The sequence below is a fragment of the Brassica napus genome, chromosome A3, assembly GCF_020379485.1.
Source record: "Brassica napus cultivar Da-Ae chromosome A3, Da-Ae, whole genome shotgun sequence".
NCBI lineage: Eukaryota > Viridiplantae > Streptophyta > Magnoliopsida > Brassicales > Brassicaceae > Brassica > Brassica napus.
In genome coordinates, this window is record NC_063436.1 from 31,342,568 (window position 1) to 31,565,227 (window position 222,660).

At 35.5% G+C, this 222,660-nt stretch overlaps 27 protein-coding genes, 1 long non-coding RNA gene, 2 other non-coding genes and 4 pseudogenes across 56 annotated transcripts; 16 read left to right on the forward strand and 18 right to left on the reverse strand.

Moving 5' to 3' along the window:
- The first annotated feature begins 24,763 nt into the window (after window positions 1-24,763).
- Window positions 24,764-24,870, forward strand: LOC125607713. Its single transcript, XR_007338784.1, has one exon. It is a non-coding gene; the product is annotated as a small nucleolar RNA R71 (small nucleolar RNA).
- Window positions 24,871-29,759: 4,889 nt separating this feature from the next.
- Window positions 29,760-34,540, reverse strand: LOC106451959 (3-epi-6-deoxocathasterone 23-monooxygenase CYP90C1). Its single transcript, XM_013893958.3, has 9 exons — window positions 34,041-34,540; window positions 32,535-32,859; window positions 32,257-32,406; window positions 31,873-32,148; window positions 31,241-31,330; window positions 31,010-31,088; window positions 30,729-30,835; window positions 30,497-30,627; window positions 29,760-30,247 (listed from the first exon to the last, which is right to left on the reverse strand). The coding sequence occupies exons 1-9, from the start codon at window positions 34,391-34,393 to the stop codon at window positions 30,130-30,132; spliced, it is 1,629 nt and encodes a 542-aa protein (XP_013749412.1). The 5' UTR covers window positions 34,394-34,540; the 3' UTR covers window positions 29,760-30,129.
- A 4,972-nt stretch (window positions 34,541-39,512) lies between these two features.
- LOC106451960 (D-2-hydroxyglutarate dehydrogenase, mitochondrial) lies at window positions 39,513-43,595 on the forward strand. The gene is made up of 16 exons (XM_013893959.3): window positions 39,513-40,426; window positions 40,519-40,859; window positions 40,947-41,048; window positions 41,158-41,205; window positions 41,374-41,444; window positions 41,528-41,646; window positions 41,729-41,824; window positions 41,897-42,006; window positions 42,105-42,185; window positions 42,253-42,350; window positions 42,419-42,527; window positions 42,600-42,705; window positions 42,785-42,870; window positions 42,952-43,077; window positions 43,160-43,253; window positions 43,370-43,595. Exons 1-15 carry the CDS (start codon window positions 40,033-40,035, stop codon window positions 43,250-43,252), a joined length of 1,980 nt encoding a protein of 659 aa, XP_013749413.1. The 5' UTR covers window positions 39,513-40,032; the 3' UTR covers window position 43,253; window positions 43,370-43,595.
- Window positions 43,596-43,812: 217 nt separating this feature from the next.
- Window positions 43,813-45,089, forward strand: LOC106451961 (probable ubiquitin-conjugating enzyme E2 17). Of its 2 annotated transcripts, XM_013893961.3 has the most exons (5): window positions 43,879-44,095; window positions 44,188-44,291; window positions 44,383-44,549; window positions 44,640-44,728; window positions 44,831-45,089. In XM_013893961.3, the coding sequence occupies exons 1-5, from the start codon at window positions 44,066-44,068 to the stop codon at window positions 44,924-44,926; spliced, it is 486 nt and encodes a 161-aa protein (XP_013749415.1). In that variant the 5' UTR covers window positions 43,879-44,065; the 3' UTR covers window positions 44,927-45,089. The 2 variants fall into 2 exon arrangements, with proteins under 2 accessions (XP_013749414.1, XP_013749415.1); XM_013893960.3 differs by having other exon boundaries at window positions 43,813-44,095; window positions 44,640-45,089.
- On the reverse strand, window positions 45,062-46,887 carry LOC106451963 (50S ribosomal protein L7/L12). 2 transcript variants are annotated; one of them, XM_013893962.2, is made up of 2 exons: window positions 46,261-46,887; window positions 45,062-45,358 (listed from the first exon to the last, which is right to left on the reverse strand). In XM_013893962.2, the coding sequence occupies exon 1, from the start codon at window positions 46,782-46,784 to the stop codon at window positions 46,269-46,271; it is 516 nt and encodes a 171-aa protein (XP_013749416.1). In that variant the 5' UTR covers window positions 46,785-46,887; the 3' UTR covers window positions 45,062-45,358; window positions 46,261-46,268. The 2 variants fall into 2 exon arrangements, with proteins under 2 accessions (XP_013749416.1, XP_022575321.1); XM_022719600.2 differs by having other exon boundaries at window positions 45,062-45,364.
- A 478-nt stretch (window positions 46,888-47,365) lies between these two features.
- Window positions 47,366-48,859, reverse strand: LOC106345263 (peroxidase 49). Its single transcript, XM_013784488.3, has 4 exons — window positions 48,572-48,859; window positions 48,304-48,495; window positions 48,056-48,221; window positions 47,366-47,959 (listed from the first exon to the last, which is right to left on the reverse strand). Exons 1-4 carry the CDS (start codon window positions 48,794-48,796, stop codon window positions 47,547-47,549), a joined length of 996 nt encoding a protein of 331 aa, XP_013639942.1. The 5' UTR covers window positions 48,797-48,859; the 3' UTR covers window positions 47,366-47,546.
- Window positions 48,860-49,630: 771 nt separating this feature from the next.
- On the reverse strand, window positions 49,631-52,407 carry LOC106451964 (long chain base biosynthesis protein 1). Its single transcript, XM_013893963.3, has 11 exons — window positions 52,209-52,407; window positions 51,967-52,115; window positions 51,787-51,881; window positions 51,616-51,707; window positions 51,450-51,543; window positions 51,291-51,363; window positions 51,074-51,206; window positions 50,825-50,999; window positions 50,612-50,752; window positions 50,158-50,523; window positions 49,631-50,082 (listed from the first exon to the last, which is right to left on the reverse strand). Exons 2-11 carry the CDS (start codon window positions 52,070-52,072, stop codon window positions 49,915-49,917), a joined length of 1,443 nt encoding a protein of 480 aa, XP_013749417.1. The 5' UTR covers window positions 52,073-52,115; window positions 52,209-52,407; the 3' UTR covers window positions 49,631-49,914.
- A 2,418-nt stretch (window positions 52,408-54,825) lies between these two features.
- On the forward strand, window positions 54,826-60,014 carry LOC106345264 (probable methyltransferase TCM_000336). Its single transcript, XM_013784489.3, has 4 exons — window positions 54,826-55,029; window positions 55,108-55,521; window positions 55,611-55,883; window positions 56,263-60,014. Exons 1-4 carry the CDS (start codon window positions 54,946-54,948, stop codon window positions 56,632-56,634), a joined length of 1,143 nt encoding a protein of 380 aa, XP_013639943.1. The 5' UTR covers window positions 54,826-54,945; the 3' UTR covers window positions 56,635-60,014.
- LOC106345265 lies at window positions 56,938-57,678 on the reverse strand. Its single transcript, XM_013784490.3, has one exon. It carries the CDS (start codon window positions 57,463-57,465, stop codon window positions 57,097-57,099), a length of 369 nt encoding a protein of 122 aa, XP_013639944.1. The 5' UTR covers window positions 57,466-57,678; the 3' UTR covers window positions 56,938-57,096.
- LOC106453954 lies at window positions 59,130-66,932 on the forward strand. Its single transcript, XM_048777121.1, has 14 exons — window positions 59,130-59,981; window positions 60,070-60,471; window positions 60,756-60,803; window positions 61,038-61,112; window positions 61,209-61,277; window positions 61,874-62,008; window positions 62,108-62,176; window positions 62,270-62,356; window positions 62,434-62,793; window positions 62,877-63,308; window positions 63,444-63,697; window positions 63,785-63,866; window positions 63,989-64,373; window positions 64,470-66,932. The coding sequence occupies exons 1-14, from the start codon at window positions 59,130-59,132 to the stop codon at window positions 64,619-64,621; spliced, it is 3,402 nt and encodes a 1,133-aa protein (XP_048633078.1). The 3' UTR covers window positions 64,622-66,932.
- Window positions 66,933-67,284: 352 nt separating this feature from the next.
- On the forward strand, window positions 67,285-71,092 carry LOC106345716. 2 transcript variants are annotated; one of them, XM_048767054.1, is made up of 9 exons: window positions 67,285-67,593; window positions 67,675-67,773; window positions 67,855-68,434; window positions 68,505-68,585; window positions 68,660-68,716; window positions 68,808-69,025; window positions 69,112-69,193; window positions 69,326-69,713; window positions 69,839-71,092. In XM_048767054.1, exons 3-9 carry the CDS (start codon window positions 68,378-68,380, stop codon window positions 70,114-70,116), a joined length of 1,161 nt encoding a protein of 386 aa, XP_048623011.1. In that variant the 5' UTR covers window positions 67,285-67,593; window positions 67,675-67,773; window positions 67,855-68,377; the 3' UTR covers window positions 70,117-71,092. The 2 variants fall into 2 exon arrangements, with proteins under 2 accessions (XP_048623011.1, XP_048623010.1); XM_048767053.1 differs by having other exon boundaries at window positions 67,285-68,434.
- Window positions 71,093-73,534: 2,442 nt separating this feature from the next.
- LOC125607239 lies at window positions 73,535-76,207 on the reverse strand. Its single transcript, XM_048777122.1, has 3 exons — window positions 75,970-76,207; window positions 75,530-75,586; window positions 73,535-75,330 (listed from the first exon to the last, which is right to left on the reverse strand). Exons 1-3 carry the CDS (start codon window positions 76,205-76,207, stop codon window positions 73,535-73,537), a joined length of 2,091 nt encoding a protein of 696 aa, XP_048633079.1.
- Window positions 76,208-79,406: 3,199 nt separating this feature from the next.
- Window positions 79,407-80,768, forward strand: LOC106345266 (transcription factor BEE 2-like). The gene is made up of 4 exons (XM_013784491.3): window positions 79,407-79,800; window positions 79,894-80,076; window positions 80,152-80,448; window positions 80,534-80,768. Exons 1-4 carry the CDS (start codon window positions 79,423-79,425, stop codon window positions 80,627-80,629), a joined length of 954 nt encoding a protein of 317 aa, XP_013639945.1. The 5' UTR covers window positions 79,407-79,422; the 3' UTR covers window positions 80,630-80,768.
- Window positions 80,769-85,669: 4,901 nt separating this feature from the next.
- On the forward strand, window positions 85,670-85,776 carry LOC125607718. The gene has a single exon (XR_007338789.1). It is a non-coding gene; the product is annotated as a small nucleolar RNA R71 (small nucleolar RNA).
- An 11,749-nt stretch (window positions 85,777-97,525) lies between these two features.
- Window positions 97,526-99,889, reverse strand: LOC106345267 (U-box domain-containing protein 5-like). Of its 3 annotated transcripts, none has more exons than XM_048767056.1 (5): window positions 99,500-99,889; window positions 99,329-99,402; window positions 99,050-99,235; window positions 98,880-98,963; window positions 97,526-98,782 (listed from the first exon to the last, which is right to left on the reverse strand). In XM_048767056.1, the coding sequence occupies exons 2-5, from the start codon at window positions 99,377-99,379 to the stop codon at window positions 97,706-97,708; spliced, it is 1,398 nt and encodes a 465-aa protein (XP_048623013.1). In that variant the 5' UTR covers window positions 99,380-99,402; window positions 99,500-99,889; the 3' UTR covers window positions 97,526-97,705. The 3 variants fall into 3 exon arrangements, with proteins under 3 accessions (XP_048623013.1, XP_048623012.1, XP_022575319.1); XM_048767055.1 differs by having other exon boundaries at window positions 98,856-98,963; window positions 99,500-99,877; XM_022719598.2 differs by lacking the exon at window positions 99,500-99,889 and having other exon boundaries at window positions 98,856-98,963; window positions 99,329-99,486.
- Window positions 99,890-103,350: 3,461 nt separating this feature from the next.
- LOC106345268 (GATA transcription factor 19-like) lies at window positions 103,351-104,463 on the reverse strand. Its single transcript, XM_013784493.3, has 2 exons — window positions 103,941-104,463; window positions 103,351-103,829 (listed from the first exon to the last, which is right to left on the reverse strand). The coding sequence occupies exons 1-2, from the start codon at window positions 104,241-104,243 to the stop codon at window positions 103,563-103,565; spliced, it is 570 nt and encodes a 189-aa protein (XP_013639947.2). The 5' UTR covers window positions 104,244-104,463; the 3' UTR covers window positions 103,351-103,562.
- Window positions 104,464-116,269: 11,806 nt separating this feature from the next.
- On the reverse strand, window positions 116,270-120,406 carry LOC106451967 (vacuolar sorting protein 39). The gene is made up of 11 exons (XM_013893965.3): window positions 119,927-120,406; window positions 119,617-119,828; window positions 119,381-119,512; window positions 119,171-119,314; window positions 118,978-119,090; window positions 118,471-118,894; window positions 118,068-118,397; window positions 117,756-117,977; window positions 117,438-117,680; window positions 116,796-117,353; window positions 116,270-116,688 (listed from the first exon to the last, which is right to left on the reverse strand). The coding sequence occupies exons 1-11, from the start codon at window positions 120,327-120,329 to the stop codon at window positions 116,488-116,490; spliced, it is 2,982 nt and encodes a 993-aa protein (XP_013749419.1). The 5' UTR covers window positions 120,330-120,406; the 3' UTR covers window positions 116,270-116,487.
- A 316-nt stretch (window positions 120,407-120,722) lies between these two features.
- LOC106345269 (CRAL-TRIO domain-containing protein C23B6.04c) lies at window positions 120,723-122,888 on the reverse strand. Of its 2 annotated transcripts, none has more exons than XM_013784495.3 (7): window positions 122,632-122,888; window positions 122,499-122,540; window positions 122,248-122,337; window positions 121,975-122,151; window positions 121,808-121,906; window positions 121,470-121,715; window positions 120,723-121,386 (listed from the first exon to the last, which is right to left on the reverse strand). In XM_013784495.3, exons 3-7 carry the CDS (start codon window positions 122,290-122,292, stop codon window positions 121,084-121,086), a joined length of 870 nt encoding a protein of 289 aa, XP_013639949.1. In that variant the 5' UTR covers window positions 122,293-122,337; window positions 122,499-122,540; window positions 122,632-122,888; the 3' UTR covers window positions 120,723-121,083. The 2 variants fall into 2 exon arrangements, with proteins under 2 accessions (XP_013639949.1, XP_013639948.1); XM_013784494.3 differs by having other exon boundaries at window positions 120,724-121,386; window positions 122,463-122,540; window positions 122,632-122,886.
- A 1,954-nt stretch (window positions 122,889-124,842) lies between these two features.
- On the reverse strand, window positions 124,843-128,755 carry BNAA03G53510D (plant-specific TFIIB-related protein 1). 4 transcript variants are annotated; one of them, XM_048767059.1, is made up of 6 exons: window positions 128,139-128,755; window positions 127,790-127,948; window positions 126,076-127,623; window positions 125,708-125,991; window positions 125,438-125,515; window positions 124,843-125,117 (listed from the first exon to the last, which is right to left on the reverse strand). In XM_048767059.1, the coding sequence occupies exons 1-3, from the start codon at window positions 128,718-128,720 to the stop codon at window positions 126,856-126,858; spliced, it is 1,509 nt and encodes a 502-aa protein (XP_048623016.1). In that variant the 5' UTR covers window positions 128,721-128,755; the 3' UTR covers window positions 124,843-125,117; window positions 125,438-125,515; window positions 125,708-125,991; window positions 126,076-126,855. The 4 variants fall into 4 exon arrangements, with proteins under 4 accessions (XP_048623016.1, XP_048623015.1, XP_048623014.1 ...); XM_048767058.1 differs by having other exon boundaries at window positions 124,843-125,515; XM_048767057.1 differs by having other exon boundaries at window positions 125,438-125,991.
- Window positions 128,756-128,804: 49 nt separating this feature from the next.
- Window positions 128,805-130,044, reverse strand: BNAA03G53520D. Its single transcript, XM_013893969.2, has 3 exons — window positions 129,791-130,044; window positions 129,496-129,711; window positions 128,805-129,055 (listed from the first exon to the last, which is right to left on the reverse strand). Exons 1-3 carry the CDS (start codon window positions 130,022-130,024, stop codon window positions 128,996-128,998), a joined length of 510 nt encoding a protein of 169 aa, XP_013749423.1. The 5' UTR covers window positions 130,025-130,044; the 3' UTR covers window positions 128,805-128,995.
- Window positions 130,045-130,104: 60 nt separating this feature from the next.
- Window positions 130,105-132,189, reverse strand: LOC106451970 (probable polyol transporter 6). The gene is made up of 2 exons (XM_013893967.3): window positions 131,808-132,189; window positions 130,105-131,619 (listed from the first exon to the last, which is right to left on the reverse strand). Exons 1-2 carry the CDS (start codon window positions 131,929-131,931, stop codon window positions 130,235-130,237), a joined length of 1,509 nt encoding a protein of 502 aa, XP_013749421.1. The 5' UTR covers window positions 131,932-132,189; the 3' UTR covers window positions 130,105-130,234.
- A 5,907-nt stretch (window positions 132,190-138,096) lies between these two features.
- Window positions 138,097-140,051, reverse strand: LOC106451973 (vicilin-like seed storage protein At4g36700). Its single transcript, XM_013893970.3, has 4 exons — window positions 139,870-140,051; window positions 139,585-139,763; window positions 139,376-139,456; window positions 138,097-139,218 (listed from the first exon to the last, which is right to left on the reverse strand). Exons 1-4 carry the CDS (start codon window positions 139,964-139,966, stop codon window positions 138,325-138,327), a joined length of 1,251 nt encoding a protein of 416 aa, XP_013749424.1. The 5' UTR covers window positions 139,967-140,051; the 3' UTR covers window positions 138,097-138,324.
- A 6,129-nt stretch (window positions 140,052-146,180) lies between these two features.
- On the forward strand, window positions 146,181-155,005 carry LOC106451974 (probable cyclic nucleotide-gated ion channel 16). 8 transcript variants are annotated; one of them, XR_007328108.1, is made up of 5 exons: window positions 146,182-146,597; window positions 146,682-146,970; window positions 147,052-147,622; window positions 147,760-147,885; window positions 154,771-155,005. XR_007328108.1 is itself a non-coding variant. In XM_048767060.1 (4 exons), the coding sequence occupies exons 2-4, from the start codon at window positions 146,720-146,722 to the stop codon at window positions 147,267-147,269; spliced, it is 387 nt and encodes a 128-aa protein (XP_048623017.1). In that variant the 5' UTR covers window positions 146,181-146,597; window positions 146,677-146,719; the 3' UTR covers window positions 147,270-147,609. The 8 variants fall into 8 exon arrangements, 3 of the variants coding, with proteins under 3 accessions (XP_048623017.1, XP_013749426.1, XP_022575317.1); XR_007328106.1 differs by having other exon boundaries at window positions 146,184-146,541; window positions 146,652-146,970; window positions 154,771-155,002; XR_007328107.1 differs by having other exon boundaries at window positions 146,185-146,541; window positions 146,652-146,970; window positions 147,052-147,427; window positions 154,771-155,002.
- Window positions 155,006-157,599: 2,594 nt separating this feature from the next.
- Window positions 157,600-161,630, forward strand: LOC106433473 (annotated as a pseudogene).
- An 894-nt stretch (window positions 161,631-162,524) lies between these two features.
- LOC125592283 lies at window positions 162,525-163,873 on the forward strand (annotated as a pseudogene).
- A 1,321-nt stretch (window positions 163,874-165,194) lies between these two features.
- LOC125592291 lies at window positions 165,195-168,301 on the forward strand (annotated as a pseudogene).
- A 4,902-nt stretch (window positions 168,302-173,203) lies between these two features.
- Window positions 173,204-175,343, forward strand: LOC106451975 (HVA22-like protein k). 4 transcript variants are annotated; one of them, XM_013893973.3, is made up of 7 exons: window positions 173,204-173,322; window positions 173,576-173,624; window positions 173,890-174,029; window positions 174,140-174,174; window positions 174,259-174,347; window positions 174,404-174,476; window positions 174,544-174,785. In XM_013893973.3, exons 2-7 carry the CDS (start codon window positions 173,622-173,624, stop codon window positions 174,579-174,581), a joined length of 378 nt encoding a protein of 125 aa, XP_013749427.1. In that variant the 5' UTR covers window positions 173,204-173,322; window positions 173,576-173,621; the 3' UTR covers window positions 174,582-174,785. The 4 variants fall into 4 exon arrangements, 2 of the variants coding, with proteins under 2 accessions (XP_013749427.1, XP_013749428.1); XM_013893974.3 differs by having other exon boundaries at window positions 174,259-174,332; XR_001289707.3 differs by adding an exon at window positions 174,931-175,343 and having other exon boundaries at window positions 173,206-173,322; window positions 174,259-174,476; window positions 174,544-174,847.
- A 1,466-nt stretch (window positions 175,344-176,809) lies between these two features.
- Window positions 176,810-180,931, reverse strand: LOC106451976 (annotated as a pseudogene).
- Window positions 180,932-188,246: 7,315 nt separating this feature from the next.
- LOC106451977 (putative F-box/kelch-repeat protein At4g35120) lies at window positions 188,247-189,738 on the forward strand. The gene has a single exon (XM_013893975.3). It carries the CDS (start codon window positions 188,357-188,359, stop codon window positions 189,557-189,559), a length of 1,203 nt encoding a protein of 400 aa, XP_013749429.1. The 5' UTR covers window positions 188,247-188,356; the 3' UTR covers window positions 189,560-189,738.
- A 3,113-nt stretch (window positions 189,739-192,851) lies between these two features.
- LOC106453959 (tubulin beta-4 chain-like) lies at window positions 192,852-193,526 on the forward strand (the record flags this gene model as incomplete). Its single annotated transcript, XM_013896147.3, has 2 exons — window positions 192,852-193,011; window positions 193,090-193,526. Coding segments are annotated over 2 exons (594 nt in total), but the record flags the coding sequence as incomplete, so codon positions are not given.
- Window positions 193,527-194,977: 1,451 nt separating this feature from the next.
- LOC106345271 (protein POLLENLESS 3-like) lies at window positions 194,978-196,393 on the reverse strand. The gene is made up of 2 exons (XM_013784496.3): window positions 195,760-196,393; window positions 194,978-195,320 (listed from the first exon to the last, which is right to left on the reverse strand). The coding sequence occupies exons 1-2, from the start codon at window positions 196,068-196,070 to the stop codon at window positions 194,978-194,980; spliced, it is 654 nt and encodes a 217-aa protein (XP_013639950.2). The 5' UTR covers window positions 196,071-196,393.
- Window positions 196,394-197,884: 1,491 nt separating this feature from the next.
- Window positions 197,885-212,855, reverse strand: LOC125592308. Of its 7 annotated transcripts, XR_007328118.1 has the most exons (8): window positions 209,645-212,851; window positions 209,361-209,439; window positions 209,131-209,211; window positions 202,623-202,718; window positions 202,110-202,183; window positions 199,775-199,934; window positions 199,530-199,659; window positions 197,885-198,205 (listed from the first exon to the last, which is right to left on the reverse strand). It is a non-coding gene; the product is annotated as an uncharacterized LOC125592308 (long non-coding RNA). The 7 variants fall into 7 exon arrangements; XR_007328117.1 differs by having other exon boundaries at window positions 197,885-198,183; window positions 209,131-209,439; window positions 209,645-212,855; XR_007328115.1 differs by having other exon boundaries at window positions 209,131-209,439; window positions 209,645-212,855.
- Window positions 203,528-209,108, forward strand: LOC106453961. Its single transcript, XM_048767109.1, is given in 6 exon segments — window positions 203,528-204,126; window positions 204,215-205,158; window positions 205,268-205,998; window positions 206,066-206,729; window positions 206,890-207,966; window positions 208,052-209,108. Coding segments are annotated over 6 exon segments (4,392 nt in total). The 5' UTR covers window positions 203,528-203,740; the 3' UTR covers window positions 208,642-209,108.
- A 1,801-nt stretch (window positions 212,856-214,656) lies between the features above and the next one.
- LOC106345272 (homeobox-leucine zipper protein ATHB-40) lies at window positions 214,657-220,888 on the reverse strand. Of its 2 annotated transcripts, none has more exons than XM_013784499.3 (3): window positions 218,106-220,888; window positions 217,391-217,710; window positions 214,657-215,057 (listed from the first exon to the last, which is right to left on the reverse strand). In XM_013784499.3, exons 1-3 carry the CDS (start codon window positions 218,191-218,193, stop codon window positions 214,818-214,820), a joined length of 648 nt encoding a protein of 215 aa, XP_013639953.1. In that variant the 5' UTR covers window positions 218,194-220,888; the 3' UTR covers window positions 214,657-214,817. The 2 variants fall into 2 exon arrangements, with proteins under 2 accessions (XP_013639953.1, XP_013639951.1); XM_013784497.3 differs by having other exon boundaries at window positions 217,391-217,716; window positions 218,106-220,878.
- Between the last annotated feature and the right edge of the window lie 1,772 nt (window positions 220,889-222,660).

Genomic DNA, 222,660 nt, shown 5'->3' on the forward strand with positions numbered 1-222,660 from the left:
TATAATGGTTTAAAAGTATTTTTTGTTTTACTATATAAAATGTTTTTATATTTTAAAGTATCTTTATATTTATTGGATATTGTGTGGCTAATTAAATTATGTAAATTACTGTGTAATTGATTAAATTTATATATTAAATGACAGTTTTCTAAAGTAATAACTTTTAAATATTACAGATTTTAATTAAAACTGATTACATTTTGAAACATATAGAGTAATCTATAAACTAACTCTATATAGATATGGGGACAAAATTGTTAAGTTGTCTCACCTTGAATTTCTCTCATTATGTGCATTCCTAATTGGAATGAGATATTCAACATCTAATATTATGTTACTCTCAATATATTAGAAATAGTCGAACCGTAAACCAATTAAGGATGATGTAGACATAAAGATTTATTTCCAGTTATCACAAATATAAAATCAATTGACAACAACTTAATTATGTCCAGCGTAGGACAACAGAGAAGAGTTTTCATACCTTCTAATATTATAATATCTCACTATATGGCTAAACCAGTTTTCTCTAGCACAAATACTCACTCCATTTCTTTTTGTTTTCTTCGAGTTTAAGCTTTTCTATCTGATGATATTAGTAGTTTGATCCCAAAAAAAAAAAAACGGTCGAACTGTACATTGTAATTGGATGAAGAAAACAAACAAAAATCAACCGAAGACTTTTAAGGTATATGAAACAAAAATTGGAAATAACAATTCTCTACAATTAAAGAATAATGCAATAAAATTTTAGAAATACAATATAAGACAAAAAAATATACACAGAAAGAAAGATTTAGTAAAATAAAATCATTATAATTTCCATAATTGATAGTGCTCAGTTACACTAAAAAGTCTAAATTTACAACATACAGAGTTTTATTTACATCTTTAAACCTATTATCTAATTAAAATGATTCTAAAAAAAGTGCCAGCATGAAGAGTTAGAAAATATACGATTAAATATAATATATAACATTAAAATACATTATCACTGATCCTAAAAAATCATGTTAGTAGTAATAAAAATGAAATGACAACACATTTATTAAAACCATAGAACAATACGCAACAAGGTGTTATTAAATACACAAACTACAAATTAAATATGTTCAACGCAAACACACATAAAAATGAGACATCATATTTGGATATATTTAAATAAATAATTTTAAATATATTATATTCTTGATAATTTAAAATTACTTAAAAAGAAACTAAATTATTAAAAAAATATATATATACAAATAAAACTAAAGCAATATTTTGTAACGTAAAAATAATAAATTAATGAAAAATATATTATGTTAATAAAATAGATTTTAGATTTTAAAGACTTCTAATTCATGTAATATTACAAAATTCAAAATTTGTTTATTACAAAATATTTTACCATTAGATATATTAAAATAATATTCTAGATCGATATTCAATTGTTAGTGATCAACTATTACACGTAAAAAAATATTATTAAGTACGTTTTTTTTAAAAGGGGGTTTTATATTTTAAGTAGGTTATTGGAGTACTTTTTCTTTTTGTGAATTTATTCGAGATGAGATTCCGATATTTTAAACTAATATAATTTATGTTCTATACATAATTATATTATTTTTACATAACTCTAAAATTTCGGACTTGATTCTTCATATTTTATTAGTTAATTGTGTTATATATAATAGAAATACCTACTCCAAACTAAAAATAAAAAAAAAATCAATTTTAAAATTAGTTATATATAATTTAATATACAAAAATTCACATACAAATAAAAATGATAAATGCAACAAATTTAAATATATTATCCACGCGTAGCGCGGAGAAATGATCTAGTAAATTGTGATAATGATGAATCATAGATGGCTTTCTTACATATGGGATATCTTATGTTTGTATGAAGCTATTAATCAATGCATCAGAAATGGAAAGTATGACCGCAAGTACGAGAGCATAGATAGGTTCATTGTTGTAATTTTTGAAGCATACAATGCATGTATCGTTTTCTTCTTCTGTAGTTGGAGGCGTATTAGTTCACTCAAGATCGGTGATGATAAGGTCGATGTCAAGTCTTGCAGTTGCGTTTTGGTTGTAGTATGTGATGGTAAGAGTAACTTCAAGATCATCAGTTATGTTATTGTCTTTGGCTGTTAGTAATTCATCACGTATTGGTTCTCTTGAATACCCAGGATTGAGTCGGGGTTGTCTATTTCATGGTATGTTAACAGGAATTTTGTGCTCTCAATTGTTGAGTCATTAAAATTACCTTGATGGTCGGTGATAGATGGTAGCTGGAAATGATAAATTGTTGTGTGTAGACTTGGAGTGTGCGTCAGGGATTTGCTCCTGAAATTTTTGTCTAGTGTGAAAACTTATAAGAGAAAAATTGTTTGTTATTCATTTTTTGATTATTTATGTGAGTTGAAAGTTGAAAGCAGTGTAAGGTGTTATAGCTATGTCTTATAGATGGTGAGTATAAATTATCGATTTTCTTGACTTCTTGTAACATTTTGTTTAAAAGACCTTTACTCAAAAGCGTTTTTTTTAGTCAATGGTTTGTGATGAAATGAATATTTGTTTACGTTAGATTGTTAATTTTTATCAATATTATCTATGATAAGTTTTATTTAGTGTGGATTTGTAAGAGAGCATCATAGGATACTTTTTAATATTGACGTTTCATTTTATTAATAGTATAACAATTATTTATAATTTGTTCAGGATTCTTATTTTTTTAATTAAGTACCTATATTTGTACTATTTATTTTAAAGTTTTATTAGGGTACTTAGTTTTAAAACCAATTGAATCATATAATGAAGCTTCTGCTAATTTAACTTATTTTTGTTTAATCGGCAAGAAATCATAAGTCAGGTTTTCGTTCTTATGATCTTACTGGGGCCCATCCTTTCCTCAAGTTCGTTTGCAAGCTCAGCATATGTTTGTCTTTCGGAAAAATAACAATGCAACATGGTTTTCGGCCTAAAATGAAAGATATAATGAGCTTTCGTAATTACGTTTTTATAAATTAAGATTGGGCCCAATAGACTTTTAAGTGACCAAGCAAAGCAAAATGATAATTTTGCGAAGATTAAACATGGAAAATATTATGAAACGTTGACCACACAAAAAGATCCAGAGAGGAAGGGACTTTCTTAAACAGGTTATTCTAACTTAGAAGAAAAGTAGAAACAAAAGGAGCATGAATGGGCATTAGGCTTGGGCACTCCCAATGATGCGAAGCTAACCATTGTGAGGCTTCTTGACGGTGCAGACATCTTTAGGTACCTGCATAACAGCGTTGATATTGTTTGGTAGTGGTGAGTTTAGAACCTAAAGTTTGATAAACTGAGAGCCCCAACTGAACATGTGAAGGAAGAGAATCCACGGGCAGGCACCACCCATTAGTAGTTTCAATTCTAACAACTTCTCCAGTGCCAAGGAACTCCACAGTCTGTTATAATAACAAATGAGTAATGAAGACATGAAGCAATTAAAAAGGATGAAAGAAAGTTATGATTGCATATATGAGTAAGCATTGAGGACACATGCATTAAGCTCAGCAACAGTCACAAACTTGACTTTCTATACACCTTTTTACTTAGTTACCTGAGGAAGTTGACATGTCGTGTGCATCTAAGATACCATTGTGGATCTTATTTGCCTTACTGATGTATCTACTTGAAGTTCTAGCTGCTCAAGCTCATCTACTCCCATACCGGCTCACCTAGCAAGTGCCTAACGACAGAAGAGTTAAGTAGCTGGAGACTTGAAGCAAGTGTTTACTTTTCAAGATGTGTAATGAATCACGCTAAGTACCGTTGTGAATATTGTAGGATCTCAACTCTTGATTTAAGCTTCAAGTAGTCTTCGTACTTCTCCTATCATTTAAGAGAATAAATTAAGGAAAATTTAAACGTTGAGGTTAGTCCTTGACAATTCATATATAAATATAGAAGATATACATGCAAGTCTTTAGCGGATTGATGTGGGATCATTAATTGAATATCAGTCTATGTCTTGAGATGGAATTTTCTCCAAGCTAAGGACATCTTACCAATAGTGAGCATGCCCAAAGAGGTATGCACCAAATTAAAAGTCCCACAGCTTGCATCAACTCTAGATATCTCTGCTGTTGCAATGGCATTGGCTGTGATGGAGAGGCCAGGACAGCCATAACCCTAAGACGCCCGAACAAATTAAAAACGAATCTTCCATCCACATATAAAAAAAACAGAAACAAAGCATTTCAACTTACCTTGATAGAGCCACCAACAACACGTAAAGCTCCAAGATTTGGAATGGAAGCTCCAAGCTTTGGAATGATATGGAATGTACTGATGAGTAAAAATCAAAGAAAGAAGGATGATGTCACTCAATGATACTATCAAAGTAAACAAACAAACATGAAGATAGACAAACCTCTGTCATAATGGGGGCAACTTCTTTCTCCATGAACTCCCTCACTCTCTTCCGCGCAGCCTGCTCTTCCGGAGTCAATAGTTCATTGAAATGATAATAGTCTGAAGCTGAAATCAAGTATAGAAACACACAGATTGAAGCAAAAGCACAACAAAACATCACAAAAAAATGTATATTCTCTGGAAAAAAAAATCCTTACTGCAGGGTGGGAACTTAGAGGCTGGAGTTGCTTGAGGAAATGCAACGGATACATTCATAGCCGGCAAATCAAAATACGAACTCTTCACCTTCTTCTCAGCGTTATCTACAATTCATTCAAAAACTCATATAAGATTTCATTTCCTATACACTTTTGATTCCATAAGTCTATGCAATCATGAGTTTTGATAGGAACGAAAGTAGATAATGGAATTAATATAATAACAATCAGGAGTTTTGATTTAGGATCACATGGTTACATGGAGCTTACTGTACTCAGATACTTTATCAAGATAACCAAAATGTCATCCTGCCTCGGGGAGACGTTACAAAGTTCGGATCAACGCGGAGGTCGCATGTGAAAGAGGAAGACGGTGACGAACCCTAATACCGAATGGGTCTCTAAACGGGCTAAAGGTACGGACCTAACCTATTCATTTTAATAAAAGCCCACCTCTCAAACACTCAATTACAAAACAGCCGAAGAAAATAATCACAGAGGCTTTAGTGTGGCGACACGTGTCGTTGCCCCTCCTTCCATAATGACGTGGCGCAAGGAGAAGGTAGAAAACCCAACTTTATTGTCATAGATATATAGATAGATATTTGAGCATGTAGTGATGATTTGTTGTCCCTTCAGACATATATAAATATATTCTAGATATTAGTGTGAATTTTGTTCCGTCTGTTGTTTGGAAGCACACTACAAGCTTTGATTCAAGCAATCCTAAAATGGACCTCAAAGGTAACAAACTAATGCATCAAACACTGTTTCAAGTTATGAACTGAAGAAATTAAACTCTTTATTGTGATATATTTTAGTTTTTTTTTGTTTTGTTTTATGTTTCTATTTATAAACGTCAATGTACAATTAGGTTTTACAAAGTTAAGCTTAGTCGGTCACATTATCATGTTTTATGTTAATAAGTGGTAGTTGAATTTTAGTTAGACAATCACCCACCCTATATGTTTATAACGTTTTACTTCCCTTCCAATATAACAAATGAATAAATATCTCAACACTGATAGTAACAAAAAAAAAAACAATGATTTACATGTAAACGCAAATGTCGTTTAGTCTAGGTGTAGTAGGATGGTGCATTGTGCTTAAGAAGGGGTCCTACCTTTGTGGGAAAAGCTTCGGTGCACGTGTCTTGCGTGAGTTCTTGTCCTCTTATGTGCCATGAACCCACACACACCGTCGTTTCCTTCCGTCCATTTTCTTTGACTCTCATTGGCTTGGAAGTCCGTGAAATCACAAGATTCCACAAACCGTTAAATGGCTCCGTTACTCTGAGTTGTTCTTTTCTTATTCTACTATTGCATTTTTTTCATTAGAGGGAGAAAGACACTTCTCACACGCCTCTAACCTAAATGAGATTACGTCCGTCGGATTTTCCGATCTTTTCGATATATAGTAGATTTTCATTCTTGTACGTTCAAATCTCGACCTATGTAACGCTAGATTTACATTCTCCATATCTTGAAGCATTACTTTCTGTTTTACTTTTCCGATAGTACATATGAAAATTATACCAGAATCTACTAACATATCACTATCTTTTGATAAACACAAATCTGTTCTTGTTTTTCTTTTCTTTTGACATTCTGTTATATATTTCGACAGCAATACCTGGATCATAATAAAATATCTCACCTACTCACCTAGTAATAGCTACTAACTTAGTATACAACAAACTATTAATGTATCATTGTAAATATCTTAAAGTATCACCCTCTATTGCATATGAAAATGCTTGAGAATCCATCGCATATTATGTCATACAAGTGAAGGAAGGGCAACATAAATTTGTAATATGTATTGCTTTACCTAAGTTAGCTTTTACTATTTATGGAAAGTTTAAAAAGAAGACGTTAACCAAATTATAAACCCGATGCTATTGGTTTGTTGCTATTGAACAGAGCACGGTTTTGTTACCAAAAAAAAACAAAAGAACAGAGCAAGATTCTGGCTCTTTTAGGCTGTTAGACCACCTCCATTGAAGATTCTTTAATTAGAATCCTACCATTAACAATAAAGAAATAAAAAAATAGGAAAGAGAGTAAAGAAAGGTTCTAAAACAAATGTTTTTAGAACCACTTCTAAACTTTAACATTTCACATGTCTTTTAACTAGCATTTTAAAATTAAAAAAATAGAAAATTTAATTAAAATATTTGTTTTTTTTTTCAGAATTCCACCTAGTTTCTAATGGTTGGAGACGTTCTTATGCAGTGTCAGAATTAAATTTGTAAAGGCATCTTAGAGCACTTCCAATGGGGGTTCTGCCCATTGAAGTTCTAAAAATAATTATGCGTGTATGTATGTATTGTATATGTGTATGTAGTTGTGGAGTCCACTAAATAGTGTAGAATCTCTACCCAAAAGTTCTAAAAACAAAATTTTTAGAACCTTTATGTAGGGTTCTACACTATTTAGTGGATCCCACAACTACATACACATATACAATACATACATACACACATATTCATTTTTAAAACTCCAATGAGTAGAACCCCCTCTATTGGAGGTGCTCTTATATATTAAAACAGAAATCATAACCTTGATTCATGTGAGATTTTTTTTAAAAATAGGCCTAATAGACATATTCCTAGAAAGTCATGTTACATTTAATCTATAATCTTATGATTTAAATTTTGGGCCTACCAGAAATTTTTATTAGGCTATCAATAATTGGATTTATAGATAATATCAATTAAATAGATATAATTTAATGTTTTAATACTATACCTTCATAATTTCATATGTTAATTATTTAAATATTTATTGATGTTAATTTTTAAAATTATAAAGATTTTTCTTTAAATAACAAAAATCATATTATCTAACAATGGCTAATTTTTACTACTTAAAACCAATGAAAACAAATTTTAAACTATATAGTTTATTTTAAAAATTAAATGTTTAATTATTTACTTTATAATATAAATCTATGAAGCGGAAAGTTTAATTTTTAAAAAACTTTCTAAATTTGTGAAATGTTAAATGAAAACGAAAACATGCGCGGTTACGCGGATCTCGAGATCTAGTTATGTATTAAATTGTTATATATACTTTTATAGTTTTTTTTTTGCAACTTATATATACTTTTATAGTTTCATTAACGTATTTGAAAACAAGAAAAGAACTCATTAAATCACTGACGCCGAGGAATTGTAACATTTTTTAACCACTAGGTAAAGTGGAATCTCGGTCGGATCCTGACTGTTGATTTGGCGCCACGTTAATAGTTCGTTAGCCTTCGCGCCTTTGACTCTTCCTTGCGAGTTGCGACCCTTTTCATGTAGCTTTTTTCCCTTTTTATTAACTCTTTCTATTTGCTTTAAACCTTTTTTGTTTCTTTTTCCCCAAACTTTTCTACTGAAGAACTAAAAACTTTAAAGTTTAAACCAAGCAAGTTCAGCCATTTACAACATTATGGAAATATAGTGAGTTGTAATGATTAGTTATAAACATAATAATGCTTAGCACATGTTGTGATTACAACAAAATCTAATTACCGTAAGAGAAAAAAATCTACCGTTGTCCGTTGAGCTCATCATCTCAATCAAGTGATTGATTTTTCCTGTTGTTGATTGAATCTAAACTTTTGTAACGAAACTGTCGTGTGAATTATATATTCGGATCTTGCATTACATATGTATATATGTATGTTATTAATACTAGCACAACAGCATTTACGGACCACTAGCTAGTACATGCAATGTTACCAGTTGCCACACATTGCTTCACAAATAAGAATTCATCATTTACTACACGTGTTTCGTTCAATCATAGATAGTATATACACCGACACCAAAGGATGAAAAGTATTTTAATGTCAAAATAATTCATTTGATCGTGCATGTAAGTTAACACATTGTTCCACAGTCTGCACAAAACATTCTCTCATATAAATGAAACACAATCACTGATATATGCTATAATAACACCTTTCTTGTGCTTATGAGCCTAAGTGGAGTCATTATTATACCGCACGTTTTACATATTTTTGCGGAATACTGCAACCCATTATCTTACTACATTTTCTCCTGTGATCCGTAATCAAACATACGTATTATTTTACAGTATCTCTAACATTTGATACTTGGCCATGAAAAAAAAACAAATGATACACGCAGACCATGCCGTTGAACATAGTAATAGAGACCTATGGTCTAATTGACTATGCAAAGAGACATATATAAGCACGTAGCAAAAATAACATCATTTTGATCAACATATTAGAGATATATACTAATACATTGATGCTCACCATTATTACTTAGTTTAACAAATGCAGTTTGCTTAATATAAAGTTAATTCTTCACAACCTTAAATATTTTCACGTACTATATACAGTAGAACATCTATACATTAATACTCGATAAATTAATAATTTCTATAAATTAATAAATTTTACCGGTCTCAACTTGGACCGGTTCAAAATTTGACACAAATCGATAAAATAATAAGACAATATTTTTTATAAAAACTATATGTAAATATATGGTCCCATTAAAATTATAAATTAATAGTTATATGTATACATATTTTATATAGTAAAAACCAGTTATTATATTATTTGTTTTTATATTCACAATGAAAGTATCTTTATATTCACTTAACACTTAATATATTTTTGATAAGATTTACTATTACTATATCTAAAACCACATTTAAGTTCTATGCAATATATATTATATACACCAAATAATATAATAAAATTAATATAAATGTCAAATTTCAAAAAATAACAATTAATTTCTACACACTAAATCAAATATTTTTTTTATCTTAGAATAAACATATCTTAAAATAAAAAATCTAAATAATTTTTTTTATAAATTAATATCTCTATAAATTAATAAAAATTTAAAGTCCCAACATTATTAATTTATAGAGGTTTTGCTGTAATCATCATTTGCCCGTTTGGTCGGCCTGTGATACAGATGTTGACTTTGATTGTAGAAGAATTAAAAAAAAAACTGAAAGAAGAATTTAATTTAAAATAAAAGTTTATGTACAATTAAAATTATAGGCCGAGAAATCTAATTCTTTCTCACCCAAAAATTACAAGGACATGTATATTACAGAAAAAAGTATGGAAAACATCGAAAAGAATTGCTCATCAAGATATTGTATGTGTGTGTGTGTGTTCTAGTCGAAAATTCAATTTCTTAAATCATTTTGCTTATTGGTTATGCATAATCTTAGAAAAATTTACACTATAAGACACATTTTCACTTTCAATTAACACATACAAACACTTTTTGCTGGTGACACACTTTCTTTATGTCCATTGTCTCTTATACCCCCAACTACCACTCACATCGTTCTTTCTTTTTCTAACTAAACCAATTTGTCTAATTATAAATAAAAACAAAAACAAAATACACAGCTATTTACTCTTATCTCTCCTATTTCGATGTTAAAATTCAAAATCACTTTCCTTGTTTCTTGAACCATATCTGCCACGATTCTCTTTCATCATCTCCCTCAAGTTGAAGAAGAACATGAAGAAAGTGATTTGCAGAAGCTTGTTTGATTTCAATTTTTCACTTTACTCTTATTCTGCTAATACTCCCGAGCCTCTCTGATTTTCCTTTTTCCTCTGTAAATTACGAACCATGGCCAAATCGAAGTCTAAGAAGAAAAGAAAGCTTCTTAGTCAACCAACTTCACAGAAGCTTGTCATCGGATTGTATTTCGTCTACCTTAACTTTTTTCTCCTTTCAATAGTTGTAGATAAGATCTATAATAGTGGCATATATGCAAATCTATTTTCTGGTTATCAGACCATACACCTTCGCCAAGAGTCGTCTATAGATCTATATTAGTAGCCTATACACGAGAGCTTGCTGTGTCCAAGCCATCGCAATCCTCCACCACAAGATTTATCGTCAAACCCACTTACCCAGCGTGTCCATGCTCTGATTGGTGTCGTGAATACCAAACCTTGTGATTAAAAGGAAACAGTCACTGTTTTTTTGTAAAGAACAAAACTTTCAAGTTAAGGGTGAAATATGTTTGGACTTTAGATGCTGGAACATCCTCAGGTTCAGCTTTAAGCAGTCATTAAGTCTTACAAGTTTCTATCAATTTGTTAAGGTCTCTTTTAAAGGCGTCGAATCAGGGACTGGTGTTTTGAACCTTTGTATGATTTGTCTACAAGCTTTGTCCACACAAATCTTTTCCACAAAAGTTTTTACATAAAATTTATAAAATTGAGATTTTTGTCCATAAAATTTTATACATTAAATGTCTCTGCCATATCAGTAGATATTTTGAATTTGTCCATCAAAAATGTATCTACAAAATACCAAAACACTATCCACAAAGCACATGTCCACGATGATGTTAGGAGTTTTCAAGGCTCCTAAGACAAATGTTGTAGTATAGAAGATTGTCGAACCAGTTCTGAGGGATATCAAAGCACTGAGAATGCAAGTACTCACTTAATCTAAGTGCAACCAATGATTTAGATGGGTTTTAAGCTATGACTAAAACTAAAAAGCAATAACAGAATGATACTTTCTTGACTAAGGGAAAAGAGAATTCATGGGCATAGGGATTAGACCTTGGGTGATCAAGTATCGAACTAAGGATGGCAAATGATCAATCAAACTATCAACCTTAAGCCTAGACACAATTCTAAGCAAGCTCTATGTCTAGATGAATGCTCATTTGCTAACATATCTCAAACATCAAATGTCTTTGGTTGAATAATATGAAAGCAATCATTACTAACAAGTCTATTAGCTATCTTAGTACCTTTAACAACAAATGTCTTTGGCAAAGTATACTAAAAGCCTAGGAGAGTTGTCTCGGGCATTTCATCGAACACCTTTCGGGTGAGAAATGCCTAAGGATCAACAACTGAGTGGCCAACTCAGAAGATGCATTATGATTACTCTACTAGCAAGGAAATATGAATGATCTACACTAAAACATCCTAGCTCTAACCTAATCACCCTTAATCTCCCTAACCCATGAATTCAAAAGGTGATTACTCACTAATCTCCATGATTCCTCTTAAACCCATATTGGATTTCAGATTAACCATGTAGAGAAATAGATAAGAAATCAACAAGAACACAAGAACATAACAAATCAAAATCCAAGAGATGAACTTCTCAAGAGAGTTCTTGTGTATTTCTCAATAGATCAAAGATCAAAGATTGTGGGAACCGAAATTCGCACTGTCGATTTCCGTTTAAATAAGGAAACTAGGAAAACCCTAATTTCCCAGAGGTCCCGGATCTCTGCGAGAGCCAACGACAAGTGATCGAATATATGCGGAAATCATGAAAAGATAACAAACGAGTTTAGAGAAAACAGTAGATCTTATTTCGAGTCCGCGTAAGAGCGTTGCGATCATTACAAGAGAATACAAAGGCTTTGGCCGCAGGGGCCGTCAGCGAGTTACCTAGTTCTAGCAACATAAAACCCTAATCCTAGTTGAGTCGCAGCTCGATAACAAAGGACGAAAAAGATATCTAAAAGGCTTAGATTGATTTCGGACTGAACCTTGTTAAAGGCTGCCTACGTACCCCTTTCGAGGATCAAGCCGAACGTAGTTCAATTGATAGAGCTGGACAAGAGATCGAACTGCCTGGGCGAGTTCGTCTAGTAATTGAGTGCCAGTCATAGAAACCGAACTTGTCGAGAATAAGCCTAAAGTTTCTAAGTGCAGAGAATTCCGAATCTAAAAAGTTCTCCCCCTTGCTCCTCGCCTAGGACTCCTTATATACTAGCTCCAAGGTCGGTTTACGCTTTTACTCTTCTGCCCTTAAGCCGTCATAGCATAAAAATGGAGATATTCCATTTTTCCCGATCTTCACAATTATCTTCAAAACTTCCGTATTTATCCGCGGAAACTTGACATTTATCCTTCCTTGTGGACCAAGCGTAAACCAGGCTGTGGTTTACGGGCTTTTGATTAGGAAAATCGTAGGATGGGCCTCGAGTCGTGTTTTAGGTCCCTTTGGGCCGTCTTCCGACTCGACACGTTTACTACGAGTTTTCCGCGGTTTCTAATCCGCGAAGTTTGATCGATGAATTAGAATGGCGGGAAACATGGACTGAGCTTGCTACGGTCTTCGGGAGATAGCATTCGAAGGTTTTGACGAGAATGCAAGAACTGGTGTCGTATTGACGTTCGGAAAGGTTCAATCGCTACACAGCGACCGAACTTTGGCTCGAGCCCGGTCGCTTCGTAGCGACCGAGCTTGGCTGAGCTCGGTCGCTACGTAGCGACCGAGCGGGACGATCGCTCGGTCGCTACGTAGCGACCGAGCTTTGGCTCGAGCTCGGTCGCTACGTAGCGACCGAGCGGGACGATCGCTCGGTCGCTACGTAGCGACCGAGCTTGGCTGAGCTCGGTCGCTACGTAGCGACCGAGCGGGACGATCGCTCGGTCGCTACGTAGCGACCGAGCTTTGGCTCGAGCTCGGTCGCTACGTAGCGACCGAGCGGGACGATCGCTCGGTCGCTACGTAGCGACCGAGCTTTGGCTCGAGCTCGATCGCTACGTAGCGACCAAGCGGGACGATCGCTCGGTCGCTACGTAGCGACCGAGCTTTGGCTCGAGCTCGGTCGCTACGTAGCGACCGAGCTTTGGCTCGAGCTCGGTCGCTACGTAGCGACCGAGCGGGACGATCGCTCGGTCGCTACGTAGCGACCGAGCTTGGCTGAGCTCGGTCGCTACGTAGCGACCGAGCGGGACGATCGCTCGGTCGCTACGTAGCGACCGAGCTTGGCTGAGCTCGGTCGCTACGTAGCGACCGAGCGGGACGATCGCTCGGTCGCTACGTAGCGACCGAGCTTTGGCTCGAGCTCGGTCGCTACGTAGCGACCGAGCGGGACGATCGCTCGGTCGCTACGTAGCGACCGAGCGAGACGGATGCTCGGTCGCTACGTAGCGACCGAGCTCGGCAAGCTCGGTCGCTACGTAGCGACCGAGCTGTGTGCATGCTTGGTCGCTGCGTATCGATCGAGCTTGGCTTGTCCGCGGTCTGATTTCCATACTCGAGCTTGTCCGCGGCCGATTTGGATACATGTCTGTTGCCTTCGGACAATCGGTATTTAGTGGTTCGATTGAGATTTGGACGATATTTTACTGCAAGGCTGTTTGTAAAGATATCTTTACGAAGATTACTTTTCGTAAAAACGGTTATGTTGATTTTTACGGACTTTCAGACATTGATTCCGTCGTGACCGATTTTGACCCCAACAGTTAGCCCCCAGCTCGTTAGAATCATGAGCTTCTAGCGTGAGGTTCTAGCGAGTGGCTTGGCAAGTTAGGCAAGTTAGGTGAGTTAGGCGGAATTAATGGTTGAAAAGGTCTGTGGTAAGTGATCTTCTCGCTCTCCTAAAAGTAGAAAACGCGATAAGATTGGGGCTGCGCCTTATGACGGCTGCCTACGTACCCTTGTTGAAGGGATCAAGCCTTTCGTAGTTCATCTTGGAGTTAAGGTTCTTATGACTAGTTTTCCAGTAGGACCTTTATGGTCTAGTTTTTATGTAGCGGTTATAAGGCGTGTTGCTGCCGATGGCATTTTGTATGGGTGTAGAGGGAAGACTACGAGTTGTCGTCTCGTAATCTAACTCTGTGTGAATTGCCATATCCATAATCTGTTTCGAGAGTTTTCCGCAGTGTGTAAACTTGCGGGATTTTCTGAAGACGTTCGAATATTGGCAAAGAGACAAATTTTGGGATCTCGTATCAGGGTGTTTGATACTATGCCTAGAGATGTTAGAGACCAGTGCGCTGGGTTTAGGGCAAGACCTAGGTTTACTCCTGGTTTTAGAGGGTGCGATGACTAATTCGACTTACGTATCCCGTTTCAGTTTCATCCTGATTCCATACCGATTTAAAGTCCGCGATAGGTTCTCGGCTTATACGACTTGTATGGTTGGAATCGAGCATCTCTCCGGAGACCGGAAGTGCTGGACCAAAATTTCGGATTTCTTTTATAGCGCTATTATCCTTGTGTCGGATGTAAGAGAGTCATCTTCTACGAGATGGCTAAGTCTGTTTAGGACGTTAAGAGTTTGTTGTGATCAGCAACAAACTTAATGGTAAAAATTACTATTTTGAGTCTTCGCGAAGAATATGTTTTGAGAAGATGTTAGTGCGTATGACTGTCTGGTCTTCCATGAAGGTGTTTTTATCGAGGAAGGAAATTTCGTCGAAGAACTAATCTTCAGGCGTCCGCGACGTCTCGCGATGCTGAAGATTTGTTATTCTTTCGTATGCCACGTTTCGTGCTTGAAATGTTCGCGGGCTTTGAAGATATTTCGCGATGTTGCGAGGGTTTAGTATTAGCCCTGTGTTTGAGAAACATTCTGGTTTGACTAAGAATGTTCGCAGCCAAAAATTGTTGTTCCTGCTCGGATGCTAATAGTTTTGTTTGCGATCGAGGAATTATGACTGAGGTGTCGTGTAAATTTGTCCATGGGAACAAGTGTTTTCCTTCATGGTGCTTTGTGAAGAGTTGGCCTTCCGAGATGTATTTCGTGCATTTTTTAGGATGTTTCGTATAGCTCTAGAAGCTTTGTTACGAATTTTTCCTTACATGCCGCGTATTGTGGTTAAAACGTTGCGGGCTTAAAGTGAATTGTGGAGCGTATTGAACTTGGTCAATTTTCGAAAAGTTTAGATTTTCCGTTAACCGTTTGGTTGTTAGGACTTAGTTTCGTTATGAAGAATTTATCATATGATTTCCGATTGTGGGCTATACGATAATTTATCATATCATATAACCGATTTTACGAAGGTCGTAAATCAGTGATATGTATACATATGTCAAAGTAGCATTGTTTCTGCGGGTTCTACGAGAAACGTTCCCGCTGTGATTTTGATCTTAGGTGAAAGTTGCTTGGCGTTACCCATGGAGTATTACCGAAGTTTATTTCAATACGATCTAGTCGCGGAACGTTTTTCATAGGTTTTTCGAGAGGATTCTCATGACACATTTGTTTCTTGAACGAATTGGTCAACCAGAAGTGGATCTAGCTAACCATCGGGAGGAAAGTGCTCCTTTTAATGTGCACGATGCTACATATATTCTCGAGTTTTCTTCGTCGCAAATGTTTTCGATACTTTTCCGTGACTTACTTGGTACAACGGAAACTGAAAGAAATGCTTTGGTGATTGAAGATTTCTCGCCGCTAAGTTTAAAACGAAACTGGCTTTCTGAAGCCGGAAAAGGCTTCAATACTTTGGCTAATCGTCGAGTTTCAGTTTGATATTGGTACAAGTTTTCTGTACGCATGATTGCGACAAGAAATGATGTATAGTTTTTGAGATTATGTTCATGATCGTCTGGATATGTTGCTAGCGTTTAGACGAATATTAAGATTGTCGTTTGCCTATTCTTGACGATTTGCAGAAGTTTTTTGAAGTTTGGGAGTATACGAGTATAGTATACGTACCTACTCCCCCTTTTTTTTTTTACGAAAGAAAAACGGTTGAACCGATACTTTGAAGGGTTGTGTACGTTTCCTCTCCTGATGTTTGGAATGATCGATAATTCGGGACGATTTATAGACGACGCTTGGACTGTGATTTGGTTGTTTCCACGTTGACGACTTGGGATATGTCGGTTCCGAGAAAATTGCCAGAAACGAATCGGTTTTAAGACGACGTTCATGTCTCTAACTTTTTCTCTCTTTAGGAAGCGAGCTTGATATGCGTGGCGATCATTTCTCGACTTTCGGAGAGTTTAGATCGGTTTGCAAGATTTGGATGAACAATTATGGGACAATATATCGAGACAGGAAAAATCGCTTAAAACTTAGTTCGCTAGACTATCCGCCTAGGTTTTACGTTCCCTAAAGTTCTATGGCAGCCTCAAAGTAATTTCCTACGAAAATTCCAAGTCTGATTTCAAAAATTTCAAGTCGGAAATACCTTAGTTCTCTCGAAGATGCAGTTTTGTCCCTTCTCAGTTTTGCGTGCTCATTTCCGTTTCCTATTCTCGTGTATGTTCGCCATTTCCGATATTGGTGTTTACCCTTTGAAACTTGACATTTATCTTCCGAACTTGACTGTTATCTTCTCCTTAGATAAGACGTCGATTTTTGTAAAAAGGTCCAACGTAATCGTATAGTTAAGGCGGCTAAGGTGTTAAGTTAACCATTGCCGTTTTATACGATTAATCTGAATCCATGCGAGAAAATAGGTCTTTGCGGTTTTTTTTTTTTATATCGTAAAGTCTCAATGGTAACTTCAATCGAGGCGAAACAAGAGACGTTTCGATCGAGATTCGAAAGTGAACGCAAAGATGGAGGTAGGGTGAGCAGAAACAAGCCAAGGAGTTTAGGATGAGGTTTACTTGTTTTTGTCGTAAAATCTCAACGGAAACTCCGATTGAGACGAAACCAAAAGCGTTTCGATGAGAATTCAAAGGAGAACGCAAAGGAGGACCCCTTTGAGGCCTGACAGGTTGCTATAGCGAGTGAGGATGTCATCTCGGTCGCTATAGCGAGTGGAAGGGAGCCGAGACGAGTCCCACTTGTTTTCGTCGTAAAATCTCAACGGAAACTCCGATTGAAACGAAACGAAAAGCATTTTGAAGAGGATTCAAAGGAGAACGCAAAGGAAGAACCCTTTGAGGACTTACAGGTCGCTACGTAGCGACTGACAGTCTGACAGGTCGCTACGTAGCGAATGGAAGCAAGCCAAGAAGCGTCCTACTTGTTTTCGTCGTAAAATCTCAACGGAAACTCCGATTGAGACGAAACAAAAAGCATTTCGAAGAGGATTCAAAGGAGAACGCAAAGGAAGAACCCTTTGAGGACTTACAGGTCGCTACGTAGCGACTGACAGTCTGACAGGTCGCTACGTAGCGAGTGGAAGCAAGCCGAGACGAGTCCCACTTGTTTTCGTCGTAAAATCTCAACGGAAACTCCGATTGAGACGAAACGAAAAGCGTTTCGACGAGGATTCAAAAGAGAACCCAAAGAAGGACCTTTCTGAGGCCTTACAGGTCGCTACGTAGCGACTGACAGTCTGACAGGTCGCTACGTAGCGAGTGGAAGCAAGCCGAGAAGAGTCCCACTTGTGTTCGTCGTAAAATCTCAACGGAAACTCCGATTGAGACGAAACGAAAAGCGTTTCGACGAGGATTCAAAAGAGAACCCAAAGAAGGACCTTTCTGAGGCCTTACAGGTCGCTACGTAGCGACTGACAGTCTGACAGGTCGCTACGTAGCGAGTGGAAGCAAGCCGAGAAGATTCCCACTTGTGTTCGTCGTAAAATCTCAACGGAAACTCCGATTGAGACGAAACGAAAAGCGTTTCGACGAGGATTCAAAAGAGAACCCAAAGAAGGACCTTTCTGAGGCCTTACAGGTCGCTACGTAGCGACTGACAGTCTGACAGGTCGCTACGTAGCGAGTGGAGAGTTGGCTTGAGCTCGGTCACTACGTAGCGACCGAGCAGTGTGTGTGCTCGGTCGCTACGTAGCGACCGAGCAGCGTGTGCGTGCTCGGTCGCTACGTAGCGACCGAGCAGTGTGCGTGCTCGGTCGCTACGTAGCGACCGAGCAGCGTGTTCGTGCTCGGTCGCTACGTAGCGACCGAGCAGCGTGTGTGCTCGGTCGCTACGTAGCGACCGAGCAGCGTGCATGCTCGGTCGCTACGTAGCGACCGAGCCGTGTGAGTGCTCGGTCGCTACGTAGCGACCGAGCAGCGTGTGTGCTCGGTCGCTACGTAGCGACCGAGCAGCGTGCGTGCTCGGTCGCTACGTAGCGACCGAGCAGCGTATGTGCTTGGTCGCTACGTAGCGACCGAGCAGCGTGTGTGCTCGGTCGCTACGTAGCGACCGAGCAGCGTGTGCGTGCTCGTTCGCTACGTAGCGACCGAGCAGTGTGCGTGCTCGGTCGCTACGTAGCGACCGAGCCGTGTAATCGTTTTGTTGTGTTTCCTTTTTCCGCGATTAACGTAGGGGTTTTTCAGCGGTTTTTTTGGGAGAACAAGTTTTTATCCTTCCGAAATGTTTTCGGAAAACGTGTTTTGGTAAAACCCTTATGCATCGAGATTTGTTTACGGGGTTTTGATAAGATTTATCGTTTCCCTTCTTGTTTACAGGGAGGAATCGCGAGCTTGTTTTAGTGCTCTTCCTGTGGCGGAAGGTCGCGACTAAGTTTTCGATTTTGTTGAAAACTACGGCGTTTGCGTAAGCGTTGGCCATAGGAGCAGTCAGTGCTGCGAGTTTGTCTTTCATATATCCAAACATCGTTTCGATCAAGCGTTTTGTGGCCATGAGTAAGAGTAATCCGTAACCCCCCCTCCTTCTAGCGCCAAACTGTGGGAACCGAAATTCGCACTGTCGATTTCCGTTTAAATAAGGAAACTAGGAAAACCCTAATTTCCCAGAGGTCCCGGATCTCTGCGAGAGCCAACGACAAGTGATCGAATATATGCGGAAATCATGAAAAGATAACAAACGAGTTTAGAGAAAACAGTAGATCTTATTTCGAGTCCGCGTAAGAGCGTTGCGATCATTACAAGAGAATACAAAGGCTTTGGCCGCAGGGGCCGTCAGCGAGTTACCTAGTTCTAGCAACATAAAACCCTAATCCTAGTTGAGTCGCAGCTCGATAACAAAGGACGAAAAAGATATCTAAAAGGCTTAGATTGATTTCGGACTGAACCTTGTTAAAGGCTGCCTACGTACCCCTTTCGAGGATCAAGCCGAACGTAGTTCAATTGATAGAGCTGGACAAGAGATCGAACTGCCTGGGCGAGTTCGTCTAGTAATTGAGTGCCAGTCATAGAAACCGAACTTGTCGAGAATAAGCCTAAAGTTTCTAAGTGCAGAGAATTCCGAATCTAAAAAGCTCTCCCCTTGCTCCTCGCCTAGGACTCCTTATATACTAGCTCCAAGGTCGGTTTACGCTTTTACTCTTCTGCCCTTAAGCCGTCATAGCATAAAAATGGAGATATTCCATTTTTCCCGATCTTCACAATTATCTTCAAAACTTCCGTATTTATCCGCGGAAACTTGACATTTATCCTTCCTTGTGGACCAAGCGTAAACCAGGCTGTGGTTTACGGGCTTTTGATTAGGAAAATCGTAGGATGGGCCTCGAGTCGTGTTTTAGGTCCCTTTGGGCCGTCTTCCGACTCGACACGTTTACTACGAGTTTTCCGCGGTTTCTAATCCGCGAAGTTTGATCGATGAATTAGAATGGCGGGAAACATGGACTGAGCTTGCTACGGTCTTCGGGAGATAGCATTCGAAGGTTTTGACGAGAATGCAAGAACTGGTGTCGTATTGACGTTCGGAAAGGTTCAATCGCTACACAGCGACCGAACTTTGGCTCGAGCCCGGTCGCTTCGTAGCGACCGAGCTTGGCTGAGCTCGGTCGCTACGTAGCGACCGAGCGGGACGATCGCTCGGTCGCTACGTAGCGACCGAGCTTTGGCTCGAGCTCGGTCGCTACGTAGCGACCGAGCGGGACGATCGCTCGGTCGCTACGTAGCGACCGAGCGGGACGATCGCTCGGTCGCTACGTAGCGACCGAGCTTTGGCTCGAGCTCGATCGCTACGTAGCGACCGAGCGGGACGATCGCTCGGTCGCTACGTAGCGACCGAGCTTTGGCTCGAGCTCGGTCGCTACGTAGCGACCGAGCTTTGGCTCGAGCTCGGTCGCTACGTAGCGACCGAGCGGGACGATCGCTCGGTCGCTACGTAGCGACCGAGCTTGGCTGAGCTCGGTCGCTACGTAGCGACCGAGCGGGACGATCGCTCGGTCGCTACATAGCGACCGAGCTTTGGCTCGAGCTCGGTCGCTACGTAGCGACCGAGCGGGACGATCGCTCGGTCGCTACGTAGCGACCGAGCGAGACGGATGCTCGGTCGCTACGTAGCGACCGAGCTTGGCTCGAGCTCGGTCGCTACGTAGCGACCGAGCTGTGTGCATGCTTGGTCGCTGCGTATCGATCGAGCTTGGCTTGTCCGCGGTCTGATTTCCATACTCGAGCTTGTCCGCGGCCGATTTGGATACATGTCCGTTGCCTTCGGACAATCGGTATTTAGTGGTTCGATTGAGATTTGGACGATATTTTACTGCAAGGCTGTTTGTAAAGATATCTTTACGAAGATTACTTTTCGTAAAAACGGTTATGTTGATTTTTACGGACTTTCAGACATTGATTCCGTCGTGACCGATTTTGACCCCAACAAAGATCATCTGCCTCTGGTGGCTACAAAAGATGTTTAAAACATAGGTTTTAGAAATGTAAAACGTGCATAATGAAATGACCAAAAGACCCTTGAGAAATCATAAGTTCGAGTGAAATTGAGACGCGCAGCGACCTCGGCTCGTCGCTCCGACAAGTCGCTCCAGGCTTCGGGAGCGACCTCGCTGGGTCGCTGTGAGAGGTCGCTCCGAGAGCGAGTTGTGTGTCTCCGGACGTGAAAACGCGAGCGACTTTGTGCAGTCGCTCCAACGGGTCGCTCTGGATCGGGAGCGACCTTGGTAGGTCGCTCTGAGAGGTCGCTCCAGGGTCATCTAAGACTGTTCGGAGTAATGAGAACGCGAGCGACTTCATGGCGTCGCTTTAGGAAGGTCGCTCTGAGAAGTGGGACACAGCGACTTCGTGATGTCGCTCCGGGAGGTCGCTCCCATGCTCGGTTCGTCCAATGGTCACCTTTTCACCTCTTATTAGCTCCAAATAACCTCATGTGGTACTCCAGTACCTAATAGAGACTCATGTATGCAAAATGCAACCTAAACATGTCTGAATCCTAATCTATATGATGAAAATGCTCATGGATGAATGGATAAAACAATGCAAATATGCAAGATATCAACTCCCCCAAACTTGTTCTTTTACTTGTCCACAAGTGAACTTTCTAGAACTCATAGGGAGAGAGGTTGAAGGAGGGAGCACATAGCCAAAAGAAACACAACTAGCACACTCTCTTATTACACTCTAGCTTCTCTAGGCCTATCTTAACTCTTTTTGTTCTTACACTCATCATCAAGCATCCACACATTCAAATCAACCAACTCTCACATTCATTAAGCACAAAACATCAGGTGAATTCTTGCAAATGGTCAGTTGGTCCAAGTCATTTGGTTGGGTAAGGGAAGGCTTTTATTCAAGTGATTCAAGAGGTTCAAAACATATGATCTTTAAGGTGGTTTACTCTCAAAACAAGTAGCGTTGACATTGCACATAATATATCTAAGAAAGGGATCAACTCATGCATACAATGCTCAATCTCCATTGTTCTACCCTTTTCTCAAACATACAAATCACACAATCATTTCCCAATGTCAAACCCAACTCACATCTCTCACCAAAAGATCCTAAGAACTTTAACTCCTTCTCTTTGAAATCTACAAGGGATTTTTTCACAACCTCAAAACATTTCTTAACTCCTAACAACTTTGCTAGCCCCCTTTTTCTTTTCTTTTTCTTTTTTTTTTTCTTTTCTCTTTTTTTTTTTCGTTTTTTTTTTCCCTTTTTTTTTTTTTAGGCTGGGGGCCAAGACTTTTCAAAACTTGAGCTAGAGGCTTTTCTACTTATCCCAATAAAACAATTCACTTAAACACAAAGAGTCATTTCTTTTCCTTTTTCATTGCTCCCAAATCATAATCACAACACTCACCCCCACCTATAGCTAGACAATAGAGTGCCTAATCTAGCAAGAATGAAGATCAAGCATTGTCGTTCCCGATACTTTCAACATTATGCACATGTAAGACTTTCCGAAGAAGGCCTCACTCATCAAACAATGAAAGCTTAAAAGGAGGGAAAGGTTTTGGGAGTGGTCTACCACTAGAGTTTGTCAAAACAAGATTGGCATAAAGGATGTGACAACTCAAGTGTGTATAGCCATGACTCAGTACACAAGGGACCATGAGCAAGAAGCATTAAGTTCATTCAGTTCAAATAAGGTTGTAGTTGGCTTCAAAGACTGAGTTTCAGCAATCAACAAGTTTCAGGAAGAGTTTTCAAGGCTCGAAACATACAAGTCTTTTTGAGAGGTGCAAAAGCTAGTCAAGTGCAACGTAGTGTTCTTTACAAGGCATTCAAAATCATTGCTCCCAATGCAAGTGAATGCAACCTATATGCTCTAGACTCTCCTAAAAATGCAAATGATGCAAACTAAATGATTGATTTTTTTTTTTTTTATCTATGCAAATAGGTATGCCATGCATGACTCAATGAAACAACATCAAAGCAAACATGATCAAATACTTGGTACCTCCCCCAAACTTGAGTTACACAGTCTCTGTGTCGTCAAGTAGAGAGAGATACCGAAAAGAAGACTAATATGCAAAAATGAAATGGTATATACAAGGGAGTGTGGTGGGTTACCTTCTATAGGGAATGAGTAGAGGGAGATGCTCCCTCCTCGTCGTCCTCAGGTGGTAACTCTTCAAGGTGCTCATCAGCAGGAGTGTCCATCTCTTCAATGTAGAAGGCTTGCCCGAACACAGTTGGTTTCCTCATTTTCCTCTTGATGTCAAAGTGGAGGATGTTCTCTTTACCCAAATGGAGATCAATCGTGCCCTCCTTCACATTAACAATAGCTCCTGCTGTAGCTAAGAATGGCCTTCCTAGAATCAATGGATCTTGAGCCTCCTCACCCATCTCAAGCACCACAAAATCTGTAGGTATCTCATACCTTCCAATCTTCACAGGGAGGTCCTCTAAGATGCCCACAGGGTACTTCACTGAACGATCAGCTAACACCAGAGAGAGTCTACACTTCTTGTACTGAGTGAATCCAAGCTTCTTTGCAACAGACAAAGGCATCAAGCTGACACTAGCTCCCAAATCGCAGAGACTTTTCTCAAATACCATAGGTCCAAGAGCACAAGGTAGTGTGAAGCTTCCTGGATCCTCTAACTTCTCTGGAACATCAAGCCTCTGGATGATGGCATTGCACTCATGGGTAAGAATCATCATGCCTTCCATCTCCTTCTTCTTTGCAGCTACAACATCTTTCAAGAACTTGCTGTATTGAGGAATCAACATGAAAGCATCGATGATGGGCATTGCAACCTGAGCTTCACTCATTTGCTTCTCAAACAGAGCCTTGTACTTCTCTAGCAGCTGCTTCTTGAATCTACCAGGGAATGGAAGTTTGGGTTCATAGGGAGGAGGAACAAAAGAACTTTCACTTGCTGGAGTAACAACTTCACCATCTTTTACTGTCTTCTTCTCTTCCCCAACCTTTCCTTTACCTTTGGCTTCCACTATCTTCTCCAAGATCTCGTCATTGATCTTCTCATCAACAATCACCACTTCATCATCTATGTTGATGGCAACCCCCTCACCTAGTTTCTCAGCATCCTTGGTGAGGGTTCTAGGAGGTAACTGCTTACCACTCCTAAGGGTGATAGCTTTGGCCTCCTTGGGATTTGGGTCAGACTTTCCAGGTAGAGATCCTTGCTGGCGATTCTGGTGAGTGTTCATGGAAGCAAACTGATTCTCTAAATTCCTGACTGTAGAAGCAAGGTGTGAGAATTTGTTGTTGAGCTCATTGTAGCTCCCATCAATCTTGGAATGAAGGTTCTTCAACTCATAACCAACATGCTTCTCACTTCTAGTCTGAGACTCCAAGATTTGTTTCAGTAAGGTATCAGTGCTGCTCTCTTGAGGAGCAGAGGAACCAGACGAGGGGTTTTGCTGAGGCTGATAGCTGCCTTGCTGGTTGTTTCTAGGCGGATAACCACTCTGTTGGTTGTTGGGATAGGATTTCTGTTGGTAGTTGTTGTACTGAAAGTTGGGCTCCTTTTTGTACCAGCTACCATTGTTGTTGATGAAACACAACTCCTCTTGACCTTCCAAACCCTCAACCTCATTGACAGCAAGTGGATCTTCCTGCTTGGAGTTACCAACAAACTTCAGCTGCTCTTGGGTTGCTTTTTCAGCAATGAGTAGGTCGATCTTGTCTTCCAAAGCTTTGATCTCTTTCCTCGTCTGCTTATCATCTGTTCTACTGCCTCTGTCGTGGTCTCCACTGTAGACTGCATCACTCTTTACCATGTTGTCAACCAGCTCTTCTGCATCCTCCTCAGTTCTCCCCAAGAAGAACCCATTGCTAGCTGTATCCAGTCTGGCTCTGTACTTAGGAAGAGCACCACGGTAGAATGTGCTCAGCAAGCTCTCCTTAGAAAAGCCATGGTGTGGGCATTGAGCTTGGTAGCCCTTGAATCTCTCCCAGGCTTCACTGAAGCCTTCCAAGTTCTTCTGTTGAAAGCTGGAAATCTCGTTTCTCAGCTTAGCAGTTCTTGAAGTAGAGAAGAACTTCTCCAAGAATGCTTTCTTGCAGTCATCCCAAGTAGTGATGGAGTCACTGGGTAGAGACTTCTCCCACTGACGTGCCTTATCCCCCAAAGAGAAAGGGAATAGCTTGAGCTTTAAGGCATCTTCGGACACACCATTGGTTTTTGACAACCCACAGTAGCTGTCGAACCTGTCCAAGTGATCAAATGGATCCTCTAGAGCCAAGCCATGATACTTGTTGTTCTCGATCACGTTGAGGAGTCCTGATTTGATCTCAAAGTTGTTGGCTGCCACAGCGGGTGCTCGGATTCCCAATCTATGACCATGAATGTTGGGGCGGTCGTAAGTGCCAATGGGTCGAGCTGCTCGCTGTTGGTTGGTGGACCATTGTTGTTAGCGCCATTGACGCCTGCATCTTCTTGATGAACGTCTCCCATGTCAGTGTTCAATCTCTGCAATTGAGCCTGTTGTTCTTCTTCTTCTCTTCTCTTTCTAGCACACTCTCTCTCTAAAGCTCTGATGTCTGCAGCTCTTGGAACTAGGTTGGATGGACCCCTGCTCCTCAAGTTCATACACCTGTAGATTAAAGGGAGGTGAAGAAGAGTCAGTAACAAAAGAAAATAAAAATGACTTAGTCTCAAGCAAGTGACTAAATCTCAATGTTCAAATCTACTCAGAATTTGGCAACGGCGCCAATTTGATGTTAGGAGTTTTCAAGGCTCCTAAGACAAATGTTGTAGTATAGAAGATTGTCGAACCAGTTCTGAGGGATATCAAAGCACTGAGAATGCAAGTACTCACTTAATCTAAGTGCAACCAATGATTTAGATGGGTTTTAAGCTATGACTAAAACTAAAAAGCAATAACAGAATGATACTTTCTTGACTAAGGGAAAAGAGAACTCATGGGCATAGGGATTAGACCTTGGGTGATCAAGTATCGAACTAAGGATGGCAAATGATCAATCAAACTATCAACCTTAAGCCTAGACACAATTCTAAGCAAGCTCTATGTCTAGATGAATGCTCATTTGCTAACATATCTCAAACATCAAATGTCTTTGGTTGAATAATATGAAAGCAATCATTACTAACAAGTCTATTAGCTATCTTAGCACCTTTAACAACAAATGTCTTTGGCAAAGTATACTAAAAGCCTAGGAGAGTTGTCTCGGGCATTTCATCGAACACCTTTCGGGTGAGAAATGCCTAAGGATCAACAACTGAGTGGCCAACTCAGAAGATGCATTATGATTACTCTACTAGCAAGGAAATATGAATGATCTACACTAAAACATCCTAGCTCTAACCTAATCACCCTTAATCTCCCTAACCCATGAATTCAAAAGGTGATTACTCACTAATCTCCATGATTCCTCTTAAACCCATATTGGATTTCAGATTAACCATGTAGAGAAATAGATAAGAAATCAACAAGAACACAAGAACATAACAAATCAAAATCCAAGAGATGAACTTCTCAAGAGAGTTCTTGTGTATTTCTCAATAGATCAAAGATCAAAGATCATCTGCCTCTGGTGGCTACAAAAGATGTTTAAAACATAGGTTTTAGAAATGTAAAACGTGCATAATGAAATGACCAAAAGGCCCTTGAGAAATCATAAGTTCGAGTGAAATTGAGACGCGCAGCGACCTCGGCTCGTCGCTCCGACAAGTCGCTCCAGGCTTCGGGAGCGACCTCGCTGGGTCGCTGCGAGAGGTCGCTCCGAGAGCGATTTCTTGTCTCCGGGAACCAAGATGGCGAGCGACTTCTCCCTGTCGCTCTGGACAGGTCGCTCCAAGCTTCGGGAGCGACCTCGCTGGGTCGCTGCGAGAGGTCGCTCCGAGAGCGAGTTGTGTGTCTCCGGACGTGAAAACGCGAGCGACTTTGTGCAGTCGCTCCAACGGGTCGCTCTGGATCGGGAGCGACCTTGGTAGGTCGCTCTGAGAGGTCGCTCCAGGGTCATCTAAGACTGTTCGGAGTAATGAGAACGCGAGCGACTTCATGGCGTCGCTTTAGGAAGGTCGCTCTGAGAAGTGGGACACAGCGACTTCGTGATGTCGCTCCGGGAGGTCGCTCCCATGCTCGGTTCGTCCAATGGTCACCTTTTCACCTTTTATTAGCTCCAAATAACCTCATGTGGTACTCCAGTACCTAATAGAGACTCATGTATGCAAAATGCAACCTAAACATGTCTGAATCCTAATCTATATGATGAAAATGCTCATGGATGAATGGATAAAACAATGCAAATATGCAAGATATCACACGACTATTTCAAATGTGTCCATCAAAAATGTATCCACAAAAGTGTATCCACAAATATCAAAATACACAGTATAAAATTTAAATTTGATTTTTATAAATATTAAAATACAGATATACACATGGATATCAAAATATAATGAAAAAAATTAATAATTTATTTTATGTGTTTATATATTTATTTATATATATAAGATACAAAATAATGACATATATAATATGTTGGAAAATTTAAAAAGTTACTTTTAGTATAAAATACTCTTGTTAGATATAAAGAGTCAAAAGAATACACACTTTCTCTCTCTTTTATTTTTGTACGTGCTTTCATTTTTTTTATGGCAAACGTGCTTTTTCAGCCATTGGATCTTCTTTTAAAATTTTATACTTGTGGCCATAATTAATTCTCACATGCTTTCATAACTCATACAAAAAACGAAGCCACGACAAAAAGCTCTGGTCCCACTAACTCAACCGAATCAAACAAAAAAAAGAAAACTATCTCGTTAGGTCAAACAAAGGGCATTTTGGTCCGAAAATTACTTTGGGAACCGGGAATGTACTCCTCCAGCAAGAAGTGTCTTATACTGTCAAAAAAGAGAAAAATGTGTCTTAATTGGTAACACACTCATAATCTTAAGGGAAATTGGGAGACGTAACTATAAGACAAGGCAAAATTAAGCATGTAACCATAACATCTAAGAGGCTATGATATTTATACAATATATACTATTTTGTCCTTCTTCACTTTCACATTTCTTTTTCAATTAATTTTATAAGTTTAAAAATAACTAATTCAGAATTTTTATATATCTATAAAAAATATAGATGTTTTTTTGTATATAAAATGTTTTGAATTTTGTAAAACTAATATATATTTATAAAATTGAATATTTACAGTTATACTAAGGTTATGTTCTATTCTATTTTGAAATATAGAATATAATTATAATTATACAATCTCATTTTCTTTCATTTCTCTGTCCTCTCTTTTCTATCTGTCTCCTTATGTCCTTCCCTCTCCGCTTGCCTCGTTTCCTCTTTCTCTATATCTCTTTTTTTTTTTCTATAATATGTAATGTTAAATAATATATTATTGTATTATATTCTATTTACGAAACATGGAGTAGAATTATAATTATTATATTTTTTCTTTTGCTCTTTCTCTCTCTCTTCCCCCATTCTCCCCTTCTATTTCTCCCTCCCTCCCCCCCTCCCTCTCTCTCTCTCATATATAGTTTTTCACATACCATACTATATGGTCATCAAATATAGAATAACATTTTTTTTCTAATTTGTATTATAACAATCAAATATGCTTTTCATATGCTATAACATACATTTAAGCATTTATTTTACAACAATTATGTTTTTTCATATTAGACATTGTGTTTACTTTACTGAATATTACAAATAAATAATACCCAGAAACTAAATTCTTTTTTATAGTTATATTTTTTTTTCAAATGATCTATTCTATATTGACATTGTAAATAGAATAGTATCTAACTGTTATGTGACATACAAACGCTCACGCGCTACAGAAGAGTCTAACGACACACTTTCCAAACCATGTGTATATTTTTAATTCTTTTCTCAATATGGTTATACCACAAATTCTCCCTAATCTTAACTTCGTCCTCATTTTTACTGTTTCACGGAAAATTTGATTTTTGTATAATCGCTTTATTTCTATTTAACAGAACGAAATAAATAAGTTTCTATCTTGATTTAGACAGTTAAAAAAAAATATAAATAGAAGTTTCTTACTTGAATTCTTGATCCATCAACATAAGTTATAAAATCCAAAATACTATAGTGAAGAACTGGTTAGACATAAAGTGGACAATTATGGGGCATTGTAGGCTAACATTGGGCATTTAGGTCAAATGTATTAGGCCCAAATTCATAATTTATGCTTATCAATATGTCTTCCTTTCGAGGGTAAATTCCCAAATTCAGATCTTAGTATTGATGTGTTCTCATGTTTTCTTATTTCTAGGATAACTTATTTAAAGCTGTTTCATAGTGTGTAGTGTGTACTCGTGTTTTAAGATAACAGTTTAGTTTGATTTCTTCTCCATTATCCCGTCTCCAAAACATTATTAAAACTAATTTAATCATTAGTTTGCTTATAATTACATTTAAATAATTATATTAATATAGTACAATTAAACATAACAGCACTAGAGTAGATCAATAAAACCCATCATAAGTAAACAAATAAATAAAAATTGGCAATGTCGAAGATGACATAAGAAAACTCCACAAATTGATAATAATAGAAATAATTATAAGGTGGGTCGAAGTACACAACATGCACGTGTATTCCCCATGGACATGTTTCGTCTTTCGTGCATGGCATTGTCCTTACTATGGCCGCAATAAATTTCAATCCGTTCTCATCACCACCCACCAAATTATACTCTTTTAATATCATATACTAGATACATAATACTTGCTACATATCTACACTTATATTATTGTATTGCATCGTCGGTTGAAGTAAAACATGCAGTTTCTTCGTCATCATAGAAATCGATAACAATTATTTATGCTATACATGAAAATTTGGCGATGACAAATAGACAATAACAAATTCTTGAAAACGGATACAGATCAAATTTCTAGAGCATAAAACAAGAAACTCGATAGAGATTTAACTAACTTAGACCACATGAGTAGGAACAATATTAGTTTACATATAATCCATACACATATAAATGAAATCATATCTCAAGTTGCGTTTGGCTCTAGTACTATAAATAAAAGAGAAAGGGACAACCTAACCAACGCTTATAATTTGACATGACAAAATATACAAAATAATTAGAAACTCTCATCTTTGAGCCATCACTAGCTGTACGTATGGCTCTTTCTGCCTTACCCACCAATATTGTTTGCTTCTCTTCTTTGCTATTTTCCAAAATATATTTGTTTGCTTATCTGCCTCCTTTTGCCCAAACACTTTCGTTCTTTTCAAGGATCTATTATCTAATGATCTTCAACTGGGATATGAGAGGTTCTCTCGACGGGAGCCACTCGAATCGGAAGCCTCCGCTTCATCTTAACGGTTGGAAATGACACGATCTTGTCTTCCTCGGCTGTCCAGCTACAAGTATATCATTACAAATATATAGTTTCATCATCAGAATATATAGTAAAATGGTATAATCAAAACACATATATAGTACGTTTTGGTAAGAACGTAATTCTTTTTGTCGTCCACGACTTATACAGTTATACACGTTACTGTATTTAAACATGGGATGTGACATGACACTAGCACAAACCACAAAAGTTACATGAGGAATTGATTTATTGCGAAACACTTGAAAATTTGAAGACATTATCGGTTTACCTGTATCGGGTTACGAGTTGGTGAAGAAAGATGGCGATTTCGAGCTTCGATAGTTCTAAACCAGGACATAGCCTTTGTCCACCACCAAAGGGTGTGAAGCAAACATTACTGTTTGCCGATCCATTAATTCTCTGCTTAAGAAGATAAGTATTAGTAGGTGACATTCGTCGAACAACTAACTCATGATGTTTATAAATTATAAGGACATTAATGAGAGGAAATAGTCACGCACGTCCCATCTCCACGGATCGAATTGATAGGGATTCTCATAAATGTCTTCATCCATGTGAACCGATATGAATGATGCCAATACACACCATCCTTTTGGTATTAAGTAACCTGCCATTCACCCACCGGAATTTATACTATATGGTTATTCCAAAATCAGTGTTATCTACTAAATAGATCTAGTCCAAATAAGATAAGCATGTCGCTGCATTTGATTTGATTTCATTTCAATTAAATGAAATACCTAATGGGTGATTTTATATAATGGTAACTGAACCTAATTACCTTTAATTTCTACATCTTTGAGAGCCTTCCTCCACACACCGTTAATGATATTAGCCATTCTCAACGTCTCATTGATCACCTGTTTGTGTTTCGAAAAGGGAAACAAGAAATTAAAATTTAGAAAACAAGAAGATTAACCTTTTGATCAACTTCATTGGTACTTTTCTATAGATAATCAGTAGTAGTAATTTATACAAAAAATGGTAACGTATTTTAATTAATGAAACTCACATTTTGAGTAAAAGAGAGAGACATATAGTCTGACCAGTTATATTCTTCTCCCGACTCCAATTTCCGCCTCTTCACATCCATATTCTCCTCCTTCAATTAATTAAAAAGAAATTAATCAAAAAATAAAAGCTTGAAACATCGACAAAATTAACAAACAAATCTAAAACAACTTTAACAACAAAAAAATCTGATAAAATATTGAAAAGGAAAGCTAACGCGTTTTGATTGAAACATTAATGAGAGAGTTGAAAACAAAGCGTTTTCCGTGACGCGAACGCTGTTTTGACACAATTCGTACAGACAGGCGTTAACTCAAATCGTCCTCTTCTGACAGCCATCCACTCCACTCTTTTTCAATCCTACGGTTAATATACTCTCACGTGTCTATTCCCTTCCACACGTGCGTGTGATCGTGTGTCTCGTCGAGAAGACTTTCGATAGTGACTTGACACGGACACAAGTCAAAACTCTTTTCTCTGGCCACACTGGCCCACACTATAATTCCCTCTCTAAAACTAAATCTTAGCCGTTAAAATCTCCTCAAATCGAATCTACGGTTCACATACGTCGGCAATTTGCATACAGAGACACACACGTGTGGGTGCTGTGTAAGTTTGTATATTAATACATACCACGAGTTTGGCTAGAGCGACGGGATTGTCACTTAGGAATTTGACAGCCAAGGTCATTGCCGTAGGCATCGTTTCCTCCCCGGGTATCATCATCTCTACGATCTTCCCGCTGACGAAATCCAACGGCTGAGATTGCTTATCTGAAGAAGCACCGTCACTAACGTCTCTTAGTAGCACATCCACTGCGTCATTCGCTGGAGAGTTCTTCCTCTCCGCAGTTGCCACTTGCCTCTCCTTCACAACCTTCTTAACTATCTTAATCAGCCTCTCTTTCGCCTGCATGATTAATTAGTTCAAGATAAATAAATATTAAACCCTAGCAAGTTACAAGCGAATATGACTAACAAAATAACAAAAATGTACGATTCAGTGATATACTCAGACCTTTAGGGATTTATAAAGTCTAGTTCCAGGGAAGTTGATGGGAATACAAATCAAACCCTTGATGAATTCTTCGAACTCAAGCTTGAGAATTTCTAAATCTTCACCACGGGATATGCTCATCAACAGTTTTACTAATATCTCAAACGTCATCTACGAAAAATAAAACATTATATAGAAACATATATACTTAAACTCAGATAAACATAACATGTAATCTACAACATGTTACATGTGTGAATTGTAAAAAAAAAATATTAATCTGAGTCTTGTAAGAATACCTTTTTGATCTCGTCTTGGACATGAACCACGGGAAGCTGAGCCCAAGAATCTAAAGTGAGACCAACCGAGGCCTCAATGTCTCGAGTGATCCTCTCCTTGAGGTGAGGAGATCTAAAGAATGCGCCAATGATCGTGTGTAGCCTCTTTTGATGAGGTCCATTGATGCTGAGAATAGAGTTTTCTCCAAGTAGTTCGGTGATTGACTTAGGGTATGCAGGGACGAATGTGTTGCCATGGTTTTGGAGCACCACTTTGTTAACCTCTGCATCGGTTGATATTATGATTGGTGTCCCTATTATGTTCGTCTTGAACACCTTCCCGTACCTATATATATGGTTCACATGTAGAAAGATTTCGGTAAGAATTACTCATATGATATAACTAGTTAAACCAATAAAAACAAAATGCATCCTCTCCCACATCACTTGGTATGAACACTTTACGCGTTAAAAGTCACATGAAATATTATTAATTTTTAGTTACTGGTTGAAATATAGAATGGATATAAATACCTATGATTTTCTTGTTTGAAAAGATTTCTCGAAAACTAAAAAAAAAAACTGAACGAGATAAATGTATGAGTGGTAAGAAACTAATTCTTGGTTTCTATATATTTAGCAGGTATTCGTTGGTAAATCACTGGGAACTTTTTGTTTGTCAGTAAGAGTGTAAGGTATTTTTTAACACTGAAAATTCATTAATATTCATCAAAAGATTCAAGAGCAGGATACATATCTTTGAAGGTATTGAAGAGGTATTTGAGGACATATCTTTGAAAGTTTATCAGTATGCAGAAAATAATAATGAATAGCAGAAGAGCACAACATAGATGTTTAGTTTGTAATATATTATAATAATAACAAAGGAAAATAATATATAAAACAGAATAGATAAAGATGACACATGAAATGAAGTGAACTCAATCATAAAAAAAGAACAAGATCCTCTGCTAAAACTATTTTGCTGCTGTATATGGCCAAGAAGATGAAGACAGGTTGGTTTTGTCAGTCTTTTTATAATCTTTCAAATTATGTTATGTCCAAAAGTTTTAATTTATCTATTCGCACCCAAAGAGTTACTTGTATATAACAAATTCATTATCACTATTACACTATATGATCCCCTGTAACTTTTTCATCTTCCTAGAAATGAGATAAATCGATTGTAATTCAGTGGAGTTAATTAGGTGTTTTCATTTTTTATTTAATTCGAATAAATTGGTGTACATTGGAAAATTGATTTATAAGAATATACAAAAAGGAGAGAATCTTCACGAATCTAAATTCATAATGAAGCATTTAACTCAGTATTTAAAAAAAAACACTGGACTGATTACGCAGACAACACACATTTTGAATAGTCTATGAATCATTTTTTTTTCTTTTTGAAATCGTGTTTAAAGAGGTTTAATCCAATTCTATTTTTAAAAATAAAAAATTAAAGGACTTGTTAGGAAAAATTATTTAAGAAAATCTGGTTGAAGGAATTAAAAGAAAAGGACTTACAAAGACTTTCGTTTGTCCATGAAGGTAACAGGCCTAGAAGAATATCCACAAGCAATAAAGGCTAGGGTTTCTCCGATCACCGGCCATCCTAAGCTTCCCTTCGGAATCATACCCTTCTTCGTCCCTTTCTCTTGTTCTTCATCTTCATCTCTTGTTTTCCATTTTGTTAAACGAATCCAGAGCCGTGAACGGAGAATAATTCCGGCCGTCAAAACCAAGAAACCAACGACCCAATAATCCATAAAATAAGATGGCCCAAAAAGATTACCGGAAAAGACTTGGATTATCGGAAAATACATAAACACGCACCAAAAGAAGCTAACCACGCCAAAGCACATGAAGCTATTGCACATGTATTGCGAATATAGCAAAAGAAATATGAAAAAAAGGAGTAGATGATAGAGAATTAGGTTTCTCAAATCTCAAAGGCCATGCATGAAGAGAAAGTGAGAGAAACAAATATTTGTAGAGCTAAAGGTATGGTAATGTCATTTTCAATGGGTGCCGAAACAGAGGAACAAATGATATAAAATCCACTTTAAACCGCTTACATAGAATTTTTTTGTCAAGCTGTATATATCATTGTCTAATAAGTATATTTAAAATAACAACTAAAACAGTCAATCACTAAATATAATACTATGCAACTTTAAAAACAACCAAAACAGTTATTACTATTAATAATTGAAGTAACAATATCTACTTATTTATTGCTGTTTGATTAAATTATTAAACGTTCGCTTATAGTTTATGTTGAATTTTGAATTTCACATATTTTGCTTTTGCTTTCTCGTATAAATGGTATAAAAACCACTAACTGAATCGTTACCACACAAATTGTTACTTAAAACATAACATATCAACAAAATCATTTTAAGAAACTTTCTAATAAATAATTTAAAATAGAAAATTTATAAAGACGACGTGCATGTATTTTAACTAGAGGAACCAGTTTTGTATTTCACAATTGGGTATTTACAATTGTAAAAAGTGTGATAATATCTAGAATAATTATTATCTGTCATAAATTTAAAATATAGCTATTGTGATTGAAAAGGATATTTCAACATTTAGATTACAGTTTAGATCCTCAATACATACATTAAAAAGTTATTTAGTATAAAATATTATGGATTAAATTAGATTAAGAACTGAAACTAACTAAAACAATATGACACTTCTATAATTTCATATTGAGTTAGATAATTAAATTAATAATCAGTAAATTACAAGGAAACTAATTTAGACATTTACACATAAGATTTTGTTATTGATATATCTTATCATGTTTCACTATAGTGTTGGTATATAATTTTAGTTTCCATTTATTACTTAAGTGACTAAAGTAATTATACTATAAAATGATTATCATTTTTAATTTGATATATTTCTAAAAATCATACATTATATATATTTATGTATGAAATAACACATATCTAGTTATTACTATGGAAATTATTTCTTATGATAACTTTGCATTTTGAACACAAAGTAATAAATATTGTGAACACAAAGTAATAATTACTATGTGAAATAAATAAGAGATTTATATTATATTTAGTAGTAATAAGTCTTAAACAAATTTTGGATGTTTTTTCATTGTTTCTGCTTTTGTTGTTTTGCAGACAAGAAGCTTAGATGTTAACTGGGACCTTACAATTTAAGGGTTTAGTTTCGTTTAGGATTTTAAAATTTACATAAAAATTATAAAATATTAATATTTGTAGTGTAATAATTTATAGACATTTTATTTATTTTATTTAAAACGGCCAAGTGAATAGAAGTGGAGTTGGACCTGGGCGTAATACTAATACTCTTGAAATACAATTAATCTAAGAGAGCAAAGAAAATAAATGTTGTGGTTTGTAATGGAGGAATAAATGAGGGGACATAAACTAGGAGCGGCTATTGCGCCACGCTTAGGCCGTTTTGTCTCGTCTCATTTTTAGGAGAGAGTTACATATTTAGACACATTTGTCTTTCTTCTTACTCAATTAGACACTTTATGTTTGTAGGACACAATTGCTGGTTTCGATGCAATATTGAGACCATAATACCCTTCTGCTGAGGAAACAAGATTGGCTGCCGTAAGAGAAAACATAAAGGTAGTTTATTAGTTTAGTTGACATATTAATTGGTTTTGTATTCCTCCAACATATTTTATTGGTCACTATTGTAAATTATAATGTATAAAATTTTATATTTATGCGTAAAAACAAATTATGATTTTTTTCTCTTGTACATTTTGATATCCATAATGTATATATTTCTTGAAAAAGTTATAATATATATATATATATATATTTATGGATGGTACAGTCGTGGATGGAAAATATGTGAACGTGTGGACGAAGCTACGTGGACGAATTTTCGTGGACGAGGTTTTTAATCTTACAAGAGTTTCGTAGACGAGATTTCGTGGACGAAGTCTTGTGGATAGTTTTAGTGGATTGTAAGTTAATCATTTTCATAAAAAGATGATCAAACTTTTCTTTCATATATAGTAAATTTATCATCAAAAGGACAATAACTAATTTCAAATAGACCGAAAAATTCTAGCTAAAGTTTTTTTAACAAAGTTCCATGAATGAGATTGTGTGAATGAGGTTTGTGAACGAAGTTTCATCAACAAAGTTTCCAAACGTATCAACCTCCGTATCCACTACCACCTTCGTATCCATAACCACCACAACCTCCATTCCGGTATCCACATCCACCTCCACCGTAACACCACCAAATCCACCTTTCGAATAACCACATCCACCACCATTATATCCACGAGTCTCTTGTATCTATCCTCACGTTTTCCATCTCTGTAACCACCTCCTCCATAACCACCACAGTCTCCACTGGATCTATCTTCTTCATCATCAAAGAGATTGAAGTGACTAACAACTCAGAAATCTTAGGAACTACTTGCTGCGGTGGCTTCTACGGTGGCAGAAGCAGCAGCGATGGCATCCTCCATGTTCTCACAAAACTTGATTGAACCGGTTCTTTTTTTTTTTGCGTGCTTGATTCTTCAGCATATGTTAAACTTGATTAGATAATCTGGAAACAAAAAAAAGGAGAAATTTACGACGACACAAGTAACCACTAACACTTTGGATTAATATGAACAAAGATTTTACAATGGAATATGAATTGGGAAATGAAAAAATTAAAGTTCTGGAAAAAGATAAACAATTAGTTCGCAACGAGATAGATATGCTTTAGATGAATAAGAAAGAGAAAAAACAATAAATGAAACAAATTGTTTTCTTACGTAAAAAGAGATCAACTTGGTTAAAGGGTATGGTCGTAAAAGCATCTTTAGAAAGTGCTCTTCAAGCACTATGTGCTTTAGAGTATAATTGCAAAGTGAAATTGTGTCTCTGAGTGTAATTTTCTCCATTTTTAGACATCAGATAGCTACTTCTCACCCCCACCCAATTCTCTTCTATCTAATTATTTATTGCTTTCATTATTCGTTTACTTTTAGAAAATAAAATCATTGTTTTTTTTATTTTAGTCGAACTATTAGCAACATAGAACATGTTAGTATTTGATTTAAACTCTGCTCTAGACACCTTTTAAGTTTTAACTGATGAACTTATTAGTCGTTTATATATGATATATGCAATTTGTTTTGGTTGTGCATGCTATTATTATGTTTAGATCTCAACAACATCAACATGATCCACTTCCCCGGACCACATTGTTTATTTAACCAAGCATACATGATCAAAGCAACTAAAGATCGATCAGAAGAAGAAAAGATCACCCAATGCATTGAAAGAATAAAATGATTTGCGCAACTCAAGATCTACTTTTAGATTTTGAAACAATGATGAACATAAGTTCACCGATTAGTACATGATAACAAATCATGACAACCACAGAAAATGATAATGTATGCTAATCAGTGCCACTAAACTAGTACTAGTGTATTACATTTGCCGATGCCATTATATGATTATTGATATTTATGTTATTATGTACCCGCACTTCTTATTAAATACTTAAACTAAACTATACTTTGGAATACTTAATCCAACTTTGTAGTTGGGGGTTGTGATTACTACCACATGTCACAGGAGTTTATTAGACTTCATATTTAAGACTCACATATTAATTAATCGAATATATGTCTGATAGAAAGCCGAGGTACACACATGTTTAATGAAAAGGTCGGTCCACAATTAATTAATTAGAAAGCTTTCTGCCTAATGCGTGTATTATATACTTACTTGACCCCAACTTGTAACAACACTTGTACCAAAAAAAAACTTGTAGTAACTAACAACACAAAGCATGTGACATGAAAACCACTTCTGAAAATAAAAATGGCCTAGTAATATAGGCTGTGTTATTATTATCTTGATACCTATAGCCTAGACTCCACAGATAATTTAAAAATGTATCGAGCTGTGAACCTTTAATTACTCTACTCAGTTTATTCATTGCTATTAACAGAGTCGCTTAAAAACAAAGTGAAGTATGGATTGAGGAGATAGATAAATGAGGATTCGTTTTCAGTGTCCTTTGAGAAATAGTAATGCATTTTGCATTTGAACTCGATTTTGCAATTTGCATTTGGTATAGTTCTTGTATGGATCAGAACAATATGACTGTTTCTTCTTTCTTCAGTGGTGTTTCGTTTGTCGGCTGCAATAAAATAAAAGGATGTGGAAACAAAGCATAGTAGAAAGAAAGAAAGAAACACAAAAACAAGATTGACTTGTCACCTTCAAATCAACCATTTGGTGATTTTGAAAAAAATAAAATCATTTCTCATTAATGTATATGTTTTTTTGGAATGATTATGATTTTGGATTTGTGGATCCATACATCCTTTAAGATGAAATTCAGATGATATACATTATTATTCTGGATAGTAGATTTTTTTTCCAATGATATTTAAGTACTCCATCCGTTTCACAATACATGATATTTTGCTTTGATGCACAAATACTAAGAAATTTATTTTCGTCTAAAAAGTAACTTTGAAAATATATTTTAAAAATCATTCAACCAATTATAGAAATGACTGCAAAATCTGATTGGTTACACAGTTTTCAATAAAGTTAAAAATAAAATAAAAATATCAAAACATCATCAATTTTTGAAACAAAAAAAATCTTCTAAAACATACATCTATTACGAAACGGAGGGAGTATATAACTTGCAATATTTTTTTACTAAACAATCTAAAATTTGTAACCATAGACCAACTGATGGTTGGTTATTATTGAATACGACATTTCTCAATCTTTCTCAATCCTTTTTGATTTTTTTTTTGTTGGTTTACAAACCAGTGAGATTCCCATGTAAAACAATTGATTTGGATAAACTATAAAACGTATACGTAAATGAAAACAAACAAAACAAAAGTTGAACGTGCACAAGACGCAACAACAGCATGGACACCAACATCATGAAACAAGGACAGTTTCCTAATCACTAGAGCTTCTCCATCCAAAGATGCTCTCGTCGATTTCTCAAATCCGAACCTCTACAAAAATCCCCCAATCTCAGGATTACTCTTCATATCAACACCATCAAGAAGACACTCTTTATCAAACAGAAGCTTTCTCCGGTATAATAATACGAATCTTTATTAACAAGATCCAAGTAAGCTTCACTAGTGTATTCTCTTTCACACCAGACTCACATAGCTCCTAAACTTCACGGCATATGGTCTATGGACTCTACATGACGTGACCGCTCTCTCCCTCTTGTAAACGGAACAATGCAGAAGAAAGCACACATATGTTGTTGCACTTGCAGCCAGCCTCTCACAACGGATGCAAAAGCCGTAACAGTGTTCTTGGAGAGGGGTTGTGTCCGCGTGAGTCTCTTCTGAGTGTTGACACCTTTCTGTTCATAGTCTACCTCTTACAATAGCCTCGGGAGGTTTCTATACGCAACGTCGGAGTCTGGTGGTGCGTATAAGAGCAAGATATAGAAACGTATAAACATAAGCGCTAAGCACAATCATCGTTCAACAGTAATGGCATGTAAAGTTACAGAATTTGGAGCGGTAAGAGAAGTGTGGGCTGGCTTCAGCTTGGGTCATGAGACTTGCTGCAGTTTGAGAAACAGAGTAGATTCTACAAAAACGCAGCGTTTCGTTATTGGATGTCAACAAGAAAACGCAGCGTTTCCTTATCCAGATACAGGGGTGATATTGACATTTCAATTAAGTCTCCTCTTTCTAGTTGTTGTCGAACTAATAACGAACATTTTTTTTGGTAAGAGAGAATTAGACGTAAGTGCAGGAGGAAGGAAAAGAATAATGATGATGATCCGTAGATGGAGAAGATCAGGAGATTTCTTAAGATCTGCATGTAAATCTCTAACTAGCCTCCGACAAAAACATAACTCAATGTCTCCTTCTGTTTCAGGTTCGGTTTTTTTTTCCGATTTTACTTTCTTTAAATTTAATTACACCTGGAAATTAAAAAAAAAAAGATTGAAACTTTGGGATTGGATTTAGGATTTGTGAATCGTTACGAGTCAAAAGGAAAGACCTTTGAGTCAAATGCTTGGAATGATCATAACAGAGAGCTTGATCATCATTCATGTGTTGGTGGAAACTTATGGATGATGCAACAGTATAAATCATTTGGTTCATCATCATCATCAGCATCAAAACTCCAGAGAAACCCATTGTTTTCTTCGTTAGAACCGAGAGATGTTAGCTTCTTCAATGAGATACTGGGTGGTGAAAAGTATGTGGTTCAAGATGAAGAGAGGCTTGAGACTGCTAATACAGATTGGATGCACAAGTACAAAGGATCTAGTAAGCTGATGCTCTTGCCCAAGACCACAGAAGAGGTTTTTTTTCTATATGTAACTTATCATTTAATTGTTTGGATTGTGATGAACATTTGTGTTGAAGATAGATTTATGTTTTTGTTGCAGGTGTCTCAGATACTTAAGTATTGTGATTCTAGGAGTTTAGCTGTTGTTCCTCAAGGAGGAAACACCGGTCTTGTTGGTGGAAGTGTCCCTGTCTTTGATGAGGTTCTTCTACACCTTCTTTTTCTTCTACACATTGATTTGTGTTGATAAAAAAATGTTGGATTAGTTGATTCTAGCAGAAGTGAAATTAGGATTTGTCTCATCTTTGCAGGTGATCATCAATGTTGGCTTGATGAATAAAGTCTTGTCCTTTGATGAGGTAATTAGCAATCTTATATTCAAAACAGCAGCTGCTCCTCTTTCTTTTCTTTTTAAAAGTGTCAGTTGCTACATAATGCAGCAAGATTCTATTAGATACAAAAAATATTATTACCTAAAGAGTGATGTAACTACATGCTTGGTGATGATCTAATGATCTATACTTCAGGTTAGTGGAGTCTTGGTGTGTGAAGCAGGATGCATTTTGGAAAATCTGGCAACTTTCCTTGACCCAAAAGGGTAATAATAGAAGAGAAGAGTGTTTTTGGTTATTACTTAAAATTGTTCGGTTAGCAGCAAACATAGATTTATGTTTCCTCTAGTTTTGTAATGCCACTAGACTTAGGTGCAAAAGGAAGCTGTCATATAGGTGGAAACGTTTCAACTAACGCTGGTGGTTTGCGCCTTATCCGTTACGGCTCACTTCACGGAACCGTATTGGGTAATAATCAATTTATAGTCCTAGTCACTCTATACTTTTTGGATCTCATCTTCATTGTTTTTCATGTTCTTACCATATCCAGGTCTAGAAGCTGTCACAGCAAATGGCAATGTCCTTGACATGCTTGGAACTTTACGCAAAGACAACACTGGATACGACTTAAAGCATTTGTTTATCGGTAGGTCTCATCATGACCTTGTGCTTATACAGTCACTTCATTAACAAAAAGAGACTTATAACTATCTCACAGGTAGTGAAGGATCACTTGGTATTGTGACTAAAGTTTCTATACTCACACAACCAAAGATGTCTTCTGTAAATCTAGCCTTCATAGCTTGCAAAGATTTTCTCAGCTGCCAGGTTTTGATCATCTTTACACTTGTAATCAGATTCTCTTTACTATAAGGAGATGACGTGTGTGAACTATTGTCTCTTATTATGTTATTCCCTTTTCTCAGAAACTTCTTGTTGAAGCAAAGAGAAATCTTGGAGAGATACTGTCCGCTTTCGAGTTTCTTGATAACAACTCCATGGATTTGGTAAAGCTTTTACTAACTGTTTGCATTAGTCTATGATTTTTTTGCTAAACCGATATTCGTTTGACAGGTACTGAACCACTTAGACGGTGTCCGTAATCCAGTTTCCTCTTCAGAGAACTTTTATATTTTGATAGAGACAACGGGAAGTGGTGAAACTTATGACAGGTAAAATGAATTTGTAATTAAATCACTTTAGAGAGTTTGGCCTTGTCTGATTCAAAAAACTAATGCAGGGAGAAGCTTGAAGCGTTCCTTTTAAAGTCACTGGAACAAGGTTTAGTCTCTGATGGTGTAATAGCTCAAGACATAAACCAAGCATCCTCGTTTTGGCGCATACGAGAGGTACCCACTTTAGTATTTATTTAATCTTGATGTTACACAGACGTATAGTGTCATATATATTTTACGTTGCAGGGTATAACAGAGGCGTTACAAAAAGCAGGAGCTTTTTACAAGTATGACTTATCCTTACCTGTTGAAGAGATTTACAACATTGTCAACGACCTTAGAGGGAGATTAGGTAAAGATACATATCACTGCATTGGTTCCTAATAACTTTAAAAACTGAAGATTGCAACCAACCCATGCATATGCTTCAGGTGACTTGGCAAATGTTATGGGATATGGTCACCTTGGAGACGGTAATCTTCATTTAAATATCTCAGCCTCGGAATATAACGATAAGGCAAGTCCAAATATTGATCTAAAAAACACTTGGAAGATGTCTTCCAAAGTGATTAATTTCATTTCACTCTTTACTTTGCAGCTTTTAGGTTTGATAGAACCGTATGTCTACGAGTGGACATCAAAGCACCGAGGAAGCATCAGTGCAGAACATGGATTAGGTGTGATGAAAGCTAATGAAATCTTCTACAGCAAATCACCAGAAACTGTGAGCTAACAAAACAACAAATGGAACCAACATATCTATAGAGCTTTGATTCTGTTCTTTAAAGGGTTATAATGTTTTGCAGGTTGCATTAATGGTATCCATCAAAAAGTTGCTGGACCCTAAGGGGATTCTCAATCCATACAAAGTTCTTCCTCACTCTTTCTTCTCTCCCTAAGGTAAAAAAAGATTATGCTTTATAATGATGCACCGAAATTATTGAAAGCACCTAAGAGGAATCAATCACCTTTTAGTTTTGGGAATCATTGACATTCTTTTTAAAAATAAATGCAAGGTGGGGATGAGAGATGATTCTTTAAAAAGAAGAAAATGGGAATAAGATGAGGAGCCTAAGTTTGAGCAGTGTGATTGATGCAAAGGAACAATATAAGCAAGTGTTGATTAAAAACTCACTTAAACTCACTAAAGTGTATATATGCTTGTTCCATGTTGTTGTCACTGTCTTAATATCTTATTATCATTGATAAGAAAGAATAAAAAACCTATGGCGCTTACGTGTACTACAAGTTTGCAGTGTATTTAGACCGAAAACTCGAAAGAGAAGAATCTATCATCATAATCTTCAAGAATCTATAATAGGTCTTACAGAAACAAGATTAGTCTAAAGATCTTATCGGACCAGCTTTAATTAGAACGGAGTAAACCGGAAAAAAAAAGGTCTCTCTACTTTAGGAAATAAAGGTTTTTCTGAATTTAGATTTTTGGAATGTTTAATGATTATATTCCAAACTGATCGTGATCGTGAGAGTAGCAAAAGCGTGTAAAGATTCGGTTTCTCCAGCACCAATGGAAAGACATGATAGAAACGACTTGGGGTTTGATGACTGGACATAGATGCTATGCTTTAAGCACAAGTTGAAGGTGATAAGACACTATAAAAAGCTCATGGATATTGGCTAAGGAGACAAACACACACCCACAATCTTCTTTCTCTGCACTTACACTCACTGTTAATAACTTTAAAAGACAAATGACAACTTCATCTGAATCAACTCGCAAGGTTGGTTTGTTGCTTCTTTAACTGTATCTAATAAGTTTTTTTTGTTATATCTTCTTTGTCTTGATCATGTCTCTGTTTTCCATTTTGTTTAGGGTCTGACCAAAATTGCCACAAATAGACTTCAGAAAGAGTTCGTGGAGTGGCAGACTAACCCTCCTGCTGGTTTCAAGCACAGAGTCTCTGATAATCTCCAACGGTAAAAATAGCTTTATATACCCATTTTTTATCGTCTTTTCCTTAATATCGAAAAATTGATGATGTGAAAGTGTAAATTTTGGTGTAAAAAGATGGACTATTGAAGTGAAGGGAGCTCCAGGAACTCTTTATGCCAATGAAACTTACCAACTTCAAGTGGAATTTCCTGAGCATTATCCTATGGAAGCTCCACAGGTTATCTTTCAGCATCCAGCTCCACTCCATCCTCATGTTTACAGCAACGGTCACATTTGCTTGGGTAAGAAACAAACACATTGACTCACTCGTGTGTTTGCCCTATCTTTCAAAGTCTGATAAGAAGAGCTTCTGTGTACTTTTGGTGATGCAGATGTTTTGTATGGTTCATGGTCGCCTGCAATGAGACTAAGTTCAATCTGTCTTAGCATTCTCTCAATGCTCTCAAGCTCCGCTGTGAAGGTTTGTCGTGTGTTTGTCCTTTCTCTTCTTTCTATGGCTTTGTATGGTATGGTACATAGTCTTCTTATGACGTTTCTTATTCTCTTATGCTCATTCTTGCAGCAAAAGCCGAAAGACAACGACCACTATTTGAAAAACTGCAAAAATGGTAGATCTCCAAAGGAAACGAGGTGGCGGTTCCATGACGATAAAGCATAACACCTCCTATAAGTGTGGTGTCCTTTAATGTTGTAATTAGTAACTAATTGTATGTCGAGTTCTTGGCCTGTTTTTATCTTCAAAACAAGAACAGTTTCTCTCGTTTAATCACACAGAAAGCTTGTGCACATAAAGTCAAGAAATAACATAATTTATTTATGAAGTCTGAACCTTCTGTTGAAAAGAGATCATCCACGACTGCGCACAGTACAAACCAAGAAATGATAGAACTATTGATCCAAAAGAAGAAACCTTTGCTCCTAAAAGCCTTCGTGAATTTAATCGGCTGAAGGCAAAAATGTGTGTGTCTAACTCTCTAAAGAAAAAAGCTCATGAGACAGTTCCATGACATCTTACATTCGTAATAAACACTTGAAGGACTACTCAGTAGAGCTGAAGCTTCATCTGTTCCTTGTTCCATTTTAATAACACCTGCAGCCAAAGTCTCAAGCTTTAGCATGTGATTTAAGGACTAAACTGGTGCAACGGAATCATACAAATGCTAGAGTATCTAATACCAATAGTCGTCTCTAGACAAATCTAGTAACATGCTAAGTACTACACCAATAGACTATAAATACTATTCTAGCAGCTGTTCCTCAAGATTTACTTCAATCCAAAGCCTTCTGCTTGAGCGAGCAGAAGAAACTTCAAAAGCCCCTCATGAAACTCGATATAAATCCCAGAACCAAAGTTCCATATAAAAATAAGCAAACAACTTTACACAAACCCAGAATCAAACATACTGTTTCTTATCAATTCCAAGACATCATAGCTACTACAAAGCAATGCAACAAGATCCATACACAACCTTGCTCAGTGCTCACAATCAGAGCTAAAGTTAAATAGAAGAAAAAGCAAACAATTTTATGCAAACTCAGAATCAACACACTGTTCCTTTTCAATTCCAAGACTCCATAGTAATTACAACTGAACAAAATCAATACACAACACTGCTCACAATCAGAGTAGAAGCAAAAAGCAAACAACTTTGCGCAAAACTCAGAATCAAACATACTGTTCCTTATCAATTCCAAGACTTAATAGCTACTACAATGCAACAAACTCCATATACAAGACTGCTCACAAGTAGGGCTAACGTTCCATAGAAGAAAAAAGCAAACATCTTTATGCAAACCCAGAATCAAACATACTATTCCTTATCAATTCCAAGACTCCTCAACAAAAATCAATACACAACACTGCTCACAAGCAGAGCTCACGTCCCATAGTAAAAAAGCAAACAACTTTACGCAAACCCAGAATCAACACTACTCGTCCTTATCAATTCCAAGACTTAACATTGCTCACAATCAGAGCTAAGAAAAGAGTACCTAAAAGGTCACTCCATATCAACTTTAGCACCAACAGCCTTCAACTTCTCTATAATCTTCTCAGCTTCCTCCTTACTAACTCCCTTCTTCAGCAACGTAGGCGCTTTCTCCACCAAGTCCTTAGCCTCCTTCAACCCCAAATCCGTAACCGACCTCACCTCCTTAATCACTTTAATCTTCGACGCCGATTCAAACCCTTGCAGCATCACGTCGAACGCCGTCTTCGCCTCCGCCTTCTTCTTCTCCTCCCCCTTCCCAGCCGCCGCAGCTCCGGGACCACCTCCTCCTCCAGATCCCGGAAACGCCATCGCCGCCATCACGGGCATATCGGAGACGCCAAGCTTCTTCCTGAGGAGCTCGGTGAGGTCCATTGTCTCCAGGAGCGTGAGGTTGGAGAGCTCGGTTACGATTTTGGAGACATTTTCCGATTGCGATGAGTAGCTCCGACGGGATTGGATCGGGTGTGGCTGGATGGATCTCAAACCTCGTGAGAGATGGGAGGAGATGATTCGTAGGTTTCGCATAGTTAGTTACCTTCTTCTTCTCTCTAGCAAGCTGGAGAATTCATGTTAAGTGAGGGAGAAAGTATAAACCCTAAGTCCCTAACTAATCGAAAGTCATTTAACTGGGCCGTTATGGGCCTCTGATTATAGAGAGTATTTGAATTATTTAGGCCCAAAACAGCAGTTTTACACTCATAATTTCAATGTTTCCAAATAATATTTATGGTAGAAACCAGTTAGTTCATTAGTTTAGTTAAATATTTATTAATTTTTCTATAATATAAAATTGGATTTTGAATTTTAAAAATGTGATTCATTATTAACTATAAAGATTAATAAAAAATATTTTGATACATCATGTTAATATGATGAAAATAAAATTGTTAGATGTAGATTAATAAGTGATGCAAGTAAATCATAATAAACCAGTAGAATTATCATTTGTAGAATGAATGATGTAATTGCACAGTAAACCAAGAGAAATAAAAGTTAAATATTAAAAACTTCAAAATAAAAAAGAGTTATTTTGGTTCTTTTTTTTTGCTATTTTTGTGACAAAAATTTAAAAAAGGCTATTTGAGAGAATTGCCTATAAATCAATGTTAAATCAATACATTTCATTCTTATTTTAACACAAAGCAGAAATAACACAACATAAAACTTCGAATTGCAGATAGAATAAAAATACAACATATCACAAACAAATTAAAGCAAAATGTCATTAATACATTTCTTTCCCCACAAAATGTTTTTTATTTATTTTAATTTCCTCATATCACGCATTCAAGAGTTTATCTTCCTGCAGTTCTTCCTGATTTCTCCACTCGAACCCGTCAAGGGAGAGATGTTTCCCATCTTGATCATGGATTCCGCAAACTGCTCGAAAAACTCTCCTTGATCCTCTGCGTACTTCTTTACAAGCTCTCTAGATTTATCGTTGCTGCTGAACAGAACCTGGTCCGAGTTCAACAACCCCATGTTCTCCACCAAGTTCTTGAAGTAGCTGTTGTCGAACTTCGCCGGGCTGACCTTGTCCAGCACCGAGAGAATCTGGTCTCCTCCGGATCTTGGACACTTTTGGCGCAAGTTAGCAGCGAAAGATTGTTCCAGTGTCATGTCTGGACGACCGTTTCCAGACTGGTTGTATAGCCTCTGTCTGAAACTCGTGCATCTCGAGAATCCAATGGTGTGACTCCCTGATGAGAAGCAGTTAACCAAGTTAGGTAATATTTTTTTAAAAATATTATGTTCCGTGCATGTGAAGCAACTATGCTAGTGTGAATGAATCTTACCGGAGAGAGCGACAAGGTCGGTGACATCAAGTCCTTGGCGTTTGAACTTTGTGAGAATTGTCTGGAAAGTGTTGTTTGGTGCAGGGATGTTGTTGTTCGAACCACTCAAGCTTGCACTTCTTGAATCTCTTCTTCCCAATGGAACCATCCAACTTGGTCCACCAGTCTAAAACCAAGAACCAAACCGAATCAGCTATTTTTTCATTTTATTTTCAGACAAGAGAGGTTGTGGAGGAGGCGAGGCTTACAAGAACAGATGAGTCTCTAGCGGCTAGGGTGAGAGCATCAGCGCAAGAGACAGTTCCAGGACATTCTTTCTCAAGTTGAGCTTTGACCTGGTCGACAACATCAAATCCACGAGCTGATTTTCGGTTAGGGTTTGAGTTTTTCTCACTCGTTATCCTCCCACCGCTGTCTAGAAGCAAAGAGCCATCACAACCCTACATTTCACAGTTACCTTGCTCAATAAGTAACTAAACCTAATAAACAAAAAAAAAATGATACACGTAACCAAACCTGAACAAAACAGTCGTGGAAATGAAGTCTGATCAAGGAAGCAGCCATACGAGTCTCTCTAGCAACAGCTTTAGCTACAACTGATCTCACTATCTCCCCAGCTTGTGGGCATGAATGTGCATAAAAGCCTGGGGAGAGTTTGCCTCCGTAGCTCTTGTGACAGAGACAAAGAGGGAGAAAGCAAAGAAGAGAAATAACAAGGAGAAAGCTAGTGAGTCTTGCCATTACTTTTATAACAAGAAGATGAAGAAAGGAGAAGAGTTTGTGATGAAGCAAGGGGAGATGAATGAGGTATTTATAGTAAAAGGCTTTGAAGAAGAAGTAAGAAGTGGAGTTGTTATTAGCTAAATCTCAAGATTTACAAGAAGATTAAAAGAGACAAAAGTTAAGGTTTGGTACCCAACATTACATGCTTAGTTTGACTAATTAGCCTCTCTTTTTTTTGGTTTAGTTATATATACAATTGATTTGACTTAGTTGGAAGGAGAAAAGAAAAGCAAGCTTTGAAGTTTTAATATATGAAAGTTGATCTTTATCCATGTGTTAACGACTCATAACAATGATTTGAAGACTGTTAATAACTATTTCTTTATCTCTTGTATAAGTAAAATTAAAAGCGAAGACAAAGACCAAGTATGAACAGAATAACTTCATCTTAAAAGGAAAGAAAGAAAAACAGCAATATAGTGCCTAGATTTAACTAAATCTAAAAGAAGAAATGGAAATAAAATATATTTACTTTTGCAAATGACTTGGTTGATACTATACATTAGGATATGTTAAGAACTTAAGAGTGAGTCCAAAGACTTTTGCGTAGTGAGAAAGAGGAGAGTAGGAAGAGATTCTAACTACTCTTTTGACAAAAACAAAAAGTTCTTCAAGTGTCAATCTTCGTTTGACTTATGAACACACTCATGTTCTTGTAACCAAAGCAAATAAAAGCAGGTTTTGTTTTGTCTTTTTCTATTCATAATACATGAATCTGCAGGTAAAAGCAATCTCGAGGTGAGCACTTTCAACTTTTTTGAATCTAGTAAAAACTAAACCAGACAGTTCAACTGCATGCAATACCATTGATTGAGACAGCCATTATCAAATCTTAAAAAACTCAAATGATCAAATGAAAGCATTTGGAAAATTTTCATAAAAATGTAAAGAACAAGAAGCCATTGTTCTTCAAGAACTCTTCTTCTTCAGCCTATAAACATCTACAAGCTTTTGAGTCTGCGAATTTGTCTTGTCTATAATCTCAAATGCAAGTGTTGAAAGAGTTCCTCTGGTGCTCTTGGAGAAAAAAAACATCTCTTCTTTCTCTCTCTGGATGAGTTTTGGTGTTTCAGGACTTAGAGTAGAAGCTCTGAAGCGAGTCTCTTCAGAGACTCAGATACTTTAACAAGATCAGACTCTGAATGTCCCGCTGAGACCAAGAGTTTGATACCCACAGGCAACCGGCACTTATCAAGAAACGACTTCTTAGAGCTCACAACCAACAACGAGTCTTCCTTCAGCGCCTGCACACATCCCAACAATGAGTCTTCCTTATCTAGATTCGGTTTTCACAAAAGAGAAAAAAGATGTTTACTTACACGATCAGCCATTTTCTCGAGTAGAAGCAAGTCCTCTTTAGTCGAACCACTCGATTTCTCTAGCTTTAAGAAGACAATAGGTGACTCAGGGTCGCTTGCTAGCGACATCCCCTTGATATCCTTCAATCCTTTCCACAACAGAGCAATGTTATGCTTCATCTTAACTAACAACTCAGGGTTCTGATCAATGACATCGATGGCTGTGATAGCAGCGCTCGCAAGGTATGGTGGCAAAGAAGCAGAGAACACGTATCCTGAACTGCTAAGTCTCTGGTAATCGATGATGCGGGCATTCCCAGTGCAGAACCCACCTTCTGTGGCTAGTGCGTGGCCCATTGCAGCAGTCACAACATCTATCTTCTCAATCTGTTTCAAGGAGAAAAAAATCATCAAGCATCAGGATCTGATTTGGCAAATGATGAGTCTTACTAGAATGTGTGTCGTTCATACGCACAGGGACACCGTGATGCTCTGCAAGACCTCTCCCGGAACGGCCAAGCACGCCGAAAGAGTTGCTTTCGTCCAATATAACACGAAATTTATACTTCTCTTTCAGTTTCACTATCTCATCGAGAGGTGCGATTTGACCAGAGTTCTGCAGAAGCAAATGGCAAAAGGCGTCAAGGTGAATGAAAGCAGGAGAAGAGAAAGAGCCGCTTTAAGATACCTGATATACAGCTTCAGCTACAATGTAACGCCTCAAGTTCTTAGAGCGCTTGTTCTTTGTCATGATCTTCTCGAGGGTGCTACGGAGAGAGTCCATGTCATTGTGCTTGAAGTACACGATTGTGCTTCTTGAAAGCTGAAGTCCATTTTGTATCCCCCAGTGAACACCCTCGTCGCTAAGAGAATACAAGAATGAGTCTAACATTCACATCAAAGAGTTTCCACTTGTAATAAGAAAATGTTTACTTACGCAACAATGATATCGCCTTTTTTACAGAAACAAGGAATGGTGCTGAACATCGTGGAAAGCCCATATGAATAAAGGATTGTATCAGGAGTACTCAAAAACTTTGATATTCTGGTTTCACAATCAAGATGAACATCTATGCAACAACAAAAAGTACCAAACAGTAAGAGATTCATTCGATAAATAGAGGAAAGAAGAAGATTCCTGTTGGAGTTCTTACCAATAGTACCATAGAATCCACGAGGACCACAAGAACCAACGCCATATTTCTCCAACGCAGAAGTGCATGATTCCTAAGCATAGACTTATCTTTTAATTATAACTCTTCACACAGAAGAAAACCGTATTGAACACAAAGTAGCTAGCTTGTTGAGGTTACCAGCAACTTCTGGTGTCCAATGAGTCCAAGATAATTAGCAGACGCAAAATTCACCACGTCTTTTCCATTAACCGTCGTATGCGGTCCAGCAGCACTGTATGTATAAAAAAACCTTTAAGCATAAGGTCTAAAAAGGCGACAAAACGAAGAACAGATAAGTGCAAACCTTTCAAGAACTGGTGGTTCATGCATCATGTCTTCAGTAATTGGTGGTATAAGAGGCTCAGGAACCCATTCATCACACAGCTCATCTATTTCCTGAGCATTAAATCAAAAACTCAATACACTTCCACTAAGCACAATCCTTATATATTAATGAGACGGGGAAAGAAAGAACCTGCTCAGTTAACGGTCTCTTGGGAGGTTTGTAACTCTTTTGAGAGAGGAGGATAACAATTACAAAACCCAACAAAACTTCAACAAAGATGTGCCCTGAAAGGAAATAAAGATTGAAGCTTTAATAATAATAATAATAATCTCCATAGGACTCAAAACTATATATATTATAATCAATTACATTGGATTCGGACACCGAACAAGACAACTCTAGCTGAAGGAGCATCCAGAGCCATTGTCACCCAATTCAAACCTGCCCTGAACATCTCCACCAGATTCGTATCCATTTTTGCTCGGTGGATCGAGCAAAGTGCAGCGAGAGAGTTCGAACTATACAAAAAATGAATCCAATTTCACTTTATAACGAAAGATCTGTGATCCGATCAATTACAATAGATCCGAGACCGTGACAAGGGATGTTACCTGATCCGAGTGGATTTGGAGCAGGAGATATCGTTTGCCCACAAGAGTGGAGATGCAAAAGATTGGCTTTCGAATTTTCTCGAGTGATTTTGATGATAGAAAAATCAATTAACAAATTATTCTAAGGGAAGGAGGAGAAAAAAAAAGAACAAATTTTAAAAATTTTAATGAAGAGGAAGAAGACGAATGGTGGTGCCTGGCGGGCGGATTTGTCAATGTCAGTGTTAATGGGCCCATAAGTGTCCATTAACATATAATGGGCTATATATTGGTCCAATTTCTACAGCTTACATTTACCCACAAAACAGCTTTGCCGTCAATCCCTCTACTGACACGCGTGCGTGCCCCTCCCCGTATCGTACCAGGTAAGGACTACACTCGTAACTCAACAAGCATTCCACACCACCACTAATATCTTAAAGGTTAGGAAACGATAAGAGAAAAAAAAAAGAACTAATAAACCAAACATGTAAAGAAAAGGCTATTTATTTATTTTTTTGTATATTTGCAGAAATCTGTTTATGAAAAAAATCAATTTCCAAATCGGAGAGAAGTAAAGTAGTACAAATCTTTTCGCCGAAAGGTTCACAAGCAAAATTAAAAAGAGAGAGAGAGAGCGCCGCCGAGAAAACCCTAATTAAAAAAAAACCTTGTCCTCTCTTCTGCCGTCCCGGTGGCCGGTGCTTTTCACCGCTGCCGGGAGCGGTTCCGTGTTGTCGTGATCTATGTACGTGCGGTTTTATTTCGCCATTTAGACTTCTATTTGGAGCTCTGCTTCGGATCTGGGTTAAGGAAGGAAACCAAAGTCTCTGGTTTCGTCTTTGGTCGCCTTGGCTTGGTTGAACTGCGGGGTTTGAGTTTGTCGGCTTATGTACGGTGGTTGTGTGATAGTCAGCCGGTTCCAGAGTCGGTTAAGTTAAGCGGTCAAGCTCAGGTTCGCGTTCTTCCAGTTGTAGTCTTTTGGGAGGTTTAATTTATGGATCTGTTATTGTCTTTGGGTCTAAATCTCTGTGGCGGAGATGTCTATTAGTTCTGTGCCTTTGTCGTTTTAGAAGATGTTAGTATAGTTGTTGGGAGGACCTCCGAGAGGTTGGTTTTGCTGTGTTGGAGCAAGAGTCTATGTGTCTCCGTGTGGTGGTAATATAAAGGTGTGGTGAAAGTTGTTTTAGCAGAGTTTTCTCTAAAGTTGTGGTTGCAGTGATTGCTTATTGATTCGGTTTTTAGCCAGCGTAGCTGCAGAATCCGTTTGGTAAGGCTTCGTTTTAGTGGGGATTATATTTGGGCTTCTAACTAGGAGTAAGTGAGCGTGAGGCGTGTCACATCCGTATCCGAAGGTTGTGTGGACCGAGAGTAGCGGTTCTTCCTGTTGGGTTTTGAAGTCGCAGGGTCTTGGTTTTTGGACGGTATCGTTTGGCGTGCGCGTGCAGCTGCGATAAGTCATGGTGCAGAAGGTGGAGATTATCGCGTGGCGGACTATAGGCAGCAGCGGAAATTCCGGATCACTGGCCTCTATTAAAGTTTAAAATTTACTAAATTAACTTTCTGATCGCTCTTGGGTAATTGTTAGCCTTTATCTAGTTTTAGTTTCGGCTTTGGTCTTCTTGTTTTGGTACCGAAAGCTACCCCGATGTGGATTTTAGTTGCCGTTTTTATGTGGGCTCTTGTATTTGGGGATTGCTCATTCATCCGCTAATTTATGTTTAAAACATGTATGTTCTTATGGAATGAAATGAAATATGTTTCCCGTGGAAAAAAAAAAACTAATAAAAGCCTAAAGGTAAGGAAGAGAGAGTGTACTAAAGCCTAAAGGTCAGGAAAGGATAGAGTGAAATGGTGGTCACACACACACCTCTATCATCATCTCCCATTTTTGTTGAGCCTTCTACCTTTAAAAGTCAATTTTTTTTTTTTTTTGAAAGTCAATTTTTTTTTCCTCCCTAATCATTTTCTGTCTCAAAGTTTCCCTTACTTTTCTATAATGTTTTGTAACAATACATTACACTATGTTTGTCCCTCTTCTGTTCAACCATTTGTCATCTAATTCTTCAGCATGTGAGAGACCATGTGATGATATGAATACCCGATAGATTCTCTAGTGAGTCAAGATATTCATGTACATCATCAAAGGTTACACTATATGTCATATAATTCTTCACCATGTAAGAGGCCATGTGATGATATGATGAACACCCAATAGATTCTCTAGAGAGAGTCAAGATATCTTTTTAAGAATACATTGAGACTCTAGATTAAACAATACTAAATGGTAATAGAGTCCATCACTAATAGAAATAGAGTCTAGCACTGACAGCAATAACAGAGTAAAGAAAGTACAAACATAACATGAAGCCATCATGATGTAGTTGGAAAATTTCGATTTTTGTTTTTTAATATTATCTTTTTCCTATTTTTGGTCACTTTGGACTCCTTACCATTTCTCCTTCTAAACTAAACTCACCATTTATTAGACCCATCTTTTGAATATCTTTTTGTTGAATCATGAACAATGATGAAAGAATCCCATTTTGTAATTTAAAGTAAGAAAATAAAGAATTTATGGAAAATCGTTATTTAATGTGAAAAATGAAGAGTTTATAGAAAAGGAAAAAAAGTTTGGGTAGTGGAAGATGACAGGCCAATTACTCATTTAAGAAAAGCAAATTATCACCAAAAAAAAGAATTACAAACCCTAATCCAAGAAGTTAGCGAGGTTTTAAAATTTTATTTTCTCGTTGTGATGGATAAGAGGGATCTAGAAAGAGAGTTTCACATGACAGGAGGAGTTGGGAAAACTAGTTATGCAAGAAACTCTTCCTTACAGGTTCTTGATATTTTCAATTTCTTCACTTCATAATCTTGACTTCTAATTAGCTCTTTTTGTTGTTTTTGATATTTGTAGAAGAAAGCATCTGATGACGCCAAACACATCACGCTAGAGATACTGCAACAGCTCTACAAAGAGACAAAACCCAAGAGTTTAGTAATAGCTGACCTGGGATGTTCTTCAGGACCAAACACTCTCTCCACCATTAGAGACATCATCAAAGCCGTCATATCTGCTCACCGCCGCGAGATCCCAAGCCAGCCCTTACCAGAACTCAACTTCTTCCTTAACGATCTCCCAGGGAATGACTTCAACTCCATATTCAAGACCTTGCCTGACTTTCACTTAGAGCTCAAGAGAGATACCAACGATGATGAATCCCCTTCAGTTTTCATTGCAGCCTACCCTGGATCATTCTATGGAAGGCTCTTCCCTGAAAAGACCGTCCACTTTATTTATGCCTCTTACAGCTTACACTGGCTTTCCAAGGTGAACATATTGAGAGATAGAATTATGTATTAATTCTCAAAAAAAAAGAAGAACGTGTATGTATATACACATTAACTGATTCTTTGCAGGTTCCTCCAGCTTTGTATGATGATCAAGGCAAGTCCATAAACAAAGGTTGTGTTAACATCTGCTCCTCGAGCCCTGAAGCCGTTTCCAAAGCTTACTACAGTCAATTCAAGGAAGATTTCTCCAGCTTCCTATGGTTTAGATCAAAAGAGGTGGTTGCTGGAGGCAGAATGGTGCTCATAGTACTTGGAAGAAAAGGTCCAGATCATGTTGATAGAGGAAACTCTTTCTTCTGGGAACTTCTCGCAAGATCCTTAGCAGATCTTGTTGCACAGGTATATATATTATATAGAAATATTCTAGAATAGTTAAATAAACACTTATCTTTTTCAAAAAATTAACCCACAAAGAAGAAATGAACAAAATAGCATTAACTAAACAATTAAATGACATTTTTATTTTATATTTAGATTTGAAATTAGTAGTTATGGTTTAGAGTTTAGTATCTAAAGAAAGGGCATGTTAATTTTATTTCCTTTTTAGAAAAAAAACATTTTATCTTTTATTTAGGGCTATTTTGATCATTTTCTTTTTAGTGTTAATTTTGTCATATTATTTTGGGCTATTTAATTTATTTGCCCTATTATAACTCTTTGTAATGTTGGTTTCACAAAGATGTATAAACCATGTTATATTGTATCCATTTAATTGCAGGGAGAAACTGAGGAAGAGAAGCTCGATTCTTACGAGATGCACTTTTACGCTCCGAGTGCTGCTGAGATAGAAGATGAAGTGAACAAAGAAGGGTCTTTTGAATTAGTGAAGTTAGAGATGTTGGAAGTGGACAAGGAGAAAGGCAACGAGGATGGTATCAGTTACGGTAAGGCGGCTGCGAAGACGGTAAGAGCGGTTCAAGAGTCAATGCTTTCACTACACTTCGGGGAAGAGATTCTTGACAAGCTGTTTGATACATATGGTAGAATGGTTGACGAGGAGTTGGCTAAGGAAGACATAAGACCCATCACATTTGTTGTTGTCCTAAGAAGGAAGCTCTCAAACATAGAAATGAAACCTACATATATGTAGCAAATATTGAATATAAAATCATATCAAACCCATTGAAATCAATCTCAATGAAACCTGTAAATATGTTTCAGTGTTTTAAACATTTATTGGGGTTTACATTTTTGGAATTTTCTATTTTTTTTGTAAACTGAAGAAGAGAACCCCTCCTTGAGCTTCACGTAACCAAATGTAGATTCACTATTCCAGACTTCCTCCTAAACGGCCCCCTAGCAGTCTAGAGACATGTCTCAATAGTCAAACCAAAACTGCTTGACCTTTTTTGCTTTGAAACTTTCTAAAATTTACAAAAAAAAAATTGAAATATACAATTTTGTGTCCAACACTTGTGTTCTTATAGGAAATTTAATTATTCGATGACTAAAATATACAAATATCATCACAAAATTAAAAGATATAAACTCATTTGTATTAAAAAAAAATTTAAAAAAATTATTGATTTTCATTTTACATAAAATTCACCATCTACTTGAAATAAATAACAGGCGTGTTAGTTCTGGCATCCCACATACCACCTTCCTTCAAATACTCAAGATACCTAGAAAACTCAGGCTTCCTAGTTGTAGACTTCTTCTTCTTTCCATATAAAAAGCTAAAGATCGGGTGGCTGAACTTGCTTGTTGGTTTGACTTTCTTGGATTTCTGACGAGGAAGCTCCTCAAGAATGGTCGGAACACCACCAGCACCAAGCTTTATAGATGGAGCGTAGTAAGGAACACTCGAGGATCTTCTTAGCTTTGCTCCGAGTAAACTGAAAGTTGAATCATCACTTACTCGCTCGTACCCTCCACGACGGCTTCTTGTCCTCGTGCTAAAGCTTCTTAGCATTTGCATCTCTTTTTATTTCTTGAAAATAGAAAAGTCAGCCAATAAGATGATGTAAAGAAGAGATGATTTAGTTGCTGGTGTTGCAATGAGGCAGAGTTTCATTAGTGTGGCTATATATGGGAGATGTAATGAAACTTTATTGTTTTATTATTTTATTTTGTTTGAAAGTTGAAACGGTCAGAGTTCGCTGCTAGTTCGTAAAGTCCAAATAACTCTTATGGTTTTTAATTCTGAAAGATAATATAAACTAATATGAAGGAAGGATTCGTTGAGCTTATTTGACTTTTCAATGTTATTCAAATGCAATCCTTGACCTCATCATCATCCAGGAACTTCCACGAGACTCCGTTTATACAACATTAAAATTAGAATGCCTAAGTAGGTCAAATAAATGTTTTAACATGTTTTTTTATTATTCATAGTGAAAAATAAATGAATAATATCTTGTTAAGAAATCGTCTAATGATGTTGGAGAACATGTTTTTATTGTGAATCAAATAAATGAATAACATTTTGTTAAGAAATCATCTAATGATGTTAGATAACATGTTTTTATTGTTCAAAGTAATCAAATAAATGAATAACATTTTGTTAAGAAATCATCTAATGGTGTTAGAGAACATGTTTTTATTGTTCAAAGTAATCAAATAAATGAATAACATTTTGTTAAGAAATCATCTAATAATGATGTTAGAGATTATGTTTTGGGCAATTGTCAATAATAGCACCTTTTGAAGTTTATGTCCCAAAAATAGCACTAGAAGGAGAAAGTCACAAAAATAGGTTTCATTAAAAGGGTAATTTACCCTTATACCCTTTGTTATAAGAATAAAAAAAAAACATTTCATTTCCTTCGATCGCGAAACCTGTCGTCTCCTCTCCGGAATCTTCAAACCCTCACCGGCACTGTCGTCTCCGACTCGGGAATCGTCGTCTCTGGCTCGGGAATCATCTTCTCCGACTCGGGAATCATCTTCTCCGGCTCGCTAGTCATCTTCTTCGGCTCGCTAATCATTTTCTTCGGCTCGCCAATCATCTTCTCCCGCTCGCTAATCATATTCTCCGGCTCGCTAATCATCTTCTCCGGCTATCTAATCATCAGCGTCACACTCTCTACTCTCAAAATCGGACACAAATCACTATGTAGCTTTTTAAAATTAGGGTTTTTGAATTAAAATTTGGGAAGCTTGCGTTTTGATTTTGATTTGTTTGTTACTCTTTCTTATTAACCAGCGAAGCAAATGAAAGACTTTTGAATTGTGGGAACACAAAGTTGTTGGAGCATAATTCATCTCTTTGAGGTATGTTGCAGATTCAACCTTCTGTGTGTTTGTACAAATTTATAAAATAAAAGTTTGTTGTCTCTTGCTGCATCTATTGAATGTTTTTAGAAGATTTCCAGAAAGCATTTGTTGCTGCATCTATTAAATGTTGAAAATTGAAACTCGGATGGTAACACATTTTGAAACTTTTTTGCTTGGAGTCTTGTTTTGATTAGGAATGTTGATATTTTTGATAGGGTCTTGAATTTGCTTATGAGTCTTTTGTTGCTTGTGAAACTGTCTAGTGTTTATAAGAATTTCAGGAAGCATTTGTTGTGTTATTTCAGGAAAGCCTTCCAGAAAAGTTTGAAATTTTTTTTTTCCTTGTTTACGCAGGATAGAAACAAGATGGGAGATTCAGTACCTCTAAAACTAGCACTGCCAGAGCTGAAGTATCCTATTGGTTCACAGCCAAAGGAAAAGTCAGCAATCAACCAATACTCTGGTTCAGATTATATCTCTATTGTCAAAAGCATCCTAAAACCAGATGAGATGATAAGAGTCCGAGGATCATTTCTGGGACCTGTAATGAAGCTCAGTGAGAGAGGATTGAAGTTATCAGCAAAGATAGTCTACGCCATTCTCACTAGAAGCATCGTTTCTGTCAAGGAGAATGAAGCCTGGTTCCATTTCGGTGCGCAGCCAATGAGGTTCTCTATAAGAGAATTTCATATGATGACAGGCTTGAAATGTAGTGGTGCATTAGAAGGACCACGAAGGGAAACCGAGAGATTTAATTGGGAATTGCTAAAGGGGCGTAGTCATAAGTTAAGTGACGTGGTGGACCAGCTCAGAAACACAAGAGAAGATGCTTCTGAGGAGAGAATATGCCTCGCAATGCTCATCCTGGTAGAGAGCATATTATTGCGGAAGAGCAAAGGAGGGAGTTTTCCTTTGGAATATGCGAAAAATGCACAGGATATGACATATCCATGGGGAAAAGAGGCTTACATTGTGCTCCTGAAGTCAATTCAAAACGCTGTCGCGAATCATTTGGAGAATAAATCCAAATTTGAGTTGCAAGGTTATCCTCTAGTATTCCTTCTTTGGATACTAGAGTCGATTCCTTTGCTAAGGGATAAGTTCAGTAAGTGTGTACCAACAGTTGAGGTTCCTGGGCCGACTTACTTGTGTGAAAAATACACTGAGGTAGAGAATCCATCACTTGATAGGGTTTTACAGGTTGAAGCTGATACAAAGGTAAGCTTTTCCAAGTATATGTTTCTCAGTTTATTTGGCTTCTTCTTTTTAATATGTTTCTCATTGGTCTTTTTTTAAATACTCTCAGCTGAAGGTCCATTGCATACTACCTTCTATTCCTCATGATCCAGAAGATGATATCTCCATTGAAGACAAATATAGTGACGAGCTGGAAACAGTGAAAGATGTAACAAAGAAAGGGTACAAGATTACAGCCGATGACTGGGAAAATAGGTGTGTAGACACATTTGACACATTGGATGCTCTTATTCAAATGATGGCAAATAAGGAGACTGGCCAAGCTTCTACTCCGATTGATGAGGATTCAGTAAATGAAAAAGTGAACAGGATCATCACGGTAATGGAGGAGAATCTGAAGAGCATGAAGGATCGAATGTCATTACTAGAAGAAGAAAACATACATCTTAGAGCTCGTGTGTCAGAGTTGGAAGGAAACAACAATGTTTTTCCCACTAACGTGACACAAAAGGTAAATTCTCAAAACATGTTCTTTTACATTTGCATTTTCAAGTATTTTTTTGAAGATCTTGTACATATTCTTGAATGCCTTCCTAATATTTGACAAACAGCGATCCAGTGAGACACCTTTATCTCCAATGTCTCACACGCAACCATCGAGTGAGACACCTTTATCTCCAATGTCTCAACAGCCTAATTTGACACATGAGGTATGTAACCAATAAATATTGTTGAGTTTTGAAGTAATATTTGGAAAGCTTTTGTACTTCTTGAATGCATTCCTGATTTTTGCAGGAGACAATGATTGAATCAGCTGCATCTCCAAAGTCTCAACAAAATGAGGTATATGCTCAAAAATTTTTAAGAAAATATTTGGAAATTCTTGTACAAAATCCTGAATGCCTTCCTGATTTTTGCAGGATTACACGCAACAATCGAGTGAGACGCCTTTATCTCCAATGTCTCAACAGCCTAATTTGACACATAAGGTATGTAACCAATAAAATATTGTTGAGTTTTGAAGTAATATTTGGAAGCTTTTGTACATATTCTTGAATGCATTCTTGATTTTTGCAGGAGACAATGAATGAATCAGATGATGAAACTCTTGCCCTTGATACTCAAGTATTCTCTCCTAATCTGACAAAAGAGGTATATGCTCAATGATATTGTTTTCACAGTTGGAGTTTACAAATTAGTTTTGGGTGATTTTTTTTTACATATAAAGGCTTTTCTGATTTTTGACAGAAAGAAACAGAAACGTCTACCGATGAGAGGCCATCCAATCCTAATCAAGATGGAAAACCAGATGATGAGGTAATATTTATTCTAGAAATTATAGTTGAATGTATTCATGATGGCCATTCCTGATATTTTTTTGCAGATTGTGAGAGAGAAATTAACAAGTGAGTCACCTGCTACTCAGAGTCAAGTTTTGCAGAAAGAAACAGTGGAAATGAATGAGACACCTTCTTCTCCAATAGCTCCAAAGAGTATTGAAACTCCCGTTTATACTCCAAGTCAGACTCAACAGGTACATGGTCAAAAAAAAATCTTGGATTTTTAAGTTAATGTTTGGAAGCTTTAGAACGTACTCTGGATTGACTTCGTGATAATTTTTACAGATTGAGAGAGAGCCATCGGATGACACGCCTGCCCTTGATACTCAAGTTTTTACTCCTAATCTGACAAAAGAGGTATATGCTCAATGACAGTTGGAGTTTACAATTAGTTTTGGGTGATTTACATATATAGACCTTTCTAATTTTTGGCAGAGGGAAACACAAACCTCTACTGATGAAACGCCACCCAAAACTAATCAAGAAGAAGGAAAACCAGATGATGAGGTAATATTTACTCTAGAAATTATAATTGAATGTATTCATGATGGCCTTTCCTGATATTTTTTGCAGATTGTGATTGAGTCACCTGCTGCTCAGACTCAAGTTTTGCAAAAAGAAACACTGGAAATGAATGAGACACCTTCTTCTCCAATATCTCCAAAGAGTATTGAGGCTCAAGTTTTTACTCCAATTCAGAAACAGCAGGTAAATGTTCAAAAAATCTTGGAGATTTCAAGTAATGTTTGAAAGCTTTTGTACGTGTTTTTGATCCCCTACCTGACTTTTTTTTTGTTTTTTTTGCAGACGGTAACAGAGGAAACGTATGAGGCTACACAGCCATTGACTGAGATCATTTCAGCAAACAATAAAAAGGTAAGCATAGAAATGTCTTTCATAAGTACAACTTGAATTTTAAATTGTAGAAACTTCTTCATAACTACCTCTTTTATTTTACTGTTATTACAGGAGGATACACATGCTGTGCATCACACACCTTCCTCTCCATTGTCTTCACTAATTGCACTAGTTATTGAAGAAAATAAGAATGCTTTGGTAAGAAGAAATATTTAAAATGTTTATGTAATATTTTTCTATTCAACTAACTCTTACCATTTACTTTTGTCTTATAGAGTGAGACAGAAACTGCGACCCAATATTTTTCTACAAGTGAAGGAGAGCATACACAATCAAGCAGAAAGAATCAAGCAGAAGAATATCTCAAGGATACTACAGAACCTACTACTGAGCTAGTTTCCACAGATGTTTCGAAGACACAGCCTCTTACTCCGCAAACACAGCACCTTCAGACAAGTGAGGGAGATCAATCCGATGAGACACCATCAGAGCAGAATCAAGCAGAAGAAAATCTCAAGGATACTACAGAACCTACTACTGAGCTAGTTTCCACATATGTTTCGAAGATGCCGCCTATTACTCAGCAAACAGAGCATCTTCAGACAAGTGCTATAGATTTTTCAGAAACAAACGAGGTATGCATCGAGTATATTTGATCTTTAATTATTATTCTAACAATTTAAAACCGCTGATGTTACTGAATCTTCATTTTTAATAGGTTGAAGTAAGCAGGCTTCTAGCTCACTTTCAAATAGGCGCAGAGGTTGAGATTTTGTCTACTGATGACGAAATATGGTATCCAGGAAAGGTTGTTGATCTTAAACTGTGTGAAGGACTAGAGGAGCTGACAGTTGAGTACACGACACTCTTCACAGACCAACATAATAGACTTCAGAAACTTCAGGATACTATCACGGCTGACAAAATACGTCCTGCAACACCAACTAGTGACCAAAAATCCTTTGAGATGATGGATAAGGTAGAAGCCTTTTACAACAATGGCTGGAGCAGCGGACAAATTAGCATGGTACTTGGTGATAACACATACTCGGTGTGTCTCTATACTTCTATGGAAACTATTCTATTCAAACATTCAGATTTGCGAATTCATAGAGAATGGAAAGATGGAGTCTGGAAGATGGCAGATAAGGTAAATCATAACTAGAATTATACTTCACGTGAATTGTTTGATATACATACATTTTAGTTTCAGGAATGGTTTCCAGAAATTCCGATTGCAACAAATTTGATAATATTTTGCTTGGTGTCTATTGTTTGATTAAAGGTGAAGCCTGATAAGAAAAGGAAAGCTGCTGCCTCATCACAAAATTCAGGAATGGATAATGTTTTCCTAAGAAGGAGCGAGAGGGTGCCTAAACGATCTAGAGACACAAAAACTCCATTCAAGTCTGACAGAAATCCGGCTTTAACTGTAATACCTGAGATTATACCTGCAGTTGATCCGTTTTCAACTCCTGCGGAACATAAGCTTTCAAGGCTTCAAAATTGGATGACATTAAAGCCCGGCATGCATGAAACGTAAGCATGTTTCTGTCCTTGTCTATATATTCTTATATTTATGTATAAGAGGTTTGGTAATTCCTTTGAATCTTTAATCGACTGCAGGTCCCTATCAATCAATGATAATAAGATAAGGAAATCTTTCTTTCAAAGCATGGAAAATGCAAAAAAGGACCTTAAGAAAGAGGTAATTTGTTTACATATGTTCTTGCCTTGAGCTTTTTTTTTAAAAAAAATTCAGGAAGGATTTGTTTAGTTTCAGGAATTATATAGTAACAAATTAGATAATGTTTGCCTTTTTTTTTGCAGCACATTGATGGAGCCTTTGCAATGCTAAATTGCAGAAGAAATGAGAATGCTGCTTGGTTCCACAACTACAAGATTCCAAAGGCGTGCTTCCTACCTATGGAGTTCTTGCATTGCTTGCTCTCTGATGATTTGGCTTACAAGAAAGAAAAGGTCAAAGGTAAAAAGATTTTCAACGATATATTTAAAGATACTGTGAGAGGGAAGGTATATCCAGAGAAGACATGGGGAGAAGATGTTGATGTTGTGTATGGGATTACTCTTGGAAAAAAAAGCAATGTCTGGATTGGGATGGAAATTCATTTGAAGAAGAAAAGAATCACAGTATATGATTGTTTTCAAAAGGAAAGCAACAGCATTGATATTCCTCAAGTGAAAAAGTTGGCAGGTATGTATAAACAATTTGTATTTGATGTATTCAACTGTTTCTTGGTTTGAAATATTCAACTGATTCTATCTTGATATTGATTTTTAAATATGACAGTGTTGATTTCTAATCTGCTGGTGGAATCTTCTGGTGATGAGGTAGATAAAGTGAAGATGATTCCATTTGAGATTGAGCAGGCACAAGGTTTACCCAAGACAAAACATCCTTTCAACTGTGGGATATTTCTTGTCAAGATTCTGGAGTGCTAGTCATTGAAGATAGGAGACATGACAAAGATTAATGATGACAATGCATTGGAGCTAAGGAGAACCTTGTCTTGTGAGATATTCAGCCAATTTGTGGATGAGAGCTTTGGGAAATGAGAATGATGCATGAAAACATTTTTTGTTTTAGTTAAGACTCGGTTTTAGTTATGACTGTTTATTTTGTTATGTTGTTGGCGTCTGGTTACATAAGAAAGATTGGAAGGATATCAAGTATTTTTTTTGGGTATCATATATCTTGGAAGGTTAAAATAATGTTTCTGGATGGGTTTCCAGAAAAAAGTTAAGTGTTTCAAATGTAAAAAAGAATGAAATGAGATTATATACTAAGGATTGGACATGTATATGGTAAGCTTAAAATTGTGATGTTTACAGACAACAAAAATTTAGAACCACAAAGGATCGAACCCAGAGGGAGAGAGTTTGCGTATTTGGATAGTGTGGGAGTTTAGCCACTAGGCCAAGAAGAATCATCTGTTAATGGATTACATTTAATTTTATTTAACTCCAAACTGTAACACAAAAAAAATTAAAATTGATTTTGAATCCACCACATATCAAACCCGGGGATAGAGAGACTTTTGAGTTATGAAATGCCTTGGTTTAACCGCTGGTCTGAGGAGAATCATCTGTTAAAGAATATTACATAAACATACTTAAACCAATTAATATAGGATAGGTTTCCAAAACAATACATTTCGATTGAAAAAAGACAAAACTCTTGCCGTCTCAACACTCTCGCCGTTTCAAACTTCTCGAATCTCACTCGTCTCCGCCTCTCGAATCTCTCTCTCATCTCCATATCTCTCGATCTCCGACGAAAACCCATCTCCAGAACTCTCTCTCTCTCTCGATCTTTTACGCGAGCTCTCTCTATTCTCCGAGAAAAACCATTTCTAGAGCTCTATCTCTTTAAGGTATGTTGCAGATTCAACCTTATGTGTGTTTTCTTTCTGAGAGATTGGTCTCCTGGTTTTTGCTTGTGTATAGACTTGCTCGTTTTAACCTAATATGATTGGTAGAATTCTAGTTCATGTGAAAGCATGTGTATAGACTCAGGAAGGATTTGTATTGTTTCAGGAAACCCTTCCTGAAAATTGGATTTTAATTAATTTAGACAAATAAAATTTTTCTTGTTTACGCAGGATAGAAACAAGATGGGAGATCCATTACCATTAAGACTAGCACTGCCTGAGCTGAGGTATCCGATTGGATCAGAGCCAGAGAAGACGATATCGATAAACCAACACTCGATAGTTGCTTATATCAAAACTGTTAAGGAAATTCTAGGAAATGATGAGTTCAACAGAATAAGAGGGACGTTTTTGGGACCGGTGATCAAGCTTGGAGAGAGGTCTTTGAAATTATCAGCTAAGATAGTGCACGCAGTTCTCACCAAAAGCATCAAGACAGTGAAGAGACACGAAGCATGGTTCCATTTTGGTGCTCAGCCAATGAGGTTCTCTATAAGAGAATTCCACATGGTGACTGGTTTGAAATGTAGTGGTGAAGCAAGAGAACCACGAGAGGAAACCGAGAAATTTAAGTGGGACTTCCTAAAAGGGCGTACTCATCCAGTAAAGGACGTGGAGAAGCAGCTCAGAAACACAAGAGAAGATGCTTCTGATGAGAGATTCCGCCTTGTAAAGGGCGTACTCATACTACTACAGAAGAGCCTTCTCGACGGTGGCACAACTTTTACTTTGGATTATGTGAAAATAGCGCAGGATATAGATGTCTTGATGACATACCCATGGGGGAGAACAGCTTATAATTTGCTGTTAAAATCACTTCAGAGAGCTGTCGACAAAAGCCTCGACAAAAACAATTATGATTTGCAAGGATTCCCTATGGCATTTCTTATATGGATACTTGAGTCAGTACCTTTGCTACAGTATGCATTCAGTCAAGTTGTTCCTATTCTGAGCGTTCAACCGTCTACCCCAATATTTTTGTGTGAGAAGTACCTTCAAATAGCTTCTCCACAGCTGATAGATGTTCTCCTAATTGAAATCAAAGATCATGTAAGTTTTTACATTATTTTTTTCTTGTTTCTGTTTTGCCTTATGATTCTCCATTTAAAAGCTAATTATTTTTATGGTTTCAGCTTAAGGTCACATGCATCCTACCTCCTATTTCTAATGATCCAGAAGCTGATGTTTGCATGGAAGACGAAGCTAATAAAGATCTGGATGACATGGCCGATTTATCCAAGAGAGGTTATAAGTTTAAAATTAGAGATTGGCGAAACATGTCAGTAGACCTATACGGTGCTAATGAACAAATAAGAAGAGCATCTTTACTGTTTGGGAATGGAGGGATGAGTCAAGCTTCTTCTTCGTATCAGGAGGAGTCTTTGGAATCAAAGATCAACAGAATCAGCGAGATGGTGGGAGATAATTTAAGGATCATGAACGATCGTTTGTGTTTGATTGAAAAAGACAGGAAACAGATTAAAGAACGTGTGACAAAACTAGAGAAACTACAAAGAGTTACTTCATATGAAACCCCAAACAATGAGGTAACTTTTTTTTCGGAAATTAAAATTAATGTTTATCTAGTTCTTGATTCAGTTTTTTTTTTGAGTTGTCAAGTAATTTTGGAAGATGTTATACATATTTAGGATTGCCTTCCTAATTTTTGTTGTACTTGCACAGACTGACACAACTCCATTTCATGAGACGGCTTCCAGACAAGGTGAAGCCAATGCAGATCAAGCAGATGAACAACTTAACAATGAGGCAAGTATAATTTTGAAAACTGTTGGTATTTATAAAATTATGAATTTGGTTGTACTTAAATTAATTTTTGGAAGTTCTTGTACGAGTTCATAATCCCATTCCTGACTTCAGGATACACGAGAGCCTATGAATGAGATCACGAAAGAGACACCTGGTTCTCCAATAGCTCAACAGAATATTGAGACTCCAGTCCTTACTCCAATTCAGACGCAGCAGGTACCTTCTTTAAAAAATTGGACTTTTCAAGTAATTTTTGGAAGCCCTTGTACGTGTTCATTCAACCATTCCTGAATTCAGGAGACTCACGAGCTTATGAATGAGATCATTTCACCAAACATTTCCGACACACAGCCAAATACCCGAGCTCGCAGAAATCTTTTAACAGAGCAAAATAAGGTATTACTTTCATTAAAACCTTTAATAAATACACAGCAACTATCAAAATGACTGGATATCCTTGAATCTAAACCATCACAGGATGTAGAAAGCAGAGTTCAAAATCCCTTTGAGATCGGAGCAAATGTGGAGATTTCATCACAAGATGACAATACTTGTCATAAATGGTATCCAGGAAATGTGTTGGCAACATATTTGGTTGATGGGGTTGAGATGGTGAAAGTTGAGTACTTCGTCCCGTCTCTGGACGAAAAGAAGAGGAAAAGGAGTGTTGAGACACGTGTATCAATTGACAGAATACGTCCTCAACCACCACCTGAGAGATCTGGAGCGAAGAAAAGTTATGAGCTAATGCAGGACGTGGAGGCGTTCGACAATGGTGCCTGGTGCGCTGGAAAAGTTAAAGTCATTTTGTTTGATGGCTCGTGTTTTGTCTCTTTGAACAATTCTAAAGAACAAATTTACTTCCACCATTCTGAGATGCGAAAACCAAGAAAATGGGTAGATGGTGTTTGGGAGATGACAAAAAGGTAAAACAAATGCCTTGGATCACTTGAATTGAAAAATAATGTCATTTGTTTAATATCTCGGTATTGATTTTCAGATGGAAGAAGAGCAGACGCAGAGTGTGAATCCAAGTGAAGGAGATGGTGATAAAAAGGTATGAAATATTTATACATCATACTAGGAATTAAGATATAAATGTATCTGAATTTTTGTCATTCAAAAAGGGGAAGGCGAAGGCTGTCGCTTGTAAGAAAAATGAAGCAGCTGGTCCATCAGAAGATGGTGTTGGGAAAATGGCAAAAGAGGTAATAAAAATGAATAAGATCCACTTGAATTGAAGTTCAGGTCAATAGTTTGATATATCGGTTTTGTTTCACAGATGGAAGTAAAGCAGGGTAAGAGTGTGAAACCAAGTCAAGACGATCATGCAAAAAAGGTATAAAAAATATTTTTACTTCATATTAGGAAGGCATTCAAGTATAAAGATAAAAACGATCCTGAATTTTTGTCTTTATTTTTAATTAAAGGGGAAGCCTGATGTTGGTAAGAAGAAGAAAGCAAATGCTCAGCCAGTAGATATGCTTCCTTTTCTACAGCGAGAAGAGAAGAGGCCAATACGACCTAGAAACCCTCCTATACCTGTAACACCTGAGGTAATCCTTCCAATTGATCCATTTGTGACACCTGAATTTCCTCGGTTTTCAAGGCTTGCACACTGGATGGATCTACGGGGCATATATCGTGTGTAAGCAACTTTTTGTCCTCGCATAAATATTCCTAATTTATTTTGTAAAAGTTTCGATTGATACTAGTTAATTTTATCAACTACAGACCGTTTTATATCAATGGAAAAGAAATTGAAAAAGAGTTCTTTCAAAAAATGGACGATGCAGAAAACAATCTCAACAAAGAGGTAATCAACACTCTGTTCTGTCTTCTATTTGATTGTGTCATATGTTTAGGAAGAGGTTGAGTTGAGCTATGCTAGATGTCCATGTTATAGCAGTTCTATATGAAGTTTCTAACTATATTGTTACATTGGCAGCACATAAATGTTGCATTTGAAATGCTAAATTGTAAGAGGGTTGAGCAAGGTGCTTGGTTCCGCAACAACAATCTTCCAGCAGCATGCTTTGTACCAGTCAAATTCTTAGAAGTGGTTGGGTACGCTTATGAATCTGTCAGGAAGCCACATAAGAAAAAACAAACGTTATTGGAGGGCTGTGTAGGCGAACTTGTGAAAGGTTTAATACATCCAAAGAAGGTATGGCTGGAAGATGTTGATGTTATATATGGTGTCATTGAAGATAAGTTGAGCTATCACTATATTGGGGTGGAGATACAATTGATGGACAACACAATCACACTCTTCCATTGTGGTCTTCCAAAAGCAAATATCAAACGTGCTCTTAATCAAATCCAAGAACTGGCAGGTAAAAACTCTTTACATATTCATTTTGTTGTCTGTTGCTGCTTGTGCTTGTGATGCATTTTTACATATTCATTTTGTTGTCTGTTGGTGATTGATTTATTGTATAATTTTGGGTATTTATGACAGTGTTGATTAGTGCCATAAAGATGGAACTTCTTGGTGAAGAGGTTAATTTCGAAGATATCAGTCCATTTGAAGTTAAGTTTGCAGAAGGGCTTCCAAAGACAAAATTTCCATACAACTGTGGTATTTTTGTTGTGAAGATGCTGGAATGCAGGTCACTGGGATTGAAGAGCATGGCTAATATAAATGATGAAACTGCGATGGACTTACGAAGCAAGCTATGTTGTGAGATCTTCGACCAGTTTATGGATAAAGATTTCCAGGAAGGTCAAAGGAAGTGAAAATGTCATATTTGTTCTACTCTGTTTTCTACTCTGTTTTCTACTCTGTTTTCTACTTTGATATTAGTTATCCCTAACGTTTAAGTTTAAGTTTGTAATGAATCCCTAACGTTTTTTTCATTTAGATTGTTATTGAAAAATTTTTAGGATGTATTGATGAATTGTCAAATGCTTATGGTACTTTTAGGATGGGTTTCCAGAAAAAGAGTGAGAAAGCAAAATGCACCAAAGCCTAGCAAATTCCTTTAAAGTTTACAAAAAAAAATGAAAAAGAAAGTGATCCGATGTTGATTGAACTCGTGAACTCTCGAAAGATGAATCAAAGTGTGCAGCCGCTGTGCCAAGGGTGTTATACTTGCCAAAAGCTATAATAAAACGAAAATAACTTTTGAATATTTAATTAAAAACAGAAAAAAGTGTAAGTATACACAAACGGGGATCGAACACGGCTTATTGTGTGATAAGGGTACACTAAGAGTAGAACGGATTGCCACTAGGCTACGGTGGATATTCGATAACAGAGTAAATGTGAACTTATTTATTCACAGACGATAGATTTATATAATCTGGATATCATTTTAGGTATTCAGGATAGCTTTCCAAAAACAAATTCCTTTAAAGTTTACAAAAAAAAAATGAAAAAGAATGTGATCTGATGTTGATTGAACTCGTGAACTCTCGAAAGAAGAATCAAAGTGTGCAGCCGTTGTACCAAGGGTGTTATACTTGCCAAAAGCTATAATAAAACGAAAATAACTTTTGAATATTTAATTAAAAACAGAAAAAAATGTGAGTATACACAACGGGGATCGAACACGGCTTATTGTGTGATAAGGGTACACTAAGAGTAGAAGGGCTTGCCACTAGGCTACGGTGGATATTCGATAACAGAGTAAATGTGAACTTATTTATTCACAGACGATAGATTTATATAATCTGGATATCATTTTATGTATTCAGGATGGCTTTCCAAAAACAAATAAGCAAATCAGATAACCAAGTTACAAGAACACTAGGCCAAACCATTACAAAATAGTGAAAAACATTGAACAATTTTTTTATTTAGGTTGTTAATTGAAGAAACAACACAAGAGAAACAAAAGTACTTATTCATTTAAAATAAAAACTGAAAATCAAACATAATGTGGTCCTTAAAAACATAAAAAGAGAAGATGATAACATGAAATTACTCATGACACAGCCAACTTTCGCCAAGTTTATCCCAATCAGGGACTTTGACCTTCACATCAGCAAGCATTCCTTCCGCTTCCGAGTGCTCTTCTTTGAGTTTCTCCAACTCAGCAGTTAAATCAAATTTTCCATCAGCTTTGATAATATCTTCAAGCAACTCGATTTGGACAGCAATTGAATTTGCTTTGCTGGATGCCAGATTCCAATCATTCTCAGATAGCCTGTATTCGTTGGACAAACGAAGAAGAGCCCTGTAATGTACCACAGTTTCCTTCTTCCCCTTATTGAAACCTTCGGCGGCATCACATCCGTAAACCTCCTCTATGGGACGCTTCATCATCTTCTTTGAACTTCCTTCCATTGAAACTTTGTCCTGCAACAAAATCGAAACTAAGATGTTACGATAAAATAGAAATAGAAAAAAGTTCATGAATTGAATGGAAAATGAGAAAAATCGAAAACTAACTTGTATTGCAAAAGGATAAATCAGACGAAATGAAGTGAGTGAATAAAAGGTCTGATATCGTCCCTTATATTTATAGAACTAAAAGGAACTCTTCGATTATTGAAGTCAGTTAAAATAAACTCTTGATTATTGTGGAACTCTTCGATTTTGAAGTCAGTTACTGAAATAACCAATCATATAACAGCCAATCTTGACGAAAAGAAACTCTTCGGTTACTGAGTTACATGATGTAGTTTGGAAGAGACTCTTCGATTCCTGAGATATATGTTTGAACAAAAAAAAAAAAATCAACCATTAATCGTAGGAGAGTCGAACCCGGGTCGAACAAATGTTTCGGTATCATAGGTTTTGTGGTTTAGCCGCTAGGCTGAGGAGAATCATCTGTTAGTTGCTTCCACATAATTGAATTTAGCCATAAAATTTATAGTAAAATACATTGGAAAGATCTTAGATAGTTCAGGATGGGCTTCCAGAGTATGCATGAATAATAGTGTTTCGGGTACCCGTTCTTCGGATCGATTTCGGATTTTCGGGTATTTCGGTATAGAGGTGTAGGACCCGTTCGGTATATTTCGGTCGGGTTCGATTTTTAGTTCGGTTTCGGTTATTTCGGATCGGGTTCGGATATTTAGATTTTGAAAAAAAATTAAATCATTTCTTAAATTGTATTTAAGAATATAAATTTTACTTAACTTTATTAGATTAAATGGTTAATAGATTTGGACATAACATTTTAAACTAAAAATGCATTAATTTAGTTAAAATTTTGGATGTAACTTTTGAATTTTGAAATAAAAAAACTTGACATGCTTAAGTGAGTACCAAATCATTCCGTAATTGCATGTATATCATATGAACTTAAAGTATGTGTATAAATATTTTATATAAATAAGAGATGTAAACTAGAAATATAAGTTAATTATACATATGTTCGGTTATCATATCCATTCGGATATTATCCGGGTTCGGGTATCCAATCTAATTCAATATTCGGGTATTTTACTAATTTTCGGGTTTATCGGGTTCTTCGGATATCGGATAAAGTGCCCACCCCTAATGAATAATATACATGAATGTTAGTGTGCTTCTTTCTTAAACTAGAAAAAAATGAAATGAGATCAAAACTAAGGATTAATATCTACACATTTGGAAAATTTGATAATGTGATTTGCAAATTTTGGAGGAAAAAAAATATATATATACACATCTCATAGGATTCGAACCTGAAGATGACTAGGAGGAAAGAGGGAACTAAGGTGTAGTAGCCACTAGGCCAAGTTAATTTCAGTCATTACATGTTGTAAGTAAAGTAATATATTCTCTTTTATTTTTATTCAACTTAAATTTTTTTAAAAAACTCTGATTAGTAGGGGAATCGAACCCGGGTCGAGTCAAGCGTTACAATTTCGACAGATAGGTGTTTTAGCCGCTAGACCGAGGAGAATCATCTGTTACACTTTTCCACATAATTATTCTTAACAGAAAATGTTGTATTATAAACCTTGGAAATGAACTCGGTATTTCTGGATGGGATTCCAGAATAGTTGAATATTACTGTGTTTTTTTCTAGCAAAGAAGTTTAAACTAAAAATTGAAATGAGTTCAAAAGATAATGTTGTATATTACAAAAGTTGGAAGAAATCATACTTATTCAGGATAGGGTTCCAAAAGAAAAAATGTATATGGTCTTGTGCATATCATGTAACCATCAAATAGCCAACATCCAAATAATAATCGATAAAAATGTAAAAATGTAGAACTTCATCCTATAGGCCTCTGGCATGTGATCTTGTTGTGCCCTCCTGTGCCACATCTGCTGCACTTGTGGGACTGAGATTTAGATCCAGGAACCCCAAACTCGCCAACGGATCTCTTTCTCTTTGTAGGAGGGCGTCCACTTTTCTTTTTGGTAGCTGGAGGTGGGCAAGACAGTTCATCAATATTCTCTGGATAGGTGGACGTTGACAACTCTCCACCAGGATGTATGCTTTCAGCATAAGCTTTAGCCCACGTTTCTGTCAAGTGAGAAGCATCAACAAAACGGTTTTCATCTCTCTTGATATGCTTAGCAGCAGCGATGGCATGGATGCAGGGGATCTTGTCAATGTCGAAAACATTACATGTGCAATGCCGCTTCTCCAAGTCAACAACAAACTTCATTGTTTCATCCTTCACCTCAAACTCGCTTCGATCAACTTGATACACATTCAACAACATTGCGGCCCCTAACCTAGATACCAATTTCTGCACAACTTTTGGAGTAACCAGGTGCTTATGTTTCGCAGCCGCTTCGCGTCGCTCAAAAAACCAAGTGGTCATCGTCAATCTGATAGTTTCAAGGAGAGAGATAATGGGCAACTCACGAGGCATCTTCAACATAGAATTGAGAGACTCTGCAATGTTGGTAGTCATGATATTATACCTGTTCGCAGGCGCATAGCTTCGTGCCCACTTCCTAAAATCAGACTCTTCCAGATACTTAGCCAATTCAGGACATTTATCCTTTATGTCCTTGAAGATTAACCAGAACTCGTGACACGTATAGGCATCAGCAGCGCTTTCCACCAGAGGTAGCAACCCAGTCTTCGCATATGTAGGAGTGATGTTGCGGAGCAGATGGATCCTGCAAATTCCATGGTGAGATAAGGGATATACATCCTCCAACGCTGAAGAAATGGAGTTAGCCCTGTCTGATACAAAAACAAGATCCGAAGCGTCCGGGATCTTCTGGCTCAAACCTCTAAAGAACCATTTCCAAGAGGCGCCGTTTTCTGCGTCAACCACTGCAAAGGCGAGAGGATATAGATGATAATTCCCATCTTGAGCACAAGCTGCCAATAAAGTCCCATTGAATTTTCCCTTCAGAAATGTACCATCTACTGCAATAACTCTCCTCATCAATGAGAATCCCCTTATCGATGGACCAAAAGCCACAAATGCATACTTGAACTTTCCTGCAGCATCAACATGTTGATAAGTCAAGGAACCAGGGTTTGTTTCTGTGATTTTATACAACCACCTAGACAAATTGTAATAGCTGTCTTCAGGAGTCCCTCTAACCAAAATCTGAGCTTCTTCTCTCACTCTCCAAGCTTGTTTGTAATTGATGTGAACACCATGCAGCATCCTGACCTGTTCAATGATCTGTTTCGGTTTGAGACCTTCCTTTTTTTCTCCATAATTGCTGGAAATCAAAGAACCCAACAACTTTGCAGATGCTTGTCTGTGGTTGGCTTTCCTGTGTGTTGTATCGCATGTATGCTCATGAACATACTTTTTAACAACGAAAAAATCTGAAACAGGTAGCTTGATAGCACGCATCCTCCACGTGCAATTTTCATCAACACAACTCAAAAGCACTCTTGACTTGTTAGAAGAGACAGTCTTGTACTCAAACTTCCACTCTAAAGCCCATTTCTTCATCCTCAACATCAACTCTCTCTTTGTCTTAAAATAGCTATTCACCTTAATATCGCCAGCTACTCTCGTGTTTGGTGAAAGTCCAATATGGACAGGGCTAAAATCCGGAAGAGCATTCAGAGGAACTGTAGAAACACCTTCATATAGAAGACTCTGCAAAAGTCAAGTAGTTCTCTAAGGCATAATACTTGATTATGAAGCATATCATGCAAACACAAACAGAAAAAGGGAATTAGGGACAATGTACCTGTTTTTCACTCTGCACAGTAGAAAGAATCACTGGATTGGCATTCAATGGAACAGTAGAAGCAAATGTATCAGAAGCTTGAATGTTACAGCTAGCTGAATCAGTACTAAAATCCGGAAGATCATTCAGAGGAACTGTAGAAACACCTTCATATAGAAAACTCTGCAAAAGTCAAGTAGTTCTGTAAGGCATAATACTTGATTATGAAGCATATCATGCAAACACAAACAGAAAAAGGGAATTAAGGACAATGTACCTGTTTTTCACTCTGCACAGTAGAAAGAAGCGCTGGATTGGCATTCAATGGAACAGTAGAAGCAAATGTATCAGAAGCTTGAGTGTTACAGCTAGCTGGATCAGTACTAACCTGCAAAAGTCAAGTAGTTCTGTAAGGCATAATACTTGGTTATGAAGCATATCCTGAAAAGTCTAAGTAAGAAAAAAATCATACAAACCTTAACACACAAACGACAGGTTCCATCAAATGCTCTAGTCTTGGAAATGAAAGTTCTGAGCTGACGAGTATTACCTATCGAGAGTGGGGGGAAACTTTCAATAATACATTTCTTATCCAATGAAAAACCATAACTCAAACTGATTTCTTCCTCTTTAACACTAAAATCTTCAGAGACAATCTTCATCAAATCTTCATACAGTAGATCTTCTTCTATGGAAATGATTGATGCATTCCTCTTCAAATCAACAAGAAACTCCCACTGGAGAGATTCTTTTGAGATCCATTGTCCACAGATGCACAAAACTTCCATTGTTCTACAAAATCAACTTCAATTCATCAACAAATGAATAATATATAACAAAACCTAGATAATGTATAACAAAATGAAATGATTCAAACCTTAATCAAAATCAGACACACGAGAGAGAGAATGAGATGAATAGACGTAGAAACGACAGATCAATTGAGAAACGACGACGACGACGATAAATAAACGGAGAGACGACGACGACGGATCAACGGAGAGGCGAAGACGACGACGGAGAGACGACGACGACAACGACGGAGAGACGACGACGACAACGCCGGAGAGACGACGACGAAGAAAGACAGCGATGAGGAGAAGAAGAAGCGATGAAACGAGGACGGCCACAACTGATTTCAAATTTGTTTTTTAAATTAGTTAAAGAAGAGGGCATAAGGGTAAATTGCCCCTTTAATGAAACCTATTTTTGTGACTTCTGATCCTGAGTGCTAGTTTGGGGAGGAAAACTTGGTTTAGGGTATGAATGGTGACCAGGGAACGACGAGGAATAATGCATTCCCTAACGTTCCTGAAAAAAATCACCATTCACAAGGAATAATAATTCCCTCTCATTCCCTTTCATTCCTTTTTTTGTAGAGAATTAAAGAACAAAAGTATTCCTTGTTAAAAGTGATAAGGAACGACCATTCCTTTTCATTCCTGCTATTTTATTCCCGAACATTCCTTTTTAATCCGTTCCTCTTGTTTCCCGAATGGTCACCAGTCAAACCCTTAGGGTATGAATGGTGACCAGGGAACGGTGAGGAATAATGCATTCTCTAACGTTCCTAAAAAAAATCACCATTCACAAGGAATAATAATTCCTTCTCATTCCCTTTCATTCCCTTTTTTGTAGAGAATTTAAGAACAAAATGATTCCTTGTTAAATTTGATAAGGAACAGCCATTCCTTTTCGTTCCTAATATTTTGTTTCCGTACATTCCTTTTTTATTCGCTCCTCTTGATTCCCGAATGGTCACCAGTCAGACCCTTAGTGTTCTTTGTGTCATTTTCTCTTATGTTTTTATTGTTCAAAGTAAATCAAATAAATGAATAACGTTTTTTTAAATCATCTAATGTTGTGGGCCTTGTGGCAATCAGAGAAAATAAACCTAAGAGACAACTAATTGGAAACATAGAATATCTATACTATTAAAGCAGAATCCTTCTTATGATTATGTCCCTGAATTTTTTTAAAAATTACAAAACATACCATAACTTTTTCTAATATCTTTAATGATCTACAGAAATTTAAAACCCATTGGATAGGTCCAAATTGAACCATTGTTAACCCATTAGGCTATTTTGGTTAAAATATATTTAGTGAAAATCATTAAAAAGATTGTTTTATTTTTTATACAGGAATTATACATTTAAGAGATAAACAAATATATTAACCCATTATGCCAATTTGTGTAAAATATCTATACTTAAAATCATAAAAAACCTGTTTTATTTTTATTGAGATTATACATTTAAGAAATAAACAAATTAATATATGTGATATATTTAAGAATTAAACAAACAACGGATTTGCAGTCCTATATGTGTAAACACAATTTTACTAATAACAAATAAATTACATTACAATTTATAAAAATAAAAACCATATTAGATAATAAACTATTCAAACACATACTTGCACTAATTAGAATTACAATTTATAAAAATAAAACCATATTAGATAATAAAATATTGAAACACATCTAATTAGAAATAATATTAAAATTGAAAAATGACATTTTAATAGATAGAATACCCGCCTTTTAAAAGGGCGGATCAGTATCTAGTTTACTCTTAAACGACTCTAGAAGCAAGTCATATAGCAAGGTCAAAGTAAACAACACAAGGCTCTACCTTTCTTCTGAGCTGAATCTGTTCCAAGCTTCCTGGAAAGTTAGAAACATTTTAACACAATTCTAGATTTGAACGTTCTTGTTCAGAGATTTTGTTGACAAAACATGAGATATATGTGCAGTCGTTAGCTTTAGATGGAATACCTTTTCGCAGATACATTTCATGACAGTTAGAGATCTCCCTTTGTTGTAGCAAAACAGAGTGGCTCTGGTTTTGGTGTTTATAGTACCTGTAGTATATTTCTTGTGATCACTCTTTTCATGTTAATCTCATTACCAGCTTCTTCTTGATGATGATTCCAAAAGAATCATGGATGGATACGAGTGACATGTGACCAATTATCGACTGAGACAAGAATACATGGTGTAGTAACTAACCTTGAACTAACTCTACAGAGAGATACGCATATCCAACCACTCGGATTTACAATCTCCACTATTTTTAGTACAATTGAAAAAATGTTCTTCATCAATTAAGAACCATACGTCTATTTCAATGTTATTATAACTTTACATTTTGCCATCTCATTCTCATACATAAACTGTAGCCTGACGACATTCAAGAGAAACTACAATCTCTTATTGCCTTCAAGATTAAGAATCTCCAATCATCTACGAATGAAAAAAAATTGCAAAACAGTATTGATTCTCTTGAATGATCTCGCCGAGTATATAGATAATGTAAGAGATATGTAATTACAAAAATATAGAAGAAAAAATAATTGTATAGGGACCAAACACTTTGATATGTCGCCTAACATCCTATCACTTATCTTCACACCCATTTTCTTCTTTGGATCTCTCTCTCTTTGTTGTCCCTATCACTTCCAAAATTTCTATTAAATAAAGTAATGTTTTCAAAATATTCCAAGAGATTCTCTCTCTCTAAGATATACATTTATGGTTAATGATATCCCTGATATATGAAACAGAATAAAAACTGGTGTAACTTATAGATTGATAAATGGTAGTAATAATACGTCACAAGAATCATGTTTTGATTCACAACAAGCCATGAACCACCGCTCATGATTCAAACCATTGTTTTCTATTCATTTGCAAGTAAAGATTCATTATTCACATTCCCCACATTCTCGACCTTAAGAAACACTCTTTCTTCAATTAAAATTATTTATAAAAAAAAAATCAGAGAAAGACACAAAAGACTAACTTAAGACACCCCTAACCTCATGTTCACAAGGAGATGACCACATGGTAGGTTATGTCAATTAGACCCCACAACTTCTCATCTCACCTTCTATGTCCCCAACCTCCTCCACTTTTGTCACTCTCTCACTAGATTTAGAATCTCATGTGTGTGGGTCAATGTTGCTTTCTATTAAAACCTAAGAATAATCATATCCAATGGATTACATTTCTCCCCAGACATACAACTCAACTCTCTCTTTGTCTCTCTCTTTAGCTTTAAACCCCATAAGAAAAGATAAGAGCTCTAAGTTTCTTAACCTTCTCTCCATGGACTTGACTGGACTTAAATGGCTGCAACAACACCAACAAATGGTTTCACCTGAGTTTCTTCAGATACTTGGCTCAGATGGTAGAGAAGAGCTCAGAAGGGTTGAGAGTTACTTGGGAAACAATCTTGATGAGTTGCAGAATTTCAGACCGGGTTATGATACTATTGATGGCTGCATCTCCAGGACAAGTAGCTTCCAAATGGAACCAGTGAAAAGCAATGAAGAAAACAGAGTCGTTGCCTTGCAGAACAAGAGAAAACCTGAGGTTTGTATCTCAAGAAATTTATGCGGTTTAGGTTTTGTTTAAACATTGATTTTGATTGTTTATTTTTTATCTTAAATCAAATTTTGGTTTTAGGGTAAGAGAGAAACAAGAGAGAAGAAGAAGAAGATCAAAGCAGAGGATGAAACAGAGTCAAGCATGAAAGGAAACTCAGACATGAGCAACACAGAGACATCCTCAGACGTTCTGAAACAAGATTACATCCATGTGAGAGCTAGAAGAGGTGAAGCCACTGACAGACATAGCTTAGCAGAAAGGGTAACTAACTAAAAGTGTTGTTATTACACAGATTAATTTAAGAGAGATTGCTTTTTACCTGATTGTTTTTGATAGGCAAGGAGAGAAAAGATAAGCAAGAAGATGAAATGTCTTCAAGACATTGTTCCTGGATGCAACAAAGTAACTGGTAAAGCCGGTATGCTTGATGAGATCATCAACTACGTCCAATCTCTGCAGCAACAAGTCGAGTTCTTGTCCATGAAACTCTCCTTCTTGAATCCACAGCTTGAGTTTCATATCCATGAATTGTCATCCATGATGGCGGATCAAAGATCTTTTCCATTACACCAGCAAGGATCTCTAGATTACTCGGTCATAAACTCAAACCAAACCACATCTCTCAACGCTCTTGTAATAATCTTTTCCTTCAAAACAAATCTTTCATTGCTGGTTTCTTGTCCGTCAAGCAACCTATTAACCTTTCTCTTTCCTGCAGAAAATGGAGACATCTTTAAGCTGGGATGTTCACTCACAGTGTCTTTACAACAACTTGAGAACCGATTCAGTTTTCAGTTTTTTCAGCCTCAAGTAAAGAAGTTAAGGATAATGGATCATTGAAAATTCTGCAAATTTTTATTTGTCTGGTCATTCTCTTTGTTATCTTAAAAAATGAATCAGAAAGACAGAGGAAACCATTTATTTTATTATAAAATTTTACAAGTTGCAAACTATTGTCCTCACAGTACTTTCTCCTATTAACTTACAACTACACATACATTAGTATATAGAAAACTAGACAAAAAAAGGCTTAAATTAAAACACCCTAACAAACGTTTCTTCTACTTGAGAATGGGAATCTGAGTCCAAAAAGACCAGACTTCTTCAGAGATGGAGTTGTTAGTGCTGTTAGGAGTTTTCAAGGCTCCTAAGACAAATGTTGTAGTATAAAAGATTGTCGAACCAGTTCTGAGGGATATCAAAGCACTGAGAATGCAAGTACTCACTTAATCTAAGTGCAACCAATGATTTAGATGGGTTTTAAACTACTACTAAACTAGAAAGCAATAACAAAATGATACTTTCTTGACTAAGGGAAAAGAGAACTCATGGGCATAGGGATTAGACCTTGGGTGATCAAGTATCGAACTAAGGATGGCAAATGATCAATCAAACTATCAACCTTAAGCCTAGACACAATTCTAAGCAAGCTCTATGTCTAGATGAATGCTCATTTGCTAACATATCTCAAACATCAAATGTCTTTGGTTGAATAATATGAAAGCAATCATTACTAACAAGTCTATTAGCTATCTTAGCACCTTTAACAACAAATGTCTTTGGCAAAGTATACTAAAAGCCTAGGAGAGTTGTCTCAGGCATTTCATCAAACACCTTTTGGGTGGAAAATGTCTATTGATCAACTTTTGAGTGGCCAACTCAGAAGATGCATTATGAATACTCTATTAGCAAGGAACAAGAATGATCTACACTAAAACATCCTAGAACTAACCTAATCACCCTTAATCTCCCTAACCCATGAATTCAAAAGGTGATTACTCACTAATCTCCATGATTCCTCTTAAACCCATATTGGATTTCAGATTAACCATGTAGAGAAATAGATAAGAAATCAACAAGAACACAAGATGAAAGCAATGAAATCTGAATCAAAAGAGGTTTTTTACTAGTTCTTCTCTAGAAAAGAGATTCTCTTGCCTCCAATGGCTTACAAAGTATTAAAAAACATAGGTTTTTAGAAGTGCAAAACGTGCCTTCAAATTGCAAAAAGGTCCCCGAGAAATTGTAATTTTCGGCAGCAAAATAACGCGGAGCGACTTGCAGGTGTCGCTCCAGCAAGTCGCTCCAGAGCCACTTTTAGTGTCTCCGACGGCACAAACGCGAGCGACCTTGGTGTGTCACTCCAGCAGGTCGCTCTGAACATCGGGAGCGACTTCAGCACGTCGCTCTGAAAGGTCGCTCCAGGGTCAAATATGTGTGTCTCCGGATGTGAAAACGCGAGCGACTTCGTGCAGTCGCTCTGGATGAGTCGCTCCGGGATGTGGTGCACAGCGACCTCATGTAGTCGCTCCGAGAAGTCGCTCCAGGCAGTGCTCGTCCAAAGACCACTCTAATCACCTCCTTTGAGCTCCAAATGCACCCAAATGTCTCCAGAAACTCCATGTGGTACTCAAATACCTGATAGAGACATATGTATGCAAAATGCAACCTAGACATGGCTAAATCCTAATCTATATGATGAAAATGCACATGAATAAATGGATAAGACAATGTAAATATGCAAGATATCAACTCCCCCAAACTTGTTCTTTTACTTGTCCTCAAGTGAACTTTCTAGAACTCATAGGGAGAGAGGTTTGAAGGTGGGAGCTCATAGCCAAAAGAAACACAACTAGCAAACACAACTAGCACACTCTCTTATTACACTCTAGCTTCTCTAGGCCTATCTCAACTCTTTTTGCCCTTACACTCATCATCAAGCATCCACACATTCAAATCAACCAACTATCATATTCATTAAGCATAAAACATCAGGTGAATTCTTGCAAATGGTCAATTGGTCCGAATCATTTGGTTGATTAAAGGGAAGGCTTTTATTCTAGTGAGTCAAGAGGTTTAAAATCCATGATCTTTTAAAGTGGTTTACTCTCAAAACAAGTAGCCTTGACATTGCACATAATATATCTAAGAAAGGGACGAACTCATGCATACAATGCTCAATCTCCATTGATCTACCTTTTTCCCAAACATACAAATCACACAATCATTTCCCAATGTCAAACCCAACTCACATCTCTCACCAAAAGATCCTAAGAACATCAACTCTTTCTCTTTGAAATCTACAAGGGATTTTTCACAACCTCAAAACATTTCTTAGCTCTTAACAACTTTGCTAGCCCCTTTTTTTTTTTTCGTTTTTCTATTTCCTTTATTTTATTTTATTTTATTTTTTATTTTAGGCTGGGGGCCAAGACTTTTCAAAATTTGAGCTAGAGGCTTCTCTACTGATCCCAATAAAACAATTCACTTAAGCACAAAGAGTCTATTCTATTCCTTTTTCATTTCTCCCAAATCATAATCACAACACTCACCCCCCACCTATAACTAGACAATAGAGTGCCCAATCTAGCAAGAATGAAGATCAAGCATTGTCGTTCCCGATACTCTCAACATTATGCACATGTAAGACTTTCCGAAAAAGGCCTCACTCATCAAACAATGAAAGCTTAAAAGGAGGAAAAGGTTTTGGGAGTGGTCTACCACTAGAGTTTGTCAAAAAAAAGATTGGTATAAAAGATGTGACAACTCAAGTGTGTATAGCCATGGCTCAGTACACAAGGGACCATGAGCAAGAAGCATTAAGTTCGTTCAGTTCAAATAAGGTCGTAGTTGGCTTCAAAGACTGAGTTTCAGCAATCAACAAGTTTCAGGAAGAGTTTTCAAGGCTCGAAACATACAAGTCTTTTTGAGAGGTGCAAAAGCTACTCAAGTGCAACGTAGTGTTCTTTACAAGGCATTCAAAATCATTGCTCCCAATGCAAGTGAATGCAACCTATATGCTCTAGACTCTCCTAAAAATGCAAATGATGCAAACTAAATGATTGATTTTTTTTTATCTATGCAAATAGGCATGCCATGCATGACTCAATGAAACAACATCAAAGCAAACATGATCAAATACTTGGTACCTCCCCCAAACTTGAGTTACACAGTCTCTGTGTTGTCAAGTAGAGAGAGAGATACCGAAAAGAAGACTAATATGCAAAAATAAAATGGTATATACAGGGGAGTGTGGTGGGTTACCTTCTATGGGGAATGAGTAGAGGGAGATGCTCCCTCCTCGTCGTCTTCAGGTGGTAACTCTTCAAGGTGCTCATCAGCAGGAGTGTCCATCTCTTCAATGTAGAAGGCTTGCCCGAACACAGTTGGTTTCCTCATTTTCCTCTTGATGTCAAAGTGGAGGATGTTCTCTTTACCCAAATGGAGATCAATCGTGCCTTCCTTCACATTAACAATAGCTCCTGCTGTAGCTAAGAATGGTCTTCCTAGAATCAATGGGTCTTGAGCCTCCTCACCCATCTCAAGCACCACAAAATCTGTAGGTATCTCATACCTTCCAATCTTCACCGGGAGGTCCTCTAAGATGCCCACAGGGTACTTCACTGAACGATCAGATAACACCAGAGAGAGTCTACACTTCTTGTACTGAGTGAATCCAAGCTTCTTTGCAACAGACAAAGGCATCAAGCTGACACTAGCTCCCAAATCGCAGAGACTTTTCTCAAATACCATAGGTCCAAGAGCACAAGGTAGTGTGAAGCTTCCTGGATCCTCTAATTTCTCTGGAACATCAAACCTCTGGATGATGGCATTGCACTCATGGGTAAGAATCATCATGCCTTCCATCTCCTTCTTCTTTGCAGCTACAACATCTTTCAGGAACTTGCTGTATTGAGGAATCAACATGAAAGCATCGATGATGGGCTTTGCAACCTGAGCTTCACTCATTTGCTTCTCAAACAGAGCCTTGTACTTCTCTAGCAGCTGCTTCTTGAATCTACCAGGGAATGGAAGTTTGGGTTCATAAGGAAGAGGAACAAAAGAACTTTCACTTGCTGGAGTAACAACCTCACCATCTTTTACTGTCTTCTTCTCTTCCCCAACCTTTCCTTTACCTTTGGCTTCCACTATCTTCTCCAAGATCTCGTCATTGATCTTCTCATCAACAATCACCACTTCATCATCTATGTTGATGGCAACCACCCCCTCACCTAGTTTCTCAGCATCCTTGGTGAGGGTTCTATGAGGTAACTGCTTACCACTCCGAAGGGTGATAGCTTTGGCTTTTTTGGGATTTGGGTCAGATTTTCCAGGTAGAGATCCTTGCTGGCGATTCTGGTGAGTGCTCATGGAAGCAAACTGATTCTCTAAATTCTTGACTGTAGAAGCAAGGTGTGAGAATTTGTTGTTGAGCTCATTGTAGCTCCCATCAATCTTGGAATGAAGGTTCTTCAACTCATAACCAACATGCTTCTCACTTTTAGTCTGAGACTCCAAGATTTGTTTCAGTAAGGTATCAGTGCTGCTCTCTTGAGGAGCAGAGGAACCGGACAAGGGGTTTTGCTGAGGCTGATAGCTGCCTTGCTGGTTGTTTCTAGGCGGATAACCACTCTGTTGGTTGTTGGGATAGGATTTCTGTTGGTAGTTGTTGTACTGAAAATTGGGCTCCTTTTTGTACCAGCTACCATTGTTGTTGATGAAACACAACTCCTCTTGACCTTCCAAACCCTCAACCTCATTGACAACAAGTGGATCTTCCTGCTTGGAGTTACCAACAAACTTCAGCTGCTCTTGGGTTGCTTTTTCAGCAATGAGTAGGTCGATCTTGTCTTCCAAAGCTTTGATCTCTTTCCTCGTCTGCTTATCATCTGTTCTACTGCCTCTGTCGTGGTCTCCACTGTAGACTGCATCACTCTTTACCATGTTGTCAACCAGCTCTTCTGCATCCTCCTCAGTTTTCCCCAAGAAGAACCCATTGCTAGCTGTATCCAGTCTGGCTCTGTACTTAGGAAGAGCACCACGGTAGAATGTGCTCAGCAAGCTCTCCTTAGAAAAGCCATGGTGTGGGCATTGAGCTTGGTAGCCCTTGAATCTCTCCCAGGCTTCACTGAAGCCTTCCAAGTTCTTCTGTTGAAAGCTGGAAATCTCGCTTCTCAGCTTAGCAGTTCTTGAAGTAGAGAAGAACTTCTCCAAGAATGCTTTCTTGCAGTCATCCCAAGTGGTGATGGAGTCGCTGGGTAGAGACTTCTCCCACTGACGTGCCTTATCCCCCAAAGAGAAAGGGAATAGCTTGAGCTTTAAGGCATCTTCGGATACACCATTGGTTTTTGACAACCCACAGTAGCTGTCGAACCTGTCCAAGTGATCAAATGGATCCTCTAGAGCCAAGCCATGATACTTGTTGTTCTCGACCACGTTGAGGAGTCCTGATTTGATCTCAAAGTTGTTGGCTGCTACAGCTGGTGCTCGGATTCCCAATCTATGACCATGAATGTTGGGGCGGTCGTAAGTGCCAATGGGTCGAGCTGCTCGCTGTTGGTTTTGTGGAACGTTGTTAGCTCCATTGACACCCACATCATTTTGAGGTATGTCTTCCATATCAGTGTCCAATCTCTGCAAGTGAGCATGTTGCTCTTCTTCTCTTCTCTTTCTAGCACACTCTCTCTCTAAAGCTCTGATGTCTGCAGCTCTTGGAACTAGGTTTGATGGACCCTGCTCCTCAAGTTCATACACCTGTAGATTAAAGGGAGGTGAAGAAAGAGAATCAGTAACAAAAGAAAATAAAAATGACTTAGTCTCAAGCAAGTGACTAAATCTCAATGTTTAAATCTACTCAGAATCCGGCAACGGCGCCAATTTGCTGTTAGGAGTTTTCAAGGCTCCTAAGACAAATGTTGTAGTATAAAAGATTGTCGAACCAGTTCTGAGGGATATCAAAGCACTGAGAATGCAAGTACTCACTTAATCTAAGTGCAACCAATGATTTAGATGGGTTTTAAACTACTACTAAACTAGAAAGCAATAACAGAATGATACTTTCTTGACTAAGGGAAAAGAGAACTCATGGGCATAGGGATTAGACCTTGGGTGATCAAGTATCGAACTAAGGATGGCAAATGATCAATCAAACTATCAACCTTAAGCCTAGACACAATTCTAAGCAAGCTCTATGTCTAGATGAATGCTCATTTGCTAACATATCTCAAACATCAAATGTCTTTGGTTGAATAATATGGAAGCAATCATTACTAACAAGTCTATTAGCTATCTTAGCACCTTTAACAACAAATGTCTTTGGCAAAGTATACTAAAAGCCTAGGAGAGTTGTCTCAGGCATTTCATCAAACACCTTTTGGGTGGGAAATGTCTATTGATCAACTTTTGAGTGGCCAACTCAGAAGATGCATTATGAATACTCTACTAGCAAGGAACAAGAATGATCTACACTAAAACATCCTAGAACTAACCTAATCACCCTTAATCTCCCTAACCCATGAATTCAAAAGGTGATTACTCACTAATCTCCATGATTCCTCTTAAATCCATATTGGATTTCAGATTAACCATGTAGAGAAATAGATAAGAAATCAACAAGAACACAAGATGAAAGCAATGAAATCTGAATCAAAAGAGGTTTTTTACTAGTTTTTCTCTAGAAAAGAGATTCTCTTGCCTCCAATGGCTTACAAAGTATTAAAAAAGATAGGTTTTTAGAAGTGCAAAACGTGCCTTCAAATTGCAAAAAGGTCCCCGAGAAATTGTAATTTTCGGCAGCAAAATAACGCGGAGCGACTTGCAGGTGTCGCTCCAGCAAGTCGCTCCAGAGCCACTTTTAGTGTCTCCGACGGCACAAACGCGAGCGACCTTGGTGTGTCACTCCAGCAGGTCGCTCTGAACATCGGGAGCGACTTCAGCACGTCGCTCTGGAAGGTCGCTCCAGGGTCAAATATGTGTGTCTCCGGATGTGAAAACGCGAGCGACTTCGTGCAGTCGCTCTGGATGAGTCGCTCCGGGATGTGGTGCACAGCGACCTCATGTAGTCGCTCCGAGAAGTCGCTCCAGGCAGTGCTCGTCCAAAGACCACTCTAATCACCTCCTTTGAGCTCCAAATGCACCCAAATGTCTCCAGTTGAAAAACGGAAAATTTTACCAATCATTGGATCTGGTTCAGTCATGATGAGAAAGATAGTGCAAAATTTGAATGGCCATCCGTTGAAAAACGGAAAATTTTTGCAAACGGATGAGTTTACATGTAATGCATGTTCTCAAGGAAAGCTTATAACTCGGCCATCACCAGCAAAAGTAGGCAATGAATCACTAATATTTTTGGAAAGAATACATGATGATAATTTTGGCCGATCCACCCACCCTGCGGGCCGTTTAAATATTTCATGGTATTGATTGACGCATCTAGTAGATGGTCAAGGGTGTGTCTTTTGACAACACGAAATACGGCTTTCACAAAGTTCATTGCCTAGATAATAAAGCTGAGAATGCAGTTCTCAGAATATGCCATTAAGAAAGTAAGGCTTGATAATGTTGGTGAATTTACATCGCAAGCCTTTGATGATTATTGTATGTCAATGGGGATTGATGTGGAGCATCCAGTTCCCCATGTGCATACACAGTAAGGTCCTAGAAGAACCTGATAGTGAAAAATGTCTGAAATAAGGCATAGATAAAGATGATCCAGATGACGAGAAGGGAATAGAAAAGTATGAGATTTCCATCAACTACGCCCGAGATGAAGATATGGATCAGAAATAAGATAAAAGATGTTGATGAAATGTTCTTCTTTTCTGTGTCCAAAGATATCGATCATGAAAATGATGATCCCGATCCAAGGTCTATTTTACAATGTCAAAAAGACATGATTGGAAGGAGTGGAAGAAGGCCATTCAAATTGAATTACTCTCCTGAATAAAAAAAACGTTTTTGGACCTATAGTCAGAACGCCTGAGAATATAAATCCTGTTGGGTATAAGTGGGTATTCGTGAGAAAAGTAAATGAGAAAAATGAAGTAATACGATATAAAGCCCGATTAGTTGCCCAAGGTTTTTCTCAGAGACCGGGAATTGATTTTGAGGAAACATATTTTCCGGTAATGGATGCAATTATGTTTAGATTTTTGATGAGCCTAACGGCGTCTAAAAATCTTGAAATGCATTTCATGGACGTTGTGACTGCATATTTGTATCGATCGTTGGATAACGATATATACAAGAAACTCCCTGAGGGATTGAAAATGCCAGGGGCATTGAAAGAAAAATCCAGAGAGATTTGTTCGGTCAAGTTACAGCGATTACTTTATGGATTAAAGCAATCCGGACGCATGTGGTACAATCGTTAAAGTGAATATCTTTTGAGTAAAGGATATGTGAATAATGCGATATTGCAATTTTATAAAGAAATCGTCATCTGGCTTTGTGATCATTGGTGTTTATGTAGATGACCTGAACATAATTGGAACACAAAAGGAGTTTGATGATGCTCAAACTCATACGAAAGAGGAGTTCGAAATGAAAGATCTCGGCAAGACAAAGTTTTGTCTTGGGCTCCAGATAGAGCATTTCCGAGATGGAATATTTGTGCATCAATCAAACTATACGAAAAGGTTATTGAAACGCTTTCGCATGGACAAAGCGACTCCTTTGAGTACTCCAATGATTGGTAGAACTCTCAATGTTGAGAGTGATCCTTTTAGGCCCTGCGAAGATAGCAAGAAGATATTAGGTCCAGAAGTACCTTATATGAGTGCTATCGGTGGGCTGTTATATCTTGCAAACTGTACCAGACCAGATATAGCTTTTGCTACTAATCTACTGGCGAGATATAGTTCTGTTCCTACTCGCAGGCATTGGGACGAAATAAAGCATTTATTCTGTTACCTTCAAGGTACAGTTGATTTAGGGTTAATGTATTTTAGAAAACCCGAGTTTGGTATGGTTGGTTTTGCAGATGCGGGATAGTTATCAGATCCTCATAAGGCTCGATCGCAAACCGGCTATGTTTTTACAATTGGTGGAACCGCGATCTCTTGGCGGTCCCAGAAACAAACTCTGGTTGCAACATCTTCTAATCACGCAGAAATTATTGCGCTTAACGAAGCATGTCGAGAATGTGTGTGGTTTCGGTCAATGAGTTACCACATACAAGAATCAAGCGGAATAGTCAATGAGAAAGGGCCAATGTAAATATTTGAAGATAATTCAGCGTGTGTTGCTCAACTCAAGGAAGGCTACATTAAGAGCGACATAACAAAGCATATTCCTCCAAGATTTTTCCCGTACATAAGGGAGCTCGAGAAAAATTAAAGAAGTGGGCATCGAGTATGTACGGTCATGCGAAAATCCGGCTGACTTGTTCACCAAAGCTCTTACGACTACAACATTCTGAAAGCATGTCTATGGTATCGGAATGCGGCATTTACGTGACCTGTGACGAGAAAGCTATGTCTACTATTCTCATGGAGAGATTACGGTAGTGTACTCTTTTTTTCTTGTCATGGTTTTTGTCCCAATGGGTTTTTCCATGACTAGGTTTTTAATGAGGCACTACGTAATACATGATTGGATAATCAAGGAGGAGTGTTAAAATATGTGATTATCTAATAACACTTGTCAGGGTCTCATATCATCCTCATCACTTCCACATGTCATATGTTCCAAAAGGTTTTTATATTATCAGCAGTACAAATGTCAGATATATATATTTTTGTCCTTTTCTTATTAGTCGGTAAAATAAACCGACTCTTCCTCTCTATAAATAGAGTTGTAAAAGAGAAAGAAGGGTATGACTGGTTTTCCCGCTACCACCCGCAAACGCAGCTTTTGCGGTTGGTAGCGGTTGCTGGCGTTTTGTAACAATCGCTCAAACCGCTCTAAACCGCTCCAAATCGCTCCAAATCGCTCTGAACCTCATAAATTCAAAAGCTGGTTCCAGCTAGCGTTTGCGGTTGCGGGCGTTTGCGGGAGGATAAAAAAAAATTATTTTTTTTCCAAAACAATATAAATACAAAAATAAAAAAATTCAATAAAAAAATTAAACTGAAATTATAAAAATGCTAAAATATATCAATTAAATTTTAATTAATATTATAAAACTTTAAAATAAAAATATTTTCTATATTTTAAAAAAATTTAAACTATAACTTTCTAAATATAAATTTTATATTTATTATAATATTATTATTTTTGATATTTTTATAATTGTATAAAATGTAAATATTGTTAATTTATTATTTAACTGCTGCTGCATTTGGTAGTTAACCAGTCATAAGTATCCCGCAAACGCACAAATTTCTAACCACATAACCAGTCGTACAAATCTCTTAAAACCGCTAGAAACCGCAACCACCCGCATCCGCAAACTCCCGCAACCGCAACCGCAACCGCTGCGATTAAACCAGTCAGACCCTTAATTAAGAATCAGAATCACTTTCAACATCTCTTTCTCAATCGTTGTCTCATCTCTCTCTCTTTTTGTCTTGTCACTTTTACACCCCCACAAACAAATATATATACAATAATAAATATAAACATTATCTCACCTTTATTATACAACAAAATCTAAATTATTCATTCACTTGGTGACTTGGTAGTTTCATTTGAGGAATTACTTTTTTAAAAAAAATAAAAAATGACTAAATTCATGCCTGACAGATATCAACTCTTCTCAAAAATATAAACAATTATCAAATGGATTTTTTACGTAGTACAATTGAAATTAATGGCAAAAATTTTAAGATTATTAAAATTTGAGCGAGTGAGTCACGACAACAACTCAACCTGAAAAAAACCGATTATTAATTAATAATATACTATAAGTTATTGTAACAACCAATAATGCATCAACTAAAAGCATGTTCAACGCTAATTCTTTGCTCAGTTTTTAAGATTAAAAATAATAAAAACTGGATTTTGACTCACCCTTTTCAAGGGCGAAATTATTTTATAAATTTATTTTAATAAAAACATAGATTTGTCTTTAGGTTTTTTATTATATTTGTAGTTCAATTTGCTTACCTTCTTTATGATAAACATGTTATATGTTAATTTTTTCAAAATATAACATTTTCAGTTTTTTTTGGAATCATACAAATATGAAAATATATTTATACTATTTTATTTTATACAATATCATTTTCTTTTGGTTTTTTTAATTTATAGTAAATATATATTATATCTAATACATCACTTTCAAATTTCCAATCCGTTTTACAAATTTTACTCTTTTTAATGTAATTTATTTTTTATAAAATTAAATACATATTTAGGCACATATATTTGTTTTAGGTGTAAGAACCCTATTTCGTTTTTATAAAAATATCAGGATGAGCTCGTTCAAGTAATCATTAATAGCAATTAAAAAGAGCATGATGGTATAGTATAGATACTTTATTACCATATTTTGTGGTGACTATAATCTTTTTGGAACTGAATGTAGATTATTTTCTGGGTTAAAAAAAATATGTGATGGTCATATAATAAATTCAAACGTATAAACTCAATATAATACTATTCATGATTTCTTGCAATTTAGAAAATTCATATTAAACCAGTTTGGTTTGGTTAGTGATAACTATTTGACAGTTTATCTAGATCAAGAAAAGAAAATGAAAAAGGCTTAGCTTCTTCAACTTTTGTTTAATATGGTTATCGAAATATGACACAGGTAAGTCATAATTGACTCAGCAATTAGTGTAATTATGTAGCATGAAAATGGATTTTGTATTAGCTGATTTTTTTTTTACCACTTTGGTATGTTTAGCTATAATGATTTTACAATCTATATGTACCAAAAAAAAAGAGAATGGACAATTGGTTAGCATTATTGATGATTACATACAATAAAATCATGATCTCAAAGGTCCGTATTAGTTTTTTCTATAGCATTAATCAAAGTTCGTATTACTTTAACAGAAGAAATGTAGAATGAATAAATTGATGTATACTTGTTCCGTTAAAGTCAGTTTAATATAAATTCTGATAAGCGGTTAGTATGTTTAAATTGATGATGATTATTTGAATAGGTTCTTTATTTGGATATGCTAACCGAAATTTGGTTTAAAGAAAGCTCAGTTTACATTAAGTTTACCGGTTGATATCAAGTATGTATAAGGGTGAGCGAACGTGTATATGAAAGGATAGTGTTATGAATAAGTTCAAAAATTAAATGACAACATTTAACAGTAGATAAAAATATAACTCTAAATTAATAGATTAGATAATGAAAAATTAGGAAATAAGAAAGAGAAGGGTCCTTAAAAATTAAGAAATGGTTACCAAATTCACACACGTATGTGTCAACCATTTATTGGTTTTCTTTTGTAGAGAAAAATAAAAATTAAATACATTATTATAGTATTGATATTTTTTTTTTCTTTTAGAATTCTGCACAGGTTTTGAACGATGAACATGCTCTAGGTATTTTCGTGCCCTAGCACACAGGACCAACACTAGTTCCATGCACACTAGGTTATCTCCAAATTGGTAATCCGCGTGACATTCTCGAGATCGAGATGATTCCATCGTAGCCGTTGGAAGGGAAAACACAAAGTGAAAGTTTTACAATTGTCCGATGAGGAAAGTAAGGAAGCACAAAAGTGTATCATGACTTGCTCTATAAATTACACCACTAAAGAACTTCAATCTTCCAGCTCTTACTGTTCCTGCCACTCTCTCTCTTTAGAGTTATGTTGCACCCAAACAAACATACATGATCATAATAAAGTTCACTACACCGAAAGATTAAAAAGAAAAAAAAAAGGATCACACTAAATCAACATGCAAACAACGTAGGTTTTAGATAATCATAATTTAAAAAACAGGATCATCCCAAAGAAGACAATGAAAGTCAGTGATTTCCCACAGGAGAGAACATAGACATCTCTTGTGGTAGACATGACCACAAGAGAGTGCATAGCAACTTTCGCTACTTAGCTCCCCCAGACATACATTACAGCTCGTCCCCTCGGCTTCTATCACTACAAAAAAAAGAAGTGCATATTAAATCACTTAAAGTGTATCACAAAAATAAGTGATTATATTTTAAATTATGTATTTATAAATGATACAAATAATAATAAGTTAGCATCAGTTATAGCAAATGATATCATTATTAATTTATTTTGCATCCATTCATTAAAAATGATACAATTTATGTTATTTTGTATCACTTAAACAAAAATGATATTATTATACAGATTGATATCAATTAAATAATCGATGCATTTACTTTTTAAAAAACATCATTTGTTAAAATAATACAAAACTTACATCAATTAAAATTGATGCTAACATAATTCTCTTAACATTATAAATATTACGTAACTTTTACATCTATTTAATGCAATATTGTATCGCTAATATATATCTTAAAATATACTATTGTTTTGAGTTGAAGGTAAATAAATATTTATCCTATGTGTATATATATATATATCGTAAGTTAAGCAAATTAAAGAATCTTTTTTTCTTGTTAGCTTTTGATCAGCTAATTCTTTAATTTTGACCTATTCTTCCTCGATGTTGTTTGACCTTTTTCCTCAACGAGGTAGAAGATCACATTTCCATTTCAATTGCAAAATTGGTTGTCATCAATCTCAGATCGAAATTGCTTATAATTAGTTAAGGTAAATTGATACATGGTTTCTGTATTTTAAAGTGAAAGGGATAATAACTCACTGATTGTTGACGTGGTTTTGTTTGGCTTCTTCTTCCTAGGGTGCATTACGATCATCCTCACATTTGTTTACAAAAATAATTGTCGGTTAGGGAAAGATCAAAGGTGTGCTTAATTATAAGGTAAATTGACATTCACTATTTGGATTTATAGCAAAAGGTTTTACAATGTTTATGGGAAAAGTTGTTAATCTGAAATCTCTAGAATTAAAAATCAAAGTTTTGTGTTAGTTATAAAGTAAATACATACGCTTTTCTGAGTTTTCAGCTGTGCAACTTTATTTATCAGTTATGCTAATAATTGATGCTATAATGATAAATTTACATTGATTAGCTAGATTGATCAAGACGTTTTCAAAGTTTTTAAGGAATTTAAAAAATAAATGAACGATTATAACAAACATATAGTTCTATACATGATTTTATTGTTTGACTATAATTCATAGAACTTTTAATGCTTGATTTGTAAATTTAAAGTTTAACTCTGTGAATATGTTTTCAGATTCCAATGGATAAATCATGGATATAAAAGCCACATTTATCTCAAGATTACAAACTACGAGTAATTTTTTTTTTGGATTTTGCATTTGGTAGATCAAATGTACAAATGATTAAATGTCCATGTAACCGTTGTTCTCTAACCAAACCTTAGTCAAGAGAAGAAATGGAGGGTGATTTGATGTGCTATGGCTTTTTAAGTCCATACACAAGTTGGATATTACACGGAGAGGAAATACGCATTACAGAGAATGCAAGGGTACCTTCTGATATCACTCGAGTTCAGTTAGATTCAACTTTGAATCTCTTGGATGATCTTTTTCCTGATATTAATATGAATATGCAAGGTGAATATGGAAATGACTCATCTGAGCAACCAATGAACAGCGACATACCATCAACTGCTGGAGAAATAGTGGAAGAAGAGAAGATTTTGAGGAGTTATTTGCTGATTATAATCAAGAGGTTATATCCAGGATGCAGTAACTTCACGAAGTTTTCCATTATACTGAAGTTGTACCATATTAAATGTATGTGCGGGGTCAGTGACAAGGGGATATCTATGGTGCTCGATTTGATGAAAGAAGCCTTTACGCATGCCAAATTGCCAGATTCATTTAATGACATGAAGAAGGTTATTTGTAAATTAGGCATGACTTACGAGTCAATTCATGCATGTCCAAATGATTGCATGTTATATTGGGAGGCATATGCAGAAAGAGAGATCTGCAAAGTTTGTGAAGTCTCTCGTTGGAAAGATAACAAACCAGCAGAGAGAACGGTTTCTGGATCAGAGAAAGAAAAAACTAAATCTCCTGCAAAAGTCTTGCGTTATTTTCCTCTAAAGCCACGACTTCAGCGTTTATTTATGTCATCAAAAACTGCAACCACATGAGATGGCATGCAACTGCTAGTAACAATGATGGCAAGCTTCGACATCCAAGAGATGGGTTGGCTTGGAAGGCATTTGATCATCAATATCCTGAATTTGCTTCTGATTCAAGAAATGTCGGATTAGGCTTGGCGGCTGATGGATTCAACCTTTTTGGTACAATGAGCAGTAGCTATAGCATATGGCCAGTGATGTTATTTTCTTATAATTTTCCACCATGGATGTCGATGAAGCAGACATCAGTGATTCTCTCTATGGTTATTCCTGGAAAACACATGCCTGGTAATGATATTGATGTCTACTTGCAGCCACTTATCAAGGAGTTGAAAGAGTTATGGTTTTATGGGATTAAAACGTTAGATGCTTCCACAAAACAAAAATTTGATATGCGAGCAGCTCTCATGTGGACAGTTAGTGATTTTACTGGTTTTGGAAATTTGTCAGGTTGGAATACATATACAACATCAGCTTGTCCAAGTTGTAATTATGATGGTATCTGACAACGATTACATCAATGGAAAAAAATTGTTTCATTGGCCATCGTTGTTTTCTTCCTACAGATCATGGCTTTCTTCAAAATAGAGCACACTTTGACGGGAAAATAGAAACCAGACATCCACCAGTCACGTTGACAGGCTCTACAATTGTTCACCAACTAGAACAAGTTAATGTTACTCTTGGTAAGAAAAACAGTCTAGTTAGATCATGATGAGTCTTGGATTAGGGCTTTCAAACACATGCACATATATACCCTCATTGTCAGCAACTGCGGATAAACGATCCGCAACTCTTTCCCACATCCATCCAGGGTTTAAGGCCCTACCTTCCAAATACGCACTGATTCTCAAAGTAGAAACTGGAATGATGGAGTTGTAGAAATTCACCGTGAGGAAGTGTCTACATCGACCGCATACCACTCTTGAAAATCTTTGAGCTGAAGCATCAACTGATCGGGTCCTTGGATGGGTTGGATGATCTCTCTGGTGAACTTATAGATCCCAATCATGAGTCTGGAGTGACTACCTTCTACACCTACATGGGTGATGATTTCGCATAGGTAAATTTCCACGTTGTGCCTCGTAGTTTCCATACTTCCTTCAGAAAAAAAAGAAAGGAAATGTATTAGCAAAATCATCACTAGAAACAAAAAACAAACGCAAGCAAAGACCCTAATTTATCTAATCCACAACACTAGAATCGATAAACAAACACAAACAAAGACAACGCTCAATTTAACGACACAAAACTCATGAAAGTAGATTTATTCATATTATTTGTGTATAATGATTTCACTAGTTAAGTATTAACAAATTTGATGTTTTTTTTTTGTTATAATATTTGCACATCTTTTTTTTATTAAAAAAAATGTTTTGTCAACTTTAAATAATTTAAAATATATATATATGCTCAATTTATTTCTGTATATTACAACCCATTAAAAAAACGGTCATTATTTGGATCCATATGGCAATGATAAATGTTCTATAATTTTAAATGAAATGGATGACTAGGGTTCCAACTGTATTGGAACCAATATTCTAGTTAGTTTTCCAAAAGGGTCCTATCAAATTACAATTACATTGACATTTACTTTTAGGCTAGATGAGCTTCCAACCTAAAACTAATTGGTGATAAGTGGAGTGGTTCATCTATCTTATATATTACTAAGGATCCTTTCCAACATCCGAAGTGAGACACTTTGTATCTAATATGTCCCCTCGAGATGATGGCCCTTTGAGCGTCAATCTCGGAATGCTCGGACAAGTATCGATGGGCCAACTTTGGGCCAGATCGATGTGGATCGAGTTGGACTGCGTGGATCGGACTCTGATACCATGTTAAGCTATATGTGCTTCCAACCTAAAACCAATTGGTGATAAGTGGAGTGGCCCATCTATCTTTTATATTACTAAGAATCCTTTCCAACATGTGGTGGGACATTTTGTGTCTAATATTTACAAACTCCTAATTCAACAAAGAGAACCAGACAAAAAAGGCTTTAAGTTATAAAACAACCTAACAAACTTTTCTTCTTCTTGAAAATGGGAATCTGAGTCCAAAAAGACCAGACTTCTTCAGAGATGGAGTTGTTAGCATAGGTTCTTGATGCTTAACTGGAGTAATAACAGTCTGTGAAGTAGTTGCTCCTTCTAGTGTGGAAGACTCTTCTTCTCTGTTAGAATCTACTTCTTCAAGAGCTCTAAGCAACTCTGATGCACCAACCTTGGCTTCCTCCGTTCCATTGTTGGATATCAAGAAAAGAGATGAGTAAATATCAACGCCCTCTCTCACAACAAGGCTGCAATACTCTATCTTCTCCACACAGAGCTGTAACAGGATGGAGATTGCATTCTCTTGCTCCTCGGTAACATCTGAGTCCAGCAGTTCAGCTATTGAAGCTAAACAACCAGGTGTTTCCGTTATACAAACCCTTCCTTTCTCCGTGTTGCAGAGGTTCCTCAGAATGATGATCGATTGCTTGCTGAACACAATTTGTTGCAAGAGAGATGTGAGATTCTTGACGAAACCGAGAGAAACCATTTCCAGACAAATCTCGTTGCTCGAGGAGAGGCTCTTGAGTGTGTTCATAGCGTCTTCCTGGAGATGGTCTGCTCCAGACTCTGCCATCTTCAAGAGGGAAGAGAGAGAGCCTATCTCCACCTCCCTGTGAGTAGAGTCTGTGACTTCAGTTCCTGATTCAGTGGAGAAGCTTGAGTTGAAGTCAGTACACCCGGCTTCTACAGCACTAGCACACACAAGATCATCAACAGACTGAAGCTGCGTGAACGAGTTATCTCTCAAAATGATCTCCTCATGCTTCTTTAAAAGACAGAGAAGATACTTCAGAACCTGTCTCTTGTCCCCTTCACGCTCGCCTAGTTTCGCAAAAAGCGACTTTAAGGATCTTCTCTCAATCACAATGGCCTCAGGAGTTGAAAGATGGAGCTTCAACGCTGCAAAATGGAAATCTCTAATCTCATCAGGAGAAGATGTGCTCAGCTGCATCAGTTCTCTAACAGCTTTCCCAGCTTCTTCTTCAGATGGTTCAAGAGACAACACAGTTGATCTCAGATCTTGGACTATTTGAGTTATCTGCAAATCAAAACTCTCATCAGTGATTCTTCGTTTTTTTATAGAAGAATCAAAAATAGTTTGGTACAGAAACCTTAATAGCCAAAACAGTTGGTACCATGCTTCTGATGTCAGATAAGCTTTGCTCTAATAACTTCTTGGCTCTACAACCTCTTGAGAGTATACCATCTCCTGTTACTGCCTGAAGAATGAAGCAACACATTAGGCCACAGAAAGAAAAAAAATGCACATTTGCAAATAAAATTAATTTAAGAAAATGTGACAAACCATGTAGAGTTTGCTGGATTCGCTGCAGTACTGAAGAAGCAGCTTAGCTTTCTCCAAAGCTTTGTTGAGCAAACATAGAGTCTGTATCCCTGAGGAGGATCCGGGTCGAGCATCTTCTATATCAGGAAAGATGCTCATGATACTATCAACTAAGTTCTTTAACTCTAAGCACATGGAAGAGTGCATCTGGAAACAGTGCAAGCATCACCAAACATGTCACTACAATAACTAAACCTTAAGGCAAAAAAGTTCAATTATAAGGAGATGATTAGAACAGACCTTGAAGGAATGAGGCAACTTCTCTATCCGGGTAGTGATGTCAATTCCCATCTAACACAGCAAGTTTCAAGATTCTGCCAAGTTTGATAAACATATATTTGTAAGACAATTTGACAATGAAACAAACCAAACCAAAGCAGAGCAGAGATAAAGGTAACAGAATTGAGTTACTTTTTTTTTGTCAACAAAGTAAGATACAGTCTTTGAAGGTCACTCGTGTTAAAGATCTCGAAGAATTGCAAAAAAAAAGGGTGCAAACTTTGGTTGTTGATTGGAGAAAATGAAAAAGACTATTATGAGAAAGAGAGGAGTGCGAGTGTGTGTTAAAGTGACTCGTTGAGCTTTCACATTTTAAAGGACGATAACTGGGCTGTGACGGGAATCTACGTAACCGCGTAATGCTGGTTTCAAAGGATGGATTGGTCTTAGTGTCGCGTCGCACTGGTCAAGTCAACATGCAAACAAGTTTTATTTTCTTTAGTAATTTACACAATTTTCTTTTAAATCCAATTCTATTTCTCCAGGGAAAATGGAACTTCTGAGTGAAAAAGTCTTTCTTCTTTGGTCTTTTATTTCCGTGTGTAAAAAATAAAAGACCATTCATGGTTAATATAAAATTATAAATTAGCTGCCCATCTATGGTTTCATACATCTGTTTGCAAATGTTAATATGGACATCTATTTTTGACAAACGCTTTGCTAACGCAAGGATGCGCCATTTCGCTTTAAATTACCTATTCAAACTTTTGCCTCATTTTATGGTTTATTATCTTTCATCAGACAATCTTGATTGTTGAAGATAGAAAAAAAATTGACATTATCGCCAAGATTGGTCCCATGCATGTTGTATCTTGCAATAATTTAACCCCAAAAGAAACTACAATGTAAATAACATTGGAGGAGTGTGTGGTAGTCACATCACATGGTATGAGTGAGATATAACGTTTGTGACCACAACCTTCGCAAATGCAAATTATCAACGTTTGTGTAAGACTTTGTATTTCGTCGCAACCCGTTGAGTGGTCCACCTTTTTGTTCTTCTCCAGTAAATGCCTAAATCTACACTGTTTTTTTCACATGAAGATATTTTCAGAGATTGACATTATTCGCGCGTTCAGTTTGTAATGATATTTTACAAGATGTTTAGTTTATTACTAAAAGAAAAGATTGTATGTGATGAATAGCTTATGATAGTACCTATATACTAGTATATTACTTTCGGCTGAATACGATAATATTGTAAATTATTCAAGCATCGACACTTCAAAGACTGCTGCTTGAGTTTGATCCATGTCGAGTTCTTTCACATCCTTTTCATATCTTTTTGCTTTCTGGTTACTCTCATGGAATCCATTTCCTTTCTATTTCTTTCTCTCCTCATCTTGCTTTCCCAGCACCTATAGTGAATTTCATTTTGTGTAAATAAATTACTTATGTGTGCAAGCAACCAACTATTCTGCATTAAATAGGAACATGACCTATTTATCAATATCATACTAGTTAGTCGGAGTAGAGAAATGAGACATGCATCACATGTATGAACATTTTATAATAATTCACAATACTGTTTATATAAGATCATACTAGTAGCATGGTATGTGGATTAGTTTTTATAGTTTTGTTATCGGCTTACTTATGTGCTATGCTACTGTGGTGTAGGAGTTCAAATGACTTTATCATGGAGACTACAACGTTGAGTACTTTCTGCCATTTGACAAGTCTCAGCTAGGAGTTTGTGTTTCTGATCCAAATTTATTTTACCTATCTTGTTTTTTTCTTACAATAATTCATGAATATTTGTATTGCAAAATCAGAGCTGATGGGAAACATAAGAGAGGAGCCGAGTCTCATCATTTGACAATTAACCAGATTATTGTTCTTAGTACTGATACCATATGGCTAAATTTCCAAGACAACTTTGGCGTTAATACTATAAACATTCTTGTTGTCCATCATGCATATATTCTTCGCATAATTTTTTTTTTTTGCTTTTTATTTGTGAATTTATTTCTAGTATTAATTTTTTCAGTTTGGAAAAATATGTCAAATACTTATCAGATGCATTCTGAAAATATTACAAAGAATGACTTTGTACAATTTCTAAATTTCACTCATGTCAGAAAACTGAATGTTGGCTATAGAGTTACTACGAGAACTAGTGTTGATGAATAGACCCATATTGATCGTCTTGCTCTAAGAATCAGACAAAACTACGGTTCTTCTAAATTTCCTCATAAATATACATGAATTTACAATTTTTAGTGGAATCCTGTGTTTTAATAATTGTTTTTCAAATATGTTTTAATAGTTGTTAGTTGAAATATAAGAAAAATAGTACAAGACAGAACTTAAGGATATATATGAATCAGAAACGAAGTTTGCACTATACTAAGCGAAAGAGATTTGATCTTGAATCGTGGTCAGAGTAGAGCATACGTACTTAGAAGGTTATAAAGTAGGTACAAGTATCACTCGTTCATTTACCCGAGAGAACATTAGAAACGTTTTGAAATTAAAAGAACACACAAGTCCTTCGTACGGAATTTAAATTTAGAAAACTTACATAAATACCAAACAAAACATTTAGTAGACTAGGTAATAACCCGCGCCTTGCGCGGGATGTGATTATTAGTTTCGTTATTTTTAATAAAAAAGGCAATAAATCTGTTTAATCTGGATATTAGTTAGGTTTTACGTTTTTTTGTTTTTAATCTTCTAAAATATAACTATTATTTTAAATTAATATTCATTTTAGTTTATTCGGTTAAAACATTTGATTTTTAGGTTTTTTCGGATAAAAACCTAAAATTAATATTATATGTTTATTTTCATATTATGAAGTTTAGATAGTCGTCATGTCGAACCAATAGTTTCATATTATAGTTTTTAAACAGATAATAGTTTAAGAAAAAGAAAAGAAAATTATTAAGACAAATCATTTAACTACAATTTGGTCAATAGTGAAAGAAACATTAAGAAAAAATATTTCAACTTTCAAAAAAATTAGATACTTTAGCTGTGGTGAATACTTAGTTATAAGATGCTCACATCAAGGTGCACATGTATATTTATGTAAAAAGTATATAAAAATAGTTGAAAATATATAAAGATATTGTTAATTAATATTAAATGATATTTTTGTTTAGAATAATACATGAAAGATAAAATTAAAATTTATTTAAAATAAAAAAGACCTTGACATTGGTCATTTTTTCATCAAAAGAAAATAAAATTACATTCGTAAATAGGGGTGGACACATATCAAGTATCTAGATATTTGAAAGCATTTTTGTCGATTCAATTTTTAGCCACCTAGATATTCGGTGACTCGGATATCCGAAATGTTTTAGAATTTTAAAGAATATTCGATTTGATTGTAAATAAAATAAAATTTTAAAAATAATTTAATAATAACATTTTATTACAAAAATAAAACATTATATAACCTTTTAATTCTAGTACCTAATATAATAAATTTATATTGTAAAACTGATATAAAGTATAATATATATAACATATACATATAATTCTTTTCATATATGTATATATATGCATATAACATATCAAATTAGATATATGTTCCTAAAAATATTGGTATTAGTGATTTGTTTCTTTTTTGGATATTGTATTTTAGTATTTGATTTGTTTCGTAGAGTTTCAAATATCAAGATTTTTTGGTTCAAATCAAAACGGATAACAAATCGAATCAAAATTTATGAATATTTTGCTCAATTTTATCCGTAAACAATAAAAATAATATATATATAGTTTAGCTTTTGATTCGTTATCTATTTTTATTCGAACCGAAAAATCTAGAGTTTTATTGGAACTATGTATGTGAGTTTTATATTAAAAAAATAACAAAGTACGTAGTGTGAACACATTTATGATTATAGTGTGAACGCGTTAACATATTTATTATCAAATCATTGTGAAGCTGCCACGTGTCTATTATAATGTGAATGCATTTATTACAATGCTTCTCTTTTAATATATAAGGGATGTGAAATAAAGAGTAAAAATTAAATACTTTGGCCAAGGCCATGGTTTCTTTTTGTTATTGTTGGTAGAATTAAGGTGGTATACAAGGCTAAGACATTTAATGGGAAAAATCTATGTGACGATCATTCATCACATTGGAAAGTCGTGGACAAGGCTGGCCCGGTCGGCTACGTTAAGCCTCCAAGACAAGAACGGGTCGGACGTGAGGTCATTATTATCGTCTCTGACATCATCAACGAAAGAAATATTCGTTATTCGCTGGCGAGTAATAAGGAACTCTTTGCGTATTTTGATGTTGGTGGTGAATCCAAGGCGACGATGAATCATAATGATTGTTATTATTATTGTTGTTATTATAGTAATAATTTGTAACTCCGTGATGATCGGAGGCCGGAACGCCAGCCGCTGCGGTTGATACTCCGCCGGAAGTAGAGTTTCTGGCGGTCGACGCACGTCTCTCTTCCTTCTTGAATCGGATTCCACACGCATTGCACAATGACTGACCAAATTAAAAATAAAAAAGTTATAATGGATGTAGAATTTTTTTAAAATGGACCATATAGTATATGGTTTTATATAAATATTGATGTAATGGGTGCATATTATATACCTTGGGACCTCTTGGACCGTTTCTCCAAAGAGGTGTAGAAGTGGTGTCACAGTTAGCGCAACGGCGAGCCAATAGGTTATTTCCGCCGCCACCACCGCCTTTCTTGCCACCGTGCAAGAAGTCCCATGAGCCTAAGGCGTTGGATATATTGTTGGAAGTGTGAGACGAGAATCTACGGTCATCGTCGTCATTGCAGAGGCGAGTTGAAGGAGTTCCAAGAGAGAGAGTGCAGTCAACAGAAGCATAAGCCGAAGAGTGATGGACAACATCGTTTTCGGAGAAGAACATTGAGAAACCCATCATTATATGTAGATATATGATCGTCGAAACACTAGAAGGAAACTCTTGTTTTTGAGAGATACAAAGAGAAGTGTGTGTCTGTTTTGTGTAGTGGTTATAAGGAAACGGTGAAAGAGGAGTCAGGTAGAAAACAAAGGAATACACGTTGCTGTGTGAAGTGGAGATAGGCGAGAGTATTTATAGAGCTTGGGTATAAGTCGACAATAGAGCAAACCTTGGTCCCGGTGTTATATATGTAACGTATAACTGAATCCATATTGTTTTTTTTTCTTTCTTTTTCTGTTTATTCTCTAGATTTAGATGGGTTTGCTTCTTTTCTTTTTGTCTAAAAAGATGTTACAATTATGAGTATTTTATATAGTGTTGGGTCTTTGGTTCAGTTCTAAGATAGACCTTTTGTTGAAGTTACGTTATTTCGGATTAAAAACTGTCCGGTTGGTGATCTAAATAACAACGCTAATAATTTTATACATAGAAATCTAACTTAAGTAGAAAGGAAGTCACGTATACAAATCATAACTTTTACCTACAGAACGCTTTAGTATCTAATGTAGCAAATACATTAAGTTATTTTATCATATCTCTTAAACAATTTCGCATTCATTTTCTTTCATGTATGCTTCTATTAAATCAATAAGTAGATTATAATAACCGCAGCGCGAAGATATGGTTTTGGACAAACATTTATGGTTAAATATATATTTCACCTTAAACAATACTTTTTGCACGGACGAAATGTTGTTAACACTGCTAAGCAAACTACAGTGTTATAATGAATTAAAGAAGATATTTAATTTAATTATTAAAATGGTAAAGTAGGAAATAATAATGACAAGCTCAATCTGCAGTTAAAGAGAGAATGTAGTCAAAAGAGGACCACGTGACTGGGGGACGTCGCGGTCTTCTAAGGATCTGGTCTCTCTCCGATCACGATCATCTATCTCCAAAGCCGAATATCTCAGTCCCCTTCTTCCACACGTCATCGCTTGCTTCACCAACTCGACGTGTAATACTCTCATTTTTGCAGTGTCTTTTTATATATGTCCTTATGGCGATAACGTTCACCGCAATAGGTTATGTTAAAGTATAACACGCATTATAATTTATAATCTGTGTGATAAAGGCTCTCATTCTTATGCTTAAGTTATGTCATTCAAAAACGTCATTTTGTATTCCGTATTCAGATAATAGCGATATCATATATCTATAACACTCATTTTCAATTTAGTCTTAGATGAAATGTCTAGAAATTTGAATAAAATTATAATAAAGTGTGAATCAACTGGTTTGTTACCATGAGACTATTGAAAAATATTATAACTCTTATCGAAAGCTCACTCAAAAAGACACTAAATATTTACTACCAAACGATTGTAAAACTGAACATTCACGCGTACTTTAGTCGTTACAAACTTTATATGCATTTGAACATTATCATTGTCACGATTGTGGCCAATGCATGAGAGATATGAATGGTCAAGATTGGTGCTTTTAAGGAGTCAGGGAATAAAACTAGCCAATGTTCAGGTTAGAAGTGAAATATAAAGGGATAAAGGTAAAGGTGACCCGGTTGAGATACTTTGCAATGATTTAAAAGCAACAACATTGTGTTCTTTCTTTAGCTTGGCGAGATATAGATTCTATTGGTTAGTCAAAGAAGCAAACTCCAACTCGAATTTAAAATATAAAATAAAAAGGGTACAAAGAGAATGAACTCATCAAATGAGTGCAATCTGTAGATCTACAGAAAAGTTTTATGTTTTCTTTATCATTTATCTTCTTTTTCTTTTATTGGATCAGATCTATGTTGTTTTGTACATAGTTTTACAATACGCAAAACAGCTGAGTTTGATCTAAGCGGGAAACAGTTTGATCAAAAGGGTACGTAGACTTATTACGGAAGAATAAAAATCAGATTTGAGTTTTTATTAAGAGATCTCGGAGATTACAAAATCACCTAGAATATATTTTCATGTAACTATTAAGAAAGCCAGCATTAATGTATAAGTTAGATTTGTTATTCTATTATGTAAAGAATTTGCTATACAAGTTGTGTATTTGTATAAATAAACATATTGGCTAAGTTAATAAGATGAAAGAAACTATTACACAACTTAGGTTTTCTCCAAGTTTGACAGTTTCACAAAAAAAATATTCAGATTATGAAGTAAGTTTTTGAACTGTTATTGTGGTATTATAACCAACAGTTAATCCTGACCTGAAAAGTACAATTTTGAATTTTGGATTTACAATTCATATTATAAGCTACATCTTATATTTGTGATGATAATTTTTTTAACAGATTCCCTCAAAACGTATTTAGCCGAACTTTAATAACGTTTTGGATGTTCTATGTCGATTTTGGATCATTTTACTATAACATCTATCTTATTAAAACTCAAGTACAAAATTGGAGTGTTTGGAAACTTGAATAGGACTTTTAAAAATTTGGAGTGTTTGGAAACATGGATTGCAGTCTTTTAAAAAAAAATATTTTTGTTTGAAAACAAGGATAGTAGTATTAAGAAAAAAAGTAATGGACTTATGTTTTTTTAAAAAATTGAAAGTTATCTAGGCCACTTTTAAAATATACCAAAATGGGTCAATCTAATTCCCTAAAAAAAATTTTCTAATCTAACCATAAAACAAAATTTAAACTTTATATACATATTTCAAATCAAAATAATAATTCAAATTTGATTCATATCAAAAATTGATTCAAAAATATACATATATTCAAAAATGGATTTTTACTAAACTATTTTTCAATAACCATTATAAAAAAATATTGTCAATATATATAAGAAAAATATAATACAAAGCCCAATTTGAAATACCAACTCAAATTATGGTTTTCATATTTCATATTAAGTTTTAAAAATATAATATATGTAATTATTTATATGATGGTATGTATAAAATACTATTAATTATATGATTACTTATATGATGGTACATATAAAATACGATTAATTATATGATGATAAAATACGATATATAATAATGACTAGGGATGGGCTTTTGGATACCCATACAGGTTTAGTTCTGATCGGTTTGTATTTTGGGTTTTCGGGGTCAAAGATTTCAGCCTTATTAGAATGTTTCTAAATTTTGGTTTGAGTTCGATTTGGATCTTTGCGGGTTTGGTTTGGGTTTGGATAACTAATTTAAATTATTTTTAAAGTCTTAAATCATTATATATTTTAAATTTCTCAAAATGTATAAATAAAATAATATATTACGTATAAATTTGAATAACATATGTCATAATACTTAAGCTTAACATATCAATTGGCTTGATTTAAAATTTTGGATACGAAATCAATAATTATTTTAAGTATTTTTGGTGATTTGAGTATACTTTAACTATTTCAGATATTTACTTTTGACTATCTATATATATTTTCAAGTATTTAAACCAATTTAAAAGTATCATTTTTGATGTTTTATATACGTTAAATCTAAAAATAATTAATATATATAAGTATATAAATCTATTTTTAGATAAATTCGGATACCCAAATACTTCGGTTCAGATCAGATTCGGTTCTCTAAATAACAAAATTTTGAATAATTAGAATATTTAATCAATTTATGTTTGGGTTTGGTACTATATCTTTGGATCGGTATCGGTTATGTTCCTCGGATTCATTTTTCCAAATCCTAATAATTACATGAAAAACAAATATCAACATATTTTTCAAAATATACACCCGCGCAAGCGCGCGGGTCAAAATCTAGTATTAAGTTATATATCGATCTTTTAAAATTAACAGTCAACATTTTCATTGCCTGCAAAAAAATCATCATTTTTTTTGTTTTTAAAGAAGAAGATTCAATATATAAAATTTTCAAAGAAGAAGATTCACTGTATAAACTTAATTATTATGCTTAGTATGATATCTAAGATATTAGATACATACATCTTATTTACCGTGTGGACCTTTTAACATAAATGCGGTGTCATCTAGTCTTTTAAATTTAAAATTGCCTGTCAACTAAGTTTGTAGTACGTAAACAAAGCAAAAAATAATCATCAATTTTGGTTTTAAGATTTAAAAACAAAAAATCTTGTTGGAGGACGTGTGCCGCCAAACATGAACGGACAAAAATACGTGTAACTGGAGAGAGTATGATGAATATAAAGATTTAAACAACACCAAGAGACCCAGAGAGAGAGGGGGAACAAAGAGAATCGGATCGGTCTTGAGATTGATGTTTTCTTGGTTCAACTGAGACGACCACACCGCTTTCCCAAAATATGCTTCTCTCTCACACACACACAGACCTTGACAATTTGCTTCTTGGAACACCAAAACTAACGATCACCCCAAGACACTAAGTGTTCGACTTTGTAATTTCACATTTTCTTGTCGTCTCTCTTCACTCACGTGACTTCTTATCTTATTCTATTCTTGACCCTCCATTTGCATGTATTTTATAAGTAGGTGACTAAAGTACATTTCTTGGTAATATATAAAATCATGGTGTTGTTGTGCATGCATGATGCATGCCAAAACTAGAGTAGCTTACTAACAAAATACACGGCATACCTACGGTTTTTTTTCTCTTTCTATCAATATTGTAACTTTTTTATGGTGTTTGACCACCAATTGTATTTCTATATATCATCTCATTCTATTCTCCAGCTCTCCGACATTGTCGTGAAGGTTTTACCGACGCATTCGAGCATTGTCTCGAATTCGCTGTCATTTTCTTCTGAAAACTTACCTTGTTTAGCTTATTTATGTGTTGTAGTTTATGCTTATTGCCAAAAAGGATGGATAATTCCCTTTTGTCCTTGTATTGAAGAAGATCAATATTGAATGAAAGTCAGTTTATGTTCAAAAAAAAAAGAACTTAAGTCATACATATTACTAATTTAATACGCCCTCCAAAGAAATTACTAGTAATTTACCTCATATAGTTCTCTGTAGCCGGCCAAATATGCATCTATGTAATAAAATAATAATCATAATCCCCTATATATTAATAGAGAAACATTTAAAAAGTTATAACGTGTAGTTTGTATTAATTAAAAAAATATCATATTGAGTTGTCACGTAATTAGAATGATAAATTAGCTTACGTGACGACTTGAAAATCAATTGAGAATTTTGTTAGTCCAAAATTAAATTGCTAGGGAATATAATATTATATTATATAGTATGTCCATTATGAACCATTCATTTATCAAATTGAATTCTTTCTTTAAATAAAACATACAGAATTACCTAATGTGATTAAGATAAATATATCAATTAATGATTTTAAATAATAAAAATTTGCTAACAATCTGTATACTTTCTATCATTTTTGTTTAATTATTTATTATTAAAATAAATTACATAATTACATTAATCATATAATAAAAATTTAGATTTTTTTGTGTATGTTGTATTTTGAATTTTTCAAAACGAATATAAATTACTAAAACTGTTAAAAGTCTCACATAAACTTTTGTGATCAAGGTTTAAATTTTTTTCTATAATAAGATACAATGATTATAAAATCATATGAATAAATAATTAAATTTTAATAGGTGATTCTGTTAACATATATATGTTTCATATCGTTTAAATTATACTATATATATCATATGAAAATACACACTTATATTTTAATATTTACGTGGAACATATATTGAAAAGTTAATATTTTAATTTTGAAATCTTCATTTTTTAAATGATTATAAATTATTGAAACCACTAAACATTCCACATTAAAAAAATTCGTTGGTGTAAAATTTTGTTACATAAATATGCAAATAATCATAAAATCATATGAGTAGAAACCTCATTTAATAAATATCCATATTAAAAGTATACTATATATATATGTTAATATCATTTAAATTTAAGTATATATCATATATGATAGATAAGATTGATTGTTTTGATTTATTTACCATAGAATGATTGCGAATAAACAAGAACGATCGTTTGATTTATATGCGCAGACTAATTTATTACATAATAGTAACTGATTTCTTATTTATATAATATATAATAATTATTATTATTTTAGTTCATAATATACAGAAAGACATAAAATAAGTAATGCTCAAGACGCGGATCTTAACCTAAGTATGTTTCTCTTTGATAATTTTAAATCTTAAACATTTTCTAAATCTCAGGCCAAAACAAAATAACGACATGAGAATAAACTCAAAAATCAATATTTATATCGAGTAATAATCGAAATGAAAGAAGCGACACAAAAATGAGAAAAATATTGAAGATATTTAAGAGTGACACGTGAACGTAAACTTCTCATAACTATAATTAATTTTTAAATTGCTAAATCATGATATAAAACCGAGCTCTCATATTGTCATTGTAACCAAATAGTAGGCCTGAGATTCTTCGGCGTAAACGTTAGGTTCTTATGCGATAAATGATTTTTTTACCTAAAATATTTTTAAAATGGGATAAGCTCATCAGTAAACAAATTATAAAATTAACAAAAAAGTTTTTAAAAAAATATTTAAGGGCCAAAAATATTTATTCGATCAAAAATATAAATTTTATTTTTCCATAATATATTTCTTAAATAATTTTCATATAAATTCGCCATGCGCAAGGCGCATGTCTTATCCTAGTTATCTTTAAAATCTAAAACCGACTCATTAATAATACCCAACATGCACGACAATGAGACAATCTTTTGAACCGTAGAAAGAAATTGCACACAAGACAGGCGTTTTAACATATTTACGGAGATGAATTTGTGTAGAGTTTGTGAATTTTGAGAGTTGATAGATTTAAAAAACTTATATGGATTGTGAAAATTTATATACATTAACTTATGAAATTTGATCATAAATTTTATAGATTGATATAGATTTTCATGAATTTGTATTACCTCTTTTCTATCATTTTTTGTAAAATAAATATAGAATATATTTATTTTTTTCTTTCATTAAAAATAAAATAATATTGATACATACAAAATTGAACAATTTTCTTAAATAGCCATTTTAAAAGATTTTGTCACAAAAGAACATTAAAAAAATGACCAAAAGAAGTTTCATTAAAAATGTAAAAGACTATTTTACCTCTTACGGTATAGATGTATAAGTCATAAAAATAAGAAAAAAATAAAAGTTGTTTTTATATTTTTTTTCAAATTAGAACATTTTTATAATTTTTATATTTAGAAAAATAGTTTTTTTGAAATTTTTCTCTTTTAAATACGAAAATGTTTTTTTTAAACGATTTTAAAATTATTAAGATTTGTAAATGTAATTTTTATTATTTATATTAAAAATATAATATTTTTAAAAATAATTATATATTCAAAAATGTTAAAATATATAAATGTAATGAATTATAGTTTTGAACATATAATTTGGATTTAACGTGCAATAGATATTTAGTAAGAATAATTATTTTGTTTTCTAGTATTTTTATCACAAGGATTTTGAAAATCACATGTATACATATGATATTTTGAAAGGTGAGTCTTATGAGTAAAATTGAATAGAATTCATCTTCCAATAACACTAGATTTAGTTAGAATTAGAAAATCAATAATAACTAAACTTTTTGAATAACAAGAGATTTGAATGGATTTTGAAAATTCTTAAACCAATAATAATGGATTCTAATAAGATTTTTGAAATTCAAGAACCAATAACAATCTTATATAGTAAAACAAAAGTCACAACCTTGATTAATGTGTGATTTTTTATAAAAATTGACCTAATAAACATATTCTTAAAAAGTCATGTTACATTAAATATCTAATCTTATCATTTAAATTTTGGGCCTACTAAAAATTTTATTGGGCTATCAATAATTGGACTTAAAAAATAGATGATCCATTGGATTTATAGATATTATAAATTAAATAGATATAATTTAATGTTGTGATACTGTACATCCATATGTTAAATATTTAAATATTTGTCGATGTTAACTTTTAAAACAATAAAGATTTTTTTAAATAAAAAAATCATATTATCTAACAATGATTAATCTTTACTACCTTAAACCAATGAAAACAAATTTTAAACTATTTAGCTTATTTAAAAAATTAAGCAAAAACTAAATGTTTAATTATTTACTCAATAATATAAATCTATGAACCGAAAAGTTTTTAAAAACTTTCTAAATTTGTGAAATGTTACAATATCTTTGAATATGACAATAAAACAATATTTTACTAATCTTATATATATAGTTACAATTTTAATAATGAAATAATAATTCGAAAATATATATATAGAAGAAGATACAAATACATATGAAAGTTTAAAATAATCTATTCAATGAAAAAAATATATCATAAACTTATTATGTTTTAAAAGTTGCTAGACACATATATTATAATATATACCAATTTAGAATTGAAAATAAAATTTTTATATAAAAATAAATAAAAACAAAAAATCGCGCGGTTGCACGGGTCGAGATCTAGTGGATTCTTAAAATTCACAAATTCTACACATATTCATCTCCCAATAACCCCCCTTAGTGACTACTTCAGCATATTATTATAGACCAAAAGCTTAATAACTTTTTTTTTCTTATTTTAACTATTTTGTGGTTTTTAAAATATGTATTAAGTTCGATACAAAGGTTACTGGCATTAGCAATTTTGTGGTTACATTTATCTAGTTTCAATTTTATAGGTATATTGTATATACTTGTCAGAATAATCAAATAAAATTCGTAGACTAGTCAGGCATATATTTTTGAATCAATAATTTTTTTAATGTTTTTAATAGATTAAACTAGATTTCCACCCGCACAACCGTGCGGGTATATATTTTCACATTTATATATATAGATATTTGTTTTACATAATTATTATATATTTTTAATGTTACTCACATATTTAAATGTTTGTATAATTATACCAAATATAATAATTTTATAGTTTTCATGCTGTAAATTAAAATCATCACATATATATGCTGCTTATTATATATTTGTCTTATTGAATTTGCGTTTGATTACTAAACTAAAATTTTTAGTGCATGAAACAACATATATGAAAACAATTTTGTATTTAATTTATTATAATTATGATCCGTAATTCAAATCGCTAGATTTTTTTAGTAATTTTTTAATGTTTATTAATTTTATATAATAAATTACTGTATTTTAAAAAGTTTAAGATAAGTTAAATTTTATACATGCATTATATATTTTACTAATATTAACCCGTTCTACCAACATATTATATTTTTAGCATAAATATTTTATATTTATGAAAGTAAAATATTTTAACTTATCAATTTAAAATAATTTTATCATATTTTGTTCAATATAATATTTTTATTTTTAAATGATAGATATTATTATAAAATTGATAAAATAGGATATAATTTTATTCTTTTAGTAACATTTCATTACTAATTACAAAATTTGCTGAAAATATTTATATTCAATTTATGACAATTAAGATCTTATTATAATCTTTTTAAAGAGATTTGTTAGAATTTTAATTTTTTTTTAAAAAAATTAAAAGATATAAAAGATGTTATGATTAAAGTAGTTAAAAATATTATGTATATTAGCATTAGTGATATACATTTAATATAAAATTTAAATGATGGTCCAAATAAAAATATCACTCATCAAAAAATCATGATTTTTATTTTATTAGAATTTTTTTTTGAAAAAAATAAAATAAATATAAATATAAATATTTATTTCTAACAAAAATCTTTTAAAATTATTAGTAAATGTATTTGTGAAATTTATTAATTTCATTTTATTTAAATTTTCGTTTATAAACCAAAACTATATTCAATTTTAATTTCTAATTATATTTTATATAATTTTAATTAAAACTAACTAATTTTTGAAAGTAAATTTAAAAAGATTTAAAAAGATTTTGTTAGAATATTTTAAATATATTCATTTGTATTTCAAATAAAAAGATAAAGATATTTTAAGATATAATAATAAATTTATGTTAAATATGATATTTTCTAGGAATGGTCCGAACTAAAAAAATCACACATGAAAAGAAGTCATGACTTCTTTTTTAATATATAAGATATCTTTGCAAAAAAAAAGGTTTTGATCATATGAAAATTTTGGGGGCATGTTCGTAGGGAAAAAGACATTCTTAGACCCTAACAATTTGAGTCATGCTTTTTTAGATCCAAACAAATCATAAGTGCAAAATTATTCTTGAACTGTGATTTTTTGACCCAAACTTGACTCCGTTATATAAAATCCTACCTTGACTAACTTATGGTTAGTTAACCATTAAACCATGCTTTGTAGGATAAATGAAAAGTGTGATTTCAACTCGTACAATTTCGGTCGTGCCTTTTTTTAGACCTGAAAAATGAATAATTGCGATCTCATACCCAAACTGAATAATGATTTGAATTTCATACGCGAACTGAACGATAATCACTATAAGACATCAACCATATAGCTACGGATTTTTTCGTAGCTAGAAAGAAAAATATGTAGCTATAATGCAAAAGGCGACGGATTGCTACGGATTGGAACCGTGGCGTCAGCGTCAATGCTAAACCCGATCCGTCGCCATTCTGTAGCTTGCTAGCGACAAATTTTGCAAGAAAACTAGTTGTAGCTATCGGCGACTGCATGGCTACAACGTGTTTTGTTGCTTAACAGCAACGACATAGCTGCAGAGTGTTTTATTGCTAAATAGTTATAAAGTTTAGATACTATGTTTCTTTAGCTAAGTCATAGCTATATAAATAAAAAAAATTGATGCTAGTCGTTTTCCCCGCTTGGAGTTTCAAGGTTCGACCTTGTACCTTTCCTCTCTTGGGTTGTTCGTGGTCTTAGTGCAGACGCGGTAGTGGTTGTTATTGGATCCTTCTGCGCCTTGGTTTTTGATTGTTTCCGCCGGTGTTGTTTCTCGTGAGGTTGTGGTTGTGACCTTGATGGATTGTGGTCTTCTCAAGTCTCTGGTTTTGAGTTCAACTCGTGCGTCTTCAGGTTCTTGGTTATGGTTGGCGACCTGGTGCAGTTATGGATTTCGGTTTGAGTTCCTTTGATCTTTAAGTATTTCAAGTTATTATCCCTTTTTGTGTTAGTCTTTAAAGTAAGGTTTCTATTTATGTTTTCAATATGGGTCTCTGGGATTTTCGATATGTGAAATCGCCGGCTATGGTCTTCGGAAGAGTTGCGACTCTTGTTGACTTTTGTCATGTAACGATGGTACTTCAGTTTAAGTTAAATGAAATTCAAAGATGACAAAAAAAAAAAGCAACCACTTATCTCTGGCTAATGTGTAGCTATTTAGCTATAGACCACCAATGGAATCCGTCTATAGGTATATAGCTACGGATTGGTCCAGTTAGCCACATATTTAGCTACAAAGTTAAAATTATGTGTTTTGTCACTATATCTGTAGGTAAAAGAATTGGCTACGAAAATGCCTTTGCCAACCCATAGCTAATTTAATGAATTCTTGTAGTGAGTTTGAATTCCATAAAAAACTATTTTGACTAACGTTTGGTTAGTCAACCGTTATTTTTGAATGCGTCAATGTCTAGGCAGAGATGACATATGAGGGAGAGTTAAAACGACTTCGTTTTAGTTAAAATACTAAAAATTTGTCATTTGGAGAGCCGAACCCACGTCAGACACAGACAAGTGAATTAAACGAACACTTTACACTTCGAAAAGAAGAAGAGATGAAATATGTAATGATTGATTACAGAAACGAGGACGAGATGAAGTGGAAACTAATCCAATAGAGATGTTAAAGGCGGTAGGCAAAATGGGTAAAGGGTTGGTGAGAGATATCTACTTGCTCAAGCCTCCACGCTTTCTCTAAAGCTTTTTAAATAAGAAACTGTAATCTAATTTTTGCTTGAGCATCTTCACTAAAATTTTGTTTACTGTTTTTGTGTAAACTTGTTCTAAACGATATAATATATTTTTATTAATTAGTTGATATAATAATCTGATCGATTAGCACTCAAAATGTTTATCAATCGAAATTCATTTTTGTTGTTAAAAAGAAAAGCAAATAAGATTTTGCATCATGTTTAGTTTAAGAAGTTTATACATGTTTTCTAAACAAAAAAAAAACACATCATCATTTTTATAAATTAATTTCCAACCCAACGGATTTTACAACAAGAGCAAACTGGTTTTCATCAAGATCATCGTATCTTTTTCACCCAAACACAAAAAAGGGAAGATGATAACAAACAATAAAGCTCAAAAAGCTCTACACACTGATAAACAAGGAAACGACTTCCATGTGTTTAGTTACAGACTTACAGTAAATGATCATCTCATCGTCTTCTTCCATGAGATGTCTTAGAGACAGCTTTCATGCCTTGAGAATCTTTGAAGCAGACAAAGTGAACTAACGTTTTCCCGTTGGGATAAACAGCAAAGACGCTCGCCCCAATCTTCTTGTTGCACAACGAACACATGCTGTCGCTTGTTACTAGCACCACTCCTTTCCTGTGTTTGTACAGTTCCTCTTTCACCTATTTGTTTCAACATAAAATTTGCAATCAATCCTATTAAGTGTTTATGATTCATCATCCAAGAGAACATAAAGAGATCTTTTGCTTCCTGAACACAAAACATATACCTGTAAGTTTTCACTCTGCCTCAAACTCTTGATAACTGAATAGTTCCTGTGTGCTTCACTTGAGTTTCTTAGAAGGGGTGCAAGAAACGGAAGCAGGTTCTGCAGTTTAGTTTCTCTAGGTAAAAGCTTGAGAGCCTGTGCACCATTGATCCTCTCCCACCTTTGGCTCAACAGATCAAGAACTTCAGAAATCATAACGGTGGAGTTTCCTTCTTCCATGGGCTCTTCAACATCAACGTCGCTTCTTCCACTGTCAGTGCTACTACTAAGACCAGCTCGCATCATATCCTCAGCACCTTCTATCGCAACAATTTTCTTGGACCTGCCTCCTTTGACTTTCGAAGACAAAACAGACTCCATCATCTTCGTGGTGTCTGAACTCTCGAATGATCCTAGAGCTACAATCCGTTTTGCAAAGTCCTTTGCGCTTTTCTTGGGATTCAGGTAGATTTGCAGCAGTGTGAGGTAGATGTTGCTTGACGGTTTTCCAGATGGTAGAAAAGATACAGACTCATATATACGATCACAGTAAGCCAGCGCCAGATCAGGTGCATGAAGCTATAAGACAAACAACCAACGAGTTAAGCCATAAGCAAGAGGTAGAAGATTGTTTGGTGACAGGAGAAGATTATTGATAGGTACCTTATGAACATAGATGGACAAAGCAAGCTCGTGTTGATTCATTTTACCCAATATAACTGCACGCTCTTCATAGAGAGCATCACGTGGGAGACGCTTCAACAAAGTCTGTGGATTATATCCGGAGATGTTCTCTAATGCAGACAATAGTTTTTTCCTTTCTGGAGGATGGTCCTTGTCATCCCATTTCTGCTGCGCGCTTAATGCAGCATGCAAGTCAAGCACTTCTGAAAGGTAGATTTGTACCTGTTTAACATCATCCAAATTGTTACTTCCAGCAAATATGTAGACGTAAGCGCAATGAAAATGCTATTTCCTCACCATCTCGTTTTGGAGATTCCCAGAAACTGCGGTTTCATTCATTGCCATCATAAGTTCCAAATATCTACCCTGCATATTGGGAGCATGCTGCTTCAGATACGAATTGACAAGGTCGGCCGAGATGTTTCCAGACAAAAACAAGTCGATGGTTTGTGTTGGACAGCTCTCCAAGACAAGCATAGAGTACTCCAAGACAAGCATAGGATCAGTCCTGCAGAGAGGCTACAAAATACGAATCCCACCAACAAACAGTTAAGCATATCACAGCTGTTTCTTAGTATCTAAAGATAGGCAAGGAGAAAAATCACCTACCTTGAGATATTCAATGATCAACTCAGGACTAAAGATCTGCTTCATTTCAGTTTGTGACTGGTTTGATTTGGACTCTTCCGAGAGCTGATTAAGAAGCTTAAGGGCTTCATGGTGCATCGAATTGCTCTTGAACAATTCTAACAGTGCAGAATAACTTTTGCTTTTCATTAGAATCTCCTCACAAATCTTTACGTCACAGTAGTTGACACCTTTCAATAACTCTACAGCAGCTCCAGACTGCCCAGTGTGTAGAAGTGCTTGGAGAAGAGCTGTATCAAGAATCGCTGCCATCTCCCTCGCACCTGAATTAAGCGAGATCGTACCACGTCCCTGCAGATAAAAAGTTGTTCAAAAATGTTATCATCATCCAAGTAGTCATCTCTCATCAATCAGCTATTATTACCTTGTTGGACTTCTTAGTCTTGGAAGAGTCATACGCTCCGTAAGTTTTGCCAACGGCATCAGAAATGACCTCTTCTGTTCCTTCAGAAGTAGCCTTCTCGATAATACTTGGTCTCTTCTTCTGCAAGTACTTTATAAGAGCCATCAGAGTGTTGTGGCTCATTTTCTTAGACTCAAGAGCTGCATTGCCTTCAGATTCCAAAAATGAAGACTCCATATCATCAGAAAATCCGGATGAGCCTCTTGACAGAGATGCTTCCTCTCCAGAAATGTCTAACATCTTATCCGGTGGAGGAATCATTGTTGTTTTAGGAAGAAGGATGGACGGATACATGGAGAGTACATGCGTGATGTCTACTTGAGATGCCAGGAAGTGCTCCATGGCTTCCTCATAGCTCCCGTTTTCGAACAGATAATGAGCAAATCTGTATCATGACAAAGAGAAAGCGAATATGAAATTAAAGATTCCCATGGAACTAAGCATTATTGAAGTTCTAGCTTTAAATACCTTGTGTGAATCGAACTCTCTTTCGCAGCTCTTAGGCTTGACTCTTCAGAAGGGAGTAACTTGCATAGAGCTAAGGCTTCCTCAAAGTTTCCAGAAGCTGTTAGTTGCACAATCTGCAAAGACACTTTAACTTTCTCAAAACAAAATAAAAAAAAATTAAAAACCAAACATTCTCAGAGCAATGAGTGAGTACCTGAGCACCGATAGAAACAGGGAAGAGAGCATGAACAGAGTTATCCAAACCAACAATCACAGCATTGTTGCTCTTGACAAGGTGACGAATATTCTGGAGAACAATCGTCTGTATCAAAGGATAGGGGCTTCGCAGCAAGCGAACCTATCAAAACAAATCCAAATGAGGCATAACAGGTTCCTAAAGAGAAGGCAAAGTGGCTTTATATACCTCAACTCGTCGAGGCAACAAGGCTATAGCATAGGGGTTTTGAATGACAATAGCTGTTGGGGCCTCTGACCAGCAAAGCCTCTCTGTCTGAAGAAGCTTCCCATTTTGATCAACAAATACTCCAATGTTATCCTACCAAGTACAAAAAGAAACTACTAAAACAACACAAAAAGGGGACAAAATTGGAACTACAAAGAAGAATATAGCACACATGACAAACAAACAACATATGCTACCTTCCCAAGGAGAAGTTCACCAGAAGGTAGAGAAGTGACGAGAGGAGGAGCAACTCTACCGGAAGGAAACACCTCAGAGAGAGTCCCATTAGCAGTGTTGAGAATCACATACTCTTTCCTAATCCCCAAGCAAATGTTTTCACCACACCAAGAAATGGACTTTACAGTATCAGGAACTCCATAGTCCCTCACCTCCACAAACCCTCCTCCTCCTGTAACAATAAAAATCCAAACTTTCTTTTTTAATAAAAAAATAAAAATCCAAACTTTTTTTAATCACAAATGAGTAGAAAAGCTCCGATCTTTTTACCGTCGTGCTTGAAGACGCAGACCCTCTTCTGCCTAGAGAAGCAGAGGAAGCCGCGTCGATCGTCCCACGAGTAAGCATTGGCGCCTTTCGCTTTGGTGATCACGGCGACGGTCTCCAGATTAGGAATCTTGTGGAACGCGATCGACTCCGAGAGAGAGAGGAGCAGCTCTCTGGAGGCCAAGACCTTCATGGCCACGATGGGTTTCTTGGAGAATCCGGTGACGGTTGTTTCGAGGAGGTAAGAGTCTTGGCGGAGCTCGGAGGAGGGAGATTGGGGTGAGTAGATGCGGAGGGAGCCGTCGTAGCATCCGGCGAAGAGCTTGGAGTTGTGGGATTCGACGGCGTCGATCCGAGCGGGGCAGTTGGTGAGAAGCTGAAAGGAATCGTAAGCGTTGTGAACCATTGTTGGCTGTCTCTTTCGTCGTCGACCTTGGGGAGAAGATTGTTATCTGGGAATCACCATGGATCCATGAAGATTGTTTAAATCCAATTATAACCAAAATGAAATGTTGACTTTCGAACCCGCGACCTTTGAGTCAAAGACCAATGCTCTAACCAAGGAAAATTGGTTCCAGAACAGTTCCAACCGGTTGCCTTTGGTCATTAATTTCATATTAGATGTCGTTTTATTTTTTTCATGTAAACTAAAAATATAGCTAAATATTCAGTTTTATCCTTATTTAACTATTAATATTTTCTTATATATTTTTTAAAAAAAATTATTTATGTAAAGATAAATTAATGATATAAATTACAATAAAATCATAGATACTTATTTTGTAACAAATACTTACTCTTAACATTTCATTATGTCATCTTAAGCTAAATAAACTTGCTTAGGTTGTAACAGACAGATATAAATTGAGCAAATATTTCATAACTAAATAAATTAAGAAAAAATAGAACCAAAAGGATGATTCTCATATTTTCAAGCAATAAACACCAAACAATTAGACATGGTAACAACATTCTAAAACATACATTAACTTCAATAACAAGGAACGTGTCTGTCAGCTTAGCTAGGACATTGAAAAAGTCTGGCGGCTCACTAATTTTCTTAGTAATCTGCACGTTTTTTTATTGGTTCTTCATCAATGAGAATAAAGCGTTTATAATCTTCTCTTGTTTCTTTATGTGTTTATATGTAGTTTCAACTCTCAGTTAGCTACTGATGCAAGAGAAGTGGCCGGTTCAGGAACAACATCGGCTGGAGAGAAACCGTTTGGTTTCAGATACTGTTTCTCTTCTAGCCCCCAGAACTTTGCGGTTTTGAGATCGTCTTCAAACATTTGTCTTGAGAATTCCTCATGGTCATACTCTAGTGTTGCTTCTCCACCAAACTCCTTGGGGAGATTCTCCATATCAAAGTGTGATCTCATCAGTTCATCACTTGCTTTGTCATTTGGGTACACGAAGTTCACCTTTTGAGCTGTTCTTGGGTCCAAGAAGTACTTAACAGCCTAGTAAATGAATGACTCATTAAAGGGCTTTTTGAAACTTTATTAAAAAGACAATATTATTATGTAATGATGACTTTTTGTACCTTGTAGCCTGCTTGGAAGAGTCTTGGAGGATTGTAGAGAAATGACATACCGAGTCTCTCAGGGTAATGATTCTGTAGAATGTAGATAATGTCTCGTGTTGTTTTCATGGGAGCATTATTAGCCATGGACCAACCAGTAAAATCTATGAGCCAAGACATTTGTTCTTGTCCTTTGGGAAGATTAATGATTGCGTTTTCAAGAAGATACACCAAGTGCCTGATATTACCTTCTGCTGATGTTGTGTTCTGTTTATAAAATTATATGAGAGACATATCTACTACATATGAGTTCTTGAAAGAGATTAAAAACAAACAAACAGAAAATCCGATTAAATTACCTGTAACCCTGGTCTCATTATTAGCACAGTCCTACCGTGACGATCATGAAAACTAGCTCTTGAAACTTTTCCAGTCTCACCTTCATGTGCTACTTCATGCTGGAGATAACCAGAGAAGAAAATAAACAAACATGAACGTATCTTTGATATTTAGATGTTGAAGTTACCCAAGGGATCTCATGAGGCTTGTATGTTGATCTCCATTTAAGTGTCTCCTCAATCATTTGCTTGGCGTTTTCGACATTCCAGCTACGAGCATCCAAGTATCTCCTCAAGGAAGCATCAGAGCAGAAAACTAAACTATGTCCTGAGAGTGGTCCTAACGCAGATTTCAATTTGCTAACCTGAATGTTTGTAGGTGTTTTAATAATTATTATGGGCCCCAATTATTATTACTAATGCTTAAGTAAATTATGTTAATACTAAAAAGCTAGTTGCACCTTGTTATCTTGCTGAGAATTATCCTCGAGTTGGTGAGCACTCATGTTTGGTAAAAGATCTTTAATCTCTAAGGAGGACAGCTTCAAAGCCTAGAAACGGTTTCACAAAAACAGAGTTTTAATCCAATACGAGCAACTATTAGATTCACGAGAAAATATCAAAGAGGTTATTAACAAAAATTCAGTAATTAGCAACGATAAGAAATTTGCATTACATGAAAAACAAGATCAATGAAATGATTGAAGCTCACGTAAACTTCGTTCGTCGAGAGAAACTTGAAAGTAGTAGGAGCCTGCCTTGTTCAATTCAATAACACGTATGATGGAGAAACATGAACATAATGAAAATCAAAATCAAAATCAAAATGCAAAGACGACCTAAACCTGATGATACGGATCTCTTTGTATTAGTGAACGAAAGATACAGAAGGATCAATGGGGTTTGGTCCTGACGCGAGCCTAATCATTCCCACTTCAGGAGGACAAATAAAAAGCTAGAACGTGGAAAAAGACATTAACTAATTGTGTGGCATTTAAAATTAAAATATTATAGTTAGCAATATTATATGGTTTTGAGCTTTGATTAAATCAACAGCATTGACATTAGACCAGTAATTAAATGGCACAAAATAACATGTCACGTCAATCCGACCCTTAACGCTTCTTAATTTATAGTTTTTTATATATTTTATGAAAATGAATATTATTTACGATCGGGTCGTCTCAACTAGAATGTAGATAAAATTGGTATGAAAATGAATATTATTTACGATCGGGTCGTCTCAACTAGAATGTAGATAAAATTGGTGATAATTGGTTCGACTGTAGCTTTAAAAATTTAGCTGTAGATGTTTAGTGTAAATAAATTGGTTGTATCTGTAAAGTTGTTATTGTAGATTTTTTCTGCAGAGACTTTTGTTGTAGTTAAATTTGTTGTAGCTATAAGTTATAGGCTGTAGATATTTTGAAGTAAAATATATGAAATATGTGTTGTATATATAAAATTATTATTTTATATGAATTAAAATAATTTATGTTAATATTTTTTTATAAATTATCAAAATTTATTGTAATTTAAAATGTGATATGTAAATAATATTTACATTATTTAAATATCTCAATAATTAAAAAACACTCAAATTCAAAATTAAAATATTTATAAAAGTTTTTATTATGATTATATAATTTATTTGATATTATAGATATTTTTTTTTATTTTACGGATTCTGCAGTCTATAAAAAGATGATGTAGCATTTTTGCCTAAAATACATAAAAAAAAATGTTGTTTTATTTTTTTTACTGTAGCTTTAAAGATAAAGCTAAATCATGATTGGTAAAAGTAAATAAAAACTTGATGTAGACTTTAATTTTTAAAGGTAAAAGCTACAACATGATTGATAAAATTTAGTGATTTAAAAATAAATAAAGCTAAAGTAGAGAAATAAAATCCAACCAATCACCCCCAATAATAAAATAATATTGTTTGCTAATGTCCGTCGACTTCTTATAATCCAAAAAAAACAACTCATCGATTAAGTCAAGGGTAGTCGGGCAGTTATTGGTAAAAACCACATCAAAACTTTTTAATAGGTAATAACCACATCAAAACTTTGGCATTCCATATCAATTTTACTAGCCCACAATGCAATTAACGTACGTAACTCATTGGTCCTCTCACTAGTCACAACGACACCAACTTTTTTATTGGTAAAAACCACCATCAAAACTTTAGCTCAGCTCACAACGACACCACCATTTACCAAACGCACAACATGATCTGGCAAGAAAGTCATACTGATCATCATCAGACTCGGCAAAAGTATACTATGGAGTGATCTTTCATGGAGCTCAGCTCACAAGCTATAAACTATGGAAGTTAGGTCAATTTCTATTATCCACCTGCTACTTCATGCCTAAGTATATGATATGTGAACTTTAGGGCCCAACCATTGTTCTTTTTTATTTTATCATTTCAAAGTCCAAAAACAAAGTCCAGATGATCATAGAGATGGCCATATTAACTTTCTTTTGTGTAACCGTTTGTGGTTAAAAGTCATTGCTTAGTTGCTTGTAATTTCAAGTCACATAGATCATCATCCATCACTGCTTCACCACTGACCAATTCCTCTTACCCTCGCGCCAATTGCCAAAAAAAAGATTTCCTTCATTGCAGCCATTTAGTTTTCCACATACCCTAATAATATGTACAGTAACTCTGATATATCATAACCAAATTGAATTCGAAATTAAGATAATGTAAGAAGCGTGAAAAAGACATCCGAGGAAGTAGACAGATCTGGGTGGATTCGAACCACCAACCTCTCGTAACGAGAGCTCTACCATTTTGAGCTTACAGATCTACTAATGCAAACCTTGCCCATTGATAATAACGCATAGACTTCTATGGATTAAGATGTCTGTTCCGATCTTTATCCAAATTCCTAGAGAACCTATCCACAATAGAGACAAAGTCCACTAACCCATCATATATATATCAAAGAATTGAAGCTTGCCTTAACATTCACCAAACATTTATTCAAGAATTGTTATATAACAACAATAAATCTAGTACTGGAAGTGAAACTCAACACAAATGCATCAACAAAAACTATAATAATTTAAAAGAACAAATCCCTTCATAGTATATACAGTGCAAAACATTGTTACTACAATTCAACATTTATCTCAAATAAAGAATGAAATACTCCGTTGAGATTTAGAAACAAGAGTTGTGAACTCAAGTTTGTACAAAAACACACTTGTTCTATATACCTCTTGATTTCAACAAGATGAAAAATAACATCCCTTGGGGGGGCAGATTTACGCATAGCCGGGAAACCTTTCAAGGTCTTCAAAGCCATTTGCAACACTAGAAAATATGCAAGATACAATACAATATGCTTACAGTATAGGAAAAAAATTGATGCATCTGATGATCGTTGTTACAAAATAGTTGTTACAAGCAAATTTTAATAGAGGTATAAACACCTTATGAATTCCATGCTGTTATATTATAGAGGATAATAAAAGTGATAAGCAATTCAAATTAACATACCGAGATAATAGTCTTCATAATTCAATTTTGAAATGAAATCCATGAGCAAATATCAAAGCCGTTTTGAGGTTAGATAAGTTATGTTGTACGGTTAAATGGCTGAAGGGAGAAGTGAAACTAAAATTTAAAAGTACCTTTTGGTCTCCATGGAGTATGTTGGATTAGGCGGCGTTTGACTCCAGATCTGCGATCTGGATCCATTCAAAATATGTCTGTATCGAGATATTTTGGTGGAATTTAAGATCAAAACGAATCAGAGTGAGTGTGAGAGCGAGATGCAAGAGACACAAGGTGAGGGGAGAACCCGGGCTTAAAAAATATCCCCGTGCGAACTCCCCTCACAACAACACGAAACTATTTTTTTTATTAGAGATTTTTTTTGGTGACCTGCCATGCAAGCGCACCTGTCATGGCAAAGGTCGGATGACAAAGATGCTTAATCAGAACTCAAGCCAACTCATCGGGGCTTTTTCGTCCTTAACAAACATCTCATACATCCTTCATACTCATCTCATTTCATTTCACATATCTTCCTTCCTCCTTCGGCTCTTCCCTCTTCTTCAATCGCTCCTCTCCAGAATCAAGAGAGTTGACGGATTCATCATCACCTCATCAATCCGCAACGCAAATAGCAGATCCGACGACGAACCTCAAAGCCGAGATCATGAATCACGATCCAACATCAGATCTGGGAATTCGAAATTGAAAAATCAATACTATGGAAAGGAATCAAATCGAATTGAGAATCGGTTATCAGAATAAGCATAATTACCAGCTATTCAACCGATCCTCGGAGATCTCCGCCGCTAAGATCCGTCGTACGCCATGAATCAAACCGGAGCAGCTAGATCCGTGCCCATACGTGATCGATCGGTAGAGCGAGAGCTGAAACTCCGACGATCTGAATCGGAAAGACTCGAATACGTTGACATAGCAGAAAGATCTAGAGATAACGATGAACACAAAAAAAATAAGTTGAAAAGAATAATAATAAGGAAAAAGCGGGTATGGTAACCAAAGAGATCAATGCGTTATCTTTATACACAGAGTTAGCGCTAATCAACGGACGAGATCAAATAGTTACATTTAAGATCAACGGTGGATGTTTTACACGAAAGAAAAATAATTTTAAAGGAAAGTGGACAGCAAATATGGGTTGTTGGCGTTTTACCAATTCCTTGCAACACGTTTTCTTTATTTGAGAACGGAATATTCCTTGCTATTTCCTTCACGACTCTTCCATATTTTTGTATTTTTATTTTATTTTAATTTTCCACATTTGCCTAATAAAAAGTCAAAAACATATAAGAGGCTACGAAGGTGATTGGGCTATCATAAAGCCCACAACTAAATCGACCCAATCCATAAAACACAAAAGGGTTAGGCAGCATAACTTTGTACTTGGTACTACTCTTCCTCATGCAAAGACACTGAATGTTTTTTTACAAGAGTCCAAGACCGTAGAGTGCATACGAGCAAAGACAAGAGTACGTGCATTGGTTTACGTAATAACTTCAAATTCAAGTGAAGAGTGTCACCATCACACTGATGACTAATCTCCATGGGGATTATTAGCATTCTTGTTCCCTGATTGAGATCCACTACCTCTGATCTCAGCATAACCGGGAGGCAGCTTCGGCGGATGAAGAACAGGCAAGTTGCTTGAGGACCCGTTGCCACCAGAAGGTCTGAACGACCAGTTGATTGTGCTGATACCTGAAGATGGAGATGAACTTGAAGAGAACTGGTTATGTTGTCTGAGATATGTAGGCAGTGTGTCCTTATCACTGAGCTGCTGCTTATCAAAGTCCGGAGCATTAGGTGATTTCGCCGGCTCGCTTATCATCTCCCCCGGGTTCATCACACTGGCAGTTCCAAACAGCCAAGGCTGTCTGAATTTCGGATGCTTCTCTTCTTTGCCTTTGGGTTGTTCTTGTTGTTGGTGGGCATGATCAGAAGTTTCAATGGGTTTAACCGATGGCTTGTCTCTGTCTGCTAAACTCGGTTCAGGTGGATCCACGGCTCTAGGAGTTGTTGAGCGGGTTGTAGAGATTGTGGTTGTGGGGAAAGCTTTCTCTGGTGGCACGGCTGGTGTGTAGTTAGATGGGAGAAGATCGTCCCAGTTCTCAAGAAGCTCCTTATAGACTTTTCGCAGGGTTACTTCCGTTAATCCGGTTATCTTACAAATCTCTGCTTGTGTCTTTCGTTTGTCTTCAAGCTGACATGCTAGATAGATAGCAGCTGCAGAAATGCTGATGGGGTTTCTCCGGGTGCAGAAGCATTTGTTGATCACCACTTCTCCAATATGAGTTGCCAGTTCCTAAGAAGTTGAAAAATGACAAATCATCAACGGTGTAATGGAAGCATCTGTGAAATTGAGTGGGGACAATGTCACTACACGACACTTTTAAGACTCTAGATCTCAATGGAGAAGGGAAAAGATTCAGGCACTGATACACTAGTGAGGTTGCATTATAGGGGCAAACCTGAGCAGATTTGTTAAGCTGAAGGAGGGTGCAGAATCTCGGCATATGAACTGATATAGAGTTGCTATTGATGGGTTGACTTAGTTGTAGAGCTTCTCCTAAAATCTTGATGTACTTTCCAATCTCCTTTTGCTGTACATTCGCTGCAATGGAGATTTCCTATTGTTCCAATCAAAGAAAAGGCATCAGACAGTTGTTTAAGTCGCTGCAATGAGCTAAAACAAGTGCTGCTTATTATCTAAGTTCAGAGGCAATGAGAAAATTATGTTTTCACGCTAACATATAAGCAAAACAGTGAAGTAGCCGAGCAGAAAATTAGATTCATTGATGAAGTAGGATCTCTAGCAACCTGAAGAGTTCGAGGCTCCTGAGCTTCTCTAATAGCTTGAACAAGACAAGCAGTAGCCAACGCCTCAACGCTTCTGTTCCTCAAGCAAGTAGCCGAGCAGCAATCCCTAAACAACTGGAAAGCATGCTCAGAGATATCGCAATCCAATCCCAAAATCGACGCCACGTCGATGATCTGCATATAAGCCCTAAGGTTATCCACCACCACCGTCGACGACGAATTCGATCCGGAGGAGGCGAGCTCCAGGGTTCGTTCGAGTTCCGCGAGGTGGCCGGAGAAGGAGAGGGAGGAGCGAGCGAAGATGGGGCTCGGCTCGAGTGACCAGGTGGAGAAGGCCGTGATGAATCCGGTGGGCTCGAACGGATCTTCCTCGTCGGGTGGAGACGGTTGCGCCGCGGGGGGTTGGAGATCGGGAGTGACGAGGGGGAGAGGAGTGTCTTGCGCGCGGAGATGGAAGAGGTGGTGGTTTTGCGTTTGGCGTTCTTCGACTACGCGGCCGCATGAGGTGCATTCGGTTATCGATATGCCGGAGGTCGTGGTGGCGCACCGTCCTTGCGCCGATGAACAGTACGGACACTTCATTTATTTATTTTTCTCTTTCACTCTTTTGTGTTTCGTTATGACTTGAGAGAGTGTTGAATATATACAAAGAGCGTAAAAATAATATTTTCTTCAAGATTTACTTTAATTAATGTAGACTTTAGAGTTCGATTGTGTTTGTATTACAGATGAAAGTATATCACAAGGATCCCTCATAATAAGGTATTTGTATGTAACTACCAATCGATGGAATTTAAAAGGATCATCTTTTTGGCTTCAGCAAGTAGAAATGAACTTGGGTTTATCATTATCATCAGCTACTTGCTGCTTGGCTTGTGTAGAATCTTCTTGAAGCTTCTTCCCAGACCCCTTGCGCTCTGATGATAACAAAACCCAAATGTAATTAATTAGAAGAGATCATCATAGTCAATATATATACAACTCAACAAAGTCGAAAATAAGACATCTAAAGATGAATTCTTAAGTTTATCAAGAAGTTAACTTTGGAATGATGAAAGCTCTACCATATTTGACCAACCAACTTCTACTACAAGTGGGATTTTGGAACAAATGCAAGAAACAAAACCGGAAGCCATAGCTATCAGAGATATCATAAGTGAACATTTTTCTTAAGAAGACAGAATCTCTACTGAATCACAAAGCTACCAGTACCTCTAAAATGTAATATCCTTAACCTAACATTCGATCCATCTTCATACCTTATCTCCACTCCAGACTCACTAAGCCTAATCGTTAAAAATGTATGATCACTAATCCAAAACACATCAATGAAGCGTATAGAATCAAGAATCCTCACCATAGATCGGGAAGGTTTTGAATCAAGTTTGACAGACTGAACCGACATCTTAGCGATTTCATCAATAGCAGCATCTCTAACCCCAGGAACATCACTAGTAAGCTCATCATAAGCAGCAACGAACGCCTCTTGCCAAAACTGAGGCAACTTGATCCGACGACTGTTGGTATACACATCCCACATACGCTTCACCACTCTCTCCCTCTCCTCCATTTCCTACAAAACAACAAATCCTAAATCAGCTCCAAAATCGATTACACAACAAAGACGAAGAAATCAAGAAAGAAAGAGTCACCAGAGCGTCGAGGTGATCGTAGTTTCGAACCCGGAGATCTTCAGATAACCGGTTTAGATTCCCGGTGGATAACCGGAGCGTTACTGTACCGGTGAACATCGACCAAAATGCTAGAAGCAAGAGAGCAGCAAACGCGTAGAACTTGTAACGTCCTCTTCCGAACAACACGGATTCGGAGTGTTCCTTCTTCGAATTCGCCGTCGCCGTCGTCGGCAAGGCGTCGTCCTCCTTCATCGCGAAAAGTGTCGGTTCGATTTAGAAGCTCACTCTCTTTCACTGGTACGAGCCGTTGATTTCTAATTTTTAACAAGTACTAAAACTGTAACTCGATCATGACCGTTGGTTTATATATAATTTGATAAAAGCCACATAAAATTAAACATCCAAACGGTGTCGTATAAAGAAAACACGCTAAAACGCAGTCGTAAAAATAAAAAAAAAACACTAAGCTGTGTCGTTTTCACCGCGTACTTTATGATCACCGTCTCTTTGGAAAAGCGCTTCGATCTCTTCAAGCGACTTTCCTTTAGTCTCCGGCATCAGGAAGAAGAAGAAGTTCCACGCCACCGCCGCGATTCCGGCGAACATAAAGAAAGCTCCGCCGGTCGTAATCGCCTTGGATAACGACAAAAACGACATCGACACGGTGGCGTTCATGACTCTGTTCACCGCAACGCCGAGACTCGCTCCTTGAGCTCTAAGCTTCAACGGAAAGACCTCAGAGCTGTACACCCAAGTTATTGGGCCGAGCCCAATAGAGAAAAACGCTACGAAGCTATAAGCCGAAACTATACTCAGCACCAAAGCCCAAACCAGTTTCCCGCCAGAATTTTGGGCCATCGTAAGCCCAAACCCTAGCATTGTCAACGCACCAATCATTCCTCCAACGCTGGTCAACAAAAGCTTCCTCCGACCTACCTTGTCGAGCAAGAAAGTCGCTGTGAAAATAAACGTCGTTTTCATGATCCCGACACCGATTGTAACCAAGAAAAGCTTGTCTTTAGTTGTGATCCCTGCTCTTTTGAAGATCTTCGGACCGTATAGCAACACGGCTTCGATACCAGTTGCGTGTTGGAAGAAATGAATCCCTAACGCAGTCAAAAGAACTCGTCTCACCGCAGGTGTTGGTCTTAGGATAAGCTCTTTCCAAACCCCTTCTCCGTGAGTCTTCTTGTTCTCCATCTTCACCACCTCATCTTTGCACTTCGGGTCTATTCCCGCGGCGGTTTTGATGTCTTGAAACCTAAGCTCCGCCTCTTCAGGCGAGTTCGACACCAAGTCCAGTATCCTTTTGCCCTCTCCGAGACGTCCTTGCAGAATCAGCCACCGTGGAGATTCAGGCATTTTCAAGATCCCGAAGGCTAGAACTAGCGACGGGATCGCAGCTATGCCGAGCATCAGTCTCCAACCGATATGCATAGGTAGCTTGGAGAAGAAGTAATTCACTAAGTAACCGATTAAAATCCCTATACTGATACAAAGATGAGGTAGAGAAGCTAAGAGTCCTCTATGTGAAGCCGTTGCTATCTCTGCCGAGTAAACCGGTGCGACCATTAGGGCGAAACCGACTCCGAGCCCGGCGATGCATCTACCGGTGAGGAGAACAGGGTAACTTGGGCCCCAGCCCATTAGTATTGAGCCCAACATGAAGAGTATTGAGGCCAAGACGATTGTGTAACGTCGTCCGATTATGTCCGACGTTCTCCCGGCGAGCAATGATCCGACGAGGGCACAGAGGTTGAGAATTCCGGTGAGAACTTCGATTTGAACTTCGTTTGTCTTTAACTCTTCTTCTATAAACACCATCGCTCCACTCATAACGCCAGTATCTACACACAACGTATCTTATCATGAGTTCTTATTGTTACAACTTTCAAAAGAATAATAATAATAAGTATGTATAACACCATGACATATTTGTTTTTTTTTAAACAAATGTTTTTTGAAAAATTAACAGCTGTACATATTAAAATCCCTATAACTTTTGGAGATATCTTAATTATTATTATATACGTACCGTAACCAAAGATGATGGAGACGATGGAGGCGACAATAGCACATTGAAGCGCGTATCTATTAACTCCGGTGTGCTCCTCGGTCGGCTTCTCGGCCGCATTCTCGTTGGAGATTTGATCGTCCATGATTAATTCACCAGCACGTAATTAGAAAACTATAGAGTATACAAACGTTAACTAATGTCTCTCCCAGTTGTAAGCTTTTGTCTGAAAGTTAGATATGTGTTTGCTTCTTAAGTTTTCTCTCACCACCAAAGAAGATTCGTTGATTATATATAGAAAATAATAGATGACAACACAGACAAGACTGTACTCGTGAAAGCCACAAGTTTGAAAAGAGAGGATTTAGTTATTTTTGAATCCAATGGACAAGAGTCATCCATATCTTCTTATATTTTTATCTATTTGTAGAAGTTTGTTTGTGACAAGAGTACTGGTACTCGAAGACCCGATCAATGATTCTAATTACAGACCCTAATTAAGTACATGTGTAATAACAGCTGGACGTGACTCTAAATTTGGAAGTCTGATGTATCCAAACGTTGATCAGTTGCCTTAATACTAGTTAACTTTTGATTTTGGATAAGAACATATCTATAACCAAGCTGGCTTATTGGTCGTAGTTAAAACGTAGAAGTTTGGCTACCTAAGATATTTTGTAAATTTAATGAAAAGATATGGGTAGAACACGAGTCTGCTATAATTGGATAAGAACTATTTTTTAATAGCTGCTTTTTGTTTTTATCCTCGTGAATGTCTTGATGTCAATGTGTAACCAAACTCATTTTGGGGCTGGATTCACAGATTCAAGGTCAACTGTGGAGAGTACTGTGTAAAACGTCATGGGTCTATTTTCATTAGTTTTCAGAAGTTTGAATTTTTGATTATTTAATGGGAAAAAGAAGTGGCTATTTGGATTTTAGACTTTGAGTCCTACGAAAAGCCAAATATGTTTTGCGTAAAATTTTGAAAAATTAATATCATGTTTACATAATATGATTGAAGTTATTTCTTCCATCTTTTCTTGTAGTTTTTCATAAATTTTTTCCCAAAAGAAATAAAATAAGATAAAACCCAAAAAATCTGATTTGGGAAGCTTACACGTACATCAGATTACATACACTACTACATACGATAGTAGTACTAAGCGCAAGTGTTGATGAACATAAAACATTTGTAATCAATAATGCATACTTATAAATAGGATTTTATACAACCAATTAAAAGATACTTTAGAATAGTAGCTTACTATGGTCCAACAATAGTTAAATGAAATTTCTATATCCACAGTCCACACCACCACAAACTATACAATCCTGACACATCTTGCGACTAACTAAATGGGTCCGATTTAACAGAAATATCTTGAATAATTAATTTGATTTGATCTTGAAAGAATATTTTGTTGACAATGTATTGCTATAATTAATAAGAACTTGACGACAAAAGATCTAAGAAAAGTCTATGCATTGTGCTTTGATATTTTCTGCATAGTTTATAACATTTTCTCTAATGTTGACTAATAATACATCGCGATATCATAACCTTGCGTGGTAACGTATTTAACTAAACTATCAAAGATAAAGATAATGTTGAATCGCTGTTGCCATTTTAAACTCAAAGTAATGTTATATATTTTTAATTTTTTTATGAAATTTTGTGGCCTTTATATATGTCTTAAAACAAATTATTAAATTTTGTAGTTATATGTTAGAACGACTTTATTTATTTATTTTTTTAATTTAAAATTGTGAGATTATTAACACATATTTGGATCGCTCTCTAAACTCTGTAGAAATGATATAATGTACCAACAAGAATCAAAGTAAATTAACCGTAACCATACCTCTCTCTCACACACGCACCCTGGGCTTTAATCTTACGTTAAGTTAACTTCTCTAATCTCTATCATAAAATAAGTGGACTTTCATGTTTTCCATAAGATCATCATTTGAAAGAAAATATATTCGACAGTACTGTCTCCGGACGAATGGTGTTATTGGACTTTTTCGTCAAAAGTTTATGTTGGACTTATTAGTATGGAGACATAATACTTTTCAACAAAAGTGTTCAACAAACAAGTTTATTAAATTATTTAAGAGTCATATTGATATTGTGCATTATTATCATGCAGAAAATAATTTGATTATTGCACATTGTCTTATGTGCAATAATAAAATTACTTGTGGAATAAGGCTAGGGGTTAGCAGAGTACTGCTCAAACAGATAAGCTCCTACGAGCTATTAAGATCATCATCATCATCTACTTCTCCTACATTTTTGGAATGATGGAAGCTCTACCGTACTTAACAATAAACCTCTTCTACAAGTGGGATTTTGCAAGAAACAATACTGAAAGGTGAAAGCTATAGCTAAGAAGACCGAATCTGCTGAATCACATGCTACAAATTTATTGAAACATTAAGACTAGTACCTCTAAGATGTAATGTCCTTAAATAACCTAACACTTGATCAAATGATCGATCTTCATAAGTAATCTCCTGATCACTAACCCTAACAGTATGATCGAACCGTTGCACGGGTCTTGCAAGCATATAGCCATACATCTTGTCACCAATAACAGATAAAGATAGAATGGAGAGGGTTTATCTTTAAGAACTTAAAGAGCAACATTAGAATGGAGAGGGTTTATCTTTAACATCCAGACCTTCAACCAAGCTCTATTAGCTAAACAAGCCTGGCGTATACTTACAAAACCCGACAGTCTACTAGCTCGAGTACTACTAGGGAAGTATTGTCACTCTAAGTCTTTTCTCGAGGCTCAAGTCCCAGCGGTGTGTTCACATGGGTGGAGGAGTGTTCTACATGGGAGGGACCTCTTAAAAGGAAACCTAGGAAGGGCTATAGGGAATGGTGAGACTACTAAAGTCTGGAAAGACTCGTGGATATCGCTAAACACACAGGTGAAACCTTTTGGACCTATACCAGAAGCAGCAGTGGACCTTACAGTATCAGACCTACTCACGTCGGATATGCAATGGAATCAAGATAAGATTGAAACTTTCTTACCTCATTTGTTAAGGAGATTCAAATGCTACAACCAAGTCTCTCGAAAGTTGAGGACTCCTTTGTTTGGCAACCATTACAGTCTGGAGTGTACACTACCCGATCAGGATATTTCTCTGCAACGATGCAGACAGCTACGAATCCAAATTCGTCTGAGCCAGTAGCTTTTAGCTGGGTGAAAGACGTTTGGTCTGAAGTTTGTTCACCAAAAATGAAGCTCTTTCTGTGGTCTATCATCCAGAGAGCTCTGCCGTTGGGAGAGAACCTACAACACAGAGGAATGGTTTCAGGATCGCTCTGTAAAAGATGCAATGTATGCAAATACTTACCTTGCAGAGATAATTCAAACAAGGCTTGCAGGATCAGGAATGTATGTATTTGCCCCGTTCTTAACCACTTTGCAGACTTTGCCTTTTCAAGGCAATTGTTGTCAAGGCAATTGTTGTTGGGTTCATTTACCCCTATTGACTGCAGAAGAAGAATAGTGTATCATTAGTTCTCATGTATCATTAGTTCTCAAGTAAAACAGCAAAACCAAACAAAATAATAGTGTGCAAATACTTACCCTGCAGAGATCATTCAGACAAGGCTTGTGTGATGCAGTTTCATACTTGAAAACAAGTGATGTGTCGATAACCCTTGCTTGATGAAGTTTTAAGCCTGAGATCAAGATCGAAAAATTAATCAAAATTTTTCTACTGATAAAGAGAAACTGAATTTGAAAATTACCATTACCTTATATGTCAGTGCTCAAACCGTGACCAACCATAATGGTATCAACCTGAAACAAAGCCTTCAACTGTTCATATAACAGCATATCAGTGCTGCCAGGATGGTGATATGCGGCTAATCCCGTAGTGTTTCTCTAGAGTTCTCCGTCAGCGCCCAATCTGACTCGTCAAACAGCGGCACGTACTCAAAGCTGTAGTTTCCAAGCCTCAAAGTCATCCGAACTAGCCTCTGCTCAGGCCTCTCACCCGGCTGTTGCTGTCGCAAATCATAGACAACACTGTGATGGGCTTAGTAGAAAAGCGAAAGTCTGAAATTAAAAAAAATACAAGACTTTTCAACTAAAATTACAATGCATTAAATAAATGTTACATATAAACGCACAATGGTCTAGCAATGTATGTTGGGTCATATGTTTTTTTTGGAAATGATCGGAGGAAATCAAAAGAAATAAATTCCAAATTGATTTTAGTGCAAGTTAAACACATAAGTTTACAAAATGAGTAAATTTTAAGCAAACATTGCAATTTTAAACAAATAAGTTTACAAAACAAATAAATTTTGAGTAAGTTAATCACAAGCTTCATTGCAGCTTCTGCCTTTTGATGGCAATTGTTGGACGCGTTCTCCTTTTCATATTCCAACATTGACTGCATGAAAAAGAATAGTGTATATATCACTAGTTCTCAAATACAAAGCAAAACCCAACATGTACAAATACTTACCTTGTAGAGATAATTCAAACAAGGCTTGCATGATACATATTCATACTTGAGTTAAAGCGAAGTGTCTATCACTCATGTACGGTGATATTAAATGCTAAGATCAAGATCAAAAGATTCATTAGACCTTTGAAACCGGTGAAAATAAACTGACTGAAACATTTTTACAAATTACATCATTGTTCAAACGGTGACCAACAAAAACAAAACCTTCAGTTGTCTTAAATATCTGCCACATTATCAGCTTTTTCAAGACCTTTGGCAGTGAGTCCAGACAACCCTATAATCGACAACTTGTTGATTTGGTTTCACCAATTTGTCAATAATCACTTGATACACATATTATCTAATTGAAAACAGACACAATTGACAACAAAAACTCACTTAAAGAAAGATTTTTAGAAATCCATTGTCCCCCGTCAGAACCGCATCTACTTAGCAGTCTCATCTACTGTGTTGGGCTCAGTAAAGAAGCTATTTGCTGAGATTAAAATAAATTCAGCTATGAGAATGTATTACAAGATAAATAAAATTTAAGAAAGCAAGTGACGAGGTTACATGAGAGTTTTAGAAGTAGAAATGATTTTAAAGTTCTACTTTGTATTAGATAGCCACAAAAAAAAATAAGATTCAATGAAAAAATATGTGATTTCATAGATATCAAAAACAAAAAGCAAACATTAAACAAAAATCACTTAAAGATATCCAAAAATATGTGTTTACTACCTGCAAATCCCTTATTCTTATCAAGTGTCATAAAGAAAACGACCAAGGTCTTTTTTGATTCGCATATAAGGAGAAGGTATTAGTAATGTTTATTTTTATTCCTTATGAAACTGAAAAAGATTCTGCATAAAAAAGAGAACCTTGAAAACGGCTTGACGTGTTGAATTTATAAAAACATATACAATTGTAGATACTCAATGAACATCTAACAAATAAAAATAAGAAAAAAATTCAAAACATGAGAGACAGAAAAATGAGTATCTCAAACAAGAAACTTTGAAAACTCTCCAAGAACCTCTAATCTCATATGCTTGTCTATAATTAGTCTAACATTTATTAAAATGTTAAATTATTGAAATAGCTAAATTATATTAACATACTAATATTATTTTGATAAAAACCCCATTTGAGATATTTTACTAATGAGTTTGCTCTAAGCAAATGGAGCTTTTTTGGGTGTTTTGATCTTTCATGTTTCCCGTTTAATCATTTAAGGGTTACCAACTTAGTAAGCAATATATTCCGTAGTGAGACTTGTAGAGGTTAAGTTCTAAGACATCTAGAATATTAAACAGTATTGATCAAAAGGGTTAGTTAAAAACATAGTGATAGATTATACATCTCCTTAACAGTGTTTTTTTTCTTATGTTAATAAAGCTAGTAGTCACCATACTTTTTCACAATATTTGGTCACGTTGTTATGAGCTTATGATACAAGGATGATAAAACTCGTAGTAAATTTAATTAATCACGGACACTAGTTGAAGACAAATCTTAAAATGCGTCATAGACCTCATGGACTCATGGGATGGGACACATAAGTCGTCATTTGTTACTAAATATCATCGAAATAAATTGGTGGAGGGAGTCGCATATCTAATTATTTTGATGAATTTGATACAAGGTCTAGTATATACTGTATAGTATAAAAGTTGTGAACCTAACCAAAGAGTTAATTATCAAATACTCTCAATAACTAGATGTGTACATCTTCACTCTACAATGTCTTTTGTTTTCTGGTCTGAAATGTTAAATTCTTCACTCTACAATGTTTCGAGAAATCTTTAATTATTTCATATTCCGCATCTACGTGCAACCATTTAAACAAACAAATCACAACACAATAGAATACAAACGTAAACATATAAACGAAAGAAGAAAGCAATACAAAACACATTAACAAATAAACAAGAGACAACAAGACCAAACTTTCGACCATCAGCAACCTAAACACTCTTGACAGAATTAAAAGCTTTATCTCTGCGTTCTCTCCTCCTTCTCAGGCTTGCCACTGAGGCTGAGGCGGCTACCACTTCTACTCTGGTGGTTGTTGAGGCAGTGGCGGCCATTGCTTCTCTTCTTCTTCTTCTTCTTCTCGTTTCCTCCTCTCTTCCTCTTCTTTCTTCGCCTCTTCTTCTTCTCTCTTCCTCTCATCATCTCTCTTCTTCATCTCCGTCTCCACTTTAAGCTTGTCCAACTCTCCTTCCGCACAATAAGGACATCCCAACACAACCGCATCCTTCTGAGCTCCCAGCAATCCCTCAATCATCACACTACTCACATTCAACGACGCAGCTAATACCTCCTGGTCAAGTAACCGCAAAGCTGACCTCTGCCCGGCTAAGAACTGTGGCTCGTTGTTCCTAGCTGAAGTAGTAAACCCTATGAACACTAACGACTCATTTATAAAAGACATTTGAGCCATTGGATGTAACCGTGGAACTGCGAAAATATCTCCTTCCTCTACCTTAAACCTCATGTTCTTACACTCCGATGATGATGATGTTGAAGAAATCGAAGATCTAAGCACACGAACCATTCCTGATCCTTTCAACACAATTGAGATCTCACAAGCCCATGGGTTCCAGTGAGGTCCCATCATCGATGCTTGAGTTAGATTCACCATGGAGACTCCAACCATTGAGCCGCTTAACACTTCTAGATCCTTCCTGTTAATCGTTATAGTACGACCGTTAGGGCTCTGGAAGTCAGGTTCCGATTCGAAGACATTGAATGTCTTTGCTTTCTTTGTCTTCTTCTCCTTCTTCTTTTTCTCCGCTGCGCTTACATATCCGGCAAAGAGTTTGAGTAACCGCGGTTGGAGCTGCCACGTGTATGTGTTGGCCTCACCAGGCGTGCTCAGCATGTCATGCACTATCAGTGGTGGTTGCGTACGGTTCGTCATCAGACCAATAATTTCCTCAGGAACCTGATTAAAACCCAATGAATCCAATTAACACAATGGAAATTAAAGCGCGTCTACTAGAGTAGCTTGAAAGGCAAGGTATACACATATTTGTATCTTGACCTAATATCATCTCTAGTACTACAAAGTATAAACCATACATTAGCAAATATATCCATACCCCAAAAGCTGACTGGAGAATGGCCTCATCAAAACCAAACAATAGATCTGTGATGCTCGAATACGCACCAAAGCAAGGATCCTGCATCCACAATAAGAAGAAAAATATAAAACAAACAAATGAAGAAAATTAAATTAAAAAAAAAATACACCAAAAAAAAAATTAAAAAAAATAAATGAAAAAATTCAAATAAAATAATAATATCTTACATGTAAACACTCCTCGGTGTTTGAGAAAATTGCGTAAACCCTAAGTTTGGTTCCAAGAAAGATATCAATCGGTTTGCTTTGTAAGTAGAATACTGTACCGGGACGTAACCTGTAAACGTCCCCTCGTCGTATCTCAGAACTCGTCGCTTCCGCCTCGACCCAATTCAGAATCCCACTTCCTATATAAAATAAACAAATCCGTTTTTAACTAAACCGCAAAATTTATCCGTACACCAAACTAACAAAAATACGTACATGACAATGAAACAGTTTATATATATGTACCAGACTCGACAAAGAAGACCATGTCTGAATGAAGAAGAAGAGAGAGCAAAAGAGCGTTTGGCTCCAGCGTTATGGAATGTATTTTGTAAGGTCCCATCCCGCCGCATCCCTCGCCGATTTGAACGGTTGAGATCTGTCCGAACTGGGTCCCGAAGATTGGTTAAAGGTAAAACAGAGAGAGCTTAAAGAGAGAAAGACAAAGACTGAAACTTGTAATCTTATTGCTCAAAGGTTTTAGGTTACAAAGCTAATGTATTTAAAGACTGTAAAGAAGGATCTAGACACAGACCAGCCAGCTGTCTTCTTAGGAACCATCAACGGTCAAGAGAGCATATCGGTTGTGCAGCTGCAATCTCTGCCTCTCCGTACTCTTTGAGCTGCATCTTTGAATACGGTTTGTTGCAGAGACAGCTACTGCTTCTTTGTCTCTATTCACCATTTGAATGGGCTTCGTAGTGGGCTTCGTCTTATGGCATTGGGCTGCCATAACCCTCTGTTTCTGAGCTACGTTAATAGCCCCTCGCAAACTCGTGGTGGGGGAAGGAACCACACCGAGTTTGAATCGCAGCGAGAAGTAAGCTGCTTGTGGTAACGACTTTGTGAAAATGTCGGCTACTTGAGAAGTTGCAGAGACATGATGCACCACTAACGTTCCCTTTGCCACTTGCTCTCTTGCATAATGATAATGTGTTGCAAAATGTTTGGACTTCTTGTGAAGAACTGGATTGGCAGTTAAATGCACTGCTGATAGGTTGTCGCAGAAGACTTCAGCCGGTTTCTTTGGTGCAGAGCCAAGTTCTTGGAGTACATCAGCTATCCAAGATAACTCAGCTGCAGTATCAGAAAGACATCTGTATTCAGCTTCTGTCGACGAACGTGAGACAGAATCCTGTTTTTGAGCAGACCAAGAGATCAAATTAGTTCCAAGCATTGTGCAGAAACCTCCAGTAGATCGTCTTGTCTCACTACAACCTGCCCAATCACTGTCACAGAAAGCTTTAAGAGAAGAGTCAGAATCACTATAGAAGTGTAAACCCATTGTGATTGTTCCTTTAATATATCGCAACACTCTTTTCAGTAGATGAAAGTCAGCCATTGTTGGCTTATGCATTCTTTGACAAACCAGGTTCACAGCAAACTGAAGGTCTGGCCTCGTCAGAGTCAGGTACTGAAGTTTGCCGGCTAAACTTCGGAAGTATGAGGGAGTTTCAAACAGTTCATCTTGATGAGGTACTCGATCAATCTGCAATGGTAACGGGGTTGGCATAGGAGCACACTCCAGCATCCCTGCACTCTGTAGTAAATCAGTGGCATATTTCTCTTGATTCAAAAACATGCCAGTAGGTGTATACTGCACCTGAATCCCAAGAAAATAGCTCAGAGCTCCCATATCTTTCATCCTGAATTCTTTCCCAAGCGACTCAAGCAGCTTTGCGATAACACTCTTGTCATTCCCAGTCAACACCATATCATCAACATATAATAAAAGAAAGATGATGATGCCATCTCTGTTGTAGATGAAAAGAGAAGGGTCTTTCACACTGTAGATGAACCCATACTTCAATAGAAACGAGCTGAATTTATCAAACCAAGCTCTTGGAGCTTGTTTGAGGCCGTAAATAGCTTTGTGAAGGAGACACACATGATCTGGTAATTCTTCACTCACAAAGCCAGGAGGCTGCTTCATGTAAACTGTATCAAGTAAATCCCCGTGAAGAAAAGCGTTTTTCACATCTAGTTGCTTAAGATCCCATTTATTGACAGTGGCGAAATGTAAGACCATCCTCACTGTTGCTGTTCTTACCACTGGGCTATAGGTTTCAAGGAAGTCAACACCTTCTTCTTGTTCATTCCCTCTAGCTACAAGCCGCGCTCTTAAATTCTTTACTGTTCCATCGGCATTCAGCTTGGTTTTAAAGATCCAACCGCATCCTATAACATGAACATTGACAGGTCGTGGAACAAGACTCCATGTTTCTGTTTCATGGCAAGTGTCGATTTCATCAGTCATAGCACCATTCCATCCTGGATGATTGAGTGCAGCTTTCACAGTTCTCGGTTCTTCCGGAACAGTTTTTACTGTATGAAGCACGTATCTTGGGTTTGGCTTCCTTACGCCAACCTTTCCTCGAGTAACCATCGAATGAGAATTATCTGCAGGCTCAGGAGGTGTTTGTTGATTTGCAGGGGAGAGAGGTGGGAAATCATCATCTGAAAAGAGTGAATCATTAACACTTGAAGTTGTTGAGTTTGAACCTTCAGTGGCAGAGGTTAATGTGGGTTGCTGCACTGTGGTTGTTGCATGGTTTCTGTTTCCGTGCACCACAAGATCAGAAAGAGGAGCTTCAGGAGAAACTTCTTGCTCTTGAACATCGACTTGAAGACCTTTTGTCCACGCAGATAACAGAGGAGTCTCAGGTTGAGGAAGGAGATGTTGGTAAACATCAGTATACGGAAATCTTTGTTCATCAAATAAGACATGCCTGCTGATATATACTCTGCCTGTTGGTGGATGAAAGCACCTGTAGCCTCTGTGTTTTTCTGTGTATCCCACAAAGACACACAACAAGCTTCTCGGATCAAACTTATTATGAGTATATGGACGGAGATTTGGATAACATGCACATCCTAGCACACGAAGAGCAGAGTATTGAGGAGCAATCCCATTTAGTTTCTCAAATGCACTCACTGTTTTGTGATGAACTGCCGTTGGAAGGAGATTGGACAGAAAGTTTGCAGTGAACAGAGCTTCAACCCAAAGATTCTGTGGCAGTTTAGCTTCAAACATCATTGATAATCCCAACTCTATAAGATGTCTATGCTTTCTTTCTGCCATACCATTTTGTTCTGGTGTATGAGGGCAAGAAAGAAAATGTTGAATCCCGCAGGTTGTAAGATGAGATGAGAATTGCGTGTTTACAAATTCACCACCTCCATCACTCTGAAAAATCTGAATCTTTCTCCCAAACTGATTTTCCACAAGACTTTGAAAGGATTTAAATGTTGCAAAGACATCTGACTTGAGTTTTAAAGGATACAACCATGAGAATCTTGAGAAATTGTCAATAAAAATGACATAATATCTAAAACCTTGAACAGAGGTAACTGGAGCAGGACCCCATACATCACAGTGAATCCTCTCTAAGGGATTTGAAGACTGAAAAACTGACTTAGAAAAGGGTAACTTGCAAGTCTTCCCTAGTTGACAAGGTTCACACATGAACTTTGTAACTTTATTCACTGAAATAGCCTTAACAGAAGATAGATGTTGAAGAATCTGTTGGTGAGGATGCCCCAATCTCTTGTGCCACAACTCATCACTTGTTGACTGCTGCCTGGAGGAGTAGAACGCAAGAAACTGTGGATTCTCTAACCGGTACAAACCTTCAAGTTTGCTTCCTTGACTGAGAAGCTGTTGTGTCTTTTTGTCCTTAACAAACACATTTTTAGAGTCAAAGGTGAATTCACATGCATAATCATCAGTGAGTTTTGACACAGAGAGTAGTGACTTAGTGATTTGCGGACAAACAAGAACATCTTTAAGAGGTAGAGTACCTGAGAGACCCGGAATGGCTATGGAACCAACATGAGTAATGGGAAGAAAGTCACCATTACCAACAATGACTGCATCTGAACCGGAATAAGGTTGAGCATTTTGCAGATTCTGAGCTGAACTGGTGATGTGATGAGTCGCTGCAGTGTCAGGATACCATTCGTTGGCTTCATAGTCAACATCCTCAGAGGTTCTAATCGCAGCCATAGCTTGAGGAGCTTCAGTCTGTTGAAAATGTGGATCAAAGCGCTTGTAGCATTTGAATGCTGAGTGCCCAAATCTTCCACAAATCTGGCATGTTGGTCTTGAGCTGCTGTTTTGAGAACTACGACCACCAGTTTGACCGAACTGCTGGTAAAAGCCTCGACCTTGCGTTGAGTAGCCACGACCTCTGTATCCTCCTCTGTGTTGTCCTCTTCCTCGTCCATAGTAACCCCCTCTGTCTGTATAGAACGCCTGATGAGGAACAACTTCATTGGAGACACTGTAAGCTTGAACCTTATCTTCAAATGCAGTCAGTTTGGCCATGACGTCATCAAGAGATGGAGCAGGGAGAGCATCCATCGAGTTTTCTACAACAGTGCAGATGGACTCGTACTCACGACCCAAACCGTTCAAAACACCAAAAATTTTCTCACTTTCTGGAATAGGAGCTCCTATGGAGTCTAGTTGGTCACACAAAGTCTTGATTTCAGCAAGATACACAGCCATCGTTTTTGTACCTTTTGTTAAAGTCTGAATCTTTCTCTGTAGAGCCAACTTCCTTGTAGCAGAAACCCTATTGTACTTCTGTCCAAGAGAGAACCAGACCTCTTGAGATGTATGAAGACCATAAACAGATCTGAGAGCGGTTTCTGAAAGTGTTCCATAGATCCACGCCATAATGAGCTGGTCCTTCTGAACCCATTTCATAAACTCAGGATTTGCAGCTTCAACGACTTGGTCTTCTTGTCTGACGGTCATGGTCTGAGCTGGTCTTGGTTTGGAGCCATCAACGTAACCAAGAAGCATCTGAGACGCCAAGAACTGCTCAAACTGCAACTTCCAGAGAAGATAGTTGTCATCTTTGAGCTTTAACGTAACACACTGATTTATGGTGAGATTTGAAGCAGAGTGAGGATCAGGATTGTCTTCCATAGCTCTGATACCATAAAGGTAAAACAGAGAGAGCTTAAAGAGAGAAAGACAAAGACTGAAACTTGTAATCTTATTGCTCAAAGGTTTTAGGTTACAAAGCTAATGTATTTAAAGACTGTAAAGAAGGATCTAGACACAGGCCAGCCAGCTGTCTTCTTAGGAACCATCAACGGTCAAGAGAGCATATCGGTTGTGCAGCTGCAATCTCTGCCTCTCCGTACTCTTTGAGCTGCATCTTTGAATACGGTTTGTTGCAGAGACAGCTACTGCTTCTTTGTCTCTATTCACCATTTGAATGGGCTTCGTAGTGGGCTTCGTCTTATGGCATTGGGCTGCCATAACCCTCTGTTTCTGAGCTACGTTAATATTGGTTTCCATTGATCTTTCTTGATCAGAAGAGGCGACGAGAACCCGCAACATGACGGTACAGCAGCGACGTCGTTTTCTTCGTCCGACGACTCATCAAACTCTTCAGACTTAGCCCACGACTTGGTGCAGAGTAATACAAGAAAGAGAAGAACAAAGAGTGGTAACACCGTAAACTTAGTCATCTCTGTAATTTTTCTAATAAATGTTTATGCTATCCGCTGCGTATTAAATCGTACAATATAAAGGGAACGGGAGAAATAGACACTGTAGGGTATACAATCACTACGTGTTTTAATTGTTTGTACACGTGCTTGTATTACGTCGACAAGTGCATGGTTCTTTGATAACAATTTAAATTACCCGCTAAGATACAAAGCTCAAATTTTAAAAATCGGGATGATAAGAACCGTTGATGATAGTAGAGCTGAGACATAGTTTGTATCGCAAGACCAATTATATGTCGGGCGTCAGGGGTTTAAAATATTGTATTTTCCACTGAAGTCGTGTTACCAACTTACCATGCATGGGCCACTTCGTCCAAGGGAACGCATACGTGATTCATTTCTTTATTGGTGCTTGGCTGAAAGCCAACAAAAGATAAAATTTTGTCGTAACGTTTTTCAAAGGGTAAAATGTTTGATGGATCACAATCGTTTAGTGTTTGGGCCAAAAACCAAACGTATGCCTGCACTTGGGTGGCAACCAACTATACTTGCATGCATTAGAATTGAGATCGTCATTCTCATCATATTTTCTATTACTGGATACTGTAACGTACGTTCTCAACTTCGTTTCCATCTAAAAACATCTTTTTTTACAGGCAACAAAGCAAAACCTGAAATTGGTATGCTAAAGCTCTCGATGCATTTCTTAACACATGTTTTAATATTTAAAAAAATACTAACCAATAAGAAAATGAGAAGTTATTGCACAGTTGATTAAATAATGCTTCAACTGTCTCTTGTTGAAGAGAATTCTCTTTCCTCTCACATCACTTTTCCTATTTTTCTGAATTATTTCATTTATTCTTTTTACAAGAAACCTTTCTAGATACATGTCCCTGCGGATGTCTTTAGAACATGTTTATTGGTAGCTTTTAAGTAGGGTTCTTAGGTAAATTTAGATTAAAATTAAATGAAAAACACCAATTAGCGTTGCTTAGAGCACCTTTATCCCAGAAACGTGATTGGGTTTCTAATTTTCTAATTTTTATTTTATTTTTTCTGATTTATAAGAGACGCTCAGCAGATACTCTTAATTAACTGAGCGAAGAGCCCGTTCCTTAGTGCCACGTGTCTGAAGTTCATAGGAGAGAGGAGAGGTGGTGCTCTCGGTTTCGCCTATTCTCTTCTTTCCCTTCTTGGAGACAGATCGGGTCTGATCTTCACGCGAAGAGAGTCGGGGTCAGCCCAATTCACGATCAGGATGAGGAATCGATGGGCTAGGGCTAATATCAGTGCTCGTGTTGCTTCTCTCCAATCTCTGAAACTCGATGTCTTCGCGCTTCAGGGTCTCAAACCAGCAGCTGATCTCCGTTGTCACGTTCTGTTGGAAGCTCGAGGCGTCTACAGCGGTGATGTCAAACCGGAGAATCTGCGTTTAGACCAGAAGCGGTAATCTCAAAGTCTCGGACTTTGACTCAGTTTTGTCTCTGATCAGATTTACAGAGGTGAGTTTAGATGTCCGAAAACGGAGACTTAAATTATTTTTTACTTTCTTGAAGGACATCTTCAATCGACAATGGCTAGGTTAGATGAATGGAGAGTCAGAAGAAGAGATACTGAGGAATAGATGCGACACATGCAATTACCACAGAAGTTACAAGAGCGTGTGAGGTGGTTCGTCCAATACAAATGGTTAACCACTCGTGGAGTCGATGAAGAAGCCATCCTCCGTGCTCTACCATTGGATCTCCCCTTGTCCACGAGAACCGTGAGAAGTCTCTCTGAAGTTGAAGCTTTCGCTCTCAGAGCTGAGGACTTAAAGTTCGTAGCTAATCAATTCAGACGCCTCCACAGCAACAAACTCCAACATGCTTTCAGGTAATAGTAAAATACAATTAAAATTTATTGCTTCACACGCAAGGTTTTATTGATATTTATGATGTTCTGACTGTTGATCAGATACTATTTGCATCAATGGAGGGCTTGGGGAACTGGTTTTATACAAGCTGCATGGAGACGATACATGAAGAGGAATTTAAGTGTATCTCCAACTCATAGCTCTTTTGTCTTATCTTTCATAATAGGAAACATATAATAATTTCTTGATTATAACAATATTTAAGAGCATGACAACAAGGAGTGAAAGGTGCTTTGACTATTGCAGCAGAGATGTTTGAGTTGACACCGTCGTTGGTTGTTGTTGAGGTGAAGAAGAAAGGAAAAGATATAACATAGTACGAAGAGTTTTTGTAACAGTGAATTGAAACCCATGTTGCAGAATCTGACAGCTGATGATGTGAAAGAGCCTGTAGCGGTTTCAGCGGTTGATGTAATCGTGAGTTCTCTAGATATGTTGGAGATAGTTAGAGAAGTGGGATATGGTGTTATGTTTGTACTAACTTTTTAGCAGTTTTGTTTCTTGTGTGGGTGGGAGCATTGAAAACAGTTTTGATCAGATCTTTACTACGAATAAAACAATGAAACCATAATAAAGAAACTTGTTATCTTCTTTCTAAAGATGTTTATCCTCGTAAGAAACATATTTTTTCACTTTTCACTATCATAGCATTTATCTAACACTATTATATAATACAAAATATTTCAAATCATCTACGATTTAGTAAAACGAGCTATAATAACTTGCTATCAATGTGAACGTTTTTGTAGTGGAAAGAAAACGGTGTTCCTCTATTGGTTCCTCTCCTCGACCACGGAAGACGGCGAGATCTCTCTCATGGTGGCTTTTGGAGAGGAAGAAAAACGGTGACTGTTAATGCTCAGACAAATCGAAAGGTAAAAATGAGTTTTAATGTTTGAATATTTCAATTATGCATGTCTTAATAATTTCAATTAGATTATCGTTTATTTTAGTAATCTTTGTTTTTATGTTTTTATGTTTCTTTTAAATCTATGTTTAAAATGTTATGTTTGACTTTGTTTTATTTAATAAATAAATTTAATCTTTATTTAAAATTTTATGTTAAAAATTAATTTAATATTTTTTATTGTTAAGAGCTTTTATTAAGAAACTACAATTAAACCATTATAATTAAGTGTCTCTTAACAAAGTTTCTTATCTCACTTTTAAGAGTTAAAAATTCACTGAGAACCCGTAAGTGGGTTTTACCAATAAACATGCTCTAAGAAACTACCATTAAGAGATGTAATAGACGTCTTTTAGCTTTTTAGGTTGGGTCTAAGAAACTAACATTAAAAAGCTAAGAAACTATCATTTAAAAGCTAAAAGACCGTATATTATATTATGCTAAGAGACCCAACCTAAGAGACCTGCAATAAACATGCTCTTAGAGCAGCAATGTGGTTTCTCAGCTCCTCTCTTAAACATACAATAATAATATAATTTAGCATTTTAACTAAAATTTAAATAGAAAAGCCCTAAATTAATTACGTGTTGACACCTTGTAGAAAAAGCTCTCACACTCTTGAAAACATCTCTGAGAGAAGAATCGTTTCCCTCTATCTCTCCTACTTTCCCTCCCTCTCTCCTCTTTTGTCTAGTTGCTTTATATTACTAAGACCAAGATTAATTCGGGCTCTTAGGGTAGGATTCTTAGCTTCGGCTAAGAACCGTCCCTTAAATAAGAGATATAAGAACCCGCTCTTAGCCAAAAAATGTAAAAAAAAAATAAAAAGTGTTAAATCATGAGTTAAGAACTCTAAATTAAGAACCCGGGATAATCATGCTCTTAGATAACAAATTATATTTTGGAGATACATATGTGTGATCGTAGACAAAGAAACAATAAATAAGAACCAAAGGAAAGATATATGCGTACAAACTACAAATTAAGATTATCTAAAATGAATGATAACATATTACAAATCCTCATGATAAAAGGATATTAACTAATAATAAACGTGTAATATAGTTTCAAAAATAAATAAATAAACAAACGTGTAATATAGAATATGTTGCAATATAGAACATCCTCCATGTGATAAAAAAACATTCTCCATTTATTTTTTAGTCGGTGCATTATTGACTATATATTAATCTTTTATTAGCTGAATTTCTTATTTTAATGTACGCCGAATTTTTGATCCAAAAAAAAAAATGTACGCCGAATTCATAACACCAGCTAAATTTACAGTGGTGAAAAAATTTCTAGTGCACTTTACAAAGCTGACTGAATATATGCTTTGTTTCATTCACTACAAGAAAACAACGGTATTCTGACGGACGTTCCGACGGAAAATGAATTCCTCGGAATATACCGAGGAATTTCCGAGGCAATTCCGAGGAAACACAAAATTTGGCTTCCTCGGAATTTCCTCGGAATATTCCGACGGAATTCCGAGGAAAATTCATCTCGTCGGAATATTCCGACGGAATACCGAGGAAACTAGTATTCCTCGGAAAAAACCGATGAATTCCGAGGAAATATTATAGACGTTAGAGAGCCGTTGGAGAGCCGTTGGGGGATTTTAAAAATTCCGAGGAAATTCCGACGAACTAGCCGTTTGCATCGGAATTCCGTCAGAATTTCTTCGGACCGTCGGCAAGATTTCAACTATAAATACAAGCACCCCTCTTCCTCTTCATTCACTCCATATCTTCATCCTCCCTCTCACTTTCTTTACACACGAATTTGATTCTTAAAAAACATGTCTTCTTCAAATTATTTTCGTTCTTGGATCGATCGACCTCATTTGGATCCGAACACGAGATTGCTTACGGAAGAATACCAACAAGGTATAACCGAATTCATGGGGTTAGTTCACCGACAACCGGAAGCAAAAACAGGTATGTTAAGATGTCCTTGCTCTAATTGTAAAAATAAAAAAGTTATTAAACAATGGGATGTTTGGACTCATCTATATTTGAGTGGGTTTACACGAAGTTACAAAATTTGGTATCATCATGGAGAAACTGATTATGAACATGGTAGTACTAGCGAACCTCAGCCAGCGGTTAGATTAGAAGATCCAATTAGAACGGATGTAGATTACGGTGTAGGTACTGAGCAGATGGTAAATGATCATTTTAGAGGGGAAGATTTACCCAATGCCGAAGCTAGGAGATTTTATGATATGTTGGATGCTGGAAAGCAACCATTGTACGAAGGTTGCAGAGATGGTCATTCAGCTTTATCATCTGCTACAAGATTGATGGGCATTAAGACGGATTATAATTTGGCTGAAGACTGTGTGGATGCGATTGCTGATTATGTAAAAGGTATTCTACCCGAAGATAATGTAGCTCCTGGCTCATACTACGAGGTTCAGAAACTCGTAGCTGGTCTTGGTTTATCGTATCAGGTAATAGATGTATGCAGAGACAACTGCATGATTTTTTGGAGGGCAGATGAACAGCGGGTTTCATGCAAATTTTGTGGGAAGCCTCGTTATAAAGATACGAGTGGAAGAGTTCCAGTACCATATAAAAGGATGTGGTATTTGCCTTTGACGGAAAGGTTGCAGAGGCTGTATCTGTCTGAACGCACAGCGCAACCAATGAGATGGCATGCGGAGCACTCAACAGATGGTGAGATCAGACATCCTTCAGATGCAAAAGCGTGGAAGCATTTCCAATCAAAGTATCCCGACTTTGCGTATGAGAGAAGAAATGTCTACCTTGGATTATGTACTGATGGTTTCAGCCCGTTTGGCAAGAGTGGAAGACAGTATTCTCTATGGCCAGTCATTCTTACACCATACAACCTACCCCCAAACTTGTGCTTGCGACGAGAGTTTTTGTTTCTCTCGATTCTCGTTCCCGGACCAGAGCATCCTAAGAGATCACTTGATGTGTTTCTTCAGCCACTAATATATGAGTTGCAACAACTATGGGCTCAAGGTGCTGAAACATACGATGTTTCGTATAAAGAAAACTTTCAAATGCGGGCAGTACTAATGTGGACAATAAGTGATTTTCCAGCATATGGTATGTTATCTGGATGGACAACGCATGGAAGGCTATCATGTCCATATTGTCAAGATAACACTGATGCTTTCCAACTAAAACACGGAAGGAAAACGTGTTGGTTTGACTGTCACAGGAGATTTCTACCACCAGATCATCCATATCGTAGAAGTAGGAATTTGTTTACGAAGAACAAGAGGGTGTTTGACAGTCCACCTCCGGAAATTCGTGGGAAAGATTTGAAGACACAACTTAGAGATTTTGGTGCAGAAAGGACGCCAGACGTCGGTGGACATGAGCATTTTCCGGTAGATGGTGTTGGAAACCTACATAACTGGCACAAAAAAATATTTTTTGGGATCTGCCATACTGGGAGGATCATCTACTAAGGCATAATTTAGATGTCATGCATATTGAGAAGAACTTTTTTGACAATCTCATGAACACGATCCTTAATGTTCAAGGTAAAACAAAGGATAATTTGAAGTCAAGACTGGATTTAGTCGATATATGTGCTCGTTCAGAACTTCATGTTGATGAGAGTGGTAGGGCTCCTTTTCCCATATACCGACTTGATGCAGCGGGAAAGGATGCGTTCTTTGATTGGATTTCAAACGATGTGGAATTTCCAGACGGTTACGCATCTAATTTGCGTAACTGTATCGACAGAAAGGAAGGAAAGTTTACTGGCTTGAAAAGCCATGATTGCCATGTAATGATGCAGCGCCTCCTTCCGTTTGCCTTCAAGGAACTATTACCACGAAATGTTCATGAAGCAATTGCAGGGATAAGTGGTTTCTTCCGCGATTTATGCACAAGATCAGTGACTCTTGAAGGTATTGAAAATTTGATGACTAACATAGCTGTGATTCAGTGCAACCTTGAGAAGATATTTCCTCCCTCATTTTTTGATGTTATGGAGCATCTTGTTATTCACCTGGTAAGAGAATTGGAACTTGGTGGTCCTGTGCAGTATAGATGGATGTATCTGTATGAGCAGTATATGTTCCATTTGAAGTAGGGTGGAAGGGTCTATAGTCGCACAGATGATCAATGAAGAAACTTCAAACTTTGCCGAGTACTACTTTCCAGCAGAAGTTCAGACCAAAAACAGAAGACCTGCTCGGCATGATGATAGAGGCGAACGGGCAACATATCATTGGAAGGTTCCAGACATTTTCACAGTCGTTGGACGACTTAGCGGAAAACCAAAGGACCGTCGACTTACTGATCAGGAGCGCAGTCATTTGCAAACATATTTACTCACCAACTGCGAAGATGTTCTTCAATATGAAAGGATTTTCATGGCAGAAAAGCGGTTAGAATATAGATACGCCACAGAGGACGAACTAGAAGAAATGAAGCAGAGAGAATTTGGTGGATGGATGTTTACTTATGTGAGTGATGGTTTGGCCAGAGGTGAAACATTTGACGATTGGATACGCGAGATGGTCGTTGGACCAAACTTTGTTGTGAAGTCATATCCGAGATTTTGTACTCGAGGATATGCATTCACAACTCAGAAGAGGAGACGTTCGAGTACGACTTACGATGCTGGTGTTTGTTCTGCATCAGGAGATGATGTATACTACGGACACATAAATGAGATTTTGGAAATCAAGTATTTGGGCATGGTTGGATTGCGCTGTACTGTTTTCTATTGTGATTGGCACGACAACACTCCAGATCGAGGTGTGAGAACAGATGCATTTGGTGTTACATCAGTAAATTCAAGACGGAAGCTGCAATATTATGATCCTTTCATTCTTGCTTCTCAGGCCGATCAGGTTTGTTATATCAAGTACCCCGGGTAAGGAACAGAGATGATCCATGGGTTACTGTTACAAGACTCAACCCGAGAGGCCGAGTTCAGGGAAGTTCTGAGCTGGAAGACCCACTACAACCAAGCACATCCGGCAACTTAAGTGCAGCAGAAGATTTAGGTGGAGTTGGCCTTGTAGTCGATTTAACCGACTTCGGAGAGGAAGCCGCCGTTCACGTAGAGGATGAACCAGTGATTGGAGAGTTTCACCAAGATCCAGATTCAGATTCATCTGGTGATGACGACTCGGAAACAGACTAGCGTCGACCTTTTTTTTTTTTTTTTTTTAAATATAAATACCGAGGAAATTCCGAGGACAGATAGGTTTTCCTCGGAATTTCCTCGGAATAGATCTTCTCGATTTAAAACCCCAAGTTCCTCGGAATTTCCTCGGAATTTTCCGAGGGAATTCCGAGGAAATCTTTGTGTTCGTCGGCATTTCCTCGGAAAATTCCGAGGAAATTCCGAGGAACTTGGGGATTTGATTATAGATTCTTTTTCCTCGGAATCTCCTCGGAATTTTCCGAGGAAATGGCGACGAACATAAAGGTTTCCTCGGAATTCCCTCGGAAAATTCCGAGAAAATTCCGAGGAACTTGGGGTTTTAAATCGAAAACAACGTTTTACGGATTGAATAACACGTATATAACATTCATTAAGTGTCTTAACCAGATTATGATGTTTGGAACTAGGAACTTTGGTGTTTTATCCAATAACAAACACTTTTACGATTGCATGAACGAAAACCACACAACATAAGAGAAACACTTATACACTTTAATAAACGGTAAAGGAAATACTTACAATTATTTTTGAAATTGTGTTATTTCATGGTTTATGATCATCTATACAAAGAATCTTCAATGGTATGCATTATAATTGTATAAGAAATGAAATACGGCGAAAATAATCGATGTTTTAAAACCCCAAACCATGGTTCCTCAGAATTTCCTCGGTAATTACCGAGGGTATTCCGAGGAATCCAGGTTCCTCGGAATATTTTCATTTAACCGGGTAAACCAAGCCGCCAAATATTTCGGGAAAATTGAATCAAAGAATTCCGAGGACATTCCGACGGAAATATAAAATATTTCCGAGGAAATTCCGACGGATAGTTTCCGTCGGATGCCTCATAAAATTAGGGCGAGCCCGATCTTCTTCCCCATTTCTCTCTTTCTCTCCGCGCCGCACAGTCTCTCCCTCTCGCGATTTCCGGCGACTCCACCGTTCTCTCTCGCGATTTCCGGAGAATCTCCCCTAATCCTCCCCCATAATCATGTAAGAACCCTATCCCACTCTTTTAGGTTAGATTTGTATGGTTTTTAAGTAGATTTGATGATTTTGGAATGAGATTTATAGATTTTGTTAGGGTGAATGGTAGATTTGTGTAAAATCGAGTTTGATTATGTATTTCACTTGATTTGAATTTTTTTTTTTTAGTTTTTATTAATTTTGTGGTTATAAAAATCGAATTTGTAATTATATATATATATATTGAAAACGTTTTTTGTATATAAAATCTATTTTTTGCATTTTAAATTCATTTATATATTTATTAAACATTTTTAAAATCTATAAAACTTTTTTTAAGATTAAAAATCATATATATAATATTTAAAATCATTTGTTTTGTGGTTATAAAACGTTTTATGTATTTTATATATAAAATATAAATTTCTATATTTATTAAACATTTTTAATATTATGAAAACTATTTTTTGTAATTATTTAACATTTTAAATATTTTAAAAACTATTTTTTGTAATTATTAACTGTTTTTGGGATTTATTTAAACTATTTTTTAAATTTTTAAACTATTTTTTATTTATTAAAACTTTTTTTATTAATTATTAAACTATTTATATTTTTGTGATTAAAAACTATTTTTTTTAACTATTTTTTATTTAAACTGTTTTTTTTTAATTAAAATTATTAGAACTAATTTTTAAATATGTTTTTTTTTTATTTACAGGTCTAATGATGATCAGATCCGGCCTCGCCAGCGTCGTAGCCGGGGTGGTATGGGGAGCCAGTCTCGGGGTTCTTCCAGCCATGTTTAGGATTCCGTTTCGCCCCACAGCTCATACCATACATCTCCCTCTCCATTACTCGCTCCTGCTGCTCCCGCTCCCGCTGCTGCACCCGCTCCTGCTCCTCCGGGTCCTCCAGGAGTGATGAGTGTTGCGGAGTTGGTTCGACAGCCCGGTCGTGACCATCTTCCCTATCTCACTGAGTATCCACATGGACATGGTCAAACATGGTAATTTAACTTTTACTTTTTTAACTATTTTTTATTTAAACTGTTTTTTTATTAATAATTTGTTTTTTTATTAGGTTCAACCGATCCGGGAACGGGATCAGCGCATGGATCAACCGTATGATGTACTCGGCCCTCGACAGGGGACATCCGACTTTCACTCACTTCCCTCTCGAGAAGCAGCATCTGTGGTTTCGTCAGTTTGCGGTAAGTATTCAAATTTTTAACTTATATTTTTTATTTATTAAAACTAATTTTTGTAATTATTAAACTATTTTCTATATTTATTAGACATTTTAAATATTATTAAAACTATTTTTTGTAATTATTAAACTATTTTCTATATTTATTAGACATTTTAAATATTATTAAAACTATTTTTTTAATTATTAAACTATTTTTTAATTATTAAACTATTTTTTATTTATTAAAACTTATTTTTGTAATTATTAAACTATTTTCTATATTTATTAAACTATTTTTTATTTATTAAAACTTTTTTTTTGTAATTATTAAACTATTTATATTTTTGTGCTTAAAAACTATTTTTAAACTATTTCAGCAAGAATTCAACTGGAATTCCGATGATACGCTCTCTATCTATCACCATTTTGTTCATAAAGTTATGGACAACTATGGAAAGCAGATGTACGAGTGAAAGAAGAAGTGGGAAGTAAACAAGGTAGTTTTTAATTTATTAACAATTTTTAATTTATTAAACTATTTTTTAAATTATTAAACTTTTTTTTTTAAATTAAAAGGTCCCAAAGTCGATGAACGACACGGTCTGGAAGGAGTTGTGTGCGCATTGCGATAAAGAAGAGACGAAAGAAACTTCTTCCACCAACTCCAACAACCGAAGGAGCGACCGTAAAGGAAAGGGCATCTACAAGCATAACTTGGGTGCTCAATCTATTGCCACTCTGGCGGATCGCATGGTAAGTTCAACCGCTTTTTCTTCAATTATTTAAGTTTCAGAATTTTAGTTTTTGTACATTTTTTCAATATTTCTAATGTTTGTTTAATTTATTTTTTTCAAGGCGGAAGAAAATGAGGGCGACCCGGTTGATGATCTCGCCCTTATGAAAAGGGCGTATACCAACAAGAAGACCGGCCAGATTGATGATGGTCTTGTGAGGGACGTGGTCGACCTGGTCCAAACTCAGGTGTATGACGAAGTGTCTCAGCTTCAAACCGATGATGACGATTCGACGGCCTCGACCAACTTGTCCCGGGTTCGAATCAACGAAATCGTTGAATCGGTAAGTTTTTTTTTTTTAAAGTTCAATTTAATTATTTCTTGATTTTTATTTTATCATCAATTTATATTATCTAAATTTGATTATTTATATTTCAGTCGGTTTCAAAGAAAAAGGGACGTTTGGTCGGTTTGGGTCGTCGCTCCCGGTTGGCTGCTCCTTCTTCTGCACCACCGGCATATGTTGATCCAGAAGTTCTTACGGCTCAGCTGAAGGACAAGGATGATCGGATATCTGCGTTGGAGACCCAGATGGCAGCTCAACAGGCGGGCTATGAGACCCAGAAGATGCTGAACGAGCAGATGATGGAGATGATGAAGAGGATGTACCCGAACGAGGTGTTCCCGAACATTCCAGACCTGTAGTTTTTTTTTTTTACCAAAAACTCTGAATGTTTTATTTAGCTTTGAATATTATCTACTATGTTTTAATGTTTTATGTTTTATTCAATTTTAATTTTAATTTTAAATTTTCGAATTTAAATTTTAAAAATTTTAGTTTTTAAAAATAAAAATAATTTTTAAAAAAATTAATTTTTTTCGAAATTCCGAGGGAAAGCAGTTCCTCGGAAAATTCCGAGGAACTTTGTCCCTCGGAATATTCCGAGGGAAGAGAGTTCCTCGGAATTTTCCGAGGGACAAAAGTTCCTCGGAATTTTCCGATATACATTCCGAGGAATATTTCGTCGAAACTTCCGAGGATTGGGCCATCGGAATTCCATCGAAATATTCCGAGGAAGACGTCCCTCGGTATATTCCGAGGAATCTTCCGACAAACTCTGTGTCCTCGGAATTTTGTTTCCTCGGAATTCCGTCGGATATTTCCGACGGAATTCCGAGGAAATATGATTTTCCGAGGAGATATTTCCGACGACTTGTTTCTTCGGTATGTCCTCGGAATAGCGTTATTCCGACGACATACCGACGATTTTTTCCCTCAGTATACCGCTGTTTTCTTGTAGTGATTTGCAAAAGGAAAAGAAAACAAGTCTACTCCAAATGAATTAACATAGTTTTACGAAATCTAGATGGATCTTGATAAAATACATACTTATTTTTTATTTGTTTAAGCTCTATTATAATCAGGGGCGGACCCACCACCAGAGAGGGTGGGGCACGTGCCACATACTCTTTTTTTTTTTACAATTTTTTTTTTACTTCAAACCAAAGAAAAATAGATGGGTCTTGTTACAATTTGTTTCTTTAACTTCAGCCCAATTGAAAATAAAATATGTAGACAGCCCATCAGTTTTTGTTACAATTTTAATTATCCAACCTAAATAATTATTAGTCTAAAATTTAAAAACCCTAATGTGTTCCTAAATAAACTTACGTTCTTCTCTTTTGAAAAAAAAAAATTTGCAGAAACTTTATTCATCATCTTTAATACTTTTTTCTCGTTGTTTCTTTGGCATCTTTTCTAAGTAAGTTTATACATCATTGTTAATACTTTTTATTATTATTTAGCCTTAATTACTAAGTTACTAACATAATTTTTTTTAGGTATCCATGGAGAAATATTTCAAAAAACAGTGTTTATCATCATCAAAAGTTAATTCAGAGAATTTGCCTTCTAGTTCTTCACTACCAAAAACCAACACGGAGAATTTGGCTTCTACTCCACCAATATCAGCATCAAAAACTAATTTGGAGAATTTGCCTTCAGATCCTGCAGAGAGAAAAAGTATAAAGGAATATCATCCAAACGAAAGAGATGAGGTAAGACGAAAATATCTTACTAAAGGTCCTTGTCAACCTCGCGGTCATGATTTTCCTAAAACACTGAAAGGACATAAGCTTAGAAGATTTAATCCTGCTTGGTTTGATCTCTACGGTGATTGGTTGGAATATAGTATAAAAACAGACAAAGCATTTTGTTTGGTTTGCTACTTATTTAGAGACTATACTGAAAATAAATGTGGAAGTGATGAATTTGTGATAAAAGGCTTTGATACTTGGAAAAATCCAAAGAGATTAGGAGAGCATGTTGGATTGGTGAATAGTTTTCACAACAATGCTCTAAAGATGGCTGACAATCTAATGAATCCAAATCAATCGATCGTTCAGGCTTTTTATAAGCAGAATGACGCAGCCAAGAATGAATACAAGATCAGATTGAATGCTTCAATTGATGCTTGTAGATATTTATTACGGCAAGGATTACCTTTTCGAGGTCATGACGAATCAACAGAGTCAGCTAATAAAGGAAACTTTGTAGAGCTTGTGAAGTATACTGCAGATCAAAATGAAATTGTTAGTAAGGTTGTATTGGAGAATGCTCCAAAAAATAACCAGATGGTGTCTCATAAAATCCAGAAAGATCTAGCTCATTGCTTTGCAGAAGAAGTTACTCAGTCTATTATTCAAGAGCTTGATCATGGTGTATTTTGCTTGCTGGTGGATGAGTCTGCAGATGTTTCTACTAAAGAGCAAGTGGCAGTGGTTTTTCGTTTTGTTGATAAAAAGGGGATAGTCAAAGAAAGATTTGCTGGTATTATTCATGTTCAAGAAACTTCTTCTGCATCTCTAAAATGTGCCATCGATTCATTTTTTGCAAAACATGGATTAAGTATGAAAAAGCTAAGAGGACAGGGTTATGATGGAGCTAGCAATATGAAAGGTGAATTCAATGGGTTGAGATCTTTAATTCTAAGAGAAAATAGTTCTGCATATTATGTTCACTGCTTTGCTCATCAGCTTCAGTTGGTTGTCGTGGGAGTTGCTAAAAAACATTTTGAAGTTAGTGATTTCTTTGATAAGATTCATGTTTTGTTAAATGTGGTTGGAGCTTCTTGTAAGAGAAAAGATAAGATTCGAGAAGATCAACGTAAGATAATCGAGGAAGGAGTTAGGGAGGGTAAAATTAAAACAGGAAAAGGACTAAATCAGGAGTGTTCTATTCAAAGGCCTGGTAATACTCGTTGGGGTTCTCACTACAAAACTTTATTGAGATTGGCTGATTTATTCACTTCCATCATTAAAGTGCTTGAGTATGTCGAAAGTGATGGGTCAGATGGTATCAAGAGATGTCAAGCTAATGGTCTTCTCAAATACTTTCACACGTTCGATTTTGTGTTCTACTTACAGTTGATGTTGCTTCTTCTTGGTCTCACTCATAATCTATCAAAGGCTTTACAAAGAAAAGATCAGGACATCTTGAATGCAATGTCTCTAGTGAAATCTACCAAGCAACAATTGTGCAAGCTCAGAGAAAATGGATGGGATTCAATCATTGGAAAGGTGAACTCTTTTTGCAAGAATAATAACACAGAGTTATTTATTATGGAAGAAGAATTTGTTAATCCAAAGAGGCCAAGACAAAGAAGCAACATAACAAACTTGCATCATTATCAAGTTGAATGTTTCTACACTGTATTGGATATGCAGATTCAAGAGTTCAATGATCGTTTTGACGAGATAAACACTGAATTGCTTGGTTGTACTGCATCTTTGAGCCCCACTGATTCATTCCACCAGTTTGATCAATCAAAACTTGTACGGTTGTCAGAGTTTTATCCTGAAGATTTTAGTTCTATGGAACGAATATCTCTTGGGCATCAACTTGGTATTTACATCGACAATATCTCTGAAGATCAAAGGTTTGCTAATTTGGAGGGTCTTGGAGATCTTGCACGTGTGATGGTGGAGACCAAAAAACATCTTTCACATCCTCTTGTTTATCGACTTTTGAAGCTAGTTTTGACTCTACCTGTTGCCACCGCTACAGTCGAGAGATCTTTCTCTGCGATGAAAATTGTGAAAACTACCTTGCGCAACCGAATGGATGATGAATTTCTGAACGATTGCATGGTTTGCTATACTGAAAAAGAGCACTTTGACGAAGTGACTAACGATATGGTGATAAAAGATTCCAAGATATGAAAGATCGAAGAATGACATTATAAGTTTTTTCATTGCTTTTTTTATATTAGAGATTTATGTTTTAGTTGTCATTAACTATTTCAGTTTGATTTTAATATTTATATTATATTAATTATTTTATTCATTATAAATTAAAATATATATGTGCCACAGTCTAACTAAATTTCTAGGTCCGCCCCTGATTATAATACAGATTTAGTAATATATATAATTCAATCTCCCTAATATTCTCTAAGAACAAAAAAACAATTGATCAAATATTTGAAACTCAGCATTTGACAGAAAGATCACCATCATTCAATTGTAAATTAACCATTATTGCTTCTATTGTTGAATTAGCATATATATTATATTGTTTTCAAAATATTTTATGTTTTATTATTGTGAATGACAGAAAACAAAAATCTATTAGGAAAACGAGTTATTGTGTAGGAAGAAGCGTTTGTGTGTCGTGGATCATCGGCCTCTCCTTCGTTTCCTTACTTCATAAGTATGTGACTTTGCTATGCATATAAATTACTTTTTCTGTGTGTGGCTAGTGGTTAATTTTGACTAATAATTTATCAATAAAATACGCAACTAGCTCTGTTTTTACTATGCAAAAACTCAAATTTTAAATTTAAATTGCAAAAAGTTGTTAATGATTACTTTGGTCATCAATAAATTCCATACTTTCGTGGAAAAATAAATAGATTGAAATCACGAACACTTACATTACTGCCACATAGATTTTTAAACATCTTAATTTATGAGTCATTGCACCTGATATAATTCACAGTATTCATCTGTTTACCAATTACCAATAAAGAAAATAAGAAGAAAGAAACCTTTGGTAGTGGCACAATTCTGGTAACGAGAGAATCCGTTGGTCGATCAGTAAAAGCATCAGAGTGGGAATATAAGATATGATCGTCCATGCATTTTGTAATATATGATCACGTGTGTAATAAACATAACTTGTTTTAGTTACCAAGTATTGTTTATGACATTCAGTCTCTGATTTGCCAAATTCTAATCATGTTGGTAATATTGTCCTATTTGGAGGCGTTATTATATACTAGTATATGCAGAAGCAGAACAATTATCATTCACAAGTTTTTTTTATTACAGATTGAATATGCCTTGTAATCTTGTATAGTTATGTTTTTTTTTTTTTTGTAAAAAGGCTTTCAATTAAAAAACAAAGTACAAGATGTGATTTGTTAAGTCACATAGTTTGAAAAAGTTTAGTACATAAAGTAAGCATTGAAAGAGCTATAGAAACCCAATGAGTTAGAACAACTCTTTAGTTTAACCAAACTTAAAAGGTTTCTTGTGCGCTTGATTAGGAACCTCGACCCTTACGACCTCGGTTTCCTCGTCCACGAACGGTATGCCATTCCATCTCTTGGTACCTTTGTGTACGCTTGAGCAGCCTACCCCCTCTTGACACACTTCCATATTCATCCATTTGCTCATTAATATGGAAATCACTTTCCATATTACCATGCTCTTGGATAAACTTGGTTGAGTGAGGGGTCATGATTGTATAGTTATGTTAGGCAACAAAAATGTGGCCTTGATCATTAGTTTAACAATAAAGAATAAAAAGAGATAGCTGCCATAGAAAGAACTTTATTACGTTAATTGAGCCGCTATTACAAGCATAAAATCTGCATTATATAACACGGGTAGATATTAAAGACTAAAACAGTAAAAAGACATTAATGCTTTGTTACAAAGAAAAGTTGAATTTATGTTAAAAAAAAAGTTGAATAATGACTAAGGAGAGGAACTTTTTTTCCACGATATTAAGCTAGGTTGTATAACTTCTTAATGAGAGGAATCTTGTCTCCATGATATATGTTAAATATAAACTAGGTGATAGTTTCATACAATATATGATTTTCATAGTACACACACATTAATGCAATAATCGAGTTGTATCAGAATAGGATGACTAAACCTTTGATTTTTGGTAGTATATTCAAAACTCAAAAGAATCTGGAATGGATCTTGTAGTTTTCTGGTACATATCAGGGAAAGAAAGAAAAGAAAGAGATCATTTCCCATTAAAACGAAAGCAGTAAGTGAGGAGGAGAACATATTCTTCCTCTTCTTTTTCCCTCCCTCCCTCCCTCCCTGCAGCTTAGACCATAATTAACAGCACCCCTTAGCATGACTCTTAAGGGGTGGGGCCTACATTTTTATTAAAATTCAGCTCCTCCTTTTCTTCCACAAGAAGCGAGTCTGCTTTGGTTCTGGTGTTGTTCGCGGGCACCACTGACACGTGACGGTCCGCGAATGGTTTGTTTTTTAATTTTTTTTTTAAATCAGATAAACAAAACTAAAAAAAAAAACAGCCAACGGCGGGTTTCTGAGAGTTACGGCTGTTGTGGTGGAGGAGTGCGCCGTCGAAACGAGGCTGGTGAAAGAGAACTTTTGACTCAATTCGCGGCGGAGATGAAATTTTTTTTTCAGATAGAGTTCGTTCTGATGAAGACGTTCGAGATGTTATCTTTCAAGCCGATTAGGTTCGTGGACGGAGAAAGATCCGTCGTGTTGATATCTCCGGCGATCATCCGTAGTCTAAATGGAATCGCTGAGTTTGTGAATAACTTAGGAATAGTGTCGCCTAACGTTGTCGTTTTCGTGGTTAGAGAAGGATGTACGGATACAGCAGGATCTTGTTCGTTCCAGCGGGAGTTTGTTAGCGCTTTTGAGTTCTACACGATGGTGATGGAGTCGTTAGACGCCGCCGCCGCTCCTCCGGGAGATTTGGTGAAGAAGATCGTGGAAGCGTTCGTGTTACGGCCGAAGATCTTAACGGCGGTGGAAACGGCAGCAGATAGGTGAAACGCCGGCGAGATGACGTGGCGGAAAATGTTCAGCGCCGCCGGGATGAGACCGGTGCAGCTAAGCCAGTTTGCTGACTTTCAAGCTGAGTGTTTACTGGAGAAGGCACAAGTCGGAGGGTTCCACGTGGCGAAGCGAGAAGGAGAGTTAGTGCTGTGCTGGCATTGGAGGGCACTCGTTGCCACGTCAGCTTGGCGCTTTTAGATAACCCTAGGATAGTCTGGTTTGGTTTAAGAAATGATATAGAATCGAATTGTAACTACTCCTTTAGTTTATTCCCTTTAATTTTGAATAAATAAAATTATTTCATCAAAATACTCTGTTAGAGCTAGTCTTTAAAATCATTCAAAATAACATCTTTCCTAAAAATAAACAAAACAAGATAAACCCAAAAGTCTTATTTGAAAAACTCATTTATATACTTTATGTTTTTCTGATAACATACATACAATACTACTTTTTTTTGGAACACACACATTACTACTATAAACAAGTGTTGATGAACAAAAACAGATGTTTGTAAGAAATCATTAACACTTGTAAATAGAACTTTTATACAACCAGTTAAAACTTAAAAGTAATATTTTAGTAACAATAGTTAAATGAAATTTCTCTATCCAAAGTTTACACCACAAAGAAAAAACTATACAATCCTAACACATACATCTTTTAACAAAATTAATGGACCCGATTTAAGAGAAAATATCCTGAATAATTTAATTTGATTTGATCTTGAAAATCATACTTTGTTAAATATATTAACAAAACTTAATACAAAGTTGACGACAAAAGATCTAAGACAAGTCTATGTTGTTTATTTATGATTTTTCTCTCTAATGTTGGACTAAGAATACATCATCTGCTATATCATAGTCACTATCATCTATCGGAATTGAAGCGGAAACGAAAGACATGAAGAATCAATTAAGCTTATAACATTTTTATGGCTTCGATTCATATTGGTTACCAATCTTTCCGAATTTGGCACTTTGTTCAACTTTAATTTCCAGTTGATTTGCATTCAACAAAAGTTACAAATACGCTAATAAATATTTTCATATAAATGCACACTGGTGAAGTAATGTATATTGGGTCATATGTTTTTTTCTCAAATGACTGGAGAAAAAAAATTCAAGATTGATTGAGTTTAAGTTAAACAAATAAGTAAAAAAAAAAGAGTAAATTTGGAGCAAACATTACAATTTTAAACAATGATTTTTTTACAACATTAACTAGTGATATATTAATAGATGAAGATCATCTTAGTTCTCTTCAAAAAGTTTTGAAGCTCTTCAAAGTCCTCATCTTCAATCACCATGTATGGTTTACAACTTCAGTCAGGGTGGAGATGGGCTCTCGCGTCAGGTCTTGGCAGTTGGACGAGGGAGGGACTCTAAGCTTGTTGGTTGGCTACCGGAGACTTTAGAGACATGCTTGAGAGTGTACAGTTACCCGTCAGGAACATGCGGCTCTTGGACGTTGAGGAAGGCTTCCCCATCACACATACCTATGAGGATCTTTCGAGGCTTTACTTGGGGTACGAAATGAGTAAAGTCAGCGTTGCTGACATTTCACCTGACGAGGAAGATATAATGGCTTTACCTGTCCAAGCCTTTGTGTACCTAAAGCGCGCAATGGATTTTCATGGTAATGATGAAGATAATTAGTGATGCTACTACTAATTATTGTGATGTTGAAGATGAAGAATAATGAAGAAGTTTGATGTTTACGTGTGTTTCTTATCTTCGAATCAGTGCGTCTAGTTTAAGCTTTTTTAATTCATGTTTGTTAAGTTTCTCTAGCTGGTGACTTTATTAGTGCATGTGTGTTTAAATTTAGAAGTTGTTACTGTAGTGGCCTTATTAGTTTCTGCTTTTTAAGGTTAAGTTGTTGTTGTAGTTGGCCTATGCATGTTGTCTTGGTGTGTACTCTCTCTATCAATGTTAAAAATATGTTTGTGTGTTATTGTTACACTACAAAAAAAAAAAAGAGGGTGGACTGAATCACTTAAATTGCAACTTATTTATAAATGATACGATAAAATACACAACTACTCTGTTTTTACTATGCAAAAACTAAAATTTAAATTTAAATTGATAAAAGTTGTCAATCATTACTTTGGTCATGGGTAAATTTCATAGTTTCATGAAAAAATTAATAAATTGAAATCACGAAAACTTATATTACTACCACAGATTTCTAAACATCTTAATTTATGAGTCATTGCACTTGATATAATTCACAGTATTCATCTGTTTACCAATTACCAATATAGAAAGGAATAAGAAAGAAACCTTTGGAATTGGCACAATTATGGTAACGAGAGAATCCGTTGGTTGATCAGTAAAAGGATATTGTTTTTTTTTTAACGTTCATTTATTATGATATTACAATTATAATACGAGAAAGATTACATAGACGATTCGACAACCGACAATACTATATGTCTTATGAAGACTTACGTCTAACTGCATCACCTGAGCCATCCTATGAAGATCCACGTCTGACCAGATTTACTTGCACTATGTTGAAGATCCCTCGTAAGCCTTTATTCCGTAATCTGTATACTTATTTAATAAATCGCTCTCTCCGGGACTTGAAACATGAATTTTCTATAATCTGTAATAAATTGCATAGTCTGGGATTCGAATCTCAAACCTGGGTGTAGAAGCCTTTAAAAATTAACCAGTAGATTACGGTGCTTCAACAATAAAAGGATATTGTCATAGTGGAATATAAGATACGATCGTCCATTCATTTGTTGTAATATATAATCACGTGTATAATAAACATAACTTGTTTCGGTTACCAAGTATTGTTTGTGAAATTCAGTCTTTATTTTGTCAAATTCTAATCATGTTGGTAAAATATTGTCCTATTTGGAGACATTATTATATACTAGTATATGCAGAACAATTATCATTCACAAGTTTTTTTTATCACAGTTTGAATATGACTCGTAATCTCTTATAGTTACGTAAGGTAACAAAAATATGGGCTTGATCAAAAGTTTAACAACTAGATGATTATCCGCGCGGGATGAATTAAAATAAAAATAGTATTTTTTTATGGGAAAATCCCACGAAAAACCTTCAAAGTGTCAAGTACTTCCACTTTAAACCTCCAAATACTATGTTTCCATAATAAACCCTAAAACTGACAGCATTCTTAACAAAAACTCTAAAAGTGGCTTACGTGTTTTGTCTTATATTTGGATAGACAGAATTATAAACTCTGTTAACGTCGTAACTAACTCTGTTTCCTTTTGATAAAATATGTGCTTTATTGTAATTACTTATATTTTAATAGAACCATCGGATATGTTTTGAAAATAATAAAATATTTTAAAGCGAAAACAATAGGACGACGACGACGAAGGAGATGGCTTCTCTGAAATCTCCATTTTATATGATCATCCTCTTCGCCTACGGTGTTGCAATTTCATCATCGTTTCTTGTCAGAGCACATGAACAGAAACGAAGAGACGAGAATCGTTGCGTAGGTTCCTTCTAGGTTTCAAAGAAACTTCGAAGGGAAGCAACGTCACCTTCGAATGCTCTCCTTCAGGTCCTTGTGTTTCTTGCAATTCCTCTGAAAGGAGAAAAGAGAAGTATCGTTGCAGTGAAACGGGTTATAGAATTCCTTTTAAATGCAGAGAGGTAAGAGGAGAAGAAGCTTCACACAAGAAAGATGCAAAAGAGACTCAACAAAGGGATCAATCTAATGTCAATGATGAGGGTGACGAAGATGTTGTTGATGCATTTGTGAAACAGAGGAATCTGCATGATGACTCTTCACCGAAAGCCTAGAAGTCTCAGTCTTAAAAAACTTATAGAAGCTGTTTTCCTCCTGCGAATGAGGAGAGAGTATCAGTTCTTGGTTTTGAGGCGTTTGTGCTAGGACTGTTACTTGTAAGCGGATCAGCTGTATACTACAGAAAGAAACAGACAGTACGGATGGCTAGAGTATCCACTGGAAGAACACAGAGCTTTTGAGAGCACTCCTTTTTCGATATGTAAAAGCTTTCAAGTGCTCACTAAGTAACAGATTCAACGTTTTTCATTGAAACAGAGATATTGCTCGAGTGTATAGAACAAGCTTTTAGGGGATTTCATATAATTGGAGACTACTTGTTTCGTATAAATGACAAATTGCTGAAAAATAGAAAACCATAAAGTAATAAAAATCTACCCAGAGACAAAATAGAGTAAGAATAGTTTAATATTTTGATCTTGTGATTCAAAATTTACGAGGCCTTCGTATGTTAAAAAGAAAAAAAAATTAAATTCAACTACTCCATTGTATTTCTTACGATAGTAATCGAAATAAAGTAAGAGTCACCAAAAAAGGAGAAACAACATCACAGCTATTCAAAGTTTTATTCTGGAGGTTGTGAATCAGTGATAGACCTATCATAAACTCTGTTTCCAAAGACCTCGAAAGGCCGATCTGTGAAGGGGCTCCATAACGTTCCACTCCCACTTGGAATGTTACCGATCTTTCTTATCTTCAATGGTCGTCCTCGTGAAGCCTTCTTCACATGTTTGGCTGGTTGGTTGGAGGGGACAGATTGCTGAGGAGCACTAGAAGCAGCAGGAAATGCATAACTTGATTGAGCTGTTTGTAACGGCTGAGAGCTTGATCCAACTGATGGACCGCTTTTATTTTTTCTTGGTTTTGGTTGACGTTTTGGGTGAATCTGAATCATGAAAATCAAGTCAAAAATCTGTTACACACCAACCAGTTCAGCTGCATATCGAAAAAAGTAACAAAAAATACCTCTGCAGGGTGTTTACGAGGTCTACCACGTCTATTTTTTGGGCCTTCTACAACGACTGGTTCATTTTTACATCCGCTTTTTATATGTCCAGCTTGATCACAACGGCTGCAATGTGAGATTCTACCGTGTCTTGTAGATTTACCCGCATTTTGTAGTGATTCAAAAGGTTCCTTTCTCCTGTCACGTTTTTTAGGTCTACCTCTTGGCTTACGTATGTCGGGTATTCCAATTGGAGGCTTCTCTATCTTATTCCACAACGTCTCACCATTTACAGGCCTGATGTTATCAGCATATGTGTTTTGAAGGCATAAAGATGAATAATAATCAGAAACATATTTCTCAGCATCGTCTTGGTTGTCATCTAATACACATATTGCATGTTTGCATGGTATTCCTGCATTTATAATACAAAACAGCAATACAAAACATAGATTAAGTATCATAGAATCATTAGAAATATGTTAACAATAAAACAAATGAAAGCTAAACATTAAAAAAAAATTAGAGTTTGTTCCACATACCAGTAAGGTCCCAACGGCGACAAGCACATTGATGTGTTGCTAGGTCAACAGTATAGCCAACATCAAACTCATTTACCTCGTATAAAGTTGTTCTGCTGCGTATTGTTGAGCAAAATTTCTTAGCAACCCTTGCTTTCTCTAATATAGCCATTGTAATTGGAGTGAGATGGGTGCTACACTTCTCTGCTTGCAGCCATCTACGAGATATTCTTTTTATTGCTTGTCTTCGTATGTCCTCCAGCATACTAATCACAGGCTTTGTTCTTGCCATTTTGATCGTCCTGTTGAAAGCTTCAGATAGATTGTTATGCACATCGGCACAATGCGACTCTGGATTAAAAAAAGCTCTACACCATTTCTCTGGCTCCGTTTTAAGCAACGCCTCATACGCAAATGGATCATATGTCTCTACCATCTTCATTTTATCCTTATATTCCCCTTCATGATAGCTGTACGCCACACCCCAAAACAGATTTTTATATTCTGACCGGGAAAAAGATTTTTTCCAATTACCATATATATGTCTTGCACACATACGATGTTCTGCTTTTGGAAGCTCGGCAGCTATGGCATGGATAATACCCTGAAAAACAAATATGTTATCTTCAAACTCAAAGTTCAGATTATATAATTAGCACTGATATTACCATGGAAATTAAGCACATAATAAATTACCTTTTGCTTATCAGAAATGATAGTAAGATTACTGCCTATTCCTAAGTTGAGATCTAGTTTGAGTTTTTTCACAAACCAGCCCCAAGTATCCTTGTTTTCACGTTTAACAACAGCCCACGCAATGGGATACATCTTGTTATCTGCATCTCTACCGACAGCTGCAAGCAAATCACCTTCCAAATCCCACTTTAAAAAGCATCCATCAAGGCCAATTACTGGTCTACAACATTTCTTCCAAGTCGTCCGAAATTCTTCAAAACAAATGTAGAAACAAACAAACTGTTGTACACCATTGACATCAGCAGTACAAATCTCTGTAGTGATATCTTTGTTTGATCGTTTAAGCTCAGCCTCATAATCCCATAGCTTACCAAACTGAATGGTTTGAGCTTCAAGGACTGTGTCCAAAGCAATTCATCTGGCTTTGTAACACTTTGAAATATTGACAACGATGTTATAACGTTCTTTTATCATGTCTTTTATCTCTGCAGCCTGCAAATTAACATTTCTTCTGATTTCTTCTCTAAACAGACCCGCAATCACACCTTGCTTCAGCATTGATACTCGACTTGATTTTCCATGGTTATGCTTGTTGTGACAAACTTTCACCATCCACTTGTTCAATGGCCGCTCAACCGAACAATATATTCTCCAATGACAGTCACTCTTGCAACATATAGCAGCTATCCTTGTTGCTTCTGATTTTGCCATTTTAACATCATATTGAGTATTCAATGAGTAGCGTAGTAGCTGATCCTTGAACTCTAATCCACTATTGAATTTCTGAAACAACCATATGTAAGGTTCTTTGTCAAAATCTCCATGAAATTTTTCTTTTCCTTTTTCTCTTTTAGGATTTTTCCATTGCTCCCACTCTTCGTCTGAACTTAACGGTGTATCTGGATATTGGACGTCTTCTAAGCCAAATTCAGGATCAGATTCTTCTTCGTCCCTTTCTTCTTTTGCCTGTTCTGCAGCTAAAGTACGAGTTACTTCATTCAACTTGGGACTTCTTCTAGTACCCTCCTCAAACAGGGACTGAAATCTGTTATCATCACCACCATTTCCTGCGTCTAAAATAACCTCATCTCCATCGTTCACCAAATTACGAACGCCCTTATTCTGCAAATCATCACCATGAGCCTGCATTTCTTTTAAATCATCAGCACGGGCCTGTGTTTCTTTTAAATCAGCACCATGATCTTGCTTCTCATTCAAATCACCATCACGAGTCTGCATTTCTTTTAAATCATCACCTTTATTCTTAGTTGTATCAGCTTCGTCCTCAGATTCCTCAGGGTCATCATCTTCTTTTGGTGGCTTATCATCATCAGATTCATCACCATCGTCCTCTGATCTCTCGTCTATATCAGTTTCATCACCTTCTTCTCCTTCAGCTACATATCCACTCTCATCTTCATTTTCTAGAAAAACATCAATTGCACTTGCTATTCTCGCAGAAGAACACAACTCTGAGATATCACCATTAACATCCTCAAACACATAATTGATATTCTTCATCTCCTCACTTGTTTCTTTGTACCAAATCAATCTTAACTCTGTTACAATGCCTTCAGCTTTATTGAAATATTGAAACTTCTTCCAGCTGATCTCAGACATTTTCCATACAACATTTTTAAAGCCTGACTCATTACGATAAATATAATCATCAGCTTCTTTCTTCATTGTTCCACCAAAGTGGATATTTAGTTTCAACATCTCTTCTTCACTGCATTGTAAACAAATAAAGTTTATCAGTATACACCATTTATAAAAAAAGAACATATCAAACTCAGAATTATCATACAAGGTACAAATCAAACATAATTGAGATTTTTTTTCAGTGAAATTTTTTTTGCAGAAGACACCACACATGATGAGACACGTAAAATTGGAATAAGAAGACTAAAATATTAGAACTATCTTACTCCATGTCGTCTATAACATACGACTATCTCTTCCTCACTTTTTAGTTTTCTCTTTAGGTTTTCTATTATTTTCTTTCACAAACACTTACGACGGCTCAACCCTACAAATCGTTAGGATCTTTAATTACTCTCGTGAATAAAATAGATATATAATTTGTTAAGAATATAAGTAATTACAATAAAGCACATGTTTTATCAAAAGGAAACGGAGTTAGTTACGACGTTAACAGAGTTTATAATTCTGTCTATCCAAATATAAGACAAAACACGTAAGCCACTTTTAGAGTTTTTGTTAAGAATGCTGTCAGTTTTAGGGTTTATTGTGGAAACATAGTATTTGGAGGTTTAAAGTGGAAGTACTTGACACTTTGAAGGTTTTTTGTGGGATTTTCCCTTTTTTTTATTTCAAATAATACATATTCTGATATCTACAATGGTTTTTTTTTTTGCATCTGATTGTAACAAATTTTAAATGAATGTCATGTTGAATCATAATGTTTTTAGTGTATGTAACAAATTTTGAATTGAAAACCCTCAAATTTATGAGGAACAAAACTGCAAAGAATAAATTGTGGTATAAAAGATCTTATATTTACAGTGAAATGATATATTGTAATTTAGGTATGCCGAGCTTTTCAACATATCATTTTTTTAATAAAAACTAGGTTCGGAATATTTTTTATTTTATAAATATATAACTTTGATACAGTGCCGGTCCGGTCATATACGGCGCCTAAAGAGCACTAAAACTTTGATGCCCCTCTTTTTCACTATAAGAAATCTTTTGAATATTAATCTGTTTGTAAACTTTTGTTAAGTTAGCAAATCCTACACCTCTAGTTTATTTTTTATATTTAAATTTGTACAAAAAAAATTCTGAAATCCAAACAACTTTTTTGAACATTTAATAAGTCTAAAATTTTTCAGAAATTTCTATAGAAAATTACAACTTAAGAAATAGAGAATGAAAACAGATGTCTACTTACACGTATTTTTGAAAAGAAACCTTAAATAGAGATTAGAAGAAGCAACTATTCCAACAAAACAAGATTAACGGTTAACTTTACGGCAATGAGTGAATAGAAGACAAAATTACATTTTTTGTGAAAGTGTGAAATTGTTAAGGTTAAGAAAATAATTAACTGTTGAAAAGTGAAAAGAAAATAATGCAACTGTTAAGGCTAAGAAAATAATTAATTATTATCTAGTTTCTTAACCTTTTCAGTTATTATAGTATATATATACATAAAACGAAATTACATTTTTTGATCTCTAATCATAGTTTACAATCAAATCTTTTTACGTATTGTGACTATCAAAAAGACAAAAATATCGATAAACACAAAAATGGTCAAAGGAGAAGTCGAACTAGCGGCAACAGCTTACATGATTATCATACGTACACCACTACACCAAAACCATCTCCTTGCAAATGCTGCCCCTAATAAATTGATAAATCCTAGCGCCTAAAGCCCTTGCTTTATGAACTTTAGCCCATGGCCAGACCTGCTTTGATATTATCATAATTTTTTAAATATATGATTTAGATTTAGTTTTATATATATTTTATAACTCTCTAAATTTATTTTTAAGCCTTTTATTCATTATTATTAATATATAATATTTTGTTTAATACATTTTATATTCTTATTGATTGTAATTACTTATTAATATATTTTTTGGATGTTATGGTATTAAGTTTTTTGATTTATTTATTAAACTAAGATTTGTAAATATTATATTATTTTTTTTATTTTTACAACATATTTTGTTTTTTTTGTGCGTTATATTTGAAAATATAGGAGAAACACTGGTGAGATGACTTGGTAGTAAGTTTTTTGATTTTTTTATTAAATTAAGATTTGTAAATATTATATTGTTTTTTTTTATTTTTACAACATATTTTATTTTTTGTGCGTTATATTTTAAAAGATTGGAGAAACACCGGTGAGATGACTTGGCGGAAAGCGTTCAGCGCCGCATAAATGACACCGGTCCAGCTAAGCCAGCTCGCTGACTTTCAAGCTAAGTGTTTATTGGAGAAGACGCAAGTCAGAAGGTTCCACGTGGCGAAGAGACAGGGAGAGTTGGTGCTCTGCTGGCACGGAAAGGCACTTGTTGCCATGTTAGCTTGGCGCTTTTAGAGAACCGTATCATAGACTGGTTTGGGTTAAGAAAATGATACAGAATCGAATTGTATCTACTCCTTCGGTTTATTCCCTTTAATTTTGAATAAATAAAACTATTTCGTCAAGAGACTCTGTTGGAGCTAGAGTCTTTAAAATCATTCATAAGCCCTATTAAGAAAAAGAGGAAAGAAACAGAGTTCGTCAATTTGCTTAACAGATTCCATCCACGGCGCTTATCGGATCCGGCTTAGCTAGCGAGGTAATATACTAATATATGCTCTGTGGTGATTGCTTCGGCTTGTATGTATTAAAGACAAAAACTTTATGACTCTACTTGATTGGATGTGTGTGTTGGGTGGATTCTGTTACCGTATTGTCTTGTTCGAGTTCAAAACTTTCATTACAATGCCAGCGGTTTTGTCTGATCATCTTAAAGTTCACCTTTTGTCTTCTGGGTTTTGGTGAAATTAGAGTTTTTCTTGGTCTTTTAAATTCTCTATGGAAAATTTCAGGTAGGGTTACGAGTCCACTTGGTTCCAACATCGTACTTCGTACAGCATGGTGAGTTTTTTAATTTTCTCACCAAATTTTGATTGTTAAGACAATGCTACAGTATGATTTGGAGGAAGGATTTGATTGATCTGAGTAGGTAGATTCTTACGTTGATGTTAAGAAACGAGGTTTGGGAGCGTTTTCAATATCATCGGTTTAGAGTTGGAATACTGTAGTCTGTAGGACAAGAAGCCAATCTCTTGTTTGGGAATCTTGAACTTTTGTTTCCTACTTGTAACCTTTGCTGTTCTGTCTGAATCTCTGTTTCCTGCAGCTGTTCCGTTGGCAAGTGTACTCCACTTTCAAGGCAATTGAGAATAGAGATCAGAATGAACAACATAAATGGCTTGTTTACTGGGCAGCTTATGGTTCTTTCAGCCTTGTTGAAGTGTTCACGGACAAACTCATTTCCTGGTACGTTTTGATATCTCAAAAACGACTGTAAACAATATCTATTGCTTCTTCTTCTGATGGACCTCATCAAGAATATCATATTCAGAGTATTGATACTTGTTTGTTCACAGGTTTCCTCGTCTGGCTTCAACTTCCCACCGTAGATGTACTCTTCTCCATCTCTTTGTAACCATATCATTTAGTATGTTGAGAAGCTTTATTAGACTGTTACTGACTGGTTCTTGATTAGGGAGCGCGAAACAAATATACAACAACCACCTTCGCCCTTTCCTAACACGACACCAAGCTGGACTCGTGAATGAAGTATATGAGCAAACGGTACATTGTTTCTTCCTTCAAAACTCAAACACTCTTGAAACACACAACATTTGCAGGTCAAGGTCATTAGATCACACCAAGGAGAGATTCGTTTTGTGCGATCAATGATTGTCAGAATCTTGGGATCAGGTTAGTTTCTAAACTCTAGTTTGATACTTTCTTTGTTTGCTGAATAAGAGTTTTCTTGTTGCAACAGTCAATGAAGTTGCATCACCAAGCCAACAACAAGGATAAATCTCAAACACTAGCCCTGAACCAGAATCTGAATCTGAATCCGATCATGAAGACTAATTGAACAACAAATGTAGTCACAGATTTGCAGCTTTTATGTCAAACGATTGTAATGGTCATGTAAATCTCGAATTACTTTTAGAGTGGTAAACAAATTAAGTTGTTGAACCCTATAATCCGTTATAAAGCAGCTCCTTGCCTGGTTCAGAGAACTTGTGCCTCTTGGAATTCCAAGGAAGTTAGCAGATTCTTGATGATTTTTCAGTCAGGTAGGTGCTGCATCTATTCAAGAAGCATATAATAAGTCGTGATTTGATTTGGCCCTACTAAAACTTATAAGCTGGTCCTCCAGGCACTTCTTTCAGAATTTGGAGACTTCTTTGAGAATGATGCGTTGTCTTTTGGGGAGGTGAAACAACTCCATAGTGTTCTGAATGATACTTGGCTTTGCTCAGAGATACCTAGACTGTGAGGGTGGTGAATGTACCTAAACGCCTATAATGGTTTTTCTCAGCTATATAATATGAATGTACCTAAACGTAAATAAAGGAAACATGACAATATTGTCTCTCCTAATACAAGGTCTTGCTTGCATGCATGCATGCTGGTCATAGTGGAGCTCATGGGAATACACCAACCATCACAGCCTATTGCCGCTCCTTCAACTACATATCAGATCTTTACCCACACCCACTCATCAGTTTTCAACATCTGCGTATGAGAGAGAGAATTATGTTTTTCCATTGACAATTTAGATGAAATTAATAAGAAAAAAAAAAGGGTTTCCACAGTCTCTTTACCTCATCAACAGAGGTGCTTGCGCCATGCACCAGTATAGGACGCTCATCAGGTAGCGGAACAGAGGTGTGTGAGTATAGCAAGCACAAGTTTCATCGTAGCTACAGCTTCATCAACACATCTGCCGGGAGATTTCTTCATTTCATATCCCAAAACAGACTTGCAGAGATGATCTAAAGAGGGCCTTGGAAGCTTTTCGATACTCTTGCATGATCCATCTTCAAAGCTGATTTGAGTAGAAGTAGTAAGTCAATACACACTACTAATAAGGTGGTAGTAGTTAGTGAGTGATACCTTTGAGATCACTGTTCATAAACACTAGACGATGATGACAGGCCAAAAACCAAAAAAGGGGGTTGTGTGATATTCGGAAAGACTACCTGTATATCTGCCAAAGGAGAAGCTTTTCGTTGTACAAGAGTAAAACGATTGAGTCCGGTAATACTAGTTCTGTAGTTAATATCTGGCTGATCAGGTATGACAAGCTTGTCAAAAACCACCTAATTAGATAGTTGATGAATCGAGGAAAAAAAATGATGATTCGGAAGAGAAAACCTACTCTAGGGTACCTTTAGGACAAGAGCCAATCTCTTTGTATTCCCTTTTGTTCTGTCAGCAGAAAAGTTTTATTTTCTAGTTGCTTTTGGGTTCTTTACTCTATTATAGCTGTATAAAAAAAAGTCTTGCTCTTGGTTTTCCTGCTGCTGTTCTGTTGGCATCGGGTTGCCTGTATACTCCACTTTCAAGGCAACTGAGAATAGAGATCAGAATGAACAACATAAATGGCTTTTTTTACTGTTGGCATCGTTTTCTCTCTCTCTCTCTTCCACCTTATTTTGCAGCTTATGGTTCTTTCAGCCTTGTTCAAGTGTTCACGGACAAACTCATTTCCTGGTACGTTTTGATATCTCAAAAACGACTGTAAACAATATCTTTACAAGAGATACACTTTCTTGCTTCTTCTTTCTTCCCATGGACCTCATCAAGAATATGGCCTTACTGGAAATCATATTCAGAGTATTGATAGAGTTTCTTGTTACTGATACTTGTTTGTTTACAGGTGTGTACTCTTACTCTATCTCTTTATAACCATCATTTAACATGTTGAGAAAGCTTGCTCTGAGGAAGATGACAACTCCGCACCTGCTCAGGTTGCTGCCCTGGCACCGGAAGCTCCCCTCACAGCAGTAGACTACCCTGAGATGATCCCTGTAGTCTACAAGAAGAAAATCTATAGCGATAACATGAATGGTATGGAGTTTGGGCACGTATGGATAAGGTGTGGGCGGGATGTCCTGTAGATATGAGGAAGATACATCGAAAACGAGTAATTAGAGAAAAAAAATGTAACCAAAACTATTTCCTTACTTAGACCGGACACACACACCAAAAAAACATATTCAAAACAGAGACAAATGTGTCCACATCGACAATCATGAAAGGACTTATTGTCTTATCATATGCTGGGTATTGATAGAGTTTCTTGTTATTGATATAGAAACTTGACACACCCACAAAAAAGACACAACAAGAGCAAATTCAAAACAGAGACAAATACGTCCACATCGAAAATCATGAACATACACTTATTGTCTTATCATATGTAGAGTATTGATAGAGTTTCTTGTTATTGATACTTGTTTCTTCACACGTTTCCACTGTATTATCAAGTGAAGTTTGTGTTCCTCGTCTCGCTTCAAGTTCCCACCGTCCATGTACTCTTCTCCATCTCTTTGTAACCACCGTCCATGTAATCTGACAATCATTGATCGCTAGCTCCCAAGAGACTCAGAGCTGGGAAGAGCTTTGCAGTTAGCTTTTCCAACGAGAGCCTAAATCCTGCTGAAGTGGAATTTGCAAACACTGGTTCATCGACAATCAAGGCATCTTTGGTGAGGGAACCGATCAAATATCCTTCCATGTAGGCGTTGCATGCCTTCAAGATGTGAGACCCACGTTTTATAAAATGCTCTTTCACCAGTTCTTCAAAGCCCTACACATCACAAAGTACAATGTGATAAGATTAAAAGAAATAAAGAGAAATAGAGCTTGCCATTACCTTAGGTTGCTTCTTCATAAGATGCATCATGGTTTTGCAATTTAGCAAAAATGCATCCTCGTTGTACTCGAGAGAGCGTCTCTCTCCTTCCACCGTGCCAATCAACTTATCATAATCAGCCTCGTTGAAGTAAGGTTTTGCATTTAACACCAGTCCCTGGATTGATACAAGCACTTGAAGGATGGTGGATGATTGGGGATCCCAAACTTCACTTCCTCTACCTTTCCATGTATTAAGAAGGCTCAAGCAAACATTTCCATCTTCATCGAGGTTGGGGTTTAACTTCCAACCACCAGAATGATAAAACACGACCTGCATCATGAACCAGACACAACATTAGTGCATGTTCTAGATTAGTTTGGGTTTTGCAATGACATCAAACTCTTACCGGTGGCTCGCTAGGATACTTAGGTGGAAGAAATACATCAAAAAGGAACAGACCATCTTGATATGGTGTTCCATATGATCCGACAATCACGGCCCGCAGTAGATCCATTCTATCTTCATAAACTCGAACAAAGATTCCATCTACAAAAATAAAATCAAAATTTTCAGTTAAGCGGCTAAATGTTTAAATTGTAAAATGCTAGACGTTCTTACCGGGAAGATTGTCCTGAAGTATTTTCCAGTCTCCGTGAACCTTTTTAACCCACACCTTTTCCTTGATTTTCTGCATGTTTTGATACCACAAATCAGAAATCAAGTCAAATCCAAATATACAGAGTACCTTGAAGAACACGCTACCTGCTCTTCTTCGCTAACATAATGGTGGTCCAGAGATTCTTGTGATATATCAAAGCGTCTGAAAATGTAACTATCACCTTTAAAAGTTACTGGCTCATCAGATATTCCGCTCTTTGATCCTTCCAATGCTTTGTTTTCTAAAACTGAACCCTCTGACTGAGGGTTAGCAGTGGCACCGAAACTTTGAGTACTAGGATCATCCTTCTCGCCAGAAGGGTCCTGTAAATAAAAGGTTCTCATTAATTTACAGAAACAAATAATTGTGCGCTGCAAAGAAGTATACCAGTGTCTCCCTGTTGAACATAGTGCTCTGGGTCAAGCAAAAAAAAATCGGTAACACTTTCTCAACAGAACAAACCTCTTTCGGAATCTCATGAGCACCACTATCATCATCGTCTACAGTTCCCCAACTAGAAGCACTACTTGCTCCACTTCCTGCAGCATCTGGTTCGCCATCATCACTGTCCGGTTCAACGACATAAACTGCTCCAGGACCAACCTAGGAGAAAGCAAAAAAGGGTAAAAGTAAAAATCAAAAAGTACCAAGTCTTATTCGCAGGGGAAGTCCCGTCAGATTCAATACATATATGTAAGTTTATTCATGCACAGACAGTTTAGTAAAGAACCAAATGGCATATATCTCTTAGATCATCGGTATAAAAAGGAATCACCTGCTCTAGTTATATCTTTGAATAGGTATTCAATCTCCTCCAACTTATCATGTCTTTTTAGTCCAAAGCATCAAGAAGGGAACAACACAATGTGTATTGAACTCGCTAATAGAGAGAGAGAGAGAGAGAGAGAGAGAGAGAGAGAGAGAGAGAAAAAAACAGCAAGAACATAAACATAAACATGGACAAACTGTTTAAAATTAGGACAGCAAGTATATTAAAGCATAACAACATTTAGTAGACGTTGCAAATCAATTTACGAGGAGAAAACCAGACCACTAAGGATGGTAAGTGAATAGACCAGTTGAGTTTGACTTACCTTTGATACGATTCCATCGGCCCATGTTACTTCAAAACCACCATCCTTTAGGCCAGTAATATTTCCAAACCAAGAGAGACCCGCATTGACTTCGTCTTGTTGAAGGTGTTTAGTATCATTGCCTTGCTCCGTTGGTGATAGTCGAACAACAACGTCCCCATAAGTGTAGTAGTCATGATCAGGATGGCGCTCAAGCTCATAAACGCTAGCAGTTTCTTCACTCTCAAACTGACAAGGTTCTTCTGCCCTTTGAAGCGGCTTCAACCATCTCACAATAGCGATACGTTCTTTTGCATCCAAACTTTTAACAACCCCAACACGCTTAGGTTCAGTTGTGTTACCATCATCAACTATAGCCTTCTCCATCACATACTGCTCAGCGACAAATACATCATCAACAGGGGTCTCAGTTGGAATTAATGTTGTTGCTTCCCGTCTACATTCTACTGAACCATCCTGCCAGGCTACATCAACACGTGTTCTGCTATGAACGATCAATAGAGCTTCTCCTAAGCTTCCATCTTTTGTGCCGCACCAGTCACCCACTTTGAAATTGGTATGAATTAAGGATGACAACAACGTCAGAACACTAGGACTCTGCCACTCGACTAGGGGAACAGAAGAATCTGTCCACAGTACCTTCTGAGCGATTGGGTTTCTTTAGCCTGGTTGCTCTGACTCTCTGGCCAATGTGATAGGGGAAGGTTTCATCTACTCCAAAGTTGTTCTCAGGAATTGGTTCAAGTCGACTAGGATCAACCTCTCTGAATGCCCTTGTGGAACCATCATCAAACTTTACAATCACATTTTCACGTGCTTCATCAACTCTGCCTAGCGAAGGGACAGTGACATGGACCACATAATCACCAACAGCAAAATCCCTGACACGTTTCAACATCTTGGTCGAGATATCCTTGTGGATAGTACCATCCCGAGCCAACAAATCAACAGAAATGTTTAGATCCGCTACTAAACCCACCTGCCCAGTTGGCTCAGAAGCTGAAAAAACATACCCGCCAAGAGAGAAACGACGGTCAGCGACGGTTACAGCTTTAGCATCTTGAACTTTCTCGATGTCACCATTCATCCAACGCACACGACACTGGTAGTTCCCAGGATCAGTACTACCTCCTCTGTTGATCGCAATCCCAATACCACCCGTCTTGTTGCTTTTAACAATGTCATCTTTGTAAACGTTGGGATGGTGGTCGTTAGTTGCTGCTAAATCTTCAGACTTATCCGTATGAAGGCTGTTGGTAACCACATTGGGATCAGATTTAGCCTCACTTGCCACTGAATCTGTACCAGCGTCATGATCCATCTAGATAAAGCCAAACAACCACAATATTTTACTATCGCAACAAACAAAATCACTAAATCAAAACCTAGGTCAAACTCCTAAGATTCCCCGATAAATTATTCTCACTGAACCGATATTCTTTATCGAACAAGTAAATACAAAATAAATTACCGTCGTCCAGAAGAAGCGAAGGTTACGTCTGTAAACGAGAGCAAGCGACGGTGATCGTGAGATTTTCTCGAGCGTGATCGTCTCGATCTGTAAACGCAGATTGAGAGCAAGCGACGGTGATCGTGAGATTTTCTCGAGCTTGATCGTCTTGGTTTTTAAAAAAAAGTCGGTCAACAAAATGGGCACTACTGGGCTTTCGGGCCCAAACAGAATGTATTCAATCTGGACCGTTGGATCTGCTTTTTCATTTTTTTTTGTTGGGTTATCAAAACTCATAATCAGGATTACAACATTTTCTTAATCAGCTTATTAGTCACAATAATTTTCATTCTACAGATTGAGAATCTCCAAATGCTTCATAAACTTTGCCTAGCGAAGGGACATGAACCACATTAAACATTTTTATTGAGTTTTTAAATAAATAAAAATTAATTTTTATAATGAATATCACCAACAACAAATGAACCACAAGGGTAAATAGATCAGTATCCCACACTTAAATGGATAAGTGTTGGAGAGAATAAAGAGAGAGATGACCTCAACATATTCCACATCGATAATTTATCTACCGTATGGTCTATTTGCCATAACTCTTCACAATTGTCTCCATCTTTATCTGCAAAAGAACAAGAACTCTATATTCGCAACATAAGCGTCTTCAATACTAACACTAACAAGCAAGTTGACAAAAAAAGAAAAAACACACTGACAAGCAAAAAGATAAAGAAAGATTTACATTTAGAGTCAGTTTATATATGACTTCTTATTTTCACTTTAGCACACTTTCTTCTACTAGAACACTTATCTTTAAAGATCAGTTGGGTCTTAACATTTTCAGTTCAACTCCAACCATAAAGTGGACTAGCTGAATATTTACCTAATTCTTTTGTTTTTCTTTTTTTAATTTATAGCATAAAATTGAATCTAAAAAAAATCTCTCGGATCTCAACATCATTTTCCTCGCCGTGTAAGAGCATCTCCAACCCCACTCTATTTTTCACTCTAAAATATAGTTTAGAGTAAAGAATGCTTCAATGGTACTCTATTTTTCACTCTATAATAGACTGAAAAATAGGTTTACTCCAAATATAGAGTAATTTGTTTTTTTTTTGTTCATCACTCTATTTTCTACTCTAAAATAGAGTATCATTACAGCAAAATCAAACTCTATTATAGAGTTACTCTATTTTAGAGTAAGAAATAGAGTAAGCCATTGGAGATGGTCTAAGCTAATCTCCGCCGTGGCCATCTTCTCGCCCCCCGACTTTTCTCCTCCACAATCCACATCTGCCGATCTGCGTCAAGCTCCCACGGAAAACTCCTCCACCATGTGATCTCCTTGTTGCTACTTCATCGTCGTTAATCACCGCCATCGTCTCGTCGCAAGCTTCATCCGGAGTCGTCGTCGCAATCTATCCACCTTCGTGAAGCTCCGGAGCCTTCTTAGCGTCTTTGTCTCTCCCTCCTGTAACCGCCTTTGTCTTCGCCTCCTGTAACCGCCTTCGTCTCCATCTCGTCAACTGAAACCCCTACCTCCGTCTCGTTCTCGTCACCGCCTTCATCGCCTCTGTCTTACCGTCTTCGTCTCCTCCATCTCGTTGCTTTCGTCTCCTCTGTTTTTGGTTGCTGAAATAAAAGCTCTAAATGAAGAAGACGAAATCGAAATTACATTTATATCCTTCACTAAAGAAAATTAAAAAAAACAAATGAAAACACGCTGAATGGTTTTCGAACACGAGATCAAGCGGTCAATTATAAGACGCAACAAATGGACTGCTGTGATTTATTTGTTGTTATATAGCGTTAAAGATAAATATTATGACTAAAAGCCTCTTCTTTACCATTTCACAACATTTTGCAATGCAATATATATAACTAAATGAACTAAATTAAGATGGTAAAACCATAACAATGCAATATATACACCTAAATGAAACTTAAAATATTCTAAATTAACAAAAAAAACTCTAAATCATTCAAATCATTGGATATCATTACTACTACAATGTACATTTGAACAGGTGTATATGTGATTTTTTTAAAACGTCATTGTACATGTAGATAGTAAAAGACATGTGTACTTGCGGTTTCAACGTCATATTCGTTTAAATGTATTTTCCATTTCTGTTAAGATTAATTTCAAAAGGAAAGGCATACATGTAGATTCTTATTCACGTGTACATTTATATTTTGTAAAAAAAACATAGATATCGTATAATCATCTTGTTTTGATGTCAAGGAACCCATATTGTATACATGTACATTAAATTTAAATGATATCCACAGTTAAATGTCCACATGTACATGAAAGTATATAGTCTATTTAATTATTTCTAAGAGTAATACTTATCTAATTATTTTTAAAGATTAATATCTATATACACCTAAATGAAACTTAAAATAATCTACATTAACTAAAAAAATTTAAATCATTCAAATCATTGGATATCATTACTACTGCAATGTACATTTGAACAAGTGTACATATGATTTTTTTCTGAAACGTCGTTGTACATGTGGAGAATAAAAAATATGTGTACACACTGATTCATCGTCATCTTCGTTTAAATGTATTTTCCATTTTCGTTAAGATTAATTTCAGAAAGAAAGACATACACGTAGATTCTTATGCGCATGTACATTTATATTTTGTAAGAAAAACATAGAAATCGTATAATCATCTTGTTTCAGTGTCCATGAACCCAGGTTGTACACATGTACATTAAATTTAATCACATCCACAGTTAAATGTCCACATGTGCATGAAAGTATATAGTCTATTTAATTATTTTTATCTAATTATTTTTAAAGATTAATGTCTATATGTCATAAATATTGATTATGATGTCTATTTAGATTATTGTTAAGAGATATTTATCTAATTATTTATCTAATTCAGCACTTGTTTTAATTCATTTTAATCATATATATTGCATATTAGGTGTATATGTTGCATTTGTATGTCAAATTACATTTTTCAGGGTTTAAATTACACAATTGAAAGTTTAGAACTAAATTAGGAAGTTATTTCTGTAATTTTCAAAGTTCATAGCTGAATTGAAAATTTTCGGACCGGTATGTGTAATTATGGAAGGTACGGTCTTCATAATTAATAAGTGTGGAGTCAATTTATAAGAGTATATTTTAAAATCAGAAACCTTTAAGGCCAAAAGGAAAATATTCAAATGTTTAGGGACCAAATATGTAATAAAGCCAAAACCGGCAATTGTTAATCATCGAGCTTTAGAGACAAGGAGAGCCGCTGTCGGAGAAGCTCGAACTGGCCACGAAAATCTCTGCAGCTCCAGACAGGTGATCTAATGGTGATGAATCGCGGCAGAGATGAAGAGGACTTCGGTGGAGGCTACGGCGAGGAGGATTGCGTCGATCTGACCTTGTTGCGACAGAGAAAATGAAGCATAGCGATGATGGAAATAAATTACAGAGCACGAAGCAAAGGATGAAGCTTGGAGGTGATTCTTTAATGGCTAATGTTGAAGACATACACATGGGGTTACGACCGGTGATGTTATTGCGATGGAAAGGAGGCTTTCTTCAGATTTTACTGTTCAAATTAATGGTTTAGGAGATGAAATCATTGCTTAGGGATTTTGACCACGTGGTTTCTTTAGTAGTTGGATTAAATGGTGAAATAGATGGAATAAATAGTGGGTTCTACTAGTAGTTATATTTAGTTATGCTTTAGTTAAGAAAGACGAGAGTAAGGTAAGAAAAAGTGTCTTATGAGCTGAAAGTGACTTATTGTGATATAAAAAATCAGAAAGTGTCTATTTCTGAAAATAACTCAAAGATAAATCAATCATGAGCATAGCCAAATAAAACATTAGACTAGGGCTCCCAATTTTTCTTTTGAAAATTTTACAATGAAAAAACCCCGAAATTTATATTAAAAAATTGTTAAAAACCTACTAAAATATTTATGGCCTCCAACGTCTCAGGAACGCTAGCACGGATTGGAAAACGGTGACTGTAGCAGTATTTCTGTTTATCCTACTATCACCAGGACTACTATTTCAGATTTCAGCAAGAAGGAGAGTTTCGAGAACCAAGAACAACAGTGTCAAACCTAAAACAAGACTACACAATGACAAAAAGAAAACTCCATCAAGATCACTCCCTTTTGCTATGCTATATGACTAAGAATCTGAATTAAAAAAAAAAAACTCTTTTGATTCACCTTAAATCACATGCTTGATCGTCATTTGGCTTTATTGGTTTAACTTTTGCTTATATGTAAATACCTTTGTAGATGCGAGTACTTGAAAAAAATTACAGTTTTAACTTTATAAAGAAAGAGACAGTTACTTCACACTTTATTTTCCAGTTACCCAAATTACATCAAATCCTTGCACTTATTCGCCAAACATTTTTTCGTGGATCCACAGTTTCTAAGTTTTATGAGACGAACAAATGAATACTTTGAATAAGGATTTTTACTACACGTCTAGACCAAAAACAGATATCTGAAACATCTCTAAAACAACTTCATCAAATAACACGTGGCGAATCGACAGGCAGAGTTGGTGCTGTGTTGGCATGGAAGGGCGCTTGTGGCCACGTCAGCTTGACGCTTTTAGATAACCGTATTTAGTCTGGTTTGGTTTAAGAATGAAGTAGAAGCGAATTGCATCTATGTCTTCGGTTTATTACCTTTCAATTTTAAATAAAACAAAAAAATAAATATTTCTTCAAAAGAGACTCTGTTGGAACTAGAGTCTTCAAGTCATTCATAAGCCTTATTCAAAAACAAGGGAAAGAAAGTGTATAAAACAGAGTTGGTCAATCTGATTCACAGATTCCATCCATGGCGCTTAACGGATCCGGCTTAGCCAGTTAGGTAATTAATATCTGCTCTCTTTGACGGTTTTTCCCGCTTGTATGTATCAGAGACAAAAAAAAACTTTATGACTCTACTTAATTGGATGTATTAGAACCAGATAATCTGAGCTTGAGCTCAAGGTTTGAAGATGAAGTTTGTTACAGATATTATTAATCTCATCTTAACCAACGTCATTTACATTTGGGTTACGTGTACTGCTTTCTCCACTTGGTTTGGTTCTAACATCGTACTTCGTATAACATGGTGATTTTTTATTTCTTTTGGGAATCTCTTGAAGATAAAGGTTCTACATTTAGTCTGTAGGTTATTAGCTAGGTTACCATGAAGACAAGAAACCAATCTCTTGTTTGGGAATGTTGAACAGAAGTTCAACACATGAACCACAAAGGGTTCGTACAAAATATCAGAAGCCCACATTTAAATGGACCACCAAGCTAGATGATGGTTTCATCGTGATATACGCATGTAATAATGGTAATAGTCTAATGCTTGTGATCTTGATATGACACATGTTCACATTATGTATGCGATCACCGATGAGAATGGCTATGTTAGCTAAACTTTTTATGGCGGGCTTTGCTCATTAGTTGTCAAATGACAGCAAAATGACATAATGTTTCATCAAAGGTAGGTTTATTCTACTGGAGCTCCTCTTTCATTTAAATTTCAGCAAACTCTTATCCGTCGAGGTTTTAAAAACAAAAGTTTAACAACGTCTTCATGTGCATATATATGCCATCAAGTCCTTTATCTTGGAGTGTAGACTTGTAGTCATCTTCCAACTCTTACGTACGAAGCAAATCATTTCCATAGTCATGATGTTAACTGCTTCGCGATGTTGACAAATGGCCCCTTACATTGTTGGGGTTAAACGTCCTCTTTTTTTTTGCACTTGGGGTCAAACGCTTTTTTTCGCAATAGATTTATATATTCTTTCCGTTTCAGTTTAATTATCGTTATGGAGAAAAAAAAATTGTTTCAAAATAAGTATCATTTTATGATTTCTCTGCAAAATTTATTAACATGATTCTTTATTTTCTATTGGTTGAAATATAATTAGATGTATGGGTAATGATGTTTTTATTTTAAAAATATACAAAATTAAATATTTTCTTAATCTATGTGTATGGACCTAATACGATAAATAAAACAAAACAGAAAGAGTATGTTTGACTAATAAAAATGACAACCTTGAATAGTAGTTCAGCCTGTATTTAAAATAGTTGTAATTTTTAGATACGTTTGAGGTTCAGATTATTTTTAGTTTTAGATATTTAAGATCTGAATAGATCTGAACTTGAAGAAACAAAGTATCTGAAATACAGAAGTATTTGAAAATTATTTATGTATCCAAAATTATATCTGAAATCTGATCCAGAAACCTAAAATATCTAAAACACAAATTAAATATCTAAAAAATCTGAACTTTACCCGAAACCCAAAACTATAATTGTTACTCAACCATAAATTTTTTTGAAAAAATCTGTGACATTAGAAAATAAATCTGATATATCTGATATATATATAAGAAGTTTTAAGTATTTCGGATACCTATTTGGTAGGGATAGTTACTGATCGAGTACCCAAAATACCTAATAATTTTCATTTAAATTGAGATATTGTGAAGTTTAAAATTCAAGTGTGTGATTTTTACGCTGACTAAAAGACATGCATTCCTAAAATGAAAATAGTTTTAAATTGTCTAACAAAGTTTGGCTTCCAGAAGTGACAAATCATAAAGGTATATGCCATAATTAGTAAATAACCTAGTAAAACTACTAAATAAGAATATAAAAAAGTAATCTATATGAGTCTGTGAATGTTTGCTATAAAGAAAAAGAATATAAAAAATAAATTAAGATTTCTTTTAAAAAGAACACGAAGCTTTTATAACATTAGGTTCTAATAGATATCTAATCTTTTTAAAAAGAAAAAAAAATACAAAATTAAGAGAGGATATCTAATCTTTTGAAAACTTGCAAGAGACTCATAAGACCTCTTCCTCCACTTGACAGGATCCAGTTAAGTTAATCTTTTTTTTCAGTTAAGTTAATCAATTAACTGTTTTAGTTATTTATACTTATAAAAATAATATTTTGATGTTAAGAACCTATGGCATAATGTTGTTTTAAATGTTGAAATGTATGTATCATTCAAGATTTCACATTTACCATCTAGGTACAGACATTTAAAACAAGCAAATCACAACACAATACAATACAAACGTAAACATATAAACGAGAAGAAGAAAGCAATACAAAACACATTAACAAATAAACAAAAGACAACAACACCAAACTTTCGACCATCAACAACTTAAAACTCTCGACTTAAAAGTTTCATCTCTCCCTTTTCTCCTCCTTCTCTGGCCACCAGTGTTCCTTTCATTTTTTTTAGATGGGGTTTGTTGTATGATCCATCTTTACTGGTACTTGAAGGGTTATTAATTTACTAAAAACTCATAAAATAATAAACACATTAGGTTTATTAGGTTGGTTTTAAACATACCGAACAATTAACTTAAACCGATTAAGTAGTAGAATAATTTGGTTTGAACCGGTTTAACTTTGGTTGCAACGGTTTATTTATATTTTCTTTATCTTAAATGATTTATACCTACTAGCCAACTAGATGAAGCCTTTTTTCCAAGAAACCAAGATTTTAACTAGGGACAATAATGTAAATAACTACAACAAACTAGAGTAGTTGTTGAACTGATGTAATAAAATCACAGAGAGCCATCTAGATGAAGACATTGTGGGTTTCAATGTAATGGCCCACAGAAAGAAAAAAAAAATATTTATAGAGGGGTGAAAAACGAAAGCACAAGAAAAAAAAACCTAGTAGCCGACTAGATGAAGAATTCTACACCATCATCTCCATCGTTCTCATCGGTTCCAGATGAAATCGGTGCGAATTGTTTAGCCCGCGTCTCCAAATCTGAATACAGTTCCCTGAGCACAGTCTCCAAGAGCTTCCAGTCTCTCCTCTCTTCTCCAGAGATATACGCAGCTCGATCTGAAATCGGAGCCGCAGAGCCTCGCCTGTGTTTACGTTGCAAAAGTTTAAGGAAAGGCAAACGTTTTCATCGCTGGTACAATCTGAGGTTTCTCAGGAACTGCGATGATGATGAGAGAATCATAAAGGGAAGTGCCCTCGTCAGCGAAGGCGAAATACAAATAAATCGCGAGTTGAGGTTAGTACCTGTGAAACTCTCTTCCTCCTCTGCTCCTCGTCGATCTAAAGAAGCCTTTTTAGCTGTTGGTTCCGAGATCTACCAATTCGGCGGAATCACCAACAACAAGGGGAAGAGATGTAGATCCGTTCGTGTGTTTGACTGTCGGAGTAACACGCAACGTCGTGCTCCTAGCATGAGCATGAAAAGAGAAGGCGCCAAAGCTTGTCTTTTAGATGGGAGTATATATGTAATGGGAGGATGCAGGAAGAGAGAGTGTTGGGGTGAAGTTTTCGACCTAAAGTCTCAGACTTGGAATATGGAGCTACTGCCTAGCCCTACTGGTGATGATGATGTATTTGATTGTAAATTCGAACTCCTTGTCCTTGGATCTAGGATACACCTTATCACCGAGCTTAACAAGTACGCGTATGATCCTAAACAAGGAAGATGGTTGCTGCTAGACATGGGTTTAAAGGATCTAAAATACATTCTAGAACTAGGTAAGGTTTGGTGCGTTCTAGATAATCTAGTGTTTTTGGAGTTTCGCGATAGTTTGTGGTGGTATGACTTGAGCTCTGGAAAGTGGTTAGAGGTTGAGGGTTTGACAGATCTGTTGTATATCAAGGTCGAATGTCTTTACCGTATGATTCAATTAGTTAACTACGGTGGGAAACTGGTGATTGTATGGCTAGTGTTGCCTGACTTTGAATATAAGGAGCCTAGTAGCATTATTCCAGAAGAGAGAATTTGGTTTGCCGTGATTCGGTTGGAGAAGCGTCTCACTCCATCTGGACTTTCTATTTCGGGAGAGATTGAACAGTTGAACTATCTTGTTCACGGGTCTTGTCATCCCTTGACCTGTGTATCCGTCTCGCTTTGATTTTATCAAAAACCCCTGTTTTGCTTTCAACATTTTCATTTAAATTGGACTTTGAAACTTATTTATATTTTGTAATCTTTTCTAATTTATGTCTCTCTTTGTTTTACTTCATCTTTGTGTACGCTTATATAAAATTTGTTGTTACTTCAAATCATATTAATAAAAGTTTTTGAGCTTGATTTATTTGCTAAAATATTTGAAGATTGGGTCAAAGTGAAAGAATACATAATAATAATTAAAAAGAAAGATTACACAATAGGTTATCAAAGGAGTTTGATCAGAAATACGGAATCACAAGCTTCAATACAATTCGGTACTTGTGAATAAGACAGTGAGATCATGACACTGGGAATTGCCGAGATTGAAAAGTTACCACAGCAGGCGGAGTGGTGTTTCTACAGAACTTGGAGCCGCCCCTGGAACTACAAATGAAAAAAGTGAGTCGTTAGGAAATGAACACTTGTTCATCTCTAATGTCGATAAACCTAACAAACATTGTCTTGCTATCAAATCTACCACAATTCATTTATGGGTCGAGATGTTTACCCATGTAAGGATCAGGGTGCCGCCACTTTGTCGTACTCTGCTTCACCATGAGCAATCAATTTGTCAACATCCTCCTACAAGAACCCCACAATAAAGGATATGACACCAAGGAACAAACAATGAGAAACAGAGACTATAGACTCCTCATAATGGTGAATTCGCAATAAAACCCAATGTTGTGATCTTGTCAGGAGCTGGAAGAACAAAGACTTTCACTCTATGCTTAAGTAGATGACAATAAGTGAAAACGAAATCTGCACCAGTCACAAACGAAAGCAATAAGTGAGGAGGAGAACATATTCTTTCTCACTCCCTCCTTGCAGCCTTAGAGTGGGGTGCCTAAGTAAGTGGGCATGATTCTTACGCGCTGACTTAATGATCAGTCAATCTCTGTACGGTAAAAATATAGCCCATGGGCTTCCCAGACAGTATCTCCGAGAAAATCACATCTAAAAGTAAACCCATTGTAATATATTGAATTTGTGTTCTCAAAAATTTCACGATGGTTAAGTAAAGCTACAACTTTTCTAACCTTTTTGGGGAATTGCCACTAATACCACTTTCCTAATACCACTTTTCAACTTTACACTTTTCAATTTTACCATTAAAATTTTAATGGCTAAAGTACCATTATACCCTTATTTAATCAAACATACACCTATTTTCTTTCTCCCACGATTCAAACAGTTCCCAAATTGAACGACGAGATTCACGACTCCGAGGAGATTCTACGATTATGATGATTTCTCCGGCGAGATTCGACGACTCCGGCGAGATTTGAAGACGCTGACGTCCGACGAGATTTGGCGAAGACTACAAGCTCAAACGAACAAAACATGACGAATGCGTAACAAAGGTGAGAGGATAATATATGGTGATTTTCGTCTCTTTTTGTAGTTTAATCTTTGATTTCTCAAAATCGTTCAATTTCTGGGAAGGAAGACGAAGTCTTTCTCATGAAGTTTTCAAATCTCAAATTTATAAGACTTTATAAATTTATCGATCAAGAACATAGTGCATATGAATGAAGACGACTAACCACCATCAAGTTTTTTCGATTGTGTTTATGAATTCCATGGAAGCTCCAATGTTTCAATCTCCTTCTTACTTTCTCGATTCAACTTAGTTTTACAATCTATACCAAAATTCCGTAAAAGCAATCACTAAAGCTTTTGGATATCGTTTTTGGTTTCGGCTTAGAGTAATCAGAAGAATGCTGAAAGAACTCTCCTTTATCCACTTGTAAGTCTAAATGAGACATATAAGCTTGTTTGGTAGTTGTCTCAGTGTGAGATGCTTTTATCTTTGGGTTGCTTATGAATTCTTAGTTTAGTATGTGTCTCTTGCTTCAGTTTATCCATTGATATTCCTTGTTAATTTGGAAAAGTTTGTTAATTTGGTGAATATCTTGTAGTTTCAGGGCTAACTGCAACTCGATCTGTGTATATTTTAGGTTATATAGAAGTTTATACTACTTTTCTACTAGTTTAGCTAATAGAATGTTTTCATTGGGTAATTATGCATTTCGTGTACTTGTGCTGTGGGTATATATATGCTTTGGTTCCGCCGTTCCGGTCTTTAGTGGTCATATACTTTGGTTTTCAAAGCAGGAGCAATCCGTTTCTTTTGCTCTAATATTTTAATTATCAGGTGTGGCAATGTCAACTGGGCTAAGCGTTTAAAATGTAATGTCTGCAACACCAATAAACCTGGTCAGAATGAATGTGGTGTGAGGTATGACTCAATGTCAATGACAACCTTCATTTGTATTGTTCTTTAACAGTATTCGAGCTGAGGATTGGTATTATAGATGCTTTTGCGGTGAATTTAGGATACGTTTATAAGATTTTTGTTCGATAATAGTAGTCTTCGTGTCAGCTTATTCATCTTTAAACATGGCCTCGTAGATAACTGGAAAAGGGGGGAACAATATTATCTTCTGAAATTTGACCGAATGCTTTCTTTGGTAATATGTTCAGTATGACAAAGCTCCTAATGCATCAAAATGTGCTTTCTCACTTGAAATGTTTTGGCCAAATTAGTTTTGCATTAAGAAACGTTATGTTTCAGCCTGATAGGCTGTTGTTCACTGTTCTCTTGAAAGACCTGTGCTTATTCATTTATTTTCTCCATATAGGGGAGGTCGTGGTGGTGGCTAAAAGGAATTGGATGAACAAGAATTAGAGGAAACACAGAGACGAAGGGGTGAGGCTGAAGAAGTAATAGCATATGCTTTTAATGCAGAGTTCTTTGTTACTTCTTTTGTTGCATTTACTTCTTTTATAAATGTTTATAAATCATTTTTGAGTTCCTTGTACTCAATTTGCCTAGCATTCCTCAAAGACTTCCCAAGTTCACACATTTATATGTTTTTTATAGACATATGCGATCCACTTTTGTTTGAAAACTTCTTTATAAAGACTTATAAATCGTCCAGTTGTACTTTTAACAATATCTTAAAATTCAGATTTATAAGGAATTATAGTTCTGTAAAAATGTAGTGTTCACTATCCGAAAATCTTAATCTTAACCAGAACTATTCAAATAACAAGTTAAACCTTATTTGTTTTTTTGGATAACAGAAAGAAGCAAATCCTAAAATTAATTGAACTCTTGTTTAAATACTTCTTTATAAAGATTTATAAATCGTCGAATTGTACTTTTAACAATATCTTGAAATCTAGATTTATATTTATAAAGGTGTAAAAAAATATTTGGAACAAATTTAATTTTTAGTAAATAACTCTTGTTTCCTTCTCCTAAGGTCTCTGACACTGTTGTTGAGCCATATAATGCAACGCTCTCTGTGCATCAGCTCGTTGAAAAGGCTGACGAGTGTATGGTTCTCGACAATGAGGCTCTCTACGACATCTGCTTCCATACCCTCAAGCTTTCTAACCCCTCCTGTGAGTAAAAGACTCTGTATATATTAACCTTAATGTAACATTTGGGTCTTGACTTGTTTGTTTTGTGTGATTTGCTAGTTGGTGATCTGAACCATCTCATCTCGGCTACAATGAGTGGTGTTACATGCTGTCTTTGTTTCCCTGGTCAACTCAACTCCGACCTTAGGAAGCTCGCTGTGAACCTGATCCCTTTCCCAAGGCTCCACTTCTTCATGGTGGGCTTTGTTCTGTTGACATTGAGAGGATCACAGCAATACAGTGCCTTCAGTGTCCCTGAGCTGACCCAGCAGATGTGGGATGCGAAGAACATGAGGTGCGCTGCTGACCCTCGTCACGGACGTTACTTAACTGCATCCACTGTGTTCCGTGGAAAGCTGAGCACTAAGGAGGTTGATGAGCAGATGATGAACAACCAGAACAAGAACTCATCCTACTTTGTGGAATGGATCCCGAACAACGTCAAGTCCAGCGTCTGTGACATTGCAACATTAACTCTTATAATATTTTTATAAACTCTTATATACAGATTTATAAGCCTCTATAAAATTTTATAAGACTTCATAAAAGAATTACCTTTTGAAATTCTACAAATCCTCATAAATGATTTTATAAACCCTTATAAATAATTTTAAACATTCTTATAAATGATTTATAGACCCTTATAAAAAGTTTCTATATATTCATATAAATGATTTTTAAGATTTTATAAATGAAATTACCTTTCTAAATATTTATAAATGATTTTATAAAACCTTATAAATATTTGGTATATTCTTATAAGTGATTTTATAAAGGTTTATAAATCATTTATAGGAATATATATAAACTATTGATAAAGGTTTATAAATGATTTCTAAATTTTCATAAATGATTTATAAAAATTTATAAATTATTTATTATCTTTATAAAGCCTTATAAGGATTTTATTATGATGATATAATTTAATATGGTTTCTCTGCCTCTTCTTTATAAAACAATTATATCATTTCTCAGATTTTCTTAGCAAACAGAAGTACATCATTAACATCATCCACAATCAACTAAGGATATATATATAGACTCGGTAAGGTTCAATCATGATTCATGAGAAAATCTACACTCAAGAACGATTCAACATCCAGAAATATTCTATAATTCACCACAAAACAGCCACGAAGATCATCTGATCCACATCTAAAGCCGCCTCCGGAGACTTCTCCAACACTCCCCATTCTTCTTGGAGACACTCGCTCTTATTCTTAGCTAAGAACGCAACGATATACAGAAAACTCAATATCCCCACGAATCTCTGCTACCTCATCTCGCTGTTTTCCACCACATGAGAAATATATATAAACTATTGATAAAGGTTTATAAATGATTTCTAAATCTTCATAAATTATTCATAAACATTTATTAATTATTTATAATCCTTATAAAGCGTTATAAACTGATTTTATAAACTCTTATAAATGAATTATACTTTAATAATATATTTAAAAAACTTTATAGAATGATTTTATAAAGTCTTATTAATTGTTTTATAAACCATTATAAATAATCTTTTATTTATTATAATAATTTACAAATATTTATATTAGAATTATTGACACTTGCTTTATGAATATTTTACTACTAAATGTTTGTAAAGATTTATAAACTCTTGAAAAAGATTTATTAACTCTTATAAATTGTGGTATGAAGATTATTAAACTCTTATAATATTTTTATAAACCCTTATATACAGATTCATAAACTTTTATAAATATATTTATAAAACCTTATAAATGATTTATAAGTTCTTATAAATAGTTTTATAAACCCTTATAAGAGGTTTCTAACATACAAGATAATATAGATTAGCTAGAGCCCAAGCTGCAGCAAGACTACCTTCCTTTCCCTTGTATCAGAACTTTGCAATTGATCAACCTTCTCAGTGGGAAGATAAGGGCCAGTTTCATCCATCCTAGGACCAACAGAGCCTCTCTCACGTTTGTCTAACAGATGCTGGAGAAGGAGGAACATGCGAGTGGTTCATGTTTGCGTTTCGAGGAGCTTTGTTTTCCTTCATTGTTCCGTTTGCAAATGAACATCCCGCATAGAACTTATCCGAAAGACCATCTTCTGGATCTTTAGATTCCACTTCTGCTAACATCTCAACGGCTCTGTCGTAAGACTTCGTGAACGGTTCATCTCCGAACTCAATCTCTGCAGAAGAATCTCTCACAGCATCAATCAGAGGTTTAGCTTCTCGGATTCGACCCATACGCATCAAGCAGATGGCCAGGTTGCACTGTTTGTTTTTGTCTGGCTCCAAACACAAAGCTCTCCTATTCATAGATACATAAGTGCATATAAGGAAAAGACTCGCAAGGGCAAACACAAACTAACAAGAACCAAACCTTGTAAAGCATTGAGTTGTACTATCAACAATATCTTAAAACCCAAATTTATAAGAGGTTATAATTTTTTAAAATACAATGTTCACTATCCGAAAATATTTCTCCTAACCAGAACTATTCAAATGACAAGTCTAAATCAACCTTATTTGTTTTTTGAATAACAGAGGAACGAAAATCCTAAAATTACTTGAACCCAGATTTATAAAGGTTTATAATTTTTTGAAAACTCAATGTTCACTATCGAAACTCTTTCTCTTAGATCGACCTGTTGTAAACCAACCTTCATTGATTTTTTTTTTATAACAGAAAGAACAAATCCAAAATATTACTTGAATCGAACAAAAAAAAACACAAATTAGAAACATACCAGTGTGAATCGTGGAGAGGAGCCAACATCTTTGAGGTTTTGAATCGTGATTCTCGTAATTGCTTATCGCTAGATGCGTGAGAGAGAGTGACGATGGAACTCAACGGAGACGACGATGGATCTCGTCGGAGATGACGACAGATCTCAACGGAGAGAGAAGAACGATCTCCACAGGGAGAGAGACGATGGATCTCAGAAAGAGAGACGGCGGATCTGACGGAGAGAGAGACGGTGGATCCGACGGAGAGAGAGACGGTGGATTCAAAAGGAGAGAGAAGAAGGATCACGACAGTGGAGAAGAAAGAGACCATAGATTGAAGTAAAGAGAAGGTTAGTTTAGTCTTTTACCAATTAATGAATGTGCTATTTATGAAAATGTCCTTTGAGTGGTGGTATAAGTGAAAAGTGGTATCATGTAAAGTGTATAAGTAAAATTTCCCCAACCTTTTTTTTTGGGAATATCGCATAAAAACATTCAAAATGTCACGTACTAACACTTTAAACTTTAAAATTTTTCACTAATACTTTTAACCTTCAAATAAACATTTATATCATAAAAACCCTCCAAATTAAAAAAGTTGACCGGTTTTACAAGTAAAAAGTGATATGTTTTTTTCAAAAAATAATTATCTAATTAATAAATAAACAAAAAAATAAAAATTCAGAAAATAAATAAAAATTTAAAATTTAATAAATATTCGTAAAATTAAATAAACATTCAGATTTTTTTAATTTAATTTCATAAAATTAAATAAATATTTAGAAAATTAAATAAAAATAAAATTAACTTAATTTTTAAAAATAAATAAAATTAAATTAAATTAGATAAAAAAACTAAACAAATTCATATTTAAAAAAAACTCTAAAATTCAAAATATTTTTATTTTAAAGTGGAACAATTTTTAAAAAAAAAAAATCATATAATCGTTTACAATAACACTTTCAAATATATCACTTATGACAATGATTGTTTTTTCACATAACCATTAACAATGATGGTTTTTGGTATATCTTAATGATAGTTTCCGACATCATCAATGAAAATGGCAAAAAAACTATTTTGAATTTTTGATTTTTTTTTTTATTTTGAATTTTTAGTTGGTTTTTTATTTTATTTAATTTTCTAAATCTTTATTTAATTTTCTGAACTTTGTGAATTTTTTTTTTATGTTTACTTAATTTTATTAATATTTCTGATTGTGTTAAAAAAAATTGAATTTAATTTTTGCTTTTTATTATTTAAATAATTATTTTTTGAAAAAAAACCTAAACTTCATCTTTTTACCTGTTCTATAGGTCAATCTTTTACTTTGAATATTTTTTATGATACAAATGTTATTTTGAAAGTTAAAAGTATTAGTGAAAAAATCAAGGTTTAAAGTGATAGTAGATGACACTTTGAAGATTTTTATGCGATTTTTCCTTTTTTGTTCTCCTTCTCCAACTTTAACCATGGAGCTTGTTGTGTCTCTTTCTTTTTTTAACGATGATTTATTATGATATTACAAATATGGAAAGATTGCATAGACGATGGTAACCGGTGGAGGATCCTTGTGGTGGGATGCGTTCTAGATAATCTAGTGTTATGAATTTGAATTTTTGTGGATATCCTTTCAGTTTTGATAAACCCATAACCTAAAATACTGTGAATCAAAATCCATTCAGTATTTATATCAAATTCGGTATGATTCAAATTCATATCGAAATGGTTTTGAATTAATTTTTTGTATTTGGTTTATTTGATTTCTTAGATAATTCTCTCTTATTAGTAAAAAAATAATTCAATAAATATAAGTTTCTGGTAAAAAGTTGTGGCTATAATTGTTACTGTCACCACCATTGCGTACTTATCACCCGTATACCAATACAAAGTGAATTGGAAAGAGAATCTCATGACTCGTTCAGACAAACAACAATACGAGAGCATTATAAAAATTGTAACTATTATGGTCTGTGGCATGCTACAGGTCTCATGACTTGTAGGTAACATAAACGAAATTTATTAATATATGAGATTCAAATATAATCTCGGAGACTCTAGAGAAAATCAGAATTTTGAAATTCATTCATTAAGTTGAAATATAGGATTCAAATACAAACAACCCAAAGATGTACTAACCAACAATAAACAAAGGATCATAATTGACCAACATTATATAAACGTACATTCAAATAATAATAATAGTAGAGCACATAACCAACTAACATATAGGACAAAAAAAGAAGTTCGAAAGTGCCTACTTTTCTTCCAGAGTCGCGGCTAAACACACATTTTGTAGAAAGCATTCGAGCAGCAAAAAAAATGACGAGATCACTATATTGAGTATTATGTTGATCACTAACAGCATGGTCAAACATGAAGTTTTCGTCACATAGTGGACAATTTCTGTAATTTCCTCAAATAAGAGTATTGTGAATGTCTTGCTGTAAAAAAAAAGAGTATTACCTAACAAATGAAAATGGATACACTAGTGAGAGTGAATTATATGAGAAATAAGCACTCAAAAAAAAATGAGGGGTTACTTGAAAGTTTTAGAAGTATAAATGACTTTAGAGTTCTAGTTTGTATTAGAAAGCAAGAACAAAAAAAATATGAAAAGATACAGAATTTCATCTACTCTATTAAAATAGAGTCCTAAATTTATCTACCATAAAAGTTCTCATTTAAGTTTTGGCCTGTTTGAAGTTTGTTAGGAAGCTACTTAATTTATGGACCATAAAAAGTTAATTACATTATTATTAGTGGATATATGACACGCTTTTATCTCCTATTAAACCACTTCATTAAATGTAAACCAATATAACCATAATTAAATCATGAATCGTGTTACCAAAAACCAGTGTTATATACAATTACAATAAATCAACTATGTGCTCTATTATAAGTATAACAAACGAATTACATATATACCTTGCTGATTGTTGACTTCTAACAAAGAACATGTATGTTAGATACAATTTCATATTACACCTTATTAGTCATCGACTTTTAAGAGATTTATCATGTATGTAACTTTGCTCTAAGTTGACTTCCAATAGATTTATCATCGACATGTTCATCACATAAAGAATATGTATGTTAGATACATGATCATTTTACACCTCATTTTCGTGCATATATTAATTTTCTCTGTAAAAGATTGAATATTTGTTATAATTAGAGATAGCTGCCATTATGAACACAATATATGTTAAATAAACTTCAATCATATATAAACTTCAATCATATAATTTCATACGTGCCAAACTTAAAAATATAACTTTCACAAAGTTGTTTTTTCGAAATACATAAAATGTTCAAAATTACATGTAAAGATATTTTATTTTAAATTTGAATATACTGTTTTCATAAACAATTCTTATCTACAAGAAAATTTATAAAGATATTTACCAGAAAGATTTCATCAAATCTAAACTGTCTTGACGTGCACACCAAGTTATCAATAATCAATAACAACTTAATATAGTATATCTTGAAAATAGATATTTCATTTTGCCTAACAAGATTTCCTCCCTTATTTTTCTACTACGTTTTTAATCGACTATCCATCTACGTTCATAATCTTTTAGATCTTAAATTTATATAACAACTCCAACAGAATATGGTAATCAGAATATTCTATCGAATTTAACTATATGGATATCAAATCAAATCTTCAGCACGCTATCATTAAACCTAAACGTTTAATGATCACTATAAATAATAAAACGATCAACTAATACCTCCTATATCCGCAAAAAAAAACATACACTCATATGGCTATGATTACCTCAGACCCGACGATGACTTTTCTCAATGATGTCAAACCATACAAAACATCTTGGAAGGTCGAAGTTAAAGTCCTGCATTCATGGACACAACATTCATCTTATTCTGGTGGAGATTCTCTTCAGTTCATTCTTGCAGATAAAACAGTAAGTTTATCTATTAGTTAATTTCCGTACATGTTTAAAATTGGCGTCTAAACTGATCTTTATATCAAATGTCAATGTAGGGAGTTAAGATTCATTGTACCTGCAAGAGACTCTTCTTTGCTCGTGTTAAGAAACTTCAAGTTGGACAATGGAGGTTCATTGAAAATTTCTCACTAACCGCAGCTGCCGGAAAGTGCCGACCGACAAGTCATAAGTACAAAATGTCGATCATCAGCAACTCCAACGTCACCAATTCCACCCTGAAAGATGAGGATAATTTTCTGTCATTAACATCTTTCACAGAAATCATGAACGGAAGTCTTGATTCTAATTTTTTGATTGGTAAATTTTTAGAGTTTTCTTATTCACAAATATGCTACGGTTTCTGATTAATAATCTTCTTATTTTTTAATAATATGTTTGCAGACGTTATTGGTCAGCCAATTGATATCGGAGATATTCAGGTTGTGCCTGTGCAAGGTAAAGAAACAAAGAAGCTAGAGTTTACTTTGATAGACACAGAGTAAGTTATAGATTACCTTTTGCAAATATACTTTTCATATGTAAACAAATCGTGTTTTTAATGTGTTAATCTACTAATGTATATTTCAGGGATCACCAAATAGCATGTTGTCTTTGGGGCCGGTTTGCTGAACATATGCTATATGCATACAAAGTTGCTCAAGTCAATAAGAATTTTCTCTGTTTACTGAGATTTGCTAAAATCAATGTTTACAAGGGTAAGAATTTGACTAATCGATTGAGAAAAAAATATACTTTATTATGCTTTTGATTTACTTAATAAATTTTTATTCTTTGTTGCAGGACAAGTTCAGGTTACAAATGCTTTTGATTCTTCCACTGTCGAAATAAATCCACCCGGATTTGATGTCCAAGACTATCTTCAAGTGTATGTTTAATTCTAATCACATACCAACTATTTGATGTTTGCTAATTAAATATACATGATCTCTCAAACCGTTTTTTACTTATTCAGGTTGCCTAGGAACGAGCTTGCTCTCACAACTGGTAGTCATGAGCTTGCAAAACATAAAGGAAGCAAACGCCAACCTGATAAATGGTCTATTTATCCTGAGAGATCAATTCTGGATATCATTATGGCGACTGAGGTAAGTTTTTAGTATATCTAAGGTATATACTGTTATAATCTACCTATATTCTAAAACTAATGTTATTTTTGTAGACTGAAACCTGCATTGTTAAGGGCACAATTTATGAAATAGACACAGACTGGGCTTGGTTTTATTTTGGTTGTGTTAAGTGCCACTTCAAAAAGGTTACCGACATTACCAAAAGGGATGTGGTTCCTGTTAAACATCTGTGGTATTGTGATTCATGCCATCAGTCTGTAACCAATGTTGCACCTCAGTATGTTTTTTAATCTTAATAGTATTAGATATATGTATCTGAGTCATATAACTTACCAATTTTACATTTTTACAGGTTTAAACTCCATCTACTTATAAAGGATGACACTGGTGAAACTAAGGTGATGCTGCTTGATACTATTGCTGAACCAATTTTGGGAGTGAGTGCTGAAGTGCTCTTAGATGGTTCTCTAGAAGAGGTATGTAAAAATTTCCATTTAATTGTTGTATATTGCATACATATAGTCGTTTTTAATATAGTAGGTGTTTGTTTTTATTTAGGTTGAAGATCCTGAAGACTTGCCTGCTGCTATTAATGAGCTTATTGGAAAAACTTTCAAATTTGGTGTCTATGTGAGCAAAGACAATGTTGACTATGGAGCTGATATATTTAACATTGGGAAAACATGGTCTGCTGATGAGATCATAACTCACTCGGATGATGAGAATACTGATGATACGTTGACTAACAGAGCTTTATCTGACCGTTCCTCAGGACAGGTCTACTAAAAATATCATTATTCTTCCTAATTAGATATTTTATTATTCACAACCTATATGCGTATTCATTAAAAGTTTATTCTATTATTTTCAAGGTCTCTTTGATCAGCATGGAAAGTGAAGAGAACACATGTTTGTCGTCAACTCCACTATCAAAACGAAAGGGAGAATGTGAGATTGATGATCTTTCTTCTACCTCTAAAAAACAATGCTCAAAGATAATGAAGCAGGAAAAGAAGTAGAGGTAGAGAAAACTGAGATGCTACGTGTTTTGTTTTTGCTTTTAATAATCGTTTTATTTTCAGAAACTATGTTTTTTTGAATTTTCTATTATCTGGTTTATTTCCATATGCTGTATTGTTTGGTTTTTATCAATAAAGAGGATTTTTTAATAATAACAATATGTGTTTTGTGAATCTAATCTACATGACTGACTATCGGGAAAATGAATAAGGCATTAAACTTAGTAATCTTTATAAAAGTTTTCACAAAACGCACTTAACTAAATATATGAGCATACGGAAATTTAACAACAAATATACTTACTTTAATAAGCTGTTGTTGAACTCCCTTTAGTAAATCAGCCAAAGTAGATTGTTTGATAAATCTATATTTGCATCCTAAACAAAAATGAAGTTGTTAGAATACTTAATATAGTTATCTAAAGAAATAATTTGTAGTACTCAAAAAAGTAACTCAAACGAATATATGTTATAATCAATTATAATTATTACTTGCAACAAGTAAAGATATTAAACGTATCCGTGAAGATATAACCGACAACTAATCTACATTTAGATATTCATGTGATCTAAAGAGATTTTATACAATATTTCATATGTAAAGAATCTTAACTTAATTAATTCTCTTTTCAATTATTTTCAAAATCCCGCCTAACTACAAATTAGAAAGTTTCAATGTATTAACATTGACGCCATTATTTTCTTATTAGCAACAGAATGACTGTGAGAATTCATTGAACAATTTTATACCTAGCAACTTTGTTTTAAAGGTGATTATACTATTCCTCAGTTCCAGTGCATGTAACTGAGAACTTACCGTGTAGTTTCTGCTAACATAGCCCTTCAATGAAGAGGATGAAAAGAAAGCATCAACCTCGGTTTGAGGATGATGGTCATCGGCTGCGTTCCCAATCTGTTTCAAAACAGAGAATAGATCATTCTCAAAGAAAAGATGTCCCTTTGAGTACAGTTTTTGGAAGATTAAAGAGTGATATTACCAATAATAGCGTTTCATCAAGGTTTAAAACACAAGTTTCAGTGTCAAATCCTACAAACAAACGAGGTGTTTTATATTCTATATTGACCATTGTTTATATACCAGGTTTCCTCACGTTCAGCTAATATCTCTAATTTTATTTGGTGTAGTTTGTTTTGACAAAAAAACTGATGAGAACCCTAATGACAAGAAAAAGAGTCGAAGAGATCAAGGTCTGTTTATATATCCTAATTTACTGATAATAGCAGAGACTGCAATGATAGATGATTAATTTTTTGTTCATTATGTAATATATTAATATAATACTCCCATTTCAGGTATAGTAAGAGGATCATGTTCAAGATTGGGAACATTTCAAAGAGAAAACACACCAAATACAAAAATACCTATAACATCCACCAGTCATACTACATTTGATTTAGGAATTTCAAACACATCTTATGTAGAACATGATTTTCCTATAGATGATCCAGAGAATGAAGGTAAACCGTTTTCCATCCAGAGGATGATTTGAACTTTATGTGGTTTCGTCCCTGACTAAATTCATACGTTAGATACTTTTATCATGTGTATGTTTTGCAGATTTACTGCGATCCATAGATGAGTGTGATGATCTAGAAGTCGAATGTAGTAGTCAGGAAAGTTCGGATACTGAAATTTCAGATGACGAACAGTCTATTGTACAAGAACCACATAAAGAAGATCAAACAGAGAGAGTTAGCTTTCTAGCAGCTTTATTTAAAAAAAACTTCTCTGAGGTGAAAAAACCACCGAAGCCAAAAGTGAAAGCAGTGTCATCATCTGAATATGGTAAGCTAAAATTTGTCAATAGATGGTTTCTGTGTAGACTATTTTTTCTAACCTATAAACATTATTATAAAGCAGATTATGTTGATGAAGGTGACCCAACTTACACCTGTGTTCATTGTGGAGCTATCATGTGGTTTGGAGAGCGCATAAATAAGACCAAATCTAGAAAAAAACCTATATTTACATTGTGTTGCATGCAAGGTCAGGTCCAGTTGCCCTTATTAAAGAAATCCCCGGATGTTCTAATGAAGCTTCTCACAGGAAATGATAAGCTGAGTAAACATTTCCAAAAGAATACCAGATCATATAATATGGTTTTTTCATTCACTTCACTTGGTGGTAAAGTAGATAAGTCTGTTAGAAAGGGACGAGGACCACAAATGTTGGTGCTTCATGGTGAGAATTATCATCTGATGGGAAGTTTAACCCCACCTGAAGGAAATTATGCCAAGTTTGGACAGCTTTACATTGTTGACACAGAGAATGAACTTCAAAACAGATCTAAAGCTTTGAGGTAAGTAATTTAATTTTGCATATAAGTGCTTAAACATTACTATATGCGTGTTATATAAACTTATTATATCTACTTTACTGTTTTTCAGAAATGGGAAAAATACTCAGACAGAGAGTACAATTGATGGGTTGAGGAAAGAAATTATTCAGCCTATAATGATGATGTTGAATGATGTTAATCCATATGTTAAGCAGTTTCGATCAGCTAGAGATAGATTTCGAATGAATCCGGAAGAGACTTTCCATATGCGAATCGTAAGTAGAAGTGACAGAGATGGTCGGACATATAATATGCCAACTGCATCTGAGGTTGCTGCATTGATTCCTGGAGATTTTAATTTAGGAATGGATAAGCGGGATATTGTTCTACAGCATAAGTCTGGTAGACTTACAAGGATCGATGAGATTCATATTTCCTATTTAGCACTCCAGTATCCTCTGCTATTTGTGTATGGTGAGGATGGATTCAGGATTGGCATTAAGAAGGGTGTCACAGAAGCGTCGAAGAAACTCAAGAAAGATACTATCAGTATGAGACAGTTTTTTGCTTTCCGGATGCAAGAGCGAGAAAATGAATCACATGTTCTTCTATACTCCAGAAGGTTATTTCAACAATTCATAGTTGATGCATATACGACTATAGAAGCCAACAGACTTAGGTATCTGCAGCTCAACCAGACATGCTTGCGTTCGGATATTTACGACTCTATCAAGGAGTCTGAAAATGCTGGACAGTCGGACATGAATGAACAAGGTCAGCAATTTGTGCTACCAGCTACTTTCACAGGGGGTCCTAGATACATGAAGAATATGTACTTAGACGCTATGGCCATTTGTAGACATTTTGGTTTTCCAGACCTTGTCATCACCTTTACATGCAATCCAAAATGGCCAGAACTTACGAGATTTCTGAAAAAGAGAGGCCTGAATTCAGATGACAGACTAGATGTTATATGTCGGATGTTTAAGATGAAACTCGATTCTTTGATGCATGATTTGACAAAGAAGAATATATTGGGGAAAACAGCTTCATGTAAGTTCGTTTTTGACTCAATCTTAGCTTAAAATATTTCTTATTATTTCTATACTGACTTGGTCGTTTTCTTACAATAATGGCAACTGTTTTTTTTAATATATTTCAGCTATGTATACTGTTGAGTTTCAGAAGAGAGGTTTGCCACATGCTCACATACTGCTTTTTATGCATCCTTCATCCAAATTTCCAAAAACAGAAGACATCGATAAAATCATATCGGCTGAGATTCCTGATAAGTCGCTTGATCCAGATCTCTACGATGTTGTTAAGGATATGATGATTCATGGTCCGTGCGGAGCAGCTAATAGGAATTCACCGTGCATGGAAAATGGACAGTGTTCGAAAAGTTTTCCTAAACCCTTTGCTGATAATACTAGAGTGAAAAAAGATGGATTTCCTGTTTACAGAAGACGTGAGCAATCTAACAGTTATGTTGAGAAGAATGGTTTGAAATGTGACAACAGATGGGTCATCCCTTATAACAAGAAACTCTCTCTTCGGTACCGAGCACACATTAACGTAGAGTGGTGCAACCAAGTTGGTTCCATTAAGTATTTATTTAAATACATTAATAAAGGAGCTGACCGTGTAACTGTGGTAGTTGAACCAACAGGGCCAGATGTTGCGAATCAAACAGCACCAAGTTCGTCTGCAGGGAACTCAGCTACAGCGACCTCGGCCGCAGCGAGCTCAGTTGCAGCGAAATCAGTAGCAGCTAACTCGGCGTTAGGAAACTCTGCCATGGAGACTGGTGGTAACATATTGAAAGAAACTGTGGAGATTAAAAAAAATGAAATAAAGGATTTCTTTGATTGCAGGTAGTTTATTAACTGATCCATAAATATTTTATTTTCAGGAGGTAGTATTTATTTCAATCTTAGATTCTAACTTATATTGTTCTGACCAATGTAGATATGTTTCAACTTGTGAAGGATCATGGAGAATTTTTAAGTTTCCAATACATTACAGATCTACTGCGGTTGAGAAGTTGTCATTTCATCTTCCAGGGAAACAGACCATTATCTTCAAAGGGAAGGATAAAGTTAAGGATGTTGTCAGTCGTAAGCTCATCGAAAACACAATGTTCTTGGCATGGTTTGAGCTGTGTAAGGTTGATGCGTTTGCTCGGACTCTTACATATATTCAGATTCCCAACTATTATACATATTCGAAGAGCCAGAAGAAGTTCAATAGAAGGAAACAAGGTTTCAGTGTTGGAAGAATTAATTATGCCCCAAGGAAGCAGGAAAGCTCTTATTATTTGAGAGTTTTGTTGAACTATGTCAAAGGTCCTACTAGCTACGAGGATATTAAAACATATAATGATGTGCTTTATGAGGGGTATAAAGAAACATGTTATGCTCGGGGAATATTGGATGATGACCAGGAGTACATAGATGATTTGATAAGGCGTAGCTATGATAGTTCTGCAGCAGTTGTTCGTGATCTATTTGTTCTAATGCTTCTCTCGAACAGTCTTTCTCAACCAGAGGTGGTTTGGGAAAAAACTTGGGAACTCTTATCTGAAGATATCGAGTATAATCGCAGACATCATTTCAATAGGCCTGGTACACTACTAACTTATTCTATCAAATTCCCCTATTGTATCTACGTTTTTGTCAAATTGTTGTTTGTTGATTGTTCTAATAATCAGCTATTTATTATGTGAGACTGTTGTTTTATTAGAGTTTACAGCTTCACATGAGAGTTCTTTTCGTGAATTGGCAGGACTTAAATTGACTGACAATGACAAGAAGTTGTATGCTCTAATAGAGATTGAGAAGCTTATGAAAAGAAATGGGAGTTCACTTTCACTATATGAGTCTATGCCAAAGCTTCCTGCCAATGCCAAATCGATTGAAAATGTCTTGATATTGGATGAGCTAAGTTATGATATGGAAGACTTGCAAGCCACTCATGATATAGATTTTTCAAAGATGACTGATGAGCAAAGGAAAATCTATGATGAGATCATTAGTGCTGTTGTTGAAGATAGAGGTGGAATGTTCTTTGTTTACGGGTTTGGTGGCACAGGAAAAACCTTTCTTTGGAAACTTCTATCAGCTGCTTTGAGGTGCAAGGGAGATATAGTTCTTAATACTGCATCATCCGGAATTGCTTCCCTGTTGTTACCAGGTGGCAGAACTGCTCATTCCCGTTTTAGCATACCCATCAATCCAGATGAATTCACTACATGTTCACTGACTCCCGGATCGGATAAAGCTAATTTGATAAAGGAAGCGTCTCTAATTATCTGGGATGAAGCACCAATGATGAGCCGACATTGCTTTGAATCCTTAGACAGAAGTTTAAATGATCTAATGGACAATCCAGATAAAAAGCCTTTTGGTGGAAAAGTAATTGTGTTTGGAGGTGATTTTCGACAAGTACTTCCTGTTATTACAGGAGGTTGTAGGGCTGAGATTGTTCTGGCTTCCATGAACTCATCATATCTCTGGGAACATTGCAAGGTTCTGAAGCTTACCAAGAACATGAGATTGTGTTCAAACAATCTCACAGATGATGAGGCAAAAGATCTGAAAGAATTTTCTGAGTGGATTTTGGCTGTTGGTGATGAGAAAGTATCAGAGCCTAATGATGGGGAGGCATTAATTGAAATTCCAGAAGAGTTTCTAATTATGGACCCTAACGATCCTATTGAGACTATAAGTCTGGCCATTTATGGAGACACTGATTCATTGAAAGGGATGAAAGATCCTAAGTTTTTTAAAGAGAGAGCAATCTTATGTCCAACTAATGAGGATGTAAATATGATTAATGATCATATGTTATCTAAACTCGAAGGTAATTAAGTGTTTTTTTACTGTATATATTTTCGTTATATTTATTGACACTGACTCTTTTATAAAATTTGGTTATTTCCCATCAGGTGAAGAAATGATTTATATCTCATCTGACAGTATAGATCCATCTGATACTGCCTCGGTCAGTAATGAAGCCCTCAGTTCCGACTTTCTAAACAGCATTAAAGTTTCTGGGCTACCAAATCATAGTCTAAGATTGAAGGTTGGTTGTCCTGTTATGTTGCTTAGGAACATTAATCCTAATGAAGGTCTAATGAATGGAACAAGATTGCAAATTACACAACTTATGGATTTCATGGTGGAAGCTAGAATCTTAACTGGTGACAAGGTTGGTAAAGACGTTTATATTCCTAGATTGTTGATCGAGCCTACAGATAAAAGACTTCCTTTCAAGATGCGCAGAAGACAATTGCCTTTAACTGTGGCTTTTGCAATAACCATCAACAAGAGTCAAGGACAATCATTGTCTGAAGTGGGATTATTCCTTCCTAGACCAGTTTTTTCTCATGGCCAGCTATATGTTGCTATTTCAAGGGTTACTTCGAAGAAAGGTTTGAAAATCTTGATTGTGGATAAAGAAGGGAAGCCGCAAAATAAAACTACTAATGTTGTTTTCAAAGAGGTTTTTACTAATCTGGAAACCATAGATGACTGATGTGTCTTGCTGCGAATTTGTTTTGTGTTTTAGTACTTGCAGACTGAAATTGGTGTTTTGGTTGTGTTTTTTGTTGTACTACATTTTCTTTAAAGTTTTCAAAGTCATTTCCGATTTTGTACTAAATAAATTCTTTAATCTATCGGTTAGGAAGACTCAATCTAAAATATTTTATTCTATCTTACTAAAGAGGTTTGAAATCAAACCAAACATGTATTGATCATCATGTTTTGACAAAGAAGAAATAACAGTTTGCCATCTAAAATTAAACTTGCCATGTATCTAATAAAATTCAACAAAACATAGAACAGTTAATCAGCAACCCAACAACAGATATGCAAGATCAAGTACGTTCATCTACAAACAAGTCAGTTTATATAGTTTATCATTTAAGTAATTGTACAATCCTAAAGCCGATAATCCTAGGATGATTCTACAAGTTCAGTTCACGATTTCTCGAATAAAATAAAAATTTAATATAGTACTAACCTTTGTTTCTGTAGTTTATTTTGTGAATTGTTCCAAAGCTGTATTTCCCAGTTTCTCTGGCATACAACCCTTATCAATGACCTATCAATATATGAGATGAAAAGACAAAAAAAAATAAGAACAAGGAAATAATAGAAACGAAAACATAGCAAAGGATCAACAAGAGAATAAATAAAAACTGTGATGATGTGAACATATGTAATATGATTATATTTCAGGTCAGACTTAACTTTTTAAAATCTCTGTTTGTCTTCTACTCTGCTTTTGTCTTTTTAAAGATCCATCGTTTAAACAATCCTGGCCAATTACCTAATAAAATACCAAGTTCTTTTTTCAGCTTACCGCGAGCAAGACAGATTAATAGAAACAAAACTGAGTAAGAAGATAATAATGATGATGGATCTAGAGATAGATCTAAGAGATCTATCGATATGAGTAAGAACCAGATTTTTAGATAACGAAACCCTGATCGTTAACCCGGATCGTTTACAATCAGAAAATTATAAAAACTTACCGAGAACTCAGTTATCGATTGAGTTTGGTGATTGACTGAACGGTGTTTATTCTGGATTTGATATACTTTTAAAGAATTTTTGTTGGTGATTATAGAGATGAGTATTGTCTCGAACTGAGAACCACCGACGGAGAAGCAAAGAAAAAAAGGTTGTTGATTTTTTCAAGAAAACGTTAAAAGTGGTTTTGCTTCCCGGAAAAAAAAGGTGTGGCCTTAATTTACCTTTCGATGAATCTAATACGTTTTTAACTAATGGGCCATTTCTGTAACAACAAATATAATGCTTGAAAACTTAATGGGTCATCACGTGTAAAATATAAGAAACAAAATAGTGCCCATAAAACATATATGTTGCATGGTTTTATGTTGGACTTAAGGTTGACCCATTTATGAGACAAAGTTCAGACTTCTTTCCATTTAAAGAGATGAATAAAAACATCTATGTTGAGTTTAATGAGATAAAAAAAATCAGGCTTTTTTGTTTTAAAATTATAATCTACTCTATTAAAATAAATCTAATCTCAGTTAATTTAAATTGACCATATATTTTTAAAACATAGTAAACTATATCTTAAATGTGGGGACCCAAAAAAATTATTTTCCCAAATATGTTAATAATAGATTTTAAATAACATATAAATATATTTTAAAGAACATATATAACAAAAAAAACACTATGCACAATATCAAAAATTTCTGCACACAAAAAAACACCATGTACAATATATGTTATAACAACATCACAGTTCAATATATCTTAAAAAAATATTTTTTTTCAAGTCACTAACATAAAAATATTATATAAATATAATATATTACTAAATATTTTTTAAACAAATTGGCAGAACCATATCAGCGCACAGCGCGGGTCCGTATCTAGTAATTATTTAAAACAAGTAACCAAATGCTAAATAAAATCACCCAAAATATATTCAAAAATATGTGTTTGCCACACGCAAATCCTCATCCTTAAGTGTCATAATGAAAACGATCTAGTAATGTTTCTTTTGATTTCTTCTGCACAAAAAATAAACATTGGAAAAAAAAATCACGCAGTGTGTTGAATTTATAAGCAAGTGGGTAATCTTTTTGTTTAATGTGTGTTTTGCTCTTTCATAATATTTTACAAGGGTTAACAACTTAATAAGCAATATATTCATCTCGCTGTGTTTGCTTTTAATAAGTTATTCTCTTTATTAAACAAAAAACGATTTACAACCAAATTTTAATACTTTCTAGTCTTTCAATTGAAAACTTATTGTTACACACTATTCTGTTGGTTCCTTTTAAAAATCTGATAATTACATGTAATCATGTCTAAGTTAAATTTTATTTCAAACACTGCTATATACCATCATTTTTTTTAACTTGGATTTACTAATATATTTTACTATGAAGTAGATTTTAATCAATTTCTTTTTTTGTGTGGTGGATATATATAAGATAGCAAAATAAAATAGTATAACATATGTTTCCACAAAACCATTGTGGGTATTTTAAACTATCATTGCGTTGTATTCTATTTTACAAATAATTTCAACCAAATGTTGTTAAATAGTTAGATTGGTTAAATCACATAAAACTATATTAGACAAATTCATTTTCGAGAAAAACCTTTTGTCTTTAACGGACAGTTCTTCTTAGTATCGCTATATATCCTCGATTTCCAGAGCTCCTATACTCTACCATCAACACTAGTTTTTGTCTGCTCTTCCTGATTTTTCATATATAGCACATTTATGTGGGCATCAATTACACTCACACAATGGAGTGTGGCTGTGTAAAGACACTCAACCAATTCATGACAGCCCCTCATTCTGAAAAACCTAGCTAGATCTAAGTCGACAGCTAGTTCCATCTCTATCCTTGAAAAGGATCACGACTGAGAGAGAGAGAGAACAACTCGTTCATACATAACTCATTCGTTCACAACACATCTATCCAATATTAGTTTGTATATTATTTTTATCTCTTTATAGTGTGTCCACGTTTCTAGTTAATAGCATTAAAATGTCCATAATTCTTGGTTACCAAGATATCCACCAAATTTTATCTGTCAGGAATTTGTCCATGATGTTATATATCATAAGTTTTCAACCATATCTTGTTCATCAAATCATCTAATAGAACCTGATAATACAAAATAAAATATTAATATGCTATAAGTACATAAAATACTTACAAATCTGTTTTTATAACAAATAATTAACTGAATGACAAATATAATTAAATATTATTTTCTATTGATTAAAAATTATTTAATTGATAATGTTTACCTTCAACTTATCAATCAAATGCTATTTAATTTTAAAATTAACAAAGAACTAATGTTCAAGACGGGCTGCATAGTCCTTGACCAAGCTACTCCGGTAGATAGATGACATTTATAAGCGGATCAGGCCTCAAGGTCACTAAAATTTCATACTTTTATTTCTTTCCTTTTCTTGTTAGATGCTAGGAAAAGATGGATCATTTGTTAACAATTCTGTTTCAATATAATAACTAGATCTTGACCCGTGCGACCGCACGGGTATTTAATTTTACATTTATTTTTTGTTTATACATAATGTTATATTTGTAAATGCAGTTGTATAAAATCGAGTAATTTTTTTAATTTTCCGTTTTAACGTAAAATGTATTACCAATATTGAGTATAAATTCAACATTTATATAATTAAATCCATGTCTAAGATATATAGCAAACAAATTTTTATAATGAAAAGTATGGAAAATAGACAATTATTAGTTAGTATGCTAGTTTTAAATGGTACATTAGTTATAACAACTGTAAGAAAATAAAATGATTGTTAAACTTCTATCAAATTTAGAACATATAAAAATTAAGATTTAAATCTGTAAGAAAATAAAATGAAAATATAAATTTGATGTTACTGATAAAAAAATTATAAATAAGCTTAAGTTTGTATTAAAGATAATATTGGTTAGACAGAATATATGAAATAGTTTGATAGTAGATATTTATGATCTCAATTTCATATGAAAGGTGTCAATTATGGATATATTTTATACGTTAAATTTTCAAAAAATTTAAGTTGTTTGATCCGCAAGTCAAGGGAAAAGTCAAGGGAAAAGAATAATTGTGGTAACTAATTATGTGATTTAGTAACAGGTAAGATAATTATTGTTTTTGTGTGTTTTAGTTTTCAAATCTTATTGTTATAATAAATATTCCTCACTCGCTCTAAGCCGGGCCCGCGCGCGGTTAGGAAGATTTATACAATTTTTATATAGAAATATAATAGAATCTAATATCGCAATTAAGTAGGTGTTATTTTTGGATAAATTTTATACATTAATTTTTGAAATTTAAACCTGACTGATCCGTAAGTTAACATTATGATTTTGGAAATATCAATTTGTGTATACTGATTATCATTAAATTTTACAGTTGTTAATAATATATATATATATATATATATATATATATATATATATATATTAATACTGTTTGTATGAACTAATACAAAACTAAACGTATAAATATTGTAGATTTGATGTATATTGGGATTTTGTTTGTTTATAAAGGATAGAAAATCTATTTGTATAAGGTAAGAGGTGAGAAATGAAACCGTGCTTGATTCAGTAAGCTGTGTATATTAATTTAGGAATGGAAGAATAATAGGTATTGGTTGTTGAATGTGATAATGGAGCCGTGAAATTTTAATGTTGTAACATTTTTTAATTAAAAATAGATTAATTTAACTAATGCATTAATTAAACTGTAAATGACAAAATATCCTTAAATATAGGTTTATTTAATATTTCAGTAAATAACTTGCAAAACTAAGGGGTAATTCAAATTTGTACTCCTCTTTTAATAGATTAGATAAATATATTTTCCTATATTTATTATTTTCAGTTATTTCTGTTTCTTTACATCATTTATAACATAAACTTTTAGTTTGAGTTATTTTCAGTTAAAATTTTAACATAATTAAGAACGTTAAAAGGTGAATACTTTGTGTTTGTGTGACTAAAACATTCTGATTAGAATGTAGAGAACATTTTCATCTGATGGCAAAGTTAACAAAATTTTAATGGATCCAAATGACATATTGTTAGAAGTTAAAAATTGATTTGGAAAGCTATAACATAGATGTCAAAATCTAGTGTACTTCAAACAGATCATTACCTTAAACAAATATATTATCTTTCGTGTAGCATTAGCATTGCCATTAGGTGATCATGTGATTGATCACCATATAAAAAAGGTGACAAACTTTCTTAATCTCATCGGAATGAGGACTAGATACAGTGAATGTTTTGAATCTTGAAAGTAGATACGAGTACTTCAAACATACTAATTTAGGAAAGACCACTACACTATGTTTGCTTCACACTTCACTTTCTATTTTACCCAGATTACATCAAATCTTTCATTTATTCGCCAAACATTTCTTCGTGGGTGCACAGTTTCTAGCTAAGCTTTATGAGACCAACAAATTTTTGATCAATATTAAATAGATGCATGAATCAAATATCTTGTAAGGATATACTAAAAAGATGTATACATGTATCAAGAATCCTCAAATCAGGAGTAAAACATTTTGCCTTTCAGAATACGTATGTCGTTATAACCATTTTCCATAATGAGTGTCACCAACAACACATGAAAATTAGTAGCCCACACTTAAATGGATACAATCAAACTGGATGATTGTTCTATCTTGATATACTAATGCATGTAACCAGCTCATAATTGTAATCCTTTGGTTTCTTTCGATTTTGATATGACTATCACAACATTTTCACATTAAGTATGCGATCACTGGTGATAATGGCAATATGATCGCTAACCATATTATGGATTTACTCATTAGTTTTCGAGTGACACTGCGAAATATGACTCATAATGTTTCACCAACATTGATATATTTTATCCGACCTCCTAAACTCTTATCCATCGATTAACAACATTTCTCATGTGCATGTCAACTAGTCCTTTATCTTCTAGACTTACGACAATGCATTGTAAATAAAAATATAAAAAAGATCAAGAATTTCTGAAACCCATCGTCATTATATTTATTTGTACACTAGAAATTCAGCAGTTACATATTCTACTAGGCACTAGCTAGTTTACTTAAAAATACTCTTCCCTAAATCAGGGACTACTAAATACAATTAAAAATATTACATTAAGCTATTAATTTTATATGTATAGATTTGCCCATTCTAGTCCGTCTATGTAGCTGTTTTCCGGCACCGGATAAAAGAGGTTATAGTCATCACCATCGTCTCTGACGTTATAATCTTCGAAAAACGGTGTTTCGTTAGCTTCGACAGAAACTGAAGAAGAAATGGGACTGTTGCTCGAGCCTCTTTCTACTCTTTCTGCCAATCTTTGAATTTCCCTCTCTGCATCATAGAGTTGTTCCTTGAGCTGAAGAAGCTGAGGGAAACAATATAACGTTAAATTTAATCATTAAGCAATTGATCATAGAAGTAAAGGTTTTTTTGTTTGTGGATCTCCTCTAGAATTTTGAGTCCCACTGAGAAAGACACAAGTGGTTATTACAAGATTATGACGAATATACATATTTTATGTTGTGTAATAAGGTGACAATTTAGTGTTAAATGTTGCTAAAAAAAAGTGTCGCTTTTTCTGTTATCAACTCGAGTCAACTTATGTCTTAATTATTGTGTTTCGTACTTTTATACTTTCTCTGTTTATAATACATAACTTTTTAACTTTTTAAAAAATAAATAAATGATATTTTTAACTTTTAATATAAAACTAGATCTAGACCCGCGCAACCGCGTGGTTGTTAATTTTTACTTTTACTTATATAGATATTTGGTTTTATTTCAAGAATGGTATATATTATAATTATATATGTGTATATGCATTTTAGAAACATAAGTATGTTATTCATTTTTTTTTTGTTTTTCATGAAATTAATTATTTCAAAATGTAACATATTTTTGTATCTTCTTTTATATATTTTTGTTTGTTGAATTAGTGTTTTATGATTAAACACATGAACATGTATACAGTTATGTAAAATAGAAAATAATTTTCATTTCCAAATACATTGTAACATTTCACAACATTATAAAGTTTAACAAAAAATATACTTATATCTTCTTAGATTAATCAGTACGGATTATGTCTGATATATGGTTTTATTTAATGAATGTGTAAACCGCACATGTTAAATAGTCAATGATTGACTCAAGATAAATCCGTTTCGGGTTTTGTGAAAACAACCAAAATTTAAAAACCCAATAAAATCCGCTAAAACCCAAAATCCGGTCACCAGTTGAACCACTGGTTAAACCAATAGACAACTTTTAGTTTTTAATTATGTTTTTAAAATCAATTTTTTTATTATTTTTAATTAAAAAATTAGATATTTCAGTTTTGTTATCAAAATTTTATTAATGATTTTTACTTTTGGTATATTTTAGATTTAAGGTTTAATTTTATTAGTCACATTAAACATATAACTTTTTATAATTTCTTAAGTCTTAATATATTTTTGTTAGATGTCATAAATCTTAACTTGTTATTTTTTAAAAATAATCTAAACTATTTTTGATATCTTGTATGCAAAATAAAAATAAAAATATAGAAACAAAAGTTAAATATTTTCTAATTTTTTTTAAACATAAAATATTTACATATCCAAACTGTTATTTTATGTTTTATATAAATATTATAAAATACTTAACCTTAGTTTTTATATATTTATTTTCATAGCTAATATATTATTATATAATAAAATTAATTTATATATTATTCTGCCGATCACCGGCGGTCGATCCGATGATCTGATGACTCAGAAGTTCATCTGGTTTAGTGTCCGGGTCGGATTTAAAAACATTGAGTGGGGGTTATTGGTTGGTGTATTTTGATGGATTTGAAAATCCAAACTAAATCTAGTGTTATTGGTTCTGTGATTTTAAAATACATGTTGAAATCATGTGTTATTCGTTTAATGATTCATAAATTCTAATTCAAATCAAGTGTTATTCAATCATACAGATTTACTAATATAATTGATTTCATAATGTATTTGAATGGTTTTTTATGGATTTCTTTGTTAAAAATACAAAGGCTCAAATCCGAAGGAAAACCTCCGGATTGTAAATGCTAATCCGAGAGAATTTGAAAATTTGTATATTTTACTTAGATTTATAAATACTGTATGGATTTTTAAATCAATCAAAATATATAAATCAATAACACAATCTAATCATGTATCAGAAATGATGGCTAGAACTGGTTATTCCAATTGTGATTTGTTTATTAACTTGTATAAACCAAACCTGGTAAAATTACTTATTTAGAAAAAATGTTAGGTTCAATATAGGCATATTTTTTAACACAGATATGCATCGTATGTGAATTATTAATGATGCAAATATATGTTTCTTAACTGAATCGTGTTTGTAGGAGTAGGTAGTTATTATAGTATCAAATATAGTGATTTAGTAAGGCATAAATGTTATTAAGGAATAAATGAATTTGGACTTTCTAGGAAGGGTTCATTTTTTTAAAAATCACACATGAATCAAGATTGTGACTTCTGTTTTAATATATAAGATTTCTTAATTTTTATATTATATGACTCTATATGTAATCTGTAGTCAATTTTATTATTAATCGAATTGTTTAAATGAATAATTAATAATGTTCTATTTTTAAAATATAAAAATTAAATACTTTCAAAGTTTTTAAGAAAAAAATTATAAACCAAAGAGAGAAAAAAAGAACTATACCTCTGACTCAAGTCGGCACTTGTCGGCAACGACGTTCTCATGTGAGTTTTTGAGGTTGTTGTACTCTTCCTCGAGCCTTTTGTTCTTCCACCGTGCACGACGGTTCTGAAACCAAACAGCAACTTGACGAGGGTCGAGCCCTAGCTCCGCGGCAAGTCTATCTTTCCTCTCGGACTCAAGCTTGTGCTCATCACCAAAACTCATCTCCAACATGTTCACTTGCTCATCGCTAAGCTTTCTCTTCCTAAAAAAACATTTGCTTCCGTCTCCAGTAGCCACGGCTCTTTTGATTTTCTTCCTCCTTCGCTTCGGTGGCTTCACTGCTCCTACCGACCAAAATATCCATAGATAAAATCAAACGAGTAATTCGCTAAAAAAAAATATGACAAATACTTGTCAAAAAGAAACATGACCAATAAAGTTCTGGATTTTTCTTTACTTTTTAGTTTCTTGATGTGTGCTCACATGCACTAGATCATATCAATAGTTGTGTTGGTCGTGAACTTCTATTTTTTTTTGGAAAGACTCAAATAGATAGCCCACTTGAATTTGTATAACTTATTCCTTAATATTTGGAGGGACGGTTTCCACACTTGAAAACAACACAAAATAGTGAAAATTTCGGATAAACTAACTAACCCACTTTTACTTTTATACGAAAGTGCATTAAGTTGGGGTTATAGAAATTCGAAACAAAAAAATGAGAGAAATTTACCTTCTTGCGGTAGTATCTGAGTGTAGACATCGGGGTACAACTGAGAGATAAAAGCCAAGTTTTGATCATCATCCATCGTGTGGTTCATGTTCTTGGATCACTTTCGTTCTCTCGTAATTTGTCTCACTTTTTATGAAATGTGAGAAGTTGTGTTGGGGGAAGAGGAAGGCCTGTGATTTATAAGGAGTATAGATACAAAGAAATGAGTATTTTTTGTATGAAGTGTAATTTCCTGAAGTGGGGTTCTTGTATTTTAAATTCACGAAAATGCCACCACACATAAGTTAAGTACACACCTTGTGAGTCTGTGACTTAACCGAGTAGATATGATAATTAATTTTAAACAATGATTTTGAAACTAAAGAGAGAGAAAGGTTTTTCTAAGTAGTTTTATATTGTTGTATGTTGTAAAGAAAAGGCTTGTAATTTAGACAAATATGACTATATAATGTAAAGAAATATGGCTATATATCATTTAAACAACTATGACTAACTTAAAACTCATGTAAATGTAGTATTTTGAGAGATCGGTTATAAGAAAATGGAACGAAAAAATAAATGAATAACAACTGCTATGTGTTTTTTGTCTTTGTTTTCTTTCTATTAAAACAACATTCTTTGTTAAAATGAGAGTAGTCTTAAATGTAGTCAACATATGTGTGCGTTATGTATATTGGATACATAAACTGCAAGCAATTTTTAGATGGTGCTCGATCGACTTTCACAATACACACACATACACCATTGCATGGATAAATATTCAACAAACAAAAAAGAGAAAAGTCGAAAGCTTAGGCACGTGAACTTAACAAAGTGAAAGTCATTTACCAAAATCGAATGATACGTAATGTGTTGTAGTAAATAATATTTGCGATTTTTTTTAAAAAAAAAAATATTTGCGAGCCTCTGGGAAACTATATAGTAAAATATTAGAGGGAACACAATTAAGGAGGGATTGGCATATGTGAGTGTTCTGTCCAATTGATAGGCCATGCACTGGTATCAATCTCGTCCACGACCCAATCAGTCCCGGTCATTACTACTTTAGACTCTTTTTCTCTTTAGTTTTCTTCTAATTCGTGTTTAGGGATCAATGGCTTAGAAGTTGTTTATTATATTTGGTAGAGATGGTCGGTTCCCTTCTTCTATTCATTAGTAGATTAGGGCTGGAAAATAAGCCATGATTGGGTTGTCTTACAACTAAGATTTCAGTTGACAACATTTTACTCCACCGGATGAAAAAAATCGTAGTATATATGAAAAACATGTATTGAAACTAGATTAACATAATAACAAAACGGCATAAATTTGAACAAAGAAAAACGGCATAAATATGTCAGAGGATCGGTTATAAAACTGATATCTACATTTAGACAGTAAAGACGTCCAAGAAGAAATATTATAATCATAAGAATGAAAAAACACACTTCCTAAAAATGAAACTTGTTAGTAAGTTTCATAACTGAAAAAAAGAGAAGAAAAAAGATGGCCAGTGAGGAAAAGAATTACTTAGACTTTTTGCTTAATTGGTATACACTCTAAAGCCAAAGAGGACATTCTTGGGTATCAAAATAGAAAAATATAGAAACTTTTAAGTGGTTGGAGTGTATACTTAACGTCATATTCCAACTCATCCCAATCAAATCATTAATTAGTTTTAGTTAACTATCTTAAAATGGGTTTAAGTCCATCTTCATGATGTGAATTACTGATCTTTTAACTGCACTCTGCATCATGTGGATATTTTGGCTATAGATGGTAACTACTAGGCTCGCACTCGTAAGCTAAACTGAGGATTTAGTGTACGTCATTGATTTTTTTTTTGGTAGGCATCCTTGAAGTTATTGTGTCACGTTTTTTAATCCTTTTCTTTTATTTATTCTGAGAGGGTGTAAAGAGAGAAAAACATGATGGAAGTCATGTGAAAGGAATACAACAACACTACTAATGTACGTATTATAATTTTTTAGGTTTTGAAAATACTTCAAAATTAATTTAATTGTAGAATATAGAGAAGTAGACAATGGAAGCCAACGCCTTCTGGCTCCCTCTTTCTTCTGCTTATAGTGTGTCTGCGTTAAGAACACTGCCATATCACTTAACATTTTCACCCAAAAAAACACTGCCATATCTTTACTCCTTTACATGTTCTTCCAATCCCGCCCTGACATCCGTCCTCAAGTAACATCCTCAATACATAATTTAGGAATTGTTAAAGAAAGTTTTGTAGAACAAGTTTGCTTAAAAGACTATATATATGTCCGAGAACGTCCATATCAAAACCCAAAATATTGATATTAAAAGCACCACCCAAAAAGTATGGCATGTGATGATACGCACCATGTTTTTGGAACTTATATATGTGTGAGTCATTTACAAGACTTAATAATGATTATGATGCTTTTAAAACTTCAAGAGTATATTTCGGGCCTAAGTAATTTTGACAGTTGTATTAATATGCATTGAAACTGTTTAGACAAATTTTACATATTTAGCTAAATGGGATAAAAATATGTTTATATTTGGGCTAATTTGGCTTAACGCTTAATTTGCAGCTGATGATCTTTAACTGGAGCCTGCTGGAAGTAAAACAAATGTTAATCAGTGGTGTATAAATATTGAGTTAAGGAGGTCATATATTGAGTTAAGGGCTACAAAAAAGTCACTGGATTCAAGTACATATTCATTCGAGTTAAGGAGGTTACATATTACTTTAAGTGGTTATGGGAGTCGGTTGACGGATCTGAAAAAAATATTGATCAGATTAAACTTATCATTGTACTTTAGATGCGCTTTAAAGCAGGCACGTCTCGAAGTTTTTCGTTTTTTTTTTGGACATCAATTTTTAGTTTATAATATAAACATTTAAATGAAGCCAGAACAAGTATTAAAATTAATTTTGCTTTCTCCAGTTATGTGACACCAGTAGATATTGGAAACACATTTTTAGAAATATATATTTTGTCACATTATGATATGTAGCTTTCATTCGCTTTATATTTCAAGATTCCCTCTCGCTTTGTTGTTATTTCCAAACAGTTTTTGTTTTTGCTGCATAAATCCAAACAAGCGTTCATATGGAATCCTAAGTTTTTCTATATCTTATTCTTGGGTATTTAAATTGTAAATAAACATAATATATATGTGTATATATGAAGCAAACTGACCTTAAATAAACAAAGCAAGTTTAATGGTGTTGTTTGAGTAGCAGAAGATTTTTTTTTTGAATGAAAGTTAAATTTATTTAACCCAAAAAACCCTCTTTCACAATGAATGTGTCATGTGTCTAATTGTTTCTTTTGAAAAGAGTAGTAGAAGAACTAATTTGTACAATCAAGGCCATAGATTAAACTCGACCATATATACTGCTATCCTCTTATTATAAATGTTTCAAATGGTACATAGTATTCCATTTTCTGCAACTTAAAATGAAAGTATTCCATTTTCTGCAACTTAAAATGAATAGTATGAGTTTGATTCCATAATCAACGTCGGTTAAAGAAATTTCCAACACTTTCAAGACATATTTTGAGAAAAGGTTAAAAACTAATAGCACTGCTCGCTTACAAACCCCCTATAAAATACACTTGGACTTTCAAGTGCTTTAGAACTCTTTGGAGTTTTAATGGACATTGAAGTCCTATCTTCTTGTTTCAGTTTTATCATGTTTTCTTTTATCCCAAAAGACCAAAATGTGTTAGCGGACTCCATTGCGAAATCCGATCTTTGTAACAGTTAGACCTTCATGGTCTCAGTTTATTAATCAAGTTTGTTGCTAAAAAAAGATATAGTAAGTCACTTTTGATATAGTAACAAAATATGTTTTTAGTCTAATTACCCATTTGATCCTTGTCAATATATATATATATATATATATATATATATATATATATATATATATATGCCGAACTCAAAAATTAACGACTTTTGGTTAAAATCTGATTCCACGCCAAATAGAAGGAATTTTTTTTTTTTTTGGGTGGGGGGTGGGGAACAAGAGAAGGAAATTAAATGTGATAAATATAGCAAGAACATGGGATTTGTTCACGTGCTTTATACTAGTCAGCATAGTACACATCCTCTTCTGTTGGTCCACGTGTTCCAACCTTCAGTTCACGGAACCTGATGACTCGATTTTTCAGACCAATTATTCGTTTCTCCCATTAGCCGCCACCCTCCATTTTCAGTTATAAACTTTTATTAAATCGGTTTAGATTAACCAAACAATCCATACCAAAAATGAAGATGAACATTTTATATCAAATTATTTGATTCTCTTCTTTTTATAATAAGTTGATATGAAACCAAGTCAACTGAACCAAGCCAAGTAAAAAATGAATAACCATTTTTTCTTTTGGGTGAAAATATTTCACATCAGTGACTTTTGCTAAAAAACTATGCCCAAATGAATTTGGTATATGTATATCAGTATATATCAAGTTAAAAGAACAAGATTTATTTGTACCGGAAATCTGGAAACTGATAAGCTCATGTTGAGCCAATTTGATTTCTCTATAGTTTCAACTGTATGAAAAGGTAAAATACGTATTAATCG

Excerpts from the sequence above, each read along its gene's own strand:
- LOC125607239 (XM_048777122.1), bottom strand. The coding sequence starts at position 76,207 with ATGGAAGTTTTGTGCATCTGTGGACAATGGATCTCAAAAGAATCTCTC. Across the intron at positions 75,587-75,969 it reads TTTCCCCCCACTCTCGATAG|GTGTTTCTACAGTTCCTCTG; the intron begins GTAATACTCGTC and ends TTCTATATGAAG. Across the intron at positions 75,331-75,529 it reads TAGTACTGATTCAGCTAGCT|GTGTTTCTACAGTTCCTCTG; the intron begins GTAACATTCAAG and ends TTCTATATGAAG.
- LOC106451967 (XM_013893965.3), bottom strand. The coding sequence starts at position 120,329 with ATGGTTCACAACGCTTACGATTCCTTTCAGCTTCTCACCAACTGCCCC. Across the intron at positions 118,895-118,977 it reads GAGAGTTCGATTCACACAAG|ATTTGCTCATTATCTGTTCG; the intron begins GTATTTAAAGCT and ends GTCATGATACAG. Across the intron at positions 117,354-117,437 it reads TGTCCATCTATGTTCATAAG|CTTCATGCACCTGATCTGGC; the intron begins GTACCTATCAAT and ends TTTGTCTTATAG.
- BNAA03G53510D (XM_048767059.1), bottom strand. The coding sequence starts at position 128,720 with ATGAAGTGTCCGTACTGTTCATCGGCGCAAGGACGGTGCGCCACCACG. Across the intron at positions 127,949-128,138 it reads AGGAGCCTCGAACTCTTCAG|GAAATCTCCATTGCAGCGAA; the intron begins GTTGCTAGAGAT and ends TTGGAACAATAG. Across the intron at positions 127,624-127,789 it reads AGCTTAACAAATCTGCTCAG|GAACTGGCAACTCATATTGG; the intron begins GTTTGCCCCTAT and ends TCAACTTCTTAG.
- LOC106451977 (XM_013893975.3), top strand. The coding sequence starts at position 188,357 with ATGAAGAATTCTACACCATCATCTCCATCGTTCTCATCGGTTCCAGAT.
- LOC106345267 (XM_048767055.1), bottom strand. The coding sequence starts at position 99,379 with ATGGGAATTGACATCACTACCCGGATAGAGAAGTTGCCTCATTCCTTC. Across the intron at positions 98,964-99,049 it reads AATCCAGCAAACTCTACATG|GCAGTAACAGGAGATGGTAT; the intron begins GTTTGTCACATT and ends TTCATTCTTCAG. Across the intron at positions 98,783-98,855 it reads CAACTGTTTTGGCTATTAAG|ATAACTCAAATAGTCCAAGA; the intron begins GTTTCTGTACCA and ends TTTGATTTGCAG.
- BNAA03G53520D (XM_013893969.2), bottom strand. The coding sequence starts at position 130,024 with ATGAAGGAGGACGACGCCTTGCCGACGACGGCGACGGCGAATTCGAAG. Across the intron at positions 129,712-129,790 it reads ACGATCACCTCGACGCTCTG|GAAATGGAGGAGAGGGAGAG; the intron begins GTGACTCTTTCT and ends GTTGTTTTGTAG. Across the intron at positions 129,056-129,495 it reads CAAAACCTTCCCGATCTATG|AGCGCAAGGGGTCTGGGAAG; the intron begins GTGAGGATTCTT and ends TGTTATCATCAG.
- LOC106453954 (XM_048777121.1), top strand. The coding sequence starts at position 59,130 with ATGGGAGATTCAGTACCTCTAAAACTAGCACTGCCAGAGCTGAAGTAT. Across the intron at positions 62,009-62,107 it reads CTCCAATTCAGAAACAGCAG|ACGGTAACAGAGGAAACGTA; the intron begins GTAAATGTTCAA and ends TTTTTTTTGCAG. Across the intron at positions 64,374-64,469 it reads TCAAGTGAAAAAGTTGGCAG|TGTTGATTTCTAATCTGCTG; the intron begins GTATGTATAAAC and ends TAAATATGACAG.
- LOC106345264 (XM_013784489.3), top strand. The coding sequence starts at position 54,946 with ATGGATAAGAGGGATCTAGAAAGAGAGTTTCACATGACAGGAGGAGTT. Across the intron at positions 55,522-55,610 it reads GCTTACACTGGCTTTCCAAG|GTTCCTCCAGCTTTGTATGA; the intron begins GTGAACATATTG and ends GATTCTTTGCAG. Across the intron at positions 55,884-56,262 it reads TAGCAGATCTTGTTGCACAG|GGAGAAACTGAGGAAGAGAA; the intron begins GTATATATATTA and ends ATTTAATTGCAG.
- LOC106345263 (XM_013784488.3), bottom strand. The coding sequence starts at position 48,796 with ATGGCAAGACTCACTAGCTTTCTCCTTGTTATTTCTCTTCTTTGCTTT. Across the intron at positions 48,496-48,571 it reads TCCACGACTGTTTTGTTCAG|GGTTGTGATGGCTCTTTGCT; the intron begins GTTTGGTTACGT and ends TGTGAAATGTAG. Across the intron at positions 47,960-48,055 it reads CGACCTTGTCGCTCTCTCCG|GGAGTCACACCATTGGATTC; the intron begins GTAAGATTCATT and ends GCTTCTCATCAG.
- LOC106451963 (XM_013893962.2), bottom strand. The coding sequence starts at position 46,784 with ATGCGAAACCTACGAATCATCTCCTCCCATCTCTCACGAGGTTTGAGA.
- LOC106345268 (XM_013784493.3), bottom strand. The coding sequence starts at position 104,243 with ATGATGGGTTTCTCAATGTTCTTCTCCGAAAACGATGTTGTCCATCAC. Across the intron at positions 103,830-103,940 it reads ACGGTCCAAGAGGTCCCAAG|TCATTGTGCAATGCGTGTGG; the intron begins GTATATAATATG and ends TAATTTGGTCAG.
- LOC106345716 (XM_048767053.1), top strand. The coding sequence starts at position 68,378 with ATGGAAGAAGAGCAGACGCAGAGTGTGAATCCAAGTGAAGGAGATGGT. Across the intron at positions 68,435-68,504 it reads AAGGAGATGGTGATAAAAAG|GGGAAGGCGAAGGCTGTCGC; the intron begins GTATGAAATATT and ends TCATTCAAAAAG. Across the intron at positions 68,586-68,659 it reads TTGGGAAAATGGCAAAAGAG|ATGGAAGTAAAGCAGGGTAA; the intron begins GTAATAAAAATG and ends TTTGTTTCACAG.
- LOC106345271 (XM_013784496.3), bottom strand. The coding sequence starts at position 196,070 with ATGGTCTCTTTCTTCTCCACTGTCGTGATCCTTCTTCTCTCTCCTTTT. Across the intron at positions 195,321-195,759 it reads CCTCTCCACGATTCACACTG|GAGAGCTTTGTGTTTGGAGC; the intron begins GTATGTTTCTAA and ends ATCTATGAATAG.
- LOC106451975 (XM_013893973.3), top strand. Across the intron at positions 174,030-174,139 it reads ACGGACAAACTCATTTCCTG|GTTTCCTCGTCTGGCTTCAA; the intron begins GTACGTTTTGAT and ends GTTTGTTCACAG. Across the intron at positions 174,477-174,543 it reads TGTCAGAATCTTGGGATCAG|TCAATGAAGTTGCATCACCA; the intron begins GTTAGTTTCTAA and ends TTGTTGCAACAG.
- LOC106345266 (XM_013784491.3), top strand. The coding sequence starts at position 79,423 with ATGGATTACATTTCTCCCCAGACATACAACTCAACTCTCTCTTTGTCT. Across the intron at positions 79,801-79,893 it reads AGAACAAGAGAAAACCTGAG|GGTAAGAGAGAAACAAGAGA; the intron begins GTTTGTATCTCA and ends TTTTGGTTTTAG. Across the intron at positions 80,077-80,151 it reads GACATAGCTTAGCAGAAAGG|GCAAGGAGAGAAAAGATAAG; the intron begins GTAACTAACTAA and ends TGTTTTTGATAG.
- LOC106345269 (XM_013784495.3), bottom strand. The coding sequence starts at position 122,292 with ATGAGTGCTCACCAACTCGAGGATAATTCTCAGCAAGATAACAAG. Across the intron at positions 122,152-122,247 it reads ATTCTCAGCAAGATAACAAG|GTTAGCAAATTGAAATCTGC; the intron begins GTGCAACTAGCT and ends ACAAACATTCAG. Across the intron at positions 121,907-121,974 it reads AGCCTCATGAGATCCCTTGG|CATGAAGTAGCACATGAAGG; the intron begins GTAACTTCAACA and ends GGTTATCTCCAG.
- LOC106451959 (XM_013893958.3), bottom strand. The coding sequence starts at position 34,393 with ATGTGCAATAGCTTCATGTGCTTTGGCGTGGTTAGCTTCTTTTGGTGC. Across the intron at positions 32,860-34,040 it reads ATGGACAAACGAAAGTCTTT|GTACGGGAAGGTGTTCAAGA; the intron begins GTAAGTCCTTTT and ends CCATATATATAG. Across the intron at positions 32,149-32,256 it reads GACTTTATAAATCCCTAAAG|GCGAAAGAGAGGCTGATTAA; the intron begins GTCTGAGTATAT and ends TTAATCATGCAG.
- LOC106451973 (XM_013893970.3), bottom strand. The coding sequence starts at position 139,966 with ATGGGACCTTACAAAATACATTCCATAACGCTGGAGCCAAACGCTCTT. Across the intron at positions 139,764-139,869 it reads GGTCTTCTTTGTCGAGTCTG|GAAGTGGGATTCTGAATTGG; the intron begins GTACATATATAT and ends TATTTTATATAG. Across the intron at positions 139,219-139,375 it reads TTCTCCAGTCAGCTTTTGGG|GTTCCTGAGGAAATTATTGG; the intron begins GTATGGATATAT and ends GGTTTTAATCAG.
- LOC106345265 (XM_013784490.3), bottom strand. The coding sequence starts at position 57,465 with ATGCAAATGCTAAGAAGCTTTAGCACGAGGACAAGAAGCCGTCGTGGA.
- LOC106451960 (XM_013893959.3), top strand. The coding sequence starts at position 40,033 with ATGGCATGTAAAGTTACAGAATTTGGAGCGGTAAGAGAAGTGTGGGCT. Across the intron at positions 41,445-41,527 it reads ACTTTCCTTGACCCAAAAGG|TTTTGTAATGCCACTAGACT; the intron begins GTAATAATAGAA and ends TGTTTCCTCTAG. Across the intron at positions 42,186-42,252 it reads ATAACAACTCCATGGATTTG|GTACTGAACCACTTAGACGG; the intron begins GTAAAGCTTTTA and ends TTCGTTTGACAG.
- LOC106345272 (XM_013784497.3), bottom strand. The coding sequence starts at position 218,193 with ATGAACCACACGATGGATGATGATCAAAACTTGGCTTTTATCTCTCAG. Across the intron at positions 217,717-218,105 it reads TCAGATACTACCGCAAGAAG|GAGCAGTGAAGCCACCGAAG; the intron begins GTAAATTTCTCT and ends TTTGGTCGGTAG. Across the intron at positions 215,058-217,390 it reads AGTGCCGACTTGAGTCAGAG|CTTCTTCAGCTCAAGGAACA; the intron begins GTATAGTTCTTT and ends TGTTTCCCTCAG.
- LOC106451964 (XM_013893963.3), bottom strand. The coding sequence starts at position 52,072 with ATGGATACGAATCTGGTGGAGATGTTCAGGGCAGGTTTGAATTGGGTG. Across the intron at positions 51,882-51,966 it reads GTTCGGTGTCCGAATCCAAT|GGCACATCTTTGTTGAAGTT; the intron begins GTAATTGATTAT and ends ATTTCCTTTCAG. Across the intron at positions 51,544-51,615 it reads GAACCACCAGTTCTTGAAAG|TGCTGCTGGACCGCATACGA; the intron begins GTTTGCACTTAT and ends TTATACATACAG.
- LOC106451961 (XM_013893960.3), top strand. The coding sequence starts at position 44,066 with ATGACAACTTCATCTGAATCAACTCGCAAG. Across the intron at positions 44,096-44,187 it reads CATCTGAATCAACTCGCAAG|GGTCTGACCAAAATTGCCAC; the intron begins GTTGGTTTGTTG and ends CATTTTGTTTAG. Across the intron at positions 44,292-44,382 it reads GTCTCTGATAATCTCCAACG|ATGGACTATTGAAGTGAAGG; the intron begins GTAAAAATAGCT and ends TGGTGTAAAAAG.
- LOC106451974 (XM_048767060.1), top strand. The coding sequence starts at position 146,720 with ATGCGACACATGCAATTACCACAGAAGTTACAAGAGCGTGTGAGGTGG. Across the intron at positions 146,971-147,051 it reads AAACTCCAACATGCTTTCAG|ATACTATTTGCATCAATGGA; the intron begins GTAATAGTAAAA and ends ACTGTTGATCAG. Across the intron at positions 147,134-147,215 it reads ACATGAAGAGGAATTTAAGT|AGCATGACAACAAGGAGTGA; the intron begins GTATCTCCAACT and ends ACAATATTTAAG.
- LOC106451970 (XM_013893967.3), bottom strand. The coding sequence starts at position 131,931 with ATGGACGATCAAATCTCCAACGAGAATGCGGCCGAGAAGCCGACCGAG. Across the intron at positions 131,620-131,807 it reads CTCCATCATCTTTGGTTACG|ATACTGGCGTTATGAGTGGA; the intron begins GTACGTATATAA and ends CGTTGTGTGTAG.